This window comes from Dasypus novemcinctus, chromosome 15 (assembly GCF_030445035.2).
Source record: "Dasypus novemcinctus isolate mDasNov1 chromosome 15, mDasNov1.1.hap2, whole genome shotgun sequence".
NCBI lineage: Eukaryota > Metazoa > Chordata > Mammalia > Cingulata > Dasypodidae > Dasypus > Dasypus novemcinctus.
In genome coordinates, this window is record NC_080687.1 from 105,076,058 (window position 1) to 105,364,415 (window position 288,358).

The window sequence follows — 288,358 nt, forward strand, 5'->3', positions numbered from 1 at the left end:
TTGCGCATTGATCTTATACCCTGCGACTTTACTAAACTCATTTATGAGTTCTAGAATCTTCGTTGTAGATCTCTCAGGGTTTTCTATGTATAGGATCATGTCATCTGCAAATAATGAAATTTTGACTTCTTCCTTTCCAATTTGAATGCCTTTTATTTCTGGTTCTTGCCTCAGTGCTCGAGCAAGTACTTCTAAGACAATGTTAAATAGGAGCGGCGACAGTGGGCATCCTTGTCTTGTTCCTGAGTTTAGAGGGAAGGAGTCTAGGATTTCTCCATTGTAAACAATATTGGCTTTAGGTTTTTCATATATACTCTTTATCATGTTCAAAAAATTTCCTTGTATTCCAATCATTTGGAGTGTTTTTATCAAGAAAGGGTGCTGTATTTTGTCAAATGCTTTTTCTGCATCAATAGATATAATCATGTGATTTTTTTCCTTCAATCTGTTTATATGGTGTATTACGTTGATTGATTTTCTTATGTTGAACCATCCTTGCATACCTGGGATGAATCCCACTTGGTCGTGGTGTATAATTCGTTTAATGTGTTGTTGAATACGATTAGCAAGTATTTTGTTAAGTATTTTTGCGTCTAGGTTCATTAGAGAAATTGGTCTGTAATTTTCCTTTCTTGTGATGTCTTTGTTTGGCTTTGGTACTAGGGTAATGTTGGCATCATAGAAGGAGTTGGGTAATGTTCTTTCTGTTTCGATGGTTTGGAATAGTTTCAGCATGATTGGTGTCAGTTCTTTCCAGAATGTTTTGTAGAATTCACCTGTGAAGCCATCTGGCCCTGGGCTCTTCTTAGTTGGGAGATTTTTAATAACTGATTCTATCTCTCTGCTTGTGATTGGTTTGTTAAGATCATCAATTTCTTCTTTTGTCAATATGGGCTGTTTATGTGTTTCTAGGAATTTGTCCATTTCCTCTAGATTGTCATTTTTGTTGGAATATAGTTTTTCAAAATATCCTCTTATGATAGTCTTTATTTCTGTGGGGTCAGTGGTGATATCACCTTTCTCATTTCTTATTTTGTGTATTTGCATCTTCTCTCTTTTTTTCTTTGTTAGTGTTGCTAAAGGTTTGTCAATTTTGTTAATCTTCTCAAAAAACCAGCTCTTGGTCTTGTTTATCTGTTCAAGTGCTTTCTTATTTTCTATTTCGTTTAGTTCTGCTCTTATCTTTGTTATTTCCTTCCTTCTTCTTCCTGTTGGGTTACTTTGTTGTTGTTTTTCTAATTCCTTCAAATGTGCAGTTAGTTCTTCCATTTTTGCTCTTTCTTCTTTTTTGATATATGAATTTATGGCTATAAACTTCCCTCTCAGTACTGCTTTTGCTGCATCCCATAAATTTTGGTATGTTGTGTTATCATTATCATTTGTTTCAAGGTAGTCATTGATTTCTTTTGAGATTTCCTCTTTGACCCACTGTTTTTCTAAGAGTGTGTTGTTTAATTTCCAAAAGTGGTGTGAAATCTGGGCTTCTTTCCCTTGCAAATCTCCAGCTTGACTCCACTGTGGTCAGAGATAATGTTTTGTATGATTTCAATCTTTCTGAATTTGTTCAGCCTTTCTTTGTGGCCTAGCATATGATCTATCTTGGAGAATGATCCATGTGCGCTTGAGAAAAATGTATATCCTGCTGTGTTTGGGTGTAGCGATCTATATATGTCTATTAGATCGAGCTCCTCTAATATACTATTCAGATGTTTTGTTTCTTTGGTGATTCTCTTTTGAGATGTTCTGTCCAGAGTTGATAGTGGTGTATTAAAATCCCCCACTATAATTGTAGATGTATCTATTCTTTCACTTAGTTTTTCCAGCGTTTGCCTGACGTATTTAGAGGCACCCTTGTTAGGGGCATAGATATTTATGATTGTTCGATCTTCTTGACAGATTTTCCCTTGGACTAAAATGTAGTATCCTTCTTTGTCTCTCACAATTGTTTCACATTTAAAGTCTATTTTGTCTGATATTAATATAGCTACTCCTGCCTTTTTTTGGTTATTGTTAGCTTGTATGATTGTTTTCCAGCCTTTCACTTTCAATCTCCATGCGTCTCTGGGTCTAAGATGTGTCTCTTGTAGACAGCATATGGATGGGTCATATTTCCTTATCCAATGTCCCAGTCTGAATCTTTTGATAGGTGAGTTTAATCCATTGACATTCAGTGTTATTACTATCAAGGAATTATTTGTGTTAGCCATACTTTGATTGGATTTGTGTTTGTCATATTTTGTTTGTATATTTTTTTTTGTCTTTTTTGTTGTTGTTGTTGGTCTTATACTGTCCTCCAACTTTGCCTTTCCTGTTTTTTCCTTTCTTCCTGCAGCACTCCCTTTAGAATTTCTTGAAGGGGAGGTTTCTTGTTGGTATACTCTTTCAGTTTCTGTTTGTCTGCAAATATTTTGAACTCTCCATCATATTTGAATGCTAGTTTAGCTGGATAAAGTATTCTTGGTTGGAAATTTCTTTCCCTTAGTACCTTGACTATATCATACCACTGTTTTCTTGCCTCCATGGTTTCAGAAGAGAAATCAGCACTTAATCTAATTGAGCTTCCCTTGTATGTGATGGTTTTCTTTTCTCTTGCTGCTTTTAGGATTTTCTCTTTGTCTTGAGCATTGGATAATTTGACAAGTATATGTCTTGGGGTGGGCCTGTTGGGGTTTATGACTTGTGGAGTGCGCTGTGCTTCTTGGATATGTACATCTGTCTCTTTCAGTAGATTTGGGAAGTTTTCAGCCATTATTTTCTGCAACACTCTTTCTGACCCCTTTCCCTTCTCTTCACCTTCTGGAATGCCTATAATACGTATGTTTGAGCGTTTTGCATTGTCATTCAGGTCCCTAAATCCTAATTGGATTTTTTCTATCTTCTTATTGACCCCTTCTACTATCTGTTTGATTTCTGATGTACTGTCTTCCACATCACTAATTCTCTGCTCTGTCTCTTCTAGTCTGCTGATATTTGCTGCAAGTGTATTTTTGATTTCTTGAACTGTGGTGTTCATTCCCATCATATCTGTTATGTTTTTGCGTATGTCTGCAATTTCCCCTCCAAGTGATGTCTTCATGTTGTTAACCTCTTTCATTACTGCATCAAATTTGTCGGTGATAAATGTTCTGAGATCTTTCATTGCTTGTGCCAAGTTTTGCTCCCCTTCGTGATTATTGGTTTGTTGATTGGATTCAGCCATGTTTTCCTGATTATTGGTTTGGTTCGTAGATTTTTGTTGCTTTCTGGTCATCTCTTTATTTTGATGAATTTAATCAGTTCCTTAGCTTCTTTGTCTGCTCTTGGAGGTTAATTAGTTGTTATTTTTGCACAGGTGTTATATCTTCTCTTTGTCACTTTTTTCTTCTTATTCTAGTTACTTGTTGTTGGTTAAGTTCACTTTAGAGGAAAGTATTAGTGTTGGGGAAAGGCAATTGTGTAAGCAAGGGAAAAGTGTAAAGTTGTATTGGTGATGTATGTTAATAAAGCAAGAATATGAGATCTGGAAGGATGGAGGTTAGATTCATGTAGATTGTATAGAGTTATAGCTGTAGGTAGAGTACCTTTTATGAAGTAGATGACTGAATTTGGGAGGAATATGGTATGAACTACACAGCTATTGTTTTCATGAGAGAGGGAAAAAGAAAAGAAAGGTAATAGTTTCAAGAGTGGATAATAGACAGAAAACAGAACAAAGGTATTAGAAATTAAGAGTTAGACACTTTGTGGATCAAAGAATGGGAGGTGGGGGGTGGAATATAGGAGAGACAGTAGATGGTAGTGGATATCAAGATGCAGGGGAAGGGGGATAGTGTGGGTAGCCTAAATCAGTTCACACAGAAATGAGGCAGTGGAGGATGGGAAAACCCAGCAAATGTGAGGTGTTCCCTGTAGCACCTATTGTATACTTGAATTAAAGTAAAAATAAGTGGAAGATGAGGGACAAAAGGGAAAGAGAAAACCGAAAAAAAAAAACTAATTATAATAAAGAAAAAAGAAAGGCAAGAAGAAAGGAAGAAAGAAAAAGAGGATGGGCAAACGGTGGGGAACGGATAGGGAGAAGAGAGATACAGGTACACACGTGTCACAATTGCAACACTATCTAAAACAACAACTTCCCCCGCTTTGCCCTAAAAACCCCGTCTGTCTGCCCAAATGGGTCTGCAAGCACCTCCCTTCCCACAAACCCCCAATAGGCCGCCCAGGGCCCATGAACTCCCCAGTACTGCAGATGCTCAAAAAAAAAAAAACAAAAACAGAAACCCCTCCGCAGGCCCGGCTCCGCCCGCCGCGGAGGCTTGGACCAGCTCTGCCCGGCTCCTCACGCCGCCTTGGCCTGGCCTGGCTCCGCCCAGCTCCGCTCGCTACAGCAGCCCAGCCGGCTCCGGCGTCCACCTCCCGCCACCGCGGCCTGGACCGGCCCTGCCCGGCTCCGTACCCTCCGTGGCCTGACCCGGCCCCGCCCGGCTCCAAACGCTACCGCGGCCCGCAGCCGGGGCCTGAACCGGCCCCGCCCGGCTCCAAACGCTACCGCGGCCCGCAGCCGGGGCCTGAACCGGCCCCGCCCGGCTCCAAACGCTACCGCGGCCCGCAGCCGGGGCCTGAACCGGCCCCGCTCGGCTCCAAACGCTACCGCGGCCCGCAGCCGCGGCCTGAACCGGCCCCGCCCGGCTCCAAATGCTACCGCGGCCCGCAGCCGGGGCCTGAACCGGCCCCGCCCGGCTCCAAACGCTACCGCGGCCCGGCTTGGCCTGGCTCGGCCCCGCCCGGCCCCGCTCGCCGCCGGCGCAGCCCGGCCCGGCTCCGGCGTCTGCCGCTGCGGCCCGGCCTGGCTCAGCCCCACCGAGCGGGGCTAGATGCCTCGTCTCCGCCTACCCAAGGAGGGAATCCTCTACAGGTAGCTGGGATCTCCGTGTATATTTCACAGACGAATCCTCTCTGTTACCTTCCCTCCAAATCGATGTCCAGACACCTCCGGACCAGCAAAAATCCTGAAACAATCCGGTCCCAAAGAGTCTCCAACGCCGCCCAGCCGATTCCCTGCAGAAGACCCTAACAGGGATGTTCACTCAGCCGCCATCTTGCCCCCTCTCCTAATCCATATTCTATACCTCCATCCTGAGGATACTGGGATGATGATGCTCTCTCCACCTCTAAATTGAGAAAGGGCTTAGATCCCATATGGCTGATGGACAGAATTCTCCTGCTTGCAGTTGTAGACTATCTCAGTTCCTTGGTGTAGTGGTTGACCATCCTCATGTGTTTGTTAGCTGACATGGGTAAGTCCAGTGAACTGAAATGTAGGTATTGAAGCTCTGCCAGGGCCCAGCTGGCATATGGACAGTCCAGAGATTCAAGTCTCCTTGTCATATACCAACCCCAGCACCAACTACAAGTTCAGTACAAGTGATAGAAGTAGGATATGTAGAGAAGCCACATCTGAGTCCAACTCCATCCCACTCAGGAGCACAAACTCCAAAGTAGGGCCTATTGGTAAGGTACTGAACTCCAGAGCCATCTACCATAACTGTAGGACCTGGGTGTCTCTTTGTAGACATCAGGGCACCACTATCTGGGTTGTATCTACTTTGGCTGTTTCTGAGATCCTGCTGAGACATGCATAAGTGATACTCCTTTGATGACCTCCTGACTCATTTTGAAGACTCTTACCCATATAAACTCATTTGTATTTACCATTTCCCCATTTTATTCAAGGTCTTTTCCTATTTGCATCACCAGCCAGAGCTTGGAAGTAATCCCTCGGTACCAAGGAGGCTTATCCCCAGGAGCCATTTCCCACACAGGAGGGAAGGTAATGTATTTATATGCTGAGTTAAAATATTTTAATGATACAATAAATAAAATAAATACTTTCATATCAGATATAATATTATAAATTGGATCATAGTGCCAGACTAACTCTCCTAGCATAAAGAAAGAAAATGAATAAAATATATGAGACAATTTTTTTCTGGCAGTGGACATGAAACAGTATGAACCAAGAATAAAAATTATTGAAAAATATTATTTAACTATTTCTTTGTTGTAAAGATAATGATAAGTATTTATATCCTGTTGGAGTTGTTCAAACAGTGCAAGAATTCAAGTGATTACAGTCTCTTTCCCTTCCAAAATTCAGGTTTAAGGCTATTAATTTCAGTGTTCAATTAAAAGCCAAAAATATAAAAAGGTAGGAAAGGATTTCCATCATATTCAAAGAAAAATTAGTCATCAAAGTAAACACACAGTAAGATTAAGATTAAACACAAGTTTAAATGTAGGCGGCAACTACATAAAATGAAATCTAATAATAAAACAAAAGTAGATAACTACTATAGAACCAGTTTTAACATTTATTCTTTTCTTTGTAAGATTTCAAACTGTTCTTTCTGCAACCCAGTATCTTCTTAATATTTTTTATCTCTTTAGTCATGTTGTCCTTTAATTCTTTCAATTGATGTAGGAGATTTGTTTGGTTATTATTGGTTAGTTGTCATAAATCCTGTGTCTCATCAGGATATTAGTTTGTTCCTTTGGCTGGGCCATCTCTTCCTGTTTCCTAGTATGGCTTGTAATGTTCTGCTGATTGATGACTAGTCATTTAAATATTTTGATGAATTTACTCAAATGGTCAATTTCTCTCTCTCATCAAATGTTTATTTTTGTGACCATTCTTTGATTCTTGGTACAACTTATTCTCAGTTTTTAAAAATTGCCCAGCTCATGGTCCAAGGACTCACTAATGGGGAAGAAATTTTCTCCCAGGATTTCAGGTTGAGAAAACACCAAAATGATGTTTTTCTCCTTTTAGTTTCCTGGCCAGCTAGCAAATGGTGCTTGCCAGTAAATCTTTCCACAGAGGTATTTCTTTCAACCTTTCCTTGCCTGTTTCTGGTCTGGTCACAGGTGGAATTCAAAGTTGGCAATTCTAGCCAAATTTAATTAGGAGAAATCATTTCCCTCTCTCTGCTAAGCCCTCCCTTTTCTCATGGAAGAACACTTCAGCTCCCCTCTCAGTTGGCCTGAGTTTGCAATGGAGTGGGCCTTGCAGATGGGTGTTGAGTGCTCTTTCCAGCTACCACAGGGATTTAACCACTCAGTTGTCATTTGGGTTCTTCATCTCTCTGTCCACCACCCTCCTTGAAGTTGCACCACACTGTACCAGTCTGCTGACCCCCAAAGCAGGTCCCTCAGACAGATTTTGGCCCTTTCTCCTTTTTTTTTTTTTTTTTTTTTTTTTGAGGAAGAGGCTGTGGCCTGCCTCTGTACTGTAATATCTTCCCAGAACTCCCAATAATATGATTTTAAGATGATCTCTTTGTACTTTAATAGTTTCACCTTTGGTTAAATAAGGATTTTAAATGACTTTTTATATCCCAGTTACTTTTAAATGTAAAACAATTTTTTCAAAAATAGTAAGTTGCTTGTGTGATCTACGTATCTTTAAAATAATAATAATAAAATAGTGAGCTGCCAATATGCCTCCAAACCTTTGCATGAAAGTTTCAGCTGTCTTTTGAGATTTAGTACTAGTGAAATTACAGCTGGCCACAATGCGGGAAGGAGGTTGTAAGTTTTCATTTACATAAAGATCATAGAATATGTTGATTCATCTGAGAACTCATATCATGCCCACATAATCTGGCTTCATCAGTAACTATTAGGAGGACACAATGAGCTGATTTGGCTCAACCATTATATACTTGCTTCTCTTCCATGCTCTTGAACATTACCCAACAATTACAATTTATCTCTTTGATTACCTGGGGAAAATAAGTTACCTTTCTCTCCATTGGTTTTCATAATTGGTTTCAACCAATAATAAAACCTTACTGAGTAATTGTTTTCTCAGTATGTAATATGTTTTATTCTGTTGGTGGATTGCACATTTATGGATAGAACTATCCAGTTACTCAGCCTACATATCTTGAATGCCTTCCAATACCACTGCTTAAGTAAAATCAAGGCAATGAGTCAAAGTCCAGATGTAAATGGGAATGTTATTGCCTCTGACCAACAAATCTTGCTTTGGTGCAAGGCAGGTGTGTGCAATGAGCAGGTGAGAAAGCCAGTTTTGGGAGAAGGTGACTGGTAATAGTCATAAAGACCCATACCAAGGAGGACTGTTCCAGGTTACTAACAGATGACAGGATAGTACCAAGAGGTCAGGCAAACCAGAGTCAAGGAGGTGATGAGAGGGAAAAGAAATGAGGGAAGGGGGTTGCACCAATGGACACTGCTATTCATAGAAATTATTTTTAATTTGTGATATATGTGAGAGGAAAACCTTGGATTGTTTGAGTAACAGAGAAATATGGTCCACCTTAGACTTAAGCTTGACCACTTACAAACTTTGTTTAGGGAGCCCCTGTTGTGAGGTTGTGGGGGTTGATGGGCTTCAACATAAGAAGTAGTGGCAGAAGTTGAAGGGGTTCAGTTTCTGGATATAATTTTTTTGTGACGACTATTTTTTTTTTATTTAACAATACCTAAATATTTTATTATTTATTTATTCATTTATTTAGCTAATTTTCCATAAGATCTTGTGATTTACCTATTTTTTCAGGGTAAGAAGTTCTTTTCTAGCTTAAAGTTTTTTAGAGAACTTAGTTTTATACATATGATTCCATTGCCAGCAAAATAGTATTGCATTTTGGATGGCCAAAACTCAATAAAGGCATTATCCGTATATGCAAGACTTAGAATAACTTAAACCAAAAATCAAAGAATATCCATGAAAAAAAACCACTAGGAAAGAGAGAGAAACTGATGATATCAGCTTATTCACTAACATATTCAGATTCCTAGACATCAACAAAAAATTACAAACCACACTAAGAAATAGGACGATCTGGCCAAGCCAAGAAATAAACTGAACACCTTGATAAGATATTTAAGAAAACTAATCAATAATAATAACACAAACATCCTAAATCAATTCAAAATGTTGAAGGAAAATGGATCCTTTTTCAGGATAGATCAAAAGTTGTGTCACAATACAGGTATCAATAAATTTTTAAAAAATTAAAAATATGCAGAACATTTTCTCTGATTATAATTGAATGAAGCTCAATATCACTAATGGGCTAAAATGAAAAATTCATAAATACATGAAGATTAAACAACACACTCTTAAGTAATCAGCATGTCAAAGAAAGAAATTGCAATACAATTCAGGAAATATCTTCATATGAAAGAAAATGATACCACAACATATCAACCTATGAGACATAGCAATGGAAGTCCTGAGAGGGAAAATTATAGTTCTTAATGCTTACATTTAAAAAGAAGAAAGAAGAAAAATCAAAGACCTATCTTCATACCAATGGCAAATAATAAAGGGAGAGCAAACTATTTTCAAACCAAGCTGAATGAAAGAAATATTAAAGGTCAAGACAGAAAGCAATGAAGCTGAGAAACAAAACAAAACAAAAAATAAAAATAGAAAGCATCAACAAAACCAAAACTTGGTTCTTTGAGAACAACAAATAGACAAACCTTTTGCTAGACTGAGAGAAAAAAAAGAGAAAATGCAAATAAATAAAATCAGAAATGAGAAGGTGTATATTACCACTGACCCAGGGGAAATAAGATAGATTATAAAAGTATACTAACAATTGTTAACCAAAAAAACTAAACTACATATACAAAAGGGTAAATTCCAAGAAACACATGAACAATCTATATTGACCCTAGAATAAGAGTCATCAACAAAGAAATAACAAGTAAAGAGAATGAAAATGTCAGTACAAACCTCCCAAAGATGAAAAACCCAGGAACACATGGCTTCAGGGGTACATTTTAGCTATTATTCAAAGATGATCTAATGCTAATCTTGCTTAAGTTCTTCCTAAAAATTGAACCACAAGAAATGCTACCAAACTCATTCTATGAGGCCAACATCACCCTAATACTAAAATTAGTTAAAGATACTAAGAAATAACAAAAAAATCACCAATATCTTAAAGAATATAGATGAAGAAATCCTCAATAAAATACTTGGAAATAGAATCCAAAGCACGTTAAAATAATTAAACACCATGATCAAATGGGTTTTATCCCAGGGGTACAAGGGTGGTTCAACACAGGAAAATCAATTATAGTAATAAAGCACATAAATATGTTTAAGAAGAAAAATTGCACGATGTCCTCACTTGATAAAGAAATGGCATTAAAAATAATTTTTTTATTCATTTTTTAAAAATATTACATTCAAAAAATATGAAGTCCCATTCAACCCCACCACCCCCAACCCCCACTCCCCCCACAGCAACACTCTCTCCCATCATCATGACACATCCATTGCATTTGGTAAGTACATCTCTGGGCATCACTGTACCTCATAGTTAATGGTCCACATCATAGCCCACACTCTCCCACTTTCCATCCAGTGGGCCCTGGGGGGATCTACAATGTCCCGTAATTGTCCAGCACCACCCAGGACAACTCCAAGTCCTGAAAACACCTCCAGGTCCCATCTCTTCCTCCCATTCCCCGCACCCAGCAGCCACCATGGCCACCCTTCCCACACCAATGCCACATTTTCTCTGTGGACATTGGATTGGTTGTGTCCATTGCACATCTATGTCAAGAGGGGGCTTAGATTCCACATGGATACTGGATGCAATCCTCTTGCTTTCAGTTGTAGGCACTCTAGGCTCCATGGTGTGGTGGTTGCCATTCTTCAACTCCATGTTAGCTGAGTGGAGTAAGTCCAATAAATCAGAGTGTAGGAGCTGAAGTCTGTTGAGGTTCAGGGCGTGGCTATCATATTGTCAGTCCAGAGATTCAAATCCCCTAAATATATCTTAAACCCCAACACCAACTACAATTCCAGTAAAGTAGCATGAAAATCTCATGAAAAGAGATCCCATCTGAGTCCAGTTCCATCATGCAGAAACACCGGCTCCAAAGAAGGGCCAACTGACATGGCAGTGAACCCCATCTGCCATGACCATAGAACCCATGGGTCTCTTTAGCCCTCCAAAGAACCAATACCTGGGCTTGTATATACTTTATCTGTCTCTGAGACTCTGCTCAGGTGTACATAAGGGCAATCCTTCTGACAACCTCCAGACTCTTTTTTAGAGACTCATAGCCATATAAACTCATTTGTCCTTTCCACTTCCCCCTTACATTAGGTCAAACAGCATTTTAAAGTCATGTTATTATATGTAGACAAGGATATTCTGCTGATCTGCTTTGAACCTTTAATTCAAGGTCATTTTCTAGTTGCATCTTCAGCTGGTATTTGGTAGTGATTCCTCGGTGCCAGGGAGGCTCCTCCCCGAGTGTCATGTCCCATGCTGGGGGGAATGCACTGCATCTACATGCTGAGTTTGGCTTTGAGACTGGCCACATTTGAGTAACATGAAGGCTGTCAGGAGGAAACTCCCAGGAACAGTGCTGCTCTAGGCCTTGTTCTTATTTCAGGCATATAGGCTCACAAGCATAGTCATTAGTATCAGGAGCCCACTGTTGGACCCTCATTCCTTCCTGGTTCTTACCCTTGCACCTGGGGAACTGCCGCTGCTCCCCTAGGGACCACAACAGAGCCCCCTCAGTCAGTAACCCAGTACCGCCCCAGCTGTTGTTTTTAATTGTTTCCATTATGAGTATATCCAAACGTTACCATGCACCCTGGACATATGCCCTGTATAACTCCCTGTCAACCATATATAGCCTGTCAATAACATCCCATACCAGTATTCCTCCACCACCATTGTTGAAACACTCTGTGATCCAAAACTTCCTTTAAAGCAAAGCCCAATATAATGTCAGGTTCCCTTACTAGCAAAATGGAATACAGCGATGAGTTTAAAGGTTAGCTCTAGAGTACGTATTGATTTGGAAAAATTCTACATCCTATCTTTTTCTTTTCTTTTGTCCTAATTATTGAGCTTCTTTTCACAAGAGTCTTAGATCACAGTAATTCATATATACAATATACAGTACTCCCACACAACCACCATAAAACCTTTTCCCTTCCATAGCAATAATCTTTTAACTTTTCATATCATATTTACTGAAAATGATGTACAGACTCCAAGACAATAGCTTTCAAACAAGGTGACATCTGTGCTTACATTGTTGTCCATACTTTAGGATATACAGTTTTCTAAATTTTTTAGTTATCCTATGTTTTACATTATGGTTTACATTATTAGTCTGTCGTCCCCTATATGTTTTTGGTGTAATATTACATGTTTTATATTCATCCTCATGTACTCTCACAAAACTCCTCTCTTGCCCCCACATTTACCTTGGTTCCATCCATTCAACATCCATTTTCCCCTCCCCGTGGGGCCCACAGCGACAGCCAATCTCCATTTCCCGAGGAGCCATGTCCAGAGATACTTGCAACAGTGTTCAGGGCCTGACTTGCTCAACTGCCCTAATGCCCTGGGAGCCACCCTTTCTCTCGAGAAATACAGTTCCCTCTATTTGATGGCATTACAACTCCCCAGGATGTGGGTCCACCCCAACTCTCACTTCTTGGGTCTCTACCCAATGGTACAACCCACCCTGGCAAAATGAGCATTCAGACATTCCCCAGGAGTCCGTCCCACAACAGACCATCCCCTCTGAGCATCCTAAACAGGTAACCCTCCTAATTATATTTTGATACGATTTTCTCAGCATTTTACTCTCAACCATCACCTGACACTCTCCTATGTTCGTATGTTTCCCCTCCTTCCCCCCAATTTTTTGGGCAATATTACCCATCCGCCCATCCCCAACACCCCCAAACCCACAAAGCCCCACCCAAAGGCAACCCCTTGCCCCCATTTTATCTCTTCTTTGTGCTCATACTTACCGCCTGCACATCATAGATTCCACCCCTGCAGCTGTCGGCTCACATCCTTCCTCCACCCCCTGATTTCCTGTAAGCCTATTTTCCAGTCTCTAACTCTCTGAGGCAGCTTGCTTATTTCATATCATTGAGGTCATGTAGTATTTGTCCTTCATTGCCTGGGTTGCTTCACTCAGCATAAGGTTCTCAAGATTCATCCATGTTATCACGTGTGTTTGTAGTGTATTTGTTCTTACAGCCGAGTAGTATTCCATTGTGTGTATATAGCACATTTTATTGATCCCACTCATCTGTCGATGGCATTTGGGTTGATTCCAACTTTTGGCGAGAGTGAACAATGCTGCTATGAATATTGGTGTACAAATATCAGTTTGTGTCCTTGTTTTCAGTTCTGCTGGGTATGTACCCAGCTGTGGTATTGCTGGGTCATATGGCAAATCTATGGTTAGTTTTTTGAGGAACCGCCAAACTGTCCTCCAGAATGGTTGGATCCTTCTCCATTCCCACCAGCAGTGGATGAGTGTTCCCATTTCTTCACATCCTCTCCAGCATTTGTATTCTTCTGTTTTTTTCATAGCTGCCAATCTTATGGAGTAAGATGGTATCTCATTGTAGTTTTGATTTGCATTTCCCTGATAGCTAGAGATTTGGAGCATTTTTTCATGTGCTCTTTAGCCATTTTTATTTCTTCTTTGGAGAAGTGTCTGTTTAAATCTTTTTCCCATATTTTAAATGGGTTGTTTATCTTTTTATTTTCAAGATATAGGAGTTCTTTATATATGCAAGTTATAAGACTCTTATCGGATATATGGTTGCCAAATATTTTCTCCCATTGTGTGGATTCCCTCTTTACTTTCTTGACAAACTCCTTTGAGGTGCAGAAGGCTTTAATTTTGAGGAAGTCCCATTTATCTATTTGTTCTTTTGCTGCTTGTGCTTTTGGTGTGATATTCATGAAGCCATTTCCTATTACAAGGTCCTGTAGATATTTCCCTACACTGCTTTCCAAAATCATTATGGTCTTGTCTCTTATATTCAGGTCTTTGATCCATCTTGAGTTGATCTTTGTATAAGGTGTGAGATGGTAATCCTCTTTCATTCTTCTACATATGGATATCCAGTTCTCCAGGCACCATTTGTTGAATAGGCCATTCTCTCCCAGTTGAGAGGGTTTGGTGGCTTTATCGAATATTATATGGCTATATATATGAGGTTCTATATCAGACCTTTCAATTCGATTCCATTGGTCTGTGTGTCTCTCCTTAGGCCAATACCATGCTGTTTTCACTACTGTAGCTTTGTAGTATGTTTTGAAGTCAGGTAGTGTGATTCCTCCAATTTCGTTTTTCTTCTTCAATATATCTTTGGCTATTCGGGGCCACTTTCCTTTCCAAATAAATTTCATAGTTACTTTTTCTAGTTCCTTAAAGAAGGCTGTGTTGATTTTTATTGGGATTGCATTGAATGTGTAGATCAGTTTTGGTAGGATAGACATCTCAATAATAATTAGTCTTCCTATCCATGAACAAGGAATATTCTTCCATTTATTTAGGTCTTCTTTGATTTCCTTGAACAGTCTTGTATAGTTCTCAGTGTATAAGTATTTTACCTCTTTAGTTAAATTTATTCCTAAGAATTTGATTTTTTTATTTACTATTGTGAATGGTATTTGTTTCTTGATTTCCTCCTGATCTTGCTCATTATTGGTGTACAGAAATGCTACTCATTTTGCACATTGATCTTATAACCTGCGACTTTACTAAACTCATTTATGAGTTCTAGAAGCTTTGTTGTAGATCTCTCAGGGTTTTCTATGTATAGATCATGTCATCTGCAAATAATGAAATTTTGACTTCTTCCTTTCCAGTTTGAATGCCTTTTATATTTGGTTCTTGCCTCAGTGCTCGAGCAAGTACTTCTAAGACAATGTTAAATAGGAGCGGAGACAGTGGGCATCCTTGTCTTGTTCCTGTGTTTAGAGGGAAGGATTTTAGGATTTCTCCATTGTAAACAATGTTGGCTTTAGGTTTTTCATATATGTTCTTTATCATGCTCAAAAAATTTCCTTGTATTCCAATCTTTTGGAGTGTTTTTATCAAGAAAGGGTGCTGTATTTTGTCAAATGCTTTTTCTGCATCTATAGATATAATCATGTGATTTTTTTCCTTCAATCTATTTATATGGTGTATTACGTTGATTGATTTTCTTATGTTGAACCATCCTTGCACACCTGGAATAAATCCCACTTGGTCGTGGTGTATAATTCGTTTAATGTGTTGTTGAATACGATTAGCAAGTATTTTGTTCAGTATTTTTGCATCTAGGTTCTTTAGAGAAATTGGTCTGTAATTTTCCTTTTTTGTGGTGTCTTTGTTTGGCTTTGGTACTAGGGTAATGTTGGCGTCATAGAAGGAGTTTGGCAATGTTCCTTCTGTTTCTATTTTTTGGAATAGTTTCAGCAGGATTGTTGTTAGTTCTTTCCAGAATGTTTTGTAGAATTCACCTGTGAAGCCATGTGACCCTGGGCTCTTCTTAGTTGGGAGATTTTTAATGACTGATTCTATCTCTTTGCTTGTGATTGGTTTGTTAAGATCATCAATTTCTTCTTTCGTCAATATGGGCTGCTTATGTGTTTCTAGGAATTTGTCCATTTCCTCTGAATTGTCATTTTTGTAGGAATATAGTTTTTCAAAGTATCCTCTTATGATAGTCTTTATTTCTGTGGGGTCAGTGGTGATATCGCCTTTCTCATTTCTTATTTTGTGTATTTGCATCTTCTCTCTTTTTTTCTTTCTTAGTCTTGCTAAAGGTTTGTCAATTTGTTGATCTTCTCAAAAAACCAGCTCTTGGTCTTGTTTACCTTTTCAAGTGCTTTCTTATTTTCTATTTCATTTACTTCTGCTCTTATCTTTGTTATTTCCTTCCTTCTTCTTCCTGTTGGGTTACTTTGTTGTTGTTTTTCTAATTCCTTCAAATGTGCAGTTAGTTCTTTAATTTTTGCTCTTTTTTTGATATATGAATTTATGGCTGTAAATTTCCCTCTCAGTACTGCTTTTACTGCATCCCATAAATTTTGGTATGTTGTGTTATCATTATTATTTGTTTCAAGGTAGTCATTGATTTCTTTTGAGATTTCCTCTTTGGCCCACTCTTTTTCTAAGAGTGTGATGTTTAATTTCCAAATCATGGTGTGAAATCTGGGCCTCTGTCCCTTGCAGATTTCCAGCTTCACTCCACTGTGGTCAGAGATATTGTTTTGTATAATTTTGATCTTTCTGCTTCCCTTGTATGTGATGTTTTTCTTTTCTCTTGCTGCTTTTAGAATTTTCTCTTTGTGTTGAGCATTGGATAATTTGACAAGTATATGTCTTGGGGTGGGCCTGTTGGGCTTTATGACCAGTAGGGTGTGCTGTGCTTCTTGGATATGTACATCTGTCTCTTTCAGTAGATTTGGGAAGTTTTCAGCCATTATTTCCTGCAACACTCCTTCTGACCCCTTTCCCTTCTCTTCTCCTTCTGGAATGCCTATAATACCCATGTTTTATATGTTTGAGCATTTTGCATTGTCATTCAGGTTCCTAAGTCCTAGCTGGATTTTTTTCTATCTTTTTATCGACCAATTCTACTATCTGTTTGATTTCCGATGTATTGTCCTCCACATCACTAATTCTCTGCTCTGCTTCTTCTAGTCTGCTGATATTTGCTGCAAGTGTATTTTTGATTTCTTGAACTGTGGTGTTCATTCCCATCATATCTGTTATCTTTTTGCGTATGTCTGCAATTTCCCCTCCAAGTGTTGTGTTCATGTTGTTAACCTCTTCCTTTACTTCATTAAATTTGTCGGTGATAAATGTTCTGAGATCTTTCATTTCTTGTGTGAAGTTCTGTTCCCCATCCTGATTTTCAGTTTGTTCATTGGATTCAGCCATGTTTTCCTGATTACTGGTTTGGTTTGTAGATTTTTGTTGCTGTCTGGTCATCATTTTATCTTGACGGGTTTAATCAGTTCCTTAGCTTCTTTGTCTAGTCTTGGGGATTAATTAGCTGTTGTTTTTGCATAAGTGTTATACCTTCTCTTTGACACTTTGTTCTTCTTATTCTAATTTCTTATTGCTGTTTGAGTTCACTTTAAAGGAAAGTATTAGTGCCGGGTAAAGGCAATTGTGTAAGCAAGGAAGAAGTGTAAAGTAGTATTGGTGATATATGTTAACAAAGCAAATGTATGAGATCTGGGAGGATGGATGTTAGATTCATGTAAATTGTGTAGAGTTATAGCAGTAGGTAGAGTACCTATAATGAGGTAGTTGACTGAATATGGGAGGAATATGGTATGAATTAAAAAGCTATTGTTTTCATGAGAGAGGGAAAGAGAAAGGAAAGGCAATAGTTTCAAGAGTGGATAACAGACAGAAAACAAAACAAAGCTATTAGAAATTAAGTGTTAGACACTTTGGGGATCAAAGAAAGGGAGGTGGAATATAGGAGAGACAGTAGATGATGGAGGCTATCAAGATGTAGGGGAAAAGGGATAGTGTAGATAGCCAAAATCTATTCACACAGAAATGAGGCAGTGGAGGATGAGAAAACCCAGCAAATGTGAGGTGTTTCCTGCAGCACCTATTGTATAGTTAAGATAAAATAAAATAAGAGGAAGATGAGGGACGAGAGAGAGAGAAAAAAAAAAGAGAAGAAAGGAAGAAAGAAAAAGGGGGTGGGTAAAGGGCAGGGAACAGATAGGGAAAAGAGAAAAAAGATATACACCAACCACCACAGCCACAATACGAATAAAAAAAAAAACCCTAAGTAACTGAAAATAAAAGACTTTGGGGGATACACTGGGAGAAAAGACTAGGGGATAATGCAATGTTAGCAATAAGAACATTAAAAAAATAAAATAGAATAAAAATAAAAACAAAACAAAAAAGAAAAAACGCGAACGTTGAGGTCTAGGACATTCGAGGACCTCAGATGGACCTCAGGGCCTGATGGATTCAGGGATGGAAAGACTGAGATATTGAAGACTGAAGAGGTGTGAGTCTCTGGGGTGTGGGCCACCAGGGTTTAGGGGACTCAGACCTGGCAACCTCAAGTCCGGTTAACAGGAAGCCTGGGATCACCGCAGTGCATCACAGCCTTCAGGGATCCCTGCAGCTGGGTGCCAGCCCTATGGGTGAGGTCACATCCAAAAGCTCTATCCTGTGGTCTGTACCCCACAATTCACTCACTCATTGGGGTCTATTCTGTGGATGGATCACCGATTCAACTTCAGGACACCTCCCACCCTGTGATCCCCCAGAACGGCCACCGGGGGGTGCCTCTAGACTTCAGCCAATTTAATGACACAGATCAATAGCCAGGCCCTGGGGTCGGGCTCCAGCCAGAAACGCTAATAACAGAGTCCAAACCCAAAATTCCCATGCTTCACAAAATATTCCCCTAATCAGCTTCCAAACGTCTCCCACCCTGCCAGACCCTGGTGGCATCTCTTTATTGCTATCAATTTAAGTCCACTGTAGATTGGCAGCTGGGTTTGGGGGGAGCGGGGCTCTGATCGGAAGCGCTATTGTTTGTGTCCACAATCAAAAATTCCCCTGCTTCACAATAAAACTCCCGTTTGTCTCCCCAAATCAGTCTGCAAGCACCTCCTGTCCTATTAACCCCCCAACAGGCCGCTCAGGGCTTATGAATTCCCCAGTACTGCAGAGCCTCCAAAAAAACAAAAACAAACAAACAAAAAAATGCCACAGCAGCACCTGGTGCCGCGACTCTGTCCACCCAAGCAGGGAGCTTTCCATGTGCAGCCGGGACCTCCGTGTATATTTTATAGACGTATTTTTCTCTGTTACCTTCCCACCAAATTGATGTCCAGACACCTCCTATCCTGCAAAAATCCTGAAACAGCCTGGTCCCAAAGAGCCTCCAATGCTGCCCAGCCACTTCTTTGCAGGAGATATTATCAGGTAAGCTCACTCAGCTGCCATCTTGCCCCGCCCCCTAAAAATAAATTTATTTTCTTGATAACACCACAAAAGAAACAGATGTGGCTCAAGCAGTTGATAACCTGCCTTCCATACAGAGGTTCTGGGTTCATTTCCTGGGTCATCCTAAAGAAGACAAGCAAACAATGAGTTGACCACATGCAGAAATTGAGCAAAACAACTACCAGACAATGAGCAGATAATGAGTGCAAACAAAGAGTAAAAATAGTAAGAAAAAACAACAAGCAAACAGTCAAGGGTGCTATTTTCTGGGGGGAAAACCCACATACAAGAAACAAATAACCTTTTATGAGTTTTAAAATAAAATTCATCTTATGTATAAAAAAATGAAACAAATAAATAATTTTTAAGAACACCACAAAAGACGGTGTTTAAATTTAAAAATTAAAAAAACACTTAACATGATTTAGTGCATATATGAAAAATCCACATCTAGTCTTATATACCATGGTGAATGATTTAAAACACATAAGGATACCCACTGTCACCAATATTCTGCTAGAAGTCCTTGCTAGAGCAATTAGTCTAGATAAAGAAATAAAATGCATACAAATAAGAAAGGAAGAATTAATACTGTCTATTCACTGATTTTACCTACAAAATCCTGAAAATCCACACCAAAAAATCTCCTAGAATTAATAGAGTTCATCAAAGTGTCAGAGTACAAAATTAAAAGGCAAAATAAGTACTGTTTCTATACAACAGTCTGAGAAGGAAATAAGAAAAAAGTATCCAAATGTAATAACAACTAAAAGAATCAAATATATAGTAATAAAGTTAACCAAGGGCAAAAAATTACTAAAAGGCACTAAAGAAGACATATAAATGGAAGGGAAGTCCATGTTTATGGATTGGAAGAATAAATATCATTAAAATATCAATTCAATACAAACTGATTTAAAGACTCAAAGCAATCCCAATAAAATTGTCAACAGCACTTTTTCAGAAGTAGAATAGTAAATTAGCAAACTTATAGGGAAACTTAAGGGGCCCAGATAGCCAAACATGTCTTTAAAAGGAAAAAATTATAGGACTCACAGTTCCTAACTTCAAAACATACTACTTAGCTACAGTGGTTAAAACAGCCTTATACTTGTATAAAGATAGATTGACCAAGGGATCTGAATTGAGAACTCAGAAATAGGCCCTCACATCTATGGTCAAGTGATTTTTTTATCCCCCTACTGCCGGAGATGGTCCTCTCATCTGTCTGTTCATTGTTTGCTTTCCTTCTCAAGGAGGCACTGGGAACAGAACCTGGGATCTCCCACACAGCAGGTGAATGCCCAATGGCCTGAGCCATGTCCACTTCCCATGGGCTGTGGTGTCTGCAGTCTTGTGGCATCTACTTGTTTAGGCACCTACTGTTGGAATGGGTGCAGATTCTAATTTGTTGCAGGAGGTGCAGCATCTGCTCATCTTCTTTAGGAGGCACCAGGACCAAACCTGGGACCTCCCATGTGATAGGTGGTTGCCCAATTGGTTGAGCCACATTCACTTCCCTCAAGTGATTCTTGACAAGGCTGTAAAGTCCTCTCAGTTGGGCCAGAAGAGTATATTAAACAAACCATGCTGGGAGAACTGGTTGTACGAGTCCAAAAGAAAGAAAGAAGACACATCTCACACTTTAAACAAAAATTAATTCAAAATGTATTAAGACTAAATATAAAAGCGACAACCATGAAACTTCCAGAAGAAAATGTAGGAAAAGGCCCCCAAGTTCTTATGGCAAGTGGTAGTTTCTTTTTTTTTTTTCTTTTTATTTCTTTTTTCTTTATCTCGCTCCCCTCCCCCCCCACCTTGCATCTTGCTTGCTGTCTACTCTGTGTCCATTCACTGCACACTCCATGATGCTTACAGGTTGGTGGCACTCTGCCATGCGCAGGCAAGGCTGCCTTCATAAAGAAGCCCCAGAATGTGAACCCAGGGCCTCCCATATGGTGGAGAGGAGCCCAACTGATTGAGTCACAGCTACTTCCCACAAATGATAGTTCCTTTAACCTTACACCCAAAGCATGAGCAACTCAAGAAAAAAATAGACAAATTGCAGTCACCCCTCGGGCTGAAGTGTGGTTTGCTGGCCTGGCGGGGGAGCAGCCGCGGCAGGCCAAGCCGCTGCCCCCATAATAGGGTGGCTGGTCGGACTCACTGCCACCCCTGAAGGAAGCTCGGCATGGGCGCAGAGTGCCCTCGGGTCTCCCCTTCTCGGCAGCTATGCTTCCGCGGCCGCCCCTCCTCCTGGATAGCACCACACGATCCCTTGTAGGGTGGCACCCTTCTTCTTCTTTCTCCCTGTGCAGGCGCAGGGCGGAAGATTCCAGTCTGCCCTTTTCCCTTCCCCCGACAGCAGCAACAGCCAGGCGTGGGCGGAAAAATCCAGTCTGCCCTTTTCCCTCCCCCCCCCCACAGCAGCAACAGCCAGGCGTGGGTGGGAAACTCAAGTCTGCCCTCCACCCCAGCAACAGCAGCCACCAATCCCTAAACCCTGCCCCTTCCCCCAGCAACAGCGACAGCCAATCCCTACCCACCACCCCTCCCCCATCCAGTACCGCCCACTGACCTTTTGCCAGCAACCAATCAGAACAGGGTGTGGCTTTGACCAATCAGCCTTCCCCAGCTCCTATAAAACTGTTGCCTCTCCCTCAGTAAAGTGGACTTGCGTGTTTACCTTGTCTCTGCGGTAGTTCTTCTGCCGTGCGCCCTCCAGTCCTGAGAGCCCCCGACAACGGCCTGGCCTCCCTTGTCCCCAGTTCGTCGCCTGCTTCTCCGGGCGACCCCTTCGTCGCCGGCTTCGCCGGGCGACCCCGTCAGCCGAACCGCGCAACCCCTTGTGAGACCGATCCCTTGTCTGCTGCCGGACCGACCCCTCATCCCAAGTGGGACCGACCCCTCGTCCCAAGCGGGACCGACCCCTCGTCCAGAGCTGGACCGACCCCTCATCCGCAGCCAGACCCCACCTCTACCGACCGAGCAAGCTGCCGCAGTTGGCGCCCAACGTGGGGCAAAGCAACCCCACCACAGCACAACGTGGGGCAAGGCAACTCCACCACAGCCTCACTCCATAACCTGGCGGCCCCCCCTCCTCTCTTCTCACCTTGGGACTTCTCTCATGCAACATTGCTGCTACCTGAGCCTTGGCTACCTCATACGATCCACGGCGGTCTGGGAGAATCACTGGATGGCTTTCTCCTTCCATGTCGGGGGCTTATACCGACCCGCTATGATTAAGAGGAGCCTTGGATTTCTCGGGAGCGCGCGCTTGCACTTCTGAAGTAACCCTACCATAGCCCTACGCTCTCCTCTCTTCTCACCCCTATCTTTTCGCTCTGCATTGCTGCTCCTGAACCTTGGCGACCTCATACGATCCACGGCGGTCTGGGAGAATCGCTGGATGGCTTTCTCCTTCCATGTCGGGGGCTTATACCGACCCGCTATGATTAAGAGGCGCCAATAAAACTCTCAGGAGCGCGTGCCTGAGCACCTCCACCCCTGCCTTCACCTCTGCCTCCTCCCCTCCGTGCTTGCTCCCCTTTGCCTTGCTCCACTGCTCGTCATCCCGCCCTCCCCTCATCAGGGCCTTCTTTTGGCCTGCGACCACCGTCGGAGTCCCATCGGCTCCGCCCCTCGTCTCACCGCGCACCTCGGCTCCCATCGCCGCGCTCTCAAGGTAAGGACCCCTTTTCTTATCGGCTCCAAAAGGCCATTAGCAATAGGTAACATCCTATCTTCTAAGCAAGCCCCACAAGTTCGGGCCCTCGCCAGTCTCCTAGACACTCACCGGTGTAAGATCTCTTTCAAACAGCTTCAAGTATATTGGGACCTTCTTCTCCCCTTTAATCCGTGGCTTACCACGTGTCAGCTTTGGGACCCGGACACCTATACTCGCCTTATAGATAGGGTCACTTTTGCTGTGGAGCAGGAAGGTAAAAGATTCCCTCCTGGCTTATTACAGGCAACATGAAGTCCAGAAGAAATCTTGAAGAGTATAATCTATGATATGCTATATAAAAAAGGATTTAAAAGCAGCTATACCAAGAAAGTAAGAATTATGAGTCAACTGTAAATAAATTATATATTTCTGTTAATGTGTTGTAATTGTTCTGTGTTTGTCTGTCTGTTCGTTCAATGTCAACGTATATTGTGATACCTCCGGATGGTAAATATAAATTACTAGAAATCTTTAAAAGAGCTCTATTCAAATGGCCAAAAATTAAATAAGCGCTTATATTAATACTTAAGTTTATTATATTAATACATAAGTTTAAATGTTAATAAGATATCTACAATTTAAAAAAAATTGTAAGTCTTAATTAACAAAATTAACTGTACGTCTTCATAAAAAGTTGTTCTTGCCTAGATTAAAATGAATAACTTATTTTTCTTCACAGGATAATATAAAGAATGTAAAACTTATATGAATATTAAAAAGGTTAAAAGTTTGTAAAAATGCTAACGGAAATGTAATAAGTTTTGCAAAAAGACGTATTTTGTCCTAAAGTAGGATGGCTAATTTTTCATAAACTCTTGAAACTTAATTTGCATGCGGCAAGTGTAAAAGGTATTGTGATAACTTTACGTAAGGGAATGTGTTCTGTAGAGATAAAATTTATCTTCAATAGTTTACATTAAGGTATTAAATGGCTAATTCCAAAAGGTCATTCTTTAATATATATATATATTTAACTGAATTGATGATAATAATAATAAAAGGTAATTTTATAACAGGAAAGATTAACAGCAACCAAGCTCCCCTGCCAACTTGCTTTTAGGAAACGGTTTCTAATATTGCATGTTACTAAGTATTTAAAGAAAAGTTATTCTTAAGGAAACAGAAGATGATTTTGTCTTTGCAGCCATTGTCTATTTAGCAACACCCCTCGCTATCGGCCTAGCCACTGTTGTGCCGGACGATTGGAACCTTAAACAAAGACTCCTCCTCACTGTCATCTTCCTATCTATCGTTACTATATTTACTGCCCTCATTCTCCTTCGTTTATAAAGCAGTCTCCTACAAACCACAAAGCTTCTGTCTTAAACATACCATTCTCAACCCTATCCTCTAAATGATCTTCTCACTTCCCCCACAGCCTTTAATACTTTATTTCTTCCTCATAACCTTTGCTTTCTTGATAATATTTTCCGCCATCTGTCTAGCCGCTACCACACCAGAAGATTGGAACCTCGGCCAACGAATTCTACTCTCCATCGCCTTTCTGTTTATTATCCTCTTTTATGCTTTACTCCTTATCTTCCTCCCATAATTACTTCACCAAGCCTCCTCTTGTCCAAAACCATCACCCTTCTTTTCCTCACACTCCCCATTGCACTCACCAACCCCAGCCATCAGCCTTTTAATTGGACAGTAAGCCTCTGGCAGGAAAAAGTAATCCTCTTCTACAATGTCTTCGCTGCCAAGGAGAGATCAACTACCTGCAACGCGCTGTCATCCTGGACTTTTAACAACAGATGGACCTTATAGCCACCGAGATCAACGAGAATTGGACATTGGCCACCCTTGCTTGCAATGGCAAGATACCGCCCCCCAAATTGTACATTTGTATCCCCTTCATACTCACCTCCCTCTTCAGCCCCGCTTCCCTCATTGCTTACTGCCTCTTGGGCCTCAGCTACTTGTTGCTGCTGCCATCCTGGCCCTTATTTGAAAAGAAGGGGGAAATGCGGTCACCCCTTGGGCTGAAGTGTGGTTTGCTGGCCTGGCGGGGGAGCAGCCGCGGCAGGCCAAGCCACTACCCCCATAATAGGGTGGCTGGTCGGACTCACCGCCACCCCTGAAGGAAGCTCGGCATGGGCGCAGAGTGCCCTCGGGTCTCCCCTTCTCGGCAGCCATGCTTCCACGGCCGCCCCTCCTCCCGGATAGCGCCACACGATGCCTTGTAGGGTGGCACCCTTCTTCTTCTTTCTCCCTGCGCAGGCGCAGGGCGGAAGATTCCAGTCTGCCCTTTTCCCTTCCCCCGACAGCAGCAACAGCCAGGCATGGGCGGAAAAATCCAGTCTGCCCTTTTCCCCTCCCCCGACAGCAGCAACAGCCAGGCATGGGCAGGAAACTCAAGTCTGCCCTTCCCCCAGCAACAGCGATAGCCAATCCCTAACCACCACCCCTCCCCCGTCCAGTACCGCCCACTGACCTTTTGCCGGCAACCAATCAGAACAGGGCGTGGCTTCGACCAATCAGCCTTCCCCAGCCCCTATAAAACTGTTGCCTCTCCCTCAGTAAAGTGGACTTGCATGTTTACCTTGTCTCCGCGGTAGTTCTTCTGCCGTGCGCCCTCCAGTCCTGAGAGCCCCCGACAACGGCCTGGCCTCCCTTGTCCCCAGTTCGTCACCTGCTTCTCCGGGCGACCCCTTCATCGCCAGCTTCGCCGGGCGACCCCTTCGTCACCGGCTTCACCAGGCGACCCCGTCAGCCGAACCGTGCAACCCCTTATGAGACCGATCCCTCGTCTGCTGCCGGACCGACCCCTCGTCCCAAGTGGGACCGACCCCTCGTCCCAAGCGGGACCGACCCCTTGTCCAGAGCTGGACCGACCCCTCGTCCGCAGCCAGACCCCACCTCTACCGACCGAGCAGGCTGCCACAACAAATGATACCTTCTCAAAATTAAACACATTTGTCCTTCAAAATTCTTTGTCAAGAATGTAAAAAGGCAGCTTGCTCAATGGGAGAAAATATTTGGAAACCACATTTCATATAAGGGTTTGATATCCATGTTATATAAAGAGAACAAACATCTCAGAGATAAAAGAGAAGCAACCCAATTTAAAAATGGGCAAAATACTTGAATAGACATTTTCCAATGAGGAAATAGAAATGACCAAAAAGCACATGAAAAAATATTCATCATTACTATTAGTGAAATGCAGATCAAAATGTCAATGAGATACCATTTCACACCTAATAGAATGGGCTTTATTAAAAAAATCAATGTGTTAAAAAGGGAGTGGAGAAACAGGAACCCTCCACTGTTGGTGGGAATATAGAATGGGGCAGCCTCTGTGGAGGACAGTTTGGTGGTACTTTAAGAATCCAAATATAGATCACCCATATGATCCAGAAATTTCATTACTAGGAATACATTCAAGGCATTGCAAACTGGCAGTTGCACATTGATTTTCATAGTAGCATTCGTCACAATTCCTAAGTTATGGAAACAGCTAAAGTGTCCATCAACTGATGAATGGATAAACATATGTATAAATGCAATGGAGTATTATTCTAAGAAATGATATCAGGGTGCATATGAAAACATGGATATTATGGTGAGTGAAATAAGACACAGAAGGACAAATATTTTATGATCTTAGTAATATGACCTAAATATCATGAATAAACTAACAGAGGTAAACTCTAGAGTATAAGTTATGGAGAAATAGAATATTGGATGAGAATGGGAGTTGATGTTTAATGTATATAGCATTATTCGTAAGGTAGATTGTGAGAGTGTGGGAATGAATAGATTTGAAAACAACACATAGTATAATTAACAATGCTGATTTATAAATATGATTGTGGCTAAAAAGGGTAGTCTGTATATGTGAGTGTCAATTGAAAGAAAACTAGAGAATAATCTAAGGAATATATCACATACTCATTTTGGTGGTGGAGGAAGATTGTTTTTAACAATATAAATATAAAAATGCTCTCCTTTTAGAAAGTGCTAAGAATGTGATGATACACAGGAAAGTTATACGAAATATAACTTTTGGATGATACTTAATAGTAATATTTTAGCATTTTGCAGCAATGATAAGAAGATATCATTTCAATTGTAAGGGACCACAATAGAGAATATAATGGGATTGTGGATTTTTCCTTTTGGAGTAATGCAAACATGGCAAAATTGACTGAAATGTTAACAGCACAACTCTCTGTTGAAAATGAGAGTCACTGAGTATAGACTTTGAATGCACTGTACAAAGCACAGAATTGTATAACACAGGGAACCCAGTGGTGGAAAAGGTACTATGGATAACAGGACAAATATGCAAATGTCACCTCCTAAACTATAACAAATATATAATTCTAATACAGGGTTTAATAATTCTGTGGGTTGCAGGAAAAATACACCAAAGTAAGATATGTACTATAATAGTAATATTTTGATGATGCTCTTTCATAGTTGGTAACAAATTTTTCAGAATAATGCAAAGTGTTAGTGGTGCAGTGACACATGGGAGCCTTGTGTAATGATATTGATGTTTGTTTCATAAGTTCACAACTTTTACTATACAATTATTGTTCATGTATATTCATGTATGAATGATATACTGTAATAAAATTTTCTTTAAAAAGAAAAATATACTAAATTCATCCAAATTGAAAAGGAAGAAGTAAATTTTCACTATTTCAAAATGACATGATGCTATATATAGAAAGTCCCAAAAAATCTATAAAAAAGCTTTCATAGAAAATAAATGAGTTCAGCAAAGTGACAGGATAGAAGATAAACACAAAAATTTCAGTAGTATTTTTATAAACTAATAATGAGAAATTTGAGGTAGAAATCTAAAAAAAAATGTCCTTAGCAATAATTACTAAAGGAATGAAATAGCTAACAATAAATTTTAACAAGTATGTATAGGACTTCTACACAAAAATCTATAAAATAAATCAAAGACAAGAAAATGTAAATAAATGGAAGGACAATCTGTGTCCAAGGATTGGAGGAAGAAGTATCTTACATGTCATAAACATGTCTTAGTTCATAAAAGCTGCTGGTAGTAATTAACCAGAAATTTTTGGCTTTTATATAGGGAAATTTTAGGTTAAACACTTCCATTTTGAGGCCATGGAAGTATCCAAATTAAGGTATCATCAAGAGATACTGGTGGCAGACTTGGTCCTGTGGTTATGGCATCCATCTACCACATGGGAGGTCCACAGTTCAAACCCCAGGCCTCCATGACCTGTGTACAGCTGGCCCATACACAGTGCTGATGCATGCAAGGAATGCCATGCCACACAGAGGTGTCCCCTGCATAGGGGAGCCCCACGCACAAGGAGTGTACCCCATAAGGAGAGGCACCCAGGGTGAAATAAAGTGCAGCCTGCCCAGGAATGGTGCTGCACACATGCAGAACTGACACAAGATGAAGCAACAAAAAGAAACATGGATTCCAATGCCGCTGACAACAGAAGTGGACAAAGAAGATGACGCAGCAAATAGACACAGAGAACAGACAACCAGGGTGGGGAGGGAAGGGGAGAGAAATAAATAATTTAAAAAAAGAGAGATACTGTCTCACCAAGTTGCAGCTCTGGGTAATCACCTAAGGATACCTTCTCTCAGATCTACAGGTGTAGGCAAACAAACACATGGCAGGGCTCAATGCTGCTCTGCTTATCTCTCCCCACTCCTCTGAACCCTGTCTCTTCAGACTCAAGTTTCTCCATGAAGGGGCCTCTTTCCATGCTTCTGTGCTCCACTGGTTCCAGGCAACCTTTGTTCAGTGTCTCTGCAGCTTTCTTCCTGTGTTTCTGCTTTCAGTTCTGTGTTTATAACATCCAGCAAGAGGACTAAGACTCACCCTGGGTCACATCTCATTGAAGCAATACAGTAAAAAAAAAACAACACTGAAAATCCCTAACTGAATCCAATCCACTCACAGGGTCACAAACTTACAGTAACTGATTAACTTCAAGGACATAATCTTTTATGGCCTCCATAAAAAGTGTTTTAAACTCTCACACTTTACCCTCTGGATCCCCAAAAGACATGCTGTTTCCATATGCAAAATGTTTTCTTTCATAGCAACAACTCATAAAAGCTTTAATTCATTTCAGTAACAATGCTGGTACAAAATCTCCTTAAAATCAGTTATAGACAAGCAGTCTGCCTGGGGTCAAAATTCTCATCTGGCTGTAGACCTGTAAAACCTAGAAACAAGTCATCTGCTCCTAATATAAAAAGGAGGGACAGCCTTAGAATACATTTTCTCCTTATTTTAAGAAGAAATTGGAAGGAAACAGGGGTCATGGATCCCAAACACTTCCCCAAAGCTTCAGTAAATATTTCATTAGATTTCACAGTCTGAGAGTCATTTATATAATGATGGTTTCTTCTCCTAGGGGCCTCAAGAAGTTCCACTTCTTCCAAGGACTTGCACAGTTGCCATATTCTTGGTTCCATCTTCATGTATGGGTTGTAGCCAAGCTCTAGGCTTCACCCTCTGAGAACACTGGGTTGATTGTCAGACTCTGTCCAATCTCTGTAGAAAATGCTCAACTCCCTCAAAAGAGTAGGTGGTGACTTCACTCTCCCCAACCCACAGGAAATACATTCCACCCTCTCTAAAGTCTGGGGCAGCAGGATTCTTCCAGGAAAAATGGGGCAGAATTCCCATCTTCTTCAAATTCTGGGTCAAAATTACCCATTCCACACACATAGGTGGGGGCCCTCTCTGGGCCAAAGATGTCTTAAGTCCAGACTTTTGCTTCTAGGGCTTGGGCCTGAAAATGTTTTTCCTTCAGTCTCTCCTTTTCTGCCCCTCTTAACATAGGCTGATGGGTTTCATTCATACAGATCTCACAAAAAGCTTTTTTTTTGTTTCACAAGTAGTCCACAGGGATCCCAAACATCAGACATTAGGGCTTCCACAAATCCTTTCTGGATACCTGCATTTCCAACCCTGACTTACATTGAAGTGAATGGCTAATTACAAGTTCATTTAAGCCTGGACAAGGAGCCCAGGTCTGTTAGGACTTGTTCTCCAGAAGTTCAGAATTTCCAAAAACATCAATTTATTATTTCTTTGTGTATAGGAATTCAGTTCACAGCTTATCTATTTCCTTTCACATTTTGCTATAAGCTATTAGGAAAAGCCAGGCTGAACTTTCTTTATTTAGTTTGGAAATCTCCTCAGCTAAATATGCAAGCTCCACACATTCAAATTCCATCTTTCATTTAACTTTATGAGTCATTTTTGCCAAGTTCTCTGCCACTTTATTCCAAGGATCTCCCTCCTTCCAGTTTGCAATGATGGAGTCATCATTCCTGAATATGTCCTCATCAGGAATAACCTCAGTGTACATATTATTACTAACAGTCTCTTCAAAGAAATCTAGGTCTTTTCTATCAAAGATCTCATAATCATTCCAAAATCTACCCCTTTATAAAACTGTTGTAACAACTTTGATATTTGCATAGTAGCAGAACACTTTATTGATAGCAATTTCTGTCTTAGTTGCTAAAAGCTGCCGGGAGCAACATAACAGAAATGGGTTGGTTTTTATATTGGGAATTTATTTGGTTAAAAGCTTTCATTTTGAGGCAATGAAAATATCCAAATAAAAGCATCATCAGGAGATATTATCTCAACATTTTGCAGCTGTGAGAATTAAGGCAAATGAGAGCACCATATACAGCTTCTTTCTCTCAGAGCTAAAATTGTGGATAATCAAGCACATAGCAGGGTTGTAGATGAGGACTGTGTTTAATAATACAAATACAAGGATGTTCCTCTACTACAGGGTGTTAAGAACATGGTGATACATGGGAAAAATAATCCCTCAGCACCAGGGAGGCTCATCCCCAGGAGTCATGTCCCATGCTGAGGGGAAGGCAATATATTGCCAGGTTCCCTTAATAGTTAAATGGAATATGGCAATGTGTTTAAAGGTTAGATATAGAATACATATTAATTTGGAAAAATTATGGTAAAAATAAATTGGGGTATCAAAAAATTTAAAAATGCAAAAGCTTTGCTTTTGATGTTTTGCCTTCCATCACTGTATTAAGTGTTGCCCTGTATGCAAATTGGCAAGGCAACTACTTCCATCTTTTCCTCAGTGTTTATGTCCTAGCTTTTTCTTTTCTTTTTCTAATTATTAAGCTTATTTTCACAAGAGTTTTAGATCACAGTAATTCATATATACAATATACAGTACTCCGACATATCCAACATAAAACCCTTTTCCCTTCCACAGCAATAATCTTTTTACATATTCACACTATATTTACTGAAACTTATATACAGATATTGAGACAATAGCTTTCAAACAAGGTAACATTTGTGTTTACATCGTGGTTTATATTTTAGACTATACAATTTTCTAAATTTTTAGTTATCTTAAGTCTTACAGTATAATTTACATTTTAGCCTATCAGCCCCTATATATTTTTGTTGTAATTTTACATGTCTTAATCCATCCTTGTGTACTCTTGTGAAACACTTCTATTGCCCACACAGTTACATTGGTTCTATCTATTCAATACCTCTTCCCCCCTCCCCTTAGGGCCCACAGTGACAGTCAATCTTCATTACTTGAAGGGCCATGTTCAGAGATATTTGCAACAGTGTTGAGGGCTTGACATGCTCAACTGCCCTAATGCACTGGGAGACACCATTGCGTTGAGAGATATAGTTCCCTCTATTTGATGGCATCAGTCCCCCCCAGGATGTGGGTATACCTTCACTCTCATTATATGGGTCTCTACCCAATGATATAACCCACTATGGCAAAATGAACATTCACATATTCCCTAGGAGCCTGTCATGCGTCAGATTATCCCCTTTAAGCATCTTAAAAAGGTAACTATCCTAATTATATTTTTGAAAAGGTTTTTACAGCATTATACTCTCAACCAAATACCTGACAATGTTGATATGTTGCCCCACCCTCCCCCCCCACCCCACCCGACCCGCAGATCAGTCGAACCAAGACCTGAGGGAGGGAGTGGGAATGGAAAAGGGACAAGAGACACAAAGAAAGGAGGCAAGACAAGATTCTGATCAAGCCTCATTTATTGAGGATCAGTCAGGGGTTCTTATAGCCAGGGATGAATGAGGTGGTACATACTGACAACACATGTGTCAGTAAATGATTGTTTAACTAGATTTTGATTCTCCTGCCACACGCACCTGCAGATGGTTATTTGGCAATGTCCGCTGAAAGACTTTTGTGCTCTTTAGGGAATGCCTAATTGGAGTCCCAGGGAGTGTCCTAAGAATAGAAACTTAATTGCTTCAGACAGGGTGGGGAAACAGAAACTTAACCCGGTTAGTATCTAAAAATAGCGCTTAGCAACAAGATGGCCAATACAGCACCTGTGCCAGAGGCAGCTTCCCACATCCCCCCAATTTCTTGGGCAATATTACCCATCTGCCCATCCCTAGCTCCCCTCAAACCCACAAAGCCCCACCCAAAGGTAATCCTGTGCTCCTATTTTATCCCTTCCTTGTACAAATACTTACCTCCAGCTTATCATAAATTTCACCCATGTAGGTGTCAGCTTACATCCTTCCTCTACCCCCCAATTTCCTGTAAGCCTATCATTCAGTCTCTAGCTCTCTGAGGCAGCTTGGTTTACTTATTTCATATCATTGAGGTCATGTAGTATTTGTCCTTCAATGCCTGGGTTGCTTCATTCAACATAAGGTTCTCAAGATTCATCCATGTTATCACGTGTGTTTGTAATGTATTTGTTCTTAAAGCCGAGTAGTATTCCATTCTATGTATATACCACGTTTTATTTATCTATTCACCTGTTGATGGGCATTTGGGTTGATTCCAGCTTTTGGCAATAGTGAACAATGCTGCTATGAACATTGGTGTGCATATATCGGTTTGTGTCCTTGTTTTCAGTTCTATTGGGTATATACCCAGCAGTGGAATTGCTGGGTCATATGGCAAATCTATGGTTAGTTTTTTGAGAAACCGCCAAACTGTCCTCCAGAATTGTTGGATCCTTCTGCATTCCCACCAGCTGTGGATGAGTGTTCCCATTCCTCCACATCCTCTCCAGCATTTGTATTCTTCTGTTTTTTTCATAGCTGCCAATCTTATGGGAGTAAGATGGTATCTCATTGTAGTTTTGATTTGCATTTCCCTGATAGCTAGAGATTTGGAGCATTTTTTCATGTGCTTTTTAGCTATTTGCATTTCTTCTTTGGAGAGGTGCCTGCTTAAATCTTTTTCCCATTTTTTAAATGGGTTGTTTATCTTTTTATTTTCAAGATATAGGAGTTCTTTATATATGCAAGTTATAAGTCTCCTATCTGATATATGGTTACCAGATATTTTCTCCCACTGTGTAGGCTCTCTTTTCACTTTCTTGACAAACTCCTTTGAGGTGCAGAAGGCTTTAATTTTGAGGCAGTTCCATTTATCTATTTGTTCTTTTGCTGCTCGTGCTTTTGGTGTGAAGTTCATGAAGCCATTTCCTATTACAAGGTTTTGTATATGCCTCCTTACACTGCTTTCCAAAGTCTTTATGGTCTTGTCTCTTATATTTAGGTCTTTGATCCATCTTGAGTTGATTTTTGTATAAGGTGTGAGATGGTAATCCTCTTTCATTCTTTTACATGAATTCATTTTTAGTATTAAATAAGATAAATGTGCCCAGGCATGACTTTTTAAAGTAATTCTTCCATAATTTGTTGAGCTGCTTTGTGTCTGTTAATTTATTTTTTGAAGTTGAAATTAAGCTTTAAGAAAAGAAAAAACATAAATGTTTATTCAAATAACAAGATAGATCTTAAGCTGCAAAGTTGGTAAGACAGATGTGCACAGAAATCCACTGGCACAATGGACAAAATAATGCATAGAATTTGGCTAAATAGCTATTATTTTATGAAAACTAAAAGTCTGAAATCACTATACAAAATATATAATTTATTAAACACTACCAGAGAGTTTTTATTATTGATAGCAGTAATTATAATTAATTATAATTTTAAGCTTAAGTAAATACAATATGAATATTAAATACAATGTAAACATTATATACTATAAATTATAAATAAATATAATTATATATAGATGTAAATAAATTTAAATTTACTTGCATGGGGAATTATATATTGAATTGCAAATGAATATTATATAGAAACCCATTTCTGGAAAGGTAATTCCTTGTTGCAGTATAAAATGTCTAATTAAATTACCAAAAATATTCTTCTTGCTATTAGTATCAAAAACTGTAATTGATATTACCATAGATATCTGGAAGGCTGCCAAGGAAAGAAGAAATAAAATTCTTTCCTTAACGAGTTAAACACTCGCCTTGCTTAACTAAATGTGCTTGTAGGTCCTGTCCTGGGTGAAAGAAGTCCCTGAAGGATATTTAAAAAATTAAGACTCAGGCAGTCATGCAGCTTTCCTACTAATGGGATATCACTGTCACTGACCAGTTTTTTTCTTTTCAGAATACCATTCAACACATGAAAAGCAGATCAGAATTCTGATGATACATAGACATAAAATGAAAAAAAATATAATGAAAAGACACCAATTACAGTTTGACACTACTGTTCTTCTAATGCTTGTGCTACCTGAAATGGCATTTAAAAGAGCCGGTTGGCAAGAGGTAAATGTCTGAAGATTCAAAATAAACCGACAGTCCTTGATAACAGTATAATTTTCAATTCAGAAGCTGCCTCAGGATTAGGGACATCTTCAATTAATGTAACAGTAACAAAAGGCAATGGGTTCTATTTTATTGATTGTATCCACTCACAAATTGACCTAAAGTCACCATATTTGTTGACACAATGAGATTTTTGAGATTTATAGTCCTCAAATGAAATACTGATAATGGGATGCATCTATTTAAAAATAAAGCCTTTAATCTTTTTTAGTCAGGATTATGCGGTGCACCTGGATTGGGGTTCACATTCTGTGGGCCACTTACCAGGCCACTTCAATGACCCATGTCTTGTCTATGATTCTGTCTGTGAAGTTCCCCTTTTCAAGAGTCTCAGTAATCTATAGTTGGTGGCCTTATGCATACTTTGGGGACACAATTTCTGCACAGAATTGAGGTGTTTGCTCACATAGTAAATAGATCAGAAGGCCTCCAGAAATCTCTAGGCAGGTTCCATGCATGAGGACAAACATGTTCCTGCAGGCCTCCTTCACAGCAGCCATCTTGGCCAGCATGGGGCACTTGTGGATGATGAAAGACACTGTGTTCTTCTGTTGCTGGAGCAGGCTCTTCACTGGCCCAGGATCCTGAACCCAATGATGTTGGTGGACATCGAATGTATGCATGAGCCCTGCAGCTGATCTGTTCATCATTGCTTCTTCTTATGCCAACTTTATATCTTCATGGGTGACCACAAGTATAATGTTATTCCTCTTTTCAGAAATGTCCAGCCACTGGTGCATGACCATGTCCATTTGGTCAGTAAAAGTATGTCTTCCAGCACCACATTATCTGGCTGATGTTATCCAGCTCAAAAACTCATTGGACTGGGAGACAGTCATAGAGATACCCTCTAAACAATTGAGGGGTTTAAACTGTTGACCTGTTACTGAGGTCCTATTTCCTCTGCTGCATCCTCAAAACCCTGTATAATTAAGGGCATCACTTTATTCATTTCCCTGTTATCTTTTTGCTGATCCCAAGGAGCATCACATGTTGTCACATTGCACAGTTGTTGCTGAAGGACATTGGCACGCACTAATCATCAGTGTCCATAATCCATGGTCTACACCAAGGAGAGACCACAGTGCCTCAGCATGTGAGCATGAAATGGCACAGGTGTCCATTTCAATACTTAGCCTCTGGATATCTGTTCCCAAATTGCTCAACTTCTTAGATGTGGTTCTCTTTAATAAATGCAGAAATCTCTGTGATAAATTTTATGGCATTTACAGCCCATGCCCTTCACCTCAGTTTACCTGGTCATCTGGAGGCTTTTTTCCAATTCAAGATTTTCTGGGTTAAAGGATTCCTATTCAGGCATGGTTCTCAGGTGCACATATATCACAGCACCTTCCCCAACTTTTCCTAGTTTGTTGGATTATTTATAGTTTCACCAGCTTGCCCTCTTCCTCCTCCTCCTTCTCCTTCTCAGGTATATGGCACTCTCAAAATGTACCAGGTGGGTGACCCAGGTGCCACCAGAACCAAAGTGCCACCACCTGCAGGCTGTGTATTGACAGGCATTCTGCCATGCTGGGTGTAGGGCAGGTTGGAGACATGGACTAGGTAGACTCCTTGGCCAAGAGGGTGGGGCAAAAACATTATCTTTTCTGGGATCCAAAAGAAACTTGGAAGTGTGACCATGTTAATTCTACCCAACTTACTTTATGATTCAAAATTTCAACAGCTTACATTGTAGGAACAGAAAAAAAACAATTACCAAATATATTTGGAAAGTTAATAGTACATGAATAGCTCTAAATATCTTGAAAATGAAGGAGGAAGTTGGTCAACTCACACTTCCTTTCTTAAACTATAACACAGCATGATGCAGGCATAAACATAGACATATTGATCAAGGGACTTGAATCGAGAGTTCAGAAATTGGCTCTCACTTCTATGGTCAATTGATTTTTGATAAGCCTGCCAAGTGCACTCAAATGGGACAGAACTGTCTCTTCAATTAGTGCTGTGGTAGAAGTAATATCCATATCCACAATAATGATAGAGGACCTGTATTTCACACATTAAACAAAAATAAACTGGAAATGTATCTAAGACCTAAATATAAAACTAGAAATTTAAAACTCCTAGGAAAAAATGTAGGGAAGCATATTCAAGATCTTGTAGTAGGCAGTGGTTTCTTAGACTTTACACCCACAGCATATGCAATGAAAGAAAAAAAAATAGAAAAATGGGATATCCTCAAAATGTAACACTTTTTTGATTGAAAAGACATTGCCAAGAAAATGAAAAGGCAGCCCACTAAACAGAAGAAAATATTTGGAAGACACATTTCTGAAAAGGGCTAAAAATCCAGGCTATATCAAGAAGCCCTACTATTCAATAATAAAAAGACAACCCAATTTTTAAAAAATGGACAAAAGTCTTGAATAGGCATTTTTCCAAAGAGGAAATACAAATGGCTAAAAAAGAGCACAAAAAGATGCTCATCATCCTTAGCTATTAGGGAGATGCAAATCAAAAACACAATGAGATATCACTTCACACCTACTAGAATGTCCACTACAAGAGAAAAATAAAAAACAAAACACATCTACAAGGGTTGGGAAAGGATGTATACAAATAGGAACACTTATTCACTGTTGATGGGAATGTGGGAGTGTACAATGGTATAGCCATTGTGGAAGACAGCTTGTGGTTCCTTAGAAACCTAAGTTTAGAATTGCAATATGATCTGTCTTTCCCTCTACTAGCTACATACACAGAAGAACTGAAAGCATGGACATGAATAGACATTTGCATATTGATTTTCATAGCAACACTTTTCACAATTACAAAAAGATGATAACAATGCAAGTGCCCATCAACTGGTGAATGGATAAATGGAATATGGTATCTCCATACAATGGAATATTATTCAGCAGTAAGGAGAAGTGAAGGCCTGATGCATGTCACAATATAAATGAACGTTGAGGACAATATGCTGAGTGAAATGTTACACACTAAAGGACAGACATTATATGATCTCTCTAATGAGAATTAGTTATAATGAGCAAACTTGTGGAGCTAATATCTTACCGGGAGTTAGAATGAGAGTAGAGAATAGGGAGCTGATGCTTAATTTTTGCAGAATTTTTAATAATATTTATTATAAATGTCTGGAATTAAATAGAAGTGATTGTAACACAATGTTGTGAACATAATTAACAGTGCTAAATTATGAGTGTGATTGTCATTAAAAGAGAAAGTTTAGGGTCATGTACATCAAAGGAAGGAGAGCTAGATGATGAAACATGGGACTGTATTATACAGGGAACATTGTTGTGGATGAGGTATGTCATTAATAGTACAAATATAAGAATGTCCTTCCAGGAACGAACAAATGTATGTCACTATTTCATCATGTTATTAAGGTAGTATATGGGAAATATACCTAATACAATCTATGGACTATAATTAATAGCAACATTTTTAAATTTAAAAAAATTTTAAATTATTCTTATTTTTTAAAGATACATGGATCACACAAAATGGTACATTAAAAATATAGGAGGTTCCCATATACTCCACTCCCCACAACCCCCACTCTTCCCACATTGACAACTTCTTTCATTAGTGTGCTACATTCATTGCATTTGGTGAGTACATTTTGGAGCATTGCTACACAGCATGGATTATAGCTTACATTGTAGTTTACAGTCTCTTCCTAATCCATTCAGTGGGTTATGGTGGGATATATAGTGTCCTGCATCTGTCCCTGCAATATCATTCAGGACAACTCCAAGTCCCAAAAATACTCAAATATCACAACTCTTTTACCCTCTCCCTGCCTTCAGCAACTCCCATGGCCTCTATCTCCACATAAATGATATAATTTATTCCATTGCTAGAGTCCCAATAATTCTATAGTAAAATACTAGTAAATCCACTCTAATCCATATTCTATTCTTTCATCCTGTCCACTCCACCTCTAAATTGAGAGGAGACTTAGATCCCATATGGCTGATGGATGGAATTCTCCTGCTTACAGCTGTAGACTCTTGGCTCCCCAGTGTGGTGATTGACCAACATCACCATCAGTTGTGACAAAGGTACCAAACCAATGCTAAGTGTCAATAATGATGGAGTATAAGTGGTATGTTGTATTTCTTTTTGAAGCAATTAAAATATCTAAAATTGAATGTGGTGATTAGTGCACAACTCTGAGATCATACATAAGTTAATTGATTGTAGACTTTGGATGGATTGTATGTTATGTGAATAAAACTGCTTTAAAAATTGTAATGATAAAAGCATTCCCAGGAAATGGACTTTGGCCCAGTGGTTAGGGCATCTGTCTACCATATGGGAGGTCTGCGGTTCAAACCCCAGGCCTCCTTGACCCGTGTGGAGCTGGCCCAAGTGCAGTGCTGATGTGCGCAAGGAGTGCCGTGCCATGCAAGGGTGTCCCCCGCATGGGGGAGCTCCACGCGCAAGGAGTGCCCCCATGAGGAAAGCCGCCCAGCGTGAAAAGAAAGAGCAGCCTGCCCAGGAATGGCACCGCCCACACTTCCCGTGCTGCTGACTACAACAGAAGTGGACAAAGAAACAAGACGCAGCAAATAGACACCAAGAACAGACAACCAGGGGAGGGGGGGAAATTAAATAAATAAATAAATCTAAAAAAAAAAAATTACCAGACTTTAAAGAAAAATTAAAAAAAAGCATTCCCAATAACAATTTTTTCTACAATTATAACTTCATCTATATCTATATATCTAAATCTATATTCTAATATTTAATACATATCATTTATTGTATATATTCTTTTAATATGGATTATAATGTCTTTCTATGCTCTTAACCACTGATATTTTGAAGAGTATAGGCCATTTATTTTGCACTGTTTCCATTGATTTATTGTGAGAAGTGGAGTAAATGTTTTAAGGAAAAAATAGGCAGAGAGAGTGCTAGGAGGAAAGGCTGCCTGGCAAGAGCTGTGAGCTTCAGTTAGAGAATGCAACCAGTATTAGGATCCTCTACAACCAGGGATCTGGAGAATAAACACCCATAATTGCAAATAATTTCGCCTGTCTATTCTCTGGAAAGTTTCCCATCTAGCCAAATTCAAACACATCAAATGCCAAGAACAATGAGCTCCTTGATGCAGTCTAAGAAGTATAGATGCCATGGAACATGCTAGGCTGGAAAAGGGTAAAGGATGGATCTGGAGGAATAAACAAAAGGTATATTGAAAATCATTTTTCAGATTTATTTTCATGCATCTGGATTGGGATAAATTGTTCTTTCTGAACATGTGGATACCTACCTTTTATAATTTTAAGGAAATGCTGTTCATTAGCAAAAAAAATTTTTCTTTACTTTTTATAGCTTCTTTTCTACTTTATTCTCTATACATTAATTTGTTGTATCTTGCATTGTGTGTGTGTGTACATGTGCATGAAATTTCATTTCCTTCTCTGTGAAATGTTCAAGGCAATTTTTCATATCACAATGTTCATTAACTATTTTGATCTTTAATTTACATTCATTTTAATCTTTAAGCCATGATGTGCTTCAAATTATTCAAGGACCACTTATTTCTTTATCAAATCTTCATGTTTAATTATCAACTTTACATTTACTCCTTAATTTTCTTTTTATGATTTCAAATATTTTTTAAAACATTTGACATGTTGTCCTTTAGGTTCTGATGACAACATTTGCAGTCTATAGATTTTTAATATATTGGGAAATCTGGTTTTTTAGTATCTCCAAAAAATAGGAATTCATTAACACATATTTTTATCATTATGGTCACTTGGAGATATGTATCCCATTTTTTGTTTTTTTTTTTTAAAGATTTGTTTTTATTTATTTAATTCCCCTCCCCTTCCCTGGTTGTCTGTTTTCTGTGTCTTTTTGCTGCGTCTTGTTTCCTTGTCCGCTTCTGTTGTCTTCAGTGGCAGGGAAAGTGTGGGCAGCGCCATTCCTGGGCAGGCTGCACTTTCTCTCGCACTGGGCGGCTCTCCTTATGGTCGCACTCCTTGCGCATGAGGCTCCCCTATGCGGGGGATACCCCTGCGTGGCAGGGCACTCCTTGTTCGCATCAGCACTGTGCATGGGCCAGCTCCACATGGGTCAAGGAGGCCCAGGGTTTGAACCGTGGACCTCCCACATGGTAGACGGATGCCCTAACCACTGGGCCAAAGTCCGTTTCCCTATCTCATGTTTTTAAATGAAATCCATTCTTGTGAGTTTGAACCAATTATAAGTAGGGCCTTTAGATGAAGTTACTTCAGTTCAAGTGAGGTCCAGTTCAGTAGGGTAGGTTTTACTGGAAACCTTTTTAAACAGAAGGGTTTTCAGACAGAAAAAAGCACATGGGAAGCAAGAAGTTGGGAGTCAACAGAAACTGGAAGAGGAAAGAGAAAGCCAGGAGAGCCACCATATGCATTGAGGTGACAAAGGAACCTAGGACTAAGGATAATTGCAGTAGGCCACAAAATGTCAGACTTTAGGAAGAAAGTATTACCTTGATGATTCTTTGATTTGGAATTCTCCCGGGTTGAAACCATGAGCTAATAAATTAAGTTTATTTAAGCCAAATAAACTTTAACAAACACAAAATGCCTTATAAATCAATTATATAAGGGGACAAAAATATAAAATAATTTAATAAACCAGAGAAGATAAAATCAGAAATCAGCATAATTAGATGTGACTGTAATCATATGAATTTCAATCAAGACAACATTGAGATATTATTTAATAGCTTGTTAAATTACTAAAATATCTTTTAGTTTCATTATTCAGACAAAGTTGACAAATATTTTGATTCTGAATATCATCACAAACTATTTAAAGCATGGTGTAATTCATTTTTTACATATATCTGACAATTTCTTATTACTCCCCACCCTTTGTAGGTAGTGAAATTAAAACAAGGGAATATATTCATGTTAAAAATATAAATATTAAGGAAAACAAATATTTCAATAATTTTAAATAAAATTTTACAGTATGGTAACATGTCAGCACATAAATAGATAAACATTTTATGACCTTTTACAACTATCCATGGATGTGTTTTATGCTAAAATCAGTATTTAGCAGTTGAGCTAGAGTTAAATATCACTGTCATAAAATAAAGTTTTTTGGCAGAGTTAATATTATCTAATATATAATTAAAATTGTTTTTATTATAAAATACTGAAGCAAAGCATTCAAATATTTAATATTGCAGATTAAATTCAAATGAACATACTAATATGGAATGGTTTGAATGGCTTGTCAGTGTTTCCTTTTGGAAATGCCCATCTAAATTCTGACCGAAGGAGCAGAAGAGGAAAATGGTGCTAGAAAACAACTTAGTGATCTCTCTCAGATGACTCTACTTATAGGAATATGTATATCCTTTTGATTTTCATATAGCTTCCTGGACCATGGCCTAACCAGAATTATAACTGTACAGGAAATAAGTCTTTTTAGGGAAAGGACATTGTTTAGAATGTATTGAAGAAAATGGGAAGGATGATTTTGTCTTTTGTTTACTCTTCCTTTTATTACTTTCCAAACATTTTTTCCTTCAAAATAACTTGTCTCAGTTTTTGAGGATGATATTGTCTCTCATACATATTTATGATGTAGAAACAAAAGTATGTAATCTAAATCTTTAAAAATAAAAAAGAATTAAAACAGTAACTTTTATATATTTCATAGAAGTTGAAATGATAGATAAATCTTACTGTAGTAAATATAAACATTTCTTAAAAGGTAGGAAAACTACATGTCTGGTGGAATGTATAAATTTCCTAATAAGAGGAGTCCCTCCTTTGTTTTCTTCAAAGGCAACCTTCAATAAGCTGCTGCAAATGATGTGAATGTTTTATTGGCAGTTTCCATTCACACAATGGAGAAAGCACACTGGACTCTATCAGTGTATACTCAGGAAAGAAATTTTAAAGGAATAAGATGTAGCACTGTAGATTGAGACAGCTTATTTCATACAAGAAAATTTTTTCATGAACTTTCTCAATCATACAGGACATGCTTCTTTTCAGGAACACAAAGAAGCCCAGGAATAAATTAGAATTGGGGGACCAAAGTCTTATTTGAAAGCAAGGCTTTTAAGAATCTTCTGCCATAGAGCCAAAGCTGGATGGGTGAATGGACAAATAACCAGAACCAAGATGGCCTAATAGAAACCAGATGTAAAATATCAATGTTCACATGTCCTATTGCTATTACAGATATATGTGTGTGTGAATACTTGTCTTACTATGTCAAGGTGCAAAAATACACATTTGACTTAAACAGGTATTTTAATAATGGTATTGGAGTCCACAGATCCAAAATCTAGGTGGCATCTAGACCATTCTTTCTCCCCAAAGTCGGCAGCATTTTGGTCTGGCTTGCTGCAGTCTGTGGCATTCATTGAATTGCATCTCTGCCTCTAGGAAGCATGTCCTGAATGACATAGACCCTAAAAAAGGATTTTAAGGAAATCTGTGAAAGATTTTGAGACAAACAGAATGAGTAATATCAAGTGTGGGAAGGAAGTGGAATAGGCTTTTTTTTCTAGTTTATTTATTTTTTTATTATATTTTTAAGATACATAGATTACACAAAATGTTACATTAAAAAATATGACGTTCCCATATACCCACTCCCCATACCCCCCACTCCTCCCACATCAACAACTTCTTTCATTAGTATGGTACATTCATTGCATTTGATGTGTGCATTTTGAAGCATTGCACTCTCTTCCAGTCCATTCAGTGAGTTACCGCAGGATATACAATGCCTTCATTTGTCCCTGCATTATCATTCAGGACAACTCTAAGTCCCAAAAATACCCCCTTATCATACCTCTTCTTCTCTCTCCCTGCCCTCAGCAACTCCTGTGGCCACTGTAGCCACATCAATGATACAAATTCTTCCATTTCTAGAGTCACAATAATTCTATAGTAGAATACCAGTAAGTATACTCTAATCCATATGTATTCCTCTATCCTGAGGACCCTGTGATGACAATGTCCACTCGACCTCTAAATCAAGAAGGGGCTTAGATCCCACATCACTGATGGATGGAATTCTCCTGCTTGCCGCTGTAGACTCTTGGTTCCCTGGGTGTTGTGACTGACAATCCTCATCTCCCTGTTAGCTGACCTGGGTAAGTCCTATGAACCCATGTGTAGGTGTTGTAACTCTGCTGAGGCTCAGAGCCCAGCAGGCACATAGGCAGTCCAGAGATTCAAGTCTCCTGAGTATACACCAAACCTAGCACCAACCACAGGTTCAGTAAACATGACAGAAGAGACATGTGTAGAAAGGTCACATCTGAGCCCAACTCCATCACACTCAGGAGCACAAATTCCAAAGTAGGGCCCACTGGCAAGACACTGAACTCCAGAGCCATCTGTCATGACTATAGAACCTGTGTGTCTCCGCAGCCCTCAGGAGTACCACTACCTGGGGTTGTATCTACTTTGGCTGTCTCTGAGATCCTGCTGAAATGTGCATAAGTGTGACCCCTTTGATGACCTCCCATCTCATTTTGAAGCCTCTTACCCTAGATTTTGACAGTCCTTGCATGGAAGGAATCTTTTGGTAGCAGAAAAGATGTACAAGTAAGAGATTATAATGTAGGCAAAGAAGCAGAAATCAAGTACTGCATTAATAAGAATGTGCACTATTTCTGTAGTTATGTGCTATGAAGAAGAAATAGTTTGCAACTGGGGAATTACACATGAAAAAGTGGAATCTACAGTAAGATAAAGGAAAGGTGCCCACTGTGCTCACTGCTGACCAAGACAGACTTCCACCTGTACTCACATGTCACTGTACATGATGATTTCATAGCACAGGTGATGGCAAATGGCAGCACATCATTCAATGTACTGGTCTGTGAGGAGGAACAGCTCTGAATCTGCTGAGAAAAGCACCAGAAAATCCTGAGGGACACAGCCAAGGAATGCGATGTGTTACATTTTGTTGAGAAGTTCACAACAGTTTTGGGCACAACAGCAGAAAAGAGGCAAAGGTCAAATAAATACAAGCATGTGTGGTGCCAAAAGCACAAGGATATTGTGATGACAATGAGGTCTTTCCCCATCTAGTCTGTTTTTGAAGCTTGCAGTGACTGTATCTTCCATGGGCCAGAAAAATCCAAGAGAAGCAATTCTGCCACCAATAAATCCTTCATTTTTTATGACATTCTGCATCCAAAAATAAAATATAATTGCTATTAAAAGAATTAAGAACACTAGATTTTCCTATTTAAAACTTCATATTATTTAATATATTGTGACTGTGCATGTGAATGTTTATGCATGTGTGTAGGACTAGTAAGAGATTTATAGGAAATTCTTTCCATCCACAAAAATCTAGTTTGTTAGTCATGTGGTCCAGAAGTATACTGTTTCAGCAATCTTCCTTATTATAGGTGTCTAAGTTTTATTTTGCTATTCAGGCACATCAATAAATTATTTCAATATTACTCATTGTCACCAAAATTGAGTGTATTAGAGAGAACGATCTTAATTTACATGTGATAGGAAATGAAGGAAAATATATAGAAGTGCCTATCATACCAGGGCCTATTTCCATTTTGTTTTGCCATTTAGTTCATCAATTGATCATTTTAATACATCTTATTTTTATTTGTTTTATGATGTAATAGCCAACACTCTTATTCTTAATTTTCTTTAAATTTCCTTTATTCCTGCACTAAATCATTTTTCTATCTTGTGAGAACTTTCATTATTTTTATTAGATTAAACTTCATATTCTTAGTGATTCTGTTTTTGCAGTTTACATTTCTCTCTTCACTCCTTTTACAATTTCTTTTGCTTTCACTTCTTTAATTTTCACATTTATATGGTAATTTCATAATTACTTTTTATTAAGTTACCTTCATTTTCTTTTATTATTTTTTAAAAATCTCTTATGCCTATATATGCATAATATATATTCAGTTCTATATTCTGTATTATTATATTTATTAGAAAAGTTTTTGGTTTCTAGAAAAATCCTGTATAAAATACAATTACCATATATCACCTATTATTAACAACTTGCATTAATCTGGTACATTTGTTGCAATTCATGAAATAACATTTTTGTAATTGTATTATTAACCTGCAGTCCATTTTTTAACAGAGGGTTCACTGTTGGTGTTCCATGGATTTTAAAAAAAAAAAAGTAATCTGGGAACATATATACCACCTAAAATTCCCTCTTTTCACTATAACCAAATATATAATTAGCTCCATTAATTATGTTCACAAATCTATTCTACCATCATCAAAAAATATTACCAAAAATATATAAATACAGCCAGCTTTTAATTTAACATTGCACTGCTACATAACCTAAAGAGATGGTGTATTAGTCAGCCAAAGAGGTACTGATACAAAATACCAGAAATTGGTTGGTTTTTATAAAGGGTATTTATTTGCAGTAGGAGCCAACAGATACCAGGCCATAAAGCATAAGTTACTTCTCTCACCCAGGTTTATTTTCATTTGTTGGAGGAAGATGGCTGTGATGGCTGTAAGGGTTCAGGCTTCCTGGATTCTTCCCTTTCAGGCTCTTGCTTTTCTCTGGGTTCAAGGTTCCTCTCTTCCTGGGGCTTGCTCCTCTTTCCTCAGTGAGCTTACTTCCTGGGGCTCCAGATTAAGTTTTCAACATCAAACTCCAATATCAAAACTCCAACCTCAGAAACCCGCAGCTCTTTTCCTTGCCATGTCTTTTATCTGTGAGGCCCCACCCATCAAGGGGTGGGGGCTCAATGCCCTAATCATAACTCAATCATGCCCAGGTACAGATCAGATTACAAACATAATCCAATATCAATTTTTGGAATTCATAACCATATCAAACTGCTACAGATGTGAAGAGATTTATTTTTGTCTGAGGATCTGTTTTTATTTTCTTTGACAATTTTTAATTCTACTCCCCTGTTTCTAACTGCATGGTGAACATTTTATTTATTTAGACTTCTTCCAAAATTTAATTTTCTAAATATAACCTTAAATTTAGTGAAATTTTTCACATATTCCATATATAGAGATATATAATTGCCAACTCTTTTGAATGGAAAATATGAAAAAAGGGTTGAAAATGCATGTAATTATTTACACTCATATTCTAGCAATATAACATTCTAATACTATAGTTACAACATTATTTGTCCATTCCTGTGACTTGTCTTTCTCTCTCCCCAGTTGACCATTATTTTTATTCTTCTAAGAATTTGATTATTTCAACTGATTGGAAAATTAAGAAGATAATTCAATTGTTTAAAAATTACAGTGAGCATTGGGAACTGGCAGTGGCTCAATCAGTTGGGCTCCTGTCTACTATATGGGAGGCCCTGGGTCCCTGTCCTACGACCTCCTTGTGAAGGCAGGCTCACCCACAAGTGCCACAGAGAGTCAACTCAGCAAGGTGATGCAACAAAAAGGGAGACAAGCAAAAATACAGAAGAGCATGCAGCAAATGGACACAGAGAGCAGACAACAAGCAAGCTGCCAGGTAGGGAGGGGAAATAAATAAAAATAATAATTACAGACATAGTAGAATACACAGTGAGTGGACACAGAGTGCAGGCAGCAAGCAAAAAGCAACAAAGGGGGGAATTACAGTGAGCAAATACAGTCTAAAACACTTCAATCAGCAGTCCCCTGCCCTTTTAAAAGTAAAGAGTAACCAGTAGTATTTTATACAAATCTTTTAATTTGTTGAAAAATTTTGTTTAAACATTCCTTCAATTGACTCAAGTCATCTCTGTAAGATGTGTTTTTCTTTGACAGATTGGCTTCAGAATTCTTAACTTTTCTCACAATATCATTCAGTGTTTTCTATATCTCTTGATTTTATTATTTGAATAGCATACATTGCCAAAAATAAATAAACAGCAACTATTATGCCATGGTACTTGGTGGGAGTCAATATATAATCAGATCTGTATTATAATAAAACAACTCAAAACCAGTCATCCCTAAAGTATGTCTATTCAAGAGTTATCATATCTGGAATGTGTTGAAGAAATTTATTGTTAACTTTTAAATTTTTATAATGAAAGGTCATACTTTCTACTCTGTGAAAGCCCTAAGGAATAAAACATCTTTTTTTTTTTAAGTTTCTAATGTATTTTAACTGTTTTTATTAGAGAAGTGTGGGTTTACAGAACATCATGCATAAAAATACAAGATTTTCCTACACCACCAAACCAATAACAACTTGTGTTGAAATATGTTATAATTGCTGATAGCACTTTTTTTGTAATTGTACTTTTTAAACTATAGTTACTTCTGTTAGAGTTGATGGAAGATTCTTAAAATCATACATTAATTGTTTTCCTTAGTTTATATTAGCTATATTTTCCCCATACAACACATTATTATTATTAACACCTTGTATTAGTGTTATTTATTTGTTATAATTCATGAAAAAATTCTTATACTTGCATTATTAACAGGAGTCCATCATCTAGAGTAAGGTTCATTCTTTTATACAGTTTTTGTTTTTTTGCTGATTTGTACTTTTATTCTTTTTTTTTACAGATAAACACATCACACAAAATGCTACATTAAATAACATAAGAGGTTCCCATATACCCCATTCCCCACCACATCCTTGCTCCTCCCATATCAACAACCTTTTCATCAATGAGGCACATTCACTGCATTTGGTGAATACATGTCTGTTTCACTGCCACACTGCATGGACCATAGTTGACATTGTAGCTCACACTCTTTCCCAGTCCATCCAGTGGGTTATGGCAGGATATAAAATGTCCTGCATCTGTTCCAGCAATATCATTTAGGACAACTCCAAGTCCAGAAAATGCCCTATATCACACCTCTTTCTCCCTCTCCCTGCCCTCAGCAACTCCCATGGCCACTGTCTCCATGTCAATGATACAATTTCTTCCATTACTAGAGTCACAACAGTTCTATAGTAGAATATCAGCAAGTCCACGTATTCTTCCATATTATATTCTTCCATCACATGGACCCTGAGATGGTGATGTCCACTCCACCTCTAAATCAAAAGGGGGCTTAGATTCCACATGAATTATGGATGTAATTCTCCTGCTTGCAGCTGTAGACACTCTCAGTTCCATGGAGTGGTCGACCTTCTCAACAATCTGTCAGCTGAGCTGTGTTTGTCCAATGAACTCAAGAATAGGTGGTGCAACTCTGATGAGGTTCAGGTCCCAGCTGGCCCATGGACAGTCCAGAGATTCAAGTCTCCTGAGTATACACAAACCCTAGCATACACAAACCCAGCACCAATCACAGGTTCAGTGAAAGTGACAGAAGAGGCATGTCTAGAGAGGTCATATCTGAGTCCAACTCCATTTCCCCCTTTTATTCAAGGTCTTTTTCTAGTGGCATCACCAGCTAGTGAAGATAATAATCCCTAAGCACCAGGGAGGCTCATCCCCAGTAGTCATGTCCCAAGCTAGGGGAAAGGTAATGCATTTATATGCTGAGTTTGGCTTAGTCAGTGGCCACACTTAAGCAACATGGTGGTTCTCAGGAGGTAACTCTTAGGCACCCTGCAAATCTAGGCCTAGTTGAAACTTCAAGCACACAGGCTCATAAGCATAGCTATTAGTATCAAGGGCCCATCATTTTACCATCCTTCCTCCCTGGTCTTTGCTCTTGTTCTTGGAGGATTGTTACTATTCCACTGGGGAATGCTCACCAGGATGGGACACAGCACTACCTCAGTTGTCATGTGTAACCCTATCCACTGTGACAATACCCAATGAACATCTGATCATATCTATATACTCTATATGCATGCCCTGGAGAACTCCCTCCCACCCATGCATCCCCAATCAATGACACCCCACACCAGTGCTCCTCCCCTGCCATAGTTTAAACCCTTTGTTATCCAAAACTTCTTCACAAATGAAGCCTGATATATTTCCAAATTCAATTAGTAGAGAAATGGAATAATATTGACAGGTTTAAAGATAAAGAATACATAATAATTTAGAAAAACTGAAATAAGGTAAAAAAAATAAATTGGGGTATGAAAAAATGAATAATATCATAAAACTTTGTTATTGACATTTTGCCTTTCATCACAGTAATATGTGTTGTCCTGCATGTACTTTATCAAGGCAATTTCTTCCATTCTTTCCTCAGTGTCTACATCCTTTCCCAAAATTTTTAAATTTTGTCTTCTAAAATGTTTAAATCATGGTAAAATCACAGATATAATACAGGGGACCCCATATACCCATCAAACCATTTTCCCCCTCCCCCAGCAATGATCTTTTTACATGTAGATGTTATATTTGCTATAGCTGATGTACAGATATTGAAACATAGCTGCTAACCATGGTTCCATTATAGCTTACATTATAATTTATATTATATTTTATCATTTCATTTTATTCTAGTAATATATATGACCTGAAATTTCCCTTTTTAATCACATTCAACTATTTAACTCAGTGATGATAATTACATGCAAAATAATCTGCTGTGATCACCACCATCTATTTTTAAATCTTTACAATCAACTTAAATAGAAATTCTGTATAAATTACACATCAACTCCCCATTCTCTAACACCAATCTATCATCTGGTATACTACATTCTAGATTCTAACTCTATGATTCTGATTATTATGAGTAGTTCATATCCCTGAGATCATAAAATATCTGTCCCTTTGTGTCCAGACTTTTTGCTCACATAATGTATACAAGATTCATTCATATTGTCACAGGCATCTGGATTTCATTAGCTTTTATGATTGAATGATATTCTAATATTCCATGCACGTCCTTTATCAGGAAATAAGCACTTTTCTTGTTCAGTTGTATTCTGACAATTATAGGAATTAGAAAGTAGAGTTGTTTTAGTTTGCAAAAGGCTGCTAATGCAAAGTACCAGAAATCCGTTTGCTTTTTAATTTTTTTAATGTTTAAAATATATATGTTTTTTAATTTTTTAAAAGATACATAGATTACATAAATGTTGCACAGAAAATATAGGGATTATCATAATCCCCACTCCCCATACCTCCTACACCTTCCCACATAAACAACATCCTTCATTAGTGTGGCACATTCATTGCAATTGATAAAGGGGATTTATTTGTGGTAAATCTTCCTGTTCCAAGGCCATGGAAATTCCAAACCAAGGCACAAGCATAGATGCTTTCTCACTGCTATCACCTGCTGTTGATCCTGGTGTGGTCTGATCTCTTCCCAGGTTTCAGTGTTCCCTTCAAGGCTGACTTTTTTCCCTTGAGCTGCTCCATGAATACAGTCTCTTGGAGCTTCATGCCTAAATGATCCTGTAGTTTTCTCTCTCTGGCAATAGGGCTTTTGATGGGTAGGCTAATGTGTCAACTCAACCAGGAAATTGTGCAACATTGTTCAAGCAAGCCCTGAGATAACTGTAATAGAAGGGCACTCATGGGCTTTAGTCATCAGTGAGTTTATTCCATAAATGGTTGGTTATATCTAAAATCAACCAAGGAGATTGCCATTGGGAATAAGTGAAGTTTTATCCAATCAATTGAATGCCTTAAAAGCAGAAGAGATTTCAACGTTCAGTGAGGAATTTCGAGCTTGAATTCAGACAGCCAAAATCTTCTGGGAACTCATCAGTTTCCTTCATTAGGCCCCTTAGTTTGCGGCCTCCCTGAAGAATTTGGACTTGTGCATCCCCACAGTCATGTGAGAGAATTTCATAAAATCTTATACTATTTACAGATATCTCCTGTTGATTCTGTTTCCTTAGAGAACACTGACTAATACAGCTTGGTATCAGGAAGAGATCTTGAGAAACAAAATCTTAAATATGGGATTTCTGAAGTGGTTCTGGGAGTTATGTAATTGGGTCTTTACTCTAATTGGACTCAAGGGTACTAATGACTTCCTTTACAATAATCAAGAGGTCATTAACAGTTGATGGTGTGAGTTAATACTGGAGATACACAAAATATCATCGCTGGATTCCCCTACTTTCATGCTTATAAGAGGCAAGGATCTGGGTGAGAGTGTTTTCAATATTTTATCAGAGATTTGAGAACTCAAAAATTAAAATGATGTTGGCTGGCTCCTCCTAAATACTCTGTATACAGTTATAAGAGACAGGGATGAGTTTTTCTAAATTATATATTCTATTTCCAATCTTTAAAACTCTCAATACTAGTTCATTTTCCTACTAATTGAATTTGGCAATATATTAGACTTCATTTTAGAAGAAATTTTGGATCACAGAGGGGTTCAACTATGGCAGGGGAGGAGCACTGATGTGGGGTATCATTGATGGGGGATGCTTGGGTGGGAGGAAGTTCTCCAGGATATTCATGTATAGTATATAGATATGTTGGTATGTTCATTGGGTATTGACATTGTGAGCAAAGTTACACATGACAACTGAGGGAGTGCTGAGTTCCCATTCTGGGAAAATCTGTCACACTCCCCAATGGAGCAGCAACAATCTCCCAAGTACAAAGGCAAAGGCCAGTGAAGAAGGATGGTCCAATGATGGGCCCTTGCTACTGATGACTATGCTTATGAACCTGTGTACCTGAAATATGAACTAGGCCTAGGGCTACAGGTCCCTAAAAGTTACCTACTGAGAGCCTCCATGTTGCTTAAAAGTGGCCACTCTCTAAGCCAAACTCAGCATGTGGGACAGGACTCCCAGAGATGAGTTTCCCTGGCACCAAGGGATTACTACCAATCGCTAACTGGTGATGCAACTAGAAAGAGACCTCAAACAAAAGGGTCTGCTCAAACCAGCAGAATATATCAGCCTACATGTAGGCTCATGTGTTAAAACTGCTTTTTGACCTTGAATAAAAGGGGAAATGGCAAAGACAAATGAGTTTATATGGGTAAGAGTCTTCAAAAAAGTCAGGAGGTCATCAGAGGTGTTGCCCTTATGCACACCTCAGCAGGAACCCAGAGACAACCAAAGTAGATATAACCCAAGGTACTGGTTCTCCTGAGGGCTACAGTGACCCACAGGCTCTATGCTTATGGCAGATGGCTCTGGAGTCCAGTGCCATGCCAATGGGCCCTACTTTGGAGTTTGTGTTCCTGATTGTGATGGAGTTAAACTCAGATGTGACCTTTCTACACATGCCTCTTCTGTCACTTTTACTGAAACTGTGGTTGGTGCTAGGTCAAGTATATACTCAGGAGACTTGAATCTCTGGGCTGTTCATATGCCAGCTGGGCCCTGAGCCTCAGCAGAGTTGCAACTCCTACTCTACGACTTACCCAGGTCAGCTAATAGGGTGGAGAAGATGGTCAACCACCACACCAGGGAACCAAGAGTGCCTACAACTATAAGCAGATGAATTGCATCCATCATCCATGTGGGATCTAAGCCCCCTCTCAATATAGAGTTGAAGTGGACATCAGGGTGCATATGATGGAGTAATAAAATATGGATTAGAATGGACTTACTGATATTGTACTATAGAAATATTGTGACTAGTAGTGGAAGAAATTGTAGCATTGATGTGGAGAAAGTGGCCATGGTAGTTGCTGAGGTCAGGGAGAGGGAAGAAAAGATGTGATGTGGGGCATTTTTGGGACTTGAAGCTGTCCTAAATGCTATTGCAAGGATATATGCTGGACATTATATGCCCTGCCATAACCCACAGAATGTACTGGGGGAGAATGTAAACTGAAATGTAAACTGGTATCCATGTGGTGCAGCAGTGCTCCAAAATGTATTCACCAAATGCAATGAATGTGACACAGGGATGAAAGAGGTTGTTGATGTGGAAGAAGTGGGGTGTGTGGGTGTGTGGGGTATATTGGAACCTCTTATATTTTTTAATGTAACATTTTTGGAGGTGGGGTGATGGGGAGTGAGATATATGGGAACGTGTAATTTTTTTAATCTGACTGTGTCATCTATTAACTTTAAAAAAGATAATTAAGAAATAAAATAAAATTTTAAAAAATAATAAAAAGTAATTGATTATACACTTTGGATAGATCATGTGGTATGTGAATATATCGCAGTAAAACTGCTTAATAAACAAATAAATAATTGTGCAAAAATAGTCACAAATAGCAGCTATGTACAGCAGGGGAGACAGAGATGTTAGGGGAAGAATTTCCTTTTTTGTTTTTGTCTGTTTTTTGTTATTATTATTGAAATTTTAAAAATCCTTTAATAATGATTTAAGTGATGAATGCTCAACTATGTCAACTATGTGATTATAACAAATACCATTGATTTTACTTTTTATGTACATTGTATGCTTTATTAATATGTATCAATAAAATTGATTTGTTTAGAAAAATATGGAGTGGGTTTTGAGAAAAATACACCAAATGTGACATATGGATTATAATTATTAATATTTTAATGATGCTCTTGCATAGTTTGTAACCAATGTATCACAACAATGCTGGATGTTGGTGGAGGGGTGATGTATCAGATTGCTGTATGATGTTATGCATATTTATTTTGTAATTTCACAACTTTTACTGTACATATATTATGTATGTTCTTGTATAAATGATATATTTCAATAAAATATTTATAAAATCTTAAAAAAAGAGGAATTACTGTACTGGTTATGGTGACTGATCCTATGAAGGGGAAATAGAACTGCATCTACATAATGGGGGTAAAGAAAAGTATGCCTGGAATACAGAGGATCTTCTAGGGCATCTCTTAATACTGCCATTACCTCTGATTAAAGTCAAGGAAAAATTTCAACAATCCAATCCAAATAGGACTAACAATGACCCAAAATCTTCAGGAATAAAAGTTTGGTTCACCCCAACATGCCAAGGATCCATGGCCAGCTGAGCTCCTTGCTGAGAGTAACAAGGGCATGGAGTGGGTAGTGCAAGAAGGTAGTGATAAATATGAACTTCAACTATGTGACCTGTTACAGAAATATGGACTGTAATGGTCATGAATATTTTCCCTTGTATTGTTGTGAGTGTGATTGTATATGTATATAAAATGAATATCTTTGTTTCCTTCCATTTTCCCCTTATCATATGACATAAGTTTTATTAGTTTCATGTCACCATATTTAAGGATGTCAAGTTTAAGAGTGAATGTTACTCAAGGACTTGCACCCTATCCTGTAGGAAATTCATGTATTTCTGGTTGTACACAGGACAGTTGGATATTGTTAAGTAGAAATATATATATATATATATATATATATATATATGAATGACCATTATTGTTTTTATATAGAGTCTAATTATGTTTTAAGTTGTGTATGGTTTCCATGTTGACAAGGGTTATACTGTGGTGGTTAGGCTAATGTGTCATCTCAGCTGGGTAACAGTACAGTTGTTTTGTCAAGCAAGGACTGGGATAATTGTAATATAAGGGCATTTATAGACTTTAGTCATCAGTGAGTTTACTGCACAGATGGCTGATTATATCTACAATCAACCAAGGAGAATGCCATCAGCAATGAGTGATGTTTTATCCAATCAGTTGAATGCCTTAAAAGGGGAAGTTATTTCAGCATTCAAAGAGAATTTTCCAGCTTGAGTTTGTACAGCCAGTGTGTCCTGGAACTCTTCATTGGAGTCCCTGGTTTGCAGTCTGCCTGTGGTGTTTGGACTTGTGCATCCCCATGGTCATGTGAGAGAATTCTATAAAATTTCATACTATTTACAGATACCTACTATTGATTCCATTTCCCTAGAGAATCCTGACTAATCCAGGGCTTGTTTCTTTCTGGGCCTCCATTGTCAACTTTGGATGTTCTGCTCTCTCCCCAAGTGCAGCTGAAAGCTGTCAGGCAAATGTCTCATCTCTTCCTCAGCCTTCCGTTGTTTGAGCCTTTCCTTTCTGTCATATGGCAGGATCAAAAGTGGCAGAGCTCTCTCTTCCTATGTTTTTCTGAGTGAGTCTTTCTTTGTGTTCTTTTCATATACATCTCACAAAAATTTTGTTGGTTTCACATTTAGTACTCAGAGATATAAGCCATCAGATAAAAGAACTTTTCACATGTTCTGTTTTGGAAAACTGCATTTCCAATCCTGACTTGCACTGGAAGGACTGATTTGTTCCATGTTTAGGCAAAACCTCACTTGGAGAACTACAATCTGGGGACTGACTGCAGAAACTCAGAATTTTCAGTACGTCAATTTTGAATTCTTTGTGCTGAGGAGGGAAGTTCTCAGCTGATCTCTTTCCTCCCACATTTTACTAAAAGCTGCAAGGAGAAATCAGCCTTCACTTTTCACATTTAGTTTGGAAATCTCTTCAGCTAAATACACTAGTTTGCCACTTTCAAAATCTGCCTTCTTTCCAACATCAGAACTCAATTTAACAAGTTCTCTAACAATTTAAAATAAGGCACCCCTTTCTCCAGTTTCCAATGACACATTTATCATTTTTGTCTAAGTCCTTATAAGAAGTAACTTTACTGTCTATATTTTTTTTTTATTAATTTTTTTTATTTTTTATTGACTTTGTAATAATATTACATTAAAAATATATATGTGAGGTCCCATTCAACCCCACCCCCCCACCCCCCCTCTCCCCCCCCCCCCAACAACACTCGTTCCCATCATCATGACACATCCATTGGATTTGGTAAGTACATCTTTGGGCACCTCTGCACCTCATATACATTGGTTCACATCATGGCCCATACTCTCCTCTATTCCATCATGTAGGCCCTGTGAGGATTTACAATGTCCGGTGATTACCTCTGAAGCACCATCCAGGGCAGCTCCATGTCCCAAAGACGCCTCCACCTCTCATCTCTTCCTGCCTTTCCCCATACCCTTTGTCCATTATGTCCACTTTTCCCAATCCAATGCCACCTCTTCTATGTGGACACTGGATTGGTTGTGTCCATTGCACCTTTATGTCAAGAGGAGGCTCAGATTCCACCTGGATGCTGGATGCAATCCTCCCATTTTCAGTTGTAATCACTCTAGGCTCCATGGTGTGGTGGTTGTCCTTCTTCACCTCCATCTTAGCTGAGTGTGGTAAGTCCAATAAATCAGATTGTAGGTGCTGGAGTCTGTTGAGGCTCAGGATCTGGCTATCACATTGTCAGTCCAGAGATTCAAATCCCCTAAATATATCTTAAACCCCAACATTAACTGCACCTCCAGCACATTAGCATGAAAGTCTTATGAAGGGAGATCCCATCTGAGTCCAGATTCATCACACATAAACACCATTTCCAAAGAGGGGCCATCTGCCCTGGTAGTTAACCCCATCGGCCATGACCATAACTCCCATGGGTCTCTTTAGCCCTCAGAGGAACCAATATCTGGGGGTTGTATCTGCTTTATCTGTCTCTCTGACTCTGCTCAGTTGTGCATGAGGGCAAACCTTCTGCCAGCCTCCAGACTCTTTTTTAGAAACTCGTAGCCATATAAACTCATTTCTCCTTTCCATTTCCCCCTTACTTTAGGTCAAACAGCATTTTAAAGTCATGGTATTTTATGTAGACATGGATATTCTGCTGATCCGCATTAAACCTTCCGTATAAGGTCATTTTCCAGTTGCATCATCAGTTGGTAGTTGATAGTGGTCCCTCGTTGCCAGGGAGGCTCATCCCCGGGTGTCATGTCCCACGCTGGGGGGAAGGCATTGCATTTACATGCTGAGTTTGGCTTCGAGACTGGCCACATTTGAGTAACATGAAGGCTGACAGAAGGAAATTCCCAGGCACAAAGTTGCTCTAGGCCTTGTTATTATTTTGGGTTTATCAGCTCACAAGCATAGTCATTAGTATCAGGGGCTCACTGTTGAACCCTCACTCCCTCCCGGTCCCCACCACTGTACCTGGGAGACTGTCGCTGCTCCCCTATGGACCACGACAGAGCACCACTGGCCAGGAACCCAGTACCCCCCCTACTGTGGTTTTTAATTGTTGCCACTATGAGTATATCCAAACATTACCATGCACCCTGGACATATGTTCTGTACAGCTCCCTGTCAGTCATATATCATCTGTCATTGGTATCCCATACCAGTATCCCTCCATTGCCATTGTTGAAACACTCTGTGATCCAGAACTCCCCGAAATTTGAAGCCCAATATAATGTCATGGTCCCTTACTAGGGAATGGCATATAGCGATGAGTTTAAAGGATAGATAAAGAACTTGGATAAAGTTAGATAAAGAACTTAGATAAAGAATGTTGACTTGAAAAAATTCCACATCCTATTTTCCCCCCCCCCCCCTAATTATTCAGCTTTTCTTCACAGGAGTCCTAGACCACAGCAATGTATATATATAATATACAGCACTCCCACACATCCACCAGAAAACCTTTTCCCTTCCACAGTGATACTCTTACGCCCTATTCATATCATATTTACTTAAAGTGATGTACAGAGTCTGAGACATTAGCTTTCTAACAAGGTGACATCTGTGTTTACATTATGGTGCATACTTTAGGATACACAGTTCTTTACATTTTTAGTTATCCTATGTTTTACATTATGGTTTACATTATCAGTCTGTCATCTCCTATATGTTATGGTGTAATATTACATGTTTTATATCCATCCTTGTGTACTCTCAAGAAACTCCTCTCTTACCCCCCATTTACTTTGGTTCCACACATTTAACGTCCATTTTCCCTTCCACCTTGGTGCCCTCAGTGATAGCCAACCTCCGTTTCCTGAGGAGCCACTTCCAGAGATAGATGGAATAGTGTTCAGGGCCTAACTTGCTCAACTGCCCCAATGCCCTGGGAGCCACCCTTTCTCTCGAGGGATACAGTTCCCTCTATTGGATGGCATTAGTCCTCCCCAGGATGTGGGTCCACCCCCACTCTCACTACTTGGGTTTCTACCCCATGGTGTCACCCACTCTGGCAGAATGAGCATTTAGACATTCCCCAGGAGCCCGTCCTGCATCAGACCCTCCCCTCCGAGCATTCTAAACAGGTAACCCTCTTTATTATATTTTGATATGATTTTCTCAGCATTTTACTCTCCACCAACACCTGACCCTCTCCTGGTTCGTATGCTACCCCTCCCTCCCCCCACTTTTGGGCAACGTTACCCACCCGTCCCTCCCCAGCCACCCTCAAACCCGCAAAGCCCCAAGCAAAGGCAACCCCTTGCCCCCCTTTTATCTCTTCTTTGTGTTCATACTTACCACCATCTCGTCTTAAATTCCACCCCTGCAGACATCGGCTCATATCCTTCCTCCACCCTCCGATTTCCTGCAAGCCTATCGTTCAGTCTCTTGCTATCTAGGGCAGCTTGCCATATTTTCACCAACAATGTCTTCAAGGCAATCCAGGCCTTTTCAAACACCAAAAAATTATACCTGCCTGTACCCTTTACCCAATTCCAAAGATGCTTCCACAATTTCAGTATTTACAATAGCAGCATCCCTCTCTCCTGGTTTGAAAAACTGTTTTAGTTTTCTAGGAAGTTGAAAGCAGATACAATGAAATGGGTTGGCTTAAAAGTGGGAATTTATTAGCTTACAATTTTGAGACTAAGAAAAATGTCCAAATGAGGGTGCTGCAGGCAATGCTTTTTTTCCCCTGCAGACAGGCTGTCAGCAATCCTTAATACCTCTGCCACATCCAACACACATGACACCTTTTACTGGTCTGTTTCTTTTCTTCTGGATCCCATTGATTTCAGCTTCTTGGTACTGAGCTTTCTTTTACTTTGTATTCATTCCATTTATAAAGGACTTCAGTAATAGGATTAAGACCCCTCCAGGATTAAGTGGGTTACACCTTAACAGAAATAGACTCATCAAAAGGTCCAATTTATCAATCAGTTCACAACCACAGGAATGGATTAACTTTAAGAGAATGTTTTTCTGAGTTACATACAACTTCAAACCATCATGGGGGTAAATTACTTACAATTTTTTTCTTCACTGCATAACAATTAAATATTAGTCAGATGATGCTTATCTGGCATCAGAAGGACAAAACTGGGCTTTTGCCAGGGAATTCCTTGGTAGCACATAATGCTATGCTGTTCTGATATTCTGGGGTTTAGGTTTTGTTTGAAAAAGTTTCCCTGGTACATGTATTTTTAGTTTGTTATGAGAGACTCATGACTGAACAACATCATTAAACATCATGTAAGGCTTAAATGAAGAAATCTGTTTAAAACCATTCCGTGAAAACCGCAAGTATTTTCAATGATGATAAATTGACCAATGATCATCAGCATTTATTGATGACCCACTACCAGCACAAGCACTACTGACATACTTGTAATGTCTATTTTAAAAGGCTGACAGAGCATTGCATTATTACCTGTTTTTTTGAAAGAAAAATACAGGCTAAGTGGTCAGGTACAATCCTACAAATTCAAATATTGTACTGTCTTTAAGTTCTCTGTTTAATATATTGCTTAAAGTGGAGGATTAAGAATAAAACAGAAAATGGTTTAGAATAATGCCAACTTCTCAGGTGTGCCAATATGCCTTCTGTGATATAGGTGGAATATGTCATAATAAAACAAAATATTTTCATCTTTTATTCAAAAGGATGGAATTTGTTGTTTATACTAATTCATTCCAAAAAGAAGGGACTTGGTTAATAATTTTTTCAACATTAAAGAATATATTTCCTGCTTTTCTTTAAGATTAAAGGAAAAACAAACTCTAATTTTGATCTGAAAATACATATACAAATCTATTTGTATAAAATGAGTAAGATATAAAGAATGTGCATTGAATGTGATGAATTCATAACATCAACTTGAAGTACTCAAATAATGAGGAAATAATTTGAAAGATTTAATTGCATAATTATTAAAAAGTTTTGTTAAACAATTAAAAAACATAATCAAAGGGGTAACTTGAGATAGAAATGTTTACATGTATTAGATGTTAGTTTCTATATCACATAAGATCATATGCAAATTACCCACAGTATTATGACACCACAGGTAGATTAACATGATGTATGAGAAGCAGACTTGGCCCAATGGATAGGGCATCCACCTACCACATGGGAGGTCCATGGTCCAAACCCCGGGCCTCCTTGACCCATGTGGAGCTGGCCCATGTGCAGTGCTGATGCACGCAAGGAGTGTTGTGCCATGCAGGGGTGTCCCCCATGCAGGGGAGCCCCACACGCAAGGAGTGCGCCCTGTAAGGAGAGTTGCCCAGTGCAAAAGAAAGTGCAGCCTGCCCAGGAATAGAGCCGCACACGTGGAGAGCTGACACAACAAAAAGAAACACAGATTCCTGGTGCCACTGATAAGGATAGAAGCAGTCACAGAAGAACACACAGTGAATGAACACAGAGAGCAGACAATGGAGGTGTTGAGGGGGAAAGGGGAAATAAATAAATAAATAAATAAATACATAAATCTTTAAAACAAAAACATGATGTATGAACCAATGATTTACACTAAAGAATAAAAATATAGAGAATTACCACATTCCTCTGCATGGTGAACAAATGATAAATTAAAACAACCTTATGTTATATCACAATATAAAAAAAGTAATCCATGAAAACCAAATTAGAATAAAGCTTACAGAATTTAAATGGACTCAGTCCTTAAGGAAATCATATACTCAGTATTTCTAACTAATATTTTTGTTTACTTAATATATATTAAAAACTATGAATATTCTGTAGAAATAGCTGTTCCCAGATATTAACTGGACAACATGGCATCACTTATTGAGAGTTCTACATTTCACAATATTCCATAAACATTAATTGAGAACTTTGGAATTTATAGGACACATATTTCCAGATATCATATTTACATATATTTCTATGTTTATTTCAACACAATATTTTATGTAATGCAAGAATGTAATGCGTATGTAACAGTAGAAGAAAGACTGTGGAAGCTGTGAGATATCTAGTAGAAAGGCTATCATCAGCTATCCAAAGTAAATTTCTAAGACTAGGGAGAATCCTCAATAATACATAATTAAAATAAGTATATGACATAATACTAGCGGTACTTAAAAATACAGCTGGGGATTTTGATGTTTCATTTATATTTTTAATCTTTGTACATAGGTCATCAAGGGAATAACATCATACTGTGACAAAAATAAATCATCACTCAAATGAATGCTCATCTCAATATCAGACTTTAATCATAAATCCACAATTCCCTTGAGATCCTAAGTTTCTCTTTTAAAAAATTAACTTGCATTTTCCAATTCTAATTTCATTGAAAATGTTAAATGAGATATAGAATGAAAGATAGCTTCCTATATGTAAAATTTGGTGAGTGAGATCACCATATTCAGTTTAGAACTGTCATTTCCTATGGATTGTCTAAATAAGCAATCTAATACAGAAAATGAATCCTATTATTATATCAAAGTATTCTGCAAGTTTTTAATTATTTGAACTATTGGGTGAGATAATAAGACAGTAGAGTTTGGGAGTAGTTTACTATTTGTTATTTTTGTGTGTTTTTGTGAATTTTGTTAGTGAATGGTAGTGATTTCCAAGCAAACATGTTTCCTTACATCATATTAAAATAGCTAGAGTTATAATTATAACATCACTTAATAATTGGGCTTAGCAAATGGATTGATAATTTTAGGAATTTTAGAACCAACCTAATAATAGAGAAGTTTGACTTTTGCCCAATGACAATTCTCAATAAAGGATTTGCTAATTCTTTTCATTTTAAATATTTACTTGTGTAAGTTGGAGAAAAATGAATAAATGTTGAATATTTGCAGGTGATATTTTTATTGTAAAAATATATTTACTTTTTGATGAGCTTTCCCTACATCAATATGCCCAGAGTCATTCTTCATGGCCTTGTTTCTTAGACTGTATGTGATGGGATTTGTAAAACACAGATATTACAAGGTCATAGTGTAGGACACAGATATTACAAGATCAGAAATAGAAATGATGAAGTTGCCTTTAGATAAGCAGTGAGGCCAGTGGAAAGAAATAATATGAGAACCACCAGGTGTGGAAGGCTAGTAATAGGCTTTTGACTGGTCTTCTTGACAGTTGAGAATATGTAGACATAGGAAATGAAAATGACAATATAATGGCAGAACTCCAAAGTGACAGTAATAAGAATGGGCATAATTTCTCTCACTAAATTTTCTGAAGAAATACATAGCAACTGGGGAATATCACAGAAGAACTGATAGACTACATTGGACTCACAGAAGGAGAAGATACAAGCTGTGTGAATCACTGCAGTCAGACCTGCACCCAGTCAAGACACAGCCACCATTTGCATGCATGTGCTCATGTTCATGATGATGTCACTGTGCAGTGGATGGCAGAGGGCAGCATAGTGGTTAAAGGACATTGCTGTGAGGAGGAACAGCTCTGCAACTGCTGAAAAAACTGCCAAAAAGACTTGAGTGATACAGCCAAGGAAGGAGATGGAGCTATTGTAGGTGAAGGGGTTGAAAATGGATTTGGGGATTATGATTGAAATGAGGCAGAGATCCAGGAAGGACAAATCTTCAGGAAAAAGTACATGGGGATTTGAAGATGCTGGTCTAATGTTGTGACCATTGTAATGAGAACATTCCCCATCAGGATCCACAAGTAATTGAGAAGAGCACGGAATCTAAAGTGTACATACTTTGACAAGTAGGAAATCCCATGAGTGTAAGTTCAGTCACAATTGTGAGGTTTATCCTTACTGCAGTCATAATCTATATAACATCATTGGTGAGAGGAATAATACATCATCAAAATGAAGCTTTTTAATATTAAAACGTCAATATTTTCTGCTTAAGGTAATCTCAAAACCAGTAAATTAACCATAAAATTATTCTCATGCACAGCAGCTTCAGTTTACTGATCATACATCACATCTTTTTTATTTCTTTTTATCATACCAATTTTTCAGTTTATATAAATTTGTCATTATAATATTGGCCAAATATATTCTTTAAAAGTGGCTGAATGGCTAAATCTTTTCTATTGCTGTTAGCAATACCTTCCCAACTCTCTCCATAAATCAAAATGTTCTAACTAGAAAAGGATAAATTGTGCCTTAGACTTGCTGTCCCTTTATTCTATCACATAATTAGCACAATTGCAGGTTCTAATCAACTTCTAAGAATCTGAACAGTAAAAAATTCTCACAATAATATTGAACAATACTAACCTTCCTCATCTACAGTGTAAAATATTTAGGTGTAATAGTCTCTCAAGAACTTCCAGTTTAGAGAGTTTGCATCACTTGGAAATTTTAATAGAGGACTTATCTAATGGCTACTTAAACTCCTTAACAATACCCAAATTGTTTATTATCCTGTACATATATTTCCATAGAACACATAAAGTAGTTACCATAGCTATCAAATGTGTACAGTATATGAGCTATTTTTGTCTTTCTTATTTATCAAATTATTTTTTCTTTCTTATTCATCATTTGACATCTTCTCCACAATTAATAAAATAAATAATTTTGCTCTCCCCATAAGCTTTTAATTCTCTTCCATTATTTTCATACTTATACTATTATATGGAATAACAGATTACCTTATGTACTTTACATCTCAAGTATTGCAAATATTTAATAGCAGCTTCATGTCAATCCCAGTACCCATTTCTCTTCTCTATGTTACTCTATCTTTCCAATAAGATTAATACAAATTAGAAAATAGGGGAGAAGAGACAACACAGAATTAGAGTTAAAACCAGATGTTATTAGTCTGATAAAAGAGCATGGTTGGTGATTCTCTTGGTATTGACATATTGATACCTCCTATTTTTACCAATATTTTCCTTTAATATCATTTGAATTTAGTAAAATATTTAGGAATGTACTATATATTTCTCATCCTACACTCTTCCTTTTAACTTCTTCTTTTAAATATTATGCTCTTTCTTTCTTCACGATGGTGGGTGGTTGAAAGATTACTGAGTAAATGTTTGCTTTTGGATTAAGAAGAGAGGTGACATGAAATAATTCCAGAAAATAGAGGATACTATTTGTAGAAGCTTGATATGGCTATGAATTCCAAAAATAGATATTGGATTATATTTGTAATCTGGTCTGTGCCAGGCCATAATTAAGTTATCATTAGGGCTAAGACTGGGCCACATCATTAGGGCATTGAGTCCCAGCCCCTTGGTGGGTGGGTATTTACAGATAAAAGGCATAGAAAAGGAAAGAATTGTGGGTTTTTGGTGATGGAGTTTGATGCTGAAGCCTTAAGCTGGAGGCCCAGGAATTAAGCACACAGAGGAAAGAGCAGCAAGCCCCAGGAAGAGAGGAGCCCTGAGCCCAGGGAGAAGAAAGCCATGGGGGGAAAGGAACCTGAACCCAGAGAGGAGCAAGACCCTGAAAGGGAGGAACCCAGGAAGTCTTAACCCTGGCAGACATCAGCTACCATCTTGGTCCAACATGTGAAAATAGACTTTGGTGAGGGAAGTAATTTATGTTTTATGGCATGGTATCTGTAAGCACCTACCCTAAAGAAATACTCTTTATAAAGACCAATCTTTTTTTTTTTTTGTATTTTGCAACAGCACCACTTTGGCTGAGTAATACAGAATTTGCTATCAAGGAGTGAAGAAGTGCTTTTGCAATTACTGAAATGCCGGAATGGTTTTAGAGGAACTGTGAGATGCTTGGAAGAAAAGACCTACAGTGCTTTGAAGAGACTGTTGACAACAATATGGATGCTAAAGTGACTTTTTATGATGCCTCAGAAGTAAATGATGAAATTATTAGAAACTGGAGGAAAGGTGATCCATGTTTTAAAGTTGCAGAGAACTTAGCAAGATTAACTACTGGTGTTTTATGGGTGGCAGAATTTGAAAATGGCAAGCCTGGGCATTTAGCTAAAGAAATTTCCAAAGTAATCCCAGAGAATGCAGCTTGGTTTCTGCTTGCAGCTTAAGCAAAATGCTAGATGAGAAAGATATACTGAGGACTGAACTGTCAGGCACAAAGAAAACAGAAACTAATCCTGGAAATTCCAAGCCTCTGATGTCAAGTCCCCAGAAGAAAGTGCTCCATGGAAGGACTTAACTAATCTTGGAACTTGTAAATCAGGATTGAAGATACAGTTATCTTGGAAAGACTTGTGGAAAGTCTTACTATCTGATAGCATGGACCCTGCTTCCTGCATGCTAAACTAGCAAGGTTTCTGAGAGAGCTACATGAACAAAACCACTGTCAGCTTGGACTAAAAGGGATATGGAAAGGAGAGATGGAAGGAGAAACAGCTTTAAGGGGAAAACCATAGAAGCTGAGATCTGGAATTAAGCCATTACATTGGGCCAAGAGAGGAACCCCACCTATGTGTACAGAGAGGGTGAGTTTGCACCAGCAGTAGAAGAGGGTGGATGTCCCACCTGATGTTCTGAGAGAGTTTTGCCATACCAGGGTACAGAGAGAGTGGAGCACATTCCCCAAGGATTATGGCAGTTAAGGCCAGCACCCCACAGATCTGAGAGGGGTGGATCTGTTCCCCATGGATTAGGGAAGGCCAGGTGGACAACTCGTTGCTCAGAGAGGGTTGAGTCTGCATGCCAAAGGTTAGGGAAGGCCAGGTGGTCAACTCGTTGCTCTGAGTGGGTTGAGCCTGTTTGTCAAAGGTTAGGGGGAATGTTGTCTTCACATCACTGAACTAGGGGAATTAAGACTCTAACCCAAAGATTGTGGCCATCACCCCAACACTCTTGGAGTGTGAGGTCTGGAGCTTGGTTGACACCCAGATGATTGATGATGATGGAATCAATAAAATGGCAATTGGTCAAGCATGTGGAAAGTGTGGGTTCCCATAAGGCACCAAGGATAAGAAACCATCATCTTAAGAATGACTCTGACTGAAATTGAATGAAGATGCCTTGCAGATTTACTGAACTGTAGAGGACCCATCACTCATGTGTCCCTCCCAATTTCTCCTTATTGTAATGAAAATGTTTAACTTTCGTCTTTCCATTTTTGTATTGGAAACAGATAGATTGTTTTGTAAGTGCCAGGTCTATAGCAGACAGAACTTTGCCCCAAGGCAAACTGTATTGCTTTAAATTGATTGTGTTATGATTTAGTACTTGTATTGTTACTAATTTAAGTTTTTTTCCAAATATTGTAATGTCTTTTTGGAAATCATAGTTTGGAGTATAGCAGTTTGATATGGTTATGAATTCCAAAAATAGATATTGGATTATGTTTGTGATCTGGTCTGTACCTGGGCATGATTAAGTTATGATTAGGGCTTTCACTGGGACATGTCATTAGGATATTGAGACCCACCCACCAAAGGGTAAAAGGCATGGCAAAGGACAGTGTTGAGGATTTTTGATGTTGGGGTTTGATGCTGAAGCCTGAAGCTGGAGCTCCAGGAAGTAAGCACACAAAGGAAACATAAGCAAGTTCCAGGAAGAGAGGAGTTCTGGGCCCAGGAAGAAGCAAGCCCTGGGAGGAAAGGAACTCTGAACCCAGAGAGAAGCAAAGGCCTGGAAAAGAGGAACCCAGGAAGCCTGAACCCTTGCAGATGTCAGCAGCCATTTTGGTCCAACACATGAAAATAAACTTTGGTGAGGGAAATAACTTATGCTTTATGGTGTGGTATCTGTAAGCTCCTCCCAAAGAAATACCCTTTATGAAAACCAACCAATTTCTGGTATTTTGCATCAGCACCCCTTTGGCTGGCTAATACACTATCCTATATATATATTTTTAAGGGAGAAACAAGGACTAGGATGTATTCTTATTAAAATGGCTAAAATTTATGACCAACTTCAAAGTGCTTATAAGGATAAAATTTGATTTATCTCTACTGCTGTTTGTGTTAAATATCATGAATTCTTCACATTACAATATTACTCACACTCAAGTGTTTAAGAATTAATTCATGTCCATAAGTAAATATATTTCAAACTTACTCATATTCTGTTTTTTTTTAGTGTAAGTGTAACACAATTTTAAAGGATAATCGATTCAAAGATAAAAGTCTTGAATGATTCTGACTCTGTTACATGCCAATAATATTTTAATAGCTGAAAGAATAGTATGCATTAAAAATACTTGTTATCGTTCCTTCATCCATTTCTTCTTATTTACTTTCCTTAAATATTGCAATTTCCTTTTAAGTTGTATACACTTCCAGGTTATTTATATCATCATCATTTACAACACTTTATATTATTTACACTTCTGAACCATGATGTTATAGTATGCTAAAAATATTAAAAATCACAATTCTTTTGTGGGAGATCTAAAATTGAGGAAAACAAAAAATAATATTTTCATTAATTTAAGCTCATTCCCAGAAATTCAGCACAAGTGAATACTATGATTTCTTTAGATTATATTTTTAAGTGTTTATTTTAAAAATATTTAACTACTCTTTTATTTCTCTGATTACTTTTATTTTTATAAGATTAATTCATTACTTTTAAAGAAGTTTTATTTTACAATAGTATATCATATACATAGGGGATTCCCATATACTCCACCCATTCTCCCTCCAACACTTTGCTCCATTAGCAATATCTTTCATTAATGTGGAATATTTGTTAGAATCAATGAATACTTATTGAAAGATTGTTACTTACCATGGTCTATAGTTTACATTATGGTTTATACTTTGTACTGCACAACTTTATAAGTTTTGACAAAATGTATAATGGACTGTATACTTCATTGCCATATCATGCAGAACAATTCCAACATCCCCAAAATGACCAAAAAATGTCCCTATTCATTTAAATGTAAATAAAATGGAATTGTATTATAAAACATAATGATTTACTCGTGTCACTCCAGTTGTGTTGCATGAAGGAGCCAGCTGTCTTCTGAGGTTCACGCCTGAAGAAATTGTAAACTTGCAATTCAAAAGAGATGAGAGAACAAGCTGATTCTTCTGAAAACTCCTGTATACTCTTGTTTCATGAATAACTACATTGGCAGAAACAATGAAAATGAAGAAGTCAATCATTTTACATCTGTTCCTGCTCTCCCATGGGCTTGAACATGGCCTAAAACTTGCAATTTATCAAATTGCTTGATTTCAAAGGGAAATGGTGCTATTGTGGTCTCCTTGACTTTCTTAATTTGTAACTGTATTTGATAAAATCTCACTGAGTAATTAGTGGAACCAGTATGTCATAATTTTATTCTCTCCACTGTTTGCACATCTATGAACAGAACTGTGATTGGTTCTAGGTTACAGTTAGTCATTCCTCATTTCTTAAATACCTTCTTTTGGGACTGCTTCAATAAAAATGATGCAGGGAGTCCACGAACAAATGTAGGAGGGACTATCATTGCATCCTACCACCAAGTCATGCTTTTGAGGGAGGTAGAAGTATGTGAGGAACATCACATATCCAAAGAGAGGACATCACAGATCCAGGGAGAGGTGACTTAGTGGCTGAGGGTCCATAAAGAGCACATTCCCAAGGTGAAAGTGAGCCAGGTGACCAAAAGAGGGCACGGCAGCCCCAGGGAAGCTGGTTATATAGACACTAGTAGGTGATGAGAGAAAGTGGAAGAGGTGGGATACATCAAGTGACACTGCTGTTCATGGGGATTATTTAATTTGTACAGTGAATGAGAAGAAAATCATAAATCATTTGAATAAAAGACCAAATAATCTGACTTATATTTGAACTTGATCATTCCCTGACAAAAATAGATTTTATAGGGAATAACTGGAAATGAAGCCATAAAACTATTTACACTATTCCTGTAGTGAAGTCATGAGATTGAGGGACTTGTACAAAAGAGGTGGTATTGAGGTAGTGTTGTTCAGTGTCTGAGTATTTTATTGCTTTACTGAAGAATAAAATAAGGTGTAATACTATCTTATTCTATTTTTCTATATGCTAATACTATTTTATTGGTTTAAATATTTTATGCAAATTAAAGTTTTATTGTTTTTGATATTTAGAGCTTTTTTTTCCCTCAAATTTTAAAGGAGCTTTAGATTACTTAAATGCTACATCAAACATATAGGGGACTCCCATATACCCCACACCTACCCCTTCCACCCTTTCACCCATTAACAACATCTTTCATCATTTGGTATAATTGATGACAACTTATTGAAACATTGCTCCTAAGCATGGTCTGTGGGTTACATTATGTTTTACACTTCCCACTGCACAATTTTATATAGTTTTGACAAAGTGTATAATGGCTTGTATCTGTCATTGCAATATCATGCAGGAAAATTTCAATGTCCCCAAAGGTGTCCCATGTTACACCTATTTTTCCCCCTTCCCTCAGGATCTCTGGTGACCACTGCCTTTATATCAATGTTACAAGTTCTTCAATTATAAGAATAGTAATAATTCTCCTTTAGTCCATAGTTGTATTCCCCCATTACATTTGTTTGTTCCTCAATCTTAAGGAAATGGGTATGATGATGTCTACTCTAGCTATGATTGAAAGGGGGCTTAGATTCCATGAGGCAGATGGATGTAACTTTCTTGCTTGCAGGGGTAGGCATTGTCCATTATCATTTTTTGTTAGTTGTCTTGGGCCAGTCTGATGAACTGGAGAGTAGGTGTTGCCTGTAACCTTGTGATCCAGAGCTCAATTGGCATGTGAACAGCTGGAAGATTTAAGTCTCTGGGACATATATTTAATGGGTATAATATTAATAAAGATTCAAGTAATTGGAGCAGAAGAACCATGTGTAGGAAATTATAAATGAGTCTAACTCTGGTGCACTGGGGAGATAGGTTACTATATATTCCAAGGTAAGGCCCACTGATGGTGTGCCAATTTCCTGCAGTTAACTGCCCTGGCTATAGTGTCTAGATGTACTACAGCCCTCAGGAGCACTCCTGACTAAGACACTGTTTATTGTGGCTGTTGGTGAGATCTTCCTGAGATGTGCAAAAATGTAATTTCTTTAATGACCTCCCACTCACTTTGAAATTTTAACAATAAAAATTCATTTATATTTAATATGCCCTCCATTTGGTCTAGCTCTTTTTACAAATGCATAACTAGTAAGCACTTTGTAGGAATCCCTCAGTGCCAGGGAGGCTCATCCTCAGTAGCTGTGTCCCACATTGGCAGGAATGTCATGAATTTACATGTTGAGTTTGGCTTAGAGAGAGGCTATGTTTGAGCAACAAGGAGGCTTTCAGGAGGTAACTCTAAGGCAATATATATTACTAAGCTAAATTTCAATGACTCAAGAACAAAGTTCATAAGTACAAGCATCAATATCAAGTGCCTGGCATATTTTTCTGCCTTCCTTCATACATGCACTCTAGAGCAGGACTCCTCAGGATGGGAATTTAATATTCTGTTGGTTAGTCTGTGGGTTAGTTTTAATTTTTGATGGAAATTATATTTAACCCAACAAATTCATAACCAGCAAAATAAGGCTAGAAAAACAAATATATGGTCAATATGAAAGAATTCTACTCTCTCACAGTTTGCTGCTTTATCTGAACAAATCTAATTTGAAAATTGACTTTCTTAGAATTTAAAGTTTGACCCCCTACCAATAATCTGTATTAATAACTCATCCCACTAAAATTTCACCTCATCTACATCACTTTTTGTTATTTCTTTCTTGCTCCTTTTTCTTTTAATTATTTTAATACATGATCTAAGAAAATACTATTTCCACTACTCTGAAATTCCACAATGATTGTGGAATGATTTAATGTTTTTATTTTTTTACACTAGTTTTTCTGGGATTTTCTGGGTCTGGGTCTTTTATTTTTACATGCGATTTCTTCATTTTTAATTTTTATAACTTTTTTCCTTTACTTTCTATTTTATTTTTCTGGAGTTATTTAGTAGGTTTGCAATATTGATATTATTTCCTATCATTTGTCTCTGATTTTTAATTTCTTTAGTACTTACCTTTACTCTTTAAGAAGACTAAATCATATCTATTACCAAAATTTCTATCCACAACTCTATTACTTCTATAATATTTTTGAATACTAAGAATTCTATATGCTTTTATGAAGTATTTTTAATAAGACTCGAGGAATTCTCCAATTTTTTCCTCATGAAAGCTTTTATTGTGTGTGTTTGTTTAACCTTGTTTTCTATTGCATGAAATACCTCTGCATACACAGCTTTTCTTTTTTTCTGTCAATATTATTATTCTTTTCATCTCTGTCTTTCAAATTATAGACTGTCCAAATTACCTAAAGATCCTCAGCTGCAAGTTCATAATTACAAAGAGGGTGTGTACTAGAAGGGCAATGTTTATGGACTGTGTTTTTTGACAGCTGTGCTTCATTGAGAAAGGATGTGGAGATTTTAAGAGATATTACATATAATTTTTTCAAGGAGGCAGCACCCCAGAAAGAAACCCCCAATATTTTCCTAGTTGAGTATAGGTTTTCTACCAGCATTCTGTGAAAGATCTTGAGAATAATTTAAGCCATCATAATGTATATCAATATTCACAGATTGTTCTTAATTACTTGTCTCCCTTAATCCCACCTCCCTCTATCCATTTTCCTATATTCCACATACTTTCAGCATCTGATCAACCTTCTCAACCCATATTCTGTCTCTTACTAAATTATACTCTATTACTTAAATCCATGCAATTATTCATATTTAGTTTATATTAGTGAGGCCATAGAATATTTTCTTTTTCTGACTGGCTTATTTCACCCAACATAATGGTCTCAAGGTTCATCAGTGTGGTCATATTCATGCCAAGTTCATTTATTGTTACGGCTGAATAGTATTCCATCATGTCTATATACCACATTTTGTTTTTCCATTTGTTAGATGTTGGACACTTGAGTTGTTTCCATCTTTCACCAATAGTGAATAATGCCACTATGAATAATGTTGTGCAAATGTCTTTTGGTGTCCTTGTTACGAGTTTTTCTGAATTTATTCCTAAAAGCAGGATTTCTGGATCATACATCAATTCTATATTTAGCTTCCTGAGGAACTACCTAACTATCCTCTACAGAGGCTACATCATTTTTCTTCTTTTTTTTATTTTATTTAAAATTTTTTTTTATCTTTTTAAACAGATACTTAGATTACATAAATGTTATGTAAAAATATAGAGGATTCCTATATGCCCCATTCTCCACACCTTCCATATTTTCCCACATTATTTACATCCTTCATTAGTTTGGTACATTCATTGCAATTGATGAATACATTTTGAGCACTGCCACTAAGCATGGATAGTAGTTTACATTGTAGTTCATGCTTTCTCCCATGCAATTCTGTAGGTTATGGCAAGATATATAATGGCCTGTATCTGTCATTGCAGCGTAATTCAGGATGATTTCCAAGACCCCAAAATACCCCCATATTGCACTTGTTTTTACCTCTCCCTGCCATCAGAACCTCCAGTGGCCACAATCTCCACATCAATGATATAATTTCTTCCAATGATAGAATCACAATAAGTCTACAGTCAAATACTAGTAAGTTCACTTTAGTCTATAGTTCATTCCTCAACCCTGAGAATTCTGGGATGGTGATGCCCCCCACCTCTATTTGAAAGGGGGCTTCAATGCCATAGGGCAAATGCATGGGACTCTCTTGGTTGCAGTGGTACTTTCTCAGTTGGGATGCTTGTTTTTCATCATCATGGAACAGGGAGCATTTGGTGGTGATGGAAATGTTCTAAATAATCTTGCAATGATGGTTACAGACCATGCCAAATTTCATCAAAATTTATAAAAGTGTATGGTTCAAAATGTAAACCATAATAAGAACCATTGACCATGGTTAATAGATATGTTTCAATATTTGTGCATCAGTTGTAACAAATGTACAATCCACATATAAAAGAGTTATTAATAGGGGTAGGGGTAAAAGGGGAGAATATTGTGTATATGGGAGTCCCCTGTCTTCTGTACATGACTTTTCTGTAACCTAAAACTTCTTTGAAGACAAAATGAATAAAAGTGAGACATTGGGGAGAAAATGGAAAAAAAATATTCACTATACACAGGACAATAGATCTTACAATGATGAAAGCCAAAATGTGAAAAAAAAATAATATTTTTCATCATTTTTATTATCCCAATTATTTTATTTTATTTTATTTTTTAAATTTTTTTGTATTTTGTTTCTTATTTGTAAAACCATCATTATTATTTATTTTCTTATTAATTGTATTTGGCTACTTTATTGACTTCATTTTTAAAGAAATTTTGGATCACAGAAGGGTTATAACTGTGGCAGTGGAGGCTCATTGGTGCAGGGTGTCTGTGATGGGGAAATGCATGGGAGAAAGTTCACCTGGGTGTACATATAAGGCATGTAAATGTGTTCAAATGTTCATGGTGCATTATCACAGTGGGTGGAGATTGATACATTAAACAAGAATATCACATTCCCATCCTTGGGAGCTCTGCCTCATTCTCTAATGGGACAGCAAGAATCCCCCAAGTACAGGGGCAAGGAGGATGGTCAAGGAGGATGGTCCATTGATGGGCCCTTGATATTGATGACTGTGCTTATGAACGATTAATCTTGAAATTGAAACCTAGTCTAGTATTAGAGGATGCCTAAGATTTCCCTCCTGAGAGACTTCCTTTTTGCTCAAATGTGGCTTCTCTCTAAGTTGAACTCAGCATATAAATGCAATAACTTTCCCCCAACATCCCAGGGATGAGCCTCCCTGCACCAAGGGATTACTACCGAACACCAACTAGCAATGCAAAAAGACCTTGGTCAAAGGGGGGGTAAAGACAAATGAATTTATATGGCTAAGAGACTTCAATGTGAGTTGGGAGATCATTCCAGAGGTTACACTTATGCATGCCTCAGCAGGATCTCATTGACAGCCAAAGTAGATATTACCCCAAATAGTGGGGCTCCTAAGGGCTCTGGAGACATCCATATATTATAGTCATGGCAGATAACTCAGGAGTATGGTGCCTTGTGAGTAGGCCCTACTTTGGAATTTTTGGTCCCCAGTGTGACAGAGTTGGACTCAGTTGTGTTTTCCTTACACATGGCTCTTCTGACCCTTCTATTTGAACCATAATTAGTATGAGAGTTAATGTGTCATCCAGGAAACTTAAATCTTTGGGCTGTCCCTGTACCAGCTGGGTCCTGAATCTCAATGGAGTTCCAACATTTTCTTTCCTAACAGTGAAGGGATGTTTCCATTTCTCCATATTCTCTCTAGCATGTGTAGTTTCCTTCCTTTTAATAATAATAATGGCCACTCTGTAAAACATGAAATGATATCTCGTTGTAGGTTTATAGGCATCTCCTAATAGCTAATGATGTTGAACATCTTTTGATGTGCTTTTTGGACACTCATATTTCTTCTTTGGAAAAATGTCTTTTCAAGTGTTTTGCTCATTTTTTAGTTGGGCTGCTTGTCTTTTCATAGCTGAATTGTATGATCTTTTTATATAATGTGAAAATCAAACCCTTACCTGATGGGTGGTTTCTGAAAATTTCTCCCAATAATTAGGCTGCCTTTTGCCTTAACAAAGTTCATGTGAAGCATAAGTTGTTTAGTTTTCATAAGGTTCTATTTATCTATTATTTTTTAATTGATCCTGTTTTGTATATAAGGTTCAACTAACCACCACTTACTACAAGAAGCTGAAGATATCTCCCCACATTTTCTCTGAGGAGTTTTATGGTTCTAGCTTTTAGTTCCCTGATGCATTTTTAGCTAATTTGTGTATAAGGTATGAGATAGAGCTCTTCTTTCATTCTTTTAACTATGGATATCCGTAGCCTCATCAAAAACCACTTGACAACATATGTGAAGGTCTAGTTCTGAATTATCAATTAAATTCCATTGGTCAATATGTCTATCTAATGGCCATATAATGCTGTTTTTACCACTGCAGCTAAGTAATATGCTTTAAAGTCAAGAAGTGAGGGTCTTAAAACTTCATTTTTTAAAGATATTTTTGGTTATTCAGGAAAAATCACTTACTATTCCAAAAGAAATTATAAATTTCATTTCCAATTCTGTAATAAAAGCTGTTGGAATTTTACTGGGATTGCATTAAATCTCTAAACCAATTTGAGTAGAATTGACATCTTAGCAATATTCAGTCTTGCAACCCATGAACATGAAATGTCCTTCCATTAATTTAGGTCTTCCTTGTTTGTATAACTTTTCTGAATACAGGTTCTTTATTAATTTGGTTAAATTTATTCCTATATAGTGTTTACTTTTGATCACTATTGTAAATGGATTTTTTTCTGACTTCCTTTTCAGATTGCTCTTTAGTAGCATAGAAAGCTTCACTGAGTTTTGCTTATTAATCTTGTAACCCAGATCTTTGCTGAAATTGTCTGTTAGTTTTCTTAGCTTGGATGTGGATTGCTCATCAATTTGAAGTAATCAGTAATCACAGGAAAATTATTTGACAAATTTAATTACATAGTTCTGGAAAATTTTGTTAAGTGAAAAAAATAACAAGCCCTAATTAAAGGGACGACAAGAGTAGGATACTATTTATAATCAAAATTACCATGTATTTTATGGCATCACAGAAAAATGAATAGAAGATTACACAGCAGAAAATAAACAGTGAATCAGCATGTTCCTCTTCATGAGAAACAAATAATAAACTACTACAGTCCCTATGCTATATCCCTATATAAAAAATAATTCATGAAAATTGGAATATAACTTACATAAAGTAAATGGAATCTATCCTGTGAAAATCATATATTCATTAATTTTAAAACATTTTTGTGGACTTTATATTAAACATGTAAAATATTTTGGAGCAATCTTTACATAATACTTCATAAACAATAATATATAGTCATAATTTACAGTAACAAAGTTTCAGGAAACTAACAATTTATTTTGATTATAATGACTATTTCAACAAAACATTTGATAGAAGAATATGACATATACACAATAGTCAAAGAATGATAGAGGAAGTTATGAGATACCTCATATAAAGTCAATCATCACCATCAAAACAAAAATTGGATGATCAAGGAGAAATCACTTATATAGCAATATGAAAGTGCAAATATAAGATAGCTTTAGGAAAGTGGATGTGGCTTAAGCAACTGGACTCCCACCTACCATATAGGAGGCCCAGGGTTTGATACCCAGGGTCTTCTGATGAAGGCAAGCTGGCCCACATGGAGTGCTAGCCTGCACAGAGTGCTGGCCTACATTGAGAGCTGGCAGAACAAGATGATGCAGCAAATAGAATACAGAGGAGAAATAATAAGAGACACAGCAGACTAGGGAGATGAGGGCGTGTAAATGAATGATCACCTCTCTCCTTCTCTGGAAGGTCCCAGGAGTGGTTCCCGGGGCCACCTAATGAGAATATAAGCAGACACAGAACACACAGTGGATGGACACAGAGAGCAGACAATGGAGGGTAGGGGAGAAATAGATAAATAAATCTTTAAAAGAGAGCTTTAATTTAAAATTACAAATATAGTTTTCAAAATATATATATATTTTTATATAAAGCCATAAAATAATTAAAATTATATTGAGACAATCACCTAAATTTTTCATTTCATTATATATTTTGATAACCTTGACAAAAATCATATAAACCACATTTTTCCTTTCACAGAAAACTCAAAATTACTATATGAATGATAAGCCAACTTCCCATTAGTAGAAGAAGGGGAACAAAATCACTACACATTTAATTTATATCCAACTTATTCTTCACAGTGATATAAATAAAAATGTCAAAGAATTCTACAAGATTTTAGTATTTTGAATTGATGTGATAATATGAGAATAGATGTAGTTTTTTGGTAGCTTTTTGTTTATTTGTTTTAACTTGTTTTTTGGTAAATGAGTTAATGTGTAATAGTACTTTCTAAGCAAGCATGTTTCTTTATGTCATAAAGTAATAGCTAGAATTCAGTTTATGAGTACCACTCAAGAAGGGGATTGGAAGAATTCATAACTGTAGGAATCTTGGAGGTTTTACATAATAATATAAAATGAAAATACCTAATGAGACTTTTTAATTTCTTTTAAAATATTCATAAAAATTGGAGAAAACTGAATAAATGGTAGGTTTATATGTATACATTTTATTTGGAATTGAATTATAGAGTGTTATCTTTAACTTTTTAATGAGATTTCTCTCTACCAAAGTTCTCAGAAGAATCATCATGGCCTTGTTTCTTAGACTGTTATGATGGGATTCAAGATTGGTCATCCCATGGTATAGAACACAGAAGTTACAAGGTCATAAATAGAAGGAGACCCTGAAGTTGGTTTTAGAAAAGCAGTGATGCCAGTGGAGAGAAATTGTACAGTGACTGCTAAGTGTGGAAGGCAAGCAGATCAGGCTTTTGACCAGCCTCCTGTTGATGGAGTCTTCTTGACAGTATGGAAGATGTAAATATAGAAAACAGTGATGAAAATTCAACAACCGAAATCCAAAACCACAATTATAAAAATGGACCCATTTTCCTTTATTAAAATTTTCCAAATAAGAAATAGCTAAAACTGGGGATGTCAGAGAAAAACTGCTGGATCATGTTAGACTGAGAGCAGTATAAAGAAAAGGTCTTAGCTGTATGCATCACAGCAATCAGACCCCCACCCAGTCAAGACAGAGAAGCCATCATCATACACGTGCCCATGTTCGTTATGACTTCATTGTGCAGGAACTGTTATGGTCAAGGACATGGCTTTGAGGAGAAACAGATCTACAGATGCTGAAAAACTTACCAGAAAGGCTTGTATGACAAAGTCAAGGAAGGACATGGATTTTTTGTGGGCCACAGAATTGAAAATTGATTTAGGGAATGTAACCGAAATGAGGAAGAGAGCCAAGAGGTATACAGTATTCAGGAAGGTGTGAAGGTTCTGGTCCATAGGTGTGTGCTCACTATAATCCTCATCAGAGCCCACAAGTAAATGAATGAGAAGAGCACTGAATGTGAAATGTACATATTTTTGTTAGTAGAAAATATCATGAGGATAAATTGTCATGGCTGTTATATTTGTCATTACTGCAGACATAATATGACTTTGAAAATCAACAAATGAGTGAACAATAAAACATCACAAATTCAAATTTCACAGTATTAAATATGTAATGGCTATCTACATATGGCAATGACATGATCTTTTTCTAAAATTTTACTACTATGTACATCATCTTCAGTGCATTGATCACCAATCATTTCCTGGTTAGTTTAGTTTTATTTTACCAAATTAATTTCAGCTCACATAAGTCTCTCATTGAATTACTGTTATAATATATTTTGTGAAAGATGCTGAATGCCTGAAATTTTTCCACTGACCTAGCAAAACCCTCCCAAACCTCTAGATAAATCTAAATTGGCCAACTAACAACAGCTATATTGTTCCCTACATTTTCTGTCCCCGCATCCTGTTCATAATGAATACAACCTTAATTTCTACAGTGCTCCTCAGAATTTGAAGAGTAAATAACTCTGAAAATAAAGGAACTATTATTGACTTTCCTCACACTATAAAATCTTTAGCCTACTTGTCTCTACAGAACATTCAATTTATTGCTGTTCAAAACTTTCAAAAATTCAGTAAGGAATTTAGCTACAAAATTCAGTAAGGAATTTCCTACAGTAAGGAATTTAGGTAATTCTATCTGACTCAGTTACCTGCCAGTGATATTATAGGGCTGAAAATTATAGTGTTTTCTAAATACTTAACATCATTATTTTTAAGTTTTCTTCATTACATACCTTTCATTATTATGCTAATTATTGATTTCATTTAACACTGAATACATTTTCAGATTATTGAGCTAAGTGAAACACCACTTACTCATTATATACACTTCTGAACCAAGATGTTATAATGTCAAGAAAAAGTACATTAATTGAGGAAGATAGATTTAATATGGTCTCCCATTGGAATTCTTCCAGAAGAAAAGCTGGCATTATTACATTGAATAATCAGAACACCAAACAATAATATGATTTGGATATGATATCTTTATATTATTGTTTTTCGCTATTGGTTAAATAAGGATTATTAGCTACTGTTTTATTTTTTACATAATTTTAAATATAAAATGAATTTTATTCTAAAATAGTGACAATATTATCCCTCCAGTTCTTGTTCAGAAAGGTTCCAGCAGTCTTTGGAGATTCAGGGCTAGTAAAATTACAGCTGACCACAAGGAAAGAATGATGTTGCATACTTTCATTTCAGTAGAGACATAGAATGTGTTGATTCCTCTCAGAACTCATATATTGCCCACATAATCTGACTTCATTGGTATCTATGTTGATACACACAGGGAACCGAGGAGCTCTACCATTTTATACCTGCTGCTGCTCTTCACTGGGATTGAACATTACCCAAGAATGACAATTTATCTGTTTGATTCCCTTTGGAAAATAAGCTACATTTGTCTCCATTAACTTTCTTAATTGGTATCAGCCAATAATAAAATCTTACTACTGAGTAATTAGTGGATCAGTGTCATATTTTTTATTCTGTTGGTGGTATGAAAATTTATGGATCAACTATAAGTAATTCTAGCTTCCAATTAATCAGTCTTCATTTCTAGAGTAGTTTCCATTAGCACTGCTTCAGTAAAACCAACACAGCTAGTCAAAGTCCAGATGCAAATGGGAGTGCCATTGCCTCTCACCAACAAGTTTGGCTTTGGAGGGAGGTAGGGGTGTGTGACAAGCAGAGGAAAGAGCTTAACTGAGGGATGTGAACCTGGCATTGTTGAAAAAGAACCCATCCAAGGCAGAAAAATTCCAGGTTATCAGCAGAGGGTGGGGCAGCACCAGGGGAGCAGGTGAGGCAGAACCAAGGAGGTGATGATTGGGAGAAGAAATGAGGAAAGAGGGTTGTATCAGCAGACACTGCTATTAATGAAAACTATTTTTAAATTTGTACTATACATGAGAAGAAAACCTCAGATTGTTTGAATAGAGGAGTGACATTGATGTGGGCTATGGGTGGGAGGTTCTTTGTCTCTTCAGAGATAACCTTAACCTAAGCTGTCTGTCCTGACTTGTGGGTGTGGGATGGTGAGAGGCTGCAGCCCTGCCCTTGGTAACCATGGCAACAACTCCAGTCCCAGGAAACAGTTTAGCAATGCAAAATCTATAAACTTTAAATATTCAGGGAAAATGCAAACCAAATGTGCTAAAAGCTTATCCAGAATGTATGAAGTCCATGCTAAAAGCTTACCCAGGATGTGGAAGATATATGCTAATTCAAGCCTATTGAGAACTGAAACAAAAGAACCATTTGACCTGTCCTCTCTGTATAAAAGGAACTCAAAAATCTTATTTGGGGCTTGGGGGTTTGAAACAGAAAGCTCCCAAGTCCAGCTGGCCATTAATAAATCATTTTTCCTTCTCAAAATCATTCCTGAGTCCTGGCCTTTCTATACACAAATAATTGAACCTCTCTCAACTTCTACAACATATTTGGGGGCTCATCTGGGATTGCAAATGAAGGCCAGAGATGGTAGCATCTTGCTGCCCCTTCCAAATCCCCAAGGAAGCAGGGAGGACTTGGGTGAACCCCAAATCTGGGTGCCCCTGGATTAAATTTAATCCAGAAAAGATTGGATTCCACCAGAATCTTCCTGACAAAAATTGAGGGCAATGGAAGGTCTGAAGAGAAAGATTCTGGGAACAAAAAAAGAAGTTTGAACATAGAAGAAGGTAAGACTCCCCAGGGAAGCACAGTGTGGAGAACCCTAGCTTTAATTGCTAGGGAAGGAGACTGATCACCTCCCAAGAGAACCCTAGTAGTTCCAGAAAACTGGGATGAAGCTGTTCTCTCTAGGTCTGGAAAAAGGAGAAAAACCAGGAAAAAGCCTGGTGTTTTGGGCTTGTCTAACTGCCTGTTAGAATCTGGTACTGGCCTTATATCCACTGAAGGAGTGGAGGCTTGGTTATAATAGGAAGGGATGTTTATAGATTCAAGTCCTAACATCCTGGAAATTGGTCTGGATTTTTAAAAACTTGGTTACAGGAAAATGGATTGGCTAGTGAAGCTTGGTCTGGGTGTAAAGTTAAACAGTAAAAAAGGTCTAGGCTGGAATCTTTTGTTATGGTGCTGAATTGTGAATGAATTTGTTTTATACCAGATGTTAATGTTAAGTGGTCTCTCTAAAGTTTGTGATGGCTGTGGAGGCTGCCATGCTGAAAAAAAATATATATATATATATATAGAACTTGTGGGTCAGATTAGTGACCTTTGTGCTTCTGTCTATGTCAGCTCAATGCTGGTGTTGGAGTTGTGTGGTTATGCAAAGTGGAATTTAGTTGAGCCGGAACCCTCCTTTGCCATTGGCAAGGAGGTGAATTGATTATGGGGCAAAACTGCAGAGTCTGGATGTTTGCACATGCTCTGCTGCCTCATCTCTGGTCCTCACCTTTGCTGGGGCTTGGAGGCTGTTTGTGTCCATGTCATGCATGTGGGTTTGTTGGGGCTGTCCCAGTCAGAGTGGCTGGGTCCCTGGGAGAGGTGCCAAATTTGAGTAAGTTCTGTCTGCCCATTTTGGCAGAAAGCTGGGAAGGGGGGGAGTGGCTTGCCTCTTTCCAGTGAGTCCACACCTATTCATAAGCCACATTCTTATTTGATTGTTGTGCACCCAACTGCCTGGAAGGGGGAAGGTGAAGGGGATGAAAAGCAGAATCAAAATAAATGCAGAAAAGTTCCTTTCCTAGGGTGTCAAAGGGCAAAATACGTTTGCATTCTGCCCAGGTTCTTTACATTTCTGAATCTCTCTCTCTCTGTAAGACTGTAGAAATACTTTGAAATGTTTTAGAACTGTAAACTTGTCTGAAAAAAAGAGGCTATCACTTGAAACAATAGACCTCTAATCACTTGATAGCCTTTTCAATGATCTGGCTGGGAACTTCAGGGTTGTGAGACTACAGAGGGAAAAGAAAAAAAGAATGAAATGCCACTTTGAAATCTACATTTGGCTTTTGTCAGTTGCTGGCACCTAAGAATTCATGGTAAAAAGGTAAAGATGTAGTTTAAAATGAACCTTTATATGCAATACTCTCTTGCTGGTGAATTAAATACATAACTTGCAGATGAGAATTTGTTCCATTACTAAGAAAAGGCAAGACTTCACAGAATTGTTACTAATAAAATTCTTGTAGCTTAATTAATAAAGGTATCCAATTCACCTTAAGGTTAAAAAAATTAATAAAAACTGTAACTAAGAGTTAAGATAATTTATAGATGCATTTATATTATAAAACAGCAGAAAGATAATAACTGAAATAACTGAGTAATTTTAGCCTGAAACTATTACTGTAAGTATAAATTCTAAACTAGCCTTACCTTCGTTTATGGTTGCTTCAAGCCTAGACTCACCCCTTGCCTTTGCCTATGGTTATTTCATAATAGCTTCTGCCACTATAGTCCAGGGAAAGGCAGACTTGGGGACATCCCTGCCTCCTGTCCTACTGGTATTAGTAACCCTGCTTTCTCTCATGAATCCAAGTGTAAACTAAATTGCTGCCTGGTGGAATTCTTAGACCTTGGGGTTAAACAACCACTGGAGTTTTATTATCTCCAAGGACTGGGGGGAAATAAAAGGGAAGTCTCCTGCCTGAACTGTCAGTGTTCCTAAGAGTGGAAATTCATGAGAGAAACCAGTCTGTCTCCCTGTTGCTTTGAATAGCCTCAGTAAATATGAATAGAATTAATCTTGTTGCTTATCCAAAATTCTGCTAAATTCAAGGTAAAATATAAAGTTCTGAAACAAAAGAAAATGGTACTAAGGCATTGGGAATGTTTTGGTTACAAGCCATTAGTCAAGAAACAAAATTCTTGTGCAAAACTGCACAGTCATAATGCAAATTAAGAAAAGTTTCAGGAGTCTTTGAAAGTTTTGCAGTCACACTTATTTTGTAAAAAAAAATGGAAGTTTTAAGTAACTAGGGTCATGTTTTTGTGTCAAACTATTCATGTATTCCTATTTGCTCAAATTGTTAAGGTTAAATATGCAGTTATATGAGTAATATATGTTTCTGAACCCCAAATTAAGCTAAACAGTATATAAAATAATGCAAATTATAAATAACATCAATGAGTTATATTCTGTGTCTATTTGTGTCTGTCCTTTTGCTCAGTGTGTGTCTTCATACATCAGGATGATAATATCAAATTAACAAATGAAAATTCTTAAAAGAGCTCTATTCAAATTGTTAAAAATTAAATATGCAGTTATATATGTGAATAATATTCCTGGAGCCCAAATTAGACTAAGCAGGATGGAAAGGTCATATAGAAATCTGATTATAGGAACTATTGGGAAAGGCCCTTCTCTTTGCAAGAACTTGAGGGCAGGACTAGGTGTGGCAGCTTAAACCTATCTACTAGGCTGGGGAATTAAGAATCAGTTTGCCCTGTAATTTCAGTTTAAACCTTTGACAGCCATAAAATAAGGGTAATTAGTGGCTCTGTTGACAAATTTCAGGAAGTAAAAAAAAAGTCCATAAAAACTATGGAGAAATCTTTCCTGGGTTATGATTAAACAAATTAGGTAATTGTGTAATGTGTTTTGAAACATGGTAGTCAGTATGATTTTTTAAAAAATTCATTTTCATAATATAAAAAAAGAAAAGTTTTAGCTTCCTGTAAAGAAAAAAAGAGAACATTCCTTGCATAAAGTACAATGGCTTCAATTTTATTTAGCTTGAGTGTAATCTCCCTTAGTTTATAAAATACCCATTAAATAAATTAACATTTTATGCACAAAATCTTTAGAGTAATAAAAATTGTAAGTTTACATTAATGAAATTAAGCTAAAGAAGAAAGATTGTAGATATGCTCTCTTAAATAAAGTAAATTTCTTTGGTTAGTAGTTATAATTTAATAAGTTTATTTAAATGTAAGGTAACTAGTCAATGTGGTTGTAGTCAATTATAAAGAGTTTGTAAAACATCTTCCAAACTAAAAATGTTTAAATAGTTCTAGTTCTAGAAGTCATTGTTAACTAAAAACTTGGATTGGTATTGGTGGCAAAGAATAACTTTGTGATAATAAAACCTGTCTGAAGGCCATCGCAAGGTGCATATTTAAGTAAATGGTAATTAAAAGTTATCTTGATTCTATTGGGAATCTTCTGTTATCAAATTAACAATGAAATATAGTTTTTCCCTCTATTACTAAAGTAAAATACCTACTATTATCTTAATGGTAAAATTGTATAAGTAAACAGTCATTTGATATATGATGTGTTGCATTAAATTGTATAAAATAGGCAGAGGATTTGGCCCAGTGGTTAGGGTGTCCGTCTACCACATGGGAGGCCCATGGTTCAAACCCTGGGTCTCCTTGACCCGTGTGGAGCTGGCCCATGTGCAGTGCTGATGCACACAAGGAGTGCCGTGCCATGCAGGGGTGTCCCCTGCATAGGGGAGCCCCATGTGCAAGGAGTGCACCCCGTAAGGAGAGCCACCCATTGCAAAAGAAAGTGCAGCCTGCCTAAGAATGGCACCACCCACACAGAGAGCTGATACAATAAGATGATGCAAGAAAAAGAAACACAGATTCCTGGTCCGCTGACAACAACAGAAGTGGACAAAGAAGACGCAGCAAATAGACACAGAGAACAGACAATCGGGGTGGGAGAGGGGAGGGGGGAAATAAATAAATAAATAAATCTTTTTAAAAATTTGTTTAAAATATATATAAAAACAAGGAATAAACTTTAACATTGTCAAACTCTTTTGTGCATTCAAACCAGGCCTTGAATATATTACAGGTTGCCTCTCCATGTGAATTATTGGCTAGGCTGGTCACTGACCCCTCAATTAGAAATAATTGCTATATCAGCCTCTGGTTCTGCTCCTGAAGTCAATGCAGTTTCAAGCTCCTGCAGCAGCCAATGATGACTCAGTACAGCCAAGTGTACAGTGGATATCGCCTCCAGACTGGCACTGTTCCATAGTACCAGAGAGCACTATGCACCAGGCTGGTAAAATACTGTACTCTCTCCAGGATCAATGATGCTGTGACTTGTTCACTGTGAAGAACATGCTAAGTGGAACCATGATACCAGGATACTGTAAGTAAAACTTAAACACAATTGGCATTATGGCCTGCTCCCATGGAGAGATAACATGTAAAGTATTACAATCCTGAAATTTAAAACTATTAATTGCTACTCAGAATACTAATACATTAAAAGTGTTGTACTTTTATCCTGTACTAAATATATGCCTAAGAATAACATTATCTTTTCTATTCTGGATCAGGTACAAAAATATATTAGACATGTTAAATTCCTTGTAACTTTATTTTCTAAATAGTTAATAAACATGTCTATAAAATAAGGCCATGGTCTTAGCCAGGCTCAGCCAACTTACTATTCTACTGTACTCTAGTGTGTAGCAAAATGAGACTTGCTTGCTAATAATGGGTCACCTATTAAACAGTCAAAATTACCAGAAATTTTACTATTAAAACGAAAATGTAAAGAACTTTATTCTGTAGTTCTGATCCACTCCCACAGCTAAAAACTAAGAAAATGTCCATCTTAGTGCACTACGCCTGAATGAAACCAACTGTCCAAAAGGTGCCAGTTTACCAGGAGCATCTAACAGAAAACATGAGTACCAATTATTAAAAAGCCTGAAATGCGTCTTCAAAACAAAGCTAAGTATCTATTGCAATTTCTCTCTAAAAATACCTTAGAGGAAAAAAAAAAAATATATATATATATATATATATATACTGTTCCCATCAGCTTTTTTTTTTTTTAATTTTTTTATTTTTTATTGACTTTGTAATAATATTACATTAAAAATATATATGTGAGGTCCCATTCAACCCCACCCCCCACCCCCCCTCTCTCCCCCCCAACAACACTCGTTCCCATCATCATGACACATCCATTGGATTTGGTAAGTACATCTTTGGGCACCTCTGCACCTCATATACATTGGTTCACATCATGGCCCATACTCTCCTCTATTCCATCATGTAGGCCCTGTGAGGATTTACAATGTCCGGTGATTACCTCTGAAGCACCATCCAGGGCAGCTCCATGTCCCGAAGACGCCTCCACCTCTCATCTCTTCCTGCCTTTCCCCATACCCTTTGTCCATTATGTCCACTTTTCCCAATCCAATGCCACCTCTTCTATGTGGACACTGGATTGGTTGTGTCCATTGCACCTTTATGTCAAGAGGAGGCTCAGATTCCACCTGGATGCTGGATGCAATCCTCCCATTTTCAGTTGTAATCACTCTAGGCTCCATGGTGTGGTGGTTGTCCTTCTTCACCTCCATCTTAGCTGAGTGTGGTAAGTCCAATAAATCAGATTGTAGGTGCTGGAGTCTGTTGAGGCTCAGGATCTGGCTATCACATTGTCAGTCCAGAGATTCAAATCCCCTAAATATATCTTAAACCCCAACATTAACTGCACCTCCAGCACATTAGCATGAAAGTCTTATGAAGGGAGATCCCATCTGAGTCCAGATTCATCACACATAAACACCATTTCCAAAGAGGGGCCATCTGCCCTGGTAGTTAACCCCATCGGCCATGACCATAACTCCCATGGGTCTCTTTAGCCCTCAAAGGAACCAATATCTGGGGGTTGTATCTGCTTTATCTGTCTCTCTGACTCTGCTCAGTTGTGCATGAGGGCAAACCTTCTGCCAGCCTCCAGACTCTTTTTTAGAAACTCGTAGCCATATAAACTCATTTCTCCTTTCCATTTCCCCCTTACTTTAGGTCAAACAGCATTTTAAAGTCATGGTATTTTATGTAGACATGGATATTCTGCTGATCCGCATTGAACCTTCCGTATAAGGTCATTTTCCAGTTGCATCATCAGTTGGTAGTTGATAGTGGTCCCTCGTTGCCAGGGAGGCTCATCCCCGGGTGTCATGTCCCACGCTGGGGGGAAGGCATTGCATTTACATGCTGAGTTTGGCTTCGAGACTGGCCACATTTGAGTAACATGAAGGCTGACAGAAGGAAATTCCCAGGCACAAAGTTGCTCTAGGCCTTGTTATTATTTTGGGTTTATCAGCTCACAAGCATAGTCATTAGTATCAGGGGCTCACTGTTGAACCCTCACTCCCTCCCGGTCCCCACCACTGTACCTGGGAGACTGTCGCTGCTCCCCTAGGGACCACGACAGAGCACCACTGGCCAGGAACCCAGTACCCCCCCTACTGTGGTTTTTAATTGTTGCCACTATGAGTATATCCAAACATTACCATGCACCCTGGACATATGTTCTGTACAGCTCCCTGTCAGTCATATATCATCTGTCATTGGTATCCCATACCAGTATCCCTCCATTGCCATTGTTGAAACACTCTGTGATCCAGAACTCCCCGAAATTTGAAGCCCAATATAATGTCATGGTCCCTTACTAGGGAATGGCATATAGCGATGAGTTTAAAGGATAGATAAAGAACTTGGATAAAGTTAGATAAAGAACTTAGATAAAGAATGTTGACTTGAAAAAATTCCACATCCTATTTCCCCCCCCCCCCCCCTAATTATTCAGCTTTTCTTCACAGGAGTCCTAGACCACAGCAATGTATATATATAATATACAGCACTCCCACACATCCACCAGAAAACCTTTTCCCTTCCACAGTGATACTCTTACGCCCTATTCATATCATATTTACTTAAAGTGATGTACAGAGTCTGAGACATTAGCTTTCTAACAAGGTGACATCTGTGTTTACATTATGGTGCATACTTTAGGATACACAGTTCTTTACATTTTTAGTTATCCTATGTTTTACATTATGGTTTACATTATCAGTCTGTCATCTCCTATATGTTATGGTGTAATATTACATGTTTTATATCCATCCTTGTGTACTCTCAAGAAACTCCTCTCTTACCCCCCATTTACTTTGGTTCCACACATTTAACGTCCATTTTCCCTTCCACCTTGGTGCCCTCAGTGATAGCCAACCTCCGTTTCCTGAGGAGCCACTTCCAGAGATAGATGGAATAGTGTTCAGGGCCTAACTTGCTCAACTGCCCCAATGCCCTGGGAGCCACCCTTTCTCTCGAGGGATACAGTTCCCTCTATTGGATGGCATTAGTCCTCCCCAGGATGTGGGTCCACCCCCACTCTCACTACTTGGGTTTCTACCCCATGGTGTCACCCACTCTGGCAGAATGAGCATTTAGACATTCCCCAGGATCCCGTCCTGCATCAGACCCTCCCCTCCGAGCATTCTAAACAGGTAACCCTCTTTATTATATTTTGATATGATTTTCTCAGCATTTTACTCTCCACCAACACCTGACCCTCTCCTGGTTCGTATGCTACCCCTCCCTCCCCCCACTTTTGGGCAACGTTACCCACCCGTCCCTCCCCAGCCACCCTCAAACCCGCAAAGCCCCAAGCAAAGGCAACCCCTTGCCCCCCTTTTATCTCTTCTTTGTGTTCATACTTACCACCATCTCGTCTTAAATTCCACCCCTGCAGACATCGGCTCATATCCTTCCTCCACCCTCCGATTTCCTGCAAGCCTATCGTTCAGTCTCTTGCTATCTAGGGCAGCTTGTTTATTTCATATCATTGAGGTCATGTAGTATTTGTCCTTCAATGTCTGGGTTGCTTCACTCAACATAAGGTTCTCAAGATTCATCCATGTTATCACATGTGTTTGTAGTGTGTTTGTTCTTACAGCCGAGTAGTATTCCATTGTGTGTATATACCACATTTTATTGATCCACTCGTCTGTTGATGGGCATTTGGGTTGGTTCCAACTTTTGGCAATAGTGAACAATGCTGCTATGAACATTGGTGTACATATACTGGTTTGTGTTCTTGTTTTCAGTTCTGCTGGGTATATTCCCAGCAGTGGTATTGCTGGGTCATATGGCAAATCTATGGCTAGTTTTTTGAGAAACCGCCATACTGTTCTCCAGAATGGTTGGATCCTTCTGCATTCCCACCAGCAGTGGATGAGTGTTCCCCTTCCTTCACATCCTCTCCAGCACTTGTATTCTTCTGTTTTTTTCATAGCTGCCAATCTTATGGGTGTAAGATGGTATCTCATTGTGGTTTTGATTTGCATTTCCCTGATAGCTAGAGATTTGGAACATTTTTTCATGTGCTTTCTTGCCATTTGTATTTCTTCTTCGGAGAAGTGTCTGTTTAAGTCTTTTTCCCATTTTTTAAATGGATTGTTTATCTTTTTATTTTCAAGATGTAGGAGTTCTTTATATATGCAAGTTATAAGTTTCTTATCAGATATATGATTGCCAAATATTTTCTCCCACTGTGTGGGCTCCCTTTTTACTTTCTTGACAAACTCCTTTGAGGTGCAGAAGGCTTTAATTTTGAGGAAGTCCCATTTATCTATTAGTTCTTTTGCTGCTCGTGCTTTTGGTGAGATATTCATAAATCCATTACCTATTACAAGGTCCTGTAGATGTTTCCCTACACTGCTTTCTAAGGTTTTTATGGTCTTGGCTTTTATATTTAGGTCTTTGATCCATCTTGAGTTGATCTTTGTATAAGGTGTGAGATGGTAATCCTCTTTCATTCTTCTACATATGGCTATCCAGTTCTCCAGACACCATTTGTTGAATAGGCCACTCTCTCCCAGTTGAGAGGGTTTGGTGGCTTTATCGAATATTATGTGGTTGTATATGTGAGGTTCTATATCAGAGCTTTCAATTCGATTCCATTGGTCTATATGTCTCTCCTTATGCCAATACCATGCTGTTTTCACCACCGTAGCTTTATAGTATGTTTTGAAGTCAGGTAGTGTGATTCCTCCAATTTCGTTTTTCTTTTTCAGTATGTCTTTGGCTATTCGGGGTCTCTTTCCTTTCCAAATAAATTTCATAGTTAGTTTTTCTAGTTCCTTAAAGAAGGCTGCATTGATTTTTATTGGGATTGCATTGAATGTGTAGATCAATTTTGGTAGGATAGACATCTTAATAATGTTCAGTCTTCCTATCCATGAACAAGGAATAGTCTTCCATTTATTTAGGTCTTCTTTGATTTCCTTGAACAATCTTGTATAGTTCTCAGTGTATAAGTTGTTTACCTCTTTAGTTAAATTTATTCCTAAGTATTTGATTTTTTTATTTACTATTGTGAATGGTATTTGTTTCTTGATTTCCTCCTGATCTTGCTCATTATTGGTGTACAGAAATGCTACTGATTTTTGCGCATTGATCTTATAACCTGCGACTTTACTAAACTCATTTATGAGTTCTAGAATCTTCGTTGTAGATCTCTCAGGGTTTTCTATGTATAGGATCATGTCATCTGCAAATAATGAAATTTTGACTTCTTCCTTTCCAATTTGAATGCCTTTTATTTCTGGTTCTTGCCTCAGTGCTCGAGCAAGTACTTCTAAGACAATGTTAAACAGGAGCAGCGACAGTGGGCATCCTTGTCTTGTTCCTGAGTTTAGAGGGAAGGAGTCTAGGATTTCTCCATTGTAAACAATATTGGCTTTAGGTTTTTCATATATACTCTTTATCATGTTCAAAAAATTTCCTTGTATTCCAATCATTTGGAGTGTTTTTATCAAGAAAGGGTGCTGTATTTTGTCAAATGCTTTTTCTGCATCAATAGATATAATCATGTGATTTTTTTCCTTCAATCTGTTTATATGGTGTATTACGTTGATTGATTTTCTTATGTTGAACCATCCTTGCATACCTGGGATGAATCCCACTTGGTCGTGGTGTATAATTCGTTTAATGTGTTGTTGAATACGATTAGCAAGTATTTTGTTAAGTATTTTTGCGTCTAGGTTCATTAGAGAAATTGGTCTGTAATTTTCCTTTCTTGTGATGTCTTTGTTTGGCTTTGGTACTAGGGTAATGTTGGCATCATAGAAGGAGTTGGGTAATGTTGTTTCTGTTTCGATGGTTTGGAATAGTTTCAGCAGGATTGGTGTCAGTTCTTTCCGGAATGTTTTATAGAATTCACCTGTGAAGCCATCTGGCCCTGGGCTCTTTTAGTTGGGAGATTTTTAATAACTGATTCTATCTCTCTGCTTGTGATTGGTTTGTTAAGATCATCAATTTCTTCTTTTGTCAATATGGGCTGTTTATATGTTTCTAGGAATTTGTCCATTTCCTCTAGATTGTCATTTTTGTTGGAATATAGTTTTTCAAAATATCCTCTTATGATAGTCTTTATTTCTGTGGGGTCAGTGGTGATATCGCCTTTCTCATTTCTTATTTTGTGTATTTGCATCTTCTCTCTTTTTTTCTTTGTTAGTGTTGCTAAAGGTTTGTCAATTTTGTTAATCTTCTCAAAAAACCAGCTCTTGGTCTTGTTTATCTGTTCAAGTGCTTTCTTATTTTCTATTTCATTTAGTTCTGCTCTTATCTTTGTTATTTCCTTCCTTCTTCTTCCTGTTGGGTTACTTTGTTGTTGTTTTTCTAATTCCTTCAAATGTGCAGTTAGTTCTTCAATTTTTGCTCTTTCTTCTTTTTTGATATATGAATTTATGGCTATAAACTTCCCTCTCAGTACTGCTTTTGCTGCATCCCATAAATTTTGGTATGTTGTGTTATCATTATCATTTGTTTCAAGGTAGTCATTGATTTCTTTTGAGATTTCCTCTTTGACCCACTGTTTTTCTAAGAGTGTGTTGTTTAATTTCCAAATCGTGGTGTGAAATCTGGGCTTCTTTCCCTTGCAAATCTCCAGATTGACTCCACTGTGGTCAGAGATAATGTTTTGTATGATTTCAATCTTTCTGAATTCGTTCAGCCTTTCTTTGTGGCCTAGCATATGATCTATCTTGGAGAATGATCCATGTGCGCTTGAGAAAAATGTATATCCTGCTGTGTTTGGGTGTAGCGATCTATATATGTCTATTAGATCGAGCTCCTCTAATATACTATTCAGATGTTTTGTTTCTTTGGTGATTCTCTTTTGAGATGTTCTGTCCAGAATTGATAGTGGTGTATTAAAATCCCCCACTATAATTGTAGATGTATCTATTCTTTCACTTAGTTTTTCCAGCGTTTGCCTGAAGTATTTAGAGGCACCCTTGTTAGGGGCATAGATATTTATGATTGTTCGACCTTCTTGACAGATTTTCCCTTTGACTAAAATGTAGTATCCTTCTTTGTCTCTCACAATTGTTTCACATTTAAAGTCTATTTTGTCTGATATTAATATAGCTACTCCTGCCTTTTTTTGGTTATTGTTAGCTTGTATGATTGTTTTCCAGCCTTTCACTTTCAATCTCCATGCGTCTCTGGGTCTAAGATGTGTCTCTTGTAGACAGCATATGGATGGGTCATATTTCCTTATCCAGTGTCCCAGTCTGAATCTTTTGATAGGTGAGTTTAATCCATTGACATTCAGTGTTATTACTATCAAGGAATTATTTGTGTTAGCCATATTTTGATTGGATTTCTGTTTGTCATATTTTGTTTGTATATTTTTTTTTGTCTTTTTTGTTGTTGTTGTTGGTCTTATACTCTCCTCCAACTTTGCCTTTCCTGTTTTTTCCTTTCTTCCTACAGAACTCCCTTTAGAATTTCTTGAAGGGAAGGTTTCTTGTTGGTATACTCTTTCAGTTTCTGTTTGTCTGCGAATATTTTGAACTCTCCATCATGTTTGAATGCTAGTTTAGCTGGATAGAGTATTCTTGGTTGGAAATTTTTTTCCTTTAGTACCTTGACTATGTCATACCACTGTCTTCTTGCCTCCATGGTTTCAGAAGAGAAATCAGCACTTAATCTAATTGAGCTTCCCTTGTATGTGATGGTTTTCTTTTCTCTTGCTGCTTTTAGGATTTTCTCTTTGTCTTGAGCATTGGATAATTTGACAAGTATATGTCTTGGGGTGGGCCTGTTGGGGTTTATGACTTGTGGAGTGCGCTGTGCTTCTTGGACATGTACATCTGTCTCTTTCAGTAGATTTGGGAAGTTTTCAGCCATTATTTCCTGCAACACTCTTTCTGACCCCTTTCCCTTCTCTTCACCTTCTGGAATGCCTATAATACATATGTTTGAGCGTTTTGCATTGTCATTCAGGTCCCTAAATCCTAATTGGATTTTTTCTATCTTCTTATTGACCCCTTCTACTATCTGTTTGATTTCTGATGTACTGTCTTCCACATCACTAATTCTCTGCTCTGTCTCTTCTAGTCTGCTGATATTTGCTGCAAGTGTATTTTTGATTTCTTGAACTGTGGTGTTCATTCCCATCATATCTGTTATGTTTTTGCATATGTCTGCAATTTCCCCTCCAAGTGATGTCTTCATGTTGTTAACCTCTTTCATTACTGCATCAAATTTGTCGGTGATAAATGTTCTGAGATCTTTCATTGCTTGTGCCAAGTTTTGCTCCCCCTCGTGATTATTGGTTTGTTGATTGGATTCAGCCATGTTTTCCTGATTATTGGTTTGGTTCGTAGATTTTTGTTGCTTTCTGGTCATCTCTTTATTTTGACAAATTTAATCAGTTCCTTAGCTTCTTTGTCTGCTCTTGGAGGTTAATTAGTTGTTATTTTTGCACAGGTGTTATATCTTCTCTTTGTCACTTTTTTTCTTCTTATTCTAGTTACTTGTTGTTGGTTAAGTTCACTTTAGAGGAAAGTATTAGTGTTGGAGAAAGGCAATTGTGTAAGCAAGGGAAAAGTGTAAAGTTGTATTGGTAACGTATGTTAATAAAGCAGGAATATGAGATCTGGAAGGATGGAGGTTAGATTCATGTAGATTGTATAGAGTTATAGCTGTAGGTAGAGTACCTTTTATGAAGTTGATGACTGAATTTGGGAGGAATATGGTATGAACTACACAGCTATTGTTTTCATGAGAGAGGGAAAAAGAAAAGAAAGGTAATAGTTTCAAGAGTGGATAATAGACAGAAAACAGAACAAAGGTATTAGAAATTAAGAGTTAGACACTTTGTGGATCAAAGAACGGGAGGTGGGGGGTGGAATATAGGAGAGACAGTAGATGATAGTGGATATCAAGATGCAGGGGAAGGGGGATAGTGTAGGTAGCCTAAATCAGTTCACACAGAAATGAGGTAGTGGAGGATGGGAAAACCCAGCAAATGTGAGGTGTTCCCTGTAGCACCTATTGTATACTTGAATTAAAGTAAAAATAAGTGGAAGATGAGGGACAAGAGGGAAAGAGAAAACCGAAAGAAAAAAAAAAAAAAAAACAAACTAATTATAATAAAGAAAAAAGAAAGGCTAGAAGAAAGGAAGAAAGAAAAAGAGGATGGGCAAACGGTGGGGAACGGATAGGGAGAAGAGAGATACAGGTACACACGTGTCACAATTGCAACACTATCTAAAACAACAACTTCCCCCCGCTTTGCCCTAAAACCCCCCCGTCTGTCTGCCCAAATGGGTCTGCAAGCACCTCCCTTCCCACAAACCCCCAATAGGCCGCCCAGGGCCCACGAACTCCCCAGTACTGCAGATGCTCAAAAAAAAAAAAAAAAATTAAGTAAAATTAAAAAAAAAACAAAAAACAAAAAACAAACAAACAAACAAAAAAACCAGAAACCCCTCCGCAGGCCTGGCTCCGCCCGCCGCGGAGGCTTAGACCGGCTCTGCCCGGCTTCTCACGCCGCCTTGGCCTGGCCTGGCTCTGCCCAGCTCCGCTCGCTACAGCGGCCCAGCCGGCTCCGGCGTCCACCTCCCGCCACCGCGGCCTGGACCGGCCCTGCCCGGCTCCGTACCCGCCGCGGCCTGATCCGGGCCCGCCCGGCTCCAAACGCTACCGCGGCCCGCAGCCGGGGCCTGACCCGGGCCCGCCCGGCTCCAAGCGCTACCGCGGCCCGCAGCCGGGGCCTGCACCGGCCCCGCCCGGCTCCAAGCGCTACCGCGGCCCGCAGCCGGGGCCTGACCCGGGCCCGCCCGGCTCCAAACGCTACCGCGGCCCGCAGCCGGGGCCTGCACCGGCCCCGCCCGGCTCCAAGCGCTACCGCGGCCCGCAGCCGGGGCCTGCACCGGCCCCGCCCGGCTCCAAACGCTACCGCGGCCCGCAGCCGGGGCCTGCACCGGCCCCGCCCAGCTCCAAACGCTACCGCGGCCGGCAGCCGGGGCCTGCACCGGCCCCGCCCGGCTCCAAACGCTACCGCGGCCCGGCCCGGCCTGGCTCAGCCCCACCGAGCGGGGCTAGATGCCTCGTCTCCGCCTACCCAAGAAGGGAATCCTCTACAGGTAGCTGGGATCTCCGTGTATATTTCACAGACGAATCCTCTCTGTTACCTTCCCTCCAAATCGATGTCCAGACACCTCCGGACCAGCAAAAATCCCGAAACAATCCGGTCCCAAAGAGTCTCCAACACCGCCCAGCCGATTCCCTGCAGAAGACTCTAACAGGGATGTTCACTCAGCCGCCATCTTGCCCCCTATATCCCCATCAGCTTTTAAAAAAGGGGTGCCATCGTTATAAGCACCTGACCCTGTCTACCTCTGTAATCCAATATCCTCTTTTAAAAAATGAGTACTCCAAAATTTTAATTAAGTTTGTTTCTTTCAGAATGAACATCTTATTAACCATATGAAAACTTCATCCAGCTTCATACAGAATGCCAGATCCAACTTCCTCCAGTTAAAATAAGAGTTTTATACCTTGTTAGGCAATGACTGCAGCCCATGGCCAGCAGGAAGCTTTTACAGAAAAGAGATCATCTCCTTTCAGCATCCCTTTAAGATTAAAGGTGTAAACTCTTTAAGGGTAAAACAAAATTAATAGATGGATCTGGAGCCTAACTGGGAATCCACATGAGCACAGTGGCCCCAGGATGACTGCAGGGAGCCCCACCCCAGGATGCTGCTGTCCAGAATGAAAACTTTTAAACTTCTAAAAACAAAGTCCTGGATGATACACTAAAAATTGATAAAGTAATCAATCAAAACAACAAATAGCCACCCACCTCATAGCTCCAACAATAATTATGCCAGAGCTTAGCAAGTTAAGCTTTGGCATAAGGGGGGAAAATGATGTGGGCTATGGTTGGGAGGCACCTTGTCTCTTCAGAGATAACCTTAACCTAAGCTGTCTGTCCTGACTTGTGGGTGTGGGATGGTGAGAGTTTACAGCCCTGCCTTTGGTAATCATGGCAACGACTCCAGTTCCAGGAAACAGTTTATCAATGCAAACTCTATAAACTTTAAATATTCAGGGAAAATGCAAACAAAATGCACTAAAAGCTTATCTAGAATGTATGAAGTCCATGCTAAAAGGAAGATATATGCTAATTCAAGCCTATTGAGAACTGAAACAAAAGAACCATTTGGCCTTTCCTCTCTGTATAAAAGGAACTCAAAAATCTTGTTCAGGGCTCAGGGGTTTGAAACAGAAAGCTCCTGAGTCCAGCCAGCTGTCAATAAATCATTTTTCCTTCTCAAAATCATTCTTGAGTCCTGGCCTTTCTATATGTAAATAATTGAACCTCTCTCAACTTCTACAACAATATGAATCAACTTATATTTCCACTTGACCACTCTCTGACAGAAATAATCTGTCCAGGAAGCCCATGCTGTGAGGTTGCAGGGTTGATGGATTTGTACAAAAGAGGTAGTGGCAGAATTGAGAAAGGAGTTCAGTTTCTAGGTATATTTCTAATTGTGAAGCTTATAATATTTTTTAATTTAACAAGTGTTTATTATTTATTTATTCATTCACTTATTTATTTAGCTTACCAGAAGATCTTGGGTTACACTAGTTATTCAAGTTAATATATTCTTTTATAGCTTTAATTTTTGAGAGAAATTAGTTTCATATGTGTAATTCCATAGCCTACAAAATAATATTACATTTTGGAGGGCTGAACAACCAACAAACACACTTCCATATATACAATGTTTTTCTCTGCTCATAGAGTGCTGCATTGTTGGCATTTAGAAATTAAGTTTTAAATTGATTTCCCTAATAATTTAATGTTTCTCCACTCCCTGCCCCTATTTTAATTACCTGTATAAGTGTTCACCCCACTAAAATTCACCATCAGTTGTATTTTTTCTTTTTCTTTCTTCCTGTCAGTGAATGATCTTAGGAAAGACTATTACAATGCTTTGGAATTTTATAAAGCTGTGCCATGGTATAATATTTTTATTTCCATTCATTCATCACAAAATATTCAGATATAGCATTGACATTGAAACAGGGAGTTACTAGCCTTCCAAAAATTGGGAAGGTAGCAGCATCTATCTAGAATTTGGTTGGATAATGGAGGTTAAATCAAACTTTGTTCCAACTTTAATTAGAGAGACACTTTAATTAGAGAGACACTGAAATGGGGAGCCAGTGGGGGAAAAAATTAACATGATAGACTATATTCATTTCCTTGTAATATTCAGTATCAAAGAAACATTTAAGTTTTAAAGAAAAGAAACATTAGAGATACTATTAATAGAATATGTAAGCAAACTATATTTTGTCATTATATTTAATTTCAAAGCAGATGCATACATATGCATGTGTATATAATTATTTAAAAATACACAGATGAAGAAAACATGTTAATTTACAAAGAATGAAAAATTAATGAATTTTTAACTGTATGACTTTTTGGAAGGTATTGTAATTCTGTATTAAATTTGCTTCTATATCATCAATATCTTTGAGAGATAATGTTGGTTAAAAAATTAATATAGCCACCTCCAAAACTCAGGCCAATTATTTTGAAAGAATAAGTGTTTGGAAAGGAATAAAAGCAAGGGCAAATGGAAGGGAAAACTATTTTTCTCAATTTAATTTTTCCAATAAATTCTAAATAATGTATCTTTCTCTTTAAAAATTTATTTCCTGCACATTGAGAATTCATCTGAGGCCATGAGCCAGAAAACTACATGAAAATCATAAAGAATATATATATTCCCATGAGTAGAATTGTCTGAGATAGATCACCAAGTTTGTTTCTAACACATTTTTCTTCCTCCTTTTCCTTGGACCTGAGGTTGGATAGGCACTGCTAAAAAGGAATACTGAAAAGCCACATAACCAATAATACTTTATCATTGGGTTCCCTTATACTGTTCAGTGAGAATAGAGAATTAAGAACAGAATCTATTTTTTAAATACTGGATAAAACTTAAAGAGCAAGGTTAATGTTTTTAAATCAATTATTTCTCCTATTTGAATTAAATTAAAATATAGCATTTGAATATTTCATAAAAATTGAAAAATATAAAAACATAAATAGTAAATGTAAACATTCAAGTGATAGGTAAATTCCATATCTATTGAGATGAGCAAATTTTCCTGTAAGAGGGATCCTCCTGTGTTTTCCCAATGACATTGCTTGATTTACTGCTGAGAATGAGGTAAATGTTTCATTGGCAGTGTTTCTATAATGTTGATTCAGACAAGGAAAAAAAAACACGCCAGATTCTATCAGTGACTGTTCCGGAAATATTTGTTAAGGGAAAAGGAAATACTGTGGCAGGAGCAAAAAAGCTTAATTCAATATTACCAAAATCCAGCATATACAGGAACAACTTTCCATGAAATTTATCCATTGAGCAAGGCATGCTTCCTCTCAATAATATAAACAAAGAAACCTGGGACTTATTTGGACTCAGGGAATCCACAGTTTTATCTGAAAAGGAGGCTTTTATGCCTCTTTAGTCATGTAGTCAAAGTCAGCATGTGTGAATGGCCAAATAGCCATGAACCAAGAGAGTATAACAGAAACCAGAGGCAAAATATCAGTGTGCACCTCATCTATAGATGTTTGTGTGTGTATGTGTGTGTTTGGCAGTGTGTCAGGGTGCTAAACTACAGAATGGGTTGGCTTAAGAAACATATATAGCTTCGTGGTTGTGGAAACCAGAAATCCAAAATCAAGGTGTTATCAAGGTCATTCTTTCTCCCCAAAGACAGATGCATTTTGTGGCTGACTTGCTGTGTTCCTAAATAAGGAGTTCCTTGTTTTATATCTTTACTTCCTATAACATGGCAAACTCTCTCTCCTTGTGTCTATTCTTCTCTTGTTTTTGCTGACTTCCTGCTTGTTTCTGTGACCTTCTTTCTAAAAGACTTCCAGTAATATGGATTAAGAGATACCCAATTCAGTTAGCCACACCTTAACTAATAAAAAAAATTTTCAAATTCCTACTTACTATTAAATTCAAACCAACAGTGATGTAGATTAAAATTAGACAGAAACATTACTTCTTCAGTAACTAGATAGTATATTTCATTCCAGTTTGTCCAAGAAGCAGCACCATGGTTCAAAGAAATCCATGTAGATAAGCACAGATTTGCAACAGACCAGCTTAGATTAACCCCATAGTTACATTTGTGTTAAGAAAGAAACACCTGTATTCTTGTAAATATGAGAATAATATGCTTTTTTCAAGAGCTTTTTCCTAATCAATTTCCCCAAACAGGTCTTCTTGGCCTTGTTTCTAAGGCTGTACATAATGGGATTATGGAATGGGGCAAGAAAATATAAAATGATAGAATGAGATCTGAGTGAAGTAGACCCTAAAAATGGTTTTACATAAGGAGTCGAGAGTGAAAGTATAACAAATTCAAAATGGAGGAGGGAAGTAGAGAAGGCTTTTGAAAGTTCTTGTGAGGAAAGAATCTTTTGATAGTAGAAAAGATGTACATGTATAAGATTATGATATAGACTAAGCAGTATAAATCAAGAACTGCATTCATGAAGATGAACTCAATTTCTGTAGTTATATGCTGTGTAAAAGAAATAGCAACTGGGGGATATCACATAAAAATATTGGATATTAAGTTCACAGTATGATAATAACTACCCGCTGTGGGTATGAGGGACATAAAGCCACTGAGGAACCAAGACACAGACAACATCTACACACAAGTTCTGCAGTTCTTGATGACATCATAGTTCAGGGGATGACAAATGGCAGCATAGTGGTAATGGACATCATAGTGAGGAGCAACAGTTCTGCAGTTGCTGAGAAAAGCACCAGAAAGACCTGGGTGACACAGTCAAGGAATAATATGAAGTTATATTGAAATATCCTTAAGAAAAAGTCCATGGGTATGTGGAGAAGAGCACAAAGTTGTTGTGGTAGCAATGACACCATTCCCCATGAGGACTGTCAGGTAAATCCCTATAAAAATTGAAGCTTGCAGCAATTAAATCTTCCATGGGCCAAAAAAGTCCATGAGAAGAAATTCTCTCACCAATAATATGCTTCATTCTTTATGATATTCTGCTTATAAAAGAAAATAAAAGAAATATTAAAGGAATCAAGAACATCAGGTATTCTTAATTAATACTTACCTCACACTTATTGATATACTGAGTCCATGCCTGTATATATGTGTGTGTGTGAACAATAAGAGTTTTAACAGTAAATTTTCTCCATCCATAAAATTACAGTTAGCCATATGGCCCAGATGTGTATTGTTCAACTAATTTTTCTGTTTCTCCTTAAAAGCATCTAAGATTTATGATTCAGGCACATACATTATTTAATATATTATTCATTATCACCAAATTTGTAGGATAAATCACCTTAGTCATTAGAGAGAAGGATCTTAATTTATATTTGATAGAAAGTTAAGAGAAAGATATGGACTTTCCTATCAATGCCACAGCCTGTTTACATTTTGCTTTTCAATTTTGTTCACCAATTAATTGATCATTTCATTTATACTTTTATTTTATTTTTCTTTATTGTCTTATAAATATACATTATAAAATATTCAACATAATCTCCTTACCTTTCTTTAAATTTTCTTCCTAATCTATTTCAAACTTTTTCTAATATCATCTCAGATTTTGGGATTACTGTTTCTTGTAGATTAAATATCATATTCCTAGTGTTTCTTCTTTGCAGTCCATATATCTTTATTCTCACCCATTATAATCCCATATTTCACTTCTATATTCTTTTCACATTTATGAATTCATTTCAAAATTACATTTTATGTAATTTATTTTTATAATTCATATGCCTATATACATAATGCATATGTAGCAGTTTGATATTGTTTATGAATTTCAAAAATAGATATTGGATTATGTTTGTAAACTGACCTGTTGGAGGTTTCACTTTTACTTGATTAAATTATGATTAGGTCTTTGAATGGGCCACATCAGAAGGATGTTGGGAGAAAACTACACAGACAAAACTACATGGCAGCAGTTAGCTCGAGTTTAATGCTCAAGCTCTGGGAAGTAAATACACAAAAAAGAAGACATGTGAGGAAAGAGAGAAAGCCCCATTAGATATGTCAGAGGCCCCAGGAAGAGAGAGGGGCTATTCACCTGACAGCTGGTCTTGTGGAGAGAGCAGAGCAGTTGAGCCCAGAGACAAATGAGCCCCAGGAGAGAGATGAGACTTATCCCAGCCTACAGTTGATATTGGAAGACACTGGGACCATGGAGCCTTAAGAGAAAGAGGAAGTCTGACCGTTGCAGAAGTTGGCATCCATCTTGCTCCAACAAGTGGCAGCAAACATTGGTGAGGGAAGTAACTTACACTTTATGGCCTGGTAATTGTAAGCGTCTACCCCAAACAAATACCCATTATAAAAGCCAACAGATTTCCAGTATTTTACATCATCACCCCTTTGGCTGACTAATACACCATAAAATCTGTTTTTAAATTTTTATTAATTTTTTATTAGAAAAGTTGTAGATATACAGAAAAATCCTGTATGAAATATAGTTCCCTTATACCCCCTATTATTAATACTTTGCTTTTTCTTGTATACATGTTACAATTCATGAAATAACATTTTAATAATTGTACTATTAACTATAATCTTTTGTGTAACATAGTGGTCACTATGTTTAGGGCTGGCCCATGGATTTTTAAAAAAATATATTCTAGTAACATATATATGACCTTAAACTTCCCCTTTAAACACATTCAAATATATAATTCAGAGTTGTTAATGTTCACAATGTTGTGTTACCACCATCCATTAACAACAAATATATATAGAGAGATAGAAATAGAGATAGAGATGATAGAGATAGAGACAGATCAGTGTTTATCATAACTGCTACACAACATGAAAAGATGGAAGGGAAAACTTGGTCAACAAATCTGTATTTCTTTGTACTCTAAGTTCTAACCATTTTTCTGACTCTATGATGAGCATGCTATTTATTTTGCAAATATGTTTTTTTCTCACTGTTCATTATACATTCCCTTTGTGCTCAAAACACACTACAGTGGGATATGACTCTTCTCATAGTGGAGTGATTTAAGCCTTCATTCTTGAAGGGCCTGGGTCATTACTGGTCATACATGAATTGGGTTGTCTTAATTTTCCATTGATTTGAACACCCGGGCATGCATGGTAGTACTAAGAGAAGCCCTAAGGGATCACCTGTATTCCAGACATAATCCTCCTTACCACCTTTGTGTAGTAGCAATCCCACTTCCCCTTGGTAATAAACATCTATCACCCTAGCCAGTAGAGTATCTTCCTAATTTGCCTGTTGATTCAGAGTGATGAGAAACCCAAAGATGCTGGGTAGCATTCTTAATATCCTCGTCAATGGAATGATTCTTGTTTCTTTTTGGAAACTTCCTCCCATTGTAACTAAGACATGACTACCAGCAAAGGCTATGGTCACAGTTACAGGATGGAGAAAAATTGTTAGTAGATCACTTGGGGTAATAGTGAATGGTTCCACTAACATTTATATTCCTTGATTCCTGGACCCATATCTTCTGGTTATGGGAGAAACTGTACCATATATTTGATTCTGATTTAAAGCATATGCACTGGAAAGCAGTGGGTAAGTGCTGGTGGTTAATGCTGCATTGCTGGCTCTGTGATTGAATCTTTGATAGGCCATATGATCATTCACTCAATCAAGCTGTTTCAGAATGAAGGGAAACATGGTACATTCAGTCAATTTCATCAGCATGGGTTAATTACTAAAATTCATGTGCTTTAAAGTGAATTTCTTGATCAAAAGCAATGTTGTGTAGAATATCAATATGATGGATAAGGCATTCTGTAAGTACATGGGTGGTAGTTTGGGGAGAATAAATGAGTGCAGGGAAGGAAAATTCATAGCCAGGGTAAATATATTCCATTAAGAAAAATAAACCCACACTATTCATGATGGAACTAACCCAATGTCCTCAGTTAGCTGAATCTAGAGTGTCTATAGCCAGTCTTGGTGAGAGTTAGCTCATGTTGCTGAAACCATTCATCACATCTGTTTCTGCCACAATGACAAAATTGTTCATGAGGCCATTGGGGAATGTCATGAGTGACTAAGAAAGAGGTCAACTAGTATCCAAATAACAAGTTATTTAATCAAGTGCATTATTACCATCCTTCTGAGAATATTCTATGTTGAGCATTCACATTGGAAAATATCTTCATTTTTTCAAATTCAGAAAAATTAATCCACAAACATCTCTCCCAGACATCCTTGTCACATCCTTGTCATCAATTTTCCAATCATGTTCAAGTCACTGACCATCTATTCAAATTATGATTAGTGAAATAATCAGAGAAAACTCTCCAAGAGGCCATAGGTATGGGTTGAGAGACAGTGTGGCAGGAGTAGAGGACATGGACATTTGAGGTATTTCCTCCTGTATTTTGTTTGGGACTTCAAGGCCTCTACTAGCTAATATCTTCTATACCACTTCCATTTGAAGATGGATGTTGTCCTTGTATGATGTAGACTAGGAGACCCACAGACTTAGAGATATTGGTATCATAGAATGGATTTATTGTGTAAGGTCCTTTCATCCCAAAGGTTTGTCCAGAGTATACAAATTTCATCACTGTGAGGAATAAATTTTTTAGAGCAGCTCCATTTGCCTGAAGATCTATGTGGTCACTCTATTTTATAGAGCAGATTACTGTGGAAGTTGCTGCCACTGATCTTGGATCCTTAAAAACAATGGTAATGATCAGTTTCTCTGTTGGCAGGAACCAAGTGTGGGCATTTAATCACCAAACACAATGTAGGCTTGGATACCATAATGGAAAGTAGAGTCAAAGTAAAAGTCATTACAGTCTGACTCACAGAGACCTAAGGCATTGATTAGTTGATTATATGGTACCTAGAAGTTAAATAGATGGGCATTGTAGCAGTTTAATATGGCTTATGAATTCCAAAAATAGATATTGGATTATGTTTGTAAACTGGTTTGTACCTGGGTACTATTAAATTATGATTAAGGCTTTGATCAGACCATGTCAGTAGGGAGGTGAGTTCCCACTTCTTGGTGGGTGGGGACTCACAGATAAAAGACATGGCAAAGGAGAGGGTTGGAGTTTTGATATTGGAGGTTTTTTAAAAAATTGTCCTTTTATAAAGATACATACATCATAAAAATGTTACATTAAAAACATAAGAGCTTCCCATATACCCCACAACCCACCCACTCCTCCTACATCAACAACCTCTTTCACCATTGTGGCACATTCAAGACATTTGGTGAATACATTTTGGAGCACTTTGCACCTCATGGATTATAGTTTACATTGTAGTTTACACTCTCCCCCAGTATATTCAATGGGTTATGCCAGGATATATAATGCCCAGCATCTGTCCCTGAAATATCATTTAGGACAACTCCAAGTCCTGAAAATGATCCCACATCACATCTCTTCTTCTCTCTCCCTGCCCTCAGAAACTACTGTGGCCACTGTCTCCACATCAATGGTACGATTTCTTCCATTGCTAGAGTCACAGCAGTTCTATAGTAGAATACCAGTAAGTCCACTCTAATCCATATTCTATTCCTCCATCCTGTAGACCCTGGGATGGTGACATCCACTCCACCTATAAATCAAGAGGGGGCTTAGATCCACATGGTTGATGGATGGGAGTCTCCTGCTTGCAGTTGTAGACATTCTTTGTTCCCTGGTGCTTTGATATTGGAGTTTAGATGTCAGAGTTTAAATGCTGAAGTTTTGGAGTCTTGAGCTGGAGTCTTGAGCTGAAGCCCCAGGAAGAAAGCACACAAAGGAGCTTGCTTGTGAGGGAAGAGAGAAGGTCCCAGGAAGAGAAACAAGTCATTTGCCTAATAGTCTATAGCTGGCCTTGTGGAGAGAGGCAAAGTCTAGAGACCCTCACAACTGAGGACCTGAGCCAAGAAAGAAATTAACCCTGGGAAGAGAGGAAGCCTGAATCCTGGCAGTTGTCAGCAGCCACCTTGTTAAAACATGTGGCAAAAGGTGAGGGAGGTAACTTGTGCTTTATGGCCTGGTAACCGTAAATTTCTACCTCAAATAAATACCTTTAAAAAGCCAGCAGACTTCTTATATTTTTCATCAGCACCCCTTTGGCTGACTAATACAGACTTTCTACTAATTTATTATTTGCTCTGTGTAAGCATAAGAGGTCTAGTTCAAGTGAAAAAAACTCTAACTTGAATAACAGTAACAACAAAAAACAGAGCCATGTGCCTTCAATCAATTCCCTGACTTGAGGCAGTTTAAAGACCCAAAATGATTTGAATGAATGGAAGACCAGGTCCCTTTGGGAGGTACTCTTCTACACTTCCACTCCTTAAGGAAGGATCCTTCCACACTGTCAATCTTTATCACAAACTTCCTAAAGGGACATATGGCTTTTACAAGAGTATCATTAGGGAAATGGAAATGTTCCAACATTTAGGGGATTACTGGACACTGGCTCTGAACTGACATTAATTCCGAAAGACACAAAATGCCATTGTAATCCACCAGTCAGGGTCAGGACTTAAGGATTTCAGGAGATCAATGGAGATTTAGCTCAGATATCTCTCATAGTGAGACCAGAGTTTCTCTGTTCCCATTCTTTTTTTCCCCTAGTTTCAGTATGCATAATTGGAATAGACATACTCAGCACCTAACAAATATCCCTTTGATTCCATGATGTGTGGAGTAGGCATTGCCAAGTGGAAACCACTAAAACATTTTCCACCTTGCAAAATATTAAACCAACAGAAATATCACATTCCTAGAGGGATTGCAGATACTAAAGCCACTATCAAGGACTTGATTGATGCAGAAGTATTGATTCCCACCAAATTCCCATTCAACCCCATTTGACCTCTACAGAAAACAAAGGGATCTTGGAGGATGACATAGATTTTCATAACTTTCATCAAGTTGTGACTCTAATTAAAGATGATATTCCAGATGTGACATGATTGCTTGAAAAATCAATACCTTCCCAAGTGCCTGGAATGAAGTTATTGATTTGGAAAATAATTTTCTTCTCAATACCTGTTAAACACCAGCACAAACAGTTTTGTTTAACTGTAAGACCAGCAATATGCTTTTACTATCCTACCTCAGGGATATATCAACACTCAATCCCCATGGTATAATCTTGTCTGCAAGAACTTTATTTTCTTCCCCTTCCACAAGACATTGCACTGGTCTGTTATATTGATATATTATGTTCATTGGACCTAGTGAGCAAGAAGTAGGTCTACTACCCTATTTTCATGTATAAAGTATGTCAAAGCATGGAAGATAAATTCAGCAAAAATTTTACCTTAGTAAAATTTCTAGTCATCCAATAGCATGATGCACGTGAAGATACCCGTTCTAAGGTGAAATTTCATCTGACCCTCACTACAACTAAAAAAGAGGCACAAAGCCTACAACCACCTGAGGTGTTGCAAAACATGAGGATGAAAATGGTAATGAGTGTTTTTCTTTCTTTTTAATGAATACTTTGAATATATACATAAAGCAAATACATATTTTTCCCTCTCTTATCCCCTTACCATATAACAAAAGTTGTTATGTTTATATTATGATATTTAAGCTGAAGCATATCAAGAATGAGGCTGAGTATAATGCAAGGACTTGCATCCTTGTTTGGGAAAATGGTTATATTTTCAGTTTAAGCACCTTAAACAGGTAATCCTTCCTTATTATATTTTCTAAAAACTTTTCTCAACATTATAGTTTCAACCACATACCTGATAATCTCCCATGTTCAACTATTTCTCCCAACCCTCCCCCAATTTCTTGGGCCATCTGGCCCATCCTCACATCCCTAGCCCCCCTCAAGCCTGCAAAGCCCCATCCAATAGTTTCCCTATGCCCGTCTTATTCCTTCCCTATAAAATACCTGCACATTATCATAGATTTCACCCATGTAGGCATCACCTCACAACTTTTGTCTCCTCCCCAATTTCCTGTAAGCCTATCATCCAGTCTCTAGCTCTCTGAGACAACCTGGTTTCCTTATTTTATATCAGAGAAGTCATGTAGTATTTATCCTTCAATGCCTGGCTTGTTTCACTCAACATAACGTCCTCAAGGTTCACCCATGTTTCCCATGTGTTTGAACTGTATTCCTTCTTATAGCTCAGTAGTATTCCATTGTATGTATATACCACATTTTATTAATCCATTCATCTGTTGATGGGCATTTTGGTTGACCACAGTAGTTGCTGAGGGCAGGGAGAGGGAAGAAGAGATGTGATGTGGGGCATTTTTGGGACTTGGCATTGTCCTAAATGATATTGCAGGGACAGATGCTGGACATTATATATCCTGCCATAGCCCACTGAATGCACTGGGTCAGAGTGTAAACTGCAAAGTGAACTATAATCCATGCAGTCCAGCAGAGATCCAAGATGTATTCACCAAATGCAACTGATGTGCTGCAATGATGAAGGAGGTTGTTGATGTGGGAGAAGTCGGGGTAGGGTGTGGGGTATGTGGGCACTTCTATTTTTTAATGTAACATTTTTTGTGATCTATATACCATCAAAAATACAATTAAATATAAATACTCATAATAAAAATTAATTAATTAATTAAAAGAGCATAGGCAATGCCTAATACAGGGGATCCAGCCAGTTTGTCAAGCCCTCAATGTTGTTGCAAATAACTGAATCTTGTTTTTCAAAGAATAAGCTTAGTGGTTGCTCTGGATCCTGAGGGGATGGGGAGGGAGGGATAAAGTAGATGAAACATGGGGCATTTTTGGGGTTTTGGAAATTTTTCTTCATCAACTTGCAATGATGTTCAAAGTTCATGTTAAATTTCATCAAAATTTATAAAAGTGAATGTTCCAAAATATAAACTATAATGTAAATCATTGAGCAAAGTTAGTAGCAATGCTTTATAGTTTGTACATCAATTGTAACAAAAGTGCCACCCACATGTAACATATTAATAGAGGAAAGGGGGAAAGGGAGAGGATTTTGAGTATATGGGAATTTCCTATATTCTGCATGTGACTTTTCTGTAACCTAAAGCTTCTTTGAAGATAAAATGAAAAAAAAAAAAAGACATTGGGAAATAAATGGAAGAAAATGACACTCTACACACAAGACAGCAGTTCTTATGATGATGAAAGACATAATGTTATTTAATTAAATTAATAGGATAGTGTGCAAGTGTTCAAAATTAACCTGCATAAAAAGCCATTCATAGTTTATGTCCAATTTCTAAAATATATTCAGGCACATTTCTGAGAGAATATGAGTGTTGGGTAAGTGAAAGCTAGAGGATCTGAGCATTGTGCAACCAATTACATGGGATATGTAATTCCTTTATGAAGGATTTTTAAAAATGTATAAAACTCATAAAATGTCAGTGAAATTATAAGTTTACACATGTATTTTTACTGGTGAGAACTTTTGATTTTCTCTGATTTGTATTATTTGCAACATGTTGCTTGTTCAGATTTGTTTGTTTCCCCTTCCACCTCCAGTATTTTTTTCTTTTTTTGTTATTATTTTTAAGGATACATAGATCACACAAAATGTTACATTAAAAATGAGGCTCCCATATATAATGTTCTACATCTGTCCCTGCAATATCATTTAGGACAACTTCAAGTCATGATAATGCCCCAATATCACACCTCTTTTTTCCTTGGTTACATATATGGATTTCCTTGTTCTTAGGAAATTTGCATGAGAGTACAGTGAGATCATGAAACATATGTACAATCTATCTCATATATTTAGATAAATAGATGACTAAATTGATAAATGTATAGTTAGAATAATACAGAAATGTGTCAAGGTTAGGGGTTTATGTTGGAGCTCACTGTCAGAGTTTTGCATTGTTTTTATAACTTTTCTGTAAGTTGATATTACAAACTAAAATGTTTAACAAAACAATGAAAATGGTTCATAACTATTCACCCCATGATCATTAAATGGATAATAAAGGAATAGTATGAATAATTTTATATGATGTAGAACAAAGCCTTGAAAGATACACACTATCAAACTCACACAAAAATAAATAATCTAGATAACCTTATATTGACTAAAGAAAATGATTCAATATTTAATAATCTTCCAACAGATTAGGTATTATTTCTCCACAACCTCTGAGGAATTAGAAAGAAAAGGAAATATCTCCTAACTCATTCTATAAGACTGGAATTATCATAATTCTAAAACTAGACCAATAAATGATGAGGGAAAAATAACATACCATTACCTCTGATGTAAATAGATGCAAAAATATTCAAAAATACTAGAAAATTGATTCAACAAAGTATAAAATGTGTTTTACAGGATAACCACCTAGGATTCATTCCACGTATGTAAAGCTAGATCAAATTTGAAAAAAAACAGTGAAATCCAGGAAGATAACTCATATCATCATATCATTTAACACAGAAAAACATTTTCCAAAATCCAATAACCATTCATGATAAAAACTCACAGAAAAGTATAAATAGAGGAAAACTTGCCCAAATTGATGAAGAACACTGATACAAGTATATAATAAATATACTTAATGGTGAGAAACTGTACACTTTTCCTTAAAATCAGAAAGAAAGCATATTCTTCCTAGCCCAACTGTCTTGTGTAATATTGTACTGAATACAGTTATTAGTGCATTAAAACAAAAACAGGCAATAAAAGGTATACTGATGGGAAAGAAATAAATAAAACAAAGTATTTTCACAGAGACTTGATTGTAGAAAATCCTGCAAAATCATCACACATACATACACACACAGCTACTACTTGAAGTAATGAGAAAGTTTAACAAGTTTCTAGGATACAATATTAAAATACCAACAATAACTGCTTGCCTATTGGCCAGCAATGAACAATCAGATTTTGAAATTTAAAACACAATAGCATTTGTACTAGCATCACAAAAAAATATTATTTAGGTATAAACATAACTTCTTTATCTGGAAAACAAAAATAATGATGAGAAAAATCAAAGGATATCTATATTAATAGATAAATATTCCATCCTGATCACCTTGAAGCACCATTATATATCAGACCTTAGAAAAACTAGCTTGAACTATAAATAGAATACAATTTCCATCGAATTCACAGTAAACTATTTTGTAGATATTGAAAACTGGTTCTGAGGTATATTTCTGGTATATTGTTTTGGCAGCTTTTAACAAACTAAAACACCAGAAATGTGGTTAAATTTTATAAAAGCATTAGGATTAACATTATGTGCTTTCTTTAGATATAAATTTTTTTAGCAATTATTTTTACTGTATTTTTTTGAAAATCCATAGGTCACAAAAAAATTTAACATTAAAAAGTATAAGAGGTTCCCACATACCCCACACCCCACTCCACCCAATCCTCCCATATCAAATGACTTCCTACATCATTGGGACACATCCACTGCATTTGGTGAATGCATCTTGGAGCACTGCTGCACTGCATGGATTATAGTTCACATTGTAGTTTACACTCTCCCCCACTACATTCAGTGGGTTATGGCAGGATATATAATGTCCAGCATCTGTCCCTGCAATATCATTTAGGACAACTCCAAGTCCTGAAAATGATCCCACATCACATCTCTTCTTCCCTCTCCCTGCCCTCAGCAACTACTGTGGCCACTGTCTCCACATCAATGATACAATTTCTTCCATTACTAGACTCACAGTAGTTCTATAGTAGAGTACCAGTAAGTCCACTCTAATCCATATTTATTCCTCCATCCTGTGGACCCTGGGATGATGATGTCCACTCCACCTCTATATCAAGAAGGAGCTTAGATGTCACATGGTTGAAAAATGCAATTCTCCTGCTTGGAGTTGTAGACACTCTCAGTTCTCTGTTATGGTGGTTGACCACATTTACCCCTATGTTAGTTTACCTGTGTAAGTCCAATGAACTGGAGAGCAGGAGTTGCAACTCTGCTGAGGCTCAGGGCCCAGCTGGCACATGGCCAGTCCAGAGATTCAAATCTCCTTGTATATAGCAACCCCAGTGCAATCCACAGGTTCAGTAAAAGTGACAGAAGAGGCATGTGTAGAAAGGTCACATTTGAGTCCAACTCCATAACATTCAGGAACAAAAATTCCAAATGGTGACCCACTAACAAGGCACTGAACTCCAGAGCCAACTGCCATAATTGTAGAACCTGTGTCTCTGGAGCCTTCAGGAGCACCAGTACCTGGTGTTGTATCTACTTTGTCAGTCTCTGGGATCCTGCTGAGGCATGCATAAGTGTGACCCCTCTGATGATCTTCCAAATTTTTTTTGAAGGCTCTTAGACATATAAACTATTTTGTCTTTATGATTTCCTCCTTTTATTCAAGGACTTTTTCTAGTTGCATCACCAGTTAGTGACTGGTAGTAATCCCTCGGTACCAGGGAGGCTCATCCCTAGGAGTCACATCCCATGCTGAGGGGAAGGTAATACATTTACATGCTGAGTTGGGTTTAGAGAGTGGTCACATTTGAGCAACATGGAGACTCTCAGGAGGTAACTCTTAGGAACCCTGCAGCTCTAGGCCTAGTTCATACTTAAGGACACAGGGTCATAAGCATAGTCATCAGTATCAAGTGCTCATCACTGGAGCATCCTTCTTCACTGGTCTTTGGCCTTGTTCTTGGGGGATTATTGCTGTTCCATTGGGGAATGTGACAGAGCTCCCCATCTAGGAACTCAGCACTCCCTCAATTGTTGTTTGTAATTGTAACTACTATGAAAATACCCAATGAATATCTGAACATTTTTGTGTTGTTTAACTTCCCTATCTTTGTGCCAAATCTGGGTCCTGGCACTTGCAGATTTCTGGCATAATTCCACTGTGGTTGTATGACTTCTATCTTTCTGAATTCATTGAGACACTCTCTGTGGCCTGGCATTTGGTCTGTCTTAGAGAATGATCCATTTGTGCTTGAGAAGTATGTGTATCCTGCTGTGTTTGGATGTAATGATCTGTATATTGTCTACTTGGTCCAATAAATAAACAAGACTTTGGTTTGTTTCTCTACTGATTCTCTGTTGAGATGTTCAGTCCAATGGTGATAGTGGTGTATGAAGTTCTCCCATTATAACTGTAGAGGCGTCAATTCCATCACTTAGTTTTTCCAGTGTTTGTCTCATCTCTTTGAAGGTGCCTTGGCTAGGAGTATAAATATCTATGATTGTTCTTTCTTCTTCAAGGATTATACTTTTCACTAATATGTAGTATCCATCTTTGTCTTTCACAAAAGTTTGCATCTAATGTCTATTTTGTGCAATATTAATATAGCTACTCCTACCCTTTTTTGGTTATTCTTTGCCTGTAAGATTGTTTTCCAGCTGTTCACTTTCAACCTCCTTGAATCTCTGGGTCTAAGATGTGTTTCTTGTAGACAGCATATAGGGTCATAATTCCCTATTCATTCTTCCAATCTGTGTCTCTTGACAGATGAGTTTTATCCATTGACATTCAGTGTAATTACTCCCAAGGAATTACTTATATTAGCCATATTTTCTTTGGATTTGTGTTTGTCATTTGTTGTTTTGTTTTTCTCTTTTTTGTCTTTTGAGTTGTTCTTACACTCTCCTCCAACTCTGTCTCTCCTGTTTTTTGTTTTTCTTTCCTCCTGCAGAACTCCATTTAGTATTTCTTGAAGGGCAGGTTTCTTGCTTGCATACTCTCTTAGTTTCTGTTTATCTGTGACTATTTTGAATGCTCCATCATTTTTGAATGCCAGCTTTGCTGGACAGAGTGTTCTTGGTTGGAAATTTTTTCCTTTTAGTACTTTGACTATATCATACCACTGCCTTCTTGCCTCCATGGTTCCAGATGGGAAATCAGCACTTAATCTTATGAAGCCTCTTTGTTATGTGGTGGTTCTCTTTTCTCTTGCTGCTTTTAATATTTTCTCTTTGTTTTGAGCATTGAATAATTTGACAAGTATATGTCTTGGTGTACAACTGTTGGGATTTATGCTGCTTGGGGTACATTGTGCTTCCTGGACATGTACACCGATCTCCCTCAATAGGTTTGGGAAGTTTTCAGCCATTATTTTCTCCAACACCCTTTCTCTCCCCTTTCCCTTCTCTACTACTTCTGGGATGCCTATAATGCATAATTTTGTAAATTTTGTGTTGTCATTCAGGGCCTTAAGTCCCTGCTGGACTTTTTCTATCTTTTTATCTATCAATTCTACTATCTGTTTCATTTCAGATGTACTGTCTCCCACATCACTTATTCTTTCCTCCACCTATTCAAATCTGCTGTTTTTTGCTGAGAGTGTATTTTTGATTTCTTGGATTTTGCTGTTCATCATCATCATATCCATTCTCTTTTTGCATATATTTACAGTTTCTTCTGCATGCTCTCCAAGTGTTAATATCTTGATCTCCTCCTACCCTTCATTAACTTGGTCCATGATTTATGTTTTGAGAGCTTTGATTAGTTGTTCAGTGTTCTGCTCCTCTTCCTAATTTTTAGTTTGTTCATTGGATTGGGCCATGTTTTCCTAACTATTGGTATGGTTTGTAATTTTTTGTTGCTGTCTGGTCTTCATTTTATCTTGATGGGTTTATTCAGTTGATTAGCTTCTCCATCTAGTCTTGGGATTTATTTAGGTGTTGCTTTTATGTGCATGTTAAGCCTTCTTTTTGACTCTTTGTTCTTATTCTATTTCTCTGTTGTTATCTAAGTTCCCTTGAAGGAAAATAATAGGGCCAGGGAAAGCAAAAGAGGTAAGAAAAGAAAAAGTATAGTTCTAGTATTGATAGAAAATGTTAGCAGAACAACTATGTGTGATCTAGGAGAATGAATATTAAACTCATATAAGCTGTGTACTTATAACAGTAAAAAAGTAGTGTACCTATAATGAGATTGTAAACTGAATATGGGGAAGAATATAGTATGAATTACAAAGACTATGTGGTCAGGAGAGAGGGAAAGAGAAAAGGAAGTACCATAACATAAAGCCTGAATAAAATATAGACAATGGAATAGAGGTGTTAGAAATAAAAAGTCAGAAAAATTGGGGCTAAACAAAGAGAGGTGGAATGTAAAAGAAACAATAGCCTATGGAAGATAGAATGATATAAAGGAAAGGGGATAGCATTGGTATCCAAAACCACTACACAGAGAAAAGAGGAAATCAAGGATGAGGAAGCACAGCAAATAAGAAACAATGCCTGCAGCCCCTAATAGAAAAAAAGAAAATAGAAAAAAAAAAAAGTTAAAAAATGAAAAAAAAAAGCTAAAAGAGAAAGGGGGAAAAAAGTACCATGAGGGGATAAAGAGGAAGGAAAGACAAGAAAACAAACCAACAAAAAAGACCAGACAAGACTTCAAGCAAGGTATCCTCTTAGCAATTTAATAAACTGCTTAGGAGTCTATACTACCCCCTTCCTTCCTTCCTCACTTCCCTCTCTCCCAGGGCTGCAATAAGGATCTGTGAGGGCTCCCCTTGGAGATTCCAATGGGACCCTGGTGAACCAACTCTCCACAGAAAACAATGACTCTTAGTTTCTTTGAGTGAGAGCACCCACACCTTGCCAGGAACTCTACATATGCTATTGGAAACTTATAATGCATGTCCTACTGTCCCCCTCCCTTAGGTGTGTTACAGAGGATTAGTTAATTTTCTGACTCCACCTTCTCTCAGACTAAGTTGCCCTATCCCAGGTCTTTTAGGTAAAATGGGCTCTCTCAGCAGATTCACCTCTCCTTTCTTCCTAGTATCTCCCCAAACCAGCTGGTATGCTTCTCCAAGCTCAAAAAAGGGTGATCCAGACAATTGAACCTACACTCCTCAGGCCCCTCTGCACCCCTCACCAACACCTTCCCATTCTCAGAGTTTGTCCAAGACCAGAGGGCTTGGGGAATGTCTGAGTTCAAGGAATGCTGGGTTTTGGGAACATGGGCTTGGGAGATATGGGCTCGGGGTCTGCAGATTTGGGAAACATGGGTTACAGGTAAGGTGGGGTTCAGGGAACACAGTTTCAGGAATTGTGTGTTTGGGGAACACAGGGCTTGGGAATGCTGCCTTACAACTGGAGGTGTTCAGGGAGTGCTGCAGCTATCAGTCCCAAGGGAAAGGTTTTGCCTTCCCACAGCTTCCAGCTGCAGTGTCAGAAAGCCTTGGTTTTACCTTGAGCAAGCACACCTTTTGTCACAGTCTCTCTAGATTGATGTCCAGAAACCTCCTGCTTTGTAGGGTCCTAAAATTGCCCACTCAGACAGGATTCTGTCCCCACTCAGCTGGTTTTTTTGCAGGAGAGATGACAAGGGTACATTCACTTGGATGCCATCTTGCCCTGCCTCCTCTGTATGTTTTAATACATTGAATCACTTTTACTTATTTTCTACTGTTAAGTTAATGTCTTAGTTTCCTGTCTGCTAAGATAAAAACTACACAATGAGTTGACTTCATAATGGGAATTTATTGACTCACAGTCTTGAGTCTAAGAAATCCAAAACTGAGTTGTCAATAAGGTGATGATTTCTTCCCAAAGTCTATGGCCTTCTGTGGCTAGATGCTGGTGATCCTTTGGTTCTTTGCTTTTCTTTTACATGCCAATGCATGTGATGATGTCACCTGTTTACTCTTCAGGTTCTATAGGCCCAGCATGTTGCTCTATCTATGGTTTGTCTTTGCCTGAATTTCATTCTTTTTATGAAGAATTCCAGAAATTCATATTAAGGCCTGCCCTGTTCAATTGGCCACTCTAACCAAAACACCTTCAAAGGACCTTATTTAAATTAGGTTCACTCTCAAAGGAATTGTATTAAGGAAACATTTTTCTCCCATGAATACATAATTTATTCTACCACAGCAAACATTGCATCTTTCATAGAAGCCAAAATTAATAACAATAACAATAATAATAATAATAGTAATTTTATATTTTTAATTAATTTTATTTCATAGTTTTGTGTCTAATTAATCATAGAATAACTTGTAGTGCTCTTTTTCTATCCTGAGTTTTTTTTATTATACTAGCTCTCTGAAATGTTTGGAAGTATAACCACTTCTTTTATACTTCATAATAATTTACATAAGAATGCAGTTATTTACTCTTTAATCATTTAGTAAAATATGTTAGAGACACCATGTGTGCCATGCATTTCTACCATTTTGGAGAACTTAACTATGGTTTTATTTTTAATAGCTCTAAGATTATTTATGTTTTCTATTTATTCTGGTATGAAGTTTGATATTATTTATTAGAACTTCAAATAGTTGGCTTAGGTTTTAAAACATATCTTTATGAAATTCTCCATAATATTCAACTATTATCTGTTAATTGCCCTCAGGAAATAGAGTAATTTCTTTTTTCTTCTTCATTTTTGCAGGTATCTTGTGACCTCCACCATGTGAATAGCCCAGGCAAGCTCCTTGGTAGTAAGATACACACTGACCAGTTACCTCCTCACCCTTGCCAATAGCCATCCAACTACCAGACAAAACCCAGACAAAAAAAAAGGGATCACATGAGTTATCCCTGCTGAAATCAGCGAAAACCTGCTGAGCCAAACCAAAATCACAATGAGCAACTATGTTTGCTTGTTTGTTTTGCATAAGTTGCTGTATTTAAGAGAAGTTATCTAGCAAATCAAAACTAACTACTGATATCTGGACACCAGAACAAGTTAAATATCATTAAAAACTTGGTTTAGATGTATTGATTAAAGAGCATTATTCAGTCAAAACTTATCTTAAATGGATTTGGTCAGGAACTGTGAGGGTGGTGATGAGGGAAGAGCCTGGAGGGTCCAGGGTCTGCCCAGTGCACTGCAGACTCAAGACTTGGACTCTGGGCCTGCGTGGGGGTTGGGAGGCTGGTGAAGGTGGAGGGTCTGTGATTGGTGGAGACAGCTGAATGGCCCAATTGGGATTGGGGGTGGAACCAGAGGAAGCCATGAGGTCACCTCTAACACAATCCCAGTCTGACACTGCTGGAAACTCCAGGTGAATGACAGAGTTGCATCTAGCTAAGATAACAACTTGTCTTAATGTAACCCTTATAACTAGGTCTCCTTTTGTGAGAATACCTCTCGGCACTAGTCAGTGTATGGGAAGATTGGGCCATTATGCAGAAAATCTGGAAATGGGAGGACTATATGCTTTGATGCATAATTTTGACCTACCCTCCTCACCATTACCTTTCCCTGCCTCATAGGAGTTATGCCCCTTGACTACAGTGTATACTGTGTAGTAAGGTGCTTGTCTCAATTCAACTTCTGTTGGCTTCCAGAAAGCATGCCAACAGCAGGGCTTACCATTCTACCTTTCCTATGTCTATATCAGTGAGATCACCCCAGGAAGCTACAAAAGCCCCAGTATCTCAAACCATCACTGAGGTCCTAGTTCCCTAAATGAGCCCAATTTGGTTTGTATGCTGTGCTGAAACAAGCACATATTTTCTCAGGTGCTACAATTGCTAGGCCTGCTGTCAAACTCAATGAAAATTTTAACCAAATAAGTGGCCTGTCTGACTTACCTATTAAACCTACATCCACTAGCCAGGCAGACAGTATTCCATGTGTCCCTCTAAATCATACACAGCCCCTCTGACAAATGCTTAACTGTTCCTAAGTAGGATAAGTCAAACTACAATACCCTGTATCTGGCACCAAAAGTTCTTACATGTCCTCCAAATCTGTCTTGGTGCCTGCTCCATAAGGATAAATACAACTATTTTTCCCAGTAGGACACAAGTCCTGTGGGAAATCACCTGATATATTAGCTGATCACCCAGAGAAAACCCTGACATACTTCTTCCCTAACCAAACACTTGGTATCCTTTGCAGACTGGATTCCTGATACATGACTTTCTCCTTTCCCAAACCTCAGCACATTGCCTCTGTGCCTGCACCTGGGGAGCAAATGCAGCTCTGATGTATGCACTCTAGTCTCATTGAACCACCCACTCCAGATAACACCAGAAGGACCACACCAGAATACACTCTCATGTCTCTGATATAATACTAGTAATTTCTATAATACTAGGAATAGGCCTACTGCTCTCCCTCAGTGGAACAGGGCTAGATGACTCTGCACTACGCACACAGAAGCAAATCATACAGGCTAACACCAATCTTTCTGCCACTTTAGCTACCTCCTTGAAAATCTCTAAGAAACTTTAGCCTTAATGCAGCAATCCTATGGGACCCCAACCCAAATGGCCCTAGACAACTGTCTGACTATAGATTACATACTAGCCAGGAAGCATGGTGTCTGCTTCCTCCAGGGAACCATCTGCTGCATTTATATTAATAATTTGGGGAAGATTCAAGATGACACATGCACCTTGCCACACAAATAGAAACAATACTTACATCTCACCCAAATTTTCTCCAACATTTCCACACTGTCAAATAGGTTCAATCTGTTCTCATGGAGAGATCCTACATCCTGGAGTGGGCTAAGGACTGGGTTTCAAATTCTTCTCTGGGAACTCTTTGGCATTTTCCTATTCACTATCCTTCTCAAATGCTTACCTAAATATCTGAGCTGAACCATCCCTGTAGCATTTAATGATTCCTCAGTTCAAAGTAATTCCATCTCAGTCAACAGGCAAGGCATCCAAGGTCATTTATCCTGGGAGCAGTCAGGACAACAGATAGTTGCTGCCTAGGCCTGGCCAAGGCTAGGTCAGAGCACTTAAGCAGTCTCTCCCTGGAAGCAGGGCAGGAAATTTAAACCATGGTCCAGTCAGTCAAGGGCCCTTGCTGCTAAAGTCATTTGAAAAATCCATTAGGAAACAACCATGCAAAGGTATGGCATCCCCTCCTCAGCTGCCCTTAAGTAGAAAAGACTGCTTCCCCAAGTACGGATTACCCCTCTGCTAAGCACTGGGAGGAACTCTGCCTTCACCTCCACTGTTATCCTGCCTGATTTGAGGAACTATAAGTAAAGTTTCTCATTGTGACTGCTTCATTGAAGCTAAGCATATGATCCTACCATACAAGGCTAGGGAGACCCCTTAGGGAACATTCTCCAGAGGCCTCCTCCCTCTGGGAGCCTGACCAAACTGTTTAGTTGTCAACTCATAAAGAATAAGCCACTTCTAAACTATATTCCATGTCCTAACAAAAGGGAACCTGCTATAATTTTAATCAGATCATGTCTCCCTCATTAAAACAGTATTAACACCTTTTGCATTGCTTTAAGAATGTAAACTAAATCACTCTTACTGACTTAGGGTCTCTGCATTACCCCACTCATGTCCATGCTCCCTAAAGTCAGAGTTAAAGCCACACTGTTTTGTTTCATCACCACATACTTGCCATGCTCTTTCCTCCAGAAATATTTGCCTGTGTTGCTCATTCCACCAGGGAGAGCCTCCTTACCCCAGCAATCTGGTTAAGCACTTGTCTTTCAGGCTCTTCCCTCATGCATCATTTTCTTGAGAAAGTTTCCCTGGCTTCACTGGAAAAACTCAGAAATCTCTAAATCACCTTCCTCCAGGTACCTTACTCACACAAACATCACTAAGCACAATTTCATATATTCCATTTGAATATAATATCAAGTAATTAATTCATATTATTTTATCTTATTTCAAAAAATGAATTATGTCACATATTTCAAAAATCAAAAACATTTAAAAGGCAAATATTCAGAAATATGTATTTTGTATATTTGATACCAGGGTAAAGAGAGCATATATTTTTGATGAAAAAAATGGAATTTTCTGTATTTTAAAATACTATTAGTATTGGGGTATCTGGCTATTTCTTGTTTCTGTTATTTCAAACAGTACTGTAAGAAATAAACATTTACAAGTGTTTTAAATATGAGTTTGTATGTATGTATATGTGTTTATATCTATCTATCTATCTATCTATCTATCTATCTATCTATCTATCTATGAATGTGTGTGTAACTTTACCTGATTAATTCTTATAGTACAACTATTACTCCAGGAGAAAATGCACTAATAAATTTGATGCTGAATAATATTGTTCAGTTGGAATTGTAAAATTTTGCACTTCTAACAACCATATATAATGTACAACGGCCATATAAGAGTGGCCTTTCTTCTACAACTCATTAAAAAAGATTACTTTCAAAATGTTGGATTTTGTCAGTCTAATGGTGAGAAATGTTTTGATTCTTTAGTTAGTATTTCCATTATGAATAAGTTTCATATTTCACATCTACATTGAAGGATCAGGTTATTTGTATTTAATATGGGTGAAATCTTTCTTTACATACTTTTCTCATTTTCTGTTGTGATATTGGGCTTTCTTCCTCAATGTCAGTAATTTTTTATAAAAACTTTTAACCATTGGTCTATTATCTGAGCTGAAAATATTTTTGCACATTTCCAGTTTTGAATACTTCTTTATTTTCTCTGTTCAAAAAATATTTTACTTTTATTTAGTTTTATATATCTAGATTTACTTTCATTTATATTTTAAGACTTAGAAATACTCTCCTTATTCAAATATATCAAAGGAATCATATTTTCCTCAAAAACTCTTATTTCTTAAAAATAAAATTAAAAACAGAAGCATCTTAGTTTCTCATTTTGTTCTGTTTGTATTTGTTATGAGGTGTGAATCATATATGCAGTAATCAATAGTAAATGATTATCAAGCATATTTCACATATACTTTATCCATAATAAATAAATGTTTTTCCACTAATATTTCTATTTGTGCTCCAATTCATTCTATTTAAGTCACTGTTGACTTGTAGAACATTTTAATAGCTATTAAGGTAAATTCTCCTTTGTTATTTTTATTCTTCAGAGATTTATTAGCTATATTTATATTTTTTCCTTAAGAGAATAAGATTTTCTTTCCAAAAGAAAGAGGATATACCATTGCTTGAGAATATTCTTGCATGTTTCAAGAGTAGACTACCATTTTGCTTTTTTCTTCTAATTTATTCCTGACCAACTCATGTTTCTTAATGTTTTATAAATGAATCTTTTCTTGCATCATTTAAGTAAGTGTTCCTCCTAAATATGCAGTTGATGTCTGCATATTAATATCCTACTCACTAAATAAAATTCCTCATGACTAAAAAATATTTTACATGATTCAGATGGTTTCCTGGTAGATAATCATGGTATATGAACCATTCCCATGTTAGACATGATGAAATAGTAGTTTTCAACCCATGCTAAGATTAAGAATCTCTATTACTCTTCATTCTGTCCTGCATCCATTTTTGTTTATTTTTGAATGCCTTTATTTTGACTTCTTTTTTCTTTACAAATATTTTTGAGGGTTCAGAAATTTAACTTGGTAAATTTGTTTTTTTTAAATTCCTTCCAATATTTTGGACATATCACTACAAATTCTTGATTTATTATGGTTCTATGATTTTTTCTTCTACATACCTTTAAGATTTTTTTCTGTCATTAGATGTTAATCAGTTTATTCTAATATATTGAGTTGTAAGTTTTAAAGAAAATCTCAGGAATATTTGAGGAAAGAGAGTGGGAATGGAGTTAATTTTTCACCAGAAACCTCGCAAGAACATGAAGAAATCTGAAAATATCTGTATACTTTTTGCTGACATTGATAAGTTGATTCTAAAATCATTGTGAAAGGGCAAAAGATGGAGAATAGTCAAGACAATTTTGAAGAGGAAGAAAAATTCTGGAGAACATCCACAATTGGATTTCAAAATTATTGTTAAGCTACAGTAATCAAAGCCTGTGATATTAGTGTAAAAAAACACTGTTAAGAAAATTTTGGGTAAGGAACATTCTGAAGAAAAGATTGGAAAGGCAAACATCCAAGAATTATAAAAAATATTTATAACTAAATAATTAAAATGAAAACAGCCCAATAAAATGGGCAAAATATTTTAAAATATTTGTAAAGTATGAAATATTCTCATAATTATATTGTTTAAATTTGAGTGTATTCATAAATATATTAAGTGTTTCAACAACTTACAAAGATAAAAAATATCAGGCAGGAAAACTGACCACTTAATATGCTATTTACAACTATGACGGTTCAAATATAAGGATAGAAATTGTATGAAAGAGAAAGACTTAAAATTATCTACCCTGTAAGCATAAATCAGATAATTATGTTTATAGGCTATAATAATATCTGACAGTATGATTTTAAAGAAAAGAAGCATTAAAAATGAAAAAGAAAGACATTTTATAATTGATAAAGTTCAATTCACAAGAAATATTTAACAACTTAATTTGATGAACCAAATATCATTGTCTCAAAATACATTAGACAAAGTTAAAATCAAAATTGAGAAATCCATAATATGTGGGAATTTATAGAACATCTTACTAAAGAAAAAAATCTACCCCATCTCCAAAAAATTTTGACAGATTTGGAAGGTCAAATTTATATTATAATCAATTGACACACTCCCATAAAACAAAAGTTCATACTTGTGAATACATCCTTAACAAACTTGATATAAATAATCATAATGAGACAGCTGCACATGTTGGATATAATGTCACAAAACAAACTGAATTCAAATAATTTGTTCACTAAACACTGCATAATTAATTTCAAAATAAATAGTAGAAATAAAAATTTAAAAATTCTTCACATTTTGGATAATAAATAATAAATCATCAAAATTCTTTGCTTAAAGGAGAAATGGTTTGGCCTAAATTTGAAAATGGATATATTTTGAAATGATGGATAAAGAAAATAAATACATCAAAATTTGCAGATGCAGGCAATACTGTTCAAAGAGAAATCAGGTTCTTGGAGTTAACCTATTCCTGTGGGAGTGCGACACTTTGATTTGAATTAATTCAGGTGGTAGGCATTTGATTGGATTGTGTCAGTGAGGAATGACTGAGAGTGGGTCTTGGTCTTCTTGTTGGAGTCATTCATAAATGGAGGACTGAAAAGAGAGACACCCTGAGAGGATGAGAGAGAGGTACCGGGGGCTAGAAGCTAAAATTTGCAGAACACAGAAACACAGAAGTTGGCTCCATAGAGGCTGAGAAAGAGACCTGGGTGAGAGGGAAGAGATGAGCCATATACCTGATTGCCCATAGCTGAGCTTGAGGAGAGAGGTTCTCTTGATGTCTTTATTTGGACAGAGCCACCATTATGCCCTACCTTGTACCTAATTGCCCATAGCTGCGCTCAGAAGGAAAGCCTCCTTAGGTGATGCTGCCATTTGTCTGATTGCCCATAACAGACCATCCATCAGTGAAACAGTGTCTTTGATGATGCCTTGATTTGGGTATTTTCACAACCTCATAACAGTAAGCTTTTAACCTAATAAATTCCCATTATAAAAGCCACCCCATTTCTGGTATATTGCTCCCAGAACATTTTAACAAACTAAAACAATTACTTACTCCATATTTTTATTTTGAAACTTGTTGCATAATTGCATTGAAGAGTGTACATAATGTAGACACTCAGTGTAGAGCTGAATTTAACTTTATAATCAGACATAATGTTATTGTATTTTGCAATAGGTTAATTAAACCATTTATCTTTGTTGACTTGAAAGACACTTCAGTTTTATATCACTCATACTTCATGTTATGTTAGATATAAATATATTAGTGTAGTATATCTATATATTTAATATTTTATGTGTTCTTCATTTCTTAAAGTTTTGTTAGAATTAAAACCCATAAAGAAATGTGCAGATAATATGGGAGAATTTTCACAAATTCAGCAAACCTTTGTATTTATCACTCAAATCAAGTAATACATTATCCCCAGAATTCCATGATTCCTGTTTGTTTTCCCTTCCAGTCCCTAAACCTTCATACTGCATTACCCCACCCAATAACCACTATCTTGACTTCTAACTGTATATATGGTTAACATACATACTTTGTTTTTTTTATTTTTATAGCCATATATTCCCAGAGTTTCCAAAATATGTATGGGACAGGAAAGACAAGATGGCTATCATAAAGGACACTGTAGAGCTTGAACAGAGCTAGTCTATGATATTGACTTAGTCCATAGAAGTTTAATATTATTAAATTTCCTAAATTAATTTTTTTCTTGTGATGATCAGAGGATATATTTCTTATTTTAGGCTAAGGTGTAATCTTTGCTTATTATACAAATTAATTTTTAAAAAGTAAAAATAATCAATCATGTATTGCTGTAATAAACCAAAATTTCTTCCAAAAATAATTGAGTGTTGATGATTTCATTTTGACAAGGATTTTTCCTTCTATTATACATTTCTATAATTGCAAAATCAGTTTACTGATTATCAATTACTACATTTTATAAATTTTCTTCTATTAATTTTATGAACTTTTGTTTTATGGGAGTGTGTCAATTGAATATAATATAAACCAGAATATATTCAGGTTCTCTAGGGAAACAGAGCCAACAAGATGGAAGTAGGTAGGCAGGCAAATAGATGATATAAATATTATTACATTTATTATAGGAACTGGCTCACTCATCTGTGGTGTTGCACAAGTCCAAGTTCCATAAGACCACTTGCAAGATGATACTACATTGAAGGTGTGAGGTGAATGACCCTGGAGAAGCTTTCTGATTGCAGTACAGATGAAAATTCTCCCTTCCAACTGCTGAAATCATCCCTTCTCCTTTAAAGCCTTCAACTGAATGGATGCAACTTCTCTATTGTTGAAGGCAGTCTCCTGAGTTGTTTGTAGATGTAAACAGCCATAAAGACAAATCAACTTACTGATGATTTAAATCCAGGAAGAATCCCCACAGTAACAATCATGCCAGTGCTTGCTTAACCAAACCATTGTACACTATTGCCTAACCAAGATGACAGATTGCCTTAAGCATGAGAGTCCATCCCTTGTGAATGTGGCATCCATACATAGTTCCTTAAACCATACTTGCTAAATAGAAATAATAGCAGTCATATTTTTGCCTAAATATATTCAAATACCCTGCATACAGCTGGAGACAGATGAGGTATCATCTGCCCTTGGACAATATTCACTCTTAAACTTATCTTATAAATTAAATATTATGATATAAAGTTAATGCAATGTGTATCATATGATAAAGGTATAATATAGGGAAGAAAATGAAGATATTTGACTTACATGTATATAAAAGCATACCCAAAACAAGGAAGAAATATTCATAACCTTTATAATACTCATTTCTATAACTGGTTATGTGGTCATAGCTCATATTTAAAACTATTTTCTCCCACCACCCATCCCATATTACCTGTAGCCTCAGAAAGCACCTCAGCTAACAATGGTTCTTTGCCTGTTGGGATGAACTGAACATTCATTCATGTAGTTTCTGGCCCATTAGTAGTAATTCCAGAATTGTACTGTTGCAGTTTTCCATTTACTGTAATCACAGGTCATGATAGGACTAAGACTAACAAAAGTGGATCTCCTGTGCTCCAGGAAACTCTTCTTTACCTTCATTATATAGTAGTAGGACTATTTCCCCTTGATAATCAGGATTATTTACTAAAGCCAGCACAGCAATTTCCCTCATGGCCTGTTGATTGAGAGGTATGCAGAAACTAGTTGGCAGTCTTAATTTCTCCTTCATTAGAATAATTTTTGTGCCTACTGTTAGAAGCACTCTTCATTTGGAACAAAGAACTATAGTCCAGCAGTGCTTAAGGTTGCAGGGACAGGAAGAAAATAATGCTCCTAGTGGGTCACTAGTAGAACTAGTGAGTAATGCTATTCCATTTCTACTTCTTGATTCCTGGACTCATGAATCCAAGATATGAGAAAACCAGCACCATTCAGTGGAAACTAATTTAGAGCATGTACAGATTCCTTACTCCAGCCTTGATAGATATTGTCACCCAATTGCAGCTGTGACTGAGTCTTCAAAATGGCATTCCACCCTTCTATAGATTCATCTGCTTCAAGATGATGAGAAACATGGTAAATCCATAGAATTCCATGAGCATGCATCAATTGCAGCATTTCATTTTCCCTGAAATGGTTTCCTTAATCAGCAAAAATGATATGTGGAATACCATGAAGGGTGGATAAGGTGTAACCCATGGATAGTAGTTTTGGAAGAACCATTGAATGTAGGAAAGCCAAACCCACATCTAACATATGTGTCCATTCCAATTAAAACAAAATACTCCCCCTTTCATGATGGAAGTGGTACAAAGTAATCAACCTGCCACCTGATAGCAAACAGACCACCTCAGGTTATGGTGGCCTATAAGGGATTGAGTGTTAGTCTCAGCAGATGGCAGAACTGACATAAGCAGTGGCTGTAGCCAGGTCAGCCTAGGAAAACAGAAGTCAATTACTATGCCCATACACAATATACATTCCATCCTAAGTCAAATTATTGCGATGAACTCCCCAAGAGGCCACAGTTGTGGGCTGAGAAAGAGAAGGTTATGTGGCAGGGGTGGTGACCACGGGCATGTTGTCCACTTCCTCTTGTAACTTACTTTTGCCTTTGGGGTCTTCTCAAGCCCTGTTTCATAGATACCACTTCCATTTTCTGAGGGAATGCAACTATGCACACACATTATGATTTGTTAGGTCAGATGACATCCAGTTCATGAAAAGCAACTAAGGGTTTATGGTAATGTGGTGGGCCATGGTTAAGTTTAAGGTCTTTGTTAAGGCCCAGCAGTAGGTCAGAAGCAGTTTTGCAATAGAAGAGTAGTTATCTGCAGAGGATAGCAGTGATTTTCTCCAAAATCCTAAGGGTGTGTGCTTCTATTATCCTATGTGGGCTTCTCCAAAGTTCCAACCAGAATCTCTATTTTCCATCCCTGCATTCTTCAATGTCTTGATGGTTGCAATAGTCTCTGCAATCCCTCCAGAAATGTGGTATTGCATTTAATTTATTATTTATCTAGGTAGAGGCAGTTCTAATATCTTCCATTTGGCATTTTCTACCATGATAACCCTCACTGCACAAGCCAGGGAACAAATATTAGGATTCTGCCAATTTCTGAATATGCTTATTCCAATTATACCTTCTCGATTTGGAAGAATGTATTAGTCAGCCAAAGGGGTGCTGATGCAAAATACCAGAAATTGGTTGGTTTTTATAAAGGTTATTTACCTGGGGTAGGAGCTTACAGATACCAAGCCACAAATCATAAGTTACTTCCCTCACCGAAGTCTATTTTCATGTGTTGGAGCAAGATGGCTGCCAATGTTTGTGAGGGTTCAGGCTTCCTGGGTTCCACTGGGCTCAGCTCCTTTGTTTTCTCTGCAAGGTCTGCTGTAGACTATGAGGCTCTCTAGGCTTTGCCTCTCTCCACAAGGTTAGCTGTAGACTATTAGGCAAAGGGCTCTGTCTCTTTCCCTGGGGCTCCACTTTAAGACTTCCACATCAAACTCCAACATCAAAACTCTAACATTAAGAACCCCCAACGCTGTCCTTCCCCACACCTTTTATCTGTGGTGGGTGGGGACTCAGTGCCCTAATGACATGGTCCAGTCAAAGCCCTAATCATAACTCAATCATACCCAGGTACAGACCAGATTACAAATGTAATCCAATATCTATTTTTGGAATTCATAACCATATTAAAGTGCTATAGAAGAGAAATATAAAAATGAGTCTGGGGACACACTAAACTTAATGTGAGACTGAACTGAGCTAAAGATCCACTGATCACCTGAATTCCATAAGCCCCTACTCTGACTGGTGAACCACAACTACATTTTGAGTATCCTAGATTTAATATCACTTTTGAGCCAGTGTCTAATTATCACCAAAAACCCCCACATCTGCTCATTTCCTTTTCCCCAATGCAAAGTTAACCTCTTAAAAAGCTGTAGGTCCCTTTGGGGATATCTGAGAGGAAGATTAAAAGTATACATTTTTGTCAGTGTATTGGATCTGGTCACAAGTGGACTCAACCTTCCCTTTACTCAAGGGGATCTTGGTCTGTAGTCTGTCTCGAGTCTGGGTATTTATTAAGGGACTGTGATTCTGTTTTTATGATTCAAATTTAAGTTTTAGTCACTTGACCTAGGTCTCCTTTCCTTAAAAAATTAGTAGACTTCCCATTTATTTTATTTCTTGATTCCCCATGTTGGACTAGTCAAAGCCATAGATCTCTATAAGTCATACTATTCTGACTACTTCTTTGACTCTGCTGTACATTTTGGTAGCCAGGCCAACCTTGTCTTTGGTCATGAAGTGCTGCCCCTTGGCTTCTGCTAACCTAGTTAATCTCATTGTGTTTATGTATCAAAGTTCAGTGACAACAACTCCCACAGTAACATTTAACTTTGAGAGGAGAGCAATGACAGAGTTTATCAAGGATAATGGACTTATTCCTAACATTCCTGGTGAAAGGTGTGTCCTCGGGACATTCCTGGAGTGGGTGAGCAATTCTTTCATGCTAAATCCACCCTAATATTGAATCTCTCATCTATATTATATGAGGTTGTTTTGGCATTTCAACCTCAGGCAATATAGGTCAAATTTTAGTCCATACTTCAGCCAGTCATCCAAACAAGACATCAGAGCCTTTTCTAATTCCTTAATCTGTGACATTGAATTCAGAATCTCTGTTTAGTGGGCACATAACAATAAATTCAGCCAGATTCAACTTTATGTTCCTTCCACCATTACACCATATCCTTAATATCCATTCCCAAATACATATACCTGATTACTTTCTATATAAATGTATAAAATCATGCAGTACTTTTGGAGTGTGAAATACCTCCTCATTGGTCACATTTTGTACCCCAACTTTTGGGCCTGTTGAAACATCAGCCTACTTATAGGCCCAGAAGAAAAGATGGGTGGTGGGTGGTTGTGGAAAGATTTAGAAGTGCCTTGCAATCAATCTACTTTGGGGCACCCCATTGCAGTTCCATCTGGTGGAACAGGATTAATCTCTTCATACAGAGAATTGAGGACTGTTTCTTCATGGGAAGTAGTTATAGGTTTATCGGGCATATGAGGGTTAATTTCTTCAGGTAGAGATTGCATGGTTGAGTCCTCAGGAAAGACTGGCATTTGAACGTATGATTCCTCAGTACAGACCATAACAGGCATATCTAGGAAAACTCAGCAGAATCTAAGGTTTCAATGTACACACCATCATCATTATCAACCAATATATCCCCATCCCAGTTTTCAGGATCCCATTATTTTCCAACCAATGCCTTCACTTTAAAAACAGAAACCCTGTAAGGCTGGGAATTCAATTTATGTTATAAGTCAGCCACTCACACCTTAAAACTCTGAACCTCATTTATAGAAATCTCAAATCTGTGACTACACAAAATAAGATTTTCTTTCAAGGTGCACAGACATTTTCATGTCCATCTAGTGCTTATGTTGGAAATTTGAAGTGTTCATCTCATCCCTTTATTTTACATCTGTATCCAGTGTGTTTAGAACCAGCCATTCAGCATCTTTATCCTTCTAAATTCCACAAAACTCTGTTAAAGTGTAAAATACAATGTCAACCAAAGCCTTGCTTCTTATAAGCATTTGAATAGCCATATCCAGTGGAGATATTTTAAGTTTCTCTATCACATACTCATGACAAGGACTATCAGTGCCTTCTGGATAGTTATAAATAGAGTCATTATTACCTTTGAATATACTAGATTAGAGAACAAATTTCCCAAATCCAAGAACCAACTAAGAAATCTCATCTTTGGATATTATTTCCCTAGAAATACTCCTACTGCACAAATCTGAAATGTAAATATTATCACATTTATTATAGAAATTGGCTCATGTTACAGTGGGGATAGGCAAGTACAAATTCCACAGTTGCAGATCACACACTTGGAACTCCAATGAAAGTTTGTGATGAATTTACCTGGAGAACCTGACTGGATGAAGTGGAAATGAAAATTTTCCCTTCTGACTGTTGAAATCATGCCTTCTGTTTCTAAGGACTTTCAATGATTGCATGGGACTTCTCTAATTTCTGAATCTAATCTTCTTAGTTGATAATAGATGTAATAGGCCATAGATGCAATTAACCTCCTAAAAATTTAAATCCTTGAGATATTCTCACATGAATAATCAGGCCAGTGCTTGCTTAACCAAACAACAGGATGCCATAACCTAACCAAGTTGACACATGATCTTAACCATTACAATTGTCATAAAATGTGCTACTATAGCTGCTTATAATGTTATATATATATGTACTTTTATATAAATATATATGGTAATTTATATGGTACTTTTTCTTCATTCCTAATATAGATTATATATTTTTATTATGTATTGGTCTCATCAAGTATTTATTAAGTTTTAAATTTGTTAAGATTATAGCTTTTAGGGATTAATTTTTTGGCTTTCTTTCTCCTTTTTATTATAGGCATTTTTCTATTTTATTAATTTGTATATTTATCTTCATTAGTTATTTATTTGTATTTTGTGTTTAATTTGTTGTTTTATTGACTTTTAAAGTAAAAATTTATATTGTAGTTTTGCAAGTTTTCTTCTATTCTATTGTGTTATATTTAAGTCCATAAAATTATCCCTTAAGCAAGGCTCTTGCTCCATCCTATCAGTTTTATTTCATTTTTTATTTTTAAAGTAGCTTTAGATTACATAAATGTTACATAAAGAATATAAGAGATTCCCACATATGCCATATAAACTCGTTTGTCCTTTCCATTTCCTTCTTATTCAGGTCAAAAAGCTTTATATGACTTCAATTCTTTTAAATTGTCATAGGAAGTTTGTATCAATCAGGGTATCTGTGAGTATTCCATATAAACCTGAGAGGAATGTGTATTCTGCTGCTATTGGATGTATTGTTTTAGTTAAGTCACTTAGAAAACAACTTAGACATTAGTTGGTGTTTTCAGATTTTCTATATTCTTTTTGATTTTCTTTTTACTAACTCTATGTTTCTAAACTACTAAGAGAGGAATTTAGAATCCCTAGTTTATCTATTTCTCCTTTAATTTTGTCAGTTTTTACTTTGTTATTTTTCAGCTATCTTCTTAGGATTATGTTTTTTGGTACATAGATCATTTTGTAATTACATAATGCATTTATTCTTTGCAGTTTATTTGTTCTAATAATAGAACAATTCCAGATTTCTTATGATGAGACTTTGCATAGTAGATATTTTTCTCACTTTTAATTTTATCCTACCAAAGCATAATATTTGAAGTGAATTTTTATAGAAATCATGTGTGGGTCATTTATTAAATCTATTTTGAAAATGTTTGCCCTGTAATTGGTGATTTTAGACCATTTCCATTTAAAGTAATTATAGATTTGCTGGGGTTTAAGATTACATATTCATTATATTTTATCTGTAATTTTTATTCATTTTCATAAAGTATTATTTAGTATATATTATATATATACATATTTTTGTATATATATGTATATATTTATAGAGAGAAAGAGAGAGAGAGAAAGGAATATAGAAGATAGAGCAGATAGTAATTAAACCTGCCTCTCAAGTATAAATGCCTGAATTCAGGCAATTGATGTATCTGAATTCAGATCTTAAAACAGTGCCTATCAAAAAAGCAGTAACAATTTCCTAAATAAAGAGTGCTGTTTCTATTTTAAGTAATTTGATCCACATAAATTCCTGTATGTGACACATGGCACTGGATTCAAAGTCAGAGTTCCTTGGGCTTCATATCCCAAGATGCCCAAGGCCCCACAGGAAAACATTCCACTCATCACCACTTTTGGCCAGTTAGGTATCAGTCTAATTAGCCACTTCTGTGGCTTACACAGACCTGAGATTTCTATAAATGAGGTCCAGAGTCTTAAAGCGTGAGTGGCTGAATTTAAACATAAATTGAAATCCCAACCTTTCTGTTGTCAAAGTGAAGGAAATGCACACATTCTTATGATCATTTAAATCTAAACAAGGAGGAGAAGAGAAAATGAAAATTGGTCCTGAATTGATACCTAGAAGGTACATTGGTAATATGTAAACAATCCTGTTTATCCAGGTCCAATTTCTCAAGAGGTGCTGCTTTGTGAGTATGAAAATGGATTGTATTATTTCAGTCTCTGCCTCTAGATCTACATGCATAAAGAATGCCTTTAATGAAAAGGTAGAATTGAGAAACTTTGCTGATTTCTAGATGGTAAGTCAATTTCCCTCTTTCATGAATGAGAACTTCCTTACATCTTGGGTTTTCCACTTGCTGTTAGTTCAGATGATAGCAGAGAAGTAGGAAAAGACATGCTACAGTTTAAAAATGGATCTTGTAGGTTAGTTTGTAACATCTGCTCCCTTCTCTTCATTCTTTTTTTTAAAAGATTTATTTATTTATTTATCTCCCCCCCATCCCCCGACCTGGTTGTCTGTTCTCTGTGTGTATTTGCTGCATCATCTTCTTTGTCCATTTCTGTTGTCAGTGGCACGGGAATCTGTGTCGCTTTTTTTGTTGGATCATCTTGTTGTGGCAGCTCTCCATGTGTGTGGCACCATTCCTGGGCAGGCTGCACTTTCTTTCATGCTGGGCTGCTCTCCTTATGGGGTGCACCCCTTGCACATGAGGCTCCCCTATGCAGGAGACACCCCTGTGTGACAGGGCACTCCTTGTGTGCATCAGCACTGCACATGGGCCAGCTCCACATGGGTCAAGGAGGCCCAGGGTTTGAACCGCAGACCTCCCATGTGGTAGACGGACACCCTAGCCACTGGGCCAAGTCCGCTTCACCCTTTCCCTTCAAGTTAAGGAAGATGAGATTCTAGAAGTGACTCCATGCTTGTTATTTGATTCAAAATAATTCAGTTGAATATATTTTCCAAGTCAGTATCTGTCAAGCTGATTTATCTGGTTTTTCTGTATTTTCTACCAACTAGATAGACCATAATTGCTATGGAACCACTGTAAAATTTCTGATCATGCTCTGATCCTCTCATTCTGATATTTTCACTTAATAATCAAAATACTAATTCCAACACTGCAGCCCATAGAGATCAAAGCCCACCACCCTTTAAAGGAAAGAGTGGAATTAGATATGAAATTTAGAAATTTTTTCCAAAGGCACTCTTGAATATAAGTACACACATGAACATATAAAACACATGTATATAAAATTTATATTAATACACAGACACTTATAAGGGATTTTAAGGATAGATTTACCCAAAGATATACCAATATTTCATGATTTGGTCAGCCAATTTTCCCTCATCATTTTGCACAGCTCTGAAATATATAAAGCATTTCCTTATTTTTGAGAAACTGAAATATTTTTTTCTGGTGATTAAGATTAGTGTCACAAATATCTAAGGTTTTTTTTTTTTTAAACTTAAAACATTTTAGGAAAAGGAGAACATATTACATTCATCATTTTAATAGAGAAATTTTGTTCTGGTATATTTACAATATGGTCCAAAACCTTACCTCTGCCTTCCAGATTTCAAAGGCACATCAAGTAAAGCAGCCTAAGCTACAGCAAATTTTTTAATGTTCATATTATTATAATTACCTCTATGTGTTTAAAAGGAAACCTATTATACATGTTGAATTATTCCATATTGGAACTATAACCATATTGGAACTAGCACATTACTCATAACAAAAAACATTAAGGCACTGGCAGAAGAGAACAGATGAGAATCTGTGAATGAGAAAGTTGCATTTTGTTTTGCTTTTCTATTTTCACTGTGAAGGATCAGTATGACTGAGAAATATACCAATATGACCATCATAACCGAATTCTTGCTCATGGGATTCCCTGATGACTGGATGCCACAGAGACTGTATGCCACACTCTTCTTCCTCATTTACCTGGCAGCAGTGATGGGGAACCTCCTCATTATCACCCTCACCACCATTGACCAGCATCTTCAAGTTCCCATGTATTTCTTCCTGAAGAATTTGTCCTTGATTGATATCTTCTATATCTCTGCCACTGTTCCCAAGTCTATCATGAACTCTCTCACTGACAGCCATTCCATCTCCTCACTAGGATGTGCCTCACAGGTTTTTTTTGTTATTGTTTTTGCTGGTACAGAGTTTGCACTCCTTATGGTGATGTCCTATGACCGCTACGCTGCCATCTGCCATCCTTTGCACTATGAGGGCATTATGCACAGAGGTGCCTGTGTGCAGATGGCGACAGCATCATGGCTCAGTGGATGTGTTTATGGCTCCATTCATGTAGCAGGTACTTTCTCTGTCAGCTTCTGTGGGTCCAACACAGTGCATCAGTTCTTCTGTGATGTTCCATCACTGCTTGAACTTGCTTGTTCTGGGAAACACATCTTTGAAGATGCATTTATTATACTTAGCTGTTGCTTTGCTTTTGTTTGTTTTATTTTAATGGTTGTTTCTTATGTTCACATTTTTTCTACTGTTTTAAGAATCCCATCTGCAAAGGGCAGAATAAAAACTTTTTCAACCTGCCTGCCCCATATCGTTGTGGTGATGCTTTTCCTGTTTTCTGGGATTAGTACATATTTAGAACAAAATGTCAAATCTTCATCTTCATTGAAATTGTTGATATCTGTGCTTTACACAGTGTTACCCCCAACACTGAATCCTCTCATCTATAGCCTGAGAAACAAGGACATACAGAAAGCATTGGGAAAAGCACTAACTGGAAAACCATCCAAAACATTTTATTGATTTTTATATTTAGTATTTAATTAAAATGAATGCCTTTTCCAAATAAAGACATACATGTTTTCTCCTACTGGTAATTGATAGAATTTGACAATGTGTTATCTGACAGTGTATCAGGCCAAAATTTTATCTTATTTTATGTTTAGTAAATGAGCAGCATGGAGTTATTTGACTGAATGGCTCTCCTTCCAGTATTTCATATCATCATGTTCTACTTGGGAGCAAATTCTGGTTATTTTATATTCACCGTCAGTGTTTCCTAATACACTGCAACCTCTAACATTTTTAAGGTTGTCACAAAAATAATATTTTTACTTTTTTGATGCATATTTTAGTTTTAGGGTGAGAAGTTAAAATGAGGAAGCATAAAGATGTATAACTTGTTTTTAAGTGTCCTGTTGTTTCATGGTATTTACATATTTACTTTTGGATTTCAGAGCAGAGTCATCCTAAGAGTGGTCAGATTGTGATTTCTGGTCCCTCAGGTATTAAAATTGCCCAAAGATGGTGATCACAATGATCACAACATTCTCATTAAAATCCAGATTCAAAAGAGCATCTCCTCAGGAATGGTTTATTTTGTTATCAAGAAACATGGAATAACATCCTGAAATATTCCTGAATGAGTCTCTTCTTTCCATATATTAATCCATCTAGTTCTCCTTTACCTAAAATAGTATCATAGCACAAATTTCTGTACATGCCTTTCTTTTCTTCTTTATGGTTTCCTTTCTTCTGTTATTCATCCCTTATAACCTTCCCCCTTCCTTCTCTCCTGACCTTTATTGTTTCTTTCTTCTCTTCCTCTTGTTTATTTCTTTCTTCATTTCCTGTCCTTGGTTTTTTCCTTCTAAATTTTAAGAATCAATTTTTTTTCCCACTTATGTATAGGCTACTTTCACTGTGAATTGTTATTTTATTTTAACTCCCACTCCATTATCCTATTTCCTCCAGAAATACTCACATTGCTTCTATTTTCTTTTTGGTGGCCTTGGTGTGACTATGATGTCTGTTGACTCTACATGTCCCAGTGTCACACACAGCTGTGAGATCTTGTTATAGTAGATGGAATTGACCTAATTTGCTGTTACTCATGTATCACAATGCTTTCCTTTCATTCCTCTTTCCCTGACTTTGCCACTTTAATGCCATTGACTTAGAAATTCATTATATTTCTGAGCATTATTAAGGAGACCTCAGGTGAGAAGATTTTTCCAAAATCTCAGAAATTTCACATTTCTCTTTGGCTACATGTGATGTTTGTTTTCATTAATTAATACAGTTTTAAATAACTCACTGTTTTAGACACTATTGGTCTTACACTCAGTTTTCTACGAGGACTTTCTGCATCCCAGTTAATGATATATCTGGGAATTGACCACTTATAAATACATTATACTGTTATCAAGCCAGGACACACCTCATCACCTGCCATTTAGATTTTGCTACAGTTCCTGACCTGGTAAACTTGATTCCTCCCTTGCTTGACTTCAGTTTATCCTCAGTCCAGAAGCTCAAGTTCCTTGTGGGATCAGCACTGACACCCAAAAGTCCTCCCAGTGTCCTCCAGTGCTCTCCAATGACAGTTACTCAGTTTCTTCTCCATTGGGAACTCCCCTGCTTATCACTTCCTACAGGGCCCAGTGTTCCCTGTTCTTGTTCCTCAGGCACACTTTGCCATTGATGCTCCCTCTGGTAGGAATGCCCTTTCTCCAGGTGTCTGCTCAGTTACATCTTCATTCTTTCAAATCTTTGTTTTGTAACACTCTGGGTAAAATAAAGCTGTGTGTGTGTGTGTGTGTGTAATTATCCATAGTAAAGCACAGCTACTCTAAGGTAAAGTAAACACCTGGACTGAAGATTTAACTGATCTAACACACAATATAGCCACTTTCCTTGTGTAGAGGTGAGTGCCTACACTTCAGGATAAATTTAGTTCTGATCTAGTTTAGAACAGTTTAATCTTCTATAAATTTCCTTCAAGTGAGTATTTCCATGAGTTTAGATTTCAGGTCATGCAGTGGTTACCTGTTTTTATGATAGTAAGACATTATAAACCATATTGAAGCAGAAGTTCTTTACTGAAATATCAATTGTAAATATAATTAAAATGTGTTTTGTACTTTTAAAGGGGCTTTTTACCTCCTCAAAAATACTGACATTGCCATTGACACTTTGGATTATTTGAAAAACAAAACAAATCTATCCTTCTACTTCTTACTGCATCTGTTCAGATATCTTCCTTCCAAAAATTGCATTAATTTTTCTAGTAAACTTCCTTTAAATAGATTTTCATTTATTTAATAATAATATGAACAATTTAATCTAAAATACTAAAATACAAATAAATAATTTAACTAGGTTAACCTATATTTTAATTGTGTATAAGCAACATTATATATGAGTACAATTTTTTGAAAACCAGTGTAGTTTCATTGGATGATACTGTAGTCTAAGGACATTTAAAAATGTATATACCCCTTCACCTTTTCTTAGAAAGTAAGATGCCTATAGGATATTGTGCTTATAAAAAAGTATTCCAATTCATTTTTTAATACATAAAATTTTGTTTTATATTTATGATTATTTTTGAATCAATACTTGGAAATATAACCTCCATGCCAAAAAATATGGTTCTTGAAATTGTTTGTTATATGCTAAAATGTGTAAGTCCTAGAACATCACAATTTCTACTACTACCCAGGAGAGTATGAGAGAATTCTCACTGCCTTTGAACCAACTTTAAAGTATCATTTTTAAATGAAATTTCTGTTTATACAAGGATATTAGTGTTATATTATCACATTATTATTAAATTTATTTTTCATTTTTGTATGTGTATCATTCATACATGAACACTCATAAACAATAAGTGTATAGTAAAGATTGTGAACTTACAAAACAAACATACATAACATCACGCAGGGGTCTCATACATCACCCCTCCACCAACCTTTTGCATTGCTATGAATCATTTGTTACAAGCTATGCAAGAGCATCATCAAAATATTACTACCAACTATAGTCCTTTTCTTATATTTGGTGTATTTTTCCCCCAACCCATACTATTTTTTTACATGTATTTTTGTTACAGATTGTTGGAAACTGAGGCATAGTGGTCTCACAAAGAGAGACCTGCTGTTTCCATGGCTACACTTTTAACATAGGAATGCAGCAATTAAGCCTTTTGAGTCAACAGGATACAGCTGTACAGGGCAGGGAGAGCTACACGCAAACACACTTTGTAGTTTGAAAGGAATACTTTGTAGTTTGAATCTTTGTACTCTGAAATAAGTTCTTTAATTTATGAGTATTGTTAATGTGTAGTTACACTGCTTGTTATCTTGATAGTTTGAGTATATATAGTGCCACATGTAAAAAATAAAGTAGTCTGAGGAGCCATTACTTGCAGACCCCCTGATCCCAGCTCTCTTGTTCTTTCTTTCTCTTTGTTTCTTTCTCCCTTTTCTCTTTCTTTCATTCCTGATACCCTTCAGGTCCAAATCTCCAACATCTGGCCCCCAACATGGGGCCCGAAGAAGTGAGTCTTCCAAATCAGTATCAGGAACCACAGAAAAGACCTAGTCGAGTGTCAAGTGAGATGCCCAAAGCAGTGACTCGAGTCTTCAAGATTAAATAAGTAACACTTCCACGAAGTCATCAGGGTAATGGGTAATCAAACGGGATGTGTGGAAGCATATTTGCAAGTGTTAAAAACTTTACTGAAAGTTAATGGGGTGCCGGTAAAAAAATTATGAATTACTAGAATTGTTTGCTTTAATACAAAAGCATTGTTGCTGTCCTCAGCCTCAGGGGTGTACTGTTTTATACTTGAGACAATGGAAATGTGTAATGAAAGCTTTACAAAGGGCATATAAAAAAGAAGGGAATTCATTCCATTATCAGTATGGGCCTTATGCCACCAGATAGCGGCAGCTTTAGATCCTTTACATTCTGAAGAAGGAGAGAAAGATGAAATTACTATATTTTCTAAGCCCAGAAGTAAATTTGAAATGAAAGAAAGTAAATTGGAACAAGAACAGGAGTTTGAGGTGAATGGGGAACCATCAGGTTTTTTCCCTCATCCTAATGTTAACCCTTTCATCATCAAAAGCTCAGTGAAGTGTCCTAGTGAAATATCTTCTGTGTATCAAGTAGAACCCTCTGCACCTACTAAATTGCCTTCTGTTACTAAGCCTGAGTTAGAAATGTTTTCAGGTGTTTCCAATGCTTTGCCTTATGTTAAACAATTACTATCTGCTTTTCCTGTAACATTACATGCGATACCACCAGATACAAATAATCTGCAAGGGGTGTCGAGTTTCATCCTGAGCCAATAACTTTTAAACTATTGAAAGATTTAAAACAGGCAAAAATACTAACTAAAGTCCTTGTTAGTGAAATCAGGCTTGTAAGTAAACTCTTTGTTAAAGTGTTAACTAAGATAAGGAAACTATTCTGGCAACAACTCTGCAAACTCCCTGCTGTCTACCTGAAAATGTAGTTGTGGGCTAGTGGGGGTTAATAGAGTTAAGCCACTGGAAAAGGAAAAAAAACATTGCAACATTGGTGTTCTGTTTTGTTTCCGTGCTAAATCTGATTGGGTCTATTTAACCAAGATAAAAGTAGTACACAATTTTTATCAAGGTTTAAAAAGAAATTTTCAATTTTAAAGCAACAGTTTACTACTGAACTTCAAGTTTCAGTGTAGTCTTACAGAGTAGTAATCCAAAAATGTGTGTTAATGGTCTGTCAAAAGTGCTAAATAAAAGCTTAACTACATTTATGCTGCTCAACTTATCTTAATTGATTGCTGATAATTAATAAAAATGTTTCCAAGCACAAGTTTGCATGTTACAGGCAACATGGATTCCAGAAGAAATCTTAAAATGTAAAATATAAGATGTGATCTAACGGAGAGCTTAAAAACAGCTATACCAAGAAAGTAAGAATTATGAGTCAATTGTGAACTGTATGTTTCTGTTAATGTGTAGTAATTGTTTGTGTTTGTCTGTTCAATGTCAGTGTATATTTTAATACCTCTGGATGGTGATATAAATTAATAAATAATTTTTTGAAAGAGCTCTATTCAAATGGCCAAAATTAAATAAGTACTTATATTAATACATAAATTTGAATGTTAATAAGAGGGAGCCGAGGTGGCTCAAATGATTAAGCACCTCTCTCCCACATGGGAGGTCCCAGGTTCAGTTCTCAGTGCACGCACAATGAGGGGTGTGGAATAAATAAATAAAATAAATGTTAATAAGATCTCTACAATGATAAAAATTGTAAGTCTTGATTAACAAAATTACTATAAGTCTTTTCATAAAAAATAGTTTTTGCCTAGATTGAAATGAAAAACTTATTTTTCTTCACTGGATAAAATGAAGGATGTAAAACTTAAATGAATATTAAAAATGGTTAAAAGTTTGTGGGAATGCTGACTGAAATTTATTGTTTTTTCTAAAAGGTGTGTTTTGTCCTAAAACAGGATGGCTAATTTTCATTAGCTCTTGGGAATTAAATGCATGTGGCAAGTTGGAGAAGGTATTGTGGTAACTTTAAGTAAGGGAATGTGGGGGGTTGGACCTGGCCCAGTGGTTAGGGCATCTGCCTACCACATGGGAGGTCCGCAGTTCAAACCCCAGGCCTCCTTGACCCATTTGGAGCTGGCCCACATGCAGTGCTGATGCACGCAAGGAGTGCCATGCCACACAGTGGTGTCCCCCATGTAGGGGAGCCCCTGCACAAGGAGTGCACCCCATAAGGAGAGCTGTCCAGTGCAAAAGAAAGTGCAGCCTGCCCAGGAATTGCACCACACACATGGAGAGATGACACAGCAAGAAGAAGCAATGGAAAAAAAAAAACAGATTCCCATGCTTCTGACAACAGAAGCAGAAAAGATGCAACAAACAGACACAGAAAACAGACAACTGGGGTCAGGGTGAGGGGAGAGAAATACATAAATCTTTAAAAAAAAAAGTAAGGGAATGTATTCTCTGAAAGTAAAATTTGTCTTAAAATTATAAATAATTATAAGAAGTTTAATGAAGCATTGTTTAAATTAAGGCATTTAAATAGCTAATTCCAAAAAGTCATTATTAAACAAAACCTGAATTGATAATACTAATAATAAAAGGTAATTTTGTAACAGGAAAACTTGTTGGCAGCCAGCCTCCCCTGCCAATTTGCTTCTAGGGGACTGTTTCTGGTATTGCATGCTACTAAGTATTTAAAGAGAAGAAAAGTTCATTATTTTAACAAACTTGTTTAGTGTTAATGGCAATTATATGTTGAAAGAAGTCTGCCTGGTAACTTAATATGTGGGATATAGGGAATGTGTTTTTATTGTTAAGGAAACAGGAGATGATTTTGTCCTAAAATAAAATGATTGATTATTGGGAAAAAGTAGAGTGTGGGACAAAACCTAGGTGAATACTGAAGGTGTAGAAGGTTCATGGAAAAGAAATTTTTATGATTAAATTTAAATAAAATTTGATGGGTCTATCTATAAAGTTTTAAAAGCTTTAGTATCAAGTGGTATGTATCAAAGTTAAAAATTTTGTTCTTTCTCAAAGTCTCTCAAGTCATTAGTCTGTTTTGGTAAGGTTTCCTGAATAATCAGTATACAAAGAAAGTCTGTTTTATCAAAATAGCTTCTTGTGCTTTAACCTCATCATTTCCTCAGTGTTTGAAGAAGAAAGGTTCTTATTGTTGTAGAAGTTGAGAGAGATTCAGTTATTTGCATTTAGAAAGGCCAGGACTCAGGAATGATTTTGAGAAGGAAAAAAGATTTATTGACTGCCGGCCAGACTCAGGAGCTTTCTGTTTCAAACCCAAGCCAAGAACAAAATTTTCAAGTTCCTTTTATACAGGGTGGGGAGTCAAATGGTGCTTTTATCAAAGAAAACTACTTTCTTTGTTAGTTAAGTCTTTGCCTGAGTATAGATAGGTTTTGAATTAATATATCGCCCACACTTCTGGTGAGCTTGAATTAGCATCTTCGCCACATTCCATCTAGATACAACCTCAAATACACATTCAGTCTTACATCCTTTCTGAACAAAAGCCCATATCACTTAACTGGATTTCTACAGACTAGGCACACTTGGATACAGAATTAGATGATTTTGAATTTATGCACAGGGTATATTATGTTTCCCATTCAAGGCCAAGTTCAAGTTCCCTTAAGTTTTGGCATCACCACCATCAGAGTTTCCCTGGACTGATTGGTAAATTGTTAAATTGCCTCCTGGGACTGGAGTTGTTGCCATGGTTACCAAGGGCAGAATTGCAGCTTCTTACCTTCCTATACCCATAAGTCAGGACTGAGAGCTTATCTCCAAAGAGACAGAGCCTCCCACCCATAGCCCACATCATTATCTCTTTTAAAGGAACATAATGTTCAAACAGGCTTTCTCAAAATCAAATCCTGAAAAGTAGTCTTTTATTCCAAACAAATTACAAGAGATTTGATCTTTTACCTTAAAAGAAAAATTAAAGTAATAGTTGAGTTCATGTAATATGTTATAAATCAAATGGAAGGTGTTTAAAAATGTTATAAAATTAACAGGTTTTTTTTTCTTTAACCCTCTGTTAAAGTCGTATGAGTAAAAGGTTCATATGAATGCTTAAGAGTGTATAAATTTACCAATATTTCAGCATAATATTAAACAGAAGTACAATGTGGTTAATTATGGATTTAATTTTTATAAAAGGGTATGTGTCACAGAAAAAACCTCTTATCATAGATTAAAGTAACAACACTGTAGGATGCAGCAATTCCAAACACTGCTAGTTTATTGAAAGGAGTTAATGTCCAGCTATGTCACTATCACTTTGTTTTAAAACTTGCTAAGACTTTCTTTACTGTCTTCTTAGACAGGTCAAGCCAGCCTGCATTCCTCTATCTGTGGAAAACCCAACAATGGTCTTTTGCAGTGCTTTTGGGGCTATGTGCATAGCCCAACCATCTCTCCTGGCATGGTGATAATAATCTGGCTGTGTAGAAAAAATCTGTGGATGAAACCCTACTGATGACATTATGTTAACCAGTAATCCTTTTTTTCAAAATTAAAAGAAACATCAGAGACAATAGTATCTTCTCTTAAAAGCCTGAACTAAGCAAACAATTGGGACAAGCTGCAAAGTCCCTGCTGCTCTATCAAATTCTTAAATGTTGTTTGGTTGGGTAAGATAAAACTATACTTTCTGCTGTAATTGATAAAGTGCAATGTTTTCTCATGTTAATAGACTTTGTAATATTGTTAAAATACTAAAAATCTTTCATCCCTCATTTAGCTCAAATATTAAAACCATTATATGTATTAATTGGGAAAGTCCTTCACGGAAGTAGAAAAACCTGCAGCAAGCTGCTTTAAACAATAATAAAAGGAAGGTAAATTGTGAACATTAACTTAGCCTATGAATTGGATGTGGCAAGCACCAATATTGGCTTTGGGTGGAGTGTGTGGCAAAAGCAAAATTCTAAACAAGTACCCCTTGGGTTTTAATCACAATTCTGGAAGGAGGTCAAAAGTGCAATATAAAAAAGCAATTGTGTACAGCATAGGAGGTCCTGCTAAAAGTGAAAGATTTAACCCAATAGTGTTTGGTCACTCTGAAAACTGTCATCCCTAAACAGGGGTGGACTGCAAATAGTAAAAGCAAGACGGAAATGATGGACTGCTGTAAATCACCCTCAGATTATGAAAAAACATCTGGAATACCTGCTAGTATTAACAGGTAACTGTCATGTCCCTACCCACCCCACTAATATCTCTTTTAGAACTGTTAACGCAGATGCCTTTGTGAAGATCCAGGGCCCTACTACTGAAACCTGAGAAAAGGCAAAGTGGCTCCACTGAAAAGGCAAACATCATGAGTACCAAACCCTGTGGTGCCTAGCCCAGCAGTTCTGGCTGCCTGTTACTTGCCAACAGCTCACAGACATCCCCCATAACTTCCTTCATGCTTACTCCATTGACTGTCACATCAGATCCCTTCTGCTCTTGAAAGGAATGAGCCCTCAGATGCACAATTCAAACTCTCCAAGGAGTAATACAACAAAAAACCACCTGAACTGTATTCATTATTTGAGTAAAACAAAAAGGGGGGAAAGTGGAAATATAGCCAGAGGTTAAAATACTTCACTGAGACCTGTGGCAATTGCTGCCATGCATCACATTAACTTTACAAATCCTGGAATTGTGAACTTGCAGCTTGTATATCCTATCGGCTTTGGGCCTGTGTGCCTTCTACTTATGCTATTGTGGCAGGAACTGTTAACATTACAAAGGAAAATGGATACTGGCCCCTTGGGCTAATGACACAGTCATAACCTACAAAAGAATTTGTGGAAAATATTTCTTGGAATTGCCCCTACTTATGAATGGTTGGGAAATATAAATAAGACAAAACAGTATTTAACCCTTAATCAAACATATCATCTTAAAGCCTGTGTTAGAGATCCATTTGTTTTCATAACTGGTAAGATACTATTAAGAATGACTCACTGTTTTATGAAAATGGTGCCTTGTAGACATATCAGAAAGTGTGTTGCAGGATGGAGAAACAACAGCAATAGCCAGGAGAAGAAAATGCATCTGGATACCTGTGAGAAAGATGCAGATTTGGCAGTCATCTCTTAAAATTTAGTTATTGTTACATATGGCACAAGAATTCTTGAAACAGACTAGATGCTTTATTGGACTGTTTATTATAAGCATTTTGGGATTGATTGGAATCATTACAGCTGCTCCTACTGCTATGGAAGTTTTACATGAAAACACAAACACACTATATACATGATTGGCATAAAAATGCTAGTGATTTGCAGCATAAGCAAGAACACATTGATGAACAGTTAAATAATCAGGTTAATGATTTAGAATTGGCTGTTTTGCATATTGGAGATTAATTGTATAGTTTAAACTTGTTAAGAGGATTGAAATGTGATTGGAATGGAAGCCACTTTTGTATTACTCCTCTTGCCTATAATTCATCTGATATAGAATGGAGAAAAATTAAGAATCATTTGCTAGGCCATAAAAGTAATATCTCTCTGGAAATAATTGAATTACAAAAAAATATATTAGAAATGTATCAAAATCAAATTCATGTAGCCAATGATATTTTCCCAGATATGATTTCACATATTACAAAATTTAACCCAGTTAATTGGTGGAAATCACAGCATTTCCTGTCAGCTTTAGTAATAGGGCTAATCATATTTGTTCTATTCTCATGATTTTCACCTGTGCTGGACAGTGCTTTTGAAGAAAATTGCAAAATGTAACAGCCATGGGACATGTGAATAATATGGAGCTAGCAAAAGCACTTCAATAACTTCCCCTAGTTGAAGAGCTTGGCCAGTAGTCAATGACAGGTAAGACTCTTGAAAGGAGGGCAATCTAAGACAGGCACGGTCACCTCAACTAAAACAAAAATGGGGAAATGTTGGAAACTGAGGCATAGTGGTCTCTCAAAGAGAGATATGCTGTTTCCATGGCTATGCTTTTAACATAGGAATGCAGCAATTAAGCCTTTTGAGTCAATAGGATAGAACTGTCCAGGGCAGGGAGAAATATGAGCAAAAACACACTTTGTAGTTTGAAAGGAATACTGAATTTTTGTACGCTGAGATAAGTTCTTTAATTTATGAATATTGTTAATGTGTAGTTACACTGCTTATTATCTCCATAGTTTGAGTATATATAGTGCCACATGTAAAAAATAAAGTTGTCTGAGGAGTCATTACTTGCAGACCCTGTGGTCCCAGCTCTCTTGCTCTTTCTTTCTTTTTGTTTCCTTCTCCCTTTTCTCTTTCTTTCATTCCCAACACCCTTCAGGTCCAAATCTCCAACACAGATATTGTGAATTTGCAAAACAATCATACAGTTGGTTAGATTTCCCATATAACTCCACACTCTGGTGGAATATTTGTTACAGGTTATCAGATAATATCATCAGACTATTACCACCAATCATGTGTCCATAGAACACATTTGGCACACTTTTTCCATACACTTCCATTATCAACACAGTACAGCCTGGCATTGATGCAAGAATATTATAGTATTGCTGTTAACCACAGTCTATAGGTCACACCAATTGTAGTTTTCCCATGTTTCTTCACATTCCCATCACCCTGCAATAGTGATGTACATCTGCTCTAACTCAAGAAGGATTCTCTTGCATTTGTACTCTTAGTCACAATTCTCAACCGCCTCTGGGTTCACTGTGTTATTCAGTCCCTAGATTATTCTTTAGCCTTCTTTCTATTGACATTTACTTCTGCAGACTACCTTTTTCAGTCACAATCACTTTCATAAACCAGTTATTACTCACTATAATATGTTACTATCAACTCTATTCATCCCTACACTTTTACAATCAAGTTAATTAAAACTTCTACATACATTACGCATTCATAGTTCTTCTCAACCCTCCTCTTATCTCCTTATAACCTATATTCTAGGTTTTAATTCCATGTATTTATTATTTGTATTTAGTTCATATTAACGAGACCATACAATATTTGTCCTTTTGTGTCTGACTTACTCCACTCAGTATAATGTCTTCAAGACTCATCCATTTTATCACATATATCCCAATTTCATTTCTTCTTAATGCAGCAAAGTATTCCATCATACATACATACCCCATTTTTTTAATCCATTCATTGGTGGATGGACACTTGGGTTGTTTCCATCTTTTGGCAATTGTGAACAAAGCTGCTATGAACATTGGTGTGCAGATGTCTGTTTGTGTCATACTTTTTGGTTCTTCTGGATATATTCCTACTAGAAGAATTGCTGGATCATATGGCAGTTCTATATTTAGCTTCCCGAGGAACTGCCAAACTGTCTTCCACAGAAGCTGCACCATTTTTCACTCCCACCAACAGTGAAGGAGTGTCTCCATTTCTCCACATCCTTTCCAGCACTTATTATTGCCTTTTTTTAAAGTAATGGCCATTCTATATGGTGTTAGATGATATCTCATTGTTGTTTTAATTTGCATCTCCCTAATAGCTAGTAATATGGAACATTATTTCATGTGCTTTTTGGCCATTTGTATTTCCTTCTTTGGAGAAATGTCTATTTAAATCTTTTAATTGGACTGCTTGCTCTTTTATTGTGGAATTGTATGACCTAATTTATCTGGAAAGGTAAAAGGCCCCAAATAGCCAGAAACATCTTAAAAAGGAAAAGTGAAGTTAGAGGACTCTCACTTCCAGACTTTAAATCATACTACCTAGCTACAGTGGTAAAAATAGCATAGTATGGCATAAAAATAGACACATAGACTAATGGAACAGAATTAATGGTTCAGAAACAGACCCTCAAATCTACCGCTAAGTGATTTTTGACAAGCCTGTCAAGTCTTCACAGTTGGGGCAGAACAGTTTATTCAAAAAATGGTGTTGGGAGAACTGGATATCCATAGCCAAAGAAAAGACAGAAGACCCCTACCTCACACCTTATACAAAAATTAACTCAAAAAGGATCAAAGACCTAAATATAAAATCAAGTACAATAAGCTCCTAGAAGAAAATGTAGGGAAACATCAAGACCTGGTGGTAGGTGGTGGATTCTTAAACCTTACACCAAAAGCACAAGCAACAGAAGAAAACATGAATAACCAGGAACTCCTCAAACTTAAACATTTCTATGATTCTAAGGACTTCATAAAGAAGGTAAAAAGGCAGCCCAGTTAATGGGAAGATTTTTTTTCATTTTAATATTTCTCATTTGTGATTTAATTAATAAATTTTCTGTCCAGGTTCTTTGCCCATTTTCTCTCTGGAAACTTTTATTCCTTATAATTTTGCATGAGGTATTTACATATTAAACATATCGAATTCATTTTACATTTTCTGAAATAGTTTTCCTTTGTGTTATGATAATTTTTGTGTATCATGCATATTAATAAGTAAAAATGTACATTAATTTTATATACAAAATATATTTCTAAAGTCCATATTGATTAAATATTCACCTCTAGATAGTTATTACTAGGTAGTTATTATTCTAAAATTAGTTTTTATAATTCCATATATGTGACTATTTCACACCAAACACAAATTAAAAGAAATTTAGAACCAGCTACAATTATATATATTACCTTGCTGAATAGCAATTTAGATAGCAATTTTAGGATATATATTATAGAATAATGATCAGTTTTTCTATATTGTTTAAAATTTCATTTTTCTTATTATACAAATATGCCATGATCACAACAATTAAAGCAGTAACAGAACACAGGGGTGAAAATCTAAATATAATTTCTGTCTCCTCTCAATCCTAACTACTTTTAAGCATGTCCAGTTTTAAGCAATGTTATGTGAGGGAATTTGTATCCCCAATTTCCCTCCCCATTTCAATTTTCTGGACTCACTTATCAATGTTTTTAATTATTTTAAATACCACTAGAATTGATATTAAAATTAGACATGCAGTTTCATAAATTATTATAGTATTTGCAACAATTTTCCCTTTTTTCTTTATTTTCTTTTAAATGTTACATTAAAAAATATGAGGTCCCAATAGAACCCCCACCCTACCACACCACCCCTCCCACATCAACAACCTCTTCTATCATCACAGCACACCCACTGCACCTGGTGAATACATTCTGGAGCACCACTGCACCACATGGACAGTGGGGACTCTCCCCCAGTCCACCCAGTAGGCCATGGCAGGACACACAACATCCAGCATCCATCCCTGCAGCACCACCCAGGACAACTCCAAATCCTGAAAATGTCCCACCATATCTCTTCTTCCATCTCCCTACCATCAGCAGCCACCGTGGCCACTTTCTCCACATCAATGCTACAATTTCTTCCCTTACTAATCACAATAAATCCCCAGCAGAACACCAGTAAGTCCACTGTAATCCATCCATACTCTATTTCTCCATCCTATGGACCCTGGGATGGTTATATCCAGTACCCCTCTGCATCAAGAGAGGGCTTAGATTCCACAAGGATGATGGATGCAAATCTCCTGCTTGCAGTTGTAGACACTCTTGACTCCCTGGTGTATTGCCTGACCTTCTTCACCTCCCCATCAACTGGCCAGGGTAGGCCCAACAGACCAGAGGGTAGGACCCGCAAGTCTGCTGAAGCCCATGGCCTGGCCATCACATGGACAATCCAGAGATTCAGGTCTCCTGAGTACACACCAGCCCAAATGCCAACCACAGGTCTGGTAAAAGTAACAGAAAAGGGATGTGTAGAAAGGTCATATCTGAGTCTAACTCCATCACACAAACTCCAAAGTAGGGCCAACTGACATGGCCCTGAACTCCAGAGCCATCTTCCATGACCATAGAACCTGTGTGTCTCTGCAGCCCTCAGGAGAACCAGCACGTGGGTTTCCATTTACCTTAGCCATCTCTGGTACCCTGCTGAGGTGTTTCAATATTTGCAATAATTTTAATCATTACCATGAGTGACAATTTATCTTTAAAAAATTTTTCAAAATTTTAATATTCTTTTATAGTGTTTAGAAATAACTCTTTGATGAATAATATGGTAGGAAATGGTGATAGCAATGTAAATGAACTATAATCAAATAAAATTAATAAATTAATTCACATTTTACATTTCATATACTCAATAATGAAACTTGCCTAACATCTATCATATTGAAGAGGCCAAATATAGAACATTTCCATCAATTACAAAAGTTCTTTTGGATAGCTGTTTCTTTGTTTTCTTTTATTTCTTTGTCCCCTTTCCTGATCTTTCTAGTAAGATTACAGGTCTCAGAGAGACCTGCAGGAATGTAAGTACAACACTACTCCCAAACAGCACATATTTCCCCTTGAGAAGCCAGAGTTTTATCTAATGCAGGTCTATTTGAACCACCTTTCCAAATTTATGAACCTCTCTTTATGAGTTCAAAGAAAAATCCAAATAATTCATACATTCATAAATCAGTAATAGTGATATGAATGTACAAAGTGGGGAAATTTTCCTCTTTCAGAGTTGTGGAAGAAAGTCAATAGAATGTCCACTTGATAGAATTTGCAAGTTTGCAGTCAAATATAATTTTGTTGCCTTGTTAAAATGAATCAAAATTTATAGAGTTAAAGGAAATGAAAGGGAAATGGATGTGGCTCAAGTGGTTGAGCAACTGCTTCCCACCTGGGAGGTCCCAGATTCAGTTCCTCGTGCCTCCTAAAAACAAACAAAAAAACAAAACAAGGAAACAAATGAGAAAATCAACTCAGGCAGCAATGTGGCTCAGTTGTTGAGTGCTGGCTTCCCACATAGGAGGTCCCCAGTTCAATCCCCAGCCTGGGTACCTCAAAAATAAAATGCAATGAAAGGCTAGAATCAGATAATGAGGAAGTATGTTGTAAATGCAGTGCAGTTTTCCACTTAAACACAAAGTATTCCCCATAAATCTGATGATTCCATTGCTTTATTTTTAATCTTCCAGTCCTAGTGCTCAGTGTTTGCTCCCTACTATTGGTATTTTTGTCCATTTTTAGTCCTCCAACACTTTTTAACCACATCCATATATTAATTTCTTGCTGCAAAAATGATTAGTATGTTTACTATTTTCCTGACTGGTTTGTGCCATTTCTGGAATCTGAATTATGGAATGCTATGGGACTAAGAGTTTAAATCCCTGAAATTGTTATCCTCTTTCTGTCAGCATAGTCAAAGGCAACTATAACAAATCACAATTCTAATAATTACCTTATCGGTTAAGTGAGGCAACCACTCAGTCCCCAAGGCATCAGGCTTAAGTAGAGCGTTCATCAAAATAAAAAATGAATCACAATCTTCCCATTTCTCTATAACAAGAAACACAACATCATATTTCAGACCAAAGAAACAACTAAATCAATTCCCACCTCTAAAGATCCATTTCTGGGGATTACTCATGGTCCCTAGTACTATATAGGAAATTTTTGATAAATTAAACCATATAAAAGTTTAAATATTGTGAACATCAAAAGATAGCAAAACAATAGTCAACCAAGAAGCACAATATGTATATCTGACAATATGCCCATATTCAGACTATCCAAAGAACTACCACAAATCAACAAGAAAAATAAAATACTATATAGAAATATAATTAGAAATATACATATAGATACAGATATAATAGGTTGAAATATAGATATATTTAAATTCAGATATATTTGTATATAGGCATTTATATTTATACAGGAGAGCCAAATATATATATTTTAAAAATGCATATACTTTTAGAATTGTTTACTTTCTCCCAGACTTGGTTCTTGTAACACATAGTTATACTTCATGGTGCTTTTTTTGTTTTTTTTGTTTGTTTGTTTTAAAACACCTCGAGTTTTATTTTGGTGAGTTTTTGCCTGAAATGGTATTTTCCATTCTTTCACTCTCGACATTTCCATTTCTTCTTGATTTTTATGTATCCCTTATAAACATCACAAAACTATCTTTAACACTTATATTACATCTGGAAATACATATCTGACAAATACGTAGACATTTTTCTTACATTTTATTTAATTTTGGTAGTTTAATATTTAATGTCTATTTTTAAACATTTATTTTCTGAGATCTATATTTCCTTCTAACAAAAACAGTCATTTTCAAAAATTCACATCACTTGGTATTTACTCCAAACACTTAACAAATTGTTACTGTCTAGATTTTGATTTTTGGGTTTCTTGAGATGTGTCCTTGGAATATCTTTTGTTAATTTGATCTCAACTATTATTAACAGCAGCAATAAATACTCTAAGTCATTTATAGCCACAATTCATCCATTTCTGGAAACATCTTGTGATGAATTTTCCCAAAATTAGTCAAATTATGACTTAGTGTGACAATTCTTGACATATTCTATATTTGAGAAAAAATTCTGTGCCTTTACTTTTGTAAACAACTTTATTGAGATATAATTCAGGCACAGCACAATTTGTCCATTTAAAAGATATTATTCTTTTTTTAAAAGTTAGCTCACAGGTTTGCACAAACACCCATGCAATATAATTTTAAAATGTTCAATGAGACTTCTCACAGCTGGGAATTCTCATGGGGAAAGAGATCAAAAGCAGTCATATGATACATGTTACATTACGGCTTTAATGTTTTTAGATTAAGCTAATGAATGATATTTTAGCTTTAACTATGAAACCTCACTCCTATAATCCATAGCTTATAGCTGTGCATCATTGTCTTTTAATGGAAATTGTCTAGCTTGCAGGTGCATTCAGTCAGTGGCATCCCTGCCCCACCACTTTGTCCAATTCTAACAAAAATACCCTTGCCTCCTTTGTTTCAGGAGGCAGATTTGAAACTTGCTTTCCTGACTTCCACCATTTTAATAAACTTTTTCCCTTGTGTGATAAGACTTGGTGTGGACTTTAACTTTCTGCACTGGACAAGGATCCAGAGAATCCTCATGGTTCCCTTAATTTGGAACCCCAGGAAAGACCCCACGATCCCTGAGGAGATTGCAACCTGATAGATACAATGGCTTTCTGGGCCAATGAGTATGCACTAAGCTTGGCTTAGCAGCCAGTGACACCAACTGTCTACATGAGTTGGGACTGGGTATCCCTAGCCCTTATTTACCACTGATCCAGAAAACAGCAGATTGACAAGGGAAAGAGTGAAATTTCCTCCTCAAATCTGGTGAGCATCCAATGCTTCAAATTATTCTGTAAGTTAAACTTAGTCTTGTAGATGTGGGTTTAAACCTCCTGCTGAAGGTGCAGGTGGCTATATAGTCCTTGGTTTCTTGGTCTTCGTTTTGGGCACACTATGAACCTTAGCATGCCCAAAGGTGAACAGCCTCTGGCATATACCTGGGCAGGCACATGGGTGTCCTTTAGTCTTGGAATTGGAGAATTGTGAATTGATCATTTTTGGGTCTCCCAGAAAAAGAGGAGAGGTTTTTGGATGTGTAATGGACAGATCTCTGAGGGAAAGGAGGAATGTTATTCTTTACATTGCATTTTGAAATTTTGGGTACAATTTGGGTATAAATCAATCACTAAAAAGAGAATGATATTTTTGCATAAAACTGTGTGGCCACAGTATAAATTAGAGGGTAGTCAGGAATGTTCATCAAAGGGATTTCTTGAATATGCTATTCTACAGTTCTGATTATATTGTAAAAATCTCAGTAAATGGGATGAAATACCTTATGTTCAATGTTTTATGATCTTAGCCAACAATGCCAAACTTCATCAATATTTTATGCATAATGTTAGTTAACTGAGGGCCATGTTTGAGTCAGTAACCAAGGAAAGAAAGAAAATTTCTTCCTGATTCAAACCCCTCAGATGAAGCACTGGACTCTTAACTCCAACGGCCCCTCCTCCTCCTTATGAGGGTGGGCAGAGAGTGGAGAAGACAAGTTCAAGTTACCTCTAGAGCATCCAGAAATGGTCTTCCTGGCTCACAAATTAGAGCTGTGCCTAATTTGGTCAGGGGCCATCCTCCTCAGCTGGGCAATTTTCACTAACAGAAGTACAAATTGGAATGGACAATTGAGGGAAACCAAGAGGCTATCTTAATGTCCACATCCCATTCTCAACTTCAGATCTGTGCAATTAGAAGGACTGAGTCACCAGTTATGTGGAAGATCCTTGACAAATGGTAAATTATTTAACTCCATTTTTGCAACCCATAATTCTAATTATGCAGATATGCAGTCCCTGATAAATATACTGCTAACATCTGAAGGAAGAAGGATGGCATTGGAAAAAGCCCACAGCCATACTGATTCATTAAGTAACAATAATCCAGACAACAAAGTACATATTCCAGGGAATCAGGCAGAGCCACATATTCAGCCAAATTGGAATCCAAATGAACAAATGGACAGGACCAAATTAGATCATTATAAAGCTTGCATTATTATAGGCCTCAGGAAAGAGTGCCCAAACAAAGGAAAGTGAACAAACTTCAAGAAATAGTCCACAGCCCTGAAAAAAACTGGTCATTCTATTTAGACCAGCTGCTTGAACACCAATGGCACTGGGCTGATCTTAATCCTGAATACTCCACTAATTTGCATACCATTAATATGTCCTTTATTAGTCAAAGTGTCCCTGATATGTCTGTAATACATGTAATTGGACTGGGGGTGGGAGTGTGGAGAAATATTCAAGTTCTTAGGAAAACCAAGTTTCCTATTTTATTTCTTCACATATCAATTAAAGCAGCAATTTGTGAGAGGGTAGAATTCTTGTATATCTGGAATCTGTGTTGCCTGTTGATTATTTTAGTGTTCCAAATTGTAATATTATTATGCTGATTATAGAATTGTACATTTAAAACTAATTTATTTGAAAAATTAGAGCTTGAAAATAATATCTTAATCTGAACCAATAGCTAAATGCATGATGATAGGGGAAGCATAAAAAATAAATAAAATAAGGTATTGCTAAATGACAAACAAATATTACAGTTACTCAGAAACTGTACTCCTCACACACTTGTGAAGCAATCTCCTTTGCCCAAGCCCACCAACCCCACTACCATACAATAGGAGTAGTGCAAAAGCCTTCTTTTCTCCATTCCAGTCTTGACAGTCAATTTTTGTCAAAGCGGTCAAGTTCAATTATAAATCAGATCATATTACTCCTTTACTCAAACACCTAGAGATTGTCTTCTCACAGTACAGATTAAAACTACTTCCCATGAACAGCAGTGTCCACTGATGGAACCCTTTTTCCTCATTTTCTCTCTCATTCATCACCTTCTTTTTTCTGACTTACCCATTCCCTTGGGGTCCACACTGAATCTGCTGGTCACCTGGAATTGTCCTATTTCAAGGAAGGGCTCTTTTGTACCTTCTGCCAATCACGCTTTCCCCAGATAGGCTCCCTTACTACTTACCACACACCTCTGCCTCCCTCCAAAGCAAATCTTGCTGCTGAGTGGCAATGACATTCACATTTACATCAGAAGTTTGACTTACTGCATTGATTTTATTGAAGCAGTACTTTTGGAAGCTACTCAAGAAATGATGAATGAGTAGCCCAAAGCTAGAATTAATTATAGTTCTCCCCATAAATGTGCAAGTCATTGACAGAATATCAAATATGACATACTGATACACTAATTACTCAGTAAGATTTTAGTATGGGCTGATGCTAATTAAGAAAGTTAATAGAGATAAAGGTAGTCTAGTTTCCCTTGGGAATCAAACTCTGATAAATTGTAATTCTTGCATAGTGTCAAGCCCATGGGAGAGCAGCAACAGATGCAAAATCATCAAGCTCATCTCCTCCCTGTGTCTGCCAACATAGATAGTAATGAAGTCAGATTATGTGGGAAACATATGAATTTTCAGAGATGTAAACACATCTTATGATCTCTACTGAAAATACAGGTTTTAACTTCTTTCTGTTCTGGTGGTCAGCTGTAATTTCAACAGTCCTAAACCTCAGAAGACAGTTGGAATCTTCTTGAACAAGGATGGGAGGGACACTAGTAAATCATTATTTTCAGATGAAAATTTGTTTTAGATTTTAAAGCAAATGGAGAAATAAAATAGAGGTTAAAAGTCCTTATTTAACAAATAATGAAATATAATGAAATATAAGGGGATCATATTATACCATATATTTTTGTATGATATTCTAATAATTCAACTTAACAAGGCCACCTTTTACTTGGGAAGAAATTCAATTGATGAACATAATGCATTTGAGTTCCTCAATTTAAGTATTCCAAAAAGAGTACAATTTTGAATATACTTGGAATAATTTATAATATCTTCATTCAGAAGTGCATCTAAGGAATAAGGGGTATTCCATTTAGCTCAATAAACTGAAATTATTTCAAAGTTAAATGAAATCAAAATTACTGAAAGTCATATAAGAAGTAATAAAGGAAGAAAATTAAAAATCATGATGTTTACTATATTTTATACTTTATATAAAATAAAGCATATTTTCGGCCCTAACATGTTTTTGTCAGGTAACTGAGTCAGTAGAATTATCAAGAAGCCTTTGTTGAGATAATTTTTCTTATTTTATTTCCCTCAAACTAATAGATACAGATAAGAATGGATAATTTAGAGATATGTTTATGGTTATGAACATATTTTACTCAAATGTTAAGGGGCAGTGAGTGAATCTTTATGATGAATAATTCATAATATTTTAACAAGAACAGCAGCAGAGAGAATTTTATTTCATTTTGTTTCATTCTAAAAAAACTTTAGATTACATAAACTTTACATTGAAAATGTAGGGGATTCCCTTATGCCCCACCCCTCCCCTTTTCATCTTTTCCCCTATTAACATCTTCCATTACTGTCATACTTTTGTTAAAATTGATGAATATATATTGAAGAATTGCTACTATCCATAGACAATGGTTTACATTATAGTTTACACTTTGCACTACACATTTTTATAGATTTTCCCAAAATGTGTAATGTCCTGTATTCAGTATTACAAGATCACGCAGAAAAATTTGAATGCCCTGAAAATGTCCTATTTTCCATATGATTTGTTCTTCCCTCCCTCTACCCTCCAAACCTATAGTAACTACTAAGTTTCAATTTTTGAAGAATAAGGTTCAATGTTACATGCATTACTATTTAGGGCTTGACATATTGGTCTGTTTTCTTTTATTAGGTACTGCCTATGATCTCGACAGACTCTTGTGCCTGTAATTGAAAACACAGCAGGACTCCACTGGATGGGAGTTCAATATCTTCTTATTTATTGTGTGGGTCTCTAAACACTTATTTAACACACTATGACAAGATGAACACTTATATATTCCATAGATGCATGCTCCGAGGTGTGCCCAATTCCACATATCCTCACTCCCGAATGCTTTGCCCCAGAGACCCTCATCTGCCATATTTGCCAAAACAAAACAAAACAAAACAAAAAAACAAGAACATTCCCACAATTGTAGCTTCAACCACAGACCTACAAATACTCAGAGTTCACCTGGTCCTTCCTCTAACCTTCCCCCAGTTCCATGGATAGTCTGCCCCAACCCTCCTACCCTAATTCCCCTCACATTCCAGCACCACCAAACCCAATCTCATCACTGCACCACTATCACCCCTATCTCCTGCCCAACCACACCCTTCAACCTTATTGGAGATTTTGCCTATATAGAGAATTGGCTCACTGCATTCTACTTCATTTCTGTTTCTTGATAACCTACTTTCCAGACTCTAACTCTGTGAGTCTGCTCAATTTACTTGTCAGATCAGTGAGATCATGTAATATTTGTCAATTAGTGACTGACTTACTTCTTCACTCAACATAATGTCTTCGAGATTCATCTATGCTTTCCCCTGTGTTAATACTTCATTCCTTCTTATGACTGAGTAATATCCCATTGTATGTATATACAATGATTTGCTTATCCATTCATATGCTGATGGACATTTGGGTTGCTTCAAACTTTTGGCAATAGTGAATAATGCTGCTGTGATCATTGTTCATGTCCCTGCTTTCAATTCTTCACAGCGGAAATATATTAAATCAAATTTATCAGAAGCATTTTAAATCAGATTCAGAAAATGTTTAGCTATTTGACAGGAACACATCCCAATTCTTATATTTTTTCTCTTTAATACAATACATTGATACTTTTCCTTTAATAAACTAGAGGATATTAAATAAAAAATATTGCATGATAAATTACTTAATTTCACAGCTATCCCAAATCCAGTGACCAACATTTATTTGTGACATGTTCACTATCCACAACCATAGAGAGAGGATGCGCATAACCTTTAAAGGAAGGTTTATAGGGGAGAATGTAGGAAGTCAAACTGTACTGCACATTTGTAAATATTTACTACATTTAAAGGAAGGTTAAAAGAATAAAATCTTCAAATTGTCACTGCAAGAGAAGTCACTAGCCGGAGCATTTCATCATACTGGGACTATCTGAATTAGCTCCAACTCTTTGTCAGCCTTTCTCCCCTGCTATATACTTTTCATTAATCTTATAGGAAGAACAGGAGGATGGGAAATTGGCAGTGTATGAAAATTTTTATGAAGTATTTGCAATATTTCTGATGTGCAGTAGATCTTACCATTCATTTTAGCAGTTGAAGAGTTAATAGAAAGAAAAAGCTTATGATAAAAAACATAATTATTAACATATTAGATGCAGGAGAGTCAAAGAGGGAATTTTAAAAGAATAATTTGGTAACTATCAGTTCAACAATTTCAGCTCATATATTTGATGCTTACAGTAACCAGGTTAGGTGTCCTACGGGACTCTAAGGCTATGAATGATAGCCTTAGAAATTGGGTGTTGTAAAGGAGGAAAAAAGGCCCGCCATAAGCTAAATTCCTTATTAAAAGTTTGAAATATGTGATCAGCTCTAAAATGAATGTTTTTTAGAGACATATAGGCTAAGGGTTTTATAGCATAGATGAGGAAGGTCAATAATAAGTATAACAGTTTTTTCCAGAATTATTCACTTCTAAAAATCTCAGAAGCTCTGTAAAAATTGGAGCTTTATTCACCCCATGGGAACAGATATAGAAATAGTAAGCTTATGGAACTATTTATCAATTGTTAGTTGGTCAATATCCATATATAGAATGTTGAAAGGGCTTAATAAAATTTAGTAGAAACTTTCCAGTCATTCAGTAACTTTTGTAGAATACATTTGAACAATATTATAATTACAGATATAGGTGACCTAAATTAAATTGGTTACATAAAACTAAATGAACCAAATGTTTGATGAACAATACAGTGAAGAGGATCTCTAGATGAAATCAATATTTTAGTAAATTCAATTGTAACATTACCACTTGAGAGATTTGATTTCATAGTCTTCCATCTTTTATTTGTTGACTTTTATCACATTATGCCTGCAGTAATGAAAAATAAAACAGCTGTGATTGTATTTATTCTCATGGGATATTCTACCAACCACAATATGTGCAGTTTGCATTCAGTGCTTTTCTCATTCATTTACTTGTGGATCCTGATGAAGAATGTCCTCATTATCATTATCACAATTTTGGACCAGCACCTCCACACTCCCATGTACTTCTCCCTAAAAAAATTTATCTTTCTTGGACTGCTGCCTCATTTTAACCATTTAAATTCTGTAAATTAGATTCTAAATTTCTTGAACTTTTTTTATCTGAATATAATTTAGGGATAGCTATTTATGCTAATTGATTTGTTCACCATGCAGAGGAACATGCTTACTTACTGTTTGTTATTATTTAGCCTAAATCATCTAATCATATATTTTGGTTATTTATCTGTGATGTCATAAAATTTATGGTTATCATGAATGTGCTTTTAAAACATATAGATGCAAACATATACTTTACATAAAAACTGTCCATCTTTAGTTGGCCCTTTAGTTTTCTTATTTTTACTTAACATAATTCTAAGAATTATGTAATTAAATCTGTCAATTTTTTCCTTGTAATTTTGATTATATTATTAATTCTTTACACAATTAACATTCTTTTATACCTTTTATAAATTTTATATACAAAAGTGTGCATATGTATATTGAGATCATAATGATTATGGATATTTTTGCAGAAGTCTTAAAGAAAATCAGTATTTTCCTGAATCCTGAAAAATGTTTCTCAATGAAATCTTTCTTTTTACAGTGAATTAATAAAACAAAAAATTCCATCTTTTTAAATAAAAAGTGACACCATAATAAGTATAATTATGATTTATCTCATATCCCATACATAGGTATATCACTGAACAAGTGAGAAACTGGCTATAGCCTCAACTGTTTGCTGTCATATTTTTTATTCTATCTACCAAATAATTTCCTTAAAAAAAGTATTTCAAGACTCAGTATGATATTCAAATTTGATTTTAGATTTTACTTTATTGCTCAGCCTATAATTTTTCTATGGTACATCAGGTGACAATAACCATGTTTTGCTAGGTTTTTCAAAGAGGCATTAACAGGGTTGTTGCAAGGATTGCATCAAGAATGCATGTTCTTCCTTCGTGCGATTCCGTCCTGCGCGGCTGTTCTTTGGCCAGTGGTTACCTATCTCCGTCCGCCTTTTCTCCCACCTAAGTGCGTGCCACCACTCCATGGAAGATTCGATGGACATGGACATGAGCCCCCTGAAGCCCCAGAACTATCTTTTCAGTTGTGAACTAAAGGCTGACAAAGATTATCACTTTAAGGTGGATAATGATGAAAATGAACACCAGTTATCTTTAAGAACGGTCAGTTTAGGAGCTGGTGCAAAGGATGAATTGCACATTGTTGAAGCAGAGGCAATGAATTATGAAGGCAGTCCAATTAAAGTAACACTGGCAACTTTGAAAATGTCTGTACAGCCAACGGTCTCCCTTGGAGGCTTTGAAATAACGCCACCTGTTGTCTTACGGTTGAAGTGCGGTTCTGGGCCTGTGCATATTAGTGGACAGCACTTAGTAGCTGTAGAGGAAGATGCAGAGTCAGAAGATGAAGAGGAGGATGATGTGAAACTTTTAAGCATATCTAGAAAGCGATCTGCCCCTGGAAGTGGTAGCAAGGTTCCACAGAAAAAGGTAAAACTTGCTGATGAAGATGATGACGACGATGATGAAGATGATGATGAAGAAGATGATGATGATGATTTTGATTATGAGGAAATGGAAGAAAAAGCTCCAGTGAAGAAATCTGTCAGAGAAACTCCAGCCAAAAATGCACAAAAATCAAACCAGAATGGAAAAGACTCAAAACCATCAACACCAAAATCAAAAGGTCAAGAATCCTTCAAAAAACAGGAAAAAACTCCTAAAACACCGAAAGGACCTAGTTCTGTAGAAGACATTAAAGCAAAAATGCAAGCAAGTATAGAAAAAGGTGGTTCTCTTCCCAAAGTGGAAGCCAAATTCATCAATTATGTGAAGAACTGCTTCCGGATGACTGACCAGGAGGCTATTCAAGATCTCTGGCAGTGGAGGAAGTCTCTTTAAGAAAATAGTTTCAACAGTTTGTTAAAAAAAAAAAAAAAAAAAAGAATGCATGTTCTTACAATGGGCAATCAAAAACTGCTGATTATCATTAGTTAATTACTATTAATCAAGAATTCTTATGCTTTATACAGAATAGACTTATGCGATTCTTTGGGGAAGCCTCTGTGCAATATAATCTCATGATTTTTAGGCATTCAAACAAGATTCTGTCAAAAATAAATAAATAAATGCACCTGGGGAACATTTGGCTATCTAACAATCAGAGCAACACGGTACCAAATGCTATCAAGGAATTCCTCTGGCTCTGGCTACCTTTTGTCCTGCTGAGGATCAATGAGCACCTCCTGTCTGTTCACCAACCTGGACTTCTGAACAAAGCCCACACCCACAACCAAATCATTCTCCACAGAGAATTCCCCTACTTCTATGCTTATAAGAGAGTTTGGGTGAGAGTTTTCAACACCTTAACAGAGTTTTGTGGAGTCAAACAGTATAATGATTTTGGCTGGCTCCTCCTAGATACTCTGGCTACTGTTACAAAAGAAAGAGATGCATTAATGTCTTCAAATCTGAAACTTAAACACCAAATGAATGATGTGAAGGTTTCTGTGTGCTCTGAAAGAAAACCTCAACTCCTATAGCCACAGGCTAGAAATATCTGAGAGCCAAACTCAGACTCTCATTTTATGAGTAGCAGAGGTACAAAGGAAACTAAAATCTCAACCCCACAGGGTTTCTGTAGTTAAAGTGAAGGCATTGATTGGAAAAGAGTGGAATCCAGAGAGTTGGAGTGGAGACATAGGGGATGATGATAATATTGATGGAGATATTGGAACCCTGAATTCTACTGAGGCTTTACCAGGATAAGCCTGCCATGGCCTGCTCTGCAGAGACCACGCCTTGTCAACTTTGTATCATCCAGCCTCCAGCCAACCCCAGGCAAGGGAATCTGAAACAATTTCCAGCCCTGGGGTGGATACCTGCCAAATTGAAGTCTGCCCTGCCCAGCCTCTGGCATGCCCCAGTGAGTCTGGACCTCCTCTCAGCCCTGAGGCACATAGCAGCCAAACTCCAGCATGCACTGCCAAGCCTCCAGTCTGCCCTGAGGAAACTGCCCCCTAACCCCTGCCTAAAGAGATTAATTATATCTCACCAGAACAAAGGAATGCCCTGAGTTCAGTAGCTTGCAAGGCATTTCTAATCCTTCTCCATACCCACCCCCACCACCTCTCTTATCTTCAAGAACTATTACTAGACTAAAATCATAACAAGCCTCCAAAGGTGAAATGCAAAGTGTGATCCTTCAGGAAGTAGAATATAAAGATGGATCAGGCTGAATTTATTGATATGGTCCACTAAGCAGAAATTCTGGATTCAATACCATAGGTCAAGGGTTTGGAAAGAGCTCTAACAGTTTGTTCAGGTGGCTGATTGAAACATGGGCCAAAAGATGGCCTAGCTTGTCTGAGGTTGAGATGCCCAATTTGCACTGGTAAATGATAAAAGAGGGAATTCAAAGGCTTAAGAAGATTGGAATGCTAGAATGGATTTACCATTTGAGAGCTGCCCACCCACCACAGGAATGTACATAAAACACACCTTTGACCAGGACTGTGAGGAATAAATTTGTAAGACTAACTCCATCTTCCCTGATGAGCTCTGTGGTTGCTCTTCTCTGTAGTACAGATATTACTGTAGAGAGGCCTGTGATGGAATTAGAATCCTTAAACATTATGGGGATGATTGGATGTCAGTCTGGTAAAAGTCAAGTATTGGCAGTTAATCGACAAAGTCAATGTGGGCATGGCTGCCACACAATGAAAGGCAGATTCATAAAAGTACTCAGAATAGTCAGAGTTGCATAGTGTTATGGCATTGGCTAAACCATCATGGGATACCTAGCAGTGTAATAGATGGCAGTCCACTAAATTTCTTCTGGATCTGTATAAACAGAAGAGTTCTAGGTTGAGTTGATGAAATCCTAACTCAAATTACAGATGCAGAGAATCACGGGCCCTTAATCAATTCCCAGACATGAGACAATTTACAGACCCAGAGCCCCTTGAATGAGGAGGAGGCCAGGTCTCCTTGGGGTAGGATCCTGTCGAACTGTCCAAAATTTATACTGTTAATTTTCCTCCCACCTTTCACCAAGGAGATCTATGGCCTTTAGCCACAGTAAATGTACATGGGGGAAAAGGGAATAATCAGATATATCAGGGATTATTAGACACTGGCTCAGAAGTGACATTAATTCCAGGAGACCCAAAATGTCTCTGTGGTCCATGTTTCAGAGTAGGGGCTTATGGAATTCAGGTAATTAGTGGAGTTTTAGCTCAGGTCCATCTCACAGTTGGTCCAGTGGGTCTGTGTTAATCATTCTGTGGTTATTTTCCCAGTTCCAGAACACATAAGTGGAATAGTCATACTCAGTAACAGGCAGAATCCCCACACTGGATCCCTAACTTATAGGGTGAGGGCTATTATGGTTGGAAAGGGCCAGTGGAAGCCACTAGAACTGGCACTACCTAGCAAAATAGTAAACCAAAAGCTATACTGGATTCCTGGAGGGACTGCAGAAATTAGTACCATCAACAAGGATCTGAAGGATCCAGGGGTGGTGATTTCCGCCATATCCCCATCCAGCTCTATTTGGCCTATACAAAAAAACAGATCTTGGAGGATGACCACAAATTATCAAACCTAACCAGGTGGTCACTCCAATTGCAGCTGCTATCCCAGATGTGATATCATTGTTTGAGCAAATCAACATGTCCCCAGGTACCTGATATGCAGTTGTTGATTTGGCAAATTCTTTTTTCTCAATTGCTATTAGTAAGGTGCACCAGAAACAGTGTGTTTTCAGCTAGCAAGGCCAGCTGTATACCTTCACTGTCCTGCCTCAGGGGTATATCAACTCTCCAGCCCTATCTCATAATATGGTCTGCAGGGATCTTGATCATCTCTCCCTCTTACAAGACATCACACTGGTCCATTATATTGATGATATCATGCTGATAGGACCTAGTGAGCAAGAAGTAGCAGAGGCTCTAGACTTATTAGTAAGGCACTTGTGTGAGAGATGATGGGAGATAAATCCAACTAAAATAGAAGGTCCTTCCACCTCAGTGAAACGTCTAGGTATGCAGTGGTGTGGGGAACGTTGAGATATCCCTTCTAAAGTGAAGGATAAGCTGTTGCATCTGGCTCCTACTATGGCCAAAAAAGAGACACAACACTTAGTTGGACTCTTTGGATTTTGCAGACAACACATTCCTCATTTGGGTGTGTTACTCTGGTCCCTTTACTGGGTGACTAGAAAAACTGCTAGTTTTGATTGGGGACTGGAACAAGAAGAGGCTCTGTGTCAGGTCCAGGCTTTATGATCCAGCAGACCCAATGGTGCTGGAAGTTTCAGTGTCAAATATGGATGCTGTCTGGAACCTTTGGCAGGCCCCTATAGGAGAATTATAGCACAGATCCTTAAGATTTTGGAGCAAAGCCCTGTCATCCTCTGCAGGTAACTACTCCCCTTTTGAGAAACAGCTTTTGGCCTGCTACTGGGCCTTAGTAGAGACTGAACACTTAACCATGGGACATCAAGTCACCATGAGACCTGAGTTGCCTATCATGAGTTGGGTACGGTCTGACCACTAAACCATAAAGTTGGGCATGCATAGCAGCACTCCATAACAAAGTGGAAGTGGTATATACAAGATAGAGCTTGAGCAGGTCTGAAGGCACAAGTAAGTTACATAAGGAAGTAGCCCAAATGCCCATGGTCATCACCTTGCCATGTTACCTCCTCTTTCCCAGCCCACAGCTTTGGCCTCTTTGGGAGTCCCTTACAATCAGTTGACTGAGGAAGAGAAAACTCAGTCTTGATTTACAGATAGTTCTGCATGATATGCAGGTACCACCCAAAAGTGGACAGCTGCAGCACTGCAGTCCCTTTCTGGGTCATCCCTGAAGGACAGTGGTGAGGGCAAATCCTCCCACTGGGCAGAACTTCAAGCAGTGCACCTGGTTGTTCATTTTGCTTGGAAGAAGAAATGGCCAGAAGTGCATTTGTACACTGATTCATGGGCTGTTGCCAATGGTTTGTCTGGATGGTCAGGGAATTGGAAGGAACATGATTGGAAAATTGATCACAAAGAGGTCTGGGAAAGAGGTATGTGGGATGACCTTTCTCAGTGGGCAAAAAACATGAAAATTTTTATGTCCCACATGAATGCTCACCAGAGGGTAACTTCAGCAGAGGAAGATTTTAATAATCAAGTGAATAAGGTGACTCACTCTGTGGCTAATATTCACCCTCTTTCCCCAGGAATTCCTGTCATTGCCCAGTGGGCTCATGAGCAAAGTGGTCATGGAGGTAGGGATGGAGGTTATATATGGGCTCAGGAAAATGGGCATCCCCTTACCAAGGCTGACTTGCTACAGCCACTGCTAAGTGCCCAATCTGCCAGCAGCAGAGACCCACACTCAGCCCCCAATGTGGCACCATTCCTCAAGGTGACCACCGTGCTACCTGGTGGCAGGTTGACTACATTGGACCACTTCCACCATGGAAGAGGCAGCAATTTGTTTTAACTGGAATAGACACATACCCTGGATATGGGTTTGCATTTCCCACACTCAATGCTACCATCTATGGACTTACTGAATGTCTTATCTACCACCATGGAATTTCATACAGCACTGCTTCCAATCAAGGAACACATTTCACAGCAAATGATGTGTGGGAATGGGCACATGCCCATGGAATTCACTGGTCTTACCTTGTTCCCCATCAACCTGAAACAGCTGGATTGATAGAACTGTGGAATGAAATTTTGAATACTCAATTATGGCACCAACTAGGTGGCAAAACCTTGCAGGACTGGTGGAATGTTCTCCAGGAAGCTTTGTATGCTCTAAACCAGCATCCACTCTTTGGTGCTATTTCTCCCATAACCAGGATCCATAGGTCCAGGAATCAAGGGGTAGAAAAGGGAGTGGCACCACTCATTATTACCGCTAGTGACCCACTAGGAAAAATTTTTTTTTAAGATTTATTTATTTATTTCTCTTCCCTTCCCTCCTCCACCACCCCAGTTGTCTGTTCTCTGTGTCTATTTGCTGTGTCTTCTTTGTCCACTTTTGTTGTCAGTAGCATGGGAATCTGTGTTTCTTTTTGTTGCATCATCTTGTTGTGTCAGCTCTCTGTGTGTGCAGCACCATTTCTGGGCAGGCTGCACTTTCTTTCATGCTGGGTAGCTCTCCTTATGGGGTGCACTCCTTGCACATGGGGCTCCCCTATGCAGGGACACCCCTGTGTGGCATAGCACTCCTTGCGTGCATCAGCACTGCACATGGGCCAGCTCCACACAGGTCAAGGAGGCCGGGGTTTGAACCGCAGACCTCCCATGTGGTAGATGGATGCCCTAACCCTGGGCCAAGTCCGCCATCACTAGGAAGATTTTTGCTTCCTGTCCCTGCAACCTCAAACTGGTCTACAGGTTTTAGTCCCAAAAGGAGGAGTGCTATCACCAGGGAACACAACAATGATTCCATTGAACTGGAAGTTAAAACTGCCACCTGGCCACTTTGGGCTCCTCTTGCCTGTTAATCAACAGTCAAAGAAGGGAATTACTGTACTGTCTGGGGTGACTGATCCTGACTATCAAGGGGAAATAGGACTGCACCTTCATGTGGGGGTAAAGAAGAGTTTTCCTGGCATACAGGAGATCCTCTAGGGCATCTCCTAGTACTGCCATGTCCTATGATTAAAATCAATAGAAAATCACAACAACCTAATCCAAGAAGGACTAACAATGGCCCAGAATCTTCAGGAATGAAAGTTTGGGTAACCCCAAGAACAAAGAACAATGGCTGGCTGAAGTGCTTGCTGAGGGTAATGGAAACATGAAATGCACAGTGGAAGAAGGTAGTGATAAATATGAACTTCAACCATGTGACCAGTTACAGAAATGAGGACTATAATGGTCATGAATCCTTCTTTCTTGTTTCATTAAGATGATTGTATATGTACACAAAATGAAGTTCTTTGTTTTCTTCAGCAAACTTTTCCTATATCATAAAACAATTTGTATCCATTTCATGCTATAATATTTGAAGATATCAACATTGAGAGTGAATATTATGCAAGAACTTGTACCTTATTCTGCATGGAATTAATGCATTTCTGGTTGTACACAGAAGATTGAACATATATATATAGAGAGAGAGAGAGTGAGAGACTAATGATGGCTTAAGGTAATGTGTATTGTTGCTGAGTTGACAAGGGGTGGACTGTGATGGTTAGGTTATTGTGTCAATTCGGTCAGGTAATTGTGCTCAGTTGTTTGGATAAGCAAGCACTGGGCTAACTGTAATACAAGAGCATTTATGGACTTAAGTCACCACTGACTTTACTGGAGTGGTAAATCATAGATAGCTGATTATGGTTATGTCAATCAGGGAGATTGCCATCAGCAATGAGCAATGCTTAACCCAATCAGTTGAATGCCTTAACAGGGGAAGTGATTTCAGCATTGAGAGAGATTTTCCCAGCTCATCTTTGAACAGCCAGCATCTCCCAGAACTCATCAAGAACCTTCACTGGACTTTCATTGCAGCCCCTGTTTGCAGTCTGCCTGTGGAACCTGGGCTCGTGGATCCCCATGGCTGTCTGAGAGTCTCTTATAAAATTGCATACTATTGACAGATATCTCTTGTTGATTCTGTTTCCCTAGAGAACTCTCACTAATGCAGTCAGGTGACTGCATTACTCTTCACTTTATGAAGAAATTTGATCAGACTTCGTATTTACACAAACAGTTGTTAGAATCATGTCCCCAAAATTTAATACATCAAAACATAAAATTTTAACACAAAAAAGTCTCAAAGCAATAGAACTGAAATATAAGTGAAATAAGAAGAATTTAAAGGTATAATATTTAACTTGCATTTATATATTTAAATTGTTAATACATGTTATTACTTCAGAGATGCTATCCTTGCATAGAATCAGAAATCAGCCTTCCTTTTCTGTCATTCTTTGTAGAGTAATGACAATGGGAAGCAGTTGGAATTTGGGCCTGATCATCTCAGGACAGGGCCTCCTGGAAGGATAGATGAGAAAAAAAACCCAGAAAGTTGAGCACGATATCTTCATGAAATAAATTAAAAAACAGGTTACTGTTGGGGAAAAATTTGGACATGTGTTGGACAGTAATCTGGTTACTTTCCTAGCCTCCAGGTTGAGACGTATAAGGAGAAAATGTTGGGATTTCCAGAGACTAATGAAGAATATTTCCAATAATTGTGAATGAATGGTTAAAAAGTAGATTCATCACACTCCAATAAAAATCCCAACAGTATTTTTTGCATAAATGGAAAAACCAATTAAATTTATTTGGAAAGGGACCCAAATAGTAATTAAAAAATCTTTTACAATAAGAACAAAATTTGAATGACTCTCACTTACTAACTTCAAAGCAATTTACATAGCTACAGTAGTAAAAACAGCATGGTGCTAGCATAAAAATAGACATAATGACCAACTGAACTGAATAGAGAACTTAGAAATAGAACACTTACATCTACAGTCAAGGGGTTTTTGAAAATGCTGTAAAGCCCAACCAGCTGGGCCAGAACAGTATATGTAACAAAGGTGCTAGGAGACCTTGATATCCATACCCAAAAGAAAGAAAGAGAACCCCTATCTCACACCTTATAAAAAATTACCTCAAAATAAATCAAGAACCTAAATATAAAAGTTATAACCATAAAACTCCTGGAAGAAAATACAGAGAAATATCTTCAAATGGTGGGCAGTAGTTTCTTAACCCTTACACCCAAAGCACAAGAAAAAAACAAACAGATAAATAGGATCTCCTCAAAATTAAACATTTTTGTTCTTCAAAAGATATTGTCAAGAAAGTGAAGACACAGACTATTTGCTGGGAGAAAATATCTGTAAACCATATATCTGACAATGGCTTGATATACATGTTTTATAGATTATACAACCCAATGATAAAAAGAAAAGAGTTTCCATTAAAAATGGACAAAATACTTGAATAGACATTTTTACAATGAGGAAATAAAAATTGCCAAAAAGCACATGAAAAAAATATTCAACATCAGTAGCTATTAGGAAAATGCAGATCAAACTACAATGAGATACCATTTCACACCTTAAAGAATGTCCATAATTAAAAAAATAAAACTGCAAATGATGAAGAAGATGTGGAAAAATAGCAACACTCCTTTACTGTTGGTGGGAATATAGAATTATGCAGCTTCTGTGGAAGACAGTTTTGCTGTACATGAAGAAGTTGAATAAGGAACTGCTATATGATCCCATTGATAGGAATATATTCATAAGAACTGAAAGTAAGGATGTGAACTAACATTTGAACAGTAGTGTTCATAACAGCATTATTCACATTTGATAAAATATGGAACCAGCCCATGTGCCCATTAAATAATGAATGGATAGCCAAAATGTGGTATATGCATGCAATGGAATACTATTCTGCTGTAAGTAGAAATGAACTCTGGGTGAATAGGACAAAATGAATATACTTTGAGGATATATTGAATGAAATAAGCCAGACACAAAAGGGCAAATACTATGTATTCTCACTAATAGTAATTAAATATGATATGTGAACTCACAGAGATAAACTCTAGAGTATAGGTCATTAACAGTTAGAATATGAGTTGAGAAAATGAGCTGATGGTTAATGTATGTCAAATTTTTAATAAGGTTTATTATAAAAGTGTGGACATGAATAAAGTTTACAGTAACACATCAGATTGAGTATCACTAACAGTGCTGATTTATAAATGTGATTAGGACTGAAAGGGGTAGTCTGTGGACATAAATATCATTTGAAAGAAAAGTAGAGAATAATGTAGGGAATGTATAACACTGATTTCAGAGGTGGGTGAAGATTGTGGTTAATAGGGAAATGGACTTGGCCCAGTGGTTAGGGCATCCATCTACCACATTGGAGGTCCACGGTTCAAACCCCAGGCCTCCTTGATCCATGTGGAGCTGGCCCACATTCAGTGCTGATGCGCACAGTGAGTGCCCTGCCATGCAGGGGTGTCCCCTGTGTAGGGGACCCCCAAGCACAAGGAGTGCTCCCCCTAAGGAGAGCTACCCAGAGTGAAAGAAACTGCAGCCTGCCTAAGAATGGTGCTGCCCACATGGAGAGATGACACAACAAGATGACGCAGCAAAAAGAAACACAGATTCCTGTGCTGCTGACAACAACAGAAGTGGACAAAGAAGACACAACAGACACAGCAGACAACTGGGATAGGGGGAAAGGGGAGAGAAATAAATAAATCTTTTTAAAAAAAGATTGTGGTTAATAATATAATATAAAAATGTACTTCTTTTACAAAGTTTTATGAATATGGTGAGATAAGGGAAAATCACAACTAATATAACTTATGGTTAATAGTTAACATAATACTGTAATCTTTTTGCAACAATGACAAAGAGGATATTATATCAATTCTAAGGGAATGATGGGGAAATGTATGGGAGACCTGTATGGTGATATGGATGCTTTTTTTGTAAGTTCACAACTTTTTCTATGCACTTGTTCTGATGTATATTCATTTATGAATGATATACTTCAATAAAATTATATAAAAAAGAAAATAAGTAGGGTAGAAAATTGTCTATGGAAAGCTATGTGGAGATAGGTTTGGGTATTTACAAGGTTTGTGCTCTGATAAAACCCTAAAAGCAGATGGACCTGAAAAAAGATTATAGAGGGTGGTTTTTGCACAGAAGGCAGTGATCAGAAACTGCTTCAGCATTTCCTCCCCTGTAGGTGTGGAAGAAGTATGATGTACACATCAAAGGGCTCTCCAGGCCTCCCACTCACCTGCAAATATGAGTTCTTTGGCTTTCCCCCTCAGGCCCTCTCTTTCTCTCACACCCTCTTTGGAAAATTCTCTTGACTACAACTTCAAAATATGCATAGAGTCTAATAATTTAAGAACACTTCCACTTTGACCAGCATTTTGTTGGAAACTGAGGCACAGTGGCCTCACAAGAAGAGATGTGCTGTTGCTGTTAGGAAGCATCTTGAGAGGAACAGAAAGGATAAGGATGATAAATTCTATCTGACTCTGACTGAGAGCTGAATTCACCTATTGGCTCGATATTACAAGACAAAGCGAGTTCTCCCCTCCCCCCCCATTGGAAATATGAATTATCTACAGCATCTGCCCTGGTTGCCTAAGTTTTTATCTCTGTACTTAGAAAATAAAGTCATTGCTTAAATTAAAAAAAAAAAAAAAAAAAGCAGTATGACTCAAGTCTTCTTTTAGGTAAGTAACATTTTCCCAGAAGTCATCAGGGAAAATGCCACCAGATAATGGCAGCTTTAGAAGAAGGAAAGATGAAATTACTACATTTTCTAAGCCCATAAGTAAATGTGAAATGAAAGAAAGTAAATTGGAACAAGAACAGGAGCTTGAGGTGAATGGGGAACCACCAGGTTTTTTCCCTCATTGTGGTATTAACCTTTTCATCAATAAAAGCTCAGTGAAGTGTCCTAAAGAAATATCTTCTGTGTATCCAGTACAACCCTCTGCAACTACTGAATTGCCTTCTGTTACTAAGCCTAAGTTAGAAATGTTTTCAGATGTTGCTGATGCTTTGCCTTATGTTAAACAATTACTATCTGCTTTCCCAGTAACATTACCTGTGATACCACCAGATACAAATAATCCACAAGGGGGTGTCGAGTTTCATCCTGAGCCAATAACTTTTAAGCTATTGAAAGATTTAAAACAGGCAAAAATACTAAATAAAGTCCTTGTTAGTGAAATCAGGCTTGTAAGTAAACTCTCTGTTAAAGTGTTAACTAAGATAAGGTAACTATTCTGGCAGCAACTCTGCAAAACCCCTGCTGTCCACAAGACAATGTAGCTGTGGGCTAGTGAGGGATAATAGAGTTAAGCCACTGGAAAAAGAGAAAAACATGGCAACATTAGTGTTCTGTTTTGTTTCCATGCTAATTCTGATTGGGCCTATTTAACCAAGATAATAAAATTAGTACAAAATTTTTATCCATGTGTTAAAAGGAATTTTCAGTTTTAAATCTGTAGTTTACTCCTGAATGCCAAGTCTCAGTATAGTCTTACAGAGTAGTAATCCAAAAATATGTGTTAATGGTCTATCTAAACTGCTAAATAAGAGCTTAGCTACATTTATGCTGCTCAAGTTATCTTAACTGATTGCTGATAGCTAATAAAAATGTTTCCAAGCACAAGCTTGCATGTTACAGGCAACACGGATTCCAGAAGAAACCTTAAAAAGTAAAATGTGATATAACGGAGAACTTAAAAACAGCTATACCAAGAAAGTAAGAATTATGAGTCAATTTTAAACTGTATGTTTCTGTTAATGTGTTGCTGCTTGTTGTCATGTAGGCTACGTGTTCCTGCTTGTTGTCATGTAGACTGGGGTATATAGAGAGCACCTTGTAAACAATAAACTTGTCTGATGAGTCTCTACTCGCAGACCCCCGATCCCAGCTCTCTCATTCTTTCTTTTCTTTCTCTCTTTCCTTCTCCTTTTTCTCTTTCATTCCCAATACTCTTCAGGTCCAAATCTCCAACACATTTAAACCTGTCACATGATATGTCTCACCATTTAAAGATAAATTCCTTCTAGTTGCTTAGAAAGACCCCAAAATTCAGACAATTCCTCTAGTCTCCCCTGGTACCTCAACTTCATAATCTATGGAGACTTTCTTGGCATTTCTTTGCCATTTGAAGGGCTCTATAATTAACATACTCACATATACATCTAAAAATACTGTGACTTCAGTCTGATAGATAACCAGTAATAGGACTAGTGGCACTAGAATTATATGTATTTGCCTTGCTGAAATAAAATAAATCTAAACTAAAGATCTTACTTCATACAAATAACAAAAATGTGCAGAAGTGCCATTTTTTCCTTATCCGTAATAGCAATTAGTGACAGATTCTTTCATTTTTTCTAATGTTATATGCATAAATTGTGTCCCTTGTTATTTACTTTTTATGTTCCTGCACACTGAATTTGATTTTTAGCAAAAAAGGATTTATCTTCTGTGAATCATGCATTCCTATGCATGTTGATGATGTTTATGTTTCATATGGTCATGTTTGTTTTCCTGATCATTTGTAAGAAATATTTATTTTAGAGTTGATATTTATACTTTCTTATCATATGTGTTCCAATTCTTACCTAATGTCTTAGTTTTGTTTAATTAAATACATTTTAAAAATTTACATTTTTAACCCATTAAAGATGAATTATGTATGGAATAATATCTATGCCCATATATTTCCCTTGCAATGGATAATAATATTCTAATATAATGTAATTAAATCTTGCCTTGCCTAGGGAATTGATGTTTTATTCTATATTGAAACAACATGTAAATCAATAGCAATCTTTTAGTTTTAGTATGTTTATATTATTTTGTTTATTTGAGAATTTGAAGGTTAAAAAAACATACATATCATACAGGATCCCCATACATCACCCCATTACCAACACACCAACGCCTTACATTGTTATGCCATATTTACTACAAATGATGAAAGATCATCATATTATTGCTTTCTATAGTCCATAGCTTATATTTAGTGTGTTCTTCTCAAAAACATCCTGTTATTAACACCATATATTAGTATTCTTTATCTGTTATAGTACATGAGAGAACAGCTGCATTATTGTACTGTTCACAATAGTACATCATTCACCATGGAGTTCACTGTTATAGATGGTTCCCTGCCTTTTACAAACCAGCTAAATGATACACTCAGTGACTGCTTCATCACAGAGTTGTGCTGTCATTAGCTTGGTTGATTTCACAATGCTTTCTTTACTTCAAAGGAAAAATTCCCATCCCCCTTTCTACTCCCCTGTTATTGACTCTTACTACTGATACAGTACCTTTTTTCCCATTGCTGTAAAAATATTACAATATTACTGTTAACTATACATAACAGAATGGATATTTCTGCTATACTAAATCAACATATAAATCAATATCAATCTTCAAGTTTTATATTGTTCCTATGACTTTTCTTCATTTGATTTACAATTCTCTAACCTAATTTGATTTTTTAAATGTTTTAAAGTTTTGCTTAATAAAAGTATTCCTTCTTTAAAAATTTGTTTATTACTTCATTTCTGCCATTGTATCTATACTCTTCAGGGTTCTCTAGGGAAATAGAATCAACAGGAGATATCTGCCAACAGTAAGAGATTTTATAAGAGTCTCTCATGTGACTGTGGGGAGGCACAAGTCCAGGTTCCATAGGCAGACTGCAAACCAGGGGCTCTGATGAAACTCCAATGAAGGTTCATAATGAGTTTCTAGGAGATGTTGGCTGTCCAAAGATGAGCTGGGAAATTCTCTCCAAATGCTGAAATCCCCCTTTTTAAAGGCATTCACCTGATTGAATAAAGTATCACTCATTGCTGATGACAATCTCCCTGACTGATGTAGATGTAATCAGCTATCTATGCAATAAACACATCGGTGACTAAAGTCCTTGAATGTCCTTGTATTACCATTATCCCAGGGCTTGCTTGACCAAACAACTGGGTACAATTACCTTGCTGAGTTGACAAATTAGCCTAATCTTCACAGTATCTGAAACCATTTTCAAATCCTTGACTAAGAGCAACATCAACTAATTTCCTGGTATTTGAGGGAAAAAAAAAGCCTTTCTGGTGCCTTTTTTCAGTGGCTACTGAGCTGTACCTCCTTATGGTGATGTTCATCAGCTGCTATGCTGCCATTTGTCATCTCCTGTACTGTGAAATTATTATGAAAAGGGGAACACTGTCTAATGGTATTTGAGTCTTGCTTTGGGAGTGACTTGATGTCACTTATACATACAGCAGGCATCTTTTCCTTATCTTATTGTGGATTCATTGCAATTCAATAATTGCAATGGAGAATTGTGGCCTACAAGTACAGACTGAACTTAGCCAACAACAAGGATGCAATATAAGAAGAATAAAGTGACAAAGAGAAGACTTAAAACACACACAAAAACAACTAATTAAACTCAAAACTAAACAAAGAAGCTAAGCAGCTGACTAAACCTATCAAGATAAAATGATGACCAGACAATAACAACAAAAACAAACCAAACCAATAATCAGGAAAACATGCCCCAATCCAATGAACAAACTAAAAACCAGGAAGAGGAGCAGAACATCAAACAAGTAATTAAAGATCTCAAAACATGGGAAGCAGACTTGGCCCAGTGGTTAGGGCATCTGTTTACCACATGGGAGGTCTGTGGTTCAAATCCCAGGCCTCCTTGACCCATGTGAAGCTGGCCCATGTGCAGTGTTGATGCGTGAAAGGAGTGCTGTGCCAGGCAGGGGTGTCTCCACATAGGGGAGCCCAACTTGCAAGGAGTGCACCCTGTAAGGAGAGCCGTCCAGCATGAAAGAAAGTGCAGCCTGCCCAGGAATGGTGCCACATACATGGAGAGCTGAAAGAATGGTGCCACATACATGGAGAGCTAACACAACAAGATGACGCAACAAAAAGAAACAGATTCCTGTGCTGCTGACAACAACAAAAGCGGACAAAGAAGAAGATGCAGCAAATAGAAACAGAGAACAGACAACGGTGAGGGGGGAGGGAAGAGAAATAAATAAATAAATAAATCTTTTTAAAAAAGATATCAAAATATATATTAGGGACCAATTTGATGAGGTGAAGGAAGAGTTTAAGAATATGAAGAAAACAATTGGAGAGAATACAGAAGAAATTGCAATCATACACAAAAATATAACAGATATGATTGTGATGAACAGCAAAATTCAAGAAATCAAAAATACACACTCAGCAAATAACAGCAGCCTCGAAGAAGCAGAGGAGAGATTAAGTGATGTGCAAGACAGTACATCTGAACTCAAACAAATAGTAGAACTGGTCGATAAAAAGATAGAAAAAATCCAGCAAGGGTTTAGGTACCCGAATGACAATGCAAAATATGCAAACATACATATTATAGGCATTCTAGAAGAAGAAAAGGAGGGAAAGGGGACAGAAGGGGTGTTGGAGTAAATAATGGCTGAAAACTTCCCAAATCTATTGAAGGAGATGAATGAACATGTCCATGAAGCACAAAGCACCCCAAACAGCATAAATCCCAACAGGTCTATCCCAAGATATATACTTGTCAAGTTATCCAATGCTCAACACAAAGAGAAAATTCTAAAAGCAGCAAGAGAAAAGAGAACCATTACATACAAAGGAGGCTCCATAAGATTAAGTGCTGATTTCTCATCTGAAACCATGGAGACAAGAAGACAGTGGCATGACATAGTCAAGATACAAAAAGAAAAAAATTTCCAACTGAGAATACTCTATCCAACAAAGTTAGCACTCAAAAATGATGGAGACTTCAAAATATTCACAGATAAACAGAAACTAAGAGAGTATGCCAACAAGAATCCTGTCCTTCAAGAAATACTAAAGGGAGTTCTGCAGGAAGAAAGAAAAAAACAAGAGAGAGAGAGAGTTGGAGGAGAGTGTAAGAGCAAGTAAAAAGACAAAAACAGAAAAAGAAAATCAAACAGAATAGGACAAACACAAATCCAAAGAAAATATGGCTAATATAACTAATTCCTTGAAAGTAATAACACTGAATGTCAATGGATTAAACTCACCTGTCAAGAGACTCAGACTCGAAGATTGGATAAGGAAATATGACCCATCTATATGCTGTCTGCAAGAAACACATCTTAGACCCAGGGATTCAAGGAGATTGAAAGTGAATGGCTGGAAAGCAATCTTATAAGCAAATAACCAAAAAAGGGCAGGAGTAGCTATATTAATATCAGACAAAATAGACTTTAAATGCAAAACAATTGTGAGAGACAAAGATGGACACTACATATTAGTGAAATTGATATTCTTTCAAAAATAAAGAACAATCATAAACATTTATGCTCCTAACAAGGGTGCCTCCAAATATGTGAGACAAACACTGGAAAAACCAAGTAAAGGAATACATGCCTCTACAATTATAGTGGGGGACTTTAGTACACCACTATCAACTTTGGACAGAACATCTCAAAAGAAAGAATCAATAAAGAAACAAAGACTTTGAACAATATATTAGAGGAGCTGGACCTAATTGACATATACAGAACATTACACCCAAATATAGCAGGATATACATTGTTCTCAAGTGCATGTGGATCATTCTCCAAGATAGACCACATGGAAGGCCACAGAGAAAGCCTCAGTGAATTCAGAAAGATAGAAATCATACAAAATAATTTATCTGACCACAGGGGAATGAAGCTGGAAATCTACAAGTGCCAGAGACCCAGATTTGGCACCAAGACTTGGAAGTTAAACAATACACTCTTAGAAAAACAGTGGGTCAAGGAGGAAATCTCAAAAGAAATAAATAACTACCTTGAAACTAATGAAAATGATAACACAACATATCCAAACTTATGGGATGCAGCAAAAGCAGTACTGAGAGGGAAAATTATAGCCATAAATTCATACATCAAAAAAGAAGACAGAGCTAAAGTTGAAGAACTAAATGCACACTTGGAGGACTTAGTTAAAAAACAACAAACTGAGGCAGGGCAAGATGGCGTCTGAGTGAGTGCACCTCATAATCTCTCCTGCAAAGAAGTGGCTGAGTAGGGTTGGAGTCCTGCTGGACTGGACTGTTTTGGGTGTTTGCAGGGTAGGAGGTGTCTGTATGTTGATTTGGTTGGACAGTGACAGAGGAGATTCTTGCAAGAGGTAGAATTTTGGGTCTCTTGCACAAAGGATTTTTATTATGCTGGGGTATTCCCAAACCCTGAGCAGGCTGTTTTGGGGGCTTGCAGGGCAGGTATCTGGATGTCAATTTGGTGAGACAGTGACAGAAGAGATTCTTATGAGAGGTGGAAATTTTGGGTTTCTGACATGGAGGTCAGAAGTTGTGGGCGGGACCCTTTCTGCTAGAGCTGGCAGCCCAGCCATGGTGAACCCTGAAGGCTTTGTTGTGCTGCAGTGTTCCCAGGTCCTGTGTTAACTGGATGCATGGTTCCCTGGTCTGTGTCCCCTAAACCCTGGTGGCACACACTCTAGAGACTCACACACCTTGAGTCTGCAATATCATGGACTTCCCATCCCTGAATCCACCGCACCCTGAGGTTCCTCTGAGGCCCTTGATTACCCTAGTCCTCCGCATTTAGTGTTGTTGTTGTTTTTTCTCTCTCTCTCCTTGAGCTTGGAGGAGTGTACCAGCTGACTTGGGGAGAGCCTGGGAAGAAAGGAGAGGTGAATCTGCTGAGAAAGCCCAATTTACCTAAATGCCCTAGGATAGGAAACTTGGTCTGGGAGAAGGTGGAGTCAGAAAATCAATTTAGACCCCCCCAGCACACCTAAGGGGAGGGACTATAGGAGGTGCTATCCAAGCTTCCAAAAGCATATTTGGGGTTTCTGGTGAGGTGTAGGTGCTCTGTCACTGGAAATAAAGAGTTATAGTCTTCTGTGTTGAGTTGGTTCAACAAGGACCTACTTGAATCTCCTACCAGACCTCTCAGGCAGCTTTCCTGCTGCCCTGGGAGAGAGAGAAGTGAGGAAGGGAGAAAGGAGGAAGGTCAGATCCCTAAGCATATTATTTAACTGCAAAGAGGAGTCCTAACTTGAAACGTTGGTTCTTTTGTTTGTTTGTTTTTGTCATGGTTGCTAATATTGCATTGTCTCCTGGATTTTTCTCCTGTTTTATCCCCCAAGGTTCTTTATTATTTATTTAGTCATTTTTTATTTCTTTTTCTTGCTTGATCTCCCCTTTCCTTTGCCCACCCCCTTTTTCTCTTCTATTTTTTTTTCTTTTCTCTCTTTTTCCTCTTTTTTATTTTATTTTCTTTATATAATAGGTGCTGCAGGGAGCACTTCACATTTGCTGTGTTTTCTCATCCTCCATTTCCTCTTTCCTGTGTGTATTGATTTTGGCCACCTACACTATCCCCTTTCCCCCACATCTTTCTATCCTCCATCATCTACTCTTTTTCTAACATTCCACCTCCCTTTCTTTAGCCCCCAAATTGTCTTTCTTTGGCCCCCAAATTGTCTGACCCAAATTGTCTTACTAATACTTTTGTTCTGTTTTCTGTCTTTTATCCACTCTTGATATTATATTTCCTTTCTCTTTCCCTCTTTCATGAAAACACTGGCCTTTTAATTCATACTATATTCCTCCCCATATTCAGTTGACTGTCTCATTATAGGTACTCTACTTACTGCTATGACTCTACACAACTTACATGAGTCTAATATCCATTGTCCTAGATCTCACATTGTTTCTCTGTTAACATTTATTACCAATACTACTTTATACATTTTCTTTTCTTACTCATTTTGCTTTCCCTGGCCCTAATATTTTCCTTCAAAGTGAACTTACCAGCAATAAGAAAATAGAGTAAGAAGGAGGAACAAAGTGACAAAGAGAAGACATAACATTTATGCACAAACAACTAATTAATTCCCAAGACTTCACAAAGAAGCTAAGGAATTGATTAAACCTGTCAAGATAAAATGATGACCAGACTGCAACACAAAACTACAAACCAAACCAATAACCAGGAAAACATGGCTGAATCCAAAGAACAAGCTAAAAACCAGGAAGAGGAGCAGAATGTCGGTCAAGTAAAGATCTCAAAACATATATTAGAGACCAACTTAATGAAGTAAAGGAAGAGATTAACAATATGAAGAAAACACTTGGAGAGGAAATTGCAGACATACACAAAAAGATAACACATATGATGGTGATGAATACCACAGTTCAAGAAATCAAAAATACACTCTCAGTAAATAGCAGCAGATTAGAAGAGGCAGAGGAGAGAATTCGTGACGTGGAAGACAGTACATCTGAAATCAAACAGATAGTAGGACTGATAGATAAAAAGATAGAAAAAATCCAGCTGGGACTTAGGGACCTGAATGACAATGCAAAATGCACAAACATATGTATTAAAGGCATGTCAGAAGGAGAAGAGAAGGGAAAGGGGACAGAAGGGGTATTGGAGGAAACAATGGCTCAAAACATTCCAAACCTACTGAGAGAGATGGATGTACATGTCCAGGAAGCACAACACACCCCAAACAGCATAAATCCCAACAGGCCTACCCCAAGACATATACTTGTCAAATTATCCAATGCTCAAGACAAAGAGAAAATTCTAAAAGCAGCAAGAGAAAAGAGAACCATCACATACAAGGGATGCTCCATAAGACTAAGTGCTGATTTCTCATCTGACAACATGTAGGCAAGAAGGCAGTTGTATGATATAGTCAAGGTACTAAAAGGAAAAAATTTCCAACCAAGAATACTCTACCCAGCTAAGCTAGCATTCAAAAATAATAGAGAGTTCAAAATATTCACAAACAGAAATTAAAAGACTATGCCAACAAGAACCCTGCCCTTCAAGAAATACTAAAGGGAGTTCTGCAGGAAGAAAGAAAACAACAGGAGAGGCTTAATTGGAGGAGAGTGTAAGAGCAAAAAAAAAGACAAAAAGAGAAGGAAAATAACAAACAAAATATGACAAACACAAGTCCAAAGAAAATATGGCTAACATCAATAATTCCTCAACAGACTCCAGCACCTACAATCTGATTTATTGGACTTACCACACTCAGCTAAGATGGAGGTGAAGAAGGACAACCACCACACCATGGAGCCTAGAGTGATTACAACTGAAAATGGGAGGATTGCATCCAGCATCCAGGTGGAGTCTGAGCCTCCTCTTGACATGAGGGTGCAATGGACACAACCAATCCAGTGTCCACGTAGAGGAGGTGGCATTGGATTGGGAAAAGTGGACATAATGGACAAAGGGTATGGGGAGAGGCGGGGGGAGATGGGAGGTGGGGGCGTCTTCGGGACGTGGAGCTGCCCTGGATGGTGCTTCGGAGGTGGTCGCCGGACATTGTGAATCCTCACAGGGCCTACATGATGGAGTGGAGGAGAGTATGGGCCATGATGTGAACCAATGTATATGGGGTGCAGGGGTGCCCAAAGATGTGCTTGCCGGGTCCGGTGGATGTGTCATGATGATGGGAGCGAGTGTTGTTGGGGGGGGGGTAGGGGGGGGGGTGGGGTTGAATGGGACCTCGCATATATGTTTTTGATGTAATATTATTACAAAGTCAATAAAAAATAAAAAAATTAATAAAAAAAAAATAATTCCTTGAAAGTAATAACACTGAATGCCAATGAATTAAACTCACCTGTGAAATGATTCAGACTGGAAGACTGAATAAGGAAATATGACCCATCTGCATTCTGTCTACAAGAAACACATCTTAGATCCAGGGATTCATGGAGGTTGAAAGTGAATGGCTGGAAAACAATCTTAAAAGCAAACAATAACCAAAAAAAGGCAGGAGAGGCTATATTAATATCAGAAAAAATAGACTTTAAATGTGAAACAGTTGTGAGAGACAAAGAAGGACACTACATATTAGTGAAAGGGATAATCTTTCAAGAAGAATGAACAATCATAAATATTTATGTTCCTACCAAGGGCGCCTCCAAATACATGAGGCAAACACTGGAACAAAAAGTGAAAGAATAGATGCCTCTACAATTATAGCAGGAGACTTTAATATACCACTATCAACTTTGGACAGAACATCTCAAAAGAGAGAATCAATAAAGAAATACTTTGAACAATATATTAGAGGACCTGGACCTAATTGACATATACAGAATATTACACCCAAATACAGCAGGATATACATTCTTCTCAAGTGCACATGGATCATTCTCCAAGATAGACCATATGCTAGGCCACAAAGAAAGGCTCAATGAATTCAGAAAGATTGAAATCATACAAAATAATATCTCTGACCACAGTGGAGTGAAACTGGAAATCTGCAAGGTCCAGAGGGCCAGATTTCACACCAAGATATGGAAATTAAACAGCACACTCTTAGAAAAACAGTGGGTCAAAGAGGAAATCTCAAAAGAAATAAATAACTACCTTGAAACTAATGAAAATGATAACACAAAATACCAAAACTCATGGGATGCAGCAAAAGCAGTACTGAGAGGGAAATTTATAGCCATAAATTCATGTATCAAAAAAGAAGAAAGAGCAAAAATTGAAGAACTAACTGCACATTTGGGGGAATTAGTAAATAAACAACAAAGTAACCCCACAGGAGGAATAAAGTATGTCAGCAGCACAAGAGTATTGAAGAATTTGTAAAGAGACCACAAATGTGTCCCTTCCAATTCATCAAAACAATCCTTAATATCTAAACTTGCAAAGAATAATTGTTCTATTCAGATGTAGCTTTCAAATATGAAATTTCTCAATTACTATCAAATTAGGAGTTACTGGGACATGAAATGAACAAGGCATTTATTTCAGATATTAGCCAGTTTTCATAAATTATTTATCTCCAACACAGTTGCAGTTTATTCCAACATTCCTTAATAATAAATAAGATAATGATTAAAATAATCATTTCCCACAATTCTCAACACAGAGAAATGGGCAATTAAGCATTTAGTCAAAATCTTCATCAAGCAATGGTAAACAATAAATATGTCTTCAATTAACTAAGCTTTGAGGAACAACAAAAAATAGAAAAATTAAATACCTCTCTACTCCAATGGAAGCTAAGCAATTACACCTAGGAATCCTTAGTGACAGTTCTTTCCCAATGGAAAATCCTGAGTTTTGAGCACAGTGACTTTACAGAAGGTAGGTTGATTCAATGAGGAAATTTTATCTTTAATAAAGAGATAATCAATATGTTATTTTGTGCAGTTACTCAGCATTATAAGTTATAAATATAAACCCAGGCAGAGGTTATGTCATCTGTCCCAAACTACAGCAGGAGTCCTATCACGAATAACATGGTCTCTCCTATCTTTCAGATTAATCTTTCAGATTAATGGATGTGTGAATTTAAAGGTGATATATTGCAAATATTCATAAAAACAAAAGACTAGATGTTATAGAACTTCAAATATTTTGTAATTCTTAAATTGGTTCTACAATGATTACAAATAATTTTTGATAATCTACTTGCTCCCATATATTTACATATTTACATATTACTGACACTCAAAATTGTAAATGTGTACCTTACTTATTTTGTTCTATTTATCTGCCTTGGGGAGGGTGGTAGAGCATGAAGATAATCATTGATCTTTCCTCAAAATGCTAGGCAGCCTTTAAATGCAGGTGCTCTGTTCAAGGTACCATCTACTATGATTTTGGGTTCTAAGAAAGCTGGTATACAAACAGAGCCAAGAAAGGATGCCTGGATCCAAAAGACAGGAGTCACTGTGCAATTTAAGGATGAGGAGAAAAATAATATCATCCCACTTTACTGATGCTCACTATCAGGCTATAGCATTACAACAGCTTATGGGAAGAGCTCTTCAAAGAGTGGCAAATATGCCCCAATTAAAGTTCTTACTAAATAGATTTTTCTTAAAGTGATATTTATAAAAAGAAAATATCTAATTTTAAACATTTTAATATGGATATGCTCCACTTATCATGTAAATTGCTGTAATTGTGGCAAACCTAATTCGCTTAGCTCACCATAATACTTCATTCAGCTCATCCTGACATAGGTTCCTGGGTCAGTCTTCTCAATAATTTGTTTCATCATAAAGTTCATTTTATTTAAACAATTGTTAAATATTAATAATAATACAGGTTTAAGGGTAGTTACTTAACTGAAGAATTATAAGAAAAACAGGGTTATTAGTTATAAAATACAGCATTCAGAGAAAATTTAAAGAGTAAGAACATAGATGCTGTAGCAGTTTGGCATTGTTCATGAATTCCAAAAATAGTTATTGGATTATGTTTGTAAACTGGTCTGTCAGAAGTATCACTTTTAATTCATTAATTTATGATTATGACTTTGATTGGGCCACATCAGTAGGGCATTGAATCACCACCTCTTGGTGGGTGAGAACTCAAAGAGAAAAGACATGGCAAAGAACAGAGTTGAGAGTTTTAAGCTGGAGCCTGGGAAGCAAATACAAAGCAGAAGAACACAGAGAAATAGAGATGGTTCCTTAGACACAGCTGAAGAGTCAGGGAGACAGAGTCATTTGCCTGATAGTCCATAGCTGGCCTTCTGAAGATAGCACAGCAGCTGAGCTGGGAGAGAAATGGAGCCCCAGGAAGAGAGGAACCCAAGAAGCCTGAACTCTTGGCAGAGTTGGTGGCCATCTTGCCCCAACATGTGACAACAGACTTTGCTGAGGGAAGTAACTTATGCTTTATGACCTGGTAACAGTAAGCTTCTACCCCAAATAAACACCCTTTATAAAAACCAACAGATTCTTATATTTTGCATCAGCACCCCTTTGGCTGACAAATATAGATATCTATGCTTCTAAATAGAGCCAACAGACCAACTCCATTTGAGTCAGAAGTAAAAAGGGAGGGGAGAAGAGCACAGGACAGAGTATTGAAGCCTTTTATTCCAGCATCTCCAATGTTGACTGTGGACATAAAATTTTCTACATTTAAAAAGTTTATATAGGGAAGCAGACTTGGCTCAATGGATAGGGCATCTGCCTACCACATGGGAGGTCCATGGTTCAAACCCCAGGCCTCCTTGACCCATGTGGAACTGGCCCATGGGCAGTGCTGATGTGCGCAAGGAGTGTCATGCCACACCGGGGCGTCCCCTGCATAGAGGAGCCCCAAGCACAAGGAGTGTGCCCCATAAGGAGAGCTGCCCAGGGAGAAAGAAAGTGCAGCCTGCCCAAGAGTGGTGCCACACACACAGAGAGCTGACACAACAAGATGACACAACAAAAAGAAACACAGATTCCCGGTGCCACCGATAAGGATAGAAGTGGTCACAGAAGAGCACATAGTGAATGGACACAGAGAGCAGACAGCTGGGGGGGGAGGGGGAGAGAAATTAATTAAAAATAAATAAATAAATAGTTTATATAAATTACATGAGTTGCAATTTTCATAAAAGTCAGAATTAAATATTCTGCATAAGACAAAAGATATGCCTAAGCAACACATATTTGCACAAGGCAACTGACTATCATGCATATTAGTAACAAATGAAAAAGACCTAAAGCCTATGGCAGGCCGAACAAAAATTTCATTTTGGTGCTCTGCAAGCTCAAGATTGTGGACTCTTCATACTATAGTGACATACAGAGTTTTATACGCACTCCTGTGCTTCTAGTCAGCATCTACTTTTTAAAGTGTGAAATTTATTCAGATGTTTGTGAGAGGTTGTGCAAAATGATTATACTTACAAAAATGGCATAAAAGTGAATTTCCATCATTGATGCACATGAACATTTATTCACTTCTTCAACAACAAAAAGTGTTCTAACACTACAGAACTGAATAAAAATACTAGCTTCAATAGCAGCTGTTAAGCACTAGAGTCACATAAGTTACACCATAATGGGCAAATATTGCCCAAATAAAAGTCTATTATAAAAGCTGAAACAGGTTTAAGGCCATTCAAGCTCAAGCACAGAGATACAAGACTTTCAGAGTCCCTTCTACTTGTTTGTGTTTGAAATTCTTGATCTTTCTTCCAACTTGGAAAGAAACCAATGCAATAGAGGTTATTCTAAATAAGAATAATATACAGAGCCATAATTAAGTGAGGAAAGTCCAAAACATTAAACTTGTAAACCTTGTTACTTGTTGGAGCCAGGCACTACATTAGGAGTTAGGTAGTATATACAATTATTTTCAAGTAGATTATTTTATGTTCCTCTAACACGTCCTTTTCATCAGCACATTTTCAAACTAATCCAAACTCTACACATGTATATTCCCTTACAAAAGCAGCACATACTGCAAAGCCCTCAGTATGAAATGACTCAGTGATTGAAAGGAAGAAAAAAAAAGCCAAGAAGGAACATATTAAGGAGAAATATTGGGAATTAGAGGAGTCATGCAGCTCAGCCCTTTCACTCAGCCAGCCAGCCTGCTGGCAAGCAGGGTTGGTTTCCTGAGCCAGCTGCGTGGCGTGGGAATGGTCACCAGTGACCTCCGTCCTATTCGGGGCTGCAGTAGGAAGTTGCTTGTTCTTCATTTTTGCTGGAGCCACGGGGTACTCGCCAGAATCAACATATTTTTACCCTTTTGGTAATCGTTTTTTAAAGAAATCTGAAACTCCAAGCTATTGCCCCAGATGAGGACACTTTGCTTTTAATTTTGCTTTTTCAGGTTTCTCTAGTCTGGTCACTTCTTCTTCCATTTCCTTCTGCTCCTTCGCGGACGCTGCCTGGGGATTTTCGTGGACAAAGGCTCCCTCTTCCTAACGCAGCTTCTCCCGCTCTGCTCTGCCGCAGCAGTTCCTTTTTTCCTTCTCACTATGTATATTTTGACATAGTATCTGTGACCATCTCTAGTAATTTGGGTCATGTAGTTATTAACTAAGTTATAGTTAGGTATTTTCTATAAGAGTTGGATTATAAAAAGGTTTATATATTTGGATGATACAGAAATAAGAACATAATCTGCTTAAATCAGTTAATATATTTCTTTTAAATAATCCTACCTTTTATTTTCTTATTTTAGTGCATTTGTTAGGGCAAATGTGAATGATAGTAATGAGTGTCCTTTATTTATTCCTGATTTTCATGGGCACCATTTTAGTAGATATGAAATTGTATTAAGAAAAAACTATATAAGGATAAATTTTCATAGTTTGGAAGGTATACATCTTCACGAGTCACAGAAACAACAGGTCATAAATAGAGATTTCTACAAATTAAAAAAATACCTTGAACTTTAATTTCCTCTGATGAGATCAATGTACACTAGTTATTTCTGGATATACTTCATAATTCCAAGGTCTGTCAATCATTCAAGTACATTTCAAACTCATTCTGGATTTGCCATACACTTCTTCGAAAACACAGAGGTGTTTTATGATGAGTTCCTCTCATAGTGCCTTGTTTCAAAAATGTAGAGGGGAGGGAGGGGACATATGGTCCATGGATACTCTCATGTGGCCTCACTCAAAGCACACAATCACCAATCCTATTTGTTTACCCTTGGAACAGTAGCCACAGACTCCTCTGTGTCTCACCTGCTCTAGTCACTCTGGACATCCTGTTGTTCACTGGTGGATCCATGAATTCCTTAGAGTCAAGTTTCTTCTGAATGTGGAGGCTTTTTCTCAACCCAGTATCTCTTCATCCCCCAGGGGAATATGCTTGTGTCGATTGTTCTGTGATGTTTTCAGAAACTGTGGGATACATGGGCACTTCACCATGTTGTCTATGTCCAGTTGCCCCCGTACATCCCTCCTATTATTCTGCTGACATATTGCAGAAGGCGGATCTGTTGAACCACATCCCAACTACCAGATGGAAAAGAACCACAGTGATATTTACAGGGGCATAGATTCCCAAAGAGGTGTGCTGTCTATAAATCTAGGCCATTTTCAGGGCAGTTCATAGATTTCTCTGTTCTCAAGAAGACTTGAAAAGCATAAGTGCGATGCTCTTATTAACCCTAAATTGACTCCTGCTTCCTATTAGATTGTCCAGAAAGTAGCAAGAGGAAGGTCTAAACTAAACTTGACTCCTTCATATTTTAATAATTATACATATATATGTATGAAAGAATTATAGTTTTGGGAAATAATTAAAGAATGTGATGTCTTAGTTCTCCTAGTCTCCTCTAATGTCCTTTCTCCAAACTCTGGACAAAAAGGAGAAACAAAGTCTAAGAGCAACATAAAAATGCTCATGGATGTAACTCTTTTAATAAACATTATCACCTTTTTACATAATATGATATTAATGAACATTTAGAGCAGCATGATTGTGAATGTGCAGGAACTTCTGCAGATGGAAATCTTGCAGAAAGCTCACTGTGATGCAATAGCATAACCAAATTACTAGTATATGAGGGGAAACTTCCTAAGGGTCACACTTTCAATTTTATTCATTTATTTATTCACTGTTGAAGTGCATACTATGCACACTGGGCCTGCAAATCACTCCATATAAAGAAAGAATAAAGGATATTTCTGCTCAGAAAGAAAAATCATATATGAAAACAAATATTCCCAAATTCTCTGGATCCTATGATTTAACTTATAAAATGATGAAAAAATAGTCATGGGGAATCAGACAAGAAACAAGAGGAGGCACCAATAGATTCATAACAGGAAAGGGGAATTAAAACAAATAACATCATAAATAAAGACAGGGAATCATTAAACTACGCTATGTATTTAGTGAAAGCCTAAATATTTCAATATGACCCTCAAATACGGGGCAAGAGTAAAATCATACAGAGCTTCTGTGCAATTTCAATGGATGTGAAATGTCTCCTTCAGTAATAAAGCCCCCAAAAGTGCTTTAACAGGCAATCCTACAAGTAACTCAGTTACTGAGAGAAAAAGGTATAACTACTACATGTAGAATTGGCTGGAAGCAGTGAGAAAATTTTGGAGCCTCTTAAAAACCTATATTATGAGGGCAGATAGGGATTATTAATATCAAGCAGAGTTGACAGTCATAGGATAGGTGGAATGGGTAGAACCCAATTGATTCTCTAGTTATTGAATGGGACGGGCAGAAGTGAGGAGTTACACAGAAAACCCAGGAGCCAATTTGGACAATCATGTATAGAAGGAAAAAATATTTTGAGAAATTAAAATATATATATAATTGTTTTGTGCATTCTGATATATTCTGGATTAAATATATAAAAGGCAATGTGCAATGTAAGCCTAGAAGATAAGCATTTCAGATTCAATACACTCCTTTAAAAGAAGACATTTTTCATTGGATTTTTATATACAGGAATATATATATATGTATATATATAACCAGGTGAGAAAGATTCCTCAAGAATAGCATTCTTTAGGGAAACAGAGGAAATAACTACCACCAAGGGAGACTTGGATAGAGAGTGATAATTAGTAGGGAAAAAATAGGGGGCCTCATGTAAACTATGTGAAATTAGCATGTTTAAAAGGAATTGTTTTTAAGAAATCCATATCTCTTTTTTGTAAAACATAAGCAAATGAATTAACATTTAAATGGTAGGAAGAGATAAAACGGTTCAATAAATACAAGAGTAATACAGGGACTGCTTCTCACCAAAGATATCCAAAATTAAAAAGGAAGAAAATTATGCAGTTGTTCTCTTTTTGTTTTCTCTCTTCCTTTTTCTCACACAGGACAGAAGAATTGGAGCCAGTGCAAGCTGAGTCATCAAAATCTTCAAATGAGGGAAACGGACTTGGCCCAGTGGTTAGGGCGTCCGTCTACCACATGGGAGGTCCACGGTTCAAACCCTGGGCCTCCTTGACCCATGTGGAGCTGGCCCACGTGCAGTGGTGATGCGCACAAGGAGTGCTGTGCCATGCAGGGGTGTCCCCTGCATAGGGGAGCCCCATGCGCAAGGAGTGCACCCCGTAAGGAGAGCCGCCCAGCGCAAAAGAAAGTGCAGCCTGCCCAAGAATGGTGCCGCCCACACTTCCTGTGCTGCTGATGACAACAGAAGCGGACAAAGAAACAAGATGCAGCAAATAGACACAGAGAACAGACAACCGGGGGAGGGGGGAAATTAAATAAATAAAAATAAATCTTTAAAAAAAAATCTTCAAATGATTCATTGACAAATCATAATTAAACAAGTTACTTAATTTGTTTGATTTTCCCACTGAAAGAAGTTGCTCCTTTATAGACCAAATGAGCCTGCATAGTCATGGTCCAAGGTAGTTCCTATTTGTTTCCTCACTTATTATAAGCATAGCCTAATAAAATTTCAAGGGAAATGAAAAATGTCTAATCACACAAGAGTGACACAATTCATCCTCAGGGGCTTTTCAGATACCCAGGAACTGGAATTTCTAGTCCTCTTTTTTTTTTTTTTTTTTTTGTTTGTTTGTTTGATTACCTGTTCTGCCTCCTGGGAAATGTTTCCATCATCATAGCTGTGATCAGGGAAAGCCGTCTCCACTCCCCCATGTATTTTTTCCTGAAGAACTTGTCTTTTCTGGACATGTGCTATACCTCTGTCACCATCCCTAAGGCCCTAGTGACCTCCCTCTTGGGCTCTGGGATCATTTCCTACCTGGAGTGTGTAGCTCAGCTGTATATGCTTATTACACTTGGTTCTACTGAATGCTTCCTGCTCACAGCCATGGCCTATGACTGGTGCTTGGCCATTTATACGCCCTGCTCTATGCCTCCATGAAGAGCCACATACTCTGTTCTGAACAGGTTATCATGGCCTGGGTGGCTGGGGCCCTGTACTCAGCCTTCCACACAGTCAATACCTTCTCCCTCCCCTTCTGCGGGCCCAATGTTGTTGAACATTTCTTCTGTGACATGCCTCCTGCCATGAGACTTTCCTGCACTGATTTCCACACCAATGAGGAAGTGGGCTTTGCTGTTAGCAGCTGTATCAGCATGGGCTCCTTTGCCCTCACAATTGTATCCTATGCCTGCATCATTTCCACAATTGTTCAGATCTCCTCTGTGGATGGCAGGTGGAAAGCCTTCTCCACCTGTTCCTCTCACCTCACTACAATTATTTTGCGCTATGGAACTGTACATTTTGCATGCTTGCGAGCTGCCTCCAAATACTCCCCAACTCAGGGTCACCTGACCTCCATTTTTTACACCATTGTCACACCTACCTTGAACCCCTTTATCTGTTGTCTGAGAAACAAAGACAATGGAAGTTGTATTGTTGAAGGAAACGTTAAGTATTAGAGAGTTACAGTTTGTAGATTCTTCAGAAGTTCAATTACTGTAATTGGACTGAGCCTCACTTCATCACTGGTCATCCTCTGTGCTCTGATACTTTGCACTGGTGACCGGGCCCATTGCAGGATGTCTCCCCATGGCACTGCATTGCTGCTTCTCTTCCCTTTCCAAACTATTCTTCCCCCTAGTGCAGAATCAGCTCCTCTAACTTAGCAACATGTAAACTTTGATATTTCTTTATATTCTACCATAATATCAGGTTTTTGTAAAAAAAATCCTTCTTTCACCTGGTATATCTGGGAGAATTCATTTCATTTTTTAGCTTTAATTTTTACTATCAAATCTTTATCATCATTCTCATGTAATGACTCCCAGTCTTGTATTTCCAACTTTCTCTTCATCTTTATGCAAATATGCAATAAGCACTTCATTTTTCATACATCAAAAATGTACTCCTAACTTTCCCTCAACCACTACACTGCCTTGTTGTTCCTACTTCATTTGTTGAGGCAGTACCACTGATTGTCCAATTTATCAGGCTAAACGATTTTTACATTTTTCATTTCAACTTTGTTCTTTATTCTTATAAATAGAATGTGCCTACAGATTTTCTTTTTTCTTCCTTAATATAACAGTGATCTAACACATGAAATCTTTTCTCAGTGCAGGATTTTTTTTCCTCTTTTCTGGAATCAACTATGATCATTTTCAAGAGTAATTTATTTTTCATGAAAGTAGTATTTTTCATCCAAACAACAGTTAATATGTTCACCTTCCAGTAAGGATCAATCAAAGTGGACATTAAGTGCTGTGGTCTTAGTGCTGAGCACAAGTCTCTCCTCCTCCCACCCCACCATATTTTCTGACAGGAGCCCTTGGCTAAATCCTTCAGAGTCCCTGGTGAATACCTGAAATACTATGCAGGCTCATCTTCCAGCTAGTCCTCTTCTGTGGCTGAGCGTGAGGGTTTCGTCCTCGCTCAGGCCCAAGAGTCGGGGGGGCTTGCTCCTGCCAAACCACCGGCGGGGGGTGCCCCAAGAGGGAGCACCGGTTCTCCAGGCGTGGGGGACGCGCGGTTGGGGAAAAACCACGGAGACCGCTTGAGCGCAAGAACAGGTCTGCTTTATTACGGAAGTACACTTGGTTATATAGGGTTGGGTAGAGGGAGGAGTAAGATATAGGGAGGGCTAGCTGAGAGGTTTGGAATAGGGGAGGGGAAAGGGGGAGTGAGAGCTGGCCGGATGTTGGGCTAGGCGGGAGATAGAAAGGGGGAGGGCAGCGCCGGCCAGCCGCTAGCAGCAAAGGCCTAGTCAGGCATGGTCACCTTATCTAGGCCCAGTGGGCAGAGGCGGTATCACTTCTTGCCGCACCGTTTGCTACTGTGGCAAGCCGGGCGCCCTTCCTCCCACACTCTTCCCCAAATCTTTGACAACAAAGGGGCAGGTTATCCCTCTAAAATGTGGATCAACACAATCCCTGAAAGAAATAAAGTCCTTCAATCACTTCTGCCATTCTTTGACATAAAAACTATTCATTATATGATGTATTACCTTTATCATAAAAACTCATTTGCATTTATCCTCACCTTCATCCACACTCTCAACCCATTACATCTCAAGACATGCAGGAGAATTTCTTCATTTTCCCACTTTACAGTAAGTACAGTAATTACTACTTGTAAAACTCAACATTTTCTGTAGAATTTAAATGCCACTTTCTCTGTGCCATGCAAATTATTTTCTGTGATACTTAGCAGATCATTACTCACACATACCATTCTTTATATGTTCTCCAAAATGTGACTTTGCTACTTTGTTATTGTTCATTTTATATTAGCACCTTCCAGTAGACAAAAAGAACCCCATGGGTACATATCATGCTTCTACTTCATTTATTTTCATGTTATGAATCTTTTCCTCTCATACATTTCATGTAGATATATATGTTTACAAAATATTGTCAGATCATTATCTCTGATACAACATGGTTACATTTAAATAGATCTGTATTTTTTACTCTGTAAATACATAGGAAAAGTTGCCTATATTTGCAGGTTCACAATTAGGCAGCACATTTCAATATTTCTACTTTCAGAAACCAAATTCTTTTTTTACTTATATTGATACTCAATCTGATTCATTAGTATTTCCTCATTATTGTGTTCTCTATCCAAAATATTCTCCTTTTGTCTCCTTCCTTCATTAAATAATATCAAGTTTCCACACAATTTTGATATATGGTGCAAAGGTGCCCTGGGCAATTGTATGAATCACCTACATGTTTTATTACAACTAATTTCCAATGTCATGCACTGTATTATTAGTTATGTATTCAAAGTGAGACTCAGTTCCCCAAGGTAAGTAAATCCTGGAAGCCCAGTGCTTTTATCAGAATGACAGCCCTGGTTAGCTCTTCTTATTTCTGACAGTGATATTCCTTTATTCAGTTTCATTTTTAATGACCACAATTTCACTTTCTGTCAGGGAAATGGTACCTGTTCTTTTCTGGGCTCAATACTCTTCAAAGTGGGAGTGTACATTTGCCACCCTGAATTATTTTGAAATAGTGAATATCCTCTAAATTGGGAGCTATATGTAATTCAATCTGCCTGCTTGTATTTAAAGGTACAAGGAGATAATGATGGACAACACCCATCCCAAGGAACAGAGAGTGTCTGCAAGTATAAGCAAGATAGTTTCATCCATCTGCCCCATGGGATCTAAGGCCCTCTCATTTAGAAAGAGTGGGCACCACCATCCCAAAATCCTCAAGATTGGGGAATGAACAATACACTAAAGTTGACATTATTATTCTATTATAGACTTATTACTCTAGCAATGGAAGAAGTTTTACCATTGATGTAAAGGTAATGGCCACCAGAAGTTCTAAAGAGAGGGAGAGGGAAGAATAGTTATAATATGGGGGCATTTTGGGGACATTAGAATGGTCTTGCATGACATTGCAAGAACAGATAAAGGCCATGTAAACATTGTACATTATATTTGTCTTATTGGTGCTTTAGTAAAAGTTCTGCAGAGTCAGGACAAGGATTTTAGAAAATGGCTTTATCGGTTTTAAAGAACATTTTGCAGGTGTCCATGCAACATTTAGTAGGAAAAAGATCTTGGGATTTAAATCAAGTCTGTGGAAATTGGAAGAGAAGTAGGTATAATGGGCACGTTTTACAAACATGGAGTGTTAAAAGATAAAAAGACTTAAAGTTTGTAGGTAATTAAGGAAGGAATAATCAATGGAAAAACAAAAGATGTTCAGAAAAACGGGAAAAAAAAGTCCTATCTTCAGAGAAGCAGTAGAATGTGTTTGAAGATGGCACAAATGGAAAACAATCTCTAAACAACAGCTAATGTCCTAAATTTACAGTGCACAGAGGAACTCATGAGATTTGCCATAATTAAACAGATATCAAATAAAAAAACCAAAACCAAAAATGAAACCCAGTACCTTCTAATACAAAACCCAGAAATATTTCTTGTTCACAAGGAACTTATATTTTTAACTGATCATTTTTTCATATTTTTGTCTCTGAGGAAAAGGTTATACATCTTGGATGATTTGCCTATATTTAAATAATGACAAAACTTGGTCACTTCAGTCTTATTTTTCCAATATGTAGTTGGATGTATATACTGGTACAACTGATCCATTCATGTTTATTCTTGCTGTATTTACAGACCTGCATTTCATATCAAAGGAAAAGAACAACAAAACAGGGTTGTCTGAATACCTATTCACAGATTCTAGATCTTTGTAGACTTAGAGTTCTTACAAGTTCTGTGTTTTAACTCATTCACTTGGCAGTACCAAAATAGAGTATACTCACTTATCTTGACCAAATATTTCACATCACCATCTGTTTCATAACAAATAATTCACCCATTTTAGGATTCTACTTAATGACTACTCCTGATCACAAAGACAATTTAAATACACTGATCCAAAGCATCTACCTCTCCATGGTGACACGGGCCTGGGGATTTACTGAATTGCTGAACAGTTCCTCTACCACCATTGGCCGTGCCATATGCCAATTCCTGTAATTTGGGCTCACATTAGACCATGGACTCTGGGTTCAATCCTGTATTTATAGCTGCAATGAAATACGCTAACAGGTTTCTATCCTTTTTTTTTTTTTTTTTTCTTCAGGAACAATAAATGTCATTTCTTTTTTGATAAAGTCTTCCAGTTCTTACACAATTATGAATTTGTTAAGATCAACTAGTTAGAATACACAGATCCTCATCCCAAATCTTCCAGGGTTAATGCTTCACCAAAATTCATTTTCCCTTTCAAACTTTGTAAAATAGACCATGGCATCTTAGATTCATATCTGGAAGAAATTATTAATCTTCCTTTTTCAAAAATTATATTTAATGTCACCAAACTTCCTGCTCTTTTTATGCAGTATTTCTTGTTCATGTCCTTACTTTTCTGTTCAATTTTCAAATATTATTTTTAAAGTTCAGACTATCTTTACATTATTATTGGATTATATTTTATAACATCTTAATTTGATTTCCTGATATTACTGTACTTATCTTACTATCTTGCCCACCCTACTCCTATTAGAATAATTTTTTAAGCTCACTTCAAAAATGCTAAACACTTACTCTCCAGTTCAATGGACTCACCCAGAACAACTAATGCAGAGGAGATAAAGGACAAACAATATACCAAGGAACTGAGAGTTCCTTGCAAGCAAGACAGTCCCATCCATCAGATGTATGGGATCAAAACCCGCTCAATTAATGGTGGAGTGGGCAATCACTATCCCAGAGCTCTCAGGATTGGGGAAACCAGCTATGGACTAAAATAAACTTAATAGTATTCTAATATAGACTTATTGTGATTCTAGCAATGGAAAAAATACCATTGTTGTGGAGGCAGTGATTCCTGGATGTTCTGGGGTTAGGGAGAAGGAAAAACAGGTGTAATGGGGGGCAGTTTTGGTACTTGGGAATCAGCCTGAATGACATTACAGTGACAGTAATAGGCAATTATATATCACAACCTACAGAGTTGAATGGGAAAGACTGCAAACTACAAAGTAAACTATAATCCATGCCTAGTGGTAATGCTCCAAAATTTGTCAATTGCAATGAATGTACAACACTAATGAAAGATGTTGCTAAGGTGGGAAAATGTGGGAGGTGTGGGGAGTGGGGCATATGTGAATCCCCTATATATTCTTTGTAACATTTACATAATCGGAGTATTTTTTAAAAATTAGAGAGTGAAAAAAGCTATAACTCTCAAGACAAAAAAAATCTAAAAATCAAATCAAAACTAAATTTTAAATTCATTGTCTACAGTTTATTTAAATTTTCCTTTATTTTTAAATAAGCTTTATTTTTAAAGAGATTGTAGATTACATAAAAGTTAAATGGAGAGTATAAGGAATTCCCATGTATCCCACATACTTCCCATTCCACATCTTCCCCAATTAATAACATTTTACAATTGTGTGATGTATTTGTTTACAATTGATGAAAAGATACTGAAGCATTGCTACTAACCAAAGTCTACAATTTGCATTGTGGTTTACACTTAATTTCAAGGCTCTAAAAATGCCCTGTGTTCCACCAACATGCCTTCTCCCCTCAGAGCCTCTGGCAACCATTCTTTATAACAAAGCTACATGTTCTTTCCTTATTACAATATTAATATATTCACTTTTCCCATGGTTGCATTCCCCCCTTATGTTTGAACATTCTTCAACCTTCAGGATTTGGGGATGGTGATGCCTGCTTTGTTTCAGACTGAGAGAGTCTTAGAGATTATGAGGTAGATGGAAGGTAATGTTTTGCTTGCAGCTGTAGATACTGTTTTTTGGCATGGGCATTGCCCATCATCATCATTTCATCTGTCATCCTGGGTGAATCTGATGAGCTGGAGAGAAGGGGCTGGCTGCAATTCTACTCAGATTCAGGGCTCAACCAGCATAGGAACAGACTGAAGATTTGTCTTTGAGACATATATTTAATGGGTATAGTGATAAATATAGGCTCAAATAAATCATGAGTAAGGAAACTATAAATATAGCTCTGTTACATTGGGGAAATAGGTTGTCAAATATTTCAAGGTAACTCCCACTGACAGGGTGCTGATTTCACAGGGTTGTGTGCCTTGCCTGTAGTGTCTGATGGCTCTAGAGCCCTCAGGAGGTCCCTATTTGAGGCTTTGTTCACAGTGGTAGTTACTGAGATCTGCCTGACACATACTTTAGTATAACCTCTGGAATGATCTCCTGACTCATTTTGAATTCTCTTAGCCATAAAAACTCTTTTGTATTTGATGTTTCCCCCTTTTGTTCAAATTCTTTTTCCAAATCCATTGCTGGTTGATACTTGGTAGCAATCCCAAGGTGCCAGGGAGGTTTATCCCAGGAGTCATGTTCCATGATTGAAGAAGGTAGTATGTTCATTGGTTGAGTTTAGCTTAGAGAGAGGTCACATTTGAGTAACAAAGATGTTTTCAGGAGGTAATCCTTAGGTAATAGTTATTAGACTGCTTCAATTCCTTTAGTTTTTTTCTTTTTTTTTTTAAATGTTACTTTCAAAAAATATGAGGTCCTCATATACACCCACCCCCCTCACCCCACTTCTCCAATATCATCAACTTCTTTCATCATCATGGGACATTCATTGCATTTGGTGAATACATTTTGGAGCACTGCTACACCACATGGATAATGGGTTACACTATAGTTTACACTTTCCCCCAGTCCACCCAATGGGCCATGGCAGGACATAGAATGTCCAGCAACTGTCCCTGCAGTACCACCCAGGACAACTCCAAGTCCTGAAAATGTCCCCACATTTTATCTCTTCTTCCCTCTCCCTATCCTCAGCAGCTACTATTGTCACTTTCTCCACATCAGTGTTACATTTTCTTCCATTACTAATCACAATAGTTCCATAGTAGAATATCAGTAAGTCCACTCTAATCCATACACTATTCCTCCATCCTGTGGACCCTGGGGTGGTTATGTCCACTCCACCTACATATTGAGAGGGGGCTTAGATTCCACATGGATGATGGATGTAATTCTCCTGTTTGCAGCTGTAGGCACTCTTGGCCTCTTGGCTCCCTGGTGTGGTGGTTGACCTTCTTCACCTCCCTGTTAGCTGGCCGGGGTAAGCCCAATAAACCAGAGGTTAGGAGTTGCAAGTCTGTTGAGGCTCAGGGCCTGGCTACATTGACAATCCAGAGATTCAGGTCCCCTGAGTATACACCAACCCCAGCAGCAACCACAGGTCCAGTAAAAGTAAGAGAAGAGGTATGTGTAGAAAGACCACATCTGAGTCCAACTCTATCACTCTCAGGAACACAAACCCCAAAGTAGGGCCAACAGACATGGCACTGAACTCCAGAGCCATCTGCCATGACCATAGAACCTGTGGGTCTCTGTAGCCCTCAGAAGAACCAATACCTGGGCTTGTGTCTACTCTGGCTGTCTCTGGGACCCTGCTGAGGCATGTGTAAGTGCAACCCCTCTGATGACCTCCCAACTATGTTTTGGAGACTCATAGCCATGTAAACTCATTTGTCCTTTTCATTTCCTCATTTTATTCAAGGTCAAAAAGCAGTTTTTAATACCTGATATTATATGTAGGCTGAGATATTCTGCTGGTCTGAGTTGACCCTTGTATTCAAGGTCTTTTTCTAATTACATCATCAACTGGTGCTTGGTAGTAATCCCTCAGCACCAGGCAGGCTCATCCCTGGGAGTCATGTCCCATGCTGGGGAAAAGGTAATGCATTTACATGCTGAGTTTGGCTTAGAGAGGGGCCACATTTGAGCACATGGAGGCTCTCAGGAGGTAACTCTTAGCCACCCTGCGGCTCTAGGTCTAGTTTTTATTTCAGGTGCACAGGGTCATAAGCATAATCATTAGTATCAAGGGCTTATTGTTGGACCATCCATCTTTATTGGTCTTTATCATTGCACCTGGGGGACTGTTGCTGTCCCATTGGGGAATGTGATAGATCTCCCCTGGCTAGAAACTCAGCACTCCCTCAGTTGTTGTTTCTAACTGTAACCACTACGAAAATATCCAGACATTTTTATGTACCCTGTATACATGCCCTGGAGAACTCTTTCCAACCATGTGCCCCCTATCAATAACACCCCACACCAGTATTCCTCCCCTGCCATAGCTGAACCTCTCTGTGGTCCACTTAAGATTTATTTCCTATAAAAGTATCTTCAAGTTTGTGATGGCTTCATTTCTCAACTTAGCTATGTAATGTCCTCTTTTGTGTCCAAGAAAAATTTGTTTTCTTCAGAAACAGAATCTTCAGGATGACATTTCTGAGTTAGTTCTGGGATTTGGGAATTGGTTCTTATTTCTCTTTTTTTTTTAATTGGAGAAGTTGTGAGCTTACAAAACAATCATGCATAAAGCACAGAATTCCCATATATCACCCCCCTATCAAGACCTTTAAGAATTGATTCTTTATCTACAATATTAAAATGCACTAATCACCCCATTTCCAATGACCAAGAGAGAATTGAGTGCCCATGGCATAAGTATCAGCATAGATATGCAAATTTTTATCATTGGATACTTCTACTCAAAGGATTATGAAGGCAGCAGACTTGGCCCAGTGGTTAGGGCATCTGTCTACCACATGGGAGGTCCACAGTTCAAACCCTGGGCCTCCTTGACCCATGTGGAGCTGGTCCATGCACAGTGCTGATGCGTGAGGAGTGCCCTGCCATGCAGGGGTGTCCCCCACATAGGGGAGCCCCATGTGCAAGGAGTGTGCCCCATAAGGAGAGCCGCCCAGTGTGAAAGAAAGTGCAGCCTGCCCAGGAATGGTGCCACCACACGGAGAGCTGACACAACAAGATAATGCAACAAAAAGAAACACAGATTCCCATGCTGCTGACAACAGAAGTGGACAAAAAAAGAACATGCAGCAAATAGACACAGAGAACAGACTACAGGGGTGGGGGAGGGGAGGGGAGAGAAATAAATAAATAAATCTTAAAAAAAGATAGTTTATGAAGAGCAATGGTTAAGGTGACAGTGTATTCAATATCTTACCAGATTTTTTTGTGAAGTTAACAGGCATAATGAAGTTGGCTTGTGATTCCTAAATGCACTGAATAAAGTTGTTAAAGGAAAGGAAAGGATAAGCCCAGGTGTTCAAAGTCTCAGTTCAAACACATCAGGAAGGACAGAACTACAAATTCTTCCTATGTGAGACATGAAAGAAACTCTTATCTTGTAACTACAGACAGGAGATTTCTGAAATCAGATGCAGAGTCTATTGAGCCAGTAGTTTATTTACAATATGAACTGAATTCCCAACCTTGCATGTATCTTCTGTTAAAGTTAGCACATTGTTTAGGATGGAATGGGCTACTGAATATTGCAATGGGGACATATGGACTTATAATAGTGATTTAGGGACATTGAAACCTGAGATTCTTCCAAATAGTCTTTGCCATATATACCTATAAAGTTCTACCCTGAGGAATCCTATATCCATCCGAAGAGATTTATAATGCTTTGACTGTTAATCTTATAACTGCTTCCCATGAGAAAACAATCTTTACACCTATGTCTAAAGAGATTAATGCTGTTTTTATCAGGCAGAAATTTAATGGGAAGTCATGAAGTAATTGACTTGCAAAGCACTACCACCAAAAAGACCAATATAAACAAAAAAACAACATATCAATTGTAAGAAGTAGAAAATGATTGACAAAGCTTGTAAAATATAAGCAACTAATAGAAAACCCAAAAATCATGTGAAAATATTAATATTATATAAGAACATAACTCTATCATGTGAGATAGTGTCAAAGAAAATCATTCAAAGAGGAAACAGAAGTATCCACATAATGGTATTTCAATTCGTAAGGAAATAATGAATTTTCAATTGTATGCAGCCAATTACCAGACAAAATATATGATTAAATGACAACCATAAAAAAAGATTTTAAAATTTGATGAATTATTTAAATTACTATATACTGTACATATGTTAATAATTGAGGAGTCTAGCTCTTGGCCAAAATTCTGTGTGTACTCTTTCATCCATGACCATATTAAGTTACAAAATTTTGTTTGGCAGATTTATAGAAAAAGCTAACCTCCCCACATCAGACATAGTAAACTGTCAGTGCATTCAGTTTTTGGGAGGGAGTTCCAGAATCCTTAACCAGGAACCTTAGGCCAATCATACCTATACCCTTATCTGCATTTGTAATCCAGGTTACATTTATTGAACCACAAGTGTATCCATGCCAAAATATCTGAGGTCCAGTTCTTGGGGGATGGATTGATAGCACTATCCCTGCCCATTCCAGTTAATGGGGAGGAGTCACAGTGACAAAAAGGACATGAGCACCTTCAGACCCTTGAACCCAGATATGGAGGGGAGGAGAGGAGAATGTAACCTTTATTCATTCACTCCCATAGAGTAGCCTGTGTGACTCTTGCCTCACCAAATTGTTTGGTCTTCCTGTTCCAGGCAGTCACCACCACCCTGAATTTGATGAACTGATGGATAAGTCACCCACCGCCCAATCCTTCAGATAAACATATTACTGCTGTGCCACAGAATAACACAAATGGACATTTCTCCAACCATGGATTTTTCTGATACCTGAAGTACCCTAATCTTATTAATGTGGACCTGATGCAATGCCACAACCTGACTCTTATACCTTAGGAATGAAATGCCTTTGTAAAAGTCAATGCACTTTTGTCAAAGATAGGGGTGATTGGAAATCTGGAGAAGAGGTTGAGAGAGCTATCATTGGACCTATTTTGCCCATGAAAATAATGGACTTCTCCTTCCCTACACTTAATAGATTGTGTGATATTACCATTGTTAGGGTCACTCAAATAGATAAAGTTGTATGGAACTTGTCACTGCACTTCACTGAGATTATTAAAGATTCTACTTCAGCTTTGAAGGCACAAAAGACCAGACTCATCTTACTGGCCTTTGTAGTGCTAAATAACTGAATAGCCAACTATTTTCTGCTGGCCAACTAAGAAGCGTTCTGTGCAATCATCAACACCTCTTGTTGTATCTGGATCAATGGAACTGGCAAGGCAGAAAAGTCCATTATGAGGCTTAGATGGAATTCCTCCTGGATCTCTAGAGTATTCCTACTTGGACGTCTTTACCTGATATGGAAATGATTGAGTCTCATGACTAAATTCACATCTCCAGACATGCTTGATGATCCTGCTGAGTGACTTCAGCCATATGCCTGACCCATTGTTGTCTTAGACTGATTAACTGCTTCTGGTCACATTCCCTCAATGTCTGTCATTTCAGTCCAGGATGGAGTTGATTATAATTTTCATTTGGACCCTGAATAATGAAGGGATGTAGTTAAGGAATCTGGCTCCAGGGATAAATCTTACTGTGATCTTTCTGGCTCCTTACCTAGCATGTCTCAGAGGGAAGCTGCTCTACCCACATCAGACGTTGATTGCACAGTGTGTTGCAGTTTTCTGGCAGGAGTTGCAGTCAAAAACTCATGTCCCCTGGACAGCCATATTCATGTGCATATCTGTATACCAAGCCTATGTGACTCCATTTAGGGACCTAATTCTTGGGGGATCTGAATTGAGGCACTTATCCCCTCTCTGGCTCAGTACTTTTCTACTCCTAGCCATTCACTCCCTTATCCCTCTTTTCCCTCTAGGACCATAACAAGGAAAGAGCCTGTTTGTTGCTGCTTAGAAGTGGCATGTGTCCCATCATCTGCTCTGCATAAGACCTATGACCAGCACTTATCCATGGGGAAAAATGGAGCACCGGGGAAATGGCACCTTTTGCTTTTGTTCCTTGTTTGCACTGTTGTAGTAGATAAAACAGTTTAGATTGGCAAACTCCCATATCCTGTGAAAAGAGACATTTGCCTAAAGGAATTGAGATATTCCTATTAAATGTTCTAGTAGTTCTTAAATGAGTAAAAGAAATCATGATTGCTGATATTCTTTTGTATTAGGAAATTTTTAATCATATAGTATTCTAAGAGTCACAATTGTTTTCAAAGTCTCTTAGGATGCAATTATTTTCATTAGTCTTTCTGCATATTGAATGGAACCGAGAAACACCTAACAGGAAGCATATCTGACCTGCTTCCATGAACCAGCCTTTTTTTCAGGGGAGCAGAGCTCGGGATAGGAGGGCTTGCAAGGTGGCATTTTTCAGATGTTCTTCAGCCTTGTTTTAATTTGAATTATTGAGCCAAATTTTCCACTCTGTGGGTCAGCTTTTGTGTATCTTTATGGAATGTTTGCCCAATAAATGAGCAGATGAAAACTGACTCTCCATTTTTTTGTCACCTCCTACCTCCTGTCCAATACAGCTTCAGAATGCCACTGCAGAGGGACCAAATACCTAGTTACTAAAAGCCCAAGGTGGACAATGCTGGGCCTCCGCCCAGACTCAGAGCTGAGTCCTGCACCCTTTCTCATGGCACCATTTTTCTCTATTACTTTTCGGAGGACTAAGGTGGTGGAGGGGTCACAAGGAAGAGATGTCACACTTATTTCAAGATAACAATATCAAAAAATGGGCAAAAGAATAGGAACATAGAAGTCTCTAAAGAAAAACTGCAATGCCTAAAAAGCCAATAAAGATGTTAACCTTTGGACTAAAGATGAAAACATCAGTATGATATCTTTTTTTTTACTGATGAAAGCAGCAATGATTTAAAATTATGTGATCAACATTGGCCATTGTGTGCTGAGATAGGCATGCCATCTGTGTTGTTGTTGGTGTTATACCAGTATAATGGTTCCAGAAAGCCATTTAACAACATATTTCAAGAGCCTTTAAAATATCCATACCTTATTCCACTTTTAAGAATCCCTCCCTCCAAGAAAGTTATTAGAGAGATGGACCAACAGTAATGTGTGACAGATAGTTATGGTATTATTATTACTATCACTACTACTATTCTAAAGCCATGTACTTAAAAAAAAAAGTCTGGAGGTATAAAATGAAAAGCCAAAGGAACAAATCATTAATGATGGAATTGAAGGCACAGTGGCGACTGAGGATGTCTTTGGAGGACAAGGACACTTACCCAGCAGTAACTAGATCATGCTTTTCTTTGTGAAAATTGTATGGATACTTAGCAAAATTATCAACTAGCATGTCTTTGGCAGTTTTATATTCATGTTCCTGTACTGGCTTAAGTATAACCTACATTTAAAATTCATTGCTTATTTTTGAAAGGCTCTTCTGAAGAATTACAAGAAGGGCCCACCATCCCCAGCTAGTAATAACCAATGATTCCCATAAACTCTATGTTCAAACAAATCATATAGTTAATAGTAGAAGGGTAAATGTTATGCCAAGTAGTGTTTATAATTACTCAGGTATCTAAAAACTTAGAGTTGGCTCTTTAATAAGATATAGAGAAATGATTTTTCTCATGAAGCTACTTTTTTTTTATGACTAGGCAATAAGATCTGTGAATCTGAGACACCTACAGATGTTGCTCAATCCTTCCACTGCTTTCTTGTTGCATGACAGATCAGCCTTTTCTCCATCCACACAATGATGCTAGTTCCAGGTTTTTCAACTGTCTTGGCAGTTGATTGCCACGTTCTTGATAGTTGCCAAATCTTTAGTCCAATATGGATTTCATTGAGCTGCTATTTACTATGTGCCAAATACTCTGAGTCACCCACTCAACATTAATTTCCCCCTTTATATTACTAAAAGAACCCTGATATTTTTAAAGGTTACTGTGAGCCCAATTAAAATATTCTTCATACTGCTTGCAGCTAGATATGACCACTGTGGTCAGTGAAATATAAGGAAGTTTTTCCAAAGTCCCTTCCTAAATGAAAAGGCAAAGCCTATCAAGGAGGTCTTCTGCTTTTCTTCCTTCTTTTTGGTCTTCCTGTCTGGAACATGGATGTGATGCCTAGAGGAGGCAACCATTTTGTGACCAAGAGGATAAAAGCCATATATTAAGGAAGACAGATTGAAGATCTGGGTTCCTTTATGGCATTGTGGAGCTATTGTATAAACCCAGGACATTCTGTTTCCAGACTTCTTTTTATAAGAGAAAAATAAGCCTTTATATGGTTAAATCTCTGAGATTGAGTTTCCATTGCATGCAGCCAAGTGCAAATCCCAACAAACACAACCTGCAGACTTATGAGGGACTGATTCCTCTTTCCACCAAATGGAGACACAGGGTAATCTGTGGGCAGAAGGGGTAGTTAGCTGGGTAACATTTTTTGAAATATATAACAATCTTGTTTTTTTATTTTATTTTTATGTTTACTAAAATTTAATATTGCTAAATGTATATTTAATACTGTAAAATATTAAAAATTAAGATTTAAATAAAAATAATTTAAAGTACCCTTTAAACAGTGGTTCCAGAGTAGACATTCAATTGACATGTAATGGAGCAGGCAATCACCATTTGAAGAGTTGAGTATCATTTTATCTTCAGAAAGGATATCACATCTTCAATTGGCACTTCTTATAAATAAGTCTTTACTGGTCAAGTTGTAGTTTAAGTATTCTTTTCATAGTTTTACCCATAAGTTCCAAAATCAAGTAGTTTTTTTGTGTGTGGTTTTGTTGTTGTTGTTGTTGTTGTTTTTTTGGTGTGCATGCAACTTTGCACTTGCTTTATTAGAGAAGTTATGGATTTACAGAACAATCTTCTTTTAAATAGAAGATCCTCTCCCCCTATTTAGCCAGAGGCATCACTTGCCTCAGGGAGGAATAGGATAGTTAAACCAGGAAAACATAGACAGAGGCAGGAGAAAAGTAAAGCCTAATAGCTTACCCTAAGGTCCAATTTGCAGAGTAAAGGCAGAATAAATGCACAACCATTTTCTTCTTTAAAAATCAGTTTTCAAAATATTCACCAACGATTCATTCACCAACAGTAACAAGTGATGACTTAGGTTATTTTAGAATCATTATAAATTTATAGATACAATCACATCTGATGTGTTTTAAAAAACTGCAGTTATCTTTTTTGGATGCTCAAATTGACCCATCTTTGGCTGAACCTATTTAAATTAGCTCCTGAGTCATTTGAATACAACCCAGTAGTGGTTGATCTTTTCTTGCTTTTTGAAAATATTCATAGATGAAATGATACAATGTCTGAGATTTGCTTTGAAATAATGGCAGAGGGAAAGGGGTAAAGATGAAATATAATTGCCTATGAGTTATTAATTACTCAAGCTGGTGATAGCCACATGGAGGTTCATCATACTATTGCCTTACAATTGTCTCTATTTGAAATTTTCCAAAATGAAAAATAAAGATTAAAAAATCCAACTATGGTTTCCATAAACGGTTCTTGAAATCCTTAGTCTGGAATACCTGGCTTTGATGAAAGAAGAGAGAATTCTAAATTCCCAATACTTCCCTTGACTACCAAGAATGAGCCCAGAGTTCTGAAGATAGAATTTCACTCTAAGTCAGAGGTAGTGAGCTTTCAAGATACAAGGGCTGTTCCCCTCAACTCAAAGAGGTTAAGAAGAACCTTCTCTGCCCTGGGATGAAGGACAGGAAAAGGGTGGAGGGTAAGGAGAGTGGAAAACTCCAGCTAGATAGCCTCAAGCCTCCAAGTGTGCGCAGCTCTTGGCAGTTCTGGGGGATTACAGGGTCTGGGTAAGAGGGGCTTCCTTCAGTGACGGGTTTGTCTCTTCTCACACACTGTTTGGTTCAGATTCCTGCCAATAATCTTCAACAAGCCAGACTCAGTTCATTGCTCTCCAGATAGAGCAGGAAAAGAGAGTCCTGAGACCAGAATTGGAACCCTACCCGTGACTCCAAAGGGCAGCGTGTCTTGAGTCCCAGTTTCATCCCCCACGAAATTAAAGGTTAGTCTGCAAGTCTGCTAAGGACCCTTTAGTATCCCAACCACCCAAACCAGAGACTCCTGAAACCCTGGGCCCCACAGCCTCAGGGCCTTTTCTCTACAGGTTTTTTCTATCATTCGAGTGGGGCCTTCCGCTGCCTCCTAAAGAAAGAAGTGACTGATATGACTACTATTTGCAGATAACTGAAGAGAAGAAGATACCCTTCACGGATGACCCTAAAGTTGGCAGTAATTTCAGGCTTCAGGAATCAGGCACGATGCCAAATGGTAGGATTTCTCGGCTCTGCCTCGGCTCGCCTATAAATCCTGACCCCCTGTCCTGACCCCCGTCGCACTGAGAAGTTACCTAAGAGATGGTGGCCAGCCTTGGCCTCGGCGGCGCCAGGATACGTAGAGCTGGGGGCGCAGCAGGTGAGCGCTCAGGCCGGGCTCCCAGGGCAGAGGGGACGGAGGGGCAGGGGCCCGCGCAGCGCTGCGCGCTGGTACCACCGCGGTCAGTCTCCTCCAAACGCGGCCTGGGCGGGCGGGAGCGGCGGCGAGTGCGAGCCCGAGTCCGGGCCTCGGAGCAGGGGAGCGGGGGGAGGCGGAGGCCGCGGCGCGGGACCCGGCTCAGGCAGCGCCGGGCGCGCGTCCTCGGGAGGAGCCGGTAAGTGCGGCCACTGCGCTCCCTGCGCGCAGCCACGGCTCTCTCCGCTTGCCAGGCCAGGTGGCCGGCCGTGGTGGTCGCTGTCCCCGGGGCCCCTCTGCCTACACCCCACCCTGGGCGCAGGCTCACAGGGCTCCTCCGCGGTTCTGGGCCCCCAGGCCGGCTAGCACGTGGCTACTCTCTCGGCTCCGCGCGCGGTTTCCCGGCCCCCACCTCTCCCTCCAGCCAGCCTTACTCTAGGCCCGCGGTGAGGCGCGCGGGGCAGGTCCTGCCGTCCGAGGAGACGCGCAGAGGGAACTCCCCTTCCTCACGCACCCTCGACGCCCCGGGGAGACGCAGACCCTGCACTTTCCCAGGCCGCATCCCAGATCCCGGCTCCGGCTCGCAAGTAGGGCGCCTGTCCTTTATTTTCCTTTAACCAACCAGGGGAAGTTTGGGGCCCTACGGGGCAAATTTAGTGCGGGCTGGGGGCGCAATTCGCGGGTGGGGCAGCTCCCAGGGCGCGGGCGGTGGGCAGAGCTGGGCGTTCGCCGGGCAGTCGTGTGGGTCCTTCTGCAGCCCGGGCGTGGTGAGAATCCCTGCGCCGGGTGAGGCGCTTATCACCGGTGCTAAAGCAGCACATCTGCTGCCGGCCGGAAGCTCGGGTGGCTTCGGGTCATCTTGGGAGAAGCAACAACTAAGCCCGTTTGCACCTGTGCTGATGCTCCAGGTCTGCTCTGCAAACCTGAGCTCCCTCAAATCTCAGCGTTTCACGGGTGTGTGTTTAATTAGCTTATTTTACACCTGAGATGATCTCAGCGCATGCCTCCGAAATGGAGTAAATCTGTTTTCAAAGAAGAAAAATTTAAAAAGTAATCTTCTGATTAGCTTCCCTCTCCCGATATTATACTCGTCTCCCTGTGCGTGGAGAATGAAAATTCTGCTTTTCCATACCTAATCTACTAGAGATTTCAGTGTTGGGGTTATTTTTTATAGATTTTTGGGGGGACAGAGGTATTGGTGCAGCTTGCATATATTTTGTTGTTGTTGCTTTGTTTTTTTAATTAAATTTATTTGTCTTTAGTGGGCCATGGCAGGACATACAATGTCCAGCATCTGTCCCTGCAGCACCACCCAGGACAACTCCAAATCCTGAAAATGCACCCACATCATATCTCTTCTTCCCTCTCTCTACCAGCTACCATGGCCACTTTCTCCACATCAATATTACAGTTTCTTCCCTTACTAATCACAATAGTTCCCCAGCAGAACACCAGTAAGTCCACTCTACTCTATACTCAATTCCTCCATCCTGTGGACCCTGGGGTGGTTATGTCCAGTCCCCCTCTACATCAAGAGGGGGCTTAGATTCCACATGGAAGATGGATGCAATTCTCCTCTTGCAGTTGTAGGCACTCTTGGCTCCCTGGTGTGGTTGATCTGAAATGCACATTGCTCTCTCGAAGTAGCTTATTTGTTGAGGAACCATTTACTGCTTTAGGAGTTGAGTTCAGTTTACTCATTCATCAATTTTTTATATGACTAAAATTTTGCTTTTTAAAATGTGGTCACCCCTCGGGCTGAAATGTGGTTTGCTGGCCTGGCGGGGGAGCGGCCGCGGCAGGCCAAGCCGCTGCCCCCGTAATAGGGTGGCTGGTCGGACTCACCGCCACCCCTGAAGGAAGCTCGGCATGGGCGCAGAGTGCCCTCGGGTCTCCCCTTCTCGGCAGCCATGCTTCCGCGGCTGCCCCTCCTCTCGGATAGCGCCACATGATGCCTGTGGGGCGGCACCCTTCTTCTTCTTTCTCCCTGCGCAGGCGCAGGGCGGAAAAATCCGGTCTGCCCTTTTCCCTTCCCCCGACAGCAGCAACAGCCAGGCGTGGGCGGAAAAATCCAGTCTGCCCTTTTCCCTCCCCCCCCCCCACAGCAGCAACAGCCAGGCGTGGGTGGGAAACTCAAGTCTGCCCTCCACCCCAGCAACAGCAGCCACCAATCCCTAAACCCTGCCCCTTCCCCCAGCAACAGCGACAGCCAATCCCTAACCACCACCCCTCCCCCATCCAGTACCGCCCACTGACCTTTCTCCGGCAACCAATCAGAACAGGGCGTGGCTTCGACCAATCAGCCTTCCCTAGCCCCTATAAAACTGTTGCCTCTCCCTCAGTAAAGTGGACTTGCGTGTTTACCTTGTCTCCGCGGTAGTTCTTCTGCCGTGCGCCCTCCAGTCCTGAGAGCCCCCGACAAGGGCCTGGCCTCCCTTGTCCCCAGTTCGTCGCCTGCTTCTCCAGGTGACCCCTTCGTTGCCGGCTTTGCCGGGCGACCCCGTCAGCCGAACCACGCAACCCCTGTGAGACCGACCCCTCGTCTGCTGCCGGACCGACCGCTCGTCCCAAGTGGGACCGACCCCTTGTCCTAAGCTGGACCCGACCCCTCGTCCGCAGCCAGACCCCACCTCTACCGACCGAGCAAGCCACCGCATTAAAAATCTTACACTGAAAATAATGTCTAGATGTTCAGGGATCACAGTTTGTTCTGTTTCCAGAGCATTCTTTCGTAAACTTAAATTTTTGCTTTTCTGCATCTGATATAAGAAAGGCTTTTTCATGAAAAATAAGGTTTTCAGATCTTTATGTCTTCAGGAAATGAGCTATACCTCCTCCAACACTCAACTTTTTCCATGTCTGTTTACATCTTCATGACAATTTAATGAAAGGTTAGATCAGAAAAGTTTACTTATAGCTGGGAATTATGTAATTGGACTAAAAGAAACAAATCGAATAATTGTCAGTTGGTAAGTACATAGTACTGGGAGAAATGGGATATTTTTAGCTCTGGTAGATTATTTGTTGCATGGTTTAAGGTGGGATGAACCCATAGATGATGTTGGGTATATGGGAATCCCCTGTTCTCCGTGACTTTTCTGTAACCCAAAACTTCTTTGAAGACGAAGTGAAAAAAGTAAGACACTGAGGGAATAAATGGAGTAAAATGTCACTGTATATACAGGACAACAGAACTTACAGTGATGAAAGGAAAATGTCAAAAAAGTAAATATATTTTCATTATTTTTTATTATCCCAAATTTATATTTTATTTTTTGTGTTTTATTTCTTATTTTTAAAACTATCATTATTTCCTTTTCTTATTAATTGTATTTGGCTATTTTATTGGCTCAATTTTTTAAGACGTTTTGGATCATGGAAAGGTTACAACTGTAGCAGGTGAGGATCATTGGTGGGGTGTCAGTGATGGGGGATACATGGGAGGAAGCTCACCTGGGCATACGTAAAAGGCATATAAATGTGTTCACATGTTCATGGGGCATTGTCAGGGTGGGTGGAGATTCATACAATAACTGAAGGAATATTAAATTCCCATCCTGGGCAGCTCTGCCACATTCTCTAATGAAACAGATTATCCATCTATAAGATTTTTATGCTCACACACAACTATAGTCTACACCTAATATTCATTTTACTAAAATGTTTATTTGGGTTTATACATACATGACCATAAATGCCTATTATGTGCCACAAGTTATTCTACATGATTCATATGTTTTAAGTCATTTCATCCTCTAGGCAATCCTGGGTGGTAGGTGCTATAATTGTCCTCATTTTTAAAATGGGGGAAACTGAGGCATAGAGGAATTAAGTGACTTACCCAAGGTCATACAGATGCAGAATGGGATTTTTATCATATTTGCAAGTTCTTTTTGTGAAGAAAACATGGTATTTATGATATACTTATTCTTGCTTTTATTTTTACTTAGGCATAAATGAAAATATTTCCTGTGAAGCATAAAAATCCCTGGTTGTGGAGGTGCCCCACAAGGACCTTTAACTGTAAAGTGAGGAAAAGTGTGAAAGAATCATCTGGTGGACTCTCAAAGTTGATGGATCTGCATCAAAGCACCACCATCACCTTCCTTGAGAACTGGTGTTTGGATGGGTCACTCTCCAGCTACAGGAGACATAACATCAGGAAAACACTGAAGTTAATTCAAATCATAGGTCTTCTCATAGGTCTGGTAACAGCACTGCCCCATTTTGCAGTCAGTGCCTTTTCTCAATGGAGACTGAGCAGGGGTGAGGCCAGCAGTGTGAGAGGTCTGGGTAGCACATGGTTACCATCAAAGAACACTTTAGATTTGAATGACAAGCTTCAGGATTACACCCCACAGCCATCACTTCCGCAGGAAGGCAAATCTGAGAACTGTACAAAACATGCCCAGGGAGACTACCCAAAAGACAGCTTTTCCCTTGAGGAGCAAAGAAAAGGTGCTCTCATTCCGCATGTTGTTGGAATGATCTACACGTTCATAGCCTTAGCCATTGTCTGTGATGAGTTCTTTGTTCCTTCTTTGACAGTCATCACGGAAAAACTGGGCATCTCTGAAGACGTGGCTGGAGCACATTTGTGGTGGCAGGGGGCTTGGCCCCAGAGATGCCCCAGGGGTCTTTATTGTTCACAGCACCACTGACGTGGGCGCAATTGTGGGTTCAGCAGTGTTCAACATACTCTTTGTTATTGGTATGTGTGCTCTGTTTTCTAGAGAAATCTTAACCCTGACATGGAGGTCACTCTTTTGGGATGTGTCCTTTTACATCATTGGCTTGATCATGCTGCTGATTTTTTTCTTGGATAATGTTATCACGTAGTGGGAAGCTTGCTTCTCCTAACTGCTTATTGTGTTTGTGTGGCTTGCATGAAGTTCAAAGTCCAAGTAGAAAGATGGTGAAGCAAATCATAATTGCAATGAAGTCATCAAAGTGACAGCACCAGAGGCCTGAGCAAAGATCGGTGGTGGAGGTTTATTTAATGTTCTTCTTGGCCATACTCCTGAGTTACTATTTTTTAAGATTGGCAGCCTTTGTAATGTGATGGTGTTTTCTGATATAGTGGATAGTAGATTGCATTCTGCCAGTGTAATATGGCAGTGAGAAAAATAATTTGGGAGCATTTGTGTCGATGTTACTAAGTTCCCAAGTTACTTCCTGCAGAGTAAAACATTTGTGAACACTGGTTATGTCAGCATTCCAGAGTAACCTCAGTGGTTATTCTCTTATTTTGTTAAAGTAGGCATAATGAATTTGTGAGCAATTAAATTTTCATTTCCCTTTTTATGTGCCTACCTAGTTATAGGAATTTTTCTTTTTTAAAATTTTTTGGACTTTTTCTTTTTAAATTGGTGCATGACAGTTATCAAGAACCTTCTCTTGAAAGATCTTTATGGAAGAAAGTTTGCTCTTGCCATCTTTAAGTTAGCAACCTTTAAGTTAGAACCGGTCAGTAGAGTGGTCCTGGTCATTCTTGATCTACATGATCGAGCTTCAAACACTTGACCTGGAACTGATCAGGATGCATTGTAAAGAGTCTTGGGTAAGCCCAGCTGCCTGCTTCTGTGAGCAGTAGTCCATTTTCACTCTCTAGTAAACATGACCCAAAATATTTGTACAGTAGAATTGGAAGCAGTTTTAATGCAATGGTGGCTATCTTTCCTCTTAGATGGGGAGCAAATTGGTAAAGATCAGCACTGCGGTTCTATTTTATGTCTTTATATTGGAATGTCACTTTTGAATGTGATTTTAAAAGAAAACTAAAGCACATATGTGGAGTTTTCATACTGACATCTGGGAAAATTCTCATGTATGCAAAAGACAGATATTTGGGGAAAAGAGGGGATATTTTGTCTAGAAAAAAAAGGAAAAAAGTGATAGTAATTTAGCGAAGTTCACTTAAGACCTTTATACTCAAATTTGATGACCAGTATTATAGTAGCTATGAAATGGAAATGAAGTACAGAAAATACCATTAGTTATATTTCTACTTTTTACCTGCAAAAGAGGAATGTTTTTTACTGCATTTCTTCTAAAATGCCTCTCAGTGTATGCTGGTTTAACTATAGTTGGACAAAACTCAAATTTATCAAAATACATGCCAAGCAAGCATTCCGATGTGATAACTAAATATACATCCTTCAGGGCCAAAGTCATCCACAGTCATCCTTGTAACCTGTCTCTCTGCTTTAACTCTGAGACCAGTAGGATGGTCCCCAAACCCTCCCCTCAAGCCTGACTGCTGGTTTGAGTGGTTTGCATTCATAGTCTCTGTTTACTCTAATTAGAGTACTGAATGATTGCCAAGTAAAGGTATATTTAGTTTTTAGAGACAAGGAAATAATGTGGTATCTTATAAATCTCCTAGGCACATCAAGGATGAAAAATCCTTTTGAAAACTTAGTCCTGTTTTGTTTTGTTACACCACAGTGGAACGCTATCATTAAGGTAGACACTGACTTGGCTGAAGATTATATTATCAACATTTATGAAACAGGAAACTACAGTGTGATAGTGTATGTAGGATTGCAGGGGGATTCTGTATTCTGCTTTTAGAGGAAGGAAATCTGGTTTCAGACATTTGGTAAATAACTTTTAAAATACAGTTTACAGACCATAGTAAATCAGTTATGAACCATTCCTTAAAGCAGCCTTGGCAGGATCTTCTCTTGCTCTATTAATTGACTGTTATATCACCTTTTATAATAATTTAAAAAATCATCAGTTCAGGCTGACATTCCTTTACCATTATTTGTATCCATAATTGTGCTATGTTTAATATTGAGCATTTCTTTATTTAGAAATTTGGGGTTTACCTAATTTAACAGAAAGGTTATGACAACAGCAAGATGGCAGCAGAGTAAGGAGCTCCTAGAGTCAGCTTCTGCTACAGGGCAGTTAGCAAATACCCAGAACTATCTGAGCTAGCTGAAGCACCTGTTTGGGGGCTTCCAGAGATCAGAAGGGCATCCTGCAACATCCTTGAAGTAGTGGAAATAGGAGACTGCCTGTCTGCAGAGAAGACTCTTAAGTAGAGCTCTCCATGCCCCAGAAACCGATGCCCATCCTCCACTGGAGGCACAAGCTGCCTTGGGAGCTGTTTCACAGCTGGAATTGAAAGCTCCACTTCTCCAAAACAGGGGAGGAAGAGATGGTTTGGCACCAACTTCAGCTACTGATGAGGAAATTCAGTGGGCTAAAGTATAATCCTGAGAACAATTAAAGTGTGAGCTTGTCCAAGTCAAAAAGAGGCTGGGAGCCACCACCTTAACTCTGTGTCCTGCACAAGGGGAAGCGGGGCAGACTGAGGATCCCAGTGCTGGTGGGGACTGGCTTCTTCCCATCTAGGTCAGATTGCAGGTGTAGCCTAGGCCCCAGTGCCACCTCTGATAGGGAAGGTGTTGCAGGGAACTCCGCCAGTCTCTATGGGAAATTGCCAGCCAAGCCACGGAGGCCAGTGATTGTCCTACTCTGGCAGCAAGAGTTGCCCCAGGAGCTGTTCTGTGGCTGGAATTGGAAGCTCCATTTCCCAAAAACAGGGGAGGAGGAGATGGTTAGCTGCCAATTTCAGCTACTGATTGGTAGACTCAAATGGCTAAGGAATAACCCTAGGGATAGCTGGGGTATGAATTTGTCCAAGTCAGAAAGAGGCCGATGGCTGCCATTTTGACTCTGCTCCCAGCCTGAGGGGAAGCTGGCCTGACCAAATATCACAGTGACAGTAGGAACCAGTGTCTTTCACCCAGATCAGCCTGTGGCCCTAGCCTAGGCTTCACCCCTACCTCTGGCAAGGAGGAAGCTGGCTAGCTCTGCACCAGTCTATACGGGTAACTGAGGTTACCTTTGGCTGGCATAAACTGAATAATCAGAAGTCTACTGGGGCAACTGTGGCTATCTTGGGCCTGTACTGCATAGATTGCTGCCCATACCTGCAGCTCCATCCATCCCCCAGGCAGGGGATAAAGAGGCATGAAGCTTCATCAGTCTCTCTGGGCAATTACAGTCTAGGCCTTCACAACTTGGATTATTCCACATAATTTATTCTGTCCCTACCTCTGGGAAAGGAGAAAGTTGGGACAAGCTTCATCAAGCAGTGAGGGCTGCTTGAATCTCCACAGTTTATAGCACCAATTATATCATTGGCTCCTACTGCACAACCAGCAAGGGAGAAAGGGCAGGAAACCCTAAACTAAAGAGAAAAACTGCACCCAGAATAAATACTCTAGTAATCCAGATGCCAAGACACCAACCAAAAATTACAATCCACACAAAGAAATAGGAAGATATGGCCCAGTTAAAGGAACAAGATAAACCTCCAGATGACATAAAGGAGTTGAGACAACTAATCATAGATCTTCAAACAAATCTCCTCAATAAATTCAGTGAGATGTCTAAAGAGATTAAGCATATTGAGAAGACACTGGATGAGCACAAAGAAGAATTTGAAAGCATGCATAGAAAAATAGTAGATCTTATGGGAATGAAAGGCACAATTAATGACAAAAAAAAAATTGGAATCCTATCATAGCAGATTTGAAGTGGCAGAAGAAAGGATTGGTGAGCTTGAAAAATGGCCTCTGAAAGTGAACATACAAAAGAACAGATGAAGAAAAGAATGGAAAAAATTGAACAAGGTCTCAGGAAACTAAACGACAGCCAGAGATGTGCAAACATATGTGTCATGGGTGTCCCAGAAGGTGAAGAGAAGGGAAAAGGGGCAGAAGGAATATTTAAAGAAATAATGGTAGAAAATTTCCCAACCGTATTGAAGGACATAGATATCCATGTCCAAGAAGCACAATGTACTCCCATCTGAAAAAAAATCCAAATAGACCAACTCCAAAACACATACTAATCAGAATGTCAAATGCCAAAGACAATTCTGAGAGCAGCAAGAGAAAAGCAATGCATAACATTTAAGGGATATCCAATAAGATTAAGTGCTGATTTCTCACCACAAACCATGGAGGCAAGAAGATAGTGGTCTGATATACTTAAGAAACTATGAGAGAAAAACATCCAGACAAGAATTTTATATCCAGGAAGACTGTCTTTCAAAAATGAGGGCAAGTTTAGAATATTCACAGACAAACAGAAACTGAGATAATTTCTTAGCAAGAGTCCAGATTTTCAGGAATTACTAAAGGGTGTGCTAGATCTTGAAAAGGAAAGACAGGAGAGAAAGGCCTGGAAGAGAGTCTAGAAATGAAGATTATATCAATAAAAGTAACTGAAAGTGTCAATCAAAAGAGTGGTGAAAATAAAGTATGACAGATAAAACTCAAATAGAAATAAACTTAACCAGTGATGTAAAGCACTTGTATTCAGAAAACTGCAACCCAATGTTAAATGAAATTTAAAAAGTCCTAAATAACTGGAAGAACATTTCATGCTCATGGATTGGAAGACTAAATATTATTAATATGTCAATTCTACTCAAATTGATATACAGAGTCAATCCAAACATGATAAAAATTCCACCTGCATTAAAAAAAATTGAAAACACAATTATCAAATTTATTTGGAAGGGTAAGGGGTCTTGAATAGCAGAAACCTCAAAAAAGGAAAAGCAAACCCTCATCTCCAGACTTTAAATCATACTACCAAGCTATAGTGGTAAAAACAGATGGTACTGGCATAAAGACAGACACATAGACCAATGGAACCAAATTGATGGTTCAGAAGCAGACCCTCACATATGTGGTCAAGTGGTTTTTGACTAGCCAGTCAAACCCACACAGCTTGGGCACAACAGTCCATTCAGCAAAAAGGTGCTGAAAGAACTAGATATCTATAGCCAAAAGAAGAAAAGAGAACTTCTATCTCACACCTTATCCAAAAATTAACTCAAAATGGATCAAAAACCTAAAAAGTGAAAACTGTAAAACTTACTAGAAGAAATTATAGGAAAATATCTTCAAAACCTGGTGGTCGGTGGAGGATTCTTAACAGAGAGAAGAGTGCTGAGATGGACTCCTGATGTTTAATGTATGTAGAAGTTTTGATTAGCTTTACTGTAAAATTTGTGGAAATATATAGAATGGATGGTAACAAATAGTAATAGCTAGTTTATAAATGGGGATGTGGCTGAAAATGGTAGTCTTGGGATGTAAATGTGAATTGACAGAATGCTGGAGAATAATCTAGGAACCAAATAGCACAATAAACCAAAGATGGATGATAATTGTGGTTGATGGTGCAACAGTGTCCTTTGTAAGCTACAGCAAATGTATATCACTACTGCAGGGTGTTAGGAATGCATGGGAAAAATACAACTGGAATGACCTGTGGACTGTGGTTAGCAGTAATAATATAATATTCTTGCATCTATGCCAAAGATGTACTGTGTTGATAATGGGGAAATATGGAAAATGTGAGCCAAATGTATACCATGGACATGGTAACAATCAGATAATATTATCTTATCTGTAACAAATGTTCCACCACAGTGTGGTGTGTTGATGGAGGGGTGTTGCTTGGGAATTTTGCAAATGAGCATGATTATTTTATAAGTTTACAAGTTCTGTCTTAAAAATATATTTAAAAAATAATAATAGGGTGGGTTGGGGGAAAACACACCAAATGTAAGATAAGTACTATAATTAGTAAGATTTTGACAATTTTTTTTGTAAGTTGTAACAAACATTTCACGACAATGCAAGGTGTTGGTGGAGGGTTGATGTATGGGACTCCTATATGATGTTATGCGTGTTTGCTTTGTAAGTTCACAACTTTTACTATATACTTGTTTATGTATGTTCATATGTAAATGACATAAAGATAATAATAGGATTGGTGGAAAATACTTTAGTTAGTAGTAATATTTTGACAATGCTCCTTAATCATTAGTTAAAAAGGTTTAACAATAATGTAAGGTGTTGGTGGTAGGGGGAGTTATTAGAGTCCTGTATGATGTTATATATGTTTGTTTTGTAAGTTTACAACTATTACTATATACTATTTATGTAAAAAAAAAAAAGTTCTATTTGTAAATATTTCTCCTGTTTCTGATGTTACCCAAAAAGTGTTCATGTATTATTTTCCTTTTATCACCAAATAGTATTTATTTCATATAATCATTATTGTTTCCTTTGGCATTCACTAATTAGAATGAGTTATAAATCAGGGGAGTAGAAAGTTCTATGTCATAGCTATGACATGCTTGGTGGTCCTCAGAAATGCCAGAACACAGTCCTACATCTGTGGGTGGAACAGTGGGTAATGGTGCATGACTTCCTGCAGAAAACCTCACCTTGCCAATTTCACTTTTGAATGCTTACTGTGAAAAGCATGTTCTTCTGCAGTTCTAGCCTCATCATATGCCCGGTTTCAGAATCTTTAAGAGGTTTGACTCCCCAAACCCAGAACATCAGGCTTCCTGAAGAGGAGTGAGCTCCTGGGTGTGGCCGATTGGTTGTGTGGTCTGTGGGTCATCTCTGGCAGTTCATTCCACTTTCCCCACAGAACTCAGTGTGTCTGATGTCACCAGACACTCAGAAAAAAGACTGTAGTTCATGTGGCTCTCAAGGAGTCTGCATAGGGAGATGTTCTGTACAAGAATTTAGGAAAGGAAATGCTAATAATGATTTCATGCAAAATAGACTCATTGTCTTGTTTGTCCAATCATGGGGGATGTGAATTTGGGAAAGACGATGGAACACATTTTAGATATTATTTTACAAATCACCAGATGGTTCTGGTTTAAAGAAAACAAAAAAGCATCAACTCTGTTGGGCTTTGTACAGTGAAATATCTTTGAAACTACTTCAGGGACAAGTTGGAAACTTTACTTTGGTTCCATTATTGATGATGTGAAGCATTAAAAAAATGTGAAGTGGCATTTTTTTCCACAATGTATTAGTTTCTCATCCCCTTTAATTGCTTTACCCTGTGTGTGGGTATTTATTATTATTATGTCTTTTAATGACATCATTATCCTTTGTAAAAAGTCATGTAGTTCCAAAACACAGCTTAGACTCAGGGAGGAAAGGGTTTTAATCCCAGGTCTATAATAAGCCCTGTGAACTCAGAGAAATCACCTAAACCTTCTGAGCCTCAGTTTCTTCATTTGAAAAATGAGACTAATGCCTCCTTCATAAGGTTGTGGACATTTATTAAATGTAGAAATGAAGGTTAAGCTGCTAACAGTCCTTTGTAAATGTAAGTTGTTCAATAAAAGGTACTTCCCTTTCTTTTATCTTCTCTTAAATGAAAAGTGAAATAGAAAAAAATATTTCAAATTTGGGAATTTCAAAACATTCCTTGAAGATTGGATTCACTCCAGTGAATTGGTGAGTTAAGCCATTGCTCCCCCCCTCCCCCCTTGGAACACTTATGTTTGTCATGTTATATTTTTAAGGCTCAATTCACATATAGTGAATATTTGCAGGCCATATATGATCATAAACTCCAAAAGAACGTCCAAATGCCTTTGTTGCCCTGAAATTTTATTGTGTAGAATTTTGCTTGATATAAGTAGGACATTGGCTATGGTTTAGAAATAAATGCTATGCCAAGCAGTATATATTAATTTTAAGGGTATTTGTACTTATAGATGATTGGTGCTCTTTTCTTAAAATTTCTCCATAGCTGTTTAGGAATTAATAAGAATCCTGTGGAATGTGAAGCAGTGGCATTTCAGCATACCCAGAAACTCCATCTGACTCAGGGGAGCTTTTGCATGCCTGGTCACATTGCTGGGGTCCACTGAGCTGTTAAAGTGCTAGGTCATTGGCCTGGAAAGCAGTTGTCCATGGTATTTAACTTCTTCTTAGAGCTGGTTCTGTGATCTGTCAGCAGGCTGCCCAGTTCTAATGCAGGGAGTGGTCTAAATAAGGATTCTTAAAGCTGGATAGTTGGACAGCCAAAAGATTTTCCTTTTTTTCTCAAAAGAAAGAAAATAGGCATTAAAATTCTTAACTGACTAGATGCCTGTGAATGTGTGTGTTTGGGGGGTGTATCTAGGTATGGATACTATATGGCAATATTTTCCTTGTTTTGTTTTCATCTATTTATATATATTTTTAGAAATCTGTTGCTGCTAATGCAGTTGTACAGAAAGTGAAGGAGGCATTCAAAAAGACCCAAAAGAGCCCAGTGGAGTTTAAGACACAGAGTTCAGTAGTTCATTACTACTCTGGTTTCCCCAGCAAGAGGCAACCTAAACTTTATGAATTCTTCTGCCCCAAGAGAGTCAGGGATCAACTTATCTTATGATTTTTCTTTGTCTCTTTTTAAAAGAGAGCGCTCTCTGCCTGTGGGGAGGTAATTGCTTTAATGATGTGTATTTGACTGCTTTGGTTTTCCATTCTTTTATCTTCAACCTTCTTTTGTTCTAGGTAAGTCTCTAGTGAATAGAATACCATGCATTTTGTTTAATTCAATTTGATAATCATTATCTTTGACTGGAAAGTTTAGGTTATTTATATTGATTGTGATTATGGTTACATTGGATTATTTTCTATCATGATTTTATTAATAAATATTTGTTAGAAAAGTAGGCTTGCAGAACTGTCATGTGTAAAATACATAAAATACAGTTTCCTTATATATCCTATTATTAACATCTTGCATTAGTGCAGTACATTTGTCATAATTCCTGAAAGAACATTTGTATAATTTTAGTATTAACTATGTTCCATTGTTTACAAATAGAATTCACTATATACAGTCCTATATTTTATCTTTTCATTTTTATTCTAGTAGTATACATATGAACTAGAAGTTCCCCAATTAACCACATTCACATATATTATTTAGTGCTGTTAATTACACTCACAATGTTGTGCTACAGTCACCAGCATCCATTACCAAAAGTTTACAGTCAACTGAAGTAGAAATTCTGTATTATTTAAGTATTAACTCCTGTTCCCTATCTCTAGCCCAGACCCTGTTAATGTTTATTCCAGATTCTGACTCTATGAATTTGCTTATTCTAATTATTTCGTATCAGTTAGGTCATATAATAATATTTTTCCTTTTATGTCTGGTTTATTTCACTCAATATGATGTGTTCAAGGTTCACTCATGCTGTTGGGTTCAATCAGAAATTCATTCTATTTTTTTTAAGATTTATTTATTTATTTCTGCTCCCTCCCCCCCCACCTCCTGCCTTATTTTCACTTAGTGTGTCTGTTCATTGTGTGCTTGTCTTCCTTTTAGGAGACACCAGAAACAAACCCAGGACCTCCCATATGGGAGGGAGGCATGTAATTGCTTGAGCCACCTCTGCTCCCTGCTTTGTTGTATCTCTCTTTATGTTTTCCTCCTTGTGTCTCTTGTTGTGTCAGCTCACCAGGTCAGCCCTCTGCATCAGCTTGCTGTCTTACTCATCTTCTTTAGAAGGCACTGAGAACTGAACCCAGAACCTCCCATGTGGTAGGTGGATGCGCAATCACTTGAACCACATGCACTTCCCTCTTCATTCCTTTTTAATGCTGAGTAATAGTCCATTATATGTATATACCACATTTTATTTATCCATTCATTGGTGGATGGGAACTTGGGTTGCTCCCATCTTTTGGCAGTTGTGAAAAATGCTGCTGTGAGAATCAGTTTGCAAATATTTGTTTGAGTTCCTACTTTCAATTCTTTGGGATTGCCCAGTCAATGTTTTTTTTTTTTTTTTTTTTTTTAAAGATTTATTTATTTATTTCTCTCCCCTTCCCTCCCCACCCCAGTTGTCTGTTCTCTGTGTCTATTTGCTGCATCTTCTTTGTCCCCTTCTGTTGTCATCAGCGGCATAGGAATCTGTTTCTTTTTGTTGCATCATCTTGTTGTGTCAGCTCTCCGTGTGTGTGGCACCATTCCTGGGCAGGCTGCACTTTCTTTCATGCTGGGGAGCTCTCCTTATGGGGCACACTCCTTGCATGTGGGGCTCCCCTATGAGGGGGACACCCCTGTGTGGCAGGGCACTCCTTCCGCACATCAGCACTACGCATGAGCCAGCTCCACATAGGTCAAGGAGGCTCAGGGTTTGAACCACAGACCTCCCATGTGGTAGACAGATGCCCTAACCACAGGGCCAAGTCTGCTGCCCTGCCCTGTCAATGTTAATTTTATACTTAGCTCTCTGTAGAACTGCCAAACTGTCTTCCACAGTGACTGTATATTTTTACATTCTCACTAGCAATAAATAAGTCTTCCTATTTTTCCACATTGTCTCCAATGTTTGTAATTTTCTGCTTTTTTTCAGTAGTAGCTTTTCTAGTGAATGTGAAACAGTATCTCATGGTTTTGACTTGCATTTCCCTGATAGCTAATTATGTTGAGCATCTTTGCAAGTGTTTTTTGGCCACTTGTGTAGAATCCCTTAGAAGGGAGTGGGTGTAACTCTTTGGTTGAGAGCCTGGTTCCCATATACAAGGTCCCAAGTTTAATCCCTGGAACTTCCTAAAATTTTTAAATAAATAAATAAAAACCTCATAGGATAAGTGGTTTCCAAATATTTCCTCCCATTCAGTAGGTTGTCTTTTTACTTTCATGATAAAGCGCTTTGATGCACAAAAGTTTTAAATTTTGATGTTTCCATTTATCTATTTTTTTTTTTTTTTTTGGTGCTTGTGCTTTGAGTTTAAAGTCTGAAAACCATTGCCTAACACGAGATCCTGAAGATGCTTCACTATGTTTTCTAGGAGTTTTATACTCCTGGTTGTAACATTTAAGTCTTTAATCTATTTTGAATTAATTTTTGTATATGGTGTGAGATAGAGGTCCTCTCTCATTCTTCTGCATATGGATATCCAGTTCTCCCAACACCAATTGTTGAAGAGACTATTCTTTCCCAATGGAGTGTACTTGGCATCCTTGTCCAAAATCAGTTGGCTATAGAGATAAGGACCTGTTTCTGAGCTCTCCACTTGATTCTTTTGGTCTATAAATCTATCCTTGTGTCAGTACCATACTCTTTTGACCTGCAGCATTGTGATAAGTTTCAAGTTCAGAAAATGTATGTCCTCCAACTTTGCTCTTTTTCCATATGGTTTTAGCTATTTGAGGGTCTTACCCTTCCAAATAAAATTTGATAATTGGCCTTTCTTTCTCTACAGAAGTAAACTGTTGGAATTTTGATTTGGATTGTACTGAATCTGTAATTCATTTTGGGTAGAATTGGCATCATAATGATATTTAGTCTTCCAATCCATGAGCATGGAATGATCTTTCATTTATTTAGGTCATCTTTGATTACTTTTAGCAATATTTTGTAGTTTTCTGTGTAAAGGTCGTTTATATCCTTGGTTAAATTTTTTCCTAGATATTTGATTTTTCTAGTTGCTATTGTAAATGGTTTTTTTTTTCTTGATTTCCTCCTCAGCTTGCTTTTTGCTAGTGTATAGACACACTGATGACTTTTGAGTGTTGATCTTGTACCCCACCACTTTGCTGTACACATTTATTACCTCTAGTAGCCTTGTCATTGATATTTTGGGACTTTCTCCAAATGTATATGGAATGAAAGATTTACTTCTCCAATTTGGACACCTTTTATTTATTTTTCTTGCCTAACTGCACTTTCTGTAAAGAGTAAATGATTTACTTCTTCTCTGTTTTGGATGCCTTTTATTTATTTGTCATTCTTGCCTAACTGCACTCACTAGAACTTCCAGCACAATGTTGAATAACAGTAGTGACAGTGAACATCCTTGTCTTGTTCCAGATCTGAGAGGGAAGGATTTTAGTCTTTCACCATTGGGAATGATGTTAGCATGGATTTTTCCTATATGCCCTTTGTCTTGCTGAGGAAGTTTCCTTATATTCCTGTTTTACCAAGTGTTTTTAATAAGAAATGATGCTGGATTTTGTCAGACATCTTTTCTACATCTATAAAAATAATCATATGTTTTTTCCTTTGTTCTGTTAATGTAGAATATTACATTAATTGTTTTTCTTTTGTTCACCCACCCTTGCATACCAGTGATAAATCCCACTTGTCCATGGTGCATAATTCTTTCAATATGCTGTTTGATTTACTTTGCTGGTATTTTGTTGAAGATGGTTGCATCTCCCTTCATAGGAGAAGTTGGTCTGTAAATTTCTTTTCTTGTAGTATCGTTATCTGACTTTGATATTAGGGTGATGTTGGCCTTGCAATATGAGTTAGGTTCCCTCCTCTTAAATTTTGTGGAAGTTTGAGCTTGTTGGGGACTAGTTCTTGGAATGACTGGTAGAATTTCCCTGTGAAGCTGTCTGGTCCTTGGCTTTTCTTGGTTGGGAGGTTTGATGACTGACTCGGTCTCTTTATTTGCATTTGGTCTTTTGAGATCCTCTTGTTTCTTCTAGAGTCAGTGTAGTTTGTGCATTTCTGGGAATTTGTCCGTTTCATCTAAGTTGTCTAATATGTTGTTATACAGTTTTTCAAAATATCCTCTTATGGTTCATTTTTATTTTTGTGACACCAATCGTAATGTCACTCTCACCATTTTATTTATTTCCATGTTTTTGTCCTCATCAGTCTACCTAAAGATTTTTCAATTTTATTCATCTTTTCATAGAACCAACTTTTGGTTTTGTTAATGCTCTCTATTAGTTTTATATTCTCAATTTCATTTCTTTCTGATCTAATATTTGTTATTTCTATCCTTCTGTTTGGTTTAGTTTGCTGTTCTTTTTCCAGTTCCTCCAGGTGCACAGTCAGGTTTTGATTTTAGCTTTCTTCTCTTTTAATGTTACCATTGAGGGTTATAATTTTCCTTCTGAGCACTGTTTTAGCTATGTTCCATAAATTTTGTTCTTGTTTTTATTATTCTCAAGATATTTACTGCTTTTCCTTGTAATTTCTTCTTTGTCCCATTGATTGATTGTTAACTTCCACTTATTTGTAGATTTTATGATTCTCTGTCAGTTATTGATTGCCAGCTTCATTCCACTATGGTCAGAGAAGATGCTTTATATAATTTCAGCTTTTAAAAAGTATTGAGACTTGTTTTGTGACCCCAAAAGTGTTCTATATTAGAGAAGAATATTAGGTTTACAGAAAAATTGCATAAAAATTAGATTTCCCATATTCCCTCATCTGCCCACACATGCATATATACACAGTTTCCCTGTTAGTAACATCTTGCTTAATATGGTAAATTTGTTATAATCGATGAATCAATAGTGATGCATTTTCAGTAACTAACATCCATCGTTTTCATTAGGATTCTGTCTTTATACAGATTTATGGGTTTTAACATATATCATGTATCTACCAATATGATTATCATACAGAATAGTTACACTGCTCCCAAAATGCCCTGTGCTCCCCTAGTCATCACTCTCATGGAATCCATTGCAACCACTGATCTTTTAACTATCTCTATAGTTCTACCCTTTCCACAGGGTGATATAGTTGGAATCAGTTTGTACTCTTTCAGAATTTCTTTTACATAACAAGATACATGTAAGTTTCCTCCATGGTTTTTCATGCCTTGACAGTACGTTTCTTTTTTATTGCTGAATAATATTATATTGTATGAATTTGCCAGAGGTTGTTTATCCATTCACCTGTGGGAAGGGCATTGTGGTTGCTTCCAATTTTTGGCAATTATGAATAGAGCTTCTAGAAACATTCATATGCAGGTTTTTGTCTGGACATAAATTTTCAAGTTTTTTTTAAATAAATTTTTTCTTTTTTGGATTGAATTTTTCCCCTAAATTTGTTGTTCCCTATTTCTATTTTTTATGTTTTCCCTAGAACATTTTAATTTAACATTTATATTTAAATTCATTTACTTTAATAAATATTGAACATCCTAAGGATCTTAGAGCATTTTAATTCAGTTATCTTTCCCCCATTATATATGGTTTTAAGTTCAGGTTTTAAGTTCTACATTGATGTTTTGTAATGGCATTTTATTTTAAGTTCTTTTTGACTGTTTTTCAAATCTTCCAAGGTTTTCATTGTTCTGTATTTCTTCTTTTAATTCCTTTTTAGTTAGTTTAAACTTGTTAAATATATTTTGTACTTCATATCTGATCATTCAATTATTAATATCCTTACAGTTCTGGTTGTACTGTTTATTGATTCTCAGTCATATGGGTTTTCTTTGTGTATTCTGTGATTTTTTAATAAAACTTTGGAATTCATGTCCCCTGGAAGTTTGCTTGTGAGATTTCATTGAGGCCTGGGTTTAAAGTGCATTCCTCCAGAGAGGACTGTATTAGCTTGTCAGGTGCCTGGCAGCAGCACCAGCCCAGAGCCATTCCACCCTAAATGATGGTGGGAATGAAGGTGAACGTGTGGTTAGGAATTCTTGTGGGAGACTCCTCCCTCCCTTCTTTCCCCCTTCCCTCCCTCCCATCCCTCTGTCTCCCTTATCACCCCACTCACAGTGTCAGCCTTTCAGGATTTTCATCTTCCTGTGAGGACAGGAGTCTCTGAACTGACTCCCCTATTCAGGCCTCATGTCTGTAACTTCTAAACACCTCATGTCTGGGCCACTGAGGAGGGCAGAGCAGTATAGACACCTCTGGGTTGGAGCTTCCCTGGTATTCTGGGTTCTAAGAAATCCTTAATTCCTCACTGACATAGCTGGGGATTTAAAATATAGTATCTAGCAATTTGGTGTGCAATATACTGAGAAGGGTTTCCTGAATGCTTAATCCATCATATTGCCAGGAATACATTTCAGAATTTGGCAAAAAACAATGCATATAGGAGAATCTTAATTGTTTTCTCTCATAATGCTTAATACAAGCAGAAAATTATAGGAAAGTTCTTCAACAACAAAAATGCTACCAACAGCAATTTTTTTTAATCCAATCAAGTCTGAGGCAACTCTAAGAGGAACTTTGATAAAGGTCACTTTAGTATTTAGATATGTCTTTTAAATAATATTGTTACTACATACTGGAAGTAATATATGATCATCTTACAGGATCATAAAAACACATAAATACATTAAAAAATTTTAAATGGTCTATAATCCCTCCATTGCCCTGTCCAAAGGTAACCATGCACATTTCTGCATATATTCTTACCAACTTTCTCTCTTTCTCACAAACACACAAACATACATGTATTGAAATAAATTGAGATTACATTGGACATGTACAATATTAATGGTGTCTTAACATGTAGGGAATACACAATTTTACTGTTTTTATTTTTTTACCTTGAGATAAGCAAAGCATTTTTCCACATCATTAATGTTCTTCTAAGATGTTATTTACTGTCTAGTATTATAATATACAAAGTCATTTTACTCCAATGTTTTATTGCTGAAAATGTTACAAGAAATACACATGAATCCTCTGATTTCTTAGAAGTAGGAATTATGGTTTAAAGTTTATGAGCTTTGTAAACTTTCTGCCACATTTCTACACACTTGATACCATTGAATATAATGATTTTCAATCTTTGCCAATGTCATAGGTGAGAAATGGCATTTCATTTCTTTAGTTTGCATTTCATTGATTAGTTGGGAAGTTAAACCTTGAAAAAAAAGTTTATTGAGAATTAAAGTTTTATTTTATGGATTGCCAGTTTTCTGTGCATACTTGGTATCATTTTTAAAGGTTTTCTGTGATGACTAAAGCAAAGATCTCCTACAAATAGATGCTGTGATTCAATAACTTTAGCTCTCCTCACATTAACATACCTATATAAATTCTAGAAGTTTTTCAGTTCTTTGATTTTGTTTGTGGATTATTCTAGAAAAGGTTGCCTTGTGATGAGGAATTAGTAGTCAAGACTCCCAGTCCACACATTCTCTGGCCACTTGACCTTGAGGAAGTCTGCAACTCCCAAGGCCCCCATTTCCTCATCTGGCAAATGAGGGCTTGACCTACATGACCTAAAAGACTGATTTTAGCTTTCCAATTTTGTCCTTGGAAGGCCTAATACTTAATTTGCAGAGTGCCCTAACAATATCAAAGTAGCAATCTAATGCATTTACCTTAAACAAAAGACCAAATTCTAGCCGTTTCCATATCTTCTCTTTTCCAAAACCAGCTTACATATAGCATTTTCACTTAAATTATTTAATTAGCTTGACCAAGTAATAATTTTAGCTCATGCGTGCTGTGGGAAGTAGCTCTTCCAGGAAGACAGGAGAACTACTTGTATGGGGAAAAGCCATTTAACGTTTACTACAGGACACTGGCTCTCCTTAGCATTTATGGCTCCTGGCATTGAAAACCCTCTTGACAGCTAAATGCGCACCTTGGATGGCTGGCATCTGCTGGGGATCAGCCCCTCTCCAGAGTCAAAAGGAGAGAGGGAGCTGAAAACCTGGCACTTACTACATCAACCCTCTCAAATAGATATTATCAGACCTATCTACAGATCAGGACCTGAGGATCAGAAAACATAAAAGGCTTGCCTAAAGTCCAAACTTAGTGGTGGTTAAACTGCATGTGAACTTGAGTCTGATTCCAAAATGTATGCTACTTCTCTTATACCTTAGTGCTTCTCATAGGACAGTGTGGAATAAAGCCAAAAGAAAGCCTCCAAATTAGCTTCACATTGCATCTTAGGCTCTGTTAAGTCAGTGACTTTCAAATACTAGGAAATGCATTTTACATCTCAACCCAGTACACACGCATGCAAATGTGTAAGTACATATGCATATAAAAAGTAAGTATAGGACACTTTAGATTTCTTATATTTTCTATTAAAAACACTCTAAACCCTCTCAAATAATTTCTGGCCCAACAATGGGTTGCAGTCTGAGTTTATGTTAAGAGCTTTTGTTTTTCTCCTCCTTCCTCTTAGCAGGGCTACCCTATTAAAGTTGTGCTAGTTGTTTACTGCACAAGGGCATCTGATCAAGGGGATGAATAGGGGCAGAAATCCAGATGTCACCCTGTTGGAAAAGCTATTTGTCCTGGTGTGGAACTGTGGTTGCCCAGAAGGAGGGATGTCTTTTCTTAGTTCAACAAATGTGCCCTTTGGACTGGCATTAGCTTTGTGTCTTGCCTCAACTTCTCCCTTTTATAATTAACTATGGAGAGTTTCAGAACCATGGATCCACAGAAGCCTTTAAGTACTTGTACATTCATGCTAATTTTCATGGTAGGGCCTATTTCAGTTGCCCAGAGCTGGATCCACACATGGTGCAGCTTCCTCCTCATGCCCACACACTGTGTGCAGGTGGGTGTCTTTGGCCTCCTGACCAGTGCAGGCTCTGCAGAGTTCTAAGACACCAGCACCCACCAAACCATGTGGTGCTTGCTGGCCCTGATGTAGCCTGACTCCAGGGTAAGGAAGGCATGGATGGCAGCTTGATGTTCTTGCTGAGCATAGCTTGTCCTTGCTTCCTGATGAGCTTGGCATCTGGTGGAAAAGAAATGTGGGTAAAGCACATAGGCTATGAAATCAGAGAGAAGCAGAATCTTGATGAGAAGGCTGAAACTGCATTTCAGTTAGATTGGTTTCACTTTTATAAGGTTTGGGTATGTAAACCAAATCACGTAGATGCAGTTCTGGACTGGTAAAAATGGGTTTCTTAAAAGGGTCCAGGCACAAGCCTATATTAATTGCCCCACTTAGAGCTTTGAAAGATGGGCTCAGAATAGTACACCAACAGGGCCTAGGCCTGGAGAGACAGTCTTCTTCAGTCTCACACACTGGCTGTGTAACCCTGGACCAGGGCCTTTGCCCCATGGGTCTCCTCTTAGAAAATGAGATGGCAAATTTATCTCCAAGGTCCCTGCCAGCTCTGACTACATTGTGTTTCTCTGTTCATGAGAAAGAAACAGATATAGTTGTCTGTAATTATGGATGGGCCATCAGAAGAAGAGGTCAATTCATGAAGCCTTGGCCTCTCACCTCCTTTAGGATTCATTTCCAAATAAGAAACCTAATTAAAGGGGATTAGTTCCCTTGGAGGAGTAGTGAAGACTTCTCTATCCCTCCATAGGATCTCCTTGGAAAGAACCAAGTGAGCCACTGGTGCTCTGTAAGTAATTTTCCTCCTTATGGCTTAAGGGACAGTGAGTTGTACATGAGGTCTGCAGGTAGAAATACAGGTTTCATCTCCAGCTGCCTTATTCCTCCCACTGAAAACCCATCACCTGTTGCCTTAATCACTCAAGTACCTTGTTCATTTTCCCCTGTCACCTGATTGAACCATCCTATTAGTTTAGAACTGTGGTAGGTGCTGAGCATTGGTGCATTCTAGGAACTTGTGACTTTCTTTTCTGAGAGGGGCTATTCATGGATAAGGGTTAGAACAATGGAGTTATTTAGGCTGGGGAAGAGTATGAATTTCTTAGCTTTGTGATCTTGGACAAGTTACTCAGACTTGTTGGACTTCTTTTTTAAAAATTGTGGTAACATATAAAAACAAAAAAGTCCATTTTAACCATTTTTAAGTGTATCTTTAGAGGTATTAATTACAGTCACCACCATTCATCCCAAGAGTTTTTCATGGCCCCATGCAGAAATTCTGTATTTTTAGATTTTGTTTGTTTATCCATAAATTAAGAATAATACAGGGAGGTGAAGAAGGTCAACCACCACACCAGGGAGCCAAGAGTGCCTACAACTGCAAGCAGGAGAATTGCATCCATCAACCAAGTGGAATCTAAGCACCCTCTCAATATAGATGTGGAGTGAACATAACCATCCCAGGGTCCAAGAATGGAAGAATAGAGTATGGATTAGAGTGACTTACTGATATTCTATTCTGGAACTACTTTTTGTAGTAATGGAAGTAAAAGTAATGGAAGTAAAAGTAGCACTGATGTGGAGAAAGTGGCCATGGTAACTGCTGAGTGGGGAATGGGAAGAAGAGATGTGATGTGGGGACATTTTCAGGACTTGGAGTTGTCCTGGGTGGTACTGCAGGGACAGTTACTGGACATTGTATGTCCTCTCATGGCCCACTGGGTGTACTGGGGGAGAGTGTAAACTATAATGTGGACCATTGACCATGTGGTACAGCAGTGCTCAGAGACATATTCACCAAGTGCAATGAATGTCCCATGATGATAGAGGAGGTTGTTGTTATGGGAGGAGTGGGATGAGGGGGGTAGGGGGTATATGGGGACCTCATATTTTTTAATGTAACATTAAAATAAATAAAGACAAAAAAATAGAATTTCCCTCATATGCAAGCTGTGCATTTTAATGAGATTGAATAGGAAAAGTACTTGGTAGAGTATGGTCCCTCTCCTCCTACCCAGAAAGCCACTCTATTCCTTGTCCTTTCTGTGTGCAGTCCCTTGAACCCAGTGTATGCTTTGCTCCTGTCCCCCTAGGACCTTGCCTCACTTCTTGGCCCTCTCTATGCCTTCCATGTAGCCCTTTGAATGAAGGGCTCCTCCAACATACCCAACTAACAGCCACATCCCTGATGTTCAGACTTGTCCCTGCCTTCCCTTTGTTCTTGCAGAAGGCTAAGAGAGGAATGGCTTTCCTGTCTATGAAACTGAATCTCACCCAGCCATGGCTTTCCATTGAGCTCCCCTATCCAGCCCTCTGGAAGTAGTTACTCTTTTTTGCATACATCATGAATATTTCATCTTAACTGTGCATGTATTCATCTGGTTATATATCTCCCTTATGTAGATTTGCCAGCACCTGAGTTTTATCTTGGCATGAAGCACTGCTCTTGACTGGGTGACTCACCAGCCTCTTCTGAAGGGCTTAGGGCCTGGCTCTGTGTCATGGGTGGAAGCACAAAGGGCACTTAATGCTTCAAGAACCTGAAAATGATGGTGAAGAGTATTCATAATAGAGGTCTGGGCCAGAATCAATCGTCAAATGTAGGATTATATATTAAAGTTGAGAGGCCAACATAAATTCTTTCTTAGGACCCTGGAGTCCTTAGGAATCCTCCAATTCCTTCAGATTGCAAGTGTGGGTATCAGGGCAGATAAGGGCATTCATACTAAAAGCCAGATTATTCCAGCTATAGTATCTAAATAGTCCTCCTTGCCTTCTAGTATTATATAGGGTGTCTCTATTACTGTTTTAAAAAATTAATTTTTAATTGTATTTTTTGAAGATACATAGATCCCAAAAAATATTACATTAAAAAATATAAGAGGTTCCCATATATCCCACACCCCACCCTCCCACTCCTTCCTCATCGACAACCTCTTTTGTCATTGTGGCACATTCATTGCATTTGGTGAATACATTTTGGAGCACTGCTGCACTGCATGGATAATAGTTTACATTGTAGTTTACACTCTCCCCCATCCTCTGCCAATGGGAATGCGGAAGGATCCAGCCATTCTGGAGGACAGTTTGGCAGTTTCTCAAAAAACTAGCTATAGATTTGCCATATGACCCAGCAATTCCACTGCTGGGTATATATCCAGAAGAACTGAAAAAAAGGACACAAACTGATACATGTACACTATTGTTCATAGCAGCATTATTCTCTACAAACTTTTAAAATATAACAGCTTTTTTGAAATGTAGTTCATTTACCATAAAATGTACCGCATTAAAATGCATAATTTTTCATATATTAAGAGATTTGTTCCTCATCATCCCCAAGAGAAATTCTGTACCTATTAGTAGTCACACTCCATTCCTTCCTCCCCCTTGCCTGATAAAAATACCTTAAAAATAGGCATAGAAGGAAATTTCTTCAACATGATAAAGGATATATATAACAAACCCACAGCTAACATCATATTCAATGGTGAAATTCTTAAGGCTTTCCCTCTAAGATCTGGAACAAGACAAGGATGCCCTCTGTCACTGCTCTTATTTAACATTGTGTTAGAAGTACTTGCTTGAGCACTTAGAAAAAGTTATAAAAGGCATCCAAATTGGAAAGGAAAAAAAATCTTTATTCACAGATAACATGATCCTATACACAGAAAGTCCTGAGAAATTAACAACAAAGTGGCTAGAAACAATAACTGAGTTCAGTAAAGTGGCAGGATATAAGATCACCATGCAAAAATCAGTAGGCTTTCTGTACATCAATAATGAGCAATCTGAAGAGGAAATTTAAAAATCCACTTACAATAGCAAGTAAAAGAATCAAATATCTAGGAATAAACTAAAGATATCAAGGACCTACAGGAAACTACACAACATTGCTAAAGGAAATCAAAGAAGATCTAAATAATTTGAAGAATAATGCATGTTCATTGATTGGAAGACTAAACATCATTAAGATGTTTGTCCTACCCAAAGTAATTTACAGATTTAATGCAATCCCAATAAAATTTACAACAGCATTAGTTACTGAATTGGAAAAGTTAACAATGAAATTTATTAGGAAGGGAAGGGGACCCCAGTAGCCAAAGACATGTTGATAAAGTAAAATGAAATCAGAGGAATCACACTACCTGACTTTAAAACATAATAGAAAGCTACAGTGGTCAAAACTGCATGGTATTGGCACAGGGATAGCTATACTGAACAATGGAACAGAAGTGAGAGTTCTGAATTACATACTCATATATACACTCAACTTATATTTGACAAGGCCACCAAGCCCACTCAACTGGGAGAGAATGACCTCTTTAACAAATGGTGCTTGGAGAACTGGATATCCATATCCAAAAGAGTGGGAAAGGATCATCATCTCATACCCTACATAAATTAGGTCAAGATGGATCAAAGATGTAAATATAAGAACCAAGACCATCAAGTTCCTAGAAAACAATGTTGAGAAGCATCTACAAGATATTTTAGTAAGAAACAGTTTCATATGCTTTACACCCAAACTGGGAACAATGAAAAAGAAAACAGTGAAAGGGGACTGCCTAAAAATTAAAAAGTTTTGTACTTCAAAGGAGTTTGTCAAGAAAGTGATAAAGCAGTTTACTCAAAGGGAGAAAATATTTGGTAACTGTAGTAATTTGGAATGTTGTAGAATTTGAGAGAAGTTCAATTATTTGAGTATAGAGAGGCCAGGACTCAGGAATGATTTTGAGAAGGAAAAATGGTTTATTGATGGCCGGCCAGACTCGGGAGCTTTCTGTTTGAATCCCGAGCCCTGAACAAGATTTTCAAACATCTTTTATACAGAGAGGAAAGGCCAAATGGTCCCTTTGTTTCAGTTCTCAATAGGCTTCAATTAGCATATATATCTTCCATATCTTAGGTAAGCTTTTAGCATGGACTCCAGATATTCTAGATAAGCTTTTAGCATATTTTGTTTTTGCATTTCCCCTAAATACTTAAAGTTTATAGCCCTTGCATTGTTAAACTGTTTCCTGGGATTGGAGCCGTTTCCATTGTTCCTAAGGGCAGGACTGCAGCCTCTTACTGTTCCACACCCACAAGTCAAACAGCTTAGGTTATTTCTGAAGAGACAAAGAGCCTTCCACCCATAGCCCACATCAGGAATAGTTTGTGAATTCCAAAAACAGATGTTGGATTGTGTTTGTAAACTGGTCTGTTCCTTTGGGCATAGTATATTTTATTAAATTCAGAGGTTTCACTTTTACTTGATTAAATAATGATTAAGGCTTTAATTGGCCACAACAGTAGGACATTGATTCCCCACCTACTGAGGAAAGAACATGGCAGAAGAGTTAGTTGGAGACTTTTTTGATGCTGGAATCCCAGGAAGTAAACATACAACAGAAGAACACAGAGGAATAAAGGTGGCTCCATAGACATGGCAGAGGCACCAGGAAGAGAAAGAGCCTGTGGAGAGAACAGAGCAGCTGAGTCCAAAGAGAAACAAGCCTCAGGAGAGAGATGAGACATCCCAGTGTACAGCTGATATTGGAAGAAGTTGGGACCACAGAATCTTAAGAGGAAGAGGAAGGCTGGATCCTTGAAGACATTGGCAGCCATCTTGCTCCAGCATGCTGCAGCAGGCTTTGGTGAGGGAACTAACTTATGCTTTATGGCCTGATAACTGTAAGTTTCTACCCCAAATAAATACCTTTTATAAAAACCAACAGACTTCTGGTATTTTGCAGCACCCCATTTGGCTGAATAATACTATAAACTTCTACCTGATTAGGGCCTAATATTCAGCATATATAAAGAACTCCTACATCTAGAAAAGAAAAAGGAAAACAGCCCACTTTAAAAAAATGGGCAATAGATTTGAATAGACACTTCCCCAAAGAAGAAATACAGGTGGCTAAAAACCACATGAAAAGATGCTAAACATCACTAGCTATTAGAGAAATGCAAATCAAAATGGAAATGAAATAGACTGCCAACTATTTTAAAAACAGAGGAGTTCAAGTGTTGGAGAGGATGTGGAGGAAAGGGAACACTTCCCACAGGCTGGTGGGAATGTAGCATCATGCAGCCATTGTGGAGGGGAGTGTGACAGTTTTTCAGAAGTTTAATGTGTTGTGGAATTTAAGAGAAGTTCAATTATTTGAGTATAGAGAGGCCAGGACTCAGCAATGATTTTGAGAAGGAAAAATGGTTTATTGACGGCCGGCCGGACTCGGGAGCTTTCAGTTTGAATCCCGAGCCCTGAACAAGATTTTCAAACGTCTTTTATACAGAGAGGAAAGGCCAAATGGTCCCTTTGTTTCAGTTCTCAATAGGCTTCAATTAGCATATATCTTCCACATCTTAGGTAAGCTTTTAGCATGGACTCCAGACATTCTAGATAAGCCTTTAGCACATTTGGTTTTTGCATTTCCCCTAAATACTTAAAGTTTATAGCCCCCGCATTGTTAAACATTTCCTGGGACTGGAGCTGCTGCCAGTCCCCAAGGGCAGGACTGCAGCCCCCCACCGTTCCACACCCACAAGTCAAACAACTTAGTTATCTCTGAAGAGACAAAGAGCCCTCCACCCATAGCCCACATCAAATGTAGAACCGCCAAATGATCCAGCAATCTCACTGCTGGGTATATACCCAGAAGAATTGAAAGCAGGGACATGAACAAATACATGCACACCAATGTTCACTGTGGCATTATTCACTACTGCCAAAAGTGGCAGGCAACCTAAATGTCCATCAGAGATGAATGGATAAGCAAACTGTGGTATATGCATACAATGGAATATTACCCAGCTGTAAGTAGGAATGCAGTATTAACACATGGGATAACATGGATGAATCTTGAAGACCTTATGTTTAGGAGTAAGCCAGTCACAGAAGGACAAATATTGCCTGACTTCACTGATATCACTTAGGCAAATTGAGCAGATTCTTGGAGTTAGAGTGTGGAGGATAGGTTAACAAAGAAAGGGAGTAGAGGGTGGTGAATAGATGCCCATATGGGCAAAATCTATGACTAGGTAAAAGGGCATGGTTGGGCAGTGAATGGGTGGGAGAGTGGTGCAGTGATGTGATTGGGTTTGTTCATGCTGGTCTATGAGGGACAGTAGGTTTGGGTATTGGTTTGGACTATCCATGGAACTGGGGGGAGGGTTGGAGGAATGAGCAGGTAAACTTTGGGGATTTGCAGATCCATGGTTAAAGCTACAATATTGGGAATGCTCTTTTGGCAAATACAGCATGGGAGAGTTGCTGATGTAGGGTGTCAGGTGTGTGGGGATATTCATGCCAGGGCATGCCAGGGGCATGCTTCAGTGGAATATGTGTTAATCTTGTCAAAGTGTGTTATATCAGTGGATGGAGACTCACACCTTAAATAAGAAAATAGTAAACTCCCATTCTGGGGAGTCCTGCTATGTTCTCAGGAGGAGGGGCAAGAATCACTTGAGAACAGAGCCATGCCTAATAAAAGAAAACAGACCAGTAGGACAAGCCCTCAACATTATTGCATGTAACTATGAATCTTATTCTTCAAAAACTAAAATGTAGCAGTTACCATAGGTTCTTAGGGGAGAGGGAGGGAATAGAAAAGTGGAGCTTAGGGCATTTTTAGGACGTTAGAATTGTTCTACATGATCTTGCAATAACAGATACAAGCCATTTTAAATTTCACCTATAAAGCATATGGTTCAAAATGTAAACTATAATGTAAACCATTGACCATGGTTAGGAGCAATGCTTCAATATTTGTACATCTTTTGTAATAAATGAACCATCCACACATAAAATGCTATTAATAGGGGAGAGTGGAAGATTGGGAGGGTGTTGGGTATATGGGAATCGCCTATATTTTCTATGTGACTTTTCAGTAACCTAAAACTTCTTTGAAGATAAAGTGAGAAAAATAAACCACTGGGGGAACATGCAGAAGAAATTTCCAGTGTACATATAAGATAACAGGTCTTACAATGTTGAAAGTCATAAAGTATAAAAAATATTATTTTCTTTCAAAATTTTTTAGTTTATTTTTATTTTAGTTTTTTTAAAATTATTTTATTTTCTTATTAATTTGATTCATTATTTTTTTACTTCATTTTTGGAGAAGTTTAGGATCACAGAAGGGTCACAGAAGGGAAGGATCACTGCTGTGGAGTATCAGTAATGGGTGGGTGTGTGGAGAGTGGCACACCTGGGGCATGCCTCTAAGGCATATGTGTATGTATTCATGGGGTGTGTCTTAGTGGGTGGAGACACACACAATAAGCAAAAGAATATTAAATTCCCATTCTGGGGATTCCTGCTACATTCTCTAATAGAATGGCAAGAATCCTCTGAATACATGAGTAGTACCTGGTGAAGGAAGATAGGTGATTATGCTAGACCCTTGATATTAATGATGGTACTTATGAAAGTTTTCTTGTGAAATTAAGTTAGCCTAGTATTTTATACTGCCTACCAGTTACCTCCTGAAAGCCTCCTTGTTGCTCAAATATGGCCTCTCTCAAAGTAAAACTCAACATGTAAATGCACTACCTTCCTTCTTGTGAGGGACATGACTCCCAGGGATAAGCTTCCCTGGCACCAAGGGATTATTACCAAGTGACAACTAGCAATGCATTTGGATAAAGACCTTGACCAAAATGGGGACATATTAAATATAAATGAGTTTTTATGGCTAAGAGATTTCAAAGTGAGTCTGGAGGTCATTCCAAAGGGTACATTTAATGCCTGTGTCAGCAGGATCTCATTGACTGCTGCAGCAAATAGTGCCTCAAACAGTGGGGCCCCTGGTGGCTCTAGAGACATCTAGACACTATAAGCAGGGCAGACAAGTTCAGGAATCCATCACCCTGTCAATGGGCTTCTTTTGGGAATTTTTGCTCCAGAATGTCAATGAGTTAGGCTCATTTAGTTTCCCTATACATGGCTCTTCTGCCCTTTTCATTTGAACCTATTATTAGCATATGCTTGTTAAATATATGCCTCAGAAACTTAAATCTTTGGTCTGTTCATATGCTGATTGAGTCCTGAATCAGCAGAGTTGCAACACTTACTCTCCAGTTCATAAGAATCACCCAAGACGACTAATGAGATGATGATTGACAACACCCATCCCAAGGAATAGAATATCTGCAACTGCAAGCAGGATAGCTCCATCCATCTGCCCCAGGGGATCTGCGTTCCCTCTCAATTAGAAACAAATTTGGTATCACCATCCCAAAATCTTCAAGATTGGGAAATGATCATGGAATAAATTATTCTATTATAGAGTTATTATTATTCTAGCAATGGAAGAACTTTTACCATTGATATAAATGCCATGTCCCCTGTAGAGATTCTGAGGGGAGGGATAGTAAAAACAGTTGTAACCTGGGGGCATTTTTGGGACATAGGAATGTCCTGATGGATACAGGCCATTATACATTTTGTCATAACCTATAAATTTATGCAGGGCAGACTGTAAAGTATAATGTAAACTGTAATCCATTTCCAGTAGCAATATTTAAATATATGTTCATCAAGTATAATAAGTATACCACACTAATGAAGGATGTTGTTAATGTTGCAAAGTGTTAGAGGGGGATAGGGTGAGGCATATGGGAATATGCTGCATTTTTTTATGAAACATGTAATCTAAAGCTTCTCAAAAAAAAGTCAGCTGCATTTTCCCCCTCAGTTTTTCCATGTGAATCCATTTATATCAGACCCAGCAAATAGATGGGGATGCAACCTGAGTCACACCTCACTAATGTACAATCAAAAGCCCTAAATCAATCTTATCAAGTAATCTAATTAAAGGCCCCTTAACTGAATTTAGTACAAATGAAGGGTATCATATCCAGAAGAAAAGATTAGTTTACAAACATAATATTTCTCTTTTTCTTATTCATAAAATAATCTCAAACTGATACAATTAATATAAGATATTGTTAACTTTATTAGATAAATGGCAAAATGTGTCTATGTTTTCACAACTGACAGTAGGCTATGTGTCCTAGCAGCCCTTCAGCCCCAGCAATGCTTGATGCTCTCAGACTTTTTAGAATGTATTCTCATGTGTCCTAGCTTAAGGAAGTCTGTTATCATTTCCTGGGCTGCTGTAGCATATACCATTAAATGGGTGGCTTAAACAATGGGAATTTATTAGCTTATGGATATGAACCTAAAAGTCATCCAAATCAAGACATCTTCAAGGTGATGCTGTCTCCTCAAAGACTGTGGCATTTTGGGCCTGACTGCCAGTGATCCTTGGCTCCTCTGCTACATAGCAAGACACATAATGGCCTCTTCTTGTCCCTTCCTTTCCTTCCAGGTTATGTCTGATGTACAGCATCTTGCTTCCTGTGGCTTTCTCTCCCTTCTGAATCTCATTCTGCTTATAAAGGACTCCAGTAATAGGATTAAGATCCATCCTGACTGAGGTGGACCACATCTTAACTGAAATAACCTTATCAAAAGTTTCTACTTACAATGGATTCATACCCACAGGAATGAACTAAATTTAAGAACATGTTTTTCTGGTGTACCTACAGCTTCAAATCACCACACAATACCCTGTGGACCCCTGTTCTTTCTATATGTAAAATACATTCATACCCTTACAATATCCAAAATCCTTAAGTTATTTCAATAACAATACTAAGTAGAAAGGCTCATCAAAATCAGTGATTGGTGTGGCCTGTTCTGGATCACAATTCCTCTCTGGCTGTGGACCTGTGAAAACAGTTATCTGCTTCCAATATACAAAGGAAGAACACGCATAGGAAAACATTCCCATTCCCAGAGGAGAAACTGGAAGGAAAATAGCAGTCATTGTTCTCAAATAATTCTGAAACCCTGCAGGGCATAATCCTTTGGAATTAAAGGTCTTACTTACCCCACTCATCTAACATGGAGGTGAAGAAGGTCAACCACCACACCAGGGAGCCAAGAGTGCCTATGACTGAAAGCAGAAGAATTGCATTCAGCATCCATGTGGAATCTAAGCCCCTCTTGATATAGATGTGGAGTGGATACAACCCTTCTAAGATCCACGGGGTGGAGGAATAGAGTATGGATTAGAGTGAACTTACTGATATTCTATTCATGAACTATTGTGATTAGTAATTGTGGAGAATGTGGCATTGGTGTGGAGAAAGTGGCCATGCTGCTGGGGGTAGGGAGTGGGAGGAAGATGTGATGTGGGGGCATTTTTGGGGGTTGGAGTTGTCCTGGGTGGTGCTGCAGGGACAATTACTGGACATTGTATGTCTTCCCATGGCCCATTGGGTGGATTTTGTGGGAGAGTGTGGGCTATGGTGTGGACCATTGACCATGAGGTGCAGCAGTGCTCAGAGATGTGTTCACCAAATGCAATGAATGTCTCATATGATGGAGGAGGTTGTTGTTTTTGGGGGAGGTGTGAGGAGGGGGTAGGGTGTATATGGGGGCCTCATTTTTTTAATGTAACATTAAAAAAATAAAGACAGAAAAATTAAAGGTCTTAGAGTTATCCATGGAACAATGTTTTAACCTGTGGGCCCAATGGAGCAGCAGACCCACACCCCTTCAATATTCTTGTACAGTGGCCAGGCTCACCCCAAAGGCTGGGGTGAAGGGTCCCCCTTCTTCAAGCACTGATGTGACTTACAGGTTTGTCACAATCCTTGGGGAATAGACTCTATTCTCTGAGAAAGCTGGGGTGGCAGCCAGACTCTCTGCAAACTCTAGAGGGCAGGTTCAATCCTATCAGGTCACTGAGATGGCAGCCAGACTCTCCCCAGGTAATAGGTTCACCCCCTCTGTGGTGGCACCCTTCTTGAACAATGGTGCAAAAGGCCCACCTACTCTATGTGCTGGCACAGACTTCCCTTCTCACACACATGGGTGGACTCACTCTCTTGGCCTGAGAAGATGTCTTCAGTCTAGACATCAGCTTCAATGGTTTTGCTTTTGAAGTGATTTTTCATTCATTCTGTCCCTTCTCTGTCCATTTTAGTCCAGGCTGTTAGTGAATGCATTCAATAGCCTTCCTGGGTAACTGCATTTCAACTCCTTATGCACAATGAGATATTCAGTTAAACCGTTGCATGGAATACTATTTTCTGGGGACTCACTTTCTGGGAGATCACAATTTTCCAAACGATCAATTTCTGGCTTCCTTGTGCCCAGTTCAGTTCTCAGCTTATCCTGTTACTCTTCCATTTTATTATAAACTGCAAGGAGAAACCAGTCTGCACTTTCCAAACTTAGCTTCAAAATCTCTTCAGTTAAATATCCAACTTCATCATTCTCAAATTTTGCCTTCCATCCTTAAACAGAACTTAATTTTGCCAAATTCTTTGCCATTTTAAAAGAGTGTTTCTTCCCATTTCCAATAACATTCATCATTTCTGTCTAAGGTATAAATGGAAGTATTGTAATTATCCATATATCTGCCAACAATCTCTTCAAAGCAATCTAGGTCCTTTATATCAAATGGCTCAACAGTTCTTCCAGCTTCTACCCATGACCAATTCCAAAGCCATTTTCCCTTTTTTTTTTTTTTTGGTGTTGTCAGCAGCAGCACCCCACTCTTCTGTTATTAAAATGTGTTTTAATTTCCTGAGCTGCTCAAAATAATATCTTGAAATGGGTTTGGCTTAAGAACGGGAATTTATTGCTTATGGTTAGTGTCTGGGAAAATGTTCAAATTGAGGCATCATCAAGGTGTTGCTTTCTTCCTGAAGACTAGCTGCTGGAGATCCTTGTTTCCTTTGCCACATGGTAAGGCACATGGTGGCAACTTCTTTTCTGGGTTTCATTCATTTCAGCTTCTTGCTTCTGTGGCATTCTCTTGTTTTCTCTCTCTCTATGTTCATTTCATTTATAAAGGGCTCCAGTGGTAGGATGAATACCCCTGCTGGGCCATGCCTTGACAAAGAACTTCATCAAATGGTCTCACACCCACAGGAATGGATTAGCTTTTAAAAGGATTATTTTCTGGGGTGTATACAACAGTCCCAAACTATCACAGTCTATGAGGCCAAGCCATCCAGTCTTGATTTGTTTAAAATTAAAATGTTACCAAACATTTTTTTAAAAGCCTGATATCTGGACAAGAAAATTCCCACCTTTAGTTATTCTTAATCATTTGTTTGCTTTATGAATTTTATATATTGAATAAAGTTGTATTCATTCCATAGATAAATTTGGAGAGAACTAATATGTTCATTCTATTGAGATATCTTTTCCATTATTTCCCAACTATTCTACACTCCCCGCACTTTCTCAGTGTCTCATGTGACTGTTTACCAGCAAAATCTGAGAGTGATTTCCATCTCCATCTCTTTGTTCTCTTTATCTTGTTCCATCAGCTTTACCTGCTTCAACACTGCTCCAAAAATGCACAAAATAAATATGTCCTAGTGAATGGGAACAAAGAGCATCAAAATAGGGTTAAGGGTCACAATTTGAGACAAACCATCAAGGACTAGCAATTGCAATATTTATGTAAATCACAGGAGACTGTTGGCAGTTTTTCCTGCACCTGTAACATCCAAGTATCTTTTTTAAGTTTTTTATAGGTCATCTTCTATGTGAGATATGGTTGTTGGACCACAAAGAAATGGTTTATATGTCGGCTCTACCTATATAACTTGACCTCAGATGATGTACTTAATCCCTTTCCCTCAGTTTTTTCTTGAACATATTTCATGGGTATCATGAGGATATTTCATTGAGAAAATACCCGAAGAATTCCTGACACCTGGAAGAGCTGTCTATATTCCATATTTCTGAATTTCCCAAATTTGGTTAAACTTTTCTAATTCCATTGTGATTAGTTTCTGACTTAAAATTTACTGATTCTATGACATGGCATATATTCTGTATGGAGGATGTTCTGTGAACACCCGAAGAATTCATAAAGGTCTACTAATTCCAAGAAACCACCTAGTCTAATATCCATTTGTTTTCCAGGAATTAGACTCCTCTAGGAGACAGTTGTGTCTTTTTTTTTTTTCAAGTTGCATTTTTTTTAAGATTTATTTTTTTATTTCTCTCCCCTTCCCCACACCCCCCCCCAGTTGTCTGCTCTCTGTGTCCATTCACTGTGTGTTCTTCTGTGTCTGCTTGTATTCTTGTCAGTGGCACCTGTAATCTGTGTCTCTTTTTTGTTGCATCATCTTGCTGCATCAGCTCTTCATGTGTGCAGGGCCATTCCTGGGCAGGCTGCACTTTTTTCACCCTGGGTGGCTCTCCTTATGGGGTGCACTCCTTGAACATGGGCCAGCACATCACATGGGTCAGGAGGCCCTGGGTTTGAACCTTGGACCTCCCATGTGGTAGGCAGATGCACTATCTGTTGGGCCAAATCCACTTCCCTTAAGCTGCATTTTAATAAGCTTTGCTTTTCACTTTGTACCACAGGGTCATGGGATCCTGAAATGCACTTCTAAGTGCACTGAGGAAACAAGCCAGCCCATGGACCATGGCACCTGAAAGGCCCCCTCTATTAAATCAAGGGTATATCTTGGCATTTACAGAAATAACCTTTATTTTTAAAAATTTATTAAGTTATATCATTCACACATTAAAATACATAAATGATAAGTATGTAGTAAAATTATGAACTTACAAACATTCATATCATACAGGGTTCCATCACTCCACCAACACCTTGCATTGTTGTGAAACATCTGTTACAAATAATGAATGTTATCATCTATTACTAAACTATGGTCCATGTCTTTGGTGTATTTTCCCCCCAACCCATCTTATTTAAAATATATTTTTATTATGGAAGTTGTGAACTTCTGAAACAATCAGGCACATTTGTAGAATTCCCATGTAATTAGATTTTTTTTTTTTTGAATGACTGTTTTCTACTTATTCCTTGCTCTGGAAAAATTAGTTATTTTCCCCCAGATACTAGGTTAGAGTCTGCAAAGAGCAAATTTGTGCTTGGCTTTGAACTTTTGCTTTTTATCCTATACGGTATGCAAGAAAAGACCTGGACAACCAGTCAGGCCCCATGCTCATGTTGTGACCCTCAAGTGGGGAAGAATTTTCTGATGGAGAAAGTGCTTCCCTTTTGAATGTCTCTGTTGGAGGAAATGTGCTGAGACCAGCTCAGCAATGGGTCTGCATGAAGGGAAGGCAACACAGAACTGAAGAAGTAAAAGGACAGAAAGAAAGACACAAGAGAGGAAGCAAAGATGGGGCCAGGGGACTTCGCAGGTTCTGAAACTGAGAGCCTCAACCCTAGTTTCCACTTCGTATTTATTTGGAAGCTAACGAGCAGCTGTTTGCTACACGAAGCAACTTGCAACATCCTCTACAATAACAGGAAGCAATTTGCAACATCTTCTACAATAGCAGGAAGAAACTTGCAACATCTTCTACTGCGGTCACCCCTCGGGCTGAAGTGTGGTTTGCTGGCCTGGCGGGGGAGCAGCCGCGGCAGGCCAAGCCGCTGCCCCCATAATAGGGTGGCTGGCCGGACTCACCGCCACCCCTGAAGGGAGCTCGGCATGGGCGCAGAGTGCCCTCGGGTCTCCCCTTCTCGGCAGCCATGCTTCCGCGGCCGCCCCTCCTCCCGGATGGCGCCACACGATGCCTGTGGGGCGGCACCCTTCTTCTTCTTTCTCCCTGTGCAGGCGCAGGGCGGAAAATTCCAGTCTGCCCTTTTCCCCTCCCCCGACAGCAGCAACAGCCAGGCGTGGGCGGAAAAATCCAGTCTGCCCTTTTCCCTCCCCCCGCCCCCACAGCAGCAACAGCCAGGCGTGGGCGGGAAACTCAAGTCTGCCCTCCACCCCAGCAACAGCAGCCACCAATCCCTAAACCCTGCCCCTTCCCCCAGCAACAGCGACAGCCAATCCCTAACCACCACCCCTCCCCCGTCCAGTACCGCCCACTGACCTTTCGCCGGCAACCAATCAGAACAGGGCGTGGCTTCGACCAATCAGCCTTCCCCAGCCCCTATAAAACTGTTGCCTCTCCCTCAATAAAGTGGACTTGCGTGTTTACCTTGTCTCCGCGGTAGTTTTTCTGCCGTGCGCCCTCCAGTCCTGAGAGCCCCCGACAAGGGCCTGGCCTCCCTTGTCCCCAGTTCGTCGCCTGCTTCTCCGGGCGACCCCTTCATCGCCGGCTTCTCCGGGCCACCCCGTCAGCCGAACCGCGCAACCCCTTGTGACACCGATCCTTCGTCTGCTGCCGGACCGACCCCTCGTCCCAAGTGGGACCGACCCCTCGTCCCAAGTGGGACCGACCCCTCATCCAGAGCTGGACTGACCCCTCGTCCGCAGCCAGACCCCACCTCTACCGACCGAGCAAGCCGTCGCATTCTACAATAACAGCAACTTGTAACATCTACAGTGGCAGAAAGCAACTTGCAACATCTACAATAAGGTAACATTTACAATAACAAGAAGCAACTTACAACATCATCTACAATAACAGAAAGCAACCAATAGGTAAGCCAGTTTCCCACCACATATCCCCCTTTTTGTTTTTATAAAGCAACAAAGGCAGATTTGGCGATTTCTTAGTACCTCATACCCTGAAGGGCTCATTGTGTGGTTCTTGTTTAAGTAACAATGTCAAATCAGAGAACAGCATTTTATACATAATCCATAACTACAGCAGATTATACAAACTTTCAACTAGCAGATGACTTATTTCTCATGGACTTAAGATTTCCTACCAGCAAGGCTATGTAGGCCAGTACTTGATAAAAAATGACATCATTTTCCCCAATTTGTATAGTTTGAAGCATAGGCAATGACAAATTATTGTTACTCCCCCATTTTGGGCTGTGGGGCAGCTGGAAGTTTAGTGCATAATTTCAATCCCTTCATTGGTCCTGCTCTTAGCATCTTTACTGGACCACAACTCAGTGTTGAATTAGCTTAGTTTATCATTGTGAGGACTCATTTTCCAGGCAGAAAACAATAGGTGGCTTGTTATAAGAGTGTCTGTAGCAGTGAAAGCATATCTTGCCCTTCCTAAGAGCAGGAGGGGACTGATGTCACAGTCATTGAAGTGCTCATGAAGGACACTCATGGATGATATCCACAAACTGCTAGTGAACAACAGGCAGCTGGAACTGCTGGGCTAGCCACCACAAGGTTCACCTTTCCAGTGAAGCCACTCTACTTCTTCTCAGGTCTCAGTTGTATGGTTCTGGATCTTCATGAAGCATCTGCCTCAACAGTCCTAAGGAGGATGTTAGAGGAGTGAGCAGGGACATGACACAGTTACCTGTCACTGCTGGCAGGTGTCCCAGATGTTCTTCTACAGATCTCTCCCCCATAAAGGGTGATTCACAACAGTCCATTGTTTTTGTCTTGCTTTTAGTATTTGCAATCCACCCCTGGATAGGGATGGCAGTCTTCAGAGTAACCAGACACTACTGAGTTAAGCCTTTCACTATTAGCAGGGCTTCCTATGCTGCACATATTTGCTTTTTTCATATTGTACTTATTGCCTTTTCCCACAATCATGACTAAAACCCGAGGGGTACTCAATTAGAATGTTGCCTTTGCCACAAACCCAACCTAAAGCCAATATTGGTGCTGGCCATATCCAATTCACAGGCTACGGCAATATCCACCTTCTCCCTTTTTAAAAAAATTATTTTTTAAAGCAGCCTGCTGGAGGTCCTCCTACTCCCATGAAGGACCTTTCCTAATTAACACATCTCAGTGAGGGATAAAAGATTTTTAGTATTCCAACAATATTACAAATTCTATTAATTTGAGGAAACATTGTACTTTATCAATTACAGCAGAGAGTATAGTTTTATCTTACCCAACCAAACATTTAAGAATTTGATAGAGTAGCAAGGTCCTTACAGCTTGTCCCAATTGTTTGCCTATTCCAGGCCCTTAAGATACCATTGTCTCTGATGTTTCTTAGTAGGGTCACTGCCACAGGTTTCTTCTATGCAGCCAGATTCATTGCCATCAGGCCAGGGCAGAAAGCCTTGAAGAACTGCAGAAATCCATTGTTGCCCTTTTCACACAGTTTTTGCATGTTTTGTCTTCATTCAGGATTATTTTACTTTTATGAAACACATTATCTCCCTGAATGCTACCACAATACTTTTCCAACTTTTATATGCATTTTATTAATCAAGACTTACAACTATAGAGATCTCATTAACACTTTAAACTTGGGGGGGGGAGAGGGGGGGTGGGAGGGGTTGAATGGGACCTCACATATATATTTTTAATGTAATATTATTACAAAGTCAATAAAAAAAATGAAAAAAAAAAAAGAAAATACTTATATACTAGCTGACTACCATTTTAGGAATCTAACTTATATTGGTATACTTAATTCTTTCAACAACACTATGTGAAAGATACGATTATCTTCCCCATTTTACATAGATGGAAACTGAGGAATTGAGTACTTAAATACCTTTCTCAATGTCACACAATTAGTAAGTGATGAACAAGGCCAGCCACATAATTTGAAGCTCCTAATGCAAAATGAAAATGTGGGGCCCCTTGTTCAAAAAGAAAGAAAAAATTGCTGTTAAAGGTACACAAAAATAAAGCTTTTTGCCTTCTCTCCTGAAAAAAAAAAATAAACTTAGGAATAGTATAAGTGTTTATTACTAGTAGTAGTTTTTTTTTTTTTTAATAGAGCTCTTTTAGAAAATTTTATTTGTCAACTTATATCACCATCTGGAGGTCTCAAAATACACACTGACAATGAACAATCACAGAAACCATTACAACACACACTGAAACAATTACCACACACACACTGACATTGAACTAACAGATAAACACAAAAGTAGTCCTTTCTTTCTTTCTTTTGTTTAATACTTAAGGTAAAGCCATTCTAAGCCTATAAACTTTTTATGTGCTTGAACACTTTTTGTAAGAATACTAACAAAGCATACATATCAGGCAAGGACTCAATCCTGATATAAGATGTAACTGGGATCTTGGTTAGCTGTTGTTTGGCTTCCTGACTTTAGATTTTTTAACTCATCTCCAGGTGCGAGGTGAAACTGCTCTAACTTTTAGCCATGCAGTTTTCATTGTCAGTTTCTCCATTTGCAATTTGAAGTGCTTCCAAGTCGCCCTCCCTTCTAGCCTGTAAAATGCCTTGTTGTAAAGCTGACAACTTTGGCTGAGCATTTCCAGGCCCAGGAGGGGGAAGAGGTGTTGGCATGGGGGAAAGTGACTTGCTAAAGTCAGTTAATGGTAGAGCTGAAGGCAAAATAGCTTTATATTTAGTATCAAAAAATTAAAAGGAAGGAACTTCCTTACCTTCTCTATTTTCCTTTTTCTCTTCCTCATCTTCTGTTTGCAAAGGTTCCAAAACAAATTTAATAATTGTCCAAGTGGACCAAATAGTAACAGGGAGTGGGACACCTTGTGCATGTAATTTTTCTAACTCTTTTCCTAGTCTTTCCCTGTCCTCTAATTCTAAACATCCTACTGCTGGGAACCATGAGCAATATTTTTCTATAATCTATAAAAGTTCTAAAATATAAGACTTTTTATATTTTATATGCTGGCCTTGGCTCCTCCTGCCTTGAGGAGTCATTTGAGGAGACAGACATACAGGTGACATTTTGTTGAACTGTCTCCATTTCCCATCATAATCCTGCTAGAATACCCAGGAGTGTCCTTACCCACTGAGGACTTGGAAGGCCTTCTAAACCACTTGGAGCTCTGTGCCATGACAACACCTTTAATTTAGCTTGAAGCTCTTCTTCCCCTTGGGTCCCTGTTCAGGAGTCAGTTGCTGAGACCAGCTCAGCAATGGGTCTGCATGAAGGCAAGGCAACACAGAATGGAAGAAATAAAAGGACAGAAAGGAAGACACAAAAGAGGAAGCAAAGATGGGACCAGGGGACTTCACAGGTTCTTGAAACTGAGAGCCTTAACTCTAGTTTCCACATCATATTTATTTGGAAGCTAATGAGCAGCTGTTTGCTACAAGAAGCAACTTGGAACATCCTCTACAATAACAGGAAGCAACTTGCACCATCTTCTATAATAACAGGAAGCAACTTGCAACATCTTCTACAGTAGCAGGAAGCAACTTGCAACATCTACAATAAGGTAACATTTACAATAAGAGGAAGCAACTTACAACATCATCTACAATAACAGGAAGCAACCAATAGGTAAGCCAGTTTCCCACAATAGAAACATCTCCTGACACTGGCAATAAACTTGAAGTGGAGTTTACAGTAATTCATCAAATTTGTGTTTAGGAAATTTAGGAAACCACCACTGTCAACATATTAGTAAAAATTTTATTTTGCTTGATGCACTGTTCCTAAGCACAAAGTTGTGGTGTGGGGTTGTTTGATTTGCCCACAGAGCTGCACTGTGTTACAGGTGAAGATCTTGGGGACTTAGGGGGAAGGTGACAAATTCATGCCTGTTGGGTGAGGGCATCTGGGTCAGGGCATGTGGTCACCCTTGCTCGTAACATTCAACCTGGGAGAGCTTTCTGGAGGCTTACAATGAACTACTGCCATGTTGCATGCTACTTTTGGGCTCAAACCTTGAGGTAAATTGCTGGGATGGTTACTGAGTTTCTAGTTTGCCAGTTAATAGCAGGCCCCTTCTCAGATGCTCTGGAGAAGTACTGGAAATGTGTATATATTTCAACTACTAAACATCCCTCTACTTTTACTGGAAGGGGCTTATAAGGCAAAATTGTGGGTTTTTCTAAGGGGTGCTTCTTGTAACTGATACTGATAAAATCCTAGTGGCTTGTAGTTTTTATGCAGTAAAGAGGCGATTTTTCTGTCTTGTAGTTTGTTGGTCCAATTTTGTATATCACCTTGCAATCCTCTTAACCATTTTGTGTAAGCCATATGCTTATGATCTGAGCAATGTTTAATGGCTCTTAATTGAGCCAAATAAAATTTCTCATTAAAAAAATAGGGTGAAATGTTCACCCTATTGAAATTCATGGTTCACTTTATAAGTGTTAATTGAGAAAGAAGTTTTCATGTTTAAAGTGACTATTTTCAAGTCTGTGTCACACAAGATTAAATTACCTTAAATAATGTCTTTTTATGTTTATTCCCAGTTTATTTTTAAGTTATATTTCCTAATGTTGCTGGTTTATAGAAATATAGCTGACCTTGATATATTGATTTTAGCATCCATCAAATTTATAAACTGTAGCTTTTTCATCGTAACATTTCATCTGTAGATTTTTGACCTACTGATGTGGCCCAATCAAATTTACTCAAGTATAATTTACTCAAGTATAAGTGAAACCTCTGAATTCAATACAATCTAAGGGTATCACTAGCCCAGGGGAAGAGACCAGTTTATAAACATAATTAGTATTTCTTTTGGAATTCTAACAAACTGACATAAAATGGATGAAAATGAAAACACAAATTATCAACCTTATGGGATTCAGCAAAGACAGTGCTGAGAGGGGAATGTATAGCCATAAATGCCAACATTAAAAAAGAAAAATCTAAAATCAAAGATCTAGCTGCTCATCCGTAGGACTTAGAAAAAAGTAAAATGAACTAATCCCAAAGCAAGCAGAAGGAAGGAAATAAAGATTAGAGCAGAATTAAATGAAATTGAGAACAACAACAAAAAAAAAACCTAGAAAAATTAACAAAACCAAAAGCTGGTTCTTTGAAAAAATAACATTGACAAACTCTTAGCTGGACTAACAAAGAAAAAGGACAGAAAATGAAGATAAATAAAATAAAAAATGAGAGGGGATATTACCACAGATCACACAGAAATAAAGAGTATCATAAAAGGATACTTAGAAAAAAATGGATATCAACAAATGGATTACTTACATAAAGTGAATAAATTTCTAAAAACAAGAAACTACATTGAAGAAAGAAGAATTATAAGACCTCAGCAGACCAATCTCAAGTAGTAAGATTGAATTAGTCATCAAAAACCCTCCATCTAAGAAAAGTTCAGGACCAGATGGCTTTGTGGGGGAATTCTACCAATCATTCTGGAAAGAACTAATATTTCTTAAATCCTTCCAAAAAAAGGAAATTGGAGGGAATATTACTTAACTCATTCTATCATGTCAACATCATGTTATATCAAAGCCACATAAAGATGCTGTGCAAAGAAATAAATCTAGAGACCAATCTCTCTATTGAACTTAGATGCTAAAATCCTCAACAAATATTTGCTAATCATATTCAACAAGAAATCAAGTAAATTATACACCATGATCAAGGGGGTTTTAATCTCAAGTATGCAAGGATAGTTCAACATAAGAAAATCAATGTTATACACTATATTTAACAGATTTTAAAAATCACGTGATCATCTCTTGATGCAGAAAAAGAATTAGAAAAGATGGAGCATCCTCTTTTGATAAGAACATTTGAAGAGATAGGAAAAAAAGGAAACTTTCTCAACATGATAAAGGGTATATATGAATAACCCATAGCTAACATTGTACTCAATGGTGAAATGCTAAAGGCTTTCCCTATACTACCTGGAACAAGACAAGGATGCTCACTATCTCCAAATTAGTATTTTATTATATGAACTTGTTCAAGCACTTAGATAAAAAAAAAAAAAGAAATAAAAGGAGTTCAGATTGGAAAGGAAAAAGTAAAACTTTCACTATTTGCAGATAACATGATCATATATGTGGAAAGACCTTAAAAATATATATAACAAAGTTTCTAGAGCTGATAATCAAGTTCAGTAATGTGGCAGGCAGGATATAAGATCAATATGCAAAAATCAACTGCATTTATGTACACTAATCATCTGAGGAGGAAATCAAGACAAAAATTCCATTTGCAATAGCAACTAAAGGAATCAAATATCTAGGCATGAACTTAACTAAGGATATAAAAGTCTTGTACACAGAGAACTACACAACATTGTTAAAAGAATTCAAAGAAGGCCTAAATAAGTGGAAGAATATTCCATGTTCATGAACTGGAAGACTAAATATCAGTAGATGTCTATCCTAGGCAAATTTATTTACAAATTTAGCACAAAACCAATTTTAAAAACCAAGCAGCTTAATTTACTGAACTGGAAAAGCCAATTATGAAATTTATTTGGAAAGGCAAGTGGCCCAGAATGGCCAAAAACATTGGGGGAACAATCATGCTTCCTCACTTTAAAGCATACTTACTTTAAAGTGGTCAAAATTTCATGATATTGACACAAGGTAGACATACTGACTAATGGAACCAAATTGAGAGTAGTGATACAGACCTGCAAATATATGGCCAACTGATATTCAACAGGGCCACACCTGGAACAGAACAGCCTTTTCAGCAAATTTTGCTGAGAGAACTGGATAGCCATAGCCAAAAGAATTAGAAAGGATCATCATCTCATGCCCTATACAAAAATTAACTCAAGATGAATCAAAGACCTAAATGTAAGAGCCCAGACCATAAAGCTCCCAGAAGATGGTGTAGGGAAGTACTTATGAGAACTGGTATTAAGAAGTGGTTTCATAAACTTTACACATGAAGTGCAAGCAATGAAAGAAAAAATAGATAAATGGAACATTCTCAAAATTTAAAATGTTTGTGCTTAAAAGAAGTTTGTCAAAAAAAACTTTCACAATGGGAAAAAATATTTGAGAGTGCCTTATTCAATAAGGGACTAATAACCAGCATATATAAAGAAACTCTACATCTCCAAAACAAACAGACAAATAACCCATTTTAAAAATGGGCAAGAGACTTGAATACATGCTCTTCCAAAGATGAAATACAAATGTCTAAAAAGAGCATGAAATGATTCTCAACATCACTAGCTATTAGGGAACTGCAAATCAAAATACAATGAATTATATAAGGTATATAAGTGTGTTCAAATGTTCATAGGGCATCATCCCAGTGAGTGGAGATTCACACAATAACTGAAAGAATATTGAATTCTCATCCTGGGCAACTCTACAACATTCTCTAGTGGAAAAGCAACAATGCCCCAAGTCCAGGGCAGAGAGTATTGAAGAAGGCCAGTCCTTTGGTGGGCCCTTGATATTGATAATTATGCTTACAAGCCTTTGCTCTTGGAATTGCAACTTAGCCTAGTGCTGTAGGATGCTAAGAGTTACCTCCTGAGAGCCTCCATGTTGCTCAAATGTGGCCTCTCTCTAAGCCAAACTCAGCATATAAATGCATTTCCTTCCCTCCAGTGTGGAACATGACTCCCAGGGATGAACCTCCCTGGCACTGAGGGATTACATTTATCCAGCTGGGAATGTAGAATGGTGCAGCAATTTTGAAGGACATTTTAGTGGCTCCTCAGAAAGCTAAATATAGAATTGTTTTTTGATCTGGCAATCCCACTACTAGGCTTATACCCAGAAGAACTGAAAGCAGAGACACAGCTAGATATAGTCACACCAATGTTCCTAGTGGCATTATTCACTATTGCCAAAGACTAGAAGGAACCCAATGTCTATCAACAGAGATGGATAAGCAAAATGTGGAATATACATACAATGGAATATATTGACATATGTGATAATATGGATAATCACAAGGACCTTATGTTGAGTGAAGTAAGCCAGTCACTAAATGACAAATATTGCATGATGTCAGTGATATGACCTAAGCATACTGAGCAGACTCACAGATATAGTCTAGAAGACAGAGTACCAGGAGACAGAGAGTTGATAATAGTAAGCTGATGCTCAGTCTGGGCAGAACCTATGATAAGGTGGAAGAGTAAGGTTTGTCAGTGGATGGAGGTGATTTTGGTGCAGGGATGTGAGTAGGGTTGATGGTGCTGGAGTGTGAGTGTGACCAGGGTTGGGCTGGTGGTTTGGGCTCTCCATTGAAAGGGGCAAGTGCTAGAGGAATGATCAGGTGAATTCTGGGGATTTGCAGGTATGGTTTAAAATTCAGTTATGAGAATATTCTTTTGGCAAATATGAAAGGGAGATCCACTGGTGCAGGGTGTCAGTAGTGGGGGTATATGTGGGAAAGGGTGCACCTGGGGCATGCTTCTAAGGAATATGAATGTATCCATCTTGTCATAGTGTGTTATCTCAGTGGATGGAGATCCACACAATAAATAACATAATAATAAACTCCCAACCTGGAGGGGCCAGAAATGTCCTCAAATAGGCAAGAATCTCTGGAGTACATTGGCAGTGCCTATAAAAGGAAACAGAAGAATATGCCAAGACCTCAATATTAATGCATGTGACTATGAACCTTATTCTTGTAATATTGAAACTTAGCCTAATAATTACAGTTGCCTAGGTGTTACCTCCTGGAAACATCCTTGCTACTCAACTGTGGTCTCTCTCTAAGCCAAACTCAGCATATAAATGCAATAACTTTCCCACAGTTTAGGACATGACTCCCAAGGATGAGCCTCCCTGGCACCATGGGATTAATACCAAGCACCAACCTGTAATGCATTTTTAAAAAGACCTTAATCAAAAGGGGGAAACATCAAATACAAAGAGTTTTTAAGGCTAAGAGATTTCAAAGTGAGTTGGAGTTCATTCAAAGGGTTATCAATTATGCAAGTCTCAGGAGATCTCACTAAGCTGCTACTGTGAAAAAAGGCTCAAATAAATGTGCTTCTAAGGGCTCTAGAACCATTTGAACACTATAGGCAAGCCACACAAGTCCTTGAAATCAGCACCCTGTCGGTGGGCATTACTTTGGAATATATGAAAACCTATTTCCGCAATGTAACAGAGTTAAACTCATTTATAATTTCCCTATGCTTGATTCTTCTACTCCTTTTATTTGAGCTTATAACTATCAGTATATCTGTTAAATATGTTTCAGAGAATTAAATATCTGGTGTACTCATATGCCAGTTGAGCCCTGCATCTCAGAAGAGTTGCAGCCAACACTTACTCTCCAATTTGTTGGACTCACCCAGGACAACTACCAAAATTATGTGGCACAATTACCATCCCCCAAAACAAGCAATACAGTTCTTTCTATCTGTTCTGTAATATCTAATCCCTGTTTAAATCTGAGGCAGAAAGGGCAGCACAATCCCCAAATCTCCAAGTTTGTGGAATGAAAAGTCATAAGAGGGCAATGTAACCATGGACAAAGTAAAGTTATAAATATCATAGTAATGGAAGAACATGTAACATTGAAATAAAGACAGTGGTTACCAGAAGTTCTAAGGGTAGGGGAGGGAATAATATAAATATCTATATTTTTCACTCAAATCATTGGGCTTTAGAATTCAGTGTAAACCATAGTGTAAACTATAAATCTTGCTTAGCAGCAATGCTTCAATATATACTCATTAATTGTAAGAAATCTACCACATTATTATAAGATGTTATTAATCGGGGAAGATGTGTAAAGGGAAGAAGGGAAGATTCATGGGAACCCCTTGTATTTTTTATGTAACTTTTCTGTAATCTAAAACCTGCTTAAAATAAAGCTTATTATATTTTAAAAACTTTAATGAGAAGCAGGATATTTCATTATGATAATAATATTTGGATAATGACTGTCACCCTCACGCAGGATATAAGATGTGATTGTGGGGAAGCGGACTTGGCCCAGTGGTTAGGGCATCTGTCTACCACATGGGAGGTCCACAGTTCTAACCCTGGGCCTCCTTAACCCGTGTGGAGCTGGCCCATGCACAGTGCTGATGCGTGCAAGGAGTGCTGTGCCATGCAGGGGTGTCCCCGCACAGGGGAGCCCCACATGCAAGGAGTGAGCCCCGTAAGGAGAGCCACCTAGCATGAAAGAAAGTGCAGCCTGCCCAGGAATGGTGCCACACACAGAGAGAGTTGATACAACAAGATGACACAACAAAAAGAAACACAGATTCCTGTGCCACTGACAACAATGGAAGCGGACAGAGAACACGTAGCAAATAGACACAGAGAACAGACAACTGAGGTGGGTCGGGGGAAGGGGAGAGAAAAAAATAAAATAAATAAATCTTTAAAAAAAAAAGATGTGATTGTGAAGTGGATGCAATGGTTTCCTGAATGGTAATTATTTTCTATTTTTTTTTAACCTAGGTTGCACTTACATATAGGATTAATTTTAGAAAAAATTTTTGTACTGTACATTTATTTGTATTTTATGCTCTTTTCTATATATTTATTTTATTTCACCTCCAATACAGAAGTATAAATAGAGAACCTGAAAATCATTTAATAATCAATATCCTGAATAATATTTTTACAGATAAAATCATGACCTTTAGAGGAATGTGCTACAAACCAGTAAAGAATGTAGTAATTAAAATCTTAACAAAAATTCTTCCTAGGAATAAAAAAGTAAAAATTTGCTAAATTGTTTTTCATTTTTATGGCTTTATTGAAATAGAATTGGCATACTTTAAACTGCATATATATAAAATGCACAAATGCATGGGTGTTAATTTGCATATACACCCATGAAACCATCGAAAAATCAAGATACTGAACATAGCCATCACCTGATAATTTTATTCACACAATTTTGGTTGTTTTCCCTTCATCCCCTTCCCACTCCCTGTAAGGCATGCACTGAACTTACTTCTGCCACTATAAACTAGTTCTTATTTTCTAGAGTTTTATATGTGAAATTATGTGGTATAAACTATTTAATTATCTTTCACTCGATAATTATTTTGAGATTAGCCCATGTTCTTTTTTTCTTTTTTTTAAAGATTTATTTATTTATTTAATTTCTCTCCCCTCCCCCCAACCCCAGTTGTCTGTCCTCTGTATCTATTTGCTGCATGTTCTTCTTTGTCCACTTCTGTTGTTGTCAGCGGCACGGGAATCTGTGTTTTCTTTTTGTTGTGTCATCTTATTGTGTCAGCTCTCCATGTGTGCAGCACCATTTCTGGGCAGGTTGAACTTTCTTTTGTGCTAGGTGGCTGTCCTTATGAGGCGCACTCCTTGCGCATGGGGCTCCCCTATGCGGGGACACCCCTGCATGACATGGCACTCCTTGCGTGCATCAGCACTGCGTGTGGGCCAGCTCCACATGGGTCAAGAAGGCCCAGGGTTTGAACGGGGGTCTTCCCATGTGGTAGATGGATGCCCTAACCACTGGGCCAAGTCCGCTTCCCAGCCCATGTCCTTTTGTTTCAATAGCTCATTCCTTTTCCTTGCTGCATAGAATTCCAATGTATGAATGTACCAATGAAATATTTTATTCATTGGTTTTATAATTTGGGTTGCTCCTAGGTTTAAATAAGCAGTTATAAATCCCTAATTAATTTTATGAGGAAAATGTAAAGAAAAATTTGAAATATAATATTCCAATATTGGGGCAGAAAAAAGAGTTTCTTGGTCTGAGAAGTGATGAGAATGAGATGGTAATAAGGAGGCTAAACATTTCAGATTCCTTGGTTGTATGACCAAAAATTGTGGACATGAAGCTAAGGGCTTGAACAAAATAATTTTTATTCTCTATAAACATATGAAGAAAGGTGAGTGAACTCAAATTTCAAAGCTAATGATTTTCTTGCCATTAAACTCATGTACACCCAAACACAAATATACTACCTTGCATTTGTCTTGCAGATTTTTTATATTTGCCCTTTAGCTTGACCTCTCTAAGAATTAGCCATTGAAGAAGGATGTTTTCAGCAGAAGCAAAGTAATTAATAAATGAGGTATGGAAATGATGGAGAATCATTTGCCCTTGAACTCAGGGCAAAAGGATTAAATCCATATCCATTCTGTTACATACATATGAATTAAAAGCTGTCAGCACCAGTTCCAACCACAATCATTTCCAGCTGAGACATGCACCTAGAAGGCCTGACTAACAAAGACTGCTTTTTCCTCAGACATCATGTAATCTGAATGCCCACGAATGTCACTGTGTGTAGCCAATAGTTAAATTTCTGCAGAAGGGAAATGAAGACAGATGAGATGTACCAGGATTTAATGCTCCTGATAATTTTCTTCATTTTGTAAATCATAATAATTTACAATTGGAAAGAAAATTAATGAGAATTGTTCAACTCTTTTAATTTGATTAATATAAGATCTCAAGGTTTAAAACTTTTAAGAGATTTCTCCACAGTAACTATTTATTGACTGCTATTCAACCTACTAGTAATTCTAAATGTTTAATAGGAATTACTTTTCAAACAAACTTGATATTATACACTTCATTTGACAGATCATTAAGGTGTGCCTCTGAGTCTGGAACATGCCCAATTTTGTACAAAAGTTAAATATCAGTGTCATTTCTGGAATTGAAATGTTTTTCCCTCTTGTCAGTAATTACAATATGACAATAAAATAATCTGATAGCCTTCCACACCCAACTTATTTAAAATATTTAGGAAAGCTGATAAATATAAGTGTTGACAAATAATAAGTAAGGGGTAATTCTACACATTTATGGTGTTTAGCTTAAGGATCCCACTCATTTGAAAAGCCATGGAAGTTCTCTAAGTCCTTCCAGTTATCTGTCTACTCTAGAGAATATCTCCACTTGTCTAAAAGGTGACATATTCAAAGAAATTAATGGCCACAGTGTCTGAAATACCAAAACATAGAAACAATAAACCTGACATCAGAAAGGAAATTAAATTGCAGTTTAATCATAGAATCAAAAACTATAAAGTAATATAAGTTACTTAGTTATCCCTCCATATACTGGCTTTGTTAAATCTAAGACAATATTGAATTTAAAAGTTTTAAAGTTATAAATATTATATGATGCTATTTATATTAGTATTTAAATTAAGTCCTAAAATAGCGATATGCATTATGTAGATAAATACATCTAAAGAAATACATAAAACACCCATAGGAATGATGCATAACAACTTTAAGATGGTGTTTCCATCTGGCAAGGGATAATGGGAAGGAATTATGAAGGAGATTTTAGCCAGACATATAATGATTTATTTGTTAAAAAATCAAGAAGTGATTTTTTTTCTCCTTATGGATTTTCTTATGTCCAGCACCATAAATGCAAGTCCATTTTTATTGTTTTTAAAATCATTACATATAGTTTATCCCTTTTTTGTATCACAACTGGTCTACAGAGCACTGGTCTCAAGACTATTTGACCACACATTCCCATTGGTAAAAAGAAAAGTAAGCATATGCCACTTTTTCTTTGTTTTTTACTTGGCTGTTTATTTAATACATATCTTGTTTTACTGTAATTAATATATTAGGTATAATATAATGTAACCCATATTTTCCCCTGGCTTCCCTATCTGTCTAGAACCTCTCAGATGACTCAGAGCACCTCCTGTTCTATATATATATCCAAAGGAGCTGGAAGGGAAGAAGATGTCTGCTCCCCTCTCAGTCAGATACAATTCACCAGGAGCTTTACCCTTGTTTAATATCTTGGGGATGGGAGAGGGGAGCCCTTCCTGGTGACTGAGAGGTTTAATAACCCACAATTAGTTGTTTGGCTTCTTTGTCTCTCTGTCCCTCATTCTTCCAGGAGTTGTGAATCAGTGTCCTGGTTTGCTGTACCCAAAGCAGGTCCCCAAGCAGCCTCTGGCTCTTTCTCCTTTGTTTTAGTGAGAGCTGAGCCTTATCTGCCTAACTTGACAGCCATATTCCCACAATTCCTCAATATAATGTATAAAAATATTCAGATGATGAGACTTAAAAATAATTAAAAACACAAGTTTTAATATTTTCAACACTCCAAAGGACCTTCTAGTTCATCCCAGGGCATAGTCAACTATCTGTGGGGACCATAACAAAAGAACAGCTTCATTTCATGAAAGAAGACAGAATTTAGCAATTAATTCAAAATCTAAACCTATGACTCTAACAAGTTGTCCGTTTAGAAAAAGGGTTCAGGAGTTCTGCACCTAATCACATTCTCTATCAAAGCACACCGCATTGCCTTCTCAGGGCTGCCTTCATGTCCTTGTTCCTTAGACTATAGATGATAGGATTCAGGGTTGGGGGCACCACTGTGTAGAGCACAGTTAGGAGAAGATCCAGCATTGAGGGAGAACCTGACATTGACTTGACATAGACAATGATACCAGATATCATAAAGAGTGTTACAACCACAAGATGTGGGATGCAAGTAGAAAATGTTTTTGCTCTACTCTGTTTGGATGGAATCCTCATAATGGTAGAAAATATATACACATAGGAGAGAGTAATTGAAACAAAACAGACTATTGCAAGACTTATGATAAAAACTGTGACTCCAATTTCAATGATAATTACTTTGGGATCTAAGAGGCTTAGGAGCTGTGGGATATCACAGAAATATTAGTGTACTATATTGGACCCACAAAAGGTAATGAGAATGTTGCAGCCACATGCATGAATGCACAGGTCATTCCACTGAGCCATGAAATGGCCATCATCCTCACACAGGTACCTTGGTTCATGATAACTGCATAGTGCCAGGGTTGGCAGATGGCCACATAGTGGTCATAGGACATCACGTTTAGGATGGCTGTCTCTGTACAGGCAAGCACAAAGAAAAAGAAGACGTGGAGAGCATACCCAAGAAAAGAAATGGAGGTATTGTGGGTTGAGGAATTAAAAATGGATCTGGGAACTGTGACAGGTATGTAGCAAAAATCTAAAAACAATAAATTTTTCAAAAAGAAATATATTGGGGTTTCAAGGTGGCCATCTAGAATAGTAAGCTTGATGATTAGGAGATTCCCAGTGGCAGCTGCCAGATAAACCAGCAAAAATAGAGCAGCATATAAGGCTTGAACTTCCCAGGAGTCTGAAAATCCCATAAGCAGAAATCCAGTCACTTCGATTCTGTTTAGATCATTTGTGGTTGTTCCCTTTCTTCCTATGGAGAAAGCAGAGTGGAAAAGATTAGATATAAATATGGTGAATGTGACTACTCAAAATATATGTCTAAAGCAACTGAATTTGTGATAATTAGGTTAAAATCACTCATTTACATAAGTGTATACTATCTTTCTAAATCTGAATCTTAAAGACATACTATAGTGTTTTATACATGGCATATCTCAATAAATGTATCCTGCCTTCAAAGATGTATGTAAGATATCACCTTCTCTGCCAGGGATACAAGAATATTACAATATATCAATACATAGGGTCAACAACAAAGTGTATAAAGGAGTATGGAATTTTTCCTTTTAGGGTAATTAAAACATTCTTAAATTGACTGATGTGATGAAAACACAATCCTATGATGAAACTGAGTGCCACTGAATGTACACTTTGGATGGATTGTACAGGGCAGGGGACTGTATAATATAGTGAACCCTGTGGTGGATGATGGACTGTGGTTGATGGTACAAATATGAGAATGTTTTCTCATGAACTATAACAGGGGGGCAAGATGGTGGCTGAGTGAGCTTGCCTGGTAATGTCTCTGCAGGGGGCGGCTGGGCAGCGTTGAAGGCTCTTTGGGACCGCGCTGTTTCGGGGATTTTTGCTGGTTGGAAGGTGTCTGGACGTCGATTTGGTGAGAAGGTAACAGAGAGGATACATCTATAATATATAAACAGAGGTCCCAGCTGGGCGCGGAAAGTTCCCTCCTTGGGTGGGTGGAGCCGCAGTATCGGGCGCTGCTGCAGCTTGGGGAGCCGCGCGGCCAGGGTTTTTTTTTTCCTTTTTTTTTTGGAGGCTCTGCGGTGCTGAGGAATTTGTGGGTACTGGGCACACTGGTGAGGGGTTGATGGGACAGGACTCCTTTGCAGATCGATTTGGGGAGACAGACGGTGTTTTGTTGTGAAGCGGGGGATGTTTTGGTTGAGGACAGGGGTGGTAGTGCTTCCGCCTGGAGCCCCATCCCCACAGGTCCGGCTGCTGATCTGCAACGGAATTGGATTTTTGGCAATAAGGGGACACAATTGGGAGATTGTTGCAGGGTCCAGTGAGGGAGGGGGACACATCTGGAAGCCGATTGGGGAATATTTTGCAAGTTTGGGACTTCAGGTCTTGGAGTCTGTTTTCGGCATTTCCAGCTGAAGCCCAGCCCACCCAGCGAGGCTTGGGATCTGGGTCATTGAACTGGCTGTGGTGCAGAGGCACCCTCAAGTGGCCGCTGAGTGGGAGCACAGGGAGGGAGCTGTCCAAAGGCTGAAACCCTGAGGAGTAGGTGAATTGCAGGGTTCAGACATTAAATATAGAGTTTGCGGATCTGGCTTCCCCCATGGGGCTGGCACCCAGCTACAGGGATCCCTGAGGGCTGTGTTGCACTGCGGGGCTCCTAAGCTTCCTGTTGACCAGATTTGAGGTTGCCAGGTCTGGGTTCCCTGGACTCTGGTGGTCCACACCCCAGACTCACACCTCTTGAGTCTTCAGTGTCTCAGACTTGCCACCCCTGAATCCATCACGCCCTGGGGTCTACCTGGGGTCCTTGAGTGCCCTGGACCTTAACATTTGCGTTTTATCTTTATTGGTTCATATTGTTTTGTTTTTATTTTCATTTTATCTTATTTTTTACTCTTTTTGATGCCCTGATTGCTAATATTGCATTATCCCCTAGTCTTTTCTCCTAGCGTGTCCCCCAAAGTCCTTTTTTTATACAGCTATTTAGGGTTTTTTTTCATTGTTGTTTTAGATAGTGTTGCAATTGTGGCTTGTGTATACCTGTATTTCTCTTCCCCCTACCTGTTCCCCACCGTTTGCCCACCCTCTTTTTCTTTCTTCCTTTCTTCTCATCTTTCTTTTTTTCTTTATTGTATTAGTTTTTCTTTTTCGGTTTTCTCTCTCCCTCTTGTCCCTCATTTTCCACTTATTTTATTTTAATTCAAGTATACAATAGGTGCTACAGGGAACACCTCACATTTGCTGGGTTTTCCCATCCTCCACTACCTCATTTCTGTGTGAACTGATTTAGGCTACCTACACTATCCCCCTTCCCCTGCATCTTGATATCTACTATCATCTACTGTCTCTCCTATATTCCACCCCCCACCTCTGGTTCTTTGAACCACAAAGTGTCTAAATCTTAATTTCAAATACCTTTGTTTTGTTTTCTGTCTGGTATCCACCCTTGAAACTATTACCTTTCTTTTCTTTTTCCCTCTCTCATGAAAACAATAGCTTTGTAGCTCATACCATATTCCTCCCATATTCAGTCATCTACCTCATAATAGATACTCTACCTACAGCAATAACTCTACACAATCTACATGAATCTAACCTCCATCCTCCCAGATCTCATATTCTTGCTCTGTTAATATATATCACCAATACTACTTTACACTTTTTCCTTGCTTACACAATTGCCTTTCCCCAGCACTAATACTTTCCTTTAAAGTGAACTTAACCAGCAACAAGAAATTAGAAAAAGAAGAACAAAGTGACAAAAAGAAGATATAACACTTATGCAAAAATAACAGCTAATTAATCTCCAAGACTAGACAAAGAAGGTAAGGAACTGATTAAACCTGTCAAGATAAAAGGATGACCAGAAAGCAACAAAAATTGACAAACCAAATCAGTAATCAGGAAAACATGGCTGAATCCAATCAACAAACTAAAAATCAGGAAGGAGAGCGGAACTTCACACAAGCAATGAAAGATCTCAGAACATTTATCACCAACAAATTTGATGAAGTAATGAAAGAGGTTAACAACATGAAGACAACACTGGGAGGGGAAATTGCAGACATATGCAAAAACATAACAGACATGATGGGAATGAATACCACAGTTCAAGAAATCAAAAATACACTTGCAACAAATATCAACAGACTAGAAGAGGCAGAGCAGAGAATTAGTGATGTAGAAGACAGTACATTGGAAATCAAACAGATAGTAGAATTGGTTGATAAAAAGATAGAAAAAATCCAGCTAGGATTTAGGGACCTGAATGACAATGCAAAACGCTCAAGTATACGTATTATAGGTATTCCAGAAGGAGAAGAGAAGGGAAAGGGGTCAGAAGGAGTGTTGCAGGAAATAATGGCTGAAAACTTCCCAAATCTACTGAAAGAGACAGACGTACATATCCAAGAAGCACAGCACATTCCACTGGTCATAAACCCCAACAGGCCCACCCCAAGACATATACTCATCAAATTATCCAATGCTCAACACAAAGAGAAAATCCTAAAAGCAGCAAGAGAAAAGAAAACCATCACATACAAGGGAAGCTCCATAAGATTAAGTGCTGATTTCTCATCTGAAACCATGGAGCCAAGTAGGCAGTGGTATGATATAGTCAAGGTACTAAAGGAAAAAAATTTCCAAGAATACTATATCCAGCTAAACTAACATTCAAACATGATGGAGAGTTCAAAATATTTGCAGATAAACAGAAAGTGAAAGAGTATACCAACAAGAAACCTCCCCTTCAAGAAGTTCTAAAGGGAGTTCTGCAGGAAGAAAGGAAAAAACAGGACAGGCAGAGTTGGAGGAGAATATAAGAGCAACAAAAAAAGACAAACTAGATGGGGAAAAAATACAAACAAAATATGACAAACACAAATCCAATCAAAATATGGCTAACACAAATAATTCCTTGAAAGTAATAACACTGAATGTCAATGGATTAAACTCACCTATCAAAAGATTCAGACTGGGACATTGGATAAGGAAATATGACCCATCGGTAGGCTGTCTACAAGAGACACATCTTAGACCCAGAGATGCATGGAGATTGAAAGTGAATGGCTGGAAAACAATCATACAAGCAAACAACCACCAAAAAAAGGCAGGAGTCGCTATATTAATATCGTACAAAATAGACTTTAAATGTGAAACAATTGTGAGAGACAAAGAAGGATACTACATTTTAGTGAAAGGGAAAATCTGTCAAGAAGATCAAACAATCATAAATATTTATGCTCCTAACAAGGGTGCCTCTAAGTACGTGAGACAAATGCTGGAAAACCTAAGTAAAACAATAGATGCATCTACAATCATAGTGGGGGATTTTTTTTTTTTTACTTTTTTTTTTTTTATTGACTTTGTAATAATATTACATTAAAAAAATATATATGTGAGGTCCCATTCAACCCCACCTCCCCCTCCCCCCCCCAACAACACTCGTTCCCATCATCATGACACATCCATTGGATTTGGTAAGTACATCTTTGGGCACCTCTGCACCTCATAGACAATGGTCCACATCTTGGCCCATACTCTACTCCATTCCATCCAGTGGGCCCTGTGAGGATTTACAATGTCCGGTGATTACCTCTGAGGCACCATCCAGGGCAGCTCCATGTCCCAAAGATTCCTCCACCTCTCATTTCTTCCTGCCTTTCCCCATAACCATCGTCCACCATGTCCACTTTTCCCAATCCAATGCCACCTCTTCTATGTGGACATTGGATTGGTTGTGTCCATTGCACCTCTATGTCAAGAGGAGGCTCAGATTCCACATGGATGCTGGATGCAATCCTCCCATTTTCAGTTGTATTCACTCTAGGCTCCATGGTGTGGTGGTTGTCCTTCTTCAAATCCTTCTTAGCTGAGTGTGGTAAGTCCAATAGATCAGATTGTAGGTGCTGGAGTCTGTTGAGGCTCAGGACCTGGCTATCACATTGTCAGTCCAGAGATTCAAATCCCCTAAATATATCTTAAACCCCAACATTAACTGCACCTCCATCACATTAGCATGAAAGTCTTATGAAGGGAGATCCCATCTGAGTCCAGATTCATCACAAATAAACACCATTTCCAAAGAGGGGCCATCTGCCCTGGTAGTTAACCCCATCGGCCATTACCATAACTCTATAGTGGGGGATTTTAATACACCACTATCTACCTTGGACAGAACATCTCAAAAGAGAATCACTAAAGAAACAAAACATTTGAACAGTATATTAGAGGAGCTGGAACTAATAGACATATATAGATCATTACACCCAAACACAGCAGGATATACATTCTTCTCAAGTGCTCATTGATCATTCTCCAAGATAGACCATATGCTAGGACACAAAGAAAGGCTGAATGAATTCAGAAAGATTGAAATCATACAAAACAATATCTCTGACCACAGTGGAGTCAAGCTGGAAATTTGCAAGGGACAGAGGCCCAGGTTCCACACCACGATTTGGAAATTAAACAGCACACTCTTAGAAAAACAGTGGATCAAAGAGAAAATCTCAAAAGAAATCAATGACTACCTTGAAACAAATGATAATGATAACACAACATACCAAAATTTATGGGATACAGCAAAAGCAGTACTGAGAGGGAAATTTATAGCCATAAACTCATATATCAAAAAAGAAGGAGCAAAATTGAAGAATTAACTGCACATTTGAAGGAATTAGAAAAACAACAACAAAGTAACCCAACAGGAAGAAAAAGGAAGGAAATAACAAAGATAAGAGCAGAACTAAATGAAACAGAAAATAAGAAAGCACTTGAAAAGATAAACAAGACCAAGAGCTGGTTTTTTGAGAAGATCAACAAAATTGACAAACCTTTAGCGAGACTAACAAAGAAAACAAGAGAGAAGATGCAAATACACAAAATAAGAAATGAGAAAGTCGATATCACCACTGACCCCACAGAAATAAAGACTATCATAAGAGGATACTTTGAAAAACTATATTCCAACAAAAATGACAATTTAGAGGAAATGGACAAATTCCTAGAAACACATAAGCAACCCATATTGATGAAAGAAGAAATTGATGATCTTAACAAACCAATCACAAGCAGAGAGATAGAATCAGTCATTAAAAATCTCCCAACTAAGAAGAGCCCAGGGTCAGATGGCTTCATAGGTGAATTCTACAAAACATTCCGGAAAGAACTGACACCAATCCTGCTGAAACTATTCCAAAAAATCGAAACAGATGGAACATTGCCGAACTCCTTCTATGACGCCAACATTACCCTAGTACCAAAGCCAAACAAAGACACGACAAAAAAGGAAAATTACAGACCAATTTCTCTAATGAACCTAGATGCAAAAATACTTAACAAAATACTTGCTAATCGTATTCAACAACACATTAAACAAATTATACACCACGACCAAGTGGGATTTCTTCCAGGTATGCAAGGATGGTTCAACATAAGAAAATCAATCAACATAATACACCATAGAAACAGATTGAAGGAAAAAAATCACATGATTATATCTATACATGCAGAAAAAGCATTTGACAAAATACAGCACCCTTTCTTGATAAAAACACTCTAAAAGATTGGAATACAAGGAAATTTTTTGAACATGATAAAGAGTATATACGAAAAACCTACAGCCAACATTGTTTACAATGGAGAAATCCTCAAATCCTTCCCTCTAAACTCAGGAACAATACAAGGATGCCCATTGTCTCTGCTCCTATTTAACATTGTCTTAGAAGAACTTGCTCGAGCACTGAGGCAAGAACCAGATATAAAAGGCATTCAAATTGGAAAGGAAGAAGTCAAAATTCCATTATTTGCAGATGACATTATCCTATACATAGAAAACCCTGAGAGATCTACAACAAAGCTTCTAGAACTCATAAATGACTTTAGTAAAGTTGCAGGTTATAAGATCAATGCGCAAAAATCAGTAGCACTTCTGTACACCGATAATGAGCAAGATCAGGAGGAAATCAAGAAACAAATAACATTCACAATAGAAAATAGAAAAATCAAATACTTAGGAATAAATTTAACTAAGAGGTAAAAACTTATACACCGAGAACTATACAAGACTGTTCAAGGAAATTAAAGAAGACCTAAATAAATGGAAGAATACTCCTTGTTCAGGGATAGGAAGACTGAATATTATCAAGATGTCTATCCTACCAAAACTGATCTACACATTCAATGCAATCCCAATAAAAATCAACACAGCCTTCTTTAAGGAACTAGAAAAACTAACTATGAAATTTATTTGGAAGGGAAAGAGACCCCAAATAGCCAAAGACATACTGAAAAAGAAAAATGAAATTGGAGGAATCACACTACCTGACTTCAAAACATACTACAAAGCTACAGTAGTGAAAACAGCATGGTATTGGCATAAGGAGAGACACACAGACCAATGGAATTGAATTGAAAGCTCAGATATAGGACCTCACATATATAGCCATATAATATTTGATAAAGCCACCAAACCCTCTCAACTGGGAGAGAGTGGCCTATTCAACAAATGGTGCCTGGAGAACTGGATAGCCATATGTAGAAGAATGAAAGAGGATTACCATCTCACACCTTATACAAAGATCAACTCAAGATGGATCAAAGACCTAAATATAAGAGCCAAGACCATTAAAACCTTGGAAAGCAGTGTAGTGAAACATCTACAGGACCTTGTAATAGGAAATGGATTTATGAATATCACACCAAAAGCACGAGCAGCAAAAGAACTAATAGATAAATGGGACTTCCTCAAAATTAAAGCCTTCTGCACCTCAAAGGAGTTTGTTAAGAAAGTAAAAAGGGAGCCCACACAGTGGGAGAAAATATTTGGCAACCATATATCTGATAAGAAACTTATAACTTGCATATATAAAGAACTCTTATATCTTGAAAATAGAAAGATAAACAACCCATTTAAAAAATGGGAAAAAGATTTAAACAGACACTTCTCCAAAGAAGAAATACAAATGGCTAAAAAGCACATGAAAAAATGCTCCAAATCTCTAGCTATCAGGGAAATGCAAATCAAAACTACAATGAGATGCCATCTTACTCCCATAAGATTGGCAGCTATAAAAAAAACAGGAGAATACAAATGCTGGAGAGGATGTGAAGAAAGGGGAACACTCATCCACTGCTGGTGGGAATGCAGAAGGATCCAACCATTCTGGAGGACAGTTTGGAAGTTTCTCAAAAGCTAACCATAGATTTGCCATATGATCCAGCAATACCACTGCTGGGTATATACCCATCAGAACTGAAAACAAGGACACAAACTGATATATGTACACTAATGTTCATAGCAGCATTGTTCACTATCGCCAAAAGTTGGAATCAACCCAAATGTCCATCAACAGATGAGTGGATCAATAAAATGTGGTATATACACACAATGAAGTACTACGCAGCTGTAAGAACAAATACACTAGGTTGAGGTTGTGGGCAAGATGGTGGCTGCGTGAGCTTGCCTGGTAGTGTCTCTGCAGGGGGCGGCTGGGCAGCGTTGAAGGCTCTTTAGGACCGTGCTGTTTCGGGGATTTTTGCTGTTTGGAAGGTGTCTGGACGTCAATTCAGTGGGAAGGTAACAGAGAGGATACGTCTATAATATATAAACAGAGATCCCAGCTGGGCGCGGGAAGTTCCCTCCTTGGGTGGGCGGAGCCACGGTAGCCGGCGCTCTTGCAGCTCCGGAGCCACGGCGGCCAGGGTTTTTGTGTTTTTTTTTCCTTTTTCTGGAGGCTTTGCGGTGCTGAGAAATCCCCCATGGGGCTGGCACCCAGCTACGGGGATCCCTGAGGGCTGTGTTGCACTGCGGGGCTCCTAAGCTTTCCGTGGACCAGATTTGAGGTTCCCAGGTCTGGGTCCCCTGGACTCTGGCGGTCCACACCCCAGACTCACACCTCTTGAGTCTTCAGTGTCTCAGACTTTCCACCCCTGAATCCATCACGCTCTGGGGTCTACCTGGGATCCTTGAGTGCTTTGGACCTTAACGTTTGTGTTTTATCTATATTGGTTCATATTGTTTTGTTTTTATTTTCACTTTATCTTATTTTTTACTCTTTTTGACGCCCTGATTGCTAATATTGCATTATCCCCTAGTCTTTTCTCCTAGCGTGTCCCCCAAAGTCCTTTTTTTTTAATATACAGTTATTTAGGGTTTTTTTTGGTTGTTGTTTTAGATAGTGTTGCAAATGTGACACGTGTATACCTGTATCACTCTTCCCCCTATCTGTTCCCCACCGTTTGCTTATCCTCTTTTTCTTTCTTCCTTTCTTCTTGTCTTTCCTTTTTTCTTTATTATAATTAGTTTTTTTTTCGTTTTCTCTTTCCCTCTTGTCCCTCATTTTCCACTTATTTTATTTTAATTCAAGTACACAATAGGTGCTACAGGGAACACCTCACATTTGATGGGTTTTCCCATCCTCCACTGCCTCATTTCTGTGTGAACTGATTTAGGTTACCTACACTATCCCCCTTCCCCTGCATCTTGATATCCACTATCATCTACTGTCTCTACTATATTCCAACCCCCACCTCCCATTCTTTAATCCACAAAGTGTCTACCTCTTAATTTCTAATACCTTTGCTCTGTTTTCTGTCTGTTATCCACTCTTGAAACTATTACCTTTATTTTCTTTTTCCCTCTCTCATGAAAACAATAGCTTTGTAGTTCATACCATATTCCGCCCATATTCAGTCATCTACTTCATAAAAGGTACTCTACCTACAGCTATAACTCTGTACAATCTACATGAATCTAACCTCCATCCTCCCAGATCTCATATTCTTGCTTTGTTAACATACATTACCAATACTACTTTACACTTTTCCCTTGCTGAACATAATTGCCTTTCCCCAACACTAATACTTTCTTCTAAAGTGAACTTAACCAACAACAAGTAACTTGAATAAGAAGAAAAAAGTGACAAAGAGAAGATATAACACCTATGCAAAAATAACAACTAATTAACCTCCAAAAGCAGACAAAGAAGCTAAGGAACTGATTAAATTCGTCAAAATAAAGAGATGACCAGAAAGCAACAAAAATCTACAAACCAAACCAATAATCAGGAAAACATGACTGAATCCAATCAACAAACCAATAATCACGAAGGGGAGCAAAACTTGGCACAAGCAATGAAAGAACTCAGAACATTTATCACCGACAAATCTGATGCAGTAATGAAAGAGGTTAACAACATGAAGACATCACTTGGAGGGGAAATTGCAGACATATGCAAAAACATAACAGATATGATGGGAATGAACACCACAGTTCAAGATATCAAAAATACACTTGCAGCAAATATCAGCAGACTAGAAGAGACAGAGCAGAGAATTAGTGATGTGGAAGACAGTACATCAGAAATCAAACAGATAGTAGAAGGGGTCAATAAGAAGATAGAAAAAATCCAATTAGGATTTAGGGACCTGAATGACAATGCAAAACGCTCAAACATACGTATTATAGGCATTCCAGAAGGTGAAGAGAAGGGAAAGGGGTCAGAAGGAGTGTTGCAGGAAATAATGGCTGAAAACTTCCCAAATCTACTGAAAGAGACAGATGTACATATCCAAGAAGCACAGCGCACTCCACAAGTCATAAACCCCAACAGGCCCACCCCAAGACATATACTTATCAAATTATCCAAAGCTCAAGACAAAGAGAAAATCCTAAAAGCAGCAAGAGAAAAGAAAACCATCACATACAAGGGAAGCTCAATTAGATTAAGTGCTGATTTCTCTTCTGAAACCATGGAGGCAAGAAGACAGTGGTATGATATAGTCAAGGTACTAAAAGAAAAAAACTTCCAACCAAGAATACTCTATCCAGCTAAACTAGCATTCAAACATGAAGGAGAGTTCAAAATATTCACAGACAAACAGAAACTGAAAGAGTATACCAACAAGAAACCTCCCCTTCAAGAAATTCTAAAGGGAGTTCTGCAGGAAGAAAGGAAAAAACAGGAAAGGCAAAGTTGGAGGAGAGTATAATACCAACAACAACAACAAAAAAGACAAAAAAATATATACAAACAAAATATGACAAACACAAATCCAATCAAAATATGGCTAACACAAATAATTCCTTGATAGTAGTAACACTGAATGTCAACGGATTAAACTCACCTATCAAAAGATTCAGACTGGGACATTGGATAAGGAAATATGACCCATCCATATGCTGTCTACAAGAGACACATCTTAGACCCAGAGACGCATGGAGATTGAAAGTGAATGGCTGGAAAACAATCATACAAGCTAACAATAACCAAAAAAAGGCAGGAGTAGCTATATTAATATCAGACAAAATAGACTTTAAATGTGAAACAATTGTGAGAGACAAAGAAGGATACTACATTTTAGTGAAAGGGAAACTCTGTCAAGAAGATCGAACAATCATAAATATCTATGCCCCTAACAAGGGTGCCTCTAAATACATCAGGCAAATGCTGGAAAAACTAAGTGAAAGAATAGATACATCTACACTTATAGTGGGGGATTTTAATACACCACTATCAACTCTGGACAGAACATCTCAAAAGAGAATCACCAAAGAAACAAAACATCTGAATAGTATATTAGAGGAGCTCGATCTAATAGACATATATAGATCGCTACACCCAAACACAGCAGGATATACATTTTTCTCAAGCGCACATGGATCATTCTCCAAGATAGATCATATGCTAGGCCACAAAGAAAGGCTGAACGAATTCAGAAAATTGAAATCATACAGAACATTATCTCTGACCACAGTGGAGTCAAGCTAGAGATTTGCAAGGGACAGAAGCCCAGATTTCACACCACGATTTGGAAATTAAACAGCACACTCTTAGAAAAACAGTGGGTCAAAGAGGAAATCTCAAAAGAAATCAATGACTACCTTGAAACAAATCATAATGATAACACAACATACCAAAATTTATGGGATGCAGCAAAAGCAGTACTGAGAGGGAAGTTTATAGCCATAAATTCATATATCAAAAAAGAAGAAAGAGCAAAAATTGAAGAACTAACTGCACATTTGAAGGAATTAGAAAAACAACAACAAAGTAGCCCAACAGGAAGAAGAAGGAAGGAAATAACAAAGATAAGAGCAGAACTAAATGAAATAGAAAATAAGAAAGCACTTGAACAGATAAACAAGACCAAGAGCTGGTTTTTTGAGAAGATTAACAAAATTGACAAACCTTTAGCAACACTAACAAAGAAAAAAAGAGAGAAGATGCAAATACACAAAATAAGAAATGAGAAAGGCAATATCACCACTGACCCCACAGAAATAAAGACTATCATAAGAGGATATTTTGAAAAACTATATTCCAACAAAAATGACAATCTAGAGGAAATGGACAAATTCCTAGAAACACATAAGCAGCCCATATTGACGAAAGAAGAAATTGATGATCTTAACAAACCAATCACAAGCAGAGAGATAGAATTGGTTATCAAAAATCTCCCAACTAAGAAGAGCCCAGGGCCAGATGGCTTCACAGGTGAATTCTACCAAACATTCCGGAAAGAACTGACACCAATCCTGCTGAAACTATTCCAAAACATTGAAATGGAAAGAACATTACCCAATTCCTTCTATGATGCCAACATTACCCTACTACCAAAGCCAAACAAAGACATCACAAGAAAGGAAAATTACAGACCAATTTCTCTAATGAACCTAGACGCAAAAATACTTAACAAAATACTTGCTAATCGTATTCAACAACACATTAAACGTATTATACACCACGACCAAGTGGGATTCATCCCAGGTATGCAAGGATGGTTCAACATAAGAAAATCAATCAACGTAATACACCATATAAACAGATTGAAGGAAAAAAATCACATGATTATATCTATTGATGCAGAAAAAGCATTTGACAAAATACAGCACCCTTTCTTGATAAAAACACTCCAAAAGATTGGAATACAAGGGAATTTTTTGAACATGATAAAGAGTATATATGAAAAACCTAAAGCCAATATTGTTTACAATGGAGAAATCCTAGACTCCTTCCCTCTAAACTCAGGAACAAGACAAGGATGCCCACTGTCTCCGCTTCTATTTAATATTGTCTTAGAAGTACTTGCACGAGCACTGAGGCAAGAACCAGAAATAAAAGGCATTCAAATTGGAAAGGAAGAAGTCAAAATTTCATTATTTGCAGATGACATGATCCTATACATAGAAAACCCTGAGAGATCTACAACGAAGATTCTAGAACTCATAAATGAGTTTAGTAAAGTCGCAGGATATAAGATCAATGTGCAAAAATCAGTAGCATTTCTGTACACCAATAATGAGCAAGATCAGGAGGAAATCAAGAAACAAATACCATTCACAATAGTAAATAAAAAAATCAAATACTTAGGAATAAATTTAACTAAAGAGGTAAAGAACTTATACAACGAGAATTATACAAGATTGTTCAAGGAAATCAAAGAAGACCTAAATAAATGGAAGACTATTCCTTGTTCATGGATAGGAAGACTGAACATTATTAATATGTCTATCCTACCAAAATTGATCTACACATTCAATGCAATCCCAATAAAAATCAACGCAGCCTTCTTTAAGGAACTAGAAAAACTAACTATGAAATTTATTTGGAAAGGAAAGAGACCCCAAATAGCCAAAGACATACTGAAAAAGAAAAACGAAATTGGAGGAATCACACTACCTGACTTCAAAACATACTATAAAGCTACGGTGGTGAAAACAGCATGGTAGTGGCATAAGGAGAGACACATAGACCAATGGAATCGAATTGAAAGCTCTGATATAGAACCTCACATATACAGCCACATAATATTCGATAAAGCCACCAAACCCTCTCAATTGGGAGAGAGTGGCCTATTCAACAAATGGTGTCTGGAGAACTGGATAGCCATATGTAGAAGAATGAAAGAAGATTACCATCTCACACCTTATACAAAGATCAACTCAAGATGGATCAAAGACCTAAATATAAGAGCCAAGACCATTAAAACCTTAGAAAGCAGTGTAGGGAAACATCTACAGGACCTTGTAATAGGAAATGGATTTATGAATATCTCACCAAAAGCACGAGCAGCGAAAGAACTAATAGATAAATGGGACTTCCTCAAAATTAAAGCCTTCTGCACCTCAAAGGAGTTTGTCAAGAAAGTAAAAAGGGAGCCCACACAGTGGGAGAAAATATTTGGCAATCATATATCTTATAAGAAACTTATAACTTGCATATATAAAGAACTCCTATATCTTGAAAATAAAAAGATAAACAACCCATTTAAAAAATGGGAAAAAGACTTAAACAGACACTTCTCCGAAGAAGAAATACAAATGGCAAGAAAGCACATGAAAAAATGTTCCAAATCTCTAGCTATCAGGGAAATGCAAATCAAAACTACAATGAGATACCATCTTACACCCATAAGATTGGCAGCTATGAAAAAAACAGAAGAATAGAAGTGCTGGAGAGGATGTGAAGGAAGGGAAACACTCATCCACTGCTGGTGGGAATACGGAAGGATCCAACCATTCTGGAGGACAGTATGGCGGTTTCTCAAAAAACTAGCCATAGATTTGCCATATGACCCAGCAATACCACTGCTGGGTATATACCCAGCAGAACTGAAAACAAGGACACAAACCGATATATGTACACCGATGTTCATAGCAGCATTGTTCACTATTGCCAAAAGTTGGAATCAACCCAAATGCCCATCAACAGATGAGTGGATCAATAAAATGTGGTATATACACACAATGGAATACTACTCAGCTGTAAGAACAAACACACTACAAACACATATGATAACATGGATGAATCTTGAGAACCTTATGTTGAGTGAAGCAACCCAGACATTGAAGGACAAATACTACATGACCTCAATGATATGAAATAAACAAGCTGCCCTAGATAGCAAGAGACTGAACGATAGGCTTACAGGAAATCGGAGGGTGGAGGAAGGATATGAGCCGATGTCTGCAGGGGGGGAATTTAAGATGAGATGGTGGTAAGTATGAACACAAAGAAGAGATAAAATGGGGGCAAGGGGTTGCCTTTGGTTGGGGCTTTACGGGTTTGAGGGTGGCTGGGGAGGGATGGTTGGGTAACGTTGCCCAAAAGTGGGGGGAGGGAGGGGGAGCATACGAACACAGGAGAGGGTCAGGAGGTGGTGGAGAGTAAAATGCCGAGAAAATCATATCAAAATATAATAAAGAGGGTTACCTGTTTAGAATGCTCGGAGGGGAGGGTCTGATGCAGGACGGGCTCCTGGGGAATGCCTAAATGCTCATTCTGCCAGAGTGGGTGACACCATGGGGTAAAATCCCAAGTAGTGAGAGTGGGGGTGGACCCACATCCTGGGGAGGACTAATGCCACCAAATAGAGGGAACTGTATCCCTCGAGAGAAAGGGTGGCTCCCAGGGCATTGGGGCAGTTGAGCAAGTTAGGCCCTGAACACTATTCCATCTATTTCTGGAAGTGGCTCCTCAGGAAACGAAGGTTGGCTGTCACTGTGGGCCCCAAGGTGGAAGGGAAAATGGACGTTAAATGTGTGGAACCAAAGTAAAAGGGGGGCAAGAGAGGAGTTTTTTGAGAGTACACAAGGATGGATATAAAACATGTAATATTACACCATAACATATAGGAGATGACAGACTGATAATGTAAACCATAATGTAAAACATAGGATAACTAAAAATGTAAAGAACTGTGTATCCTAAAGTATGCACCATAATGTAAGCACAGATATTACCTTGTTAGAAAGCTAATATCTCAGACTCTGTACATCACCTTAAGTAAATATGATGTGAAAAGGGTGTAAGAGTATCGCTGTGGAAGGAAAAAGGTTTTGTGGTGGATGTATGGGAGTGCTGTATATTATATATATGCATTGCTGTGGTCTAGGACTCCTGTGAAGAAATGCTGAATAATTGGGGGGGGGGGTAAAAAAAAAGAACAAATACACTACAAACACACGTGATAACATGGATGAATCTTGAGAACCTTAATTTGAGTGAAGCAACCCAGGCATTGAAGGACAAACACTACATGACCTCAATGATATGAAATAAGAAAGCTGGCTCAGAGAGCTAGAGACTGAACGATAGGCTTACAGGAAATCGGGGGGTGGAGGAAGGATGTGAGCCGATGTCTGCAGGGGTGGAATTTATGATGAGATGGCGGTAAGTATGAACACAAAGAAGAGATAAAAGGGGGGCAAGGGGTTGCCTTTGGGTGGGGCTTTGCGGGTTTGAGGGGGGCTGGGGATGGGCGGATGGGTAATATTGCCCAAAAATTGGGGGGAGGGAGGGGTAACATACGAACACAGGAGAGTGTCAGGTGTTGGTTGAGAGTAAAATGCTGAGAAAATCGTATCAAAATATAATTAAGAGGGTTACCTGTTTAGGATGCTCGGAAGGGATGGTCCGATGCGGGAAGGGCTCCTGGGGAATGTCTGAATGCTCATTTTGCCAGAGTGGGTGATACCATTGGGTAGAGACCCAAGTAGTGAGAGTGGGGGTGGACCCACATCCTGGGGAACTAGTGCCATCAAATAGAGGGAACTGTATCTCTCAAGAGAAAGGGTGGCTCCCAGGGCATTGGGGCAGCTGAGCAATTTAGGACCTGAACACTGTTGCAAGTATCTCTGGACGTGGCTCCTCAGGAAACGGAGGTTGGCTGTCACTGTGGGCAACAAGGGGATGGGAAAACGGATGTTAAATGTGTGTAACCAAGGTAAATGTGGGGTAAGAGAGGAGTTTCGTGAGAGTACACAAGGATGGATATAAAATATGTAATATTACATCATAAACATATAGGGGATGACAGAATGATAATGTAAACCATAATGTAAAACATAGGATAACTAAAAATGTTAGAAAACTGCGTGTCCTAAAGTATGCACCACAATGTAAACACAGATGTCACCTGGTTTGAAAGCTTTTGTCTCAGACTCTGTACATCACTTTAAGTAAATATGTTGTGAATAGGCTGTTAGAGTATCACTGTGGAAGGGAAAAGGTTTTGTGGTGGATGTGTGGGAGTGCTGTATATTGCATACATGAATTGCTGTGGTCTAGGGCTCTTGTGAAGAGAAGATCAATAATTAGGGGGGGAAAAAAGGAAAAGAAAAAGATAGGATGTAGAATTTTTCCAAGTCAACACGTATTCTATATCTAACCTTTATACCCATTGCTATATCCCATTTTGCTAGTAAGAGATCCTGACATGATATTGGGGCTTCAATATTCAGGAAGTTCTGCATCCCAGAGTGGTCCAACAATGGCAATGGAGGAATACTGGTATAGGATACTATTGACAGGTGATATATGGCTGGCAGGGAGCTATACAGGGCATATGTCCAGGGTGCATGTAATGTTTGGATATACTCATAGTGGCAACAATTAAAAACTAAAGCTGGGGGGATACTGCGTCCCTGGCTGGGGGTGCTGTGCCATGGTCCCTAGGGGAGCAGCGGCAGTCCCCCAAGTGCAGCGGCAAGGACCGAGAAGGAATGAGGGTCCAACAGTGAGCTCCTGATACTAATGACTATGCTTGTGAGCCTATATGCCTGAAATAAGAACAAGGCCTAGAGTAGCACTGTGCCTGAGAATTTCCTCCTGACAGCCTTTATGTTACTCAAATGTGGCCAGTCTCAAAGCCTAACTCAGCATCTAAATGCAGTGCCTTCCCCCCAGCGTGGGACATGACACCCGGGGATGAGCCTCCCTGGCACCGAGGGATCACTATCAAGTACCAACTGATGATGCAACTGGAAAATGACCTTAAATTGAAGGTTCATTGCGGATCTAGCAGAATATCCCTGTCTACATATAATAACATGACTTTAAAATGCTGTTTGACCTAATGTAAGGGGGAAATGGAAAGTAGAAATGAATTTATATGGCTACAAGTCTCTAAAAAAGAGTCTGGAGGCTGTCAGAAGGATTGCCCTTATGCACAACTGAGCAGAATCTAAGAGACAGATGAAGTAGATACAATCCCCAGGTATTGGTTCCTTTGAGGGCTAAAGGGACCCACGGGTTCTATGGTCATGGCAGATAGGGTTCATTGCCATGACAGATGGCTCTTCTTTGGAGCTGGTGTTTCTGCATGATGAAACTGGACCCAGAGGGGATCTCTTTTCATAAGACTATCATGCTACTTTACTGGAATTGTAGTTGGTATTGGGGTTTCAGATATATTTAGGGGATTGAATCTTTTTACTGACAATATGATAACCAGGCCCTGAGCCTCAACAGACTCCAGCTCCTACAATCTGATTTATTGGACTCACCTCACTCAGCTAAGATGGAGTTGAAGAAGGACAACCACCACAACATTGAGCCTAGAGTGCCTACAACTGAAAGCAGGAGGATTGCATCCAGTATCCATGTGGAATCTGAGCCTCCTCTTGACATAGAGGTGCAACAGACACAACCAATCCAAGGACCTCAGAGAAAAGGTGGCATTGGAGTGGGAAAAGTGGACATGGTGGCTGATGGGTATGGGGAATGGCAGGAAGAGATGAGATGTGGAGGCGCCTTTGGGACTTGGAGTTGCCCTGGATGGTGCTTCAGGGGCAATCACTGGACATTGTTAATCCTCCCAGGGCTCACTGGATGGAATGGAGGAGAGTGTGGGCCATGATGTGGACCAATGACCATGAGGTGCAGAGATACCCAGAGATGTACTTACCAAATGCAATGGATGTGTCATGATGATGGGAGTGAGTGTTGCTGGGGGGGGGGGAGGGGTGCGGTGGGGGTGGTGGGGTCGAATGGGACCTCATATTTTTTAATGTAATATTTTTACAAAATAAATAAATAAATAAATAAATAAATAAACATAAAAAAAAGAACTATAACAAATGTATAACACTAATGCATGGTATTAATAATAGGGTGGTTTATAGAAAAATATACCAAACGTAAGATATGGACTATAGTGAGTGATATTTTGGTTATGTTCTTCCATTATGTGTAACAAATATTCCACAATGATGCAAGGTGTTAGTGGTGAGGTGATGTATCAGAATCCTGTATTGTATACATAACTGTTTTGTAAGTTCACAACTTTTCTAATAAAAAAGATGTATAAAGATATACAATCAAAATGCAAAAGGAAAAATGGGGATGATTACAACAATGAAGTAATCAAGGGGAAAAGTAGTAAAAGAATAGAGGAACACACACAAACTTGGAGATAACATGAATATGAAACATATTATTTGTTAATTCTGTAGTTAAAATATAGCACTGAAAATAATTATCCTTCTGTTCACTTTTGGTAAAGTGAAGATAAAGTTGTTAGCAATCTGGAAAAGATGCCCTATTCCATAACTATTAAGATTGCAAACAAAACTTTCTGGGAAAAAAATGATTTATTTATTAAAATCTGATGTAATTGGCATAATGATAGATTCATTGGGTAAAATATTTTATAAGATATAGTTCTCAAATTTGAGTTTTCCAAGTCAATGGAGAACACATGAAGTAAAATATTCCCTGGAATCTGATATGATAACATCAAAAGGGATGAGGCTTAGTGATAGTAGATTGTATCAGGGAGAGAGACATTTTTCCTGCTTTGTCGTTTTATAGAAAGTTTGTATATAGGGCATATTTGAGCTTGGATATGAAAAGCATTCTGCCAGATAAAGTTTAGAATAGCATTTTCAAAAGAGAACCACACAGGAAAAAAGAGGATCAAAGTATTTATTATATGTTTAGGACATGGGTGTGGCTTAGGTAGAAAATTAGATTTGCTCATGTTAAACCAGTCTAACCTTAGTGCTTTATGCCCTGGTCTTCAGAATTAATCTTCAATGTTGAGATAAAATGGAATATTGAGCATGTATCCAAGTATATGGAGAAATTTCTATCATAAACCTTTCCTAATGCCTGGCTCCCAGTTCATCAAGTGTTTTTATCTAGTTTACCTTAATTTAGTTTAGATTTTAGTTATGTTTAGTTTGGTTTTATTTTGGTCTAGTGAAATGGTATTGGGGTTCAGTTCCAGAACTTCTAATATTTGTTCAGCAAAACTCTTGTGTTTTTTCCTTTTATCAATTTATGGAGCAATAATTTATAATAAGAAAGAAATGGTATCAATTTAAATTGTGAAATTCAAAGAGAATTGATAGTTGTATATGCCAATAAAACACCACTCCAAATAGGACACAATATTTTCATCACACCCCCAAATATTCTTTATAACCTTTTGTACACTATCTCTTCCTGCTACACTCCAGAAAACCAGTGACATGATTTCTCTCACTGTAGGCTTATTCTCAAGAATTATCTCTAACATTGACAGTAAAGATAATCCTTGCATGAACAATTGCAGCAGTATTGATTAATTAGTTGTCTTTTTAAAAAGTTTTATTACCTGTCTACATTATACCAGTAAACCCCACCTCAGATGTGTTCTCAAAGAGAACTGAGGAATGTGCCCTTTTTACCATCGAGGTCAAGTCAAGCGTTAAACAGGTAAAAAGAACCAAGAAGGAGCCAACCGACTGGTACTCTATTTAAAAATTTTGTGTCTCCACTAATTGTGGCTTGTTCACACGGATTGCCTAGATAGCCTGATGTTATTATAGGGACAGATGCAACAAAATGGAAATGAAAATACTGTATGCCAACAAACAAATGAATTCACTCCATTTTAGAAGTTTTCTTTTTAGTATGATTCACCAAGGAGCCACTGAAAAATTATCTTTTCTTCCAGAAATCATTAGTGAGTCTTTTGGCAACACTAAGTAGAGAACAGGTATCAAAGTCCTTAATGTGAGGACTGTCATGTGGATTGAGGGAGGAAACCAGAATCAATTAATTGGTTATAAATTTTAAAAATTAAATCAAACCCAACTTTTTAAAAGCTCCCAGAACATCCCCTTCATCCAACAATACACACAAACCAGAAACTTTCTACCACTGAAAAGAAACATGGACTCTTCTATCCCACAGTACTTTGAGACTTTTACACTAGAGTATTATGCTAGTAGTCTACTCACCCCTCCATCCATATGGACTTGTCACTTTCAGTTCACGAACCTGCTATCCCTGAAATGAAAGAGGTGAATGCATGTTTTAAAATTAATGGATAAGAACATGATATGGAACTCCATAAGAGCACTCTCTTAAAAGAATGATATAAATAATATATTTATGGTTGTATTGCCCAAAATTATGGGGTAAAACTGAATTAAAACTCACTGCATGGCATGGGATGATTTTTGATGAGCTGGGTCATTAATTTCAGTTGTTAAAATTTTAAATTTCTCTTTCTTTTCAAAGCAGAAATTTCTATTTCTTCAACTATATACTGGATAAAAGTTGAAAAATGCCTTGATCATACAATGTGGCTAAATTTATTAAAGATCACAAATGTTTCCATCTTCTCCCTAATCCAGAAAGATAAATTTGGTGTGTACCATGTCTGCTTTCTACTTGGTTTTGATTTGATTCACAGTCTTTGTAAGAAAATGGTAGTTAATTACTAAGATCTAGAGAGAGGAACTTTCATATTTCTTAGGCCTCGGGAGACAGAAAGAATTCTTGATATTTTAAGTATGACCTTTGAGGAGAACAACCAAAACAGTTTAATTAATCCCTGTGGATAGCAGCCAAAGGAAATTTCCTTTTTTGTTTGATGTAGAATAACAGAAACAAGATTGATTCATCAGTATTATCTTCCCCACACCCAGCGGTTCAATAAGTAGAACACTTGCACTGAGAGTGAAAGATGAAATGATAATTAAAATCAGACAACAGGCATAAACCCACCTAGATATTGTATCACTACACTTCCATTTTTCATATTTTCTTCCCTAATGGCTATATTCTAGCCCTACGCATGTAATGCAAACTTTATCGTGTTACACTTGCCTTTAAGACCCTTTAGAGACTCATAGCCATATAAACTCATTTCTCCTTTCCTTTTCCCCCTTACATTAGGTCAAACAGCATTTTAAAGTCATGTTATTATATGTAGACAGGGATATTCTGCTCATCCACATCGAACCTTCAATTCAAGGTCATTTTCTAGTTGCATCATCAGTTGGTAGTTGATAGTGATCCCTCGGTGCCAGGGAGGCTCATCCTTGGGTGTCATGTCCCACACTGGGGGGAAGGCATTGCATTTACATGCTGAGTTTGGCTTTGAGACTGGCCACATTTGAGTAACATGAAGGCTGTCAGGAGGAAATTCCCAGGCACAGTGCTGCTCTAGGCCTTGTTCTTATTTCAGGCATATAGGCTCACAAGCATAGTCATTAGTATCAGGGGCTCACTGTTGGACCCTCATTCCTTCCCGGTCCTTGCCGCTGCACCTGGAGGACTGCCGCTTCTCCCCTAGGGACCAAGACAGAGCACCCCCGGCCAGGAACCCAGTACCCCCCCAGCTGTAGTTTTTAATTGTTGCCACTATGAGTATATCCAAACAGTACCATGCACCCTGGACATATGCCCTGTATAGCTCCCTGTCAGCCATATATCACCTGTCAATAGTATCCTATACCAGTATTCCTCTGCTGCCATTGTTGAACCACTCTGTGATCCAGAACTTCCTGAAAATTGAAGTCCAATATAATGTCAGGATCCCTTACTAGCAAAATGGCATATAGTGATGGGTTTAAAGGTTAGCTATAGAATATGTGTTGACTTGGAAAAATTCTACATCCTATCTTTTTTTTTTCCCTAATTATTGAACTTCTCTTCACAAGAGCCCTAGACCACAGCAATTCATATATACAATATATAGCACTCCCACACATCCACCACAAAACCTCTTCCCTTCCACAGTGATACTCTTACAACCTATTCACATCATATTTAATTACAGTGATGTACAGAGTCTGAGACAATAGCTTTCAAACAAGGTGACATCTGTGCTTACATTGTGGTGCATACTTTAGGACACACAGTTTTCTAAATTTTTAGTTATCCTATGTTTTACATTATGGTTTACATTCTCAGTCTGTCATCCCTTATATGTTTATGGTGTAATATTACATGTTTTATATCCATCCTTGTGTACTCTTGTGAAACTCCTCTCTTACCCCACATTTACCTTGGTTCCACACATTTAACATCCATTTTCCCATCCCCTTGGTGGCCACAGTGACATCCAATCTCCATTTCCCGAGGAGCCACGTCCAGAGATACTTGCAACAGGCTACGAGTCTCTAAAAAGAGTCTGGAGGCTGTCAGAAGGATTGCCCTTATGACAACTGAGCAGACTCTAAGAGACAGATAAAGTAGATACAATCCCCAGGTATTGGTTCCTTGGAGGGCTAAAGAGACCCACGGGTTCTATGGTCATGGCAGATGGGGTTCACTGCCATGTCAGATGGCCCTTCTTTGGAGCTGGTGTTTCTGCGTGATGAAACTGAACTCAGATGGGATCTCTTTTCATAAGACTTTCATGCTACTTTACTGGAATTGTAGATGGTGTTGGAGTTTAAGATATATTTAGGGGATTTGAATCTCTGGACTGACAATATGATAGCCAGGTCCTGAGACTCAACAGACTCCAGTTCCTACCATCTGATTTATTGAACTCACCTCACTCAGCTAAGATGGATTTGAAGAAGGACAACCACCACACCATGGAGCCTAGAGTGCCTACAACTGAAAGCAGGAGGATTGCATCCAGTATCCATGTGAAATCTGAGCCTCCTCTTGACATAGAGGTGCAACAGACACAAACAATCCAAGGTCCACAGAGAAAAGGTGGCGTTAGAGTGGGAAAAGTGAACATGGTGGCTGATGGGTATGGGGAATGGCAGGAAGAGATGAGATGTGGAGGCGCCTTTGGGACTTGGAGTTGCCCTGGATGGTGCTTCAGGGGCAATCACTGGACATTGTAAATCCTCCCAGGGCCCACTGGATGGAATGGGGGAGAATATGGGCCATGAAGTGGACCATTGACCATGAGGTGCAGAGATGCCCAGAGATGTACTTACCAAATGCAATGGATGTGTCATGATGATGGTAGTGAATGTTGCTGGGGGGGGGGGGAGTGGTGGGGTGGGGGTGGTGGGGTTGAATGGGACCTCATATTTTTTTAATGTAATATTTTTACAAAATCAATTAAAAAAAAAAAAAGACCCTTTAGTGGATTTCCTTGATAAAGCTACAACTTGCTAATGTTATCTTATGGCTGAATATTCTGATTTGTATTTAGAGTACTTTCTCATTTGATGCCATTCCCCACCCACAAGTGGACAGAGCAGCCATTTAGATTTTGTCTCTTGTGAATTGCTGACAAAATATTTTCCTAATTTTTTATCATTTATTTTTATTGGTATATATTATTTTGGAACTATTGTGATTAGTAATGGAAGTAAATGTAGCACTGATGTGGAGAAAGTGGCCATGGTAGCTGCTGAGGGTAGGGAGTGGGAAGAAGAAACATGATGCGGGGGGTATTTTCAGGACTTGAAGTTGTCCTGGGTGGTACTGCAGGGACAGTTACTGGACATTGTATGTCGTGCCATGGCCCACTGGGTGGACTGGGGGAGAGGGTAAACTATAATGTGAACCATTGACCATGTGGTGCAGCAGTGCTCAGAGATGTGTTCACCAAGTGCAATGAATATCCTATGATGATGGAGGGGGTTGTTGTTGTGGGAGGAGTGGGGTGAGGGGGGTGGGGAGGTGGATGGGGACTCATATTTTTTTAATTTAACATTAAAAAAATAAAGACAAAAAAAATGTAAGTCCACTCTAATCCATATTTTCCTCCATCCTGTGGATGTTGGGATAGTGATATCCACTCCTCCTCTATATCGAAAGGGGGCTTAGACCCACATGGTTGACGGAAGTGATTCTCCTGCTTGGAGTTGTAGGCATTCTTGGTTTCATGTGCAGTTCTTTAATACACCTGCAACTGACTTTATTTTTGCTCTAGATCATATAATTTTACTTTTTCTTTTCTTTTACCCCAAATTTCACAACTTTAGTCCCCAAATTATTTTTCATCTTAGTTTCTTTTTTCAATATTTTATTGTAATAATATATACAATATATTGTGTTTTGATTGAATATATTCAATCCAATAGTTCCCATTTTAACCATGCTCAAGTGCAAAATTCAGTTGTATTGAGTACTTTCACAATATTTACTACAATCACCAAGATCCATTACTCCAATTTTTTTATTACCTCAAAAAGAAACTGTAGGGAAGCAGATGTGGTTCTAGTGACTGGGCTTCCCCCTACCATATGAGAGGACCCAGGCTTGATCCCTGGAGCCTCCTGGTTAAAAAAAAAAAAAAAAAAAAGCATGCCTGTGTGGTGACCCGAGTGCCCACATGAGCACCTGCACAGTGAGCCAAATACCTTGCAGCAAGCTGAGTGCCTGTGAGGTGAGCCAGTGCCCATACGGCAAGCCAAGTGCCCATGCAGTGAGCTGAGTGCATGGACAAGTGCCCATGTGGTGAGCCAGGTACCTGCATGATGAACAAAGTGCCCGTGCAGTGAGCCAGTGCCCATGCAAGTGAGTCACACAGCAAGATGATGACATGACAAAAGAGAGGTGAAGGGGAGATGAAGGTGCAACAGAAACAGAAACTGAAGTGGTGCAAGTGATGGGAAATCTCTCTTCATATCAGAGGTGACCAGGATCGAATCCCGGTGAATCCTAGAGGAGAAAAATGAGAAGAGAAGACAAAAAGAGAAATAGATATGGAAGATCACACAGTGAATGGACACAGACAGAAAAAACAAAACAAAACAAAACCCAGCAGGGTGGAGGGCAGGGGGAGAGGGAAGAAAAAGAAACTGTACCCACTAAGCAATAACTCACTCTTCCTACATCCCCCAACTCTTTCCCTTGGTATTTTTAAAATACTCTCTCTTTCTAGAAATTTACTTCTTCTAGGTATTACATATATGGAAGACCGTACAATATTATAATATTTGTCTTTTTGCATCTGACATATTTCACTCAACATGATATCTTTAAATTTCATACATCTTAATACTATTAAAATGCCAATAATATCCAAAGCAATATACATATTCAGTGCAAACCTATCAAAATTCCAGCAGGCTTTTCTTTTTTATTGTCTTTTATTTTAAACATAAATAGATCACACAAAACACTATGTTAAAAAATGTAAGAGGTTCCCATATATCCCACTCCCCCCTGCCCGGCTCCTCCCAGATCGACATCCCCTCTTATCAGTGAGGCACATTAATTGCATTTGGTGGGAAGCAGACTTGGCCCAGTGGTTAGGGTGTCTGTCTACCACATGGGAGGTCCACAGTTCAAACCCTAGGCCTCCTTGACCTGTGTGGATCTGGCCCATGTGCAGTGCTGATGCATGCAAGGAGTGCCCTGTCACACAGGGGTGTTCCCTGTGTAGGGGAGCCCCACACGCAAAGAGTGTGCCCCATAAGGAGAGCCACCCAGTGCGAAAGAAAGTGCAGCCTGCCCAAGAATGGTGCCTCCCACATGGAGAGCTGACACAACAAGATGTTGTGGCAAAAAGAAACACAGATTCCCGTGCTGCTGACAACAACAGAAGCGACAAAGAAGAAGACACAGCAAATAGACACAGAGAACAGACAACCAGTGTGGGGAAAAGGGGAGAGAAATAAATAAATAAATAAATCTTTAAAAAAAAATAATAATTGCGTTTGGTGAATACAGCCTGGAGCACTGCCACACCACATGGACCATAGTTTACATTGTAGTTCATCTCTCCCAGTCCATCCAGTGGGTTATGGTAGGATAAACAATGTCCTGCAACTGTCCCTGGAATATCATTCAGGGCAATTCCAAGTCCCCAAAATGCCCCATATCACACCTCTTCCTCTCCCTGCCCTCAGCAACTCCCATGGCCACCATCTCCACATCAATGATACAATTTCTTCCATTGCTAGATTCATAACAGTTCTATAGTAGAACACCAGCAAGTCCACTCTAATCTGTAATATATTCCCCCATCCTGTGGATTCTGGGATGGCGATATCCACTCCACCTCTAAATCAAGACTGGGCTTAGATCCCTCATGGCTGATGGATGCACTTCTGCTTACACTTGTAGACACTCTTGGTTCCCTGGTGTGGTGGTTGACCATTCCCACCTCCCTGTCAGCTGACCTGGGTACATCCAATAAACTGGAGAGGGTTTTGCAACTCTGCTGAGGCTCAGGGCCCAGCTTTCACTTGGACAGTCCAGAGAATCAAGTCTCCTGAGCATATACAAAGCTGAGTGCCAATCATATTTCAGTAAAAGTGACAGAAGAGGCATGTGCAGAGAGATCACATCTGAGTCCAACTCATCACAATCAGGAACACAAATTCCAAAGTAGGGCCCACTGGCAAGGCAATGAACTCCAGAGCCATGACCATAGAACCTGTTTGTCTCTGTAGCCCTCAGGAGCACCAGTACCTGGGATTGTATCTACTTTGGCTTTCTCTGGGATCATCCACCAGCCTTTTTTTTTTTTCAAAAATAAAAATAGGAAAGCCAATCCTCAAATTCATGTGTAATCTCAGGAGGCCCTGAAGAGACAAATAAATATTGCAAATGAAAAACAAAAGTGGAGATGTCACACTTCCCCATTTCCAAACTTACTACACAGCCATAGTAATCAAAGTATTGTGGTAATGGAATTGATTTTTTGAAAGGAATGAGGTAGGGGTTGAAATATGTTGTTTTTTTGTCCTGGTGGATAACCAATTATCCTGCACAATTATTAGAGTCTGTTTTCTTTGCTGATCTCCAATATACTTTTATACTTCATTGTGTCCATAGTGTGGTCCTGTTCCTGACCTTTCTCTTCAGATCCTTTGCTCTTTCAGCCATTCCACTGGGCCAATACCATACCTTCCTAGTTACTCCTAGACATAGATTTATAATGCCATGCAAACAATTATAAGGCCTTGCTACCTGGTAGGGGAAAATCTATGACTTTTTTATCCTCTCAAGAGTGCTTTATAGGGAAGTGGACTTGGCCCAGTGGTTAGGGTGTCTGTCTACCACATGGGAGGTCTGTGGTTCAAACCCTGGGCCTCCTTGACCAGTTTGGAGCTGGCCTATGCACAGTGCTGATGCATGCAAGGAGTGCCGTGCCACGCAGGGGTTTCCCCGGCGTAGGGGAGCCCCACAGGCAAGGAGTGCACCCTGTAAGGACAGCTGCCCAGCACAAAAGAAACTGCAGCCTGCCCAGGAATGGCACCACATACAAGGAGAGCTAACACAAGATGTCATGACAAAAAGAAACACAAATTCCCATGCTACTGACAACAACAG

At 38.2% G+C, this 288,358-nt stretch overlaps 4 pseudogenes; 2 read left to right on the plus strand and 2 right to left on the minus strand.

The window, feature by feature from the left end:
• Positions 1-34,402: 34,402 nt before the first annotated feature.
• On the minus strand, positions 34,403-128,921 carry LOC101418793 (selenide, water dikinase 1 pseudogene; annotated as a pseudogene).
• A 30,565-nt stretch (positions 128,922-159,486) lies between these two features.
• LOC101440814 (nucleophosmin pseudogene) lies at positions 159,487-160,479 on the plus strand (annotated as a pseudogene).
• A 28,825-nt stretch (positions 160,480-189,304) lies between these two features.
• On the plus strand, positions 189,305-190,241 carry LOC101441685 (olfactory receptor 5T2-like; annotated as a pseudogene).
• A 69,171-nt stretch (positions 190,242-259,412) lies between these two features.
• LOC131273512 (olfactory receptor 14L1-like) lies at positions 259,413-261,330 on the minus strand (annotated as a pseudogene).
• Positions 261,331-288,358: the final 27,028 nt, after the last annotated feature.